We start from the raw sequence: 237,623 nt of genomic DNA on the forward strand, positions 1-237,623 counted from the left end.
TGTAAGACAGCAGAGGGAGCTGTAGTTGTAGACGTCAGGACTGCCAAGTCGTTGCCACGGGAGATGAGGGGACTGGGAAATTGCACACATGTGAATGTCCAGTGGTGTGGGAGCCCGGAGAACATCCATGGTCTGTGGGACGGGTGGGCTCCTCAGGTGCTGACACCAAACCCTGCGGACGCCATGAAGCCGCAAACGTATGCATGATGGGAAAACATACAGACTGTTAGTAAAAACAGTGGGGGACGAATCCCATATAACAGGCTGGCTTAGGGTTAGTGATAAAACATACAGCTTGAGCAAAGACGCAGAAAGAAGCTTATCTATTTTACGATGTTCTTCAGCTCACTACTGTAAGACCAGCTTAGTTGTTGGTGTATTCCCACCTGTGCACATAGAACTGATCCACAAAGATTTGTTAATTGCTCTGCGGAAAAGTCACCGCGCAGATGCGGACGGGAAAAAACATCCTCTGGTCAGTAAACAACAAAGAAAACAAAGGTACAGGGGGCCAGGGTGGTGCAGCTTTGGACAAGAAGACATAAATGCCCAAGCAAACTGGCTGTGCAGCATAGGCGGGGTGGGGGGGGTTGGATGGATGGATCTGGTGGGATTGGGCTGGTGGGGTTGGGGCTGGTTGGGGTGGGGTGGGGCTGGTGGCGGGCTCTTGGCAGAGAACTACAGTCATGCATCCCCCTCTGCAGTTCGCCATTAGACAAGGCATTGTAGTCAAAATATTTCTATCAAAGTCATTTTACTGAACTTCTTCTAACATACCCACAAATTATAAAAATTTAATCAGGTGTCAATCAAAACAGCCAATCAATCGATGACAATGACCCACATACTACAGCAATGCAGCAATCAAGTGTTCCCAGAAACAAAAACAAAAGAATCATCATTTTTACTCTTATGATTAAAAGTAATATTTGCGGGGTTTCTCTCTTTTTTTTTTTTTTTTAGTATCCCGCTTTCTGGGTTTCACAAAATATATATATCTTTTAAACAAACCTCTTACTTTACTCCATGCATTCTTTCAAATCACTCTGTTCCGCTTCAACACACACACAAAATCCACCATCTAGCTGGGATCAGTTCCACCATCTAGCTGGGATCAGTAGTCCATGAGGCCTCTTGCCCCCTCCTCAGAAATGTGGGCGTAACCCATACCTTCACACAGATCCCAGGCAGAAGCTCCACTCGAATTTCACAGAGTTTAACATTACAAACACATTCCAAGTGACCGACATTCACAAACAGACAACTGCAGACAGTAAAAATCACTTTTAAATCTCCAATCTTCAGACAAAACATCAGACAAACAGAGTATAAAACTTTTACAGACATTTGTATACTGTGGAAACTACACAAACCACAGACAAACAAACAGACAAACAGCAGCTCATAACTTGTAAATCTCTCCTATAGCCCCCCCCTCCTCCCCCTCTGCTGGATACTTATACATCACAGGGAGCTCTGGTGATTTAGATTTCAGAGCTTGGAATTCCCAGCTTCACATCTTACACAATCCTTTTAATACCACAACGTAACATTCTATGTTCATCAATAAATTCACTTACTCATTTGCCTTCAACTAGGGCACAAATTAGTACCCTTAACCACACTTGTCACTTAGTAACCTTGGTGTCTGTCAGGACACTGCTGGACTAAATGATCCTTTTTACCACATTCAAAACATTCCCCACGTCGTTTGCGACCTTCATAGTCCTTAAATCTGCGCTTTTGTGAGCGTGTGTGGCTGTTACCACCATTCACATAACAATTACTTTCATCCTTGTTGCAATCATAAACATATGCAGCAACTTTCTTCCCTTTCCTCTTAATCACACATACAGGGTATCGGGTGCATTCTAGAAAATCACTCGGTCCGCAAATTCTATGAATCACCACATATTGTGTGACACACTTGCATATCCCTTCAGTCAAAACCTCACGTATAGCAATCCTAAACCGTTCATAAGGGGGATCTGTTGTTTCAGCAGCAGGGAGAGCTATACCTCTATATTCACTGAAAACCTTAATCACTTTATCCAATAGCTCATCTATGTCTAATCCATTTATATTATCTTTCACCTCATGTGTCTGGGAGGCCCCATCCACCTTTCGTGGGAGGGGCTTAGTTTGGTTTTGGGGAGGGTTCTGAGGAACCTGACATGCAGTACATGGTACCTCCTCCAAGTCTTTGTTCTCCGTACTTGGCCCCTCCTCGTATATGCCTCTAGTAGCCATCTTTGAGCTTTTAGTAAACCATATTGCTTTTCTAAAATCACATTACCCTGAGCATCACATTTAATTTGAGAAACAAGGTTTTTGCACCCCTCAGGATGCAGGTGCCCTGAAAACCCATATTTACTTCTCCACAGGCTGCAATATTTTACCCAGTTTTTATTTTTCTTGCGCATGACATATTCATCATCAGTAGCTTTAATTTTGCCTGTACCTTGCCCCATTGATCTATATACAGCACTATGATGTAACAATTCCTGCTGTTTTCAATCCCGTTTACTCACTTATTGTTGGATTTACAATGTCCTGCGGTCCCCTCCCGGAAAATGTACTGCCTTCTATGCACAAAGATGTAACAATTCCTGCATTTACAGCGCAAAGCTCTTACAATTCCCGCTGAGGCAGAGTGCCTGCACTAAGATGGAAACGTTCCTGCTAAGGCACCTCGGGGCTGCAGCTGAGACCGGACAACACTCAACGTGATGAACCTCTGTGTGGGGCTGACACTGACTGCAGTACAGAAACAACCTGTGATCTAGATCCACTCCGATATTACTGCCTGTTACGCGGCTGTGTTCTATTACAAGAACTTACAATTCCGCTGAGGCACACAGTAGCTTAGGAAACTGACCACAGATTGTGTCATACAAAACAATATAACAACACATCAAAACGTATACTCTAATTTTGCGCAGCCCTGTGTATGAGAAGTTACAGAAATAAAAGGTAGTACTTACAATTAAGAAGCTTTCAGGACACCCGAGAAGTTTGTTTTAGAATCCTAAGCAGGCGATTTCACCGACCTTGGCTGAAGAAGTCTCACGGTTCGAAAAAAAACTGTATGTCACAAGGACATGAGACCTAGTTGCGTTTGGCCACCTTTTGGAAGGGAACGATTGCCCCGGTGGACTTTCACCGGCTTGCTATCAGATTGATCGCCAGTCACAAAGGCGCTCCTAAGCCTTAAAGGGAAGGTTCAGGGAGGGGATTCAAAAAATAAAAATAAATTTCCACTTACCTGGGGCTTCCTCCAGCCCGTGGCAGGCAGGAGGTGCCCTCGCCGCCGCTCCGCAGGCTCCCGGTGGTCTCCGGTGCCCGACCCGACCTGGCCAGGCCGGCTGCCAGGTCGGGCTCCTCTGCGCTCCATTTCCTGGGACTTCTGCGTCCCACGACGGCGCGATGACGTCATCGGACGTCCGCCGGGCTGTACTGCGCATGCGCAGTAGTTCTGCGCATGCGCAGTACAGCCCGGCGGACGTCCGATGACGTCAGCGCGCCGTCGTGGGACGCAGAAGTCCCAGGAAATGGAGCGCAGAGGAGCCCGACCTGGCAGCCGGCCTGGCCAGGTCAGGTCGGGCACCGGAGACCACCGGGAGCCTGCGGAGCGGCGGCGAGGGCACCTCCTGCCTGCCACGGGCTGGAGGAAGCCCCAGGTAAGTGGAAATTTATTTTTATTTTTTGAATCCCCTCCCTGAACCTTCCCTTTAATTCTTTGTGACTATAGGTTTCCGGTTCGAAGGACCAGATGTTAAAGGAAAATTAACTTACACATGAGACATTCTCCATTAAGTGCCAAAAACGTAGAAATCTTTATTCACTTGGCCAAGGACTTTTCTCACAGCCAGCATATAGAGTCTGCAACTAACACAGGCCCTGCACAGCAGTAGAAAAGTGAATTTCTCCTGGGTGCAGGGACCTTTTAAATCCTAATTAATATGATAAAATATTCCTCCTTTTGGGCAGTCCTTTCTGGTAAAAGTCCAACCAGCATATTCAGTTCTCCTTTTGGGTGGGGTCGCTTGACTCCTCTCTGTCCTGAAAGTCAGCCTTTCAAGGAAGTCCCCTGGAGCAATGTTCTCAGTTTCGTTTCCTTCAAAGTCACCCCCACCTTCAGAAAACTGGCTCAGACTGCTTCTTCCAAATTGTTTCTTTGTCCTCTGCAAAGATGGAATTCCACTAGAAGGACATGACAGGAAGCTTGTACAAGTAAATAGCTCAGTATCATGTATTCATTCAGTAATATTGTGATAATTCTTAGGGTAATAATAATTCCATTACTTAAAGTGTCACTCTAACACACTAGTCTGATTCTGTGCATGTGGTCCTTATAGCCACATAAGAATATAAAGGATATATATATATATATAAAGATTAATTATAAATCTACACAATTCTTTCCACAAGAACCACCAACCCTCGGCTTTCCAGCCTTTACGTGTGTATAGTTGTTTCAGAGACACCCCTTGTTGGTAACCCCAGAGTGTGATGTTGTCCCCTGCGTCTCTCCTGTAAGAGAATTGACGCCTCCTGCTCGTTCCTCTCCAATCTGGAACCATCTCACTCTGTATAACCAAGACAAGGTACCCCCGAATCACACACTCCACCTTTTGCATGTACCCATTGTACTGCAATGTACCTTTTAACAAAACTTTGGATCGGTGCATCGATTTATGGGAGTGTTACATCCAAAAGCAGATTTACACTGCCGTTCAATTCAGACTTCCAGCACACCTGACCCTTCAGACCTTTCACCCACATTGTGCCATGAAATTTGTTTGCAACTGGCACTTGTGCTCGTTTCCTCCATCCCTGCTTGGTCCATCTGTGCCAATCAGAGGGAGGTGTGAAAGGATCAGTACCTTTGTCACCCAACATTAACATGCTTGGGCCTTGTGTTCTCATTAACCCCTTATTATTCATGAGATTGTCCTCTCTTCGTTCTCCTAGGACGAAATGGCAGCCTAGGATCACCATCAGCACGGTACTCTTCATTATAAAAGCACCTCCTTGGGAAAGAAAAACATTAGCAATTTGCATTATGCTTTGCTCAGTCAGTTTTTTAGTTGCTTTCCAATCTCAGGAATCTCGTTTTTTAGTCTCTTTCCAATCTCAGGAATCTCGTTTTTTAGTCTCTTTCCAATTTCAGGAATCTCGATGTTCTCCAAACTCAAATTGACATCTGGAACCTTTCGCTTATCCGACTGACATCTCCATCTTTGCTGCCAGCACTGCAGCTGTCTCGATTCCATATTGCCAAACTCCTGAATTCGAAATACAAACAAATCAATTCTTATTAATGATTTGGGTTTCGCCCTGCGGCTTGTACTCTGTACACTTTAAATTGATCAATATATATACCATAATTGATCTCATTGCTTTATGGTTCTCATGAACTCTGTTTACTCTTTTTGGTAGATTGGAGTTAAACTTCTCTTCCCTACCTCAGTACTCTCCTAAGTACTTACCTGTTTAAAATATGCTCCCGCGGACTTCCCCTATGGAAGCTCTCACCTCATTGCAAGCTCTCACCACACCCCCCCCCCTTCTGTACATACGCGGCCGTCGCATGCACAGATTACGGATGTCACACACCTGTTGCTGCTTTGCAGGTGAGCCTGCAATGCTCTTACTCATTTTCGCATTGACTTACCTAGAACTTCACTGCGATACCAGCTCTGCTAGAAGTTCTGTGTGTTGTACCCTCTGACCACTGTTTGCCGTGCTACCACCCCCAGACTACAAAAAAAATGGCTGCCTCCCTCTAGGAAGGAGCACTTTGCACTTAAACTACACAGGGTGCAGGGCTAAGCATTCCAGCGTCAAATGCCTGTATGCAGATCCCTGAATGCCCACTTGGTAGGTAGTCATATTGCAAACACTGTACTGATACACTGTCACTCTGTAAATGGCAATTCTTTCATCTTTATAATTGCCCCATGAACTGCTGTCAGTTCTTGTTCTTTGTGCTACACTTGGTAGGAGGGAGCTGCAAAAAAAAAATTTGACCAATCAGTGGACGAAAAAACGCACAAACAGCCCCAGCCCAACATTGACCTCTTAATCAAGCTCTGGCCCTGTCCACGACAAAAACTGGAAAAAACGTTACCGCTCTGCAGCCGCGGCGACGGATACCTGGATTGGTCAACTCCCTTTTCTTCCATCTCCGGCACCCCCTGATGCACTGTCCCCCCTTTTACTCTATTGGGAACTCATGCTGCACCACCCGTTAAGGTGCCTCACTTAAAGGAATAATCCCATAAGCAACCCACTACAGATACTTTCCTGATCTGCGCTGTGCTTGCAAATCATTCCCTGGGAAATATCTGACTTCTACGTGTCTCCATGTCCCTAGGTGGGAAACACTTCCTATCCGTGACCATGCTAGTCTCACAGCAACTGCTTGGTGCACGTATTCTGGCATTCCTTTCCCTGGACCCAGGCTCTGGGGAAAAACTTCGGGATCCGAGATACTCAGTAGAATGTCTCATTACCTCTACCCCCCTTCCTTTCAGCTGCTCTGCCCGGAGCCGCAAGCACAGCCTGACGTGACGTGGATCCCCCAGCCCCTCCTCCCCCCTGCCATGACGTGTGGGGGCCATGACTCGTGGGGGCGGGCCCTCCCCTATGCCACCGTTTTGAGTCCTGGACTGCCAGCTAAGATGGCTGCTATAGGGTTCACACCCTCCCATAGTACCCACACACACATACCGTATATACTCGCATATAAGCCGACCCGCATATAAGCCGACCCCCCAACTTTTACCTGAAAAAACAGGGGAAAATGATTGACCCCCATATAAGCCGGGGGTAGGAAATGCTGGCCGCCTTATTCCCCTAGTGTGTCCCAGTATAGCTAGTAAAGTGCCCAGTATGGGTAGGTAGTGCCCCAGTATAGCTAGTATAGTGCCCAGTATAGCTAGTATAGTGCTCAGTATAGCTAGTATAGTGCTCAGTATAGCTAGTATAGTGCCCCAGTTTAGCTAGTATAGTGCTCAGTATAGCTAGTAAAGTGCTCAGTATAGCTAGTATAGTGCTCAGTATAGCTAGTATAGTGCTCAGTATAGCTAGTATAGTGCTCAGTATAGCTAGTATAGTGCTCAGGATAGCTAGTATAGTGCTCAGGATAGCTAGTATAGTGCTCAGGATAGCTAGTATAGTGCTCAGGATAGCTAGTATAGTGCTCAGGATAGCTAGTATAGTGCCCAGTATAGCTAGTATAGTGCTCAGTATAGCTAGTATAGTGCTCAGTTTAGCTAGTATAGTGCCCCAGTTTAGCTAGTATAGTGCCCCAGTTTAGCTAGTATAGTGCTCAGTATAGCTAGTATAGTGCTCAGTATAGCTAGTATAGTGCTCAGTATAGCTAGTATAGTGCTCAGTATAGCTAGTATAGTGCCCAGTATAGCTAGTATAGTGCTCAGTTTAGCTAGTATAGTGCCCCAGTTTAGCTAGTATAGTGCCCCAGTTTAGCTAGTATAGTGCTCAGTATAGCTAGTATAGTGCTCAGTATAGCTAGTATAGTGCCCAGTATAGCTAGTATAGTGCTCAGTTTAGCTAGTATAGTGCCCCAGTTTAGCTAGTATAGTGCCCCAGTTTAGCTAGTATAGTGCTCAGTATAGCTAGTATAGTGCCCTGCCCCGCACTGCCCCACACGCTCCCTCCCTCCCTCCCTCCGCGGCCGCTGCTGCTATTACCTGCTTCAGCGGCCGCTTCCTAATCCGGGTTCCCCTCTTCATCCTGCGGACTCCGTAAGTGTATCACAGCAGCGCGCCCGGCGCTGCTGCTGTGACGATGCAGGGGCCAGGAAAGAGCGGTTCCCCTGGTAACGGCGATGCGCCGTTACCAGGGGAACCGCTCTTTCCTGCCCCCTGCATCGTCACAGCAGCAGCGCCGGGCGCGCTGCTGTGATACACTTACGGAGTCCGCAGGATGAAGAGGGGAACCCGGATTAGGAAGCGGCCGCTGAAGCAGGTAATAGCAGCAGCAGCAGCGGCCGCGGAGGGAGGGGGCGAGCAAGCAGGCGGGCGGGGGGCGCAGACCACCACCCACGACTCGCATACAAGCCGACCCCCCAACTTTTGGCCCCCTTTTTGGGGGTCAAAAATTCGGCTTGTATGCGAGTATATACGGTATATATATATATATATATATATATATATATATATATATATATATATATATATATATATATATATGGGGAAATAAAATTTACATAAAAAAAAAATATATGAGTAGTTACCTTTGGGACTGAACTTTTTAAAAATGTATGTCAAGGCGGTATATTACTGTTAATTTTTAATTTATGGGCTTGTAATTAGTGATGGACGCAAAACTGAAAAAATGCACCTTTATTTCCAAATAAAATATTGGCGCCATACACTGTACTAGGGGAATTTTTTAAACGTTGCAATAACCGGGACAAACGGGCAAATAAAATGTGTGGCTTTTATCTACAGTTTATTTTAACACTATAATGGCCAAAAACTAAAAAATAATGCATTTTTTCAATTTTTTTCTTATTATTCATGTTAAAATGCATTTAGGATAAAATCATTCTTGGCATACTGTACCTCCCAAAGAAAGCCTAATTGGTGGCGAGAAAAACAAGATATAGATCATTACGCTGTGATTAGTAGTAATTAAGTTATTGGTGAAAGAAAGGGAGGAGCGCTGACAGGTGAAAATTGCTCTGGTCCACAAGGGGGAAAAACCCTCAGTCATCAAGTGGTTAATAGCTAAAAAAGTAGGTTTAATTTTTTATTGTCTCAGCTGAATAACAGTCTTTTAGTGTTCCACAACCAGATTATTACCTTTTTTAATCTATTCCATATGCTAAAAAGTAAAAAAAATAAATAAACATAAAACAAAAAAAAGAAGAGAAGTCTGGTACACACACCCAAAGACTGGCCAATTTGACCTCTTTCATGTAATTTGAGAACCAACAAATTCTGAATACTATGAACAGATTGTGTGAGTAAGCTCTCCTACTACATGGAAGTGGTAAAATTGGCCAATCTCCGGCCGATCAAAATTTGGATGTGTGTAGGCACCTTTATACTATAGTTTGACCAGGTCTGGTCAAACCCTTACAGTAAGGAAAAGAAAAAAGTAAAACACATGGCAAAATGCTCAGATCTGTTCTCAAGCACTACCACCCACCAGGGCACTGCATAGAACACGAAACACTTTTTTTTTAAATGTTCATTTATTTAAAAAACAACAACAAAAAAACCTTGATTACAAAGGATAAAAATATACAAACAACAATTGACATTTTAAAAGACTAATTTTCTAATCTCTGGATTTACAATACACTGAATATGCATTGTTTTCCTAATGGTTGTTGGCACAAGCATATGTGTCTACAGCTCACTTAAATACGGTATTCATAAAAGGAAATGCATCTTTGGTCTGTAGCTAGTGATTTTTAGTCATTTAATGTGTAGTACCCCCTAACAACCTGTAGGTGGTGTACTATGCTCTGTACATGTGACAACACTGGAATAACTGAGAATACCTCAAAGGAGCATGCACGCTCTCATGTGTAAAAAAAACATGTCTGTGTTCTGATCGTAGCTCCAATGACATTAATCACAAATGTGCATCTACAGTCCAAGTGCAGAAGAAAAAGGTCTTTTCTGTAGTCACATATACGTTCAATTCCATGTAGCATTTTAAATCTTCTATGGTCTATAAAAACAAAATACATATTTTTCTCTGGAATGAGAAACTTTGGTCTGCTGACAGAACCCTCAGGTGACGATACTCGGTCTGCTGACAGGTCCCTCAGGTAGCTATACTCAGGTCTGCTGACAAGTCCCTCAGGTGACTATACTTGAATTTGCTGGCAGGACCGTCAGGTGACTATACTTGGGTTTGCTGAAAAGTCCCTCAGGTGGCTATACTCGGTCTGCTGACAGGTTCCTCAGGTAGCTATACTCGGGTCTGCTGACAAATCCCTCAGGTGACTATATCCGGTCTGCTGACAGGTCCTTCAGGTGACAATACTAGGGTCTGCTGACACAGGTTCCTCAGGTAACTATACTCGGGTTGCTGACAGGTCCCGCAGGTGACAATATTAGCGTCTGCAGACAGGTCCCTCACACTGGCGAACTCAGGGGGCTGTTCCGGGTGTCTGGAACCTCCCCCCTGCACTGAGCTGTGTATTCAGCCAGGGAAGCCCACATAATATAAACAGCCTCATTCTCCCTCCCTTCTTACTTCTGGTGCTTCCCTCCAGCTAATAGAATGAGAGAGGCAGCCCAGCTTCCCTCACAACCCTCACAAGAAGATGCAGCCTACAGTGAGAGAATGTTGATTATGGAGTCCTGGACTCTCCACAGCACAGAAGTGTCTGACATGATGAAATTAGAGTGCAGGCAAGCTGGTAAAATATGCACAGCATGATGCAGAGCTTGCCTGGACTCAGGGTCTGTGGGCAAACATCTGTCTGGTCTCTTCCCATTGTTATAATGACTGCATGTGTGGATAAGGTGTGGATAACAAGCTGAAAAGTTTTTGACAGTCCCTAGACTCCAGGAGGGCTTCTTTCTGACTTGTGTGAGAGACTGACAGGGACAGGAGTCCGATTACAGGCAAGTAGCCTGTGTGATGTGGGACTTCAATACAGATAAGTTCTCTGCTCCATCTCCGGGGCTATTCTCAATTTCTCCACTCCTCTCTCTGGGCTAGTGCACGCCAAAATGACAATAGCAATCGCTAGCAATTTGTGAGTGTGATTTTGTGAAGTGATTTTCAGAGCGATTTTTGAATGAATTGCTCAAAAACATGCTACATGCAGTATACCTGCGATTTTGAAAAAATCACAACGCTGCTGTGGGAACACCCACATAGGGTAACATTAGCCAAGCGCTTTTCAAATCACTGTTGATTTGAAAAACGCTCAGAAGCCCTCTTGGTGTGCACCAGCCCTCCCTCATTCACCTTTGTTTCCCTCTTCCCCTAGAGCTGACTGGCTGACTGTGTGTTCTTGTCTTACAGGAAAGCTAAATAAAAGTGCAATCCTGGTGAGGCAAAATAATATTATTTAGTATTTATGTAGCGCCGACATCTTCCGCAGATGCATATATCCCTGCTTCATATGGGTATCGCTTGCGCTATGTGACACTATGTGGCATATTCCACTGAATTGTCCAAACTAAGTCTATCTCCTGTTCCTCTCTTGGGGAGTTGTTCCAGCGCTGTACCCCGTTCACATTTGCTGCTACCAGAATCCCTCAGAAACACTCATGTCCTTGAGTACTTCCAACGATAGGCAGCTCCGTAATACGCCAGCGCACTTTTGTGCATGGGCAGTATGGAGCCACCTGTATTCGGAAGCACTCAGGACATACGTGCTTCTGGACCTTTCAGGAACCCCCCCCCTTAAAAATCCTGCGTTTGCCCCTGCCTCAGGTAACTATACTCAGCTGAGCTGACAGGTTCCTCAGGTGACTATACTCGGGTCTGCTGCTGACAGGTCCCTCAGGTGATTATACTCAGCTGAGCTGACAGGTTCCTCAGGTGACTATACTCGGGTCTGCTGCTGACAGATCCCTCAGGTGACTATACTTGGGTCTGCTGCTGACAGGTCCCTCAGGTGACTATACTCAGGTCTGCTGCTGACAGGTCCCTCAGGTGACTATACTCGGGTCTGCTGCTGGCAGGTCCCTCAGGTGATTATACTCAGCTGAGCTGACAGATTCCTCAGGTGACTATACTCGGGTCTGCTGCTGACAGATCCCTCAGGTGACTATACTTGGGTCTGCTGCTGACAGATCCCTCAGGTGACTATACTTGGGTCTGCTGCTGACAGATCCCTCAGGTGACTATACTCGGGTCTGCTGCTGACAGGTCCCTCAGGTGACTATACTCGGGTCTGCTGCTGACAGGTTCCCCAGGTGACTATACTCAGCTGAGCTGACAGATTCCTCAGGTGACTATACTTGGGTCTGCTGCTGACAGATCCCTCAGGTGACTATACTTGGGTCTGCTGCTGACAGATTCCTCAGGTGACTATACTCGGGTCTGCTGCTGACAGGTCCCTCAGGTGACTATACTCAGGTGTGCTGATGGCTAGATTAACTAATCAACAGGGAAGCTCTGTTCACTTTTTTGTCAGTTCCACTCACATCAGCATCAGTTACTGTAACTGCTGATGACAACCTGCAGTTTTCACTTAAGATTTTTTACCTCTGATTATTATTTAGTGAACCCGAGGTGAAAATAAACTGATGAGATAAACAATTATATTTATCCTCCTACTCCTTTAAAATTACTTTTTTAAGTATCCCAGGATTTCCTTTTATATTTAAACGATTTACAAAGTAGGTTGAATGTTTAACTTTCTCTAATCAGTGGCAGCCCATTAAGTGTCCCAGAGTTAGAAAAAGGTCAATAGTTCATGTATTTTATCTCTCTCCTGCCCTCAGTTGTTTTCTGCCAGGAAAACGTTTATGGCTGTAATTTGCTTATCAATGATGTTTACTATATTCCTGACAAGGTACCGACAAGACAGAAGCTGTCACTTCCATGCCTAGAAATTAACTCTCTAAGGGCCTGAGCCCACTAATGCAATTGTGTCCGCTTTTCAGTTACACGTCAATGTTACAGATGCTGAAAAGCGGACAGAAGTGGACACAACTGCGTCAGTGGGCTCAGGCCCTAAGGCAGCAAAATAAAACAAGTAAAACAACCTGGTTATTAATATTTTGTACTGTACATACACATGTTTATCTCATCATGTCACACATCGCCTCGTGTACACTTCAACCTCTGATTATGTCATTTATTATCATAAGCTCACAACAGAGTGGTTTGAAATTCTTCCATACTAGAGGAACAGGAGGTCTTTCCCTGAAGGAGATCAAACCCCACAGAAAACTGAATAATCCAATTGGATTGAATTGCACTTCTTATTCTTTGACATCCCAAACAGACATTCATCTTTTTTCAGACAAAATAATTGTTATAATTTCCTTGTTCATTTTATCTGAGCACACAAAACCTGATCATTGGAAAGTACACAGCAACTGCATATTTGTTTTGCTTTTTTTTTTTTTTAAATATTCTCCCATAGCTCTAACTTTAACCACAATAAAATATGTACAAGAAAGGAAAACAGATTGTCCCAAATACAATACTCTCACTTTATTAACAGAAGTGAAGAACAGGTCAGTTTGATCACCTCATGTACACAGTATTTCCTGCTTAGGGACTCACTCAACTAATCACCCCAGTCTGAGTTCACTGATCCCATCACCCATCCAGGAAGACATATAGGAACCTGCTAAAGCCGTTTAGGAACCTACTACTTAGGAAAATGCATGATTGCACTTTAAATCCATTAGTCATTGTTTGACAACAGGATTGGGTGCTGTGATAAACAGCCTAGCGGCTTTCATAAATCTCCTCTTAGAGGACAACTCGAGCCAAACAGCTAAACGAAGATTTTCTGAAGGAACTGTTTTAACCTGCTAGAATGTATGTGATGTAGTAGTGCACAGGCTCTTGTGAGCTACGCACTGAACTTTCTTGAAGTTTCTTCATTTTATGCACCCTCAGTCCTACAACTAATAAGATTCCTTGATAATCAAATCAACATTGTCTACCAATCTTCTGCCCACATGAGCTTGCACTTCAATGGTAAGACAGAAGTGTTCTCCCCTAGTATGAAAGGGGGCCTGTCTACTTGTCTACCAATATGTGACATATTTTGGCCATTAGAAGATCAAGTATTTCAGCAGCCGTAGGCTTTAGTAGATTGACCATTCTGATCTCTTCAGGATAGGTGAGTATTATCATGGACTTTTCATTGTTAGCAGTTAGAAAGAGGTACAAAAAATACAAGTATAGATAAAATTCAATCTCCAGAAACAGAGATGGTTGTGGTTTGAAGCTAGTAAAATGGTTCATCAGAGACGATGAAGATTGTCAGCCTGTGTTTCAGCACCTACCAAGCAAAATATGTTGCTCCTGATTATTTATTGCGCTGTTTCATTAGAGACAGCTTATTCTGAGTATATGTTTTGCTGGGTGCTGAAAATATGAATGGTTAAAGTACGCCTAAATTGGGAAAAATTACTGAATGAAGCTCATGGTGAGCTGGAGTACGTCTTTCTAAGGGCGGATGCAAACCTAAAAGCGCTGGCGTAATCACCAACACTCAGCGCTTTTAGAAGTGATTTTTCAAAGTGATTCTAGGTATGTGCCTAACGACTTTTGGAGTGTTTTGGTGTAGCAATTATTTTTTTTTTAGGTAAAGTTGAGCTGGAAGTGCACGGGTTTTGTTAAAAAAAAAAAACGATTGGAAAATCACTCTGTTCTCGCGCTTTTCAGAGTGATTTTCCACCTTCCTATACTTAACATTGAGGCTGAATCGCCTAAAAAATGCTGCAGGACCCTGTTTGCATTTGGGAAAAAAATTACATCACTCTGGTGTGATCCATCTCATTCAAATACATTAGCCAAGCGCTTTTCAAAGCTCTAGCGTTTTGAAAAGCGCTCAGTAGCGCTCTAGGTGTGCACCAGCCCTGAGTCTCCAGATGCTGTTGTCATCGGAGCTCCTCCTGTTCCCGGTACTCTTATCTCTGCTGCCTCCCGGAAGTTCCTCTGAGTGGAGCAGAACAATTTTGAACTGCGCAGGTGTGTTGAACTGCACAAATGCATTCAAAGTAAACAACTGTGGATCAGCGCTTGTTTTCGCTGTGCACACATGGCTCAAAACTTGCGCCTGCACAGTGCCACTTAAAGAGACTCCGTAACAAAAATTACATCCTGTTTTTTATCATCCTACAAGTTCCAAAAGCTATTCTAATGTGTTCTGGCTAACTGCAGCACTTTCTACTATCACCATCTCTGTAATAAATCAACTTATCTCTCTCTTGTCAGACTTGTCAGCCTGTGTCTGGAAGGCTGCCAAGTTCTTCAGTGTTGTGGTTCTGTGATGCATCTCCCCCCCTCCTGGCCCCTCTATGCACACTGCCTGTGTATAATGATCTCTTGAGATACAAAAGGAAGGATGTATACAGCCTGCTTGTGTATGAATGTATTTTCTATGTGTGGACATACTGTACATCAACCTACTTCCTGTTTTGGTGGCCATTTTGTTTGTTTATAAACAAACTTTTTAAAACTGTTTTTAACCACTTTTAATGCGGCGAGGAGCAGCGAAATTGTGACAGAGGGTAATAGGAGATGTCCCCTAACGCACTGGTATGTTTACTTTTGTGCGATTTTAACAATACAGATTCTCTTTAAGGGAACTTCCGGAAAAGTATTAGAGGGAGGGTTGCAGTTGAATACTGTGAGGGGGCGGGGAACGGGCGGGACCTTGAGGACACTGACCAGCGTCAGGACACTCAGGGCAAGGTAGTCCAGCCCACCATGAGCTTCATTTAATTTTTCTTTCCCCAATTCACAGATACTTTATTGAAATTCTCTTGAGAACTGTATGCGATACTCCTTTTATTAGCACTAATGGAAACAGTGAAAGTGATAAGGGACTAGATGAACTAAGCTTTGCTAATGAGTAACATCTCCTTATCACCCTGCTGTGTCCTATATCACTGCTTCCTTTGGATTGTGAAGTGGACCTGTACTCAGAACTTTCTCGCTGCTCTAAAAGACACACAAAAGCATAATAACCTTTAAAGGACTACTGTAGGGGGAAAAAGAGCTGAACTTACCCAGGGCTTCTAATGGTCCCCCGCAGACGTCCTGTGCCTGCGCAGCCACTCACCCATGCTCCGGTCTGCCCCTCCGGTTCAGTTCTGAAATTTCCGACTTTAAACTTTATACTGGGACTGCAATACACTCCTAGTGACCTCGGCGGGAGTGAGAACACGGCCACGCAGGCGCAGTGGTTTTCAGACTTTAAAGTCAGAAATTCCAGAAGTGAACCGGAGGCGGGGACTGGAGCATCGGTGAATGACTGTGCGGGTACAGGACGTCTGCGGGGGACCATTAGAAGCCCCAGGTAAATTCAACTCTTGCCCCCCCCCCCCCTACAGTATTCCTTTAAAGAAAAATATTTCTTTGTTACAGCTGATACAAAATCTTAAAATAAATCTGCAGTGTGTCTACTTCCTGCTTTCATACAAGCAGACATGGGGTTAACATCCTGTGCTTACAAATGAGCAGCTCTGAGAGGAGACACCTGAGCTGATAGACCAAATTAATTGTGTTGATTAATCACAGATGAGGGGGAATTAGAGGGGCTAAACTCTCTAAATACATACAGGGTGCATTTCTCTATGTTTTCCTTCTGTCCTGTGCAACAGCTCAGGTCTACTTTAAAGGTAGTACTTTGAACAACGCAGAGTCCCTGTATATAAATTGCTGCACAATTTCCTATTCTAGCTTTCATCAATACATTTTTTTTATTTTCATGACATGCCAAAACATATACTGAATTTATATTCCAGCGCTATTTTCCATCTGGTGCTTTTTTATCTTTTAAAAATATACTTTGTATATAAATGCTGTGTCATCTACGGTTATTATAATTGATTGTTAGCTTTTGGTTTGTCTAGAAATAAACCTTTCAACTTGAAGTGACTGTGCTGTGCTGCTGTAACAATACTGGACCAAAAAGATAAAACACTTGACTTTGAGAATGTATAAAAATATGTTATTATCTTAGTCTTACAATCAAATAGGATGAAAGAAAAACAATTTTAGAAGTTTCAAATCTCCACAACTGCAGCTTACAGGATGGCTTAAAGTGACTCTGAAGCCTCTTAAAATTCATCTTTTTATTTAACAATCTTCCTGTTGTTTTCAAATTGCCTGGTTCCACGGTGTGTACAATTTGCTTTAAATTTTAATGTAAGCCAGAATCATTGGCATATCATTGCCCCTCTTTACAGTTTGATGTAAATACTGAACACTAGCCAGTTTCACAGGAGGAGGTTGTACTGTGGTCATCTTACCTGCAGCAGACACTATTCTCTCTCATTACAGTTTATATAATAACCTCCACCTGCTGTGATGTCCACTGCAAACTCAGCATCAGTCAGCCTTTCAGTTCTAGAGGCTAAAAGCATACCATGCCACAGAAAGTAATGGCAGATGTGAGGCAAGGCAATCTCCTTATAGTTGCATTGCTTTAAATCACGTGTCGAACTCCAGGCCTTGAGGGCCAGATCCATGCCAGTGTTTAGGATGGACTGAGACAGAGAGGAATGTGTTCTACCTGATGGACCACACCTTTCCTGATTCAGACCCATCAATTAATGTGAGCTGTGGCAAAAATGTGTGAGGACCTCGGCCCTCGTATGACCGGTTTGACATCCCTGCTTTAAATATATGTATTAGAATTATAACTATGGAGTTCAGGGAAACCTCAGTAAATGACAATAGTGGGAGTACTCCTTTAAAGTGGAACTAAACTCAAAACTTCACCCCTGCTCTAAAAGATTAGCCACAGCATGATAAACTTAATGGAAAAAAAGTCTTTATTACAATTTACATAAATTCTACAAAAAAACTTTGTTTTAACTTGGTTTCACTATTTCAGGGAGCGCTGAAAGGGTTAAGCGTCAGTGTTTACTGTAGGGAGAGCTAATTGGCAGGGCTCTCCTGCAGTCTATTCACAGCTGCTGATGAGAACTAATTAGGCAATTTCATCTGCCTAAGCAAACACAGAACACAGATAAGTGAATTCCTTCAGCAACTATATGTGCAATAAAGACTTTTTATTGTGTGCTACAGATGAGTTTGGGTCCCCATTTAAAAAGGCACAATATGTTAAGGGGCCTACAATGTTTATAGGGCTTTGTAACCAATATCTACATTGCAAGTCTTGTGATTTATTTATACAGGATACGATCGTTCGGAAGAAATTCACATTGCTGAAATACACAGGAGAGAATCCCATTTTGTGTGTTGCTACCTAGCAGCTGACACTAGCTGTCGCTATGTATTGTGACAATGCCTAGTGACAGCTACTGCTGCCCAAGCACTCATCTCAGCCTCTTCACAGGTTGAATAGAAGTCAACTGAGTATGTGGCTAGATGTCACGTAGTACACTTATAAATAGCATATGCCATTTAATATACAGTATGTACTAATGCTGTGGAGTCACATAAAACAGATGTGCCCATAGAAAATGCAAGGTCAAGGCATCACTACAGCTTCACAGTCACTTTTCAACATTAAAGAGCATTTACAAATATGCAGCGAAACTTAGTGGCTTTGTAAATATAGGACCCTTATGTTGGCCACACACAGAAAGATATGATTGCAAATTGATTACAATTTTTGACTTTCCCATTCAATAAAAGGATCACAATTAATCCATTGTTTTTAATCCATTAGCAGCTTCAATAGCATGATCTGGTTTGAGATAAGTGCATGGCTTTTGAACTCAATCGGCAGAACTCCTTTGTGCTGTCATTTGTTGGAATGCTTTGATCTCTCTCTACTAGTAGAAAATATAGAAACTAAAAGCAGAAGTCCTCTGCTATTGTCTCATGCTGCCCCCTAGTGACAAGTAGCCATAATACACATTACAGCAGTACTAATTAGAAGGAAGGAAATGTAGCAAAGAAGAAATAAAAAAAGTGCTAAAATAAATTGGCCTGGAGCACTTGCAAGCCTCTAAATAAATTGGCTGCGAAAGGGTTAAAGAGGCACTGTAGTGACTCATAATGGTATGCAGTAAATTATTCAGGATAACCACTTTTATAGTAATTTTCCTGAATCCTGCATCAGAAACACTTCCTATAGCTATATGTTGCTGAAAATAGAATGTGGCCACACCCTCCCAGTGATGTTTAGCCTAGGCTAATTAGCTGTACAGATTGTCCCTACCCCCCTAATATTTCACAGTGGACAAACAATGACTAAATAACTTATAAATGAAAAATTGTATTAAAAAAAGCAATTTTATTTATGACACTTCTTTCACTACAGCTCCTCTTTAGGTTTACAGCTTGATTTTGCACAGATGTGATCATTTTATTGAACTGATCATTTTCATATGCGATCGTAATCTTAATGGGTGCGGTCAACTTTTTAGTGTAGTGACTGATAACAGCCATTAAGTTATCGTTCTATTTGGAACTAATTGGCCGACCCTTTGGCACCTGTGTCTTGCATTTCTTCGCTGTCCCTAAATAATAAAATAAGCTATTATAAGATTTAACAATGAAAAATAGCTTGGCACATTTAGCAACACATTGGACCCCACAAGTAGCTGGAATGCAGCAACGTTATTACACATTAAAGATAGAAGATAAAAGTACATCTCTTTGGCATCAATACACACTTTGGTCATTAAAGACAATCTACATTTGTTCTGAACTACTATGGCACAGTCTTTTCAGATGGACCGAAAATATACACAATGATATAAATATAAAAGGTGCAGCGTGTGTGTGCGCGTGTTTTATGAAAGTGGCCATAAAAGCGCACCTGAACTCAGAACTTCCTCTCCGCTCTAACAGATAAGCAACAGCATAACAACCTTAAAGAAAAACATTTCTTTGTTACAGCTGATACAAATCCTGCAATAAATCTGCTGTGTGTCTACTGTCATGGAAGCAGACGTAGGGTTAACATCCTGTATTTACAAATTAGCTGCTCTGTCGAGGCAGCCAGCGCATACAGCTGAGAGATCAAATGACAGTTGTAATTAGTCACAGGTGAGGAGGAATTAGGGCCCATTCACACTAGAGCATTTTGACGGAGATTTCTGCAAAATGCTCAAGTGCTAGCGCTTTTTAAAGCACTAGTGCAATCATACCCTATGGGCCCATTCTCACTTGGGCAATTTGCGGTAATCGCCGGCGATTAACACAAATCGCCAAACGCAAACATGTAGCCTGCACCATTTTCAGGCAATTTCCCGGGGATCGCGTTTCAGTGCTATAGAAGCGCTAAACGCAATCACGAAAAAATCGTTGCGGTGTCCAATGATTTTTCCATGTCATAGCGAGGAAAAATCACTCCCGCAAACGCGTTTTGCACCTTTAAGTGTGAATCGGCTCTCAGACAGACTAAACTCTCTAAATACACACAGGGTGGATTTCTCTATGTTTTCCTTCTGTCCTGTGCAAGAGTTCAGGTCCACTTTAAGGAAATAATCCCGTGGACAAATGATCATTTCCGATCATCGCTATGATCAATTGGAAACGATCTGTCATGCCCACTAATGGCCGAAGACCTGCTAACTAATTTCATCATATTAAAGGAATCGATCCATTTTTCGGATAGATCCCATCAATCTGATTGGATAAGTTAGCGGGTTTTCGTCCGTTAGTGGGAGCGACTGATAGTTTACCATGAATCATAACATTGATGGTACATGATTGATCGTCCGTGGGATTGTATGGTTAATAGCCACCACTAGGAAACAGTCTCTGCCGGTGTCCTGACAGTTGAAATACTTTCTCTGAAATAAAACTATTTTTTCCCTTTGTATTTGGTTTGCGTGAAGAAGGCTTTTGAATGCTTTCTATCATACATTGCTCTGGTAGGAGAGATTACCTCTCATCTCCTGTCTCTGTGTAGAGATGTTCTGCGCGGTGCTCATCATTTCAAGTGATGCAGGTTTATGCAACTTAGAACTACACCAATCAAAATCATCAGCCGCTGTATTTACTGCAATTGTTCCTATTGCAAGCTACAAAAATATGCCAAAACATGCATCAACTCCCAACTATAAGCTCATCTAATTGACGTCTCTACCTGACAAAATCAGTGAAATCAGGGACACAAACAGCTATAAAACACCTTGAGCAGGAAATGAGGAGAAATCTTCCCAGCAATCAAAAGCAGGCAAAAGTTCCAACCCCTCTTTACTCATCTAAATATTTATTTTTTTTAAAAAGGAAAGGCACAAAGCCTGTTTTAATAATACTTGCTGCATATTTTAAAACAGAGGCAGAGTCCTAGAACTGGACTGATGTGGCCCTTGTGGCCGTCTTACAAAAGCAACCCGGTTCCACTCTCAAGCTGATGACTGAAGCACAGATGGGGAGTAACACTTGAGACACAATACTATACGCAGAAATAACAGCATCCACTGAAGCGAAAAAAAAATGATGATATTATGATTTGTATGTGTAGTACAGCTAAGAAATAAAACATTAATATCAGATACATCAGTCTAATTGTTTCCAGTACAGGAAGAGTTGAGAAATTCCAGTTGTTATTTCTATGCAAAAAAGCTATTAAGCTCTCCGACTAACTAATGTCGTGGAGAGGGCTGTTATCTGACTTTTATTATCTCAACTGTAATTGAACTGTTTACTTTTCCTCTGCTAGAGGAGAGGTCATTACTTCACAGACTGCTCTGAAAGACTCATTTTGAATGCTGAGTGTTGTGTAATCTGCACATATTATAGAATGATGCAATGTTAGAAAAAACACTATATACCTGAAAATAAAAGTATGAGAATATTTTCTTTGCTGCTAATCTTCTAGTAATTATTCATAGTACACAACCAATTCATTATATCATATATATTTTTTTCGCTTCAGTGTCTCTTTAAAGGACAACTGAAGGGAGTGGGATATGGAGGCTGCCATATTTATTTCCTTTTAAGCAACCTGTTGCCTGGCTATCCTGCTAATCCTCTGCCTCTAATCCTTTTAGCCATAGACCCTAAACAAACATACGCAGATCGGGTGTTTGTGACATTATTGTCAGATATGACCAGATTAGCTGTATGCTTATTCTCGGTGTGATTCAGACACTACTGCAGCCAAACAGATCAGCAGGGCTGCCAGGCAACTGCCATTGTTTAAAAGGTAATAAATATGGCAGTTATTCTTCTCAATTCAGTTGTCCTTTAATGAAGAACTATACCACCACTCCATACAGTCGCTTAGCAATAGGGGGTGCAGAGGTTACAACCGCATCGGGGACCTTGGGCTAGAGGGGCCCCGTGGGGCCTATCCTCAACCACAGTATTAACTCTATTGGTCCTGTGCTAATAATATTCAGTTCTATAGATTCTTTGAATAGTAGTAATCATTAATAAACTGTTCCCCATCCCCTTCTTGCACCTCTGACACTGTAGTTGTCCTTTATTGGTTTTGGTGAACCGTATCAATTGTTATGTTTAGCATGCTTGGGGGGCTCCAATGCAAAACTTGCACCGAGGCCCATAGCTCCTTAGTTACGCCACTGACTCCGTAGATTGACCAGCTGCCAATGCCACCTTCAATTTCAAACTCTCCAGGTCATAGGCTTGACTAATTTTGTCATCAAGACCCATTGAAGTCTGTAACTCAAATACAGAGGAAGATATACAAAGCCAAGAAGAGAGAGGCTGTGGCATTAGAGCTGGATGACTACAGTCCCAGGAGGGAAGATGCTGGTAAAACATTTCCAATAATACTTATGAGAGGTAATGTCCAATCATCTCCCTGCCACATCAGCTCCACCAGTACAACCGTTATAATCTAAGGAACACTATTGTCAGGACACATTTTCCTTCTATAGAACATAGAGAGAACTTATAAAGAATATTACAGAATCTACTAGTGACCTTAGCCCGTTTAAAAACCGCGCGCGCGCACCCGCCGCAAGAGCACACATCCGCTGCCAAGCGTACGTCCGCCCCTTCTGGCCCCGTCTTACCCTGCAAGCCGCTCTCTATGTCTCTGCATCCCTCCCTGCACATGCTCACTGCAACAAAAGGACACACACAGGGACATGGGACGCAAAGACACTTAGGTATTATTATATAGGATAAAGGCTGTTGCTTTACAAAGATGTCATTTATAAACTCATTACTGAACGGCATGATCCATGTATGTGTTGCTCTGTATCAGCCAATCATTCATTAAACCAAGCTTTACAAGATGCAATATTGCAATACTGCCAGCTTAATAAATCCTCTTCAGCATTACATCCCCACTGTCCCCAGTACGTTATGTTAGATGCAGCAATAGTGCTCACTAAGCCCTCTGTTCATTTGAATAAGCTTGCGTTCCTACCAGTGACATCAGTTTAGGCTTAAAGTGGACTTGAACTCAGAACTTCCTCTCTGCTCTAAAAGATAAGCAACAGCATAATAACCTTTAAAGAGAAACATTTCTTTGTTACAGCTGATACGAATCCTGCAATAAATCTGCAGCATGTTTACTTAATGCTTTCATGGAAGCAGACATATTTTTATCATCCTGTGTTAACAAATTAGCTGCTCTGCCAAGGCAGGCAGCTGACACAGTAGAGATATCAAATTACAACTTGTGATTAGTCACAGATGAGGGGGAATTAGACAGGCTAAACTCTCTAAATGCATACAGGGTGCATTTCTCTCTGTTTTCCTTCTGTCCTGTGCAAGAGTTCAGGTCCACTTTAACCCCTGTCAGATAGCTGTAGTAGGTTTTAGTAACCTGAGATTATGTCAGACAGCACTATACCTGCAGCCTGAAAATGGACCAATCGAATCCTGCCATGGTGGAATGAATTGTTCCATTGGTTCTGCCAAGGTGGAATTCAATTGGTCCATGTTCAAGCATATAAAATTTGCATAATCCTGCAGCAATTTAGAATTATTTGCATCTCACTGACCATCCCAACTCACCACGGTTTTAAACATTATCTGTATGGTTTCTATTAAATAAAAGGTCAGATTTAATGAAGAAAATAAAGAAAATTTGGACGGCAGGTAAAACGGAAGATATCTTTGGTAACTCCTGACCTTCCTCCAGTAACGTATTGCTTGATACATTGGTATGACTTGTCCTATTTTGCTGATGATAAAATGTGTGTTCTTCCCGTAGTGTCTGTTATATCCCAGGCAGGCCCTCTTGAGGAACACAAGCAGTAGGAAGACACACACGTTTGTGGCTTCTGTCTGTATTTCATAATCCTTCATTTGGTCTACAGTGACAGAAAAAAAATTAAATGCTATGGCTAACAAAAGGATGCCTTAAAAGTTCCTCTGCGGTGGGCCGCCTTTTCTCCTCCACAAATATTACTTTCATGAAGTCTCTACAGGAATCTGTAACATTGTCCGGGAGGCGGGGCTTTGTTGGCTGAGTGGCTATTTTGAAAATGGCGGCCATGGCTTCAAATTCTGACCAAGGAGGCTTTTCCGTCAACATTTCCACAACTGTGCAGGCCACACTCCTAGGACGGACAGAGATAAACAGAACCATTACACTTATAAAAATATCACTCTATGAATATCACTCTACGATCCTCAGTCTTGTCAAACTGAGATTCCTTCAAGAGGAACTATCGCGAAAAATCTTCAAATTTAAAACACAAACAAATAAGAAGTACGTTTCTTCCCGAGTAAAATGAGCCATAAATTACTTCTCTCCTATGTTGCTGTCACTTACAGTAAGTAGTAGAAATCTGACATTACCAACAGGTTTTGGGCTAGTTCATCTCTCCATAGGAGATTCTCAGGATGGCCTTTATTCTTTATAAAGAAACTTCCTAAAAAAGATTTATAGAAAGATGCTGGCCAGCCTCCCTGCTCACAGTGCACTTTTTTGATAGTTGGACAGAGCAACTGCCATTCACTAAGTGCATTTTGAAAATAAAGAAATCCCTGAGAACTCCCCCATGAAGAGATGGGCTAGTCCAAAACCTGTCGGTTCTGATTTCTACTACCTACTGTAAGTGACAGCAACATAGGTGAAGAGTAATTTATGGCTCATTTTACTCAGGAAGAAACGTACTTCTTAATTGTATATGTTTACATGTGTTTTACATTTTATGATTTTCATGACAGAGGTCCTTTCGGCATATTCTGGGATGCCTCCTTAGACAAACACAAAGGCCTAGTGCACACCAGAGCGGTTCTGCTGCGGTTTGCTATCCGCTTGCGGGTGCGGATCCGCTAGGGTAATGTATTTCAATGGGCTGGTGCACACCAGAGCGGGAGGCGTTTTGCAGAAACGCATACTCCCGGGCTGCTGCAGATTTTGTATTGCGGATGCGTTTCTGCCTCAATGTAAAGTATAGGAAAAACGCAAACCGCTCTGAAAAACGGCACTTCAGAGCGGTTTGCCAGGCGTTTTTTGTTACAGTAGCTGTTCAGTAACAGCTTTACTGTAACAATACATGAAATCTACTACACCAAAAACACTTCACAAAACCGCAAAATGCTAGCTGAAACGCTACAGAAAAATAAGAAAAAGCGTTTCAAAATCTGCTAGCATTTTGCGGATATGCTAGCGTTTTTTGGTGTGCACCAGCCTGGTGCACACCAAAAACCGCTAGCAGATCCGCAAAATGCTAGCAGATTTTGAAACGCTTTTTCTTATTTTTCTGTAGCGTTTCAGCTAGCATTTTGCGATTTTGTGAAGCGTTTTTGGTGTAGTAGATTTCATGTATTGTTACAGTAAAGCTGTTACTGAACAGCTACTGTAACAAAAAACGCCTGGCAAACCGCTCTGAAGTGCCGTTTTTCAGAGCGGTTTGCGTTTTTCCTATACTTAACATTGAGGCAGAAACGCATCCGCAATCAAAAATCTGCAGCAGCCCGGGAGTATGCGTTTCTGCAAAACGCCTCCCGCTCTGGTGTGCACCAGCCCATTAAAATACATTACCCTAGCGGATCCGCACCCACAAGCGGATCGCAAACCGCAGCCGAACCGCTCTGGTGTGCACTAGGCCAAAGTCTGGAAACCTGTGGACACTTGCATGCTCCTGTGCATTTTTTAACAGCACATCAAAGCTACAGACTGATACGCATTGCTGTTAAATGCACAGAGGCATACAAGTGTGCTCAGGCCTTTAAAGGAATACTGTACGGGGGTCAGGAAAAATGAGTTGAACTTACCCAGGGCTTCTAATGGTCCCCCGAAGACATCCTGTGCCTGCGCAGCCACTCACTGATGCTCTGCCTCTGGCCCCGCCTCCGGTTCACTTCTGGAATTTCAGACTTTAAAGTCTGAAAACCACTGCGCCTCCATTGCCGTGTCCTCGCTCCCGCTGATGTCACCAGGAGCGTACTGCGCATGCACATACCATACTGGGCCTGCGCAGTAAGCTCCTGGTGACATCAGCGGGAGCGAGGACACGGCAATGCAGGCGCAGTCTGAAATTCCATAAGTGAACTGGAGGCGGGGGTGGAGCATCGGTGAGTGGCTGCGCGGGCACAGGATGTCTGCGGGGGACCATTAGAAGCCCCGGGTAAGTTCAACTCATTTTCCTCCGACCCCCTACAGTATTCCTTTAAAGCAAACCTGTAAAATCTGAGAAGGCCACAATCTCTGGGTCCTAAAGAGGCTTCCCCCGTCCTCGTACGTCAGCTCGCTCCAGTGCTGGGACCCTTGAAGAGTGGCCTCCCGGCCCATGTGCACTAGCATCGTCCCACTCTGATGGAAATAGCCAAGCCCGATTGCAGCTTGCACAGTAGTGCAGACCCATTCCGGCCCAGATTTTTCCCAAGAAAGCCAAGCGGGGTGGTGCGACACAGTCTTTTTCTGGGGTCCTATCGCTGGAACGGGCCTGCGGAGGAGGATGAGGGTAGAACCTTTACGATCCAAAGGCTTCTTCCTAGGTGCACTTTTCTCACTTCAGGTTCTCTTTAAAGTGGATCCGAGATAAACTTTTACTCATTGCATAATTGTGTTCCTTTCATATAGTTTATAGGGCATTCCTCAAGCCAAATACTTTTTTAGTTTTGTTTTAATACTTTAATTCCCTATAAACTAAACAAGCCTCGCCCACAGCTTTTCCAGAGTGCCAAGGCACTGTAGCAAGGGCTTATGGGAGCTCAGTCTGGGCAGGAGGAGGTTACTAGCCATTGATTTCAGAGGCATAGAGGAGGCGGAGAGGGGACTGAATTTACACACAGGCAAGCTGGTAGCATCTCCAGCTCTCAACCTGTGACAATGTAACAAACAGAACATGGCTGCCCTCATTGTATCACAGGAATAAATAATCATAAACTTTTGAAGCTGTTTGCAGCTAGATTTGCTGTGTAAATCTAAACTTTAGATAAGATATATAGACAAGTTACTTGTTATCAAAAGTAAGGAGGCGCCAAAAGGATAAAAGGAGGATCAGATTAAAATGTTAAAATTGTAGGTGGCAATGGTGGACTTGCTCACCTCACAAAAAATCAGCACTAGTTCAATGTAGAAACATATAATTTAATTACTACTCCTTATAAAAAAAACAGCGGAGGCGCCATACGTGTCCATACAGCACCACGGTTGCTCCTGCCTGTGTGACTTTTGTTGCCTGATGAAGCGGACTTGAGATCCGTGAAACGCGTTGCAATTTTGTGTTTTTTTTTTTTTTTATAAGGAGTAGTAATTAAATGATATGTTTCTACATTGAACTAGTGCTGATTTTTTGTGAGGTGAGCAAGTCCACCATTGCCACCTACAATTTTAACATTTTAATCTGATCCTCCTTTTATCCTTTTGGCGCCTCCTTACTTTTGAGTACATTTTGATCCACCTGGTGGATGGGTGTTGACACCCCTTCTTTTTTCTACGGAGAGCGACTTTCTTAAACCTGAACGGGGACAGGTCTAATCTCCTCGTCTGCGATTGAAGTGGTTGCCCCTATTGGCAACCCACACTTGTGAGTATAAACCCTTCTTTTCCACAATTGTGCCATATACCAAACGATAATACACTATCGGGGGCTCTCGATCTCTTCCCTTCTTCTTGTTGCAAGTTACTTGTTATAGTTAGTTTTTCATCTTGGATCCGCTTTAAAGTGTACCTGAAGTGACATGATGAGATAAACATATACCATATTTTTGGGACTAAAAGATGCTCCTGACAATAAGACGCATCTAGGTTTAGAGGACGAAAACCAGGGGAAAAAATATACTAAACCTGGGGCTTCCATGGTGCAGGGGTGTCTTGTGGATTTTCCCACCAATTATTATCTCCCCCTTTCTACCTCGTGTGTGCCCCTGTGTCCCCCTTGTACATTTAGTGTCCCTGTGTGTCCCCCTGTGTCTTCCTCCGTCCCCTCTGACCCCTTGTGTCCTCCTCTGACCTCTTGTGTCCCCCTTTGTCTTCCTGTCCCCTCTGACCCCCTGTGTCCTCCCCTGACCTCGTGTCCCCCTGTGTCTTCCTCTGTCCCCTCTGACCCCCTTTGTCCTCCCCTGACCTCGTGTCCCCCTGTGTCTTCCTCTGTCCCCTCTGACCCCCTATGTCCTTGTGTCCTCCTCTGACCTCTTGTGTCCCCCTGTGTCTTCCTCTGTCCCGTCTGACCTTGTGTCCTCCTCTGACCTCTTGTGTCCCCCTGTGTCTTCCTCTGACCCCGTGTCCTCCTCTGACCTTTGTGTCTTCCTCTGTCCCCTCTGACCCCCTATGTCCTCCTCTGACCTTGTGTTTTCCCCTGCATCCCCCTCTGTCACTTAGCCATGGAGCTGCACTGTGTCCCCGTTCGCACCTTCAGCGGGCTATGGGGAGGAACCCCTGTGACTTGAGTTACTGTGCTTTTACTGGAGCAGATGGTTTTGCAGGCAGGACCACGGTTCCGAAACTAGTTGGCGGCAGGGGACCGGAGGATCCATGAGTGACTGCGAGGGCACGGGACGGCTACGGGGGGCTGGTAGAAGCCCCAGGTAAGTAAAAATTATTTTTTTTAAGCATGGCTTTAAAGGCTGGTATCTTTCATCGATAGGGTAAATTATGAGGTTTTGCTGCAGGACAGTTCAGAGAGGCATTAATTCTGCTTCTTTTTTCAAAGTCAGAGTGTGGATTCTAAACTGCAACTGTGACAGTCTGATCCAATCTTAAAAATGAAGCTATAAAACTGAATATAAAACTACCTGTATGAGAGTCTTTTCTATACTACTAATGTTCTATTTATTATCCATAGTACACATACAAAACCCCCAGTACTAACCCTTTTCACTCCAAAAATAATGCACACAGCAACCTGTAGCATAGACGGTTATAAAGAAAAAAACACTGATGTAAAAATTGTATTTAATTAGATTACAAAAAAACTGCAGCAGTGATTTGTGCTAAGCCAATTCAAAAGTGTCCCATGGCTTACTCCACCAAACTGGTCCCTACGCTAACACAGCATTGAAACTTCATGCATCAAACCATATTTGGGAGCAGATTGGGGTTTGTAACTTTCTTATTGTGAAGTAGCCTTCTCCTCACCTTATGTCTGCCCTGCCAGGGACACTGAAAACAGGAAGTGGGAGAAAACTCCCCAACAGGAACACAGATGGCAATAAAACCACTTTTAGTAGGAAAACTGTTAGAACAGCCTGAGGTTTTCATGCTATCTGTGCCAGGATCAGAAGCTCCTCCTCAATTCCAGTTCTGTTGACAGAGTCACCAAGAGAGAGAGCCAATATGATATCTCCCCATTGGGGACACAAGCACAGGAGACAACATGAGAGCTGTTTAGCTCTTCTCTATCCAACGCTGGAATTAAAAAGTAGAACCTCTGGTGGGATTTCCACATCTAATACAATATTATGGCCTTATTTATTTTTTTGTACTCATAAGGGTCAGCTGTTTAGGAAACAATGTAAGCCTTTGTTTTCTTAGTCTTAAGTTGCTATTGATATTTCTAAGTCTTGCTGACAGATTCTAGTACTGGTTATTTGTGTGTATTCAGAAGTCACACCAATCCAGTAAATCGTTCATCAGGGACCTCTCTCTGGACTACCTACCACACATCCGCTTTCCTCCCATATCCTTCTCCGCTGATCACCTCTGGACTCATCCAGTACGGGGTCCCCGTTACCGATTTAATTCCGGTTCCAGACATGCAGATGGTTTGGATGCGTTTGCTGGCTCCAAAGTCACCAAGTTTGACATTCCCAGCTGAGTCTCTTAGAATGTTGGCACCTGCACACAATGGAGAAAACATCTGTAATATCATGTGTTCCGATGATAATCCGGCCTCTTGCCATTGTTACACAGGGGTTCATGCTTTGTAAATCCAGGAAACAGACGGGCAATGAGCCATAGCTCACAGAGCCAAGCTTTTATCTTAATTACTCAGCCTTCCTGTGGTATCTCTCACTACTTGTGTGCAATGGCTTGTAGAATCTCATATTTTGGATGAGATACAGAGCTTTGCCTCTCTCACTCTAATCCAAAAACTGTATTGTTTCACTGTGTACAGGCATCTAACGATGTATGGGCATCTAGTGATGTATGGGCAACTAGCGAAGTATGGGCATCTAACGAAGTATGGGCATCTAGAGATGTATGAGCAGATCGACCATATGACAGATCTCTCTCTGAGAGGCTCCCTTTGCTGATCGGCTATTTGCAATTGGCACTGTTTTTGACCTGAGGAAGCGGGCTTAGACCTGTGAAAGGTGTTGCCTGTGCTAAATAAATATTTCTTTGCTTATACAAAGATCCTGTCATTGAGGTAAGCCACCTCATTTTTTTTCAATTTCATCTTGTTTTTAATCCAATTTTATTCACACTGGGGCGCCTCTTTACCCAAATTGTGCTTTCTCTGATCCAATTTGATCAGAGAGAGATCTGTTGCCTGCCCATACGCTGCAGGCCAATACCTGATAGATTTCAGTGACGCCACCTCCGATGCTAACCCCACCCCAGTGTAAAATGTCCCCCTCAGAAAATCATCACCTGTCCCGCAGAGGGGGCTCCTGGCATCCTCCACTATTATCTCCCATTACCACAAGTGCTGTACCATGTGGTGTGTGTGACATGGTACAGCACTCATGGTAACGGGGTGACAGTGGAGGATGCCAGGAATCACACCAGTGGGACAGGTGAGAATATTAAGAGCAAAGGGGAAGGGGACATTGTATACTTGGGGGAAAGCGGCCTGGGGTCTGTCACATATGCCGGTGATCGTGATATCAAATGCCCTTAGTACTGCGCACCTCATTAAGCACTTTCAACCGAGATTTTCGAGCATGTCTGACTAATGCATTAGACTAAAATTGATCCAATCATCGATCGGGTAGACATGTTGCAGCACCGATCATCGAATCCGATGGTCAATCGTGCTGCAAAATCGCTAGATGTATGGCTCTCCTCCTTATAATACCTGCCAGTTAAGAACCTGTAGATATTAGGCAAGCCCAATCAGGTCAGCTCTACTGTGCTCTACTGTGCATGCGCAGACAATTCAAAACTGTGCAGTAGAGTGGACTTGATCTATTTCCGCCAGAGCCCAAGCGGAAAGCTGCCAGTGCACCTGCGCATAGCGTCAAATGTATATGTCAATAAGCCCCATCTGGAAGAGGTTAAGATCTATATAAACACCTCCGTGCCAGGGGCGTAACTAGACTTCACTGGGCCCCCCTGCGAAACTTTGGATGGGGCACCCCTCCCTGCGAAACTTTGGATGGGGCCCCCCACCCCCCTCGCTGCACAGGAAAACTGAGGACCAATGTGTTTTCCCTATGCAGATAAAAACACTTAGACTTAAAGGAAATGTCAGGCAATCTATGCTACCCCCAGATCTACTTGCCCGGGGCTTCCTCCAGCCCCTTGCAGCTGACAAGTCCCTTGTTGCAGCTCTGCTCCCAGTACATACACACACACACAGCTGTATTATTTTACCAAATGAGAGCACATGCTATATGGAGGAACAACAATGACATGCTGAACACAAGATACAGTATAGTATTCACTGTAATGATGGGTTTACACCATACAATTTTTTGTTAGATTTCCCTGCCAGATAGATAAAGTTCAACATGTTGGAAATGTATCTATTTTACGATCTATCTGTGAGCAATTAGGCATTGTTCAACTATGACTAAGGGCAGATTGTAAGCCCGACACGCGTCAGTTGAACCCTGTGGTTTTATTGCCATGTCATGTGGAATCTTTTGAATAAAGAACAACAGCATTTTTCTACCAGCACTTGGTCTGCGGATCCGTCTATGCATATCTGAGCATTGTTCTACTCAGCAGGAGATAAACAGAAGACAATGCACCAGAGATAATGACCATTCTCTACAGAAAATAATCTAATTATGCATTCTAACAGAAAATCTAACAGAAGAATCTAAAATTGTATGGTGTAAACCCAGCATAACTTTGGCAAAACATTCCGGATGTCACCGATTGATACTGTTATTACAAGATCTTGGACTTCATTAACAAGCTCTCAATGAAACAGCAACAGTAAAGACATCAATCTCCACTCCATTGTGTTGTAAAAATAATCCGAGGGCATAAGGTCATTAGCCTGTGTGATAAGAATCTAGGAGTGAAAAAGGGAAAGTCTACAACTTATTTTCAAAATGTGACTCTTTTGTTTGTAAGTTTGTATATGTGGTCATCTGAGCTTTGCAGCAGTGAGAGACAGATGTTTTTTACGAACTCTAGGGAGCAGGGACAGTGTACAAATCCCAAAGTGTGTATGAGTCCTTATCTGTATGGTGGACACATGCAGTCAATATAACAATGGTGCGAGAGCAGAATACGTTTTTAATCTTCATGCCCTTAGCTGTCAATCTCTCAAACTTTTCCCCCCTTGGGCCCCCTGTGGCTTTTGGGCCCCACCTGCGGAGGCATCCCTTGCGGGGTCTATTGTTACGCCCCTGCTCCGTGCTCTTACCTTTAATGTCCCTGTGTACAATCATATTGCTGTGTAAGTAGGACACGCCTTGTAGAATCTGCCGCGTGTACCGTCTGGTAACATTTTCCGTGAGGGCACCATAGGATTTCAGCTGGTCTTTGATGGATCCCTGTGAAGAAATACATACCGAAAAAATTGGATTGGTTGATGAGCAGGCAAACATCCCAATGATAAATGGTATTAGAAAAATGCAGGAAGCCACTGTCACAAGGCTAGATAATGGAGTAAGAGGTATCATTAAAAGGGCAAAACACAGGTGCCAAACGTACCAAAGCAGAGTTATCCTATCACCAACAGGCTATTAATTCAGGCTGCGAACAGGCTACAAACTAAATGGGGCTCCTACCTTCTTCTGGGTCCCACACCAACCACTATGGATGCTATGGCTAGTTCTACTGCCCAAATAATAGACACGTAATTGGATAGTTAGGCCTGTTTCAGACAATTGAAAAGCTTTTCTGCTAGCGAGCACAAAGGCATTCAGCAACTTTCAGCGGTGCTTCTGTTTTTTGAGCCCCGCAGCGGGACACAGAAGCACGACACTTAGGGATCCTGGAGACTACATGTAGCCTAAAACGCAGCATTTGCTCAAACAATGGTAAGCGTCAGAAAATGACGGTATTGGCGCTGTTCATTCAATTGAATGGACAGTGTGTTTAGCAACGAGTGCTGCAACCGCCAATTAACACCAGCAGAAGCCATCAGAGCGCCCATTTGTACTGGCCCTAAGGGCCCATTCACACTAGAGCGTTTTGCCGTGATTTCCGCAAAATGCTCAAACACTAGCGCTTTTTAAAAGCGCCAGAGTACTAAAACCCTATGGGCCCGTTCTTACTTGGGCGATTTGCGCTAACGCCCAAAAACGCGAAATGCAAACGTGTCGCCTGCACCATTTTCAGGCGATTTCCCGGCGATCGCGTTTCAGGGCTATAGATGCGCTAAACTCGATCGCAGAAAAATCGCCGCAGTGTTCAGTTTTCTGCTGAAAAATCACTCCTGCAAACACAAGTGTGAATGGGTCCTAAAGCAGATTATTACTGGAAGCAGTGAAAATGTGATATGTTCTGAGCATTCATGTAATGCTTGTTGATATTGGCTCGAGTTTGAACATATTCTACAACGAGTATTGAGGTTGAATTTATTAGCTCCTAGGCATTAATTTTGGGTCAAGGGGACATGACCTGCATATGGAGGAAACGTTTTTCCACCTATTCAGGAAGGGGTTCTTTACAGTAAGAGAGGTTAAACGTCGAGTATATTACCAATGGCAAATTATTTATTTGCATTTAAACGGGGTTTGGGTGCTTTCCTTGCATAGAACCACATCCATGGCTAGAATTACTAGGTAATTCCCGGCAACATTTATCCAGGGATTTCATTTGAGACTTTCACACTTATGGAGGTCCGTTGCGGTGCGCCAGAAGCATCTGAGCCAACACAACGGCAGCAGCGCATTACTGCATGCACCGCACTTAACGCACAGTGCTTGGGCTAATGGAAGTCAATGGGTGACACACCTAGTGTAAACGACGGAGCCCGGTGCGTCGCAGTGTAAGGACCGACTGGCATCCCAGTGGCATAATACCTGCCCAGCAGGAAGTATGTCACTGAGTGAGGGGTGGCGCTATGCATAGAAGGTGTTTTGGGTTGCGGTGGGATGCGATGCAGCAGGAGCATCGCACAGCACAAAAACAAGTCTTAGGGCTTGTTTCCATATAGCGCGCTTTCAGGTGCATTTATGGAAACGAGATTGCCGGGACTGCAGACAATGCATAGACTGCACCGTTTGCATTTTTCCATTCATGTGCGGCGATTCACCGCGCCTGGTTTGCTGCACTTCGGGGCGCTTCAGCCGTGATCCCATTCAGTATAATGAATGGGATCGCAAGCCCCAATCCCCGCCGAAAGTGATGCACAGCACAGTAATGCAGCAATGGAAACGAGCCCTAAAACCGTCCTAAAATGCTGCAGGTTTGAACTCCGCGTTCTGTGTTTCTTTGTTGGAACCAAAGGCCACGTTCACATTACCAAAGCAGATGGCCTTGCGATCGGAACCGCAACACGTATGATCTGCGATGGCATGGGTTGCGTGGCTGAATCCCATTCACTGTAGTGAATTGGACAGCCATGTGTTTGAGCAAAAAATGCGTGCAGCATACGTTCGTGGACCACACTGGTTCACAACGCATACAGTGTGAACATCAGACAGTCTATGCACTTCTGATGACCTGCGTTTCTGCCTCCCGAGCGCTTGCCGAAATACGGACAGCAACGCATGTAATGTGAATGAGGCCTAAGTGGAAGCAGAGCCTATATTTAACAATAAGATCTCCTTTTTGCTTTAAGCAGAGGTGCATAAAATGTACCAAATGGGTTACTAAGCCTAACAGAGCATTCTAAATTTCATATGGATGGGACAGAATTATGTTGTATTTACATGTAAACCAGCACGAACAGCAGAGATTTGTAACTCTACTAATAGAGGAGGAACTGAAGTAGCGGTAATCCTGTACATTATATAGTCACACAATCATCACCTCTTTCACAGAGTAGGTGTAACTCACCCCCGGCATGTACTCCACAAAGATGGAGAGCTTCCTCTCAGTGGGATCCCGCAAGCAGCCATAATACTGGACTATTCTTTCATGTCTGTGAATCTTCAGCAGCTGAATCTCACATTCTAGTGCATTCACCTCCTACAAAACACAAGCGATGAATGTGACATATAGTAAAATGTATTCAATTACTTAGGGTACCCACTTTTACATGAGTTATCCTGGTTTCAGCTTCAGAAACACTTCCCAACGCTATATATTGCTGTATATTGGTATGTAGCCCCACCCTCTCAGTGATGTTCAGCCTAGGCTGTTTAGCTATGTGGAATTCTCCTACCACAGCGCTCTAGTGGACCAGGTATTATTTCTGCTGACTTTGGAATGAACAACAAATAAACAAACATTACGCACTGCAGTGTTCTCCCCAGGCTCTTTTAGACGGGTGCTCCACCCGGCTAGTTTTGGTGAGCACCCGGCTGTCATCGGCTCACGTCCTCCTATGCTGTAAGCACAGTTGCTCACAGAAGCACCGGCCCTGCATTCTCTCATCTCGCCCCACCCGGCTACTATTTCATGCCACCCGCCTGAAAAAAATGTCTGTGGAGATCACTGCACAGTGATGTACCTGACAGCAGTAAAGATGTCACCACCTGTGATACATTTAGGAATGTAAATCAGGGTGAGGAAAGTTGTTACAATGGATTAACACTGACTCAGGCCTTGTTCACATTGCGTTTGGCTCGCCTGTCTGTCCGCGGTGGGCTTATTTTGAGGCGTTTTTTCTTTCCGATTCCTGGCACTTGGGTGGGCGATTCTTTTTTGTGGTTAGCGGTTGCCAACGCGTTTTTTTCCCGAGCGTTTTGGTAATTCACTCCCTGACGCAAGTCAGGAAGTGAACTCTTTGATCCGGAAAAGAATAAATACAATGCATTTATTCTTCAAAACGTGAACGCAATCGCTCCACAAAGCGGTTTTGTGAGCGTTTTGCGTTTTTTCTATACCTTCTATTGAGGCGGAATCGCTTCAAAAATGGCTCAAGCACTCGAATCGGAAGCGAACCGCTTAGATACAAACTATCTCATAGAGAATCATTGTGTAAGCAATTTCAGGGCGATTTTGAAAAATCACCCGCACTTAAAAAATATCAAAAACGCTTCTAGTGTGAACAAGCCCTAACAGTTTACTACCATTCCTGAAGAGCCGGGTTCTCTCAGAGAAGATGACAGCATAATACACAACCCAAGTAACAGAAGTGACACATTCATTTAATTTGCCATGTTTCTAGATGCCTGATACCTGGAAGAAATACCTATATGAAAACAGCACAGAAGACAATACTTACCTTGCTTGTTTCTTGACTGTCTGGGTCGAAAGGCACCTGTTTAACAGCCAGTTCTCTACCCATGTCCACATCGTAGCAAAGGTAGACTTCTCCAAATGCTCCTCTTCCAAGCAGCTTACCCAACCTCCAGTTCTCCGGGGCCTGTGGGGCTACAAGACAATATGCTTTATTGCTAAACATCTGTTGTGAAATATCTAGCAAATAAACGTGACAGCAATTGCAGAGGAAAAATATAAACTCAGTATCTACATGGTATAGCAGGCATGGACATTAAATAAGGGCGCAGGGTAAAGCCAAAGTTTGAAAATATCGTTTATAACAATGTTTTTATCTTTTCTCATTCCTTATTTCCATTAGAATAATAAGTATGGTAAAATAACGGTATTAAAAGGGCACAGGGTGAAGCCAAAATATTGTATATAAAAGTGTTTTTTTATGTTTGTTTTTTTGGCGGAATATCTCTGTTAGACTAATAAATATGGTAAAATAATGGTATTAAAAGGGCGCGGGTGAAGCTGAAATAAATGTAAATGATAAATACTGTTGTATTTTGGGCACCAAATGAATATGGAAAATATTTACAGTGGTAAAGATGATAGTAAAATACTGGTAAATATCACTGATATTATACTTCAACTAAACCTAACCCTACTCTCACACAGAACCCTAATATCCCCCTTTCTGACACCTAACCTTAAAACCCCCTATCTCCGTTACAAAGTGATATTTCTCAAAATTAATTTCCAAACAATAACCTTTCAAACGGATAATTCTCAAAACAAAAAATTTAGTTCGGACTGTCCCGGCGCCCGCTACTTATCGGACACCCAAATGTCTGCTTTTGGCGCCACTTAGCCGATACTTTACAATAGCGCCCATGGGGCGCTCACATAGTCTGTTTGCTGCAGGCGACCCAATTTCCTGCTTCCCAGGCAGAGTATGTGCTGCACACCAGCTGCAACATTACTTATGTGGCGGTTGAGCTTTAATTGTCACTGTGTCATCTGACATTTCAGGTATTCAGAGAAATGTATCTCCATTTGGGTCCTTAGCTTCAGCAGGTAATGAGGTTCTGGGAAGCAGACAATCATCTCTGTACACGTTTTAAACAATCGGAGAAGGGACAATCCAGCACAATGCAAATGTTTATTGAGCAAAAGGAAACAACGTTCCAGGACATGCATCAGCAAATGCAAAGTGCAGTGTTTAGTTGTGTCCAATACACATAAAGAAGAACCAATGGTTACTTATCTGTGGGAAAGCTGTGCTGATGGAAAAGGCAGCAGTGGGTGCCTCTGAAGCTGTGCACCAGAGGCCCCCACTGCCTTCTTTCCCCATCACCACAGCACAGCTTTCCCACAGATAAGTAACCACTGACTGAACTCCTGAGCACATGCAATTGCTGATGGGACAGCTGTGGACTTCTCCTGCATGTCTTTCCTGCATCGCTGAGTGCCAAGCTTATCTTTGTGCTTTTCTGCACACATTTTATAAGGCTTTTTTCTGTACTTCTTTTCACGTACATTTTGCGACACATCTCATTCGTACACATTGACACAGTGTAAATTAATAATTCAGTTTGACTTCACAATATTTTTTAAGTTGAAGGAACAAAAATAAAGGTAGTTGTCACAAGAATAATGAAAGAGAATGATAAAAAAATGTCATAAGTGAAAACGTACACAAACTAGGGTAGCCATGCTCATCTTGGACATCTGAAGTGAGAAGGATATGAAGGCTGCCATATTTATTTCCTTTTAATCAATGCAAATTCCCTGGATGCCCTGTTGATCCTCTGCCTCTAAAGGCACGTACACATGCCTGATTTCTTCAAACGATGGGTTGTCAGACCCGCCCCAGGGCGGCCGATCTGACGACAGTTTCCCCGTGTGTACAGTCTGTCGGCAGGCTGATAAGGCTGGTTTTGACTGATTTGCTCGGCGGAAACTGTCTTCAGAATGGCTGCCCTGTGTTGTGGGTCTGACGTCCCTTCATTTGAAGAAATCAGGAGTGTGTACTCACCTTAATACATTAAGCCATAGACCATGAACAAGCATGTAGATCAGATGTTTCTGTCAGTAGTCTGACTTGAATTGCTGCATGCATGTTTCAGGGCCCGTTTCCACTGCTGTGGAAATCGGGCAAAATCCACCGATTGTCCCCTAAAGCAAAACGCGCAGGGAAACACTGCTATAGGGATAATGATGCCGCCAAATCACTTGCCTTAGCGATCCGGCCGACATTGCAGCATTTATTAGTGCGGGAGGTAGCGAATACCATAGCTGTGTACGGCACAGCTTCTGGGATTCGGTTGTGTACTCACACAGGAAGGAAGTGCTGCGGCGTCTCGCAGGACACATGGCGGCTAGTGGAAATGGGCCCTTAGGCCTTGTTTCCATCTATGCGCTTCTGTCCGCTTTTTATCAGCACGACAATGTTACAGATTGATACATGTTGATGAAAAGCGGACAGAAGCGGACAGAAGCGCATAGATGCAAACAAGGCCTAAAGTGTATGAGACAACTGAAACAAGCATAATAACAATGCTTTGCAAGTCTTCCCTTCATGCTCCTGGTCTGTTCCCGCCTCTTTTTGTTGCCTCGTGTACTTACATTTGTTGCAGTGGTCAGCAGGTGTGGAGTGTATAAATGGCAAGTTTTTCTCTGAGCTGCTCCATCTTGTCTTCCTAGGTTCTTCAAACTGCATTGTGCTATCTCCATTGACGCTCCTTGTCCGGGTGCTGGGACCCAACTGGAACAGATTATCGGGGGGTACATAACTTCTAGGAAATGTCCGGCGACCTGCATGTCGGTTAAGATAGACAAGATATCAGCTCATCCTATAAATTAAATACTTGAAAGCTTTCACTTATCTCTGTAGTCCACAACTCTGCTACAAGCAGCGGTGAATAGAGGAACAAACTGATGTATATGTTGAGGGAAGGGGGGTGTAACAGGTGTGGACAGCATTGTATGAAGGAGCGTGCCCATAGCATCTCATAGGATGTGCTTGGTTTTCTAATCATCCAGTAGAATATTTCCAGCATCCACAGTGGGGCCGTCATATCACATTTCTCCCATACAACAATATACTGAAGCAGCGTGTGACAGATTTACTGCAATAATGCAACTGGAGTTACGAAACTGCCTCCCTTAGTGCCAAAATAAAAAGGGCCACTGACCACTCCTTATTTTTGACCTTGTCTGTGTGTCTGGATTGCCATTGCAACACAGTCACAGATGTTCACCAAACTGACCCAGTAAATTGCAGGTCACAAAGTCACTGAGAACAAATTGCGTAAGCAGCACGGTGGCGTAGTGGTTAGCGCTCTCGCCTTGCAGCGCTGGGTCCCTGGTTCGAATCCCAGCCAGGGCACTATCTGCAAAGAGTTTGTATGTTCTCTCTGTGTCTGCGTGGGTTTCCTCCGGGCACTCTGGTTTCCTCCCACATTCCAAAAACATACGGATAAGTTCATTGACTCCCCCTAAAATTGGCCCTGGACTACAGTACTTACACTACATAATATAGACATATGGCAATGGTAGGGATTAGATTGTGAGCTCCTTTGAGGGACAGTTAGTGACAAGATATGTGTATGTGTATGTATATATATATATATATATATATATATGTATATATATATATATATATATATATATATATGTGTGTACACTGTACAGCGCTGCGTAATATGTTGGCGCTATATAAATACTAAATAATAATAATAATAATAAGCTGTTAATACAGAAATAGAAGTTTGATTTGCACTAGACCAGCACCACAAATTCCCTAGGTAAATCCATCACTTCATAAAACACAACTAGACAGAGCACAGATAAATCTCAAGTGTGAGGTCCCTCAAAGGTTGCCTACGCATGGGAGAAAATTATTGCCCGAAACAATCCTTCTTCATAGCTTCAGGTGACACTTTACACATCATAGGTGTACAAATGAGATCTCTGGTTCTCTCCTTAAAGAGAACCCGAGGTGGGGTTCTGACAATGCAATCCACATACAGAGGCTGGGTCTGCCTATACTGCCCAGCCTCTGTTGCTATTTCAATCCCCTCTAAGCCCCCCCTGCACTCTGCTATCCCCCATAAATCTTTGTAGTGTCAGTCTGCTGCTCCCCCCGCCTCCTGCATAGCTCCAGTCCCCACCTGCGTCCCTTCTCTCCCCACTGATTGGAGGGAAGGGCGCGGGTGGGACCGGAGCTATGCAGGAGGCGGGGGGAGCACGCAGAGTGACAATACAGATGTAAACACAGCCCGCAAAGCGCGGCTGTGATTTATGGGGGATTGCAGAGCGCAGGGGGAACTTAGGGGGGATTGAAATAGCAACAGAGGCTAAGCAGTATAGGCAGACCCAGCCTCTGTACGTGGATTGCGTTGTCAGAACCCCACCTCGGGTTCTCTTTAAAGTGAACCTTAAGTGAAAATAAACTGATGAGATAAATAATTGTATCTATCATTGTACTCTACTAACAAAATGACTTTTAGATATCCCACAACTATATTTAAAAAAGTAGATTTAGTGTTTTGTCTCGGCTCAAAGACAAATACTGTCCCATGTCTCAGAGAGCTAAAATATATGAACTATTGACCTTTTTTTTATCTATCTCCTCCTCTCAGAAGCCCAGTTCTCAGACAGGAAAGTGTTTTATGGCTGCAATTCCTTATTAGCTAGGGACACTATAGCTCTATTGGGTCCCAACTGGTGAGAAACTGTCAGTTGCATTGTTGAATATTAACTCTTTCAGGTGGAGAAAGAAGGAAAAGAAAGCAGCATGTGTATTTGTTTTCTTACCACTGTACATACACGTGTCTATCTCATCATGTCACTTAAGGTTCCCTTTAATAAGCACAGCTCACTCTGTGCTATGATTGGATGAAGGGAAAGGGAGGTTATCAAAACTTTGCTCTAGATTCTAATCAATCACTCCTATTTGCAAACAGATTTCACTGAAGCTGTAAATTGCATCCCAGAACATAGTTTAGGAGCCATTACCTTTTCAGCTATAGTCATTTTTCTTTCAATTGCAAACGCAACCAGTTTTTCAATGGTGTATTGGTTTAACATAGCAAAACCTACTGTTGGCTCTAGATTCTAATCTATCACTCCTATTTGCAAACAGATTTCACTGAAGCTGTAAATTGCATCCCAGAACATAGTTTAAGGGCCATTACCGATTCAGCTATAGTCACTTTTCTTTCAATTGCAAAAGCAACCAGTTTTTCAATGGTGTATTGGTTTAACATTGCAAAACCTACTGTTGGCTATAGATCATAATCTATCACTCCTATTTGCAAACAGCTTTCACTGAAGCTGTAAAGTGCATCCCAGAACATAGTTTAAAAGGTGTCCCACTGTAGCTCTCAGCAGCAGCTATAACAGAAATCAGCCAAACAGAATTTAACTCAAGGAATTGCTGTGTCCAAAACCCGGGAAGACCAGTGTTGCCTCTAGGTTTTCACCTGCGAGGATCATGAACAATTGTACTTGGGAGTGAACATCTAATGTGTGTACATAAGCTTAAATCAATCTTAATAATTAATAAAAAGCTAGATACTTACCTCAGTAGTGGGATGACTCTGGATAGTCCAGAGGCTTTCCAGATCCTCCTACAGCCAAGCTCTTTCAGTACTGGGTCCCTCTTTATCTTCTGCCCGTGAGTGCAGCTGTGGTTGAGCGCATCTGGACTTGGCATCTGGACTTGGCATGTGTGAGTAAGGACTGTGCATGCCCAGTAAAAGGAAGGACTCATGCACGGGTCTCTTCCTCCATGCACAAGCATTTACCTCTTCTGGGCATGCATGGACCTTACATGAGCATGCTCAGTCTGGATGCTCTCACACAGCCATGCTCAAAGCTAGAAGAAACGTATTTGACTCACTGAGCTGAACAGCTATGGAGTGACCTTGCACTGGAAACAGTGGGCTGCAGGAGAATGTAGGAAGCCTCTGAACCACTCACAGGCTTCCCACTACTGAGGTCATTCACTTTTGTTTTCACTGATTTTCAGGATTCTGGAAAGCTTTAAAGAGGAACTTAAGCAAAAAGGGGAAAAAATACATAAATACGTTTCAAAGTAAGAAGTTCAAAAATAGTAGAGAGATTGGATTGATGTTCACCATGTAATTTGTTCATATTGTTTGATCTTCAATCATTCTGCATGTCATCATCTTTACTGCTGGCAGACATAAAAAAAATAAGACAGCACCAACTGACATTATTTATAACCACACCCCCTAACAATGAGATAGTCTAAAAGATTGTTTTTTATAGATATACATATGCATAGAGGGAGATACTGGTTGCTTGTCAGTTGGAAAAAGCAGTTATTTCCCACAATGCAACAAGGCTCACAGACAGGAAACTGTCATGACCTAGGTCCTGACATCACACTGTGGGAGGGGATACAGGATAATATCAGCTATACAGACTGATGATCTATTTGAAAAAAGGTAAAGATTTCTGATGGGAAAAGGGGTATCAGCTACTGATTGGGATGACATTCAATCCTTGGTTACAGTTCCTCTTTAAAAAGCAGATTGTGGTGCAGAGAGGGTCCTAAATAATGTGGTTTCCACACAGAATCAGAAATTCATATGTAATGCAGTAATACCAATGACCCAGCTGCTTCCATAACTGTCCTGCCTGATCCACTCACCGTCGCTGTAGTCCTTCTGCCTCTGGGAAAAGTGGTACTGTCGGGGAAACGTGCCTCCTTTACCAAACCTCTCATACACAGGGATAGCATAATCTAAACACAGAAAACAGCATTAAGACATATTATGGAAGAAACCACCAGAAATCATAGACAGTGCAGAAAGCTAAGGAAACCTATCCTAAAGAGGACCTAAACTCTCCCACAGGAGTGGAGGAAGACACAGAGAAACCCAGCCTGTTTGTATGTAGAGATAACAGCCTAATTCTCCCTTATCTGCTAGTAATGAGTGACTGTAATTTGAGCTGTCATCTCTGTCTGATCTGTGCCGTGGAGTGCCGTTCAGACAGGCTATATGTAAAGGAGGTTAACCCTATCTGTGCTCCCATGAAACCAGGAAGTAACTACACTGCAGCATCTCTGAGGAATTATGTAAGCTGTAATAAAGAAACGTTTTTCTGTAAAGGTTATTATGCCGTTGTTTATCTTTTAGAGAAGTGAGGAAGTCCCGGGTGTAGGCCTGCTTTAAAATGATGTGAGGATGGCTTTACAATTCAATTCATGCAGCTAATAACTGATTTCTAAACGTATTGGGTTATATATTGTGACAGTTTTAGATAATTATTTAGTATTCAAATTGTTCTTGTAAACTCCCATTCAGATGAAGGAATCTCTAGTAGCAATACCATCGCCTGGGTGAGGAGATGGTCATCCTGCCTCTGGGTGCCTGAAGTGTCTAACGCTTTCTCCAATGTTTCTATTCTACATCTAGGATATCAGTCAGCCATTATCACTTAGTATCTAAAGGGACTAAAGCTACGTTCACACATGCAATACCCGTGGGCTGAAATGGCCGATAATGAACATTTCAGCCAATTTTTTTACCCTGGAGGAACCCTGCAAATAATATATGGATCTCAAGGAATCTCCTGCATTTATTTTGCAGGAGGCATGGACTTCAAAAGTAGTTGTGGCCATTTATTTCGCTACCACTATTACACTGCCCTTTATTATACTGTGCCCTTATTGTGCTCATTATTATTCTGACCCCCAATTTAGTGATTTTTTTCTACAGTACCCCCAATTTTAGTGTGCTTTATGGTACTTCCCCCACAATGGGGGGAAATGCCAAGGAACCCCTGCAGAGTACTCAAGGAACCCTGCTTGCGAAAGCTTGGTCTAAATAAATACTTGTCTGGTAGAGATATCTGATATTGTATACTGTGTTTTACATAACATCCAGTCATTCTGCACTGGTCACTATGGATAACGTATATGCATACACACACTCCAACATGTCTCTGGAGAGATTGTAAAGCCTGTACTCAGATTTCTATCAGGTTATCTCCAGTCCTCCCCATCCCCTCTCCCCCTGTCCTCAGGCTGTATGATGTCATAGCCAGTAAAAAGCTGACATCTGAACTCGCATCCTAAGCTCACATGAAGGGCTGAGAGAGGAATTACTGCTTATTCCATGAACTTCTTTACCTATACTTTCAAAGCTGTCTTTCAGCTGACCTTTTCTTCTTGGAACCGGCGTAGAATATGCTGGGCTGCAAGCCAAAACAAGAAGAGTTCTGTTACATGGGGATTCCCCCAGAAATAAAACCACAGGACCGCTGAAGGGAAAACATTCGGTGAACAAACTCTGCCGGGGCCTCAGAGACCTGACAGAGAGTCTGCATTCTGGGCGCTGAGGAAACAGGAGACGTCCAGAGAGATGGATACAAATCACAGACATTATACATGCGTACTTTCTCCTTATATGGATGTATGTGAACACAGTCATCTGCGAATAACCTAAAAAATCACTCCGCTGGTTGTTAACCCTACCGTGACCAGTTACATTTGAAATTAGACCTGCCAGCAGCAGAGCAAGTTTTAATTTGTACCCATTATGAAAGATGGCCTTGCGGAACCCTCTTTCAGTAAAAGTTCTGTCCACTCTGTGTTCCTTCATGTTTACAGTAAACCTGAGGCAAGGAAAAAGTTATGCTTATTCTTTTATGTCATCAGATAGCCCCTTATTGTGATCAGGCTCCCCTCTTCCCCTCTGTGCTGCCGCTGTAACCCTCATTCCGTCCACTCCTTGTGCCCTCCTGCTTGCTCTTGCATGACCATGTGCAGAGCCTGTCCTCTCATGAAACAAGGTGAAACATTTCCATCAGGCACAGAGATTACAGGGGCAGCATGAGGAGAAGCGAGAGGAGAATGAGTGAGGTGAAGAGCTCATCATTGAGGAAAAACAGCTTGTTGTGCTGTGTGAGGAATCTGACAGTGAGTGAGGAGGGGGGAGGCAGGAGAACAGCAAAGTTTCATTTGGCATGCACAGCAGAAGAGAGAAGGCGACACTGCTGTCCTGACGGAGGAAGAATGGAGAATGGCAAACTGGCTGAGGGTGAGTAGTTTGTTTGTGACATACTTGCTGCCAGCCAGTCAGCCTGTTATTGTGTTGAGCTGCAGCATGTAATGTCTCAAGTTGTTACATGGTCCCTTGCTGACTGAAGCAGAGTAAATTGTCCGGTGCATCCTCACAACTTTGCCTCGGGCAGTAAAAAATCTAGGACTGGCCCTGACCAGTAGTAGCTGTCAGGAGCGTACCAGCAATATGCAGTAACTAATGATTCTGAACCATGCATTCTTGGTCAGTTCAGCAGTTCAGGAGAGCAATCCATGAGGGTGCACGGAGTGGACAGTGTATGCGACCTGCTATGAATGGGGGCTGCAGTGACAGCACAGATGGGGGCTGGTCACAATAATGTTGGACCAAGAGTCTTATTACATAAAGAATAAGCAGATATGCATAACTTTATTTTTTTCCTCACCTCAGGTACTATTTAAGCCTGTGCTATCCAGAAGAGGTGAACCAAGAAGTGGTCTGAAGGACCTCTTTACTAATTTTCAACAATTTGGGAAGTGGCAGAACAATTGTATAAATTAATTCAGGGGTCAAAAGCTGTTCATCAAGAAGATAAGACTGGAGAATTGGCTGTGTTGATTCCTTTCAAAAAACACAAACAGTATTTGCCAAGGTGGCCAAACACAATACAACCAAATAGTTTAACTTTTAAGCTTATTCATTGGAAAATTATTTGCAATTGTACCATGTGTGGCCATCTTTAGACTTCTGTTAATATTTTTTATTTACCCTATCACATTTATAAGGTTTCTTACAAGCCTCACCCCTCCTCTAGAAGCCCCTTTGTTACTCTACAACCTTGAAACTTTCGCTTCCTTCTAAATTCACTTTTTAGCAAGCATACTGCCCCCCTACCATTCCCCCGCAACCTATGGCTAAGTTGTGCTACTTACTAAATATAACCTACAAATTCACTGCCTCTAGGTATACGTACTGTATACTACCACACCTAATTACTACCGCATTACAGGTGAAACGCCAAAAATTAGAATATCATGCAAAAGTCCATTCATTTCAGTAATTCAACCTAAAAGGTGAAACTAATATATGAAATAGACTCGCTACATGCAAAGCGAGATATTTCAAGACTGTGTTATAATTTTGATAATTATGGCTTACAGCTTATGAAAACCCCAAAATCAAAATCTCAGACCATTAGAATATTGTGAAAATGTTCAATATTCTAAGTGTCGGACTCTGATCAGCTAATTTATCCAAAAACACCTGCAAAGGGTTGACATTTCATATATTAGTTTCACCTTTTAAGTTGAATTATTGAAATTGACTATTCTAGTTTAAGAGTTTCATCTGTATGAAATAGTGTCTATATTTTGTGTCTGTACTGAATGTTTGTCTCTTACCATGTATAGCGCCATGGAATATGTTAGTGCCTTATGAATCAATAATAATTAACAAAAAAAACAGACAACCTGTTCTAATGTGGGCATTGCTAACAGCAACTCAATAATTAAAGGGAATCTGAAGTGAAAATAAACTTAGAAGATAATGATTTGTATGTGTGGTGCAGCTAAGAAATAGCAGCAGAGATATGAGTCTCATATTGTTTCCAGGACAGGAAGAGTTTAGAAAATTTAGTTGTTATCTATGAAAAAAAGCTTCTCTGAGCTCTCAGACCAAGCTTGGTCAGCTACAGTGTTGTTTTCTGAAGCACTTATCTCAACCGGTTTCTCACTGTTTGATGCAAGTAAGTATAAAGCTATATAAATGAAAATAAAAATATGAGACTCTTTTCTTTGCTACTAATGTTCTATTAATTATCCGTACTACACATTCAATTCATTATATCTTTTTTTTTTTCCGCTTCAGTGTTACAAGGTGCTGTAAATGGCTGCTATAGGCCATATATTTCACAAAGGCGAGCTCATGCTGCATGTTTTATACATGTGCTGCCTGTCTGTTGGTAAATCCCCAGTGTGACAGTCTCCTTCAGTTATCTGTGGAATGTTTACACAGGAGACAGCCAGATCTGGACAAAGGTCTCCCGATCTCCTCATTCCTTATTCTGGACTTTATTCTCCGAGACAAATAATCTCCCAGTGCTTTCCAGTAAATCAATCACATATTGTATGACATCTCCTGCTGATGACAGGGGGTGCATGTCCACAATGAGAGGCAGAGGAAACTGAATGCTTTAACAATGTACAGTACTTTGTTGTATTTATACTTTCATTGTGTACAATTATAGTATACAAATACAACATTGCTCAAATGCAGAAGCCATTTCAGTAAGGCCCCGTTCACACTGCACGCGTTTCCAGCCGCGTTTTGGAAACGCGTGCAGGTGGCCGACACGCACGACATCAGACATTGCATAGAGTGCAATGTCTGATGTTCACACTGCATGCGTTCCGGACCTGTGCGGTCCGGAAACGCATGCTGCACGCATTTTTTGTAAAAACGCATGGCTGTCCCATTCACTTTTCAGTGATGGGTTCAGCCACGCAACGCATACGAACGCGGATGGCGTGCGTTCGTACGCGTTGCGGTCCGCATGCGTTGCGGTCTGCGTTCTGCAGTCTGAACAGGGCCTTACATATTTATTTTAATTGTTTAGTTTACTTGTGATGTTCTTCAGCTAATAATATGGAGTGTCACCAAAGATCACTAGTAGCAAGATTAACCTTTCGGGGACCGCTCATATTAAATCCTACGCCACACTTGTGGCTGTCTAAGCATGATGCAGTGTAGGATTTACGCCGCCCGCCGTTTCTGCTCCTGACACGATCCTGTGCACCCGAGATGGGAGATTAAGCTCTCATATGACAGCTGACATCTCCCCTCAGTGATCAGGAGCCATCGCGATTGGCTTCTGATCACATGATCACTACGATCGCCGGCGGATCCTAGTGATCACTGTTAGAGCTGCGGCGGTGGGGGTGGGGGGAGAAGAGGATCCACTCACCTTCCTGACGTTCCCCCAGCGATCGCCGCTCCCCTCTACTCTGGCCGGCATCCCCGATCACTCTGACATAAGTATTGGTGATGACGTCATCAAGCCGCGAACCCGGAACTTACCGACAGTACGAGCGGAGATGCCGGCCAGAGTGGAGGGGTCAACAGCTGCTCATCCCTGGAGCCTGGGAGGTGAGTAAAGGCTGCCTGCAATACGGAGGACACCTGGCCACACTAGGGACACCATGCCCAGCTTAGCCCTACCAGGGATCCACCTGCCTAACCCCCCCCCCCCTTCCCAGAGAACCCGAGGTGGGGTTCTAAGAATGATATCCGGACACAGAGGCTGGGTTTGCCTATACAGCCCAGCCTCTGTTGCTATGTAATGTCCCCTCAGGCCCCCCCCTGCGCACTGCTATGCCCCCATAAATCACAGCCGCGCTGTCGACACACAGCGGGCTGTGTTTACCTATGTAGTGTCACACTCGCTCCCCCCGCCTCCTGCATAGCTCCGGTCCCCACCCACGTCCCTTCCCTCCAATCAGCGGGGAGGAGTGGAATAGAACCTTTCCTTTCTTTTCACTAAGGCTGCAGCAGCCATAAGGTGCTCGTACACTTGGCAGCCTAAAAAACATTACATTACGTATATGTGTGTGTGTGTGCGCACGTGTATATGTGTATATATGTGTATATATATATATATATATATATATATATATATATATATATACACACACACACATATACAGTGGGATGTAGGCAACCTTGTTAATCGTCATGATTTTCCTGTATAAATCGTTGGTCGTTACGATAAAAAATGTCAGTTAAATATATCATATAGGAGACACACACAGTGATATTTGAGAAGTGAAATGAAGTTTATTGGATTTACATAAAGTGTGCAATAATTGTTTAAACAAAATTAGGCAGGTGCATAAATTTGGGCACCACAAAAAAAAATGAAATCACTATTTAGTAGAACCTCCTTTTGCAGAAATGACAGCCTCTAAACGCTTCCTGTAGGTTCCAATTACAGTCTGGATTCTGCTTGAAGGTATTTTGGACCATTCCTCTTTACAAAACATCTCTAGTTCATTCAGGTTTGATGGCTTCCAAGCATGGACAGCTCTCTCTTCAACTCACACCACAGATTTTAATTATTTTTTGGTCTGGGGACTGAGATGGCCATTTCAGAACGTTGTACTTGTTCCTCTGCACGAATGCCTTAGTGGATTTTGAGCCGTGTTTAGGGTCATTGTCTTGCTGAAAGATCCAGTCCCGGCGCAGCTTCAGTTTTGTCACTGATTCCTGGACATTGGTCTCCAGAATCTGCTGATACTGAGTGGAATCCATGCGTCCCTCAACTTTGACAAGATTCCCAGTCCCTGCACTGGCCACACAGCCCCACAGCATGATGGAACTACCACCATATTTTACTATAGGTAGCAGGTGTTTTTCTTTTTCCTCCATGCAGAACACCCCTTGTTATACCCAAATAACTCAATTTTAGTTTAATCGGTCCACAGCACTTTATTCCAAAATGAAGCTGGCTTGTCCAAATGTGCTTTAGCATACCTCAAGCGGCTCTCTTTGTGCCGTGGGCAGAGAAAAGGCTTCCTCTGCATCACTCTTGCATACAGCTTCTCCCTGTGTAAAGTGCGCCGAATGGTTGAATGATGCACAGTGACTCCACCTGCAGCAAGATGATGTTGTAGATATTTGGTGCTGGTCTGTGGGTTGACTCTGACTGTTCTCACCATTCGTCACTTCTGTCTATCCGAGGTTTTTCTTAGTCTGCCACTTCGAGCTTTAACTTGAACTGAGCTTGTGATATCCATTTCCTCAATATGTTCCTAACTGTGAAAACAGACAGCTGAAATCTCTGAGACAGCTTTCTGTATCCTTCCCTTAAACCATGATGGTGAACAATCTTTGTATTCAGGTCATTTGAGAGTTGTTTTAAGACCCCCATGTTGCTACTCTTCTTCAGAGAAAATTAAAAGAGGAGGGAAACTTACAATTGACCCCCTTAAAATACTCTTTCTCATAATTGGAGTCACCTGTGTATGTAGGTCAAGGTGCACGGAGCTTACCAAGCCAATTTGCGTTCCAATAATTAGTTCTAAAGGTTTTGGAATAAAAAACATGACAACAGTGCCCAAATTTATGCACCTACCTAATTTTGTTTAAACAATTATTGCACACTTTCTGTAAATCCAATAAACTTCATTTCACTTCTCAAATACCACTGTGTGTGTCTCCTATATGATATATTTAACTTTTTGATCGTAACAACCAACAATTTATACAGGAAAATCATGACGATTAACAAGGTTGCCCAAACTTTCGCATCCCACTATGTATGTATATATATATATATATATATATATATATATATATATATATATATATATATATATATATATATATATATATATATACACACACACTGTATGCCTCAGTTTATTAGCCACAGTCCTGCGGAAAGGGCCACAAGTGCTAGCCGGATGCTTTCATCGCCATTTTATGGGCTTTTTGAATTTATTTTTAGCATTAATTACATAAAGAAATATCACATAATATCTGCTTTGAGTCTTACCTGTCCAGAGACTGATCCAGTGAATGACAGCTACTGGAAAGCGAACCACTTGGGCTGATGAACAAATCCAGCACCTGCAGAATACAAGAAGCTCTGAATTAATAAAGCAATAAATAAGAGGAATCTCAGATGATGGAATACAGGACTTCATAAGTTTGAGTCTATATTATCTTTAGGTTTTTATACCTTTCCTTGTGCTCTTGGAGAATATCTCAACTTGTGTGTGTGTTTGAAGCAAGATCATTTTCATCCAGCAATGAGTCTGAAGCTGGCCATACATCTACCGATATTGCCGCCCGATCACACACCAAAACCAATAATTTTATCAAATGGGATAGAAATTGGTACTGCAACAAGCATGCCCGATCGTTGAATGTGTAGATTGAGCAAGCTGAAAAATCTCGGTCTGACGTTGTCGTTGGGTGTGTGGCGGTAAAAGAGTGGAATATTGCAACAGACCCTCACCCACTGTCCACTAAAATGTAAATGTCCCTGAATGCCGGTGCCTTTGTGACGTCACACACGCACCATTTGGTAACATTAACATTTGTGGTGTGACCAGGCAGGCAGAATTGGTGGCATTGTGAGGACAATTCCTGAGAGATTTCATGCAAAGATCAATCAGGAATTGGCCTGCGGTGTATGGGCAGCCAACAGCTCTCTCTCTCTACTCATATACGATCAGAGAGAGATCTGTCTCTTGGTTAATCTGCCAATCATCGCTAGATCTCTAACTAACTGATCGCTAGATCTCTAACTAACTGATCGCTAGATCTCTAACTAACTGATCGCTAGATCTCTAACTAATTGATCGCTAGATCTCTAACTAACTGATCGCTAGATCTCTAACTAATTGATCCTTTACCTAGGTACCACTGCACACCATTCAATATTCTATCAGATGCCAGCAGGTTCTTAAAATTCTGGTGCCAATTCCCTGCAGAGCAATTACCTCTGGGATGAATTCCCCCTCGCTGTTAATGCTGGTGATTGATTTCTGACGGGCGATTTGCTGCTGCTCATCAGGAACACTTCCAGGTGGAGGAGAGCTCCGTCCAGTGTGCAAAGATCCTGTACAGGAAGAACGTAAAACAAATAATCTTACAGTAACCCTGAAGTAGGGAAAAAAATGGGAATTAAGCCCATGGTGGGAACTGCTCAGAGGCCCTTCTGTTCTCTGTCCCCTTAATATTTGACTAGCCCCTTCAGTACAATAATCCAGTGGAAGAACCCAGAGCTGTGCATGACAGATTCTGAACTGGGCATGTGCGAGTTGCAGACTGCACCTGCACTATAAAAGGAAGACAGGTCCGGGCAACCCATGACGAAAGTGAGGCGTCTTCCTCAGGTGGTGGAAGTCTCGGGGGACGGCGCCAGGCAGAAACAGGAATTGTGCCTGGCCTGCTGCTACCCGGCCTACTACCACCCGCCTGGCCGTGGGGGATCCCCGTCATGAGGTGAGCTGGAGGGTAGCAGCCAGGAAGTGGGAGCAGTGTGCACAGCGGTGGGAATGGGGGCCAGACCCCCTACCCCCTCCCCTGGGTCCCTCCCTTCCGGCGCGTCCCCCTCCAGATATACGGCGGTGTCAGCGGCAGCCTTGCGGAGGATGAATGACTCACCTGACTTCCGCATTCCAAGCGTTGGACTGCGTGCGTTCCACAGGTCTCCTCCTTCTTCAATGCCGCCCACTATACTTGCGGAAGTAAATAGCAGTCTATTTTACTGTAAAGATCAGTCTATATTCAGCTGGAAAAATCTAGCCGCATTATTACCTGTAGAACATTTTCTGCTCTTTCCAGAATCTTTGTACAGCGAGCCCATAATATCCCCCATTGACTTGGATATCCTCATGTCATGGTGTTGTTTCTGGCCGACTGGCTGGAGGTGCTGTCATGGGAAAACAGAGGTTATTGCTGTGACATGACTGTTACTGAGCTGCATGTAAACAATGAGAAGCAATCAGAGATGACTGGCATGTGTAAGGAAAATGTTCAGATGAACAATACGCATGCTAACAGTGTACTGTATGCTTACAGCTGCCTAGGAAGAGGTAATGTCATGCATGGGCAGCACGGTGGCGTAGTGGTTAGTGCTCTTGCCTTGCAATGCTGGGACCCCAGTTTGAATCCCAGCCAGGTCAATATCTGCAAGGAGTTTGTATGTTCTCCCTGTGTCCGCGTGGGGGTTTCCTCCGGGCACTCCGATTTCCTCCCACATCCCACAAACGTTAATTGGCTTCCCCCAAAATTGGCCCTAGACTATGATAAATGCACTACACAGACAGTTAACTATGGTAGGGACTAGATTGTGAGCCCCTCTGAGGGACAGTTAGTGACAAGACAATATACTCTGTACAGCACTGTGTAATAATTCGGCGCTATATACAGTAAATCATGAGATGAAGAAATAACTTATGAAATGAAACAGAAAAGGAGATATAATATTGAAATATGAAACTGATCAGGAGAGATTGTTCATTCATGAGCTAAAACATATAATGCAGAATCTACTTACTATATTTTTACTTGGTGCTTTTAATACTATCTTCAGGCTCTTGTGAGATGGATTGATGTCCATGTGCTCTATTGCCTTGTCCAAATCATCTTGGTACTTGAGTGGTACAAGCAGCTGTTAGTATAAGGTGACATTTATTCATAAAATAGAATACTATTTCACAAAGCAAATACAATTTCATTGTTTAAGTGTAACTTCACATTCCCTTACAACTGGCAGAAGACATATCATTGGAACACAAGACATTTTCTAATTATGACTAGGGTTGATAATGCTTAGAACTCATAAAGAAGCATGTGATCAGTTTGATCAGCTGACTGATCTGATTTGCTGGTCATGCGTTAAACCAGGAAGTCATCACAGCAAATCAGAACCTCACAAATCTATCAGCTGATCAAACTGATCACATGCTTCTCCATGAGTTCTCCTAAGCATTGCCATCCCTAATTATCACTGCTTAAGTCTCCCAGACAACTATGCGTTGTGAGAACAGCCAGGATGGCCTACTGAGTGCCCCCTAGTGAATGCAGCTCCCAAGCGCTTTGAGTGTGACAGAAAAGAAGCACTATACAAATGTTTTAATTTTTATTATTATATTTAACAGTGACAGTGACAGTATTACGATCAAATTTTTTTTGCCTGAATCAGATAATACAAGTTTTCAATGGGGAGGTTAGTCCACCAGTTCCTCCCAATTTTAAACTGTTTTTTTAGAGTTTTTTAATCTTACTGGTGCCTCTGTCCTATTACCTATACATTTGTCATCCCTTGGTGAAGGAGTGTACGCCCCATTTTCCGATCTACAGAGAGCCACTTCTTAACCTGAGTGAGGTTGGGTCTAATCTCCCCACCTACCTATACAGTGGTTGCCTTAGTGATAGCTGATGTGGCCCCGAAACGATCGCTGGCGATAATGGTCAGATGATGTATTGGTGTGTGATGGGGCAATAAAAATGCAAGTTCCTTAATCTGGCTTGTGTGCGGAACCTTCTTCACGATTCACTTCCTTGTGAGTATTCATTCACATTGATTTTATTCCATTTAAAGTGAACCAGAGACGAAGCACCCTCATGTATTTTACCATATATATCAGTGGGAACAATACAGAAAACACCTACCCTCTCTGTTTCATTCTTCACTGTTCAGCTTGCTTCTTAACAGCCCTGATAAAATCCCAGACTGAGCATTCAGTCTGGCTTTGCTCAGGAATCATTATAGCTGAGTCATTATTTATATAGAAATCCGACCCTGTTTACAGGTAACAGAGCAGCTGCCCCTGGTAACTTGACATGCAAATCTGAGTTTGTAAAAATTGACAAAATTGCATGTAGAAAACTCGGCAGGGATTCCTTCTGTCTGCATACAAAGCACCGGCTGGTTTCTCATAGAGCATACATGTCAAAGTCCAGCCCGCGGGCCACATCTGGCCCTCATAGCCATTAAATTTGGCCCTCAAGTGGTTTCCCTACTTTGCATTATGTTTGGCCCTCTCTAGACCACCAGGGAAGCCATATTGGAGGTGAAGCCATAGAACACCGGGAAAGCAATATGGGGGAGGTAAGGGAACACCACTAAACACTAGGGAACGGTATAGGGGAGGGAGGACTACTAGGCACCAGGGAACTATATAGGGGTTGGAGGGGAGCCTTTAGACGCCAGGGAACTTTATAAGGGAGGAAGGTCGCCAAAAGAAATTTAGTTTGGCCCGCGACCAGGTCCTAGTGTACAATTTTGGCCCACTTTGCATTTCGGTTTGACACCCCTGTCATAGAGTGAATGTTGGATTTGTCTACATTTCACCCTTTAGGTTCCATAAGCCATTTTTACTTACGTGATCTCCCAATCGAAAAAGATCACTCATCTTCCCACATTAAGTGCTGCTTTAGTGACATTCACTTGATATACAAAGCTTTGCTGCCTCCAATGATTTTTTATGGAGCCCGGCTTTACTCCTCTGCATGATTCCTAATTCCTGACTCTCTGCAGACTGGTATTCACCCTCTAACAAGCTATGTATGCTGCTGCTGCTGATGGCTGTAAGAACATGCAGGCAGGCCTCTGTGCCAGGGGTCATCCTGTCTTTGTGTAATACAGAGAGATTACAGGGTACCCAGTTACCCTACAAAGAACCAGAACCTCAAATCCTGCCCATTCTCCAGGCTTAGGAGAAGACTCCAGAAAGGGTTAATAAAGAATTTTTGCTCCTAAAAAGCTCCCAGAGCAAAGTCTCAGTTTTTACTTGGTTCACATACCTGTTGTCTAGTGTCTGCTCCCCCCCCCCCCGCCTAAACAGTGTACCTGGTGTCTAGTAGTCCTCCCTCTGCCTATACAGTGTACCTGGTGTCTAGTGGTCCCCTCCTCTGCCTATACAATGTACCTGGTGTCTAGTGGTCACCCCTTTGCTTATACTGTGTACCTGGTGTCTAGTGCTCCCTCCTCTGCCTATGCAATGTACCTGGTGTCTAGTGGTCACCCCTCTGCTTATACAATGTATCTGGTGTCTAGTGTCCCCCGCCTAAAGAGTGTACCTGGTGTCTAGTAGTCCTCCCTCTGCCTATACAGTGTACCTGGTGTATAGTGTTCCCCCCTCTGCCTATACAATGTATCTGGTGTCTAGTGGTCCCCCCTTGGCTTATACAGTGCCTGGTGTCTACTGGTCCCCCCAATGCCTATACAGAGTACCTGGTGTCTAGTGGTCTCCTGTCCATGACTTAATTACAGAGTACATGCAACAGAGGCTATGGAAGAGCATCTCACCTGACCCAAGGCCAGAAACACAGAACCCCCCCACCCCCACCCAAGACAAAAAGTAATACTATAATCCAAGGGGTTCTCAAACTGGGTGCTGCGGCACCCTGGTGCGCCTTGAGCACCTGCCAGGGGTGCCTCGGCGTTCATCTCCATCCTTTGGGGGGTGCTGCTGAATAAGGGTCGTAACAGCATTTCAGTAGTTATTTTTGCTGAGGGGTGCCTTGAAAAAAATTTCACAGCCATCAAGGGTGCACTCAACCGAAAAAGTTTGGGAACCACTGCTATAATCTATAGATTTCTAGTGACTTTCACACTTCTTAAACGTCTTACCACTAGAGGTCACTGTTAGTGCACGAGATATGTAACGGCTAATCTAGAGAAGTTTTTTCCCCCTTTTCACAGTGTATTATTATAGTGATAGTGTAAGCTACACCTCAAAATGGAAAATGCTTGTTGCAGCCAAGTCAACTTTCCTGTAGAGCTGCCAGATGTGGCACGTATAAAAGCTGTAATCTGCAAAATGTTATGCGCTGAACACAATCATATATTTTACTACTGCAGAATGTGATGTTACTTATAAAAGATGGATTATGATATACCGATGCGTGAGATGCATATTTTCTACGTTTCTTGCTAATAGCTTGCAGCTTGGAACCGGCCACTTAAACTCAGCAGCTGGTGAGTTTTATCGGGTCGTTTTCAAGTAATGTGCCATTTACAACAAATTGCAACAAGCCTGGAAAAATCACATGGCATTGATCATCGCCTAATCAATACCAGCTAACGTTAAATTTACATCATCAGAATGAAATATCATTAGCTGCTGATTGGTGATAGCAATGTGTTAACTATTAACATATGGATTGCTTGATGTCCAACAGAGTGGATAAATGTATAGCATCTTAGCTAAAGATGCCCATAGATGATACAATCTTGACTGTGCGATCTACCATATCTATGTAATATGAGCAGTGGCAGCAAATAGTGGAAATTTGGACCCCTGATGAAATAGATGTCGCCTGGGCTGCCTACTGTGCAAATTGCGGTGATACATTTTGCGCCTATGTATTGCCATAATTTGCACAGCGGGTAGCCCCAGCAATTGCTGTTTTATTGGGTGCCTTCAAGAACCAAATTTCCACTTTTAACATTGCCACGAATGGCAGCATCTTTTTTTCCAGGACGCCGCAGGTGCCCTTTGTACCTGCTTTAGGTCTGCCGACATGTCTGTTTCTCCATTGGTGAAAAAGTTTGACAAACCTAACCATTACTTAAAGGACCACTATCGCAAAAAAAGTAGGCAGTTAAAATCTGACAGAACCGACAGGTTTTGGGCCAGTCCATCTCCTCTGGGGTGATTCTCAGGGTTTTCTTTGTTTTCACCAGCATTTCCTGAACAGCAGTTTAACTGCCAAAATAGTAAGATACCAGCCAGCCTCCCTACTCACTTGCACACTATTTTATCAGTTAGACTTTGCAACTGCTGTTCAGGAAATGCTGTTGAAAACAAAGGAAACCCTGACAATCCCCCATGAGGAGATGGACTGGCCCAAAACCTGTCGGTTCTGTCACATTTTAACTGCCTACTTTTTTCGCAATAGTGGTCCTTTAAAGGCTGTAGTGGTCTGCATATTGCTTTAAACCAGTCAACCAAGGACCACCTACATGTTGTATACATTGTCCTCTGATTTGGTCCTGGTAAAGTGTAAGTGTAACCATAACTTTTTATTTCAGTGTTTGATATACTGAAATATGGCTTAAATCATTGTCAGTGATCCTGTTTGGGGACATTTCCCTTACTTCATGTTCCCCAAAACCCTGTCATCAGGAATGGAAGTCAGCCATCTGTACAACTAGTTTACCGTATGTGTCCAGTAAACCCCCGTGAGCTGGTATGCTATCGTGCTTAAAGGTAACCTTAACTGAGAGGGTTATAGATGTTTCCTTTTAAACAATACCAGTTGCCTGGCAATCCTGCTGATCTCTTTGGTTGGAGTAGTGGCTGAATCACAACCCTGAAACAAGCATGCAGATAATCCAGTCTGACTTCAGTCAGAGCACCCGTAGCCTTCACAGTTTAGGTTCCCTTTAAAACTTGGGACAGTTCTATTCGTTTTATGGTTTGATTTCATTGTTATTATCATGTCAGATGATGAAATCGCTACTAGATGCCAGTTGCTACTAGATGCCCCACTCCATTATCTGACCCCCCCCCCCCCACACACACACACACCGACGCGCTATAACCCCCCGAAATTGGCGACAATAATTGTCGCTAATCTCAAGGGGAAAGGAGGAGAGGGATTCCCTGCTCAAAATGCACACTGGGAACGTTTTTGCATGCTTTCCACAGCTGCCATTGGACAGCTGTCTCTCCCTGCCGGCTCCCCCGCATCCTTGCACGCTGAGAGAGCATCTCGCTCTCCTTCCAGCATCGTGGCCCCAGAGGTCACGAAAATTAAAGTACGAGATGCGGGCCACAGGAGCAGCAGAGATGGTGGCTACCTTATTCGGCCAGCCCCCCGGATCAGGTAGCATAGTTAGTTTCTCATAGTTAGTCTCTTCTTGTTCAGTAAGCCAGCACCTATGAAGTGAGGAGACCTTGGGCAAGACTCCCTAACACTACTACTGCCTATAGAGTGGCTGTAGTATCCTAGTGGCTGCAGCTCAGGAGCTTTGAGGAGAAAAGCGCGATATAAACATTTTCTTGCTGTCATTAGTAACCAACTCACCATCTGCAAAATAACTTTTATGGTAAACACTTTAATGCATGAACCTGTTAGACAGGAAGGAAGGGGATTCTAGGTGGTTGCTATAAGCAACAAGAGCTGATGGTGTCTGAACGGTTTTGGTATTTCCACATAAACATCCGGTGGGCGCCCGAGAGGGCTGCCTCGGCACAGAGCTCCAGTTCGTTTTGTCTTTTCTACTTATTTTTTATTGTTTTCTAGCTAGTTGTAGTACACTTTAGTTAGCATTTAGCGTATTTATTATTATCAGCTTACCCCCGACTCCACTCGGCTGCTGCCGAACTGCTCCTCTCACCACCTCGGAGGGAGACCTGACTGCGACCCACGTGGAGTCCGAATCGCAGCACACGGGACCCGCTCCCACCTCCAGTGCACACCGGACCCTCTTCCATGCTCCGGCACGCGGACCGATCACAACTTCCGCCTCCGCACGGGAGACTCTTCAGGGCACTACCCGACCACCTTCACTGCCACCTCGGCTGCCCATCCGGCCTGCAGCAGCAGCACAGGCCAGGCACAGACACGTGGCCCGCCTCCACCCATCGCTCCAGCCACGGCCTCTACGGCGTGCTCCCAGGCAGGAACGTGCAGCTGCCACCGACACGGAGAGGTCCTCCATCATCCAGCTGCGGCCCCCTCAGTGCGCTCCGTAGGGCTGCCTACACCGAGCTGCGGCCACCTCCATCCAGCTGCGGCCCTCACAAGTGCTCCCGCACCACCGAGCTGCGGCCCTCAAAAAGTGCTCCCGCACCAACACCGAGGAGAGCCCAAAGCGAGCAGCGCACACGGGGAAGAAACAGCTGACATCAGCCAATCCACCGCTCAGTGCACCGTCTGCCTCCCACTTACCATCCTGACCCGAAGGCATACTTCCAGGACAGCTGATCTCCGGGTCTGTGTCCCCAAGCTCCAGGAGCCCCCGCCACATCAGCCCATCTGCGAGGTAAGCCCGCAAATAGACAACCTCTGCCCCCTCCGTCCCTCTGCCACTTTGCACCCTCCTGGCTGCTCCAGTCCGGCTGTGCTGCGGATACAACTGTACCCACAACCTATCTGCACTGCCTGCACCACAGCCCTGAGACGAACGATCAGTACTGCCTGTCTATCAAGTTGATCTTTGCACCCAGGCACTGTACATACATCACATTATATATTAACTCTCCAACTACCACTGCACCCTGGCGCTGCACTGAACTGTATACAGCTGTTGTGTTCTGTCTGCTCCCTCTACCACTACCACTGCCCTTCAGCTTGCCCACTACTAAGCCCACATCTGGCAAAGTCACTCAGGCCTGGTGCACTGCTTTTGATCAGCCTGAGCCACACTCACTGGATGGACTATCTGCTGCGCCTGCTCCCCTATCACCCTACCTGCTGCTATGCTAGTGAGCTTGCATCCGGCGGTCTGCCACGGTAGGGACTATCTGCTATCACAGCATGCTGGCCTGGTCCTGGTCAATAAGCACCACTGCCCCACTCCCCCCACACATAGCTGCTCCCCCTATGCCACCCCAGCGCAACATCTACTCCAGGGTGCAGCTCCTCCAGTGGGAAACATGCGGCACCCACCCGGGGGTGAGGCTGCTATACAACGAGGTATGGAACCATGCCCAACGAATCGCAGGTCTTGTCCATGCGTCCCCTACTCATCGAAGGAAGAGAGGCTGCCGGGCAGGCGCTCAAGTGAGACTCAAAAGGAAAGGGCTGAGGTCGGCGATCCCCTCAGTCCTCCTGGCAAACGTCCGCTCCCTCCCAAACAAGCTAGATGAACTCCGTCTTCTCAGCGACAAGAGGGAGCTCAGCAGCAACACCCCAATCCTCTGCTTCACAGAGACGTGGCTACGGGATGACATCCCAGACAATGCCCTTCAGCTCCCAAACTTCAGCTTAATACGAGCAGACCGCAGCACTGTCCTCTCTGGTAAAAAGAAGGGCGGAGGTATCTGTTTTTACATCTGCCAATCATGGTGCCTAAACACTTCGATACTAGCCAAGAGCTGCTCCCCCGAGCTAGAACTTCTGATAGTCAACTGCAGGCCGATATACTCGCCCAGGGAGTTCTCCTCCTTTGTCCTCGTAGGAGTGTACATCCCTCCAGATGCCGATGCCAGACACGCTCTGCGTGACTTGAGCGACACCATCACACAATGGGAGTCATCCTTTCCGGACTCGCTGTTCATCGTAATGGGGGACTTCAACAGAGCCAATCTCCGCCATGAGCTACCACGTTTTCACCAGCACGTGGCCTGCCCCACCAGGGGCCGGAACACCCTCGACCATTGTTATACAGTGCTGAAAGATGCCTACAAAGCCATACCACGGGCAGCACTGGGCTTCTCCGACCACTCTCTCGTCCACCTGATCCCCACCTACAGGAGGCGCCTGGAGTCAATGAAACCCATTCTCAAGTCTACCAAAGTGTGGTCGAGTGAAGCCAAACTCCAACTCCAGGCGTGTTTCGACTGCACTGACTGGAAGGCATTGGAAGCCCCAAACCTGGACGAATGGGCAGACAACATCTCTTCATATATCAGCTTTTGCGAGGACACCTGCATACCTACCAAGTCCTTCAAAGTCTACCCTAACAATAAACCGTGGTTCTCCAACAAACTACGGCAACTGAGGAGAAGCAAGGAAGCAGCGCACAAGGCCGGAAATCAGGAAGACTATAGGACAGCAAGGAACAACCTGAAGCGAGAACTAAGAGCCGCCAAAAAGGAGTACGCGGAAAGGTTGAGACGCAACCTCCTTTCAAATGACCCACGAGCTGTCTGGAAAGGGCTCAAAGTTGTCACGAACTACAAGCCCTCCCCCCAGCAGGCAACGCCAAGTGCCAAGCTAGCAGAAGACCTAAGCAGATTCTACAGCAGGTTTGAAAACCAGGAGGCAGCAGCAGAGCCTGAGACAGCTACTGCCCACTCCACAGCCAAAGACTATGATGTCCCAGACCTGAACCCTCCACCACCAGCTGTGTGTGAAGCTGACGTCCTCCTCCACCTGTCAAAACTGAATGCGAGGAAAGCCTCTGGGCCTGATGGGGTGTCACCAGCCTGCCTGAAAACATGCTCACAGCAGCTAGCTCCCATCCTGACCCCCATCTTCAACAAATCCCTTCAGGAAGGCAAGGTCCCCGCGTGCTTCAAACAGTCCACTATCATTCCGGTCCCCAAGAAGCAGGGAAACTCCGAACTCAACAATTTCAGGCCGGTGGCCCTCACCTCCAACATCATGAAAACCTTTGAAAGAGCAGTTCTGTCCCACATTAAGCTCGACGCCACCCCCCTACTAGACCCATTCCAGTTTGCATATAGAGCAAACAGATCCACTGATGATGCTATCAACATCTGTTTAGAGCTTGTAAACGATCACTTGGACAAATCTAACACGTACGCCAGGATCCTTCTACTAGACTTTAGCTCGGCTTTTAACACCATCTGCCCCCGCATACTGCAGAGCAATCTGGAAGAGCTAAATGTCCATCCCACCCTTCGCCTGTGGATCACCGACTTCCTGACCAACAGGTCTCAAGTCGTGAAGCTAGGGGATGTCATCTCTCAACCAAGGGTAACAAACACGGGGGCCCCACAAGGCTGTGTCTTATCACCGATCCTATTCTCCCTCTACACAAACAACTGTAGATCCAGGGAAAACTCTGTCAAGGTCATCAAATTTGCGGATGACACCACCATCGTTGGCCTGGTGACCAACAACGACGAACAGGACTACCGCCGGGAGGTCGACAGAATATGCCAGTGGTGCAGGGATAACAGACTGGTCCTTAACACAGCCAAAACTGTTGAGGTGATAGTAGACTTCAGGAGGCATGCTCCTGCCCCCCCACCAATCCACATTGATGGCTTTGAAGCTGAGCGAGTGGCCAGCGTTCGCCTCCTGGGCACCACCATCTCAAATGACCTGACCTGGAAGGAAAACACCACCTTAACTCAGAGGAAAGCCCAGCAGAGGCTGTTCTTCCTCCGACAACTGAAGAAGTTCGGCATGGCCCAGGAATTGCTGATGAACTTCTACACTGCCACCATAGAGTCCGTCCTCTGCTCTTCGATCCTTGTATGGTACGCTGGATCGTCCAACAGGGATAGATACAAACTTCAGAGGATCATTAGATCGGCGGAAAGGATCATTGGGAGACCACTCCCCTCACTCGACTGCCTACATATCTCCAGGCTACGCTCCAGAGCACTGAAGATTGCCGGTGACCCCTCACACCCTGGTCACCGCTTTTTCATCCGTCTACCGTCAGGCCGCAGGTACCGAGCCATCTACGCAAAAACTTCGAGGCACAGTAACTCCTTTTTCCCCTCTGCTGTCAACCTCCTGAACTCACTTGACTGAACTAGCGAACATAACTCTATGCTGAATCTGGACACTGACACTGATCACTTTACTGTATTCTATTGCCCATTTTGCACCCCTGTTTTTGTATATAGTATGGACTGTTCTGCACTTTTTGTCTCTGCATGTTTGTCTTTTTGTACTTCCTGTGTTTACTTTGAGCAAGTGTAAGGTGCCAAACCCAATTCCGGGCATGACCCAGTCGTGCTTGGCGAATAAATTTGATTCTGATTCTGATTCTGATTCTGATAAAATACCAGTGATGGATGTTTTCATTTTCTATAAGGAACGATTCCACTTTAAGGCAGTCTGGCTAGCAATTTGGCTATTCTGTCCTGCTCTGATCAAACTGAGCCAATCAAAATAAGAGAAGCAAGTGGGAAAACGGAACAGGCCATTATCTCATGTTATGAAAGGACTGAGGTATGCCGAATAGCCTAAACACCGGGATTGTATACAGATGTTGTATTCTAGGAAAAACACTATAATCTGTTTTAAAGTGATTTGGTACCTAGTCCTAGCATATTAGTTTCTGTTTCTAATACTGGCCTTAAAGTGAACCTCCGGACTAAAAATCGACTCAGCAGCACTGAAAAGGCTTGGTGTTTCTTTAACAGTTTCACAGCATCAGAACTTTGTTTCTCTTATCCAAGCCTCATTTTTAGCTGCACAGTAGAAAACTGCCCGGGCTTTTTTCCCCTGATGCTGTGCAAAGCATGATGGGATTTCTGATGTTGTTGCTCTCGTTCTGCTGTTTTGGTGCAATTTTTGTTTTTTTACATTTTGACATTTAAAGCCTAGCGTGTGCAGCTGGGAGGGGTAATCAGGACACAGGACAGGTGGAACTGTGTCTCCTGCTCCTTGTCACCTCCTTTCAACCAAAAAGATGGCTGCCCCATGACAAAGATGGCAGCCCCCATGAATCACAAACATTTGCCTGTTCTTTTAAAACAGGGTGGGTAAAAAAATTATATTACCCATCTATTCTAATTAACATAACTAATGTAACTTAATGACAGTATGTTTGTTTAGGCTGAAGTTCCCCTTTAAAGAAAACCTAAACTGTAAAATTATTTAAAATAAGCCACACAGCTGCAGAGGAGGAAGGAGGGTTGACAGAGAGGTGCATGACGGAGTGGACCGGGTGGCCAGAGAAAACAATGCCATTGGTCAACCAGGGCCGGTTCTAGAGTGTTTGCTGATGATTGTGAGGATGAACTTGTGAGGATGCAACCCCCCCCCCTCTCCCCCCACACACACCAGCTGGAATGATTGCACGGCACCCGAAAATTCAAGCTGCGGTGAGTCCCCACCCCCCCCAAAAAACACCCTCAGTAAAGGTAGGTAGCCAGGGACAGGTGCCCCCAGTATAGGTTGGCCAGGCACTCTCTTCACTTCCTGTTTCTGGCTGGTGCTGTCCCCAGACTTCTGCTGCCTGAAAATGTTGCCTCACTTGGCATCAAGGGCGGACAGGGCCTGTGGTCAACATTTGACCAAGTTGATCCGCAAGGCTGATCACTGGCTCAGGCATCAAGAGAGGTCAAAGTCTGGAACTGCTAGACCAGGGGTGTCAAACTCAAATACAAAGTGGGCCGGAATTGTGCACTGGGGCCTAGCCGCGGACTGAAATTGTACACTGGGGCCTACTCGCGGGTCAACCTTAATGTCGACTGGCCATCTTCCTCCCTTATAAAGTTCCCAGGTGTCTAGTGGTCCTCCCTCCCCTATTCAGTTCCCTGGTGTGTAAAGACCCCCACCCTCCCCTATACATTTCCCTGATGTTTAGTGCTTTCCCCCTACCTCCCCATATGGCTTCCCTGGTGTTCTAGGCCTTCCCCTCCAATATAGCTTCCCTGGTGGTCTAGAGTGGGCCAAACATAATGCAAAGTGGGGAAACCACTTGAGGGCCAAATTGAATGGCTCTGAGGGCCAAATTTGGCCCGCGGGCCGGAGTTTGACATGTATGTGCTAGACCATTATTGCACAGAACTGGAACAGGAAAATTAATGCTTCATCCCGTTTTTTCAATTATTTTAATTCCTATACTGTCTTTGATCTGTAATTCTTTATACTGTCTGTCCTTGTATAATATTGTCTATGTCCGTAAAGGAACTGCCAAGTCCTTGTAAGTGCAAAATTATTTGGCCAAAATAGAATGATTTTGATTCTTTAAGGTAACTGTGGAAGCCATGTGTGTCTCTAAACCTCCCTGACTGCTGCTTTATTATGATTGGTCCATGAAATACAGGACGGAAATTCATACAGGTTCATGAGAATAGAACTTTCCTTGGACAGCCACAAAGGTATGAAATGTATTGATTCTTTAAACTGTAGAGTTTTAGGAAAACTGGGACCATATAAAACGTTATTTTTTCACAGAAAGGGTTGCTTGAGTTTGAATTAAAGGACCACTGCAGCGAATTAAGTAATCAGTTAAAATCAGACAGAACTGACAGGTTTTGGACTCCTCCATCCTCTAATGGGGGGAATCTCTGGGTTTTCTTTGTTTTCAAAAGCATTTCTTGAATGGCAGTTCAACAGCAAAAAAAGTAAGATGCCAGCCCCCCTACTCACTTGGAATGCTTTTGAAAGCAAAGAAAACCCAGAGAACCCCCATGAGGAGATGGACTAATCTAAAACCTGTCAGTTCTGTCAGATTTTAACTGCTTGTTTTTTCACTGCAGTGGTCCTTTAAAGCTATTTTATATGGCCAACTTAGATGTGAACACTGTTTTGGGAAGTCCTTTTAGCGGACAGTCCTATAATCAGCACAAGCAGTGATGTAGTGATGTGTAGCCATCTCTGTGTACTGTAACATAAACAGTTTGCAATGAGATGTCAATGGATAGGTTTTTATGTTCCTGGAAGCTTTGCAGCAGTGACAGACACCAGGACATGCACACAAGGAACTGCTGGGGAATGTGAGCCTCCAGCGAACACAGTACACATTACCTCATTGTTTGCATAGTGCAAGTCCATTGTTTGGCCAAAGGCATCTGTAACTTTCTGCAGCACATCCTTGAGTTTTACTGGCCTCCGGAATTCTATAATCCTACAAAAAAGGCAAAGGAAAACCATTATTAGCATAAATCACTATGGCTATGTCTAATACACATGCCTGATACTTGGAACACTACAATCAACAAATGGGCCTCAAAAGGTAGCATCCTTTTTAGGCCATTCTTAAAATGCACTCATATTTTCCAGAAGTATTTGGACCTCTGCTATCTTCCCTCCGCATTACAAATATTGCAGCCCAAATACAATTTTTACATACAAGTTCGATCTACAGCTAGACAGTGTCCTCACACTAGTTTCACATCTATGGGTACTGCACTGTTAGTTCACCGATCTAGTTGAGTCAGGGGAGGTAAACTAGCTCAACCACAGCTCTCTTCATAAGGGTGCTAAGTAAACATACTTGAATTAAATCTCAAAGCAATATGGTATTAAAGCACACACAAACGTGGTGCATTGGGCTTAAAAGATCAAGTAGACCTGGCCTGTTTAACCACTTCACCACTGAGGGGTTTTACCCCTTGAACACCAGAGCAATTTTCACCTTTCAGCGCTCCGTCCATTCATTCGTCTATAACGTTATTATTACTTATCGCAATGAAATTAACTATATCTTGTTTTTTCCGCCACCAATTAGGCTTCCTTTAGGTGGGACATTATGCCAAGAATTATTTTATTCTAAATGTGTTTTAATGGGAAAATAGGAAAAAATGTAAGAAAAAAATATTATTTTTCAGTTTTCGGCCTTTATAGTTTTTAAATAATGCATGCTACTGTAATTAAAACCCATGAAATGTATTTGCCCATTATTCCCGGTTATAAAACCGTTTAAACTATGTCCCTATCACAATGTTTGGCCCCAATATTTTATTTGGAAATAAAGGTGCATTTTTTTCAGTTTTGCGTCCATCCCTAATTACAAGCCCGTAGTTTATAAAGTAACAGTGTTATACCCTCTTGACATAAATATTTAAAAAGTTCAGTCCCTAAGGTAACTATTTATGTTTTTTTTTTAATTGTATTTTTTTTTTTTAAATTACAAAAAAAAAAAAAATGGGGAGTGTGGGAGGTAATGAGTTAATTTATTATGTAAAACAATTTATTTTTATGTGTAAAATGCATTAGGGTGTAGTTTACTATTTGGACACAAGATGGCAACAGTGAGTATGTTTACATGCGACCTGTAAGCGACCGGAAGGACGCTTACAGGAAGCAGTAGGAGGCTGGGAGACTCACAATGATCGCGCTGTTTCTGAAAGAAGCAGCAGATCATTGCGGGAGCTTAGATCAACGAACGGGAATGGATTTTCCCGTTCATTGATCTTCGGGCGAGCGGGCGGCGGCGGGCACGAGCGGCGGGTGCGCGCGCACGAGCGGCGGTAGCGCGGACAGCGGCGGTAGCGCGGAAGGTACGGATTTCTCCGTCCCTGGTTTTTTAGGAGGGAAAAAAGGGACGGAGAAATTCGTACCGCTGGGGGTAAAGTGGTTAAGTGGACCTAAACTCTTGCACAGGAGACAAGGAAACACATAGAAATCCACCATGCATGTGTTTCACGGAGAACAGCCAGTCTAATTCTACCTTATCAGCAAGTAATCAGCAAGTTTAATTTGAGCTGACAGCTGTCTGCAGACTCTACCAAATTCTGTGCTAATATGTAAACACTGGAAGTTAACCCTTTCTGTGCTCCTAGAAACCAGAAAGTAACCACTCTGCACAATCTCTGTAGGAGCTCTATAAGCTTTAACAAAGATTGTATTTCTTTAAAGGTTATTATGCTGTTGCTTTTCATTTAGAGCAGAGAAGGAGTTCTAAATTTAGGTCTGGTTTAAGTAAAGATTTCCTCCTTGTGTCCTGACTATTGATGGATACATCAAGCATAATATTTAAAAGAATATATTTAGTATGACATTCATTTGATATTTTTATGTTAATTCTGTTCCTTATGTGGCCTGTATTATTTGTGATGAACGCTATGGATATAATAAAAGGTCCATGAGATCTATTGCTACATAAGGGCAGCACGGTGGCGTAGCGGTTAGCGCTCTCGCCTTCCAACACTGGGTGCCTGGCTTGAATTCCAGCCAGGGCACTATCTGCGTGGAGTTTGTATGCTCTCAATTTGTCTATGTGGGTCTCCTCTGGGCACTCCAGTTTCCCCCCACATCTCAAAAATATACAGATAAGTTAATTGGCTTACCCCTAAATTAGCCCTAGACTACGATACATACACTACATGATACATACATAGACATACGACTATGGTAGGGATTAGATTGTGAGCCCCTCTGAGGGACTGTTATTATTATTATTATTATTATTATTTATTGTATTTATAAAGCGCCAACATATTACGCAGCGCTGAACATTAATTTAGGTTACAGACAATATTTAGTAGTGACATACAGCAATATGACAATACAGGAATACAAGAAAACCAGATCACACACCATAGTATGAGTACAAGGTAATGCTTAGTCAGTCACTGGATGGAGCATGGAGATTAGGCAGGTTAGGTTCACTCAGATGCATAGCATGGGTGCACAGTAATGGAGGTGCAAGATCAGGTAGGACACAAAAGGAGGAGGACCCTGCCCAAAGGCTTACAATCTAGAGGGAGAGGTAAGGACACGAATGGTAGGGGACCAGAGTTCAGCTGTAGGTTTAGAGCACTTGTGAGGGGTGGTAGGCCAGAGTGAAAAGGTGAGTTTTGAGTGCTTTCTTGAAGATGTTGAAGGAGGGAGCTGCCCTAATAGGTGGAGGTAGGGAGTTCCATAGTGTTGGAGCAGCTCTTGAGAAGTCCTGGAGGCGTGCATAGGACTGGGTGATGCGGGGGGGGGGGGGGGGGGGTGTTAGGCGAAGTTCATTGGAAGAGCGGAGTGAGCGGCTAGGTGTGTACCTCTGAGTAAGATCGGAAATGTAGGTTGGACAGGTTTTGTGGACAGATTTGTAGGTCAGACACAGTATCTTGAATCTGATTCTGGACTGGATAGGAAGCCAGTGGAGGGATTCTAGGAGCGGATCCGCCGTGGTGGAGCGATGGGAGCAGTGGATAATTCTGGCTGCCGCATTCATGATGGACTGCAGTGGGGCTGTTCGGGTCATAGGGAGACCAGACAGCAGGGCATTGCAGTAGTCAAGGCGGGAAATTATGAGGGCATGGATGAGGAGTTTGGTGGTGGCAGAGGTCAGGAAAGGGCGAATCTTACAGATGTTACGAAGGTGGAAGTTGCAGGACTTAGTGAAATTTTGGATGTGGGATGAGGTTTTGGATGTGGGACTGTTAAGTGATAAGACAATAAACTCTGTGGAGGATGTCGTTGACGCTATATAAATAATTACAGCGGTTTGCAAAAGTATTCAGCCCCCTTGAAGTTTTCCACATTTTGTCATATTACTGCCACAAACATGAATCAATTTTATTGGAATTCCACGTGAAAGACCAATACAAAGTCGCGTACACGTAAGAAGTGGAACGAAAATCATACATGATTCCAAACATTTAAAAAAAAAAAGAACTGCAAAGTGGGGTGTGCGTAATTATTCAGCCCTCTGAGTCAATACTTTGTAGAACCACCTTTTGCTGCAATTACAGCTGCCAGTCTTTTAGGGTATGTCTCTACCAGCTTTGCACATCTAGAGACTGAAATCCTTGCCCATTCTTCTTTGCAAAACAGCTTCAGCTCAGTTAGATTAGATGAACAGCAGTTTTCAGATCTTGCAGATTCTCGAATAGATTTAGATCTGGACTTTGACTAACACATGGATATGTTTTGTTTTAAACCATTACCTTGTTGCCCTGGCTTTATGTTTAGGGTCGTTGTCCTGCTGGAAGGTAAACCTCCACCCCAGTCTCAAGTCTTTTGCAGACTCCAAGAGGTTTTCTTCCAAGATTGCCCTGTTTTTGACTCCATCCATCTTCCCATCAACTCTGACCAGCCTCCCTGTCCCTGCTGAAGAGAAGCACCCCCAGAGCATGATGCTGCCACCACCATATTCGACAGTGGGGACGGTGTGTTCTGAGTAATGTGCAGTGTTAGTTTTCTGCCACACATAGCGTTTTGCATTTTGGCCAAAAAGTTCCATTTTGGTCTCATCTGACCAGAGCACCTTCTTCCACATGTTTGCTGTGTCCCACAAATGGCTTGTGGCAAACTGCAAACGGGGCTTCTTATGCTTTTCTGTTAACAATGGCTTTCTTCTTGCCACTGTTCCATAAAGGCCAACTTTGTGCAATGCACGACTAATAGTGGACAGATTCCCTCACCTGAGCTGTAGATCTCTGCAGCTCGTCCAGACTCACCATGGGCCTCTTGACTGCATTTCTGATCAGCGCTCTCCTTGTTCAGCCTGTGAGTTTAGGTGGCCGGCCTTGTCTTGGTAGGTTTACAGTTGTGCCATACTCCTTCCATTTCTGAATGATCGCTTGAACAGTGCTCCGTGGGATGTTCAAGGCTTTGGAAATCTTTTTGTAGCCTAAGCCTGCATTCAATTTCTCATTAAATTTCTCAATAACTTCTCAATAACTTGATCCCTGACCTGTCTGGTGTGTTCTTTAGACTTCATGGTGTTGTTGCTCCCAATATTCTCTTAGACAACCTCTGAGGCCGTCACAGAGCAGCTGTATTTGTACTGACATTAGGTTACACACAGGTGCACTATATCTAGTCATTAGCACTCATCAGGTAATGTCTATGGGCAACTGACTGCACTCAGACCAAAGGGGGCTGAATAATTATGCACACCCCACTTTGCAGTTAATGATTTGTAAAAAATGTTTGGAATCATGTATGATTTTCGTTCCACTTCTCACGTGTACACCACTTTGTATTGGTCTTTCACGTGGAATTCCAAAAAATTGATTCATGTTTGTGGCAGTAATATGACAAAATGTCGAATACTTTTGCAAACCACTGTGTATATATATATATATATATATATATATATATATATATATATATATATATATATACATATATATATATATATATATAATTTTCAGTGATTTGTCCGCTGAGATAAGCTTGTTACTGTGGTTTAAAAAAATAAATAAAACAAACAAACCAACCATTATGTTTTCTTGATGGACTGGGTGGAAACATCGAAAAAGAAGGAGACTCCTACTGAAAACTTCATTGAGGTGTGGGAGAGTTTTATGGACACACTATCTAAAGCCCCATCTACACCATACAATTTTTTGTCCGATTCGATTCATTCATTCGATTCAATCCGACATGTTCGATCGAGATTCGATTCAAATTGCCATTGTTTTGCAATGGTAAATTTAATCAAATCGAATCCCGATCGGACATGTCGGATTGAATCGAAATGAATCGAATCTGACAAAAAATTATATGGTGTAGATGGGGCTTTAGCCAATTAAGGAGCGGATTATTGCAACTTTCCGTTAAACAAAGTGGTATTTAGAAAGAGAGATCTTAAATGACACACCTGTTGTGATAAGAGAATCTAGAACAATTTGATATTGGGGGGGGGGGGGGGGGTTGTGTGTGTTTCATATAACCCATTTGGATTTTTGTCAACTGTCTGACGTGGTTTTCTGCCATAACAACACTATTTGTTGTTGGTGATTGCTTTCTCTCCTTGACATTTGTAATTGCAATTGTGACATTTCTCTTTTTTATATTTCCCTTTGTCTTACTTCCTCTTCAATAAAAAATTGTTAAACAAAAATAAAAGGAAACTCATATTGGGGACCTATTTTTGAAAAAAAAAAAGGGTTTATATATATTTTTTGGGTAGCACTATTTTTGGCAATGTTTTTATTTTTGGATGTTACATCCTCCTTTAAAATAAAGGTCAACCCATTTTTGAAAGCAAACAATTTATACTAATGAATAGTCAGAATGGACTGATGGTAGCGCACACCTTTTATTCTCCTGACAAGCCTTTTTCCAGATCCCCAAACAATCAGAAAGGGGCTTCATCTGAGAATATGACTTTGCACCAGTCCTCAGCAGTCCATTCACCATTCTTTCTGCAGAAGATCAATCTGTCCCTGAAGTTTTTTTTGGGAGAGAAGTGGCTTCTTTGCTGCCCTTCTTGACAACAGGCCATTGTAACGATTGGTGTCAGCGAGAACAGATTTCTCTGATTATTGGTGATCTGCAGTATCACCAATAATACAGATGCTATACCTGATTATGTGTGATCTGCAGAATCACCAATAATACAGATGCTATACCTGATTATGTGTGATCTGCAGAATCACCAATAATACTAGTATAGCCAGAACCAGGATAACCAATGTAAGAACAGATGTTTGGTGCAACAATAATGATAGAGATACCCCAGAGGAGCTGGTGGTGATCGGTATCTCAATAGAACACAAGAGTATTCACCCAGCAAGCTGGATATGTGATTCAGTACAGCTGAGATCACCCGAGGGGCGAGAGACTCAGACTGTACTGCAGCCGGGAATCACCTGAGGAGCAAGTGATTAAGACTGTACTGCAGTACTGTACTGCAGTCAGGGCTTACACCTGAGGAGTAGGTGTTAAGACTGTACTGCAGCCAGTGGACACCTAAAGAGCAGGTGTTTAAGTCTGTACTGTAGTCAGGGCTTGCACCTGAGGAGCAGGTGCTAAGACTGTACTCCAGCCAGTGGACACCTGAGGAGCAGGTGTTTACAAAGATGCTGCAAGTAATGATCACCTGAGGGGCAGGTGATTAAGACTGTGCTGCAGTCAGGGTTCCACCTGAGGAGCAGGTGATACAATACTAGAATCCCTCACCAGTGGCTGACCCACTGGTGAGTACAGGATGGTGAGTACAGGATAGTCAGACAGGCAGGATCGGCAACGTACGGACAGATACAGTACAAAGACGAAGACTAACTCAGAGTTTAAGTTCAGGCAGAGTCGGCAACTGGATCAGATAGGTGAAAGTACAGAATCAGAAAAGCAGGAGAATAGTCAAGGCAAGCAGAAGGTCATAACAGATAATACAATGCAATTAGTACTTTAAGCTATCAACAGAATCTGGCTAAGTGTGGATCCCCAGCTCCAGCTGGTTCTAGCACACTTTGGGATCTGACTAAGGTCTGAGCGCTAACACGTTAGCATTTGCAACAGCAGACACGGAGCAACTGACAGGCTGGTACTATATATACAGAAGTGCTCCACAGCGCCGCCCCAGTCATTCATCCAATCCAGCGTAATGTTGGAGTCAGCTGACCTGGTAGATCAGCTGACTCCCCTTCTATTCGCATAAAGGTCCTGTCGCCTGGCGTGCACGCGTGTAGGCCTCAATCTATGTGCAATAGAAGGACCAGGCAGAGCACCAGCATGTAACTGCGCGGCTGAGGCCGCCGGCTGATACGCGGAGTTAACCGCCATGCCGTTTGCCTCTGCGGCGGTATCTCCGCTAACCATTACAGCCATCTTCCAAAAGTCTTTGCCTCACTGTGCGTGTAGATGCGCTCACACCTGCTTGCTGCCATTCCTGAGCAACCTCTGCACTGGTTGCACTCCGATCCCGCAGCTGAATCCTCTTTAGGAGACGATCCTGGCGCTTGCTGGATTTTCTTGGATGCCCTGAAGCCTTCTTAACAATAATTGAACCTCTTTCCTTGATGTTTTTGATGATCCTATAAATTGTTGATGTAAGTGCAATCTAAGTAGCCACAATATCCTTGCCTGTGAAGCCATTTTTATGCAACGCTATGATGGCTGCATGCGTTTCTTTGCTGGTCACCATGGTTAACAATGGAAGATCAATGATTTCAAGCATTACCCTCCTTTTAACATGTCAAGTCTGCCATTCTAACCCAATCAGCCTGACATAATGATCTCCAGCCTTGTGCTCATCAACATTCTCACCTGAGTTAACAAGACGATTACTCAGCAGGTCCTTTAATGACAGCAATGAAATGCAGTGGAAAGATTTTTTTGGGATTCAGTTAATTTTCATGGCAAAGAAGGACTAAGCAATTCATCTGAACACTCTTCATAACATTCTGGAGTATATGCAAATTGCTATTATAAAAACGTAAAGGGGCACTACAGCGAAAAAATGTAAAATTTAAAATATGTGCAAACATACACAAATAAGAAGTACATTTTTTCCAGAGTAAAATGAGCCTTAAATTACTTTTCTCCTATGTTGCTGTCACTTACAGTAGGTAGAAATCTAACAGAAGTGACAGGTTTTGGACTAGTCCATCTCTTTATAGGGGATCCTCAGGGATATATTTAGTTTCAAAAGCAGTTAGTGAATGGCAGTTGCTCTGTCCAACTGCCAAAAAACTGTGTAGCGAGCAGGGAAGCTGACCAGCATCATTGTTTAAATCCTTTTTAGGGAATATCTTTATAAAGAATAAAAGCCCTGCTGAGAACCCTGCTTTAAAGAGACTCTGTAACATTAAAAAGATCCCCTGGGGGGTACTCACCTCGGGTGGGGGAAGCCTCCGGATCCTAATGAGGCTTCCCACGCCGTCCTCTGTCCCACGGGGGTCTCGCTGCAGCCCTCCGAACAGCCGGCGACTGTGCCGACTGTCAGTTCAATATTCACCTTTGCTGGCTCCAGCGGGGGCGCTGTGGCGACTTTCGGCACGGAAATAGACGGAAATACCCGATCTCCGTCGGGTCCACTCTACTGCGCAGGCGCCGGAAACTTGCGCCTGCGCAGTAGAGCAGACCCGACGGCGATCGGGTATTTCCGCCTACTTCGGCGCCGACAGCCGTCAAAGCGCCTGAGCAGGAGCCAGGAAGGTAAATATTACGTCACCGCTGCACGGAGGGCTGCAGCGAGACCCCTGACGGATGGAGGACGGCGTGGGAAGCCTCATTAGGATCCGAAGGCTTCCCCCACCCGAGGTGAGTACCCCCCAGGGGCCGTTTTGTCGTTACAGTTCCTCTTTAAGCACCAACTTTTCTAATTTCCAATATTTTTGACAGTCTCAAAACTTTTGGCCAGGACTGTACTGCAGGAAATGCAGGCTATGCTGGTTTCGTCAGTGATAGTCACTGGAGTCTGACCTTTATATTTTCTTTTTACGTTACGGTTATGAGTCACTTTACAACAGACAATTTTGTAATGTCTATACAAACATCTCTAGGAACACAGAGCAGAGTTAGTGAGGAGGACTTCAGAGGAATCCAGATTACACACTTCTTTTGCACAAGCTCTCGTGGTGACACTTGCATTTCCCCTTATTTCATGGATTGTTTGGCTGAAAACTCTCGGCTAGCCTGGCTAGGCAACCAGAATGGTTTAAATATCGATAAGAGTTAAAGGGAAAAAGATAGTTTGTGAAAACAGGAACTGGCCTAATTCCCAGTGCTGGATTTCAGATATGGATTCCACTAGGTCACTTCCCCAGACTGGAGATCTGCCTGATAATTTTATTCTGAATGCAATAAGTTCATTACTAAAGGTGGCCATACACCAGGCGACTTGGGGCCGATCCACAGTCCAATTCTATGATTATAATCAATTTGGAAGAAATTTGGCGCTGCCAAGAGTAGGCCTGATTGACAATGCAACCAATTTCAGGCCAAAATTGGTCATATGTATCGATTGGACATGCTGCAAAATCTCGGCTCAACGTGCTTGATCGGGTGCTTGGCGGTTACGGTGTGCAATATGGGGACGAGCAACAGAACCTCATAGCGCTATCCTGTCTAGTGTAAACCTAAATCTGTACCCAATGGCATTGCTGAGTGGCCAATAAACTAGCAGTTGTGTGATTTCAGTCATGTGCAGGATCTGCAGTGAGAAGTTTATTTGTTTTTTATGCGTTTGAATTCCTGGCAGACTTCTAATAGCTCCTGGCTGCAAGGAGAGTGGGAATTCCATCCTCAGTCAGCACAGAGCAGGTCAACTGACCTGAACAATTCTCTTCACTATTGAGATGAACTCTTTGGCTCCTATGCAATTAACTTTTTCGCCTGAGTTTTCTCCTAGGTGACATTTTCACAACTTGTAAATGAAATGCATTTGAAATCACCAGCAAGAAAGAAAATACTAAAAAAAATAATTTTGATTGTAATTTTTAACTGTTTTTTTTTTGGAATTTTTTTAAATTGCTAAATGCTGAAAAGTTATTTAAAATTCAAGATGAAAAACTATCTCCTAGGACAAAGATCTGCAAACTTGGCTCTCCAGCTGTTAAGGAACTACAAGTCCCACAATGCATTGCGAGAGTTTGACAGCCACAGTCATGATTCATAAAGGCAAATGCATTGTGGGACTTGTAGTTTCTGTACAGTTGGAGAGACAAGTTTGCAGATCACTGTCCTAGGAGAAAACTAAGGAGTAAAAGTAAATTGCATATGGGCCTTTGTGTTCAGCACTGTAACTACAATTCAGCAGTTTATACCATTCCTCGTGTAACATCCATGTACAGCAGCCTTTTCTTTCATGTACAGCTCCCTAGGGCAGTAGCTCCCGTATTCCATTTGAAGCATTTTCTAGCATATGCAGCCACCTCCTTTGGAAGCCACCACTCTCAGCCCTTAGCTTTGTGCCCTTTCCAGAAATCTGGCAATGCCATCAGGGAATGGCTACCAGATTTGCCAGCCAGGGCTGGGTTCACACTACCTCACATGCACAACATGGACAGTCGCAGCGGAAATGATCTATGATCCGCTGTGTCGATCCACATCCATTGGTGTGCGTGGCAGCAAACATGTCATAGATAGCACTGCTATCTATAAAAGCACATGTTATGTTAGATGACTGGAAAAGCTGTGCATAAAGGAACTTGGTGTTCCACCACTGCAAACAGACAAAACCAACATGGAAACAATGGACACATATGACGAGATCATGTATTGAACCTAAAACCTGTTAACATGTCTGTTTTGCCATTGCAGAAAACAGTCCGATTTGGGCTGTATTGTAAACCTAGCCTTAATATTATAATAACCACACAGATTTGAATGCATTCTTCTTTAAAGCGGAACCAAACCGGAACTGCTCTGTGTTTGTTTAGCTAGCTCAGAGTGTCTTATCAGAAGCTGTGAATCAGAGCTGTGAGCTGTGCCTTGGCAGCTCTCTGCCCAGTGTTAACACAGGCTTAATCCTTTCAGTCCTTCTAGTGAAATTAATCCAAGTAAAACTTCAAGTTTTTTAGGCTTTTTATATACAGTAATGAAGAAAACATTTCCCTAAAGCATCATACTGTGGCTAATCTTTTTTAGGAGAAAGAAAGCTCTGAATTTAGTTCCACTTTAAAGAGACTCTGCAACAAAATTTTCAGCCTTATTACTTCTGTCCTATAAGTTCCTATACCTGTTCTAATGTGGTGTGTCTTACTGCAGCCTTTCCTAGTTACACAGTGGCTGTATTATCTATGTTGTATAGTCTAATCTTCTTTCCTCTGACGGCTTTGTCGGGCTCAGGCACTCAGGCAAGAATGTGCTGCTCTACTTGTTATAGGCAGAAGCTATACACACCCTCTCCATGCCCCCTGCAGGCTCTGTGTGAGTCACAGACTGAGCTCCTCTCAGCCTATCACATGCCATGTCTTTTGTTTGTAAACACTGCCTAAAACTGGCAATTACAAGACAGGATTGCAGCAGGGAGTGGCAGAAACAGCACAGAGGGGCCCAGGAGAACATAATGAATAGAATCGTATGCTTTTTATTGTAAGAATATTAGAGTACATATTCTCTTTAACTACCAATAAAAAATAATAAAACATTCAAAGTGATCATTTGAATGGTTTAAAAAAAACTAGCTCACTCCAATGTGAAAAAAATGTAGCGTAGAATCAGTTTAATTTGACATGCGATCACTTTATGGAATCATACATGCCATCAGTATAAAGCTGTGCAGCCAGCATAGCAAGCTGGGTCACAGCGCCCTTGCTCCAGTGGGAATGTGGAGGGAAGGGTGATGGGAAAAGCTGTTACTAGGCAAAGCAGGCTGTGCTGTGGATTCTGGTGATGGTGTGTACTTTATTTCTCCAGAACCACTGATCTGCAAAGCACAGGAGTCCTGCACTATATCAGATTATGTCAGATTAATGATGTGGAGGCAGCTGGTATGTGATCTAGGCACTGATGCTTCCTGTGTTTGGCGCTTTTTGTAGGTGACTCACATGTGCCCGTTCTCCTGCCCAGATCATTTGTAACTAATTCCACCATTCACTAGATGGATTATTTTGTCTACAGTGGCTGGTCGAGACATATTACCGGATAATGGCTGAGGCATGTGAAACCTCCTTTCAATATTACTGTCCAGTGAGAGAATTCCACAAGAGGGTTCAATCTGGCAGGCTGGCAGGATCGTACGCTGTGACTCAGAGCAGTATAGTTTTCCTATAGTTTCATTGTAACCACAGGTATGTTAATTTTTCCTTTATGCTATAATAAATGTTTAATACTGGCCAGTAAAAGAGGCCATTTAACAATGAGATCCAGAAAACAGACCCTTTCAGACAATGTATTTATTCTGATTGTGGCTGTTTGAGTGGGGAAGGGTTATGACTTCCACTAGGTTTCTGGTGGTTAGAATTATTATTATTTAGTATTTACATAGCGCCGACATCTGCTGTACAGAGTATATTGTCTTATCACTAACTGTCCCTCAGGGAGCTCACAGTCTAATCCCTACCATAGTCATATGTCTATGTATATAGCATATAGTGAATGTATCATAGTCCAGGGCCAATTTTAGTGAGAAGCCAATTAACTTATCTGTATGTTTTTGGGGTGTAGGAGGAAACCGGAGTACTGGAGGAAACCCACACAAGACACGGGAAGTACATACAAACTCCGTGCAGATAATGTCCTGGCTGGGATTCAAATGGGGGACCCATCACTGCAAGGCGAGAGTGCTGACCACTATGCCACCGTGCTGCCCATTAACAATGGAAAGTCCTTTCTTCCCTCTGATATGGTATACAGGGAAGATGTGAGGGGGCAATCGCAAGAGGATTAATGGCCCCATGCAAATCATATGATCAAGAAGAAAACACTTGTCAGTACTCCAGTTTTCAAAAACATACCGTTTCCCTGAAAATAAGACCTACTCCGAAAATACCAATTCGATAATTTTGATCGGTTGTCCCCAAAAAATCGAGATCTTTTCTTTGTTTTTGATGTATAAATCACATCGAATGTCCTGGTTTTTTTTATTTCAATTTTTGGAGATTGGACATGTTGGACATTTCAGACCAACTTTATCAAGAATTCTAGGGTGTGTATGATGGATAGTCAATTACTGGATGTACAGTTTCAATCAATTTTTTTCTGATCTTTTAATTATTTTATTCATGATTGGGGAAACATTGAACATAGGTGTGTGGTACATTGGTCAGATTTTTGAATTGTTACAATCAGTCAGACAAATTGATTGCTATTCTTGAATTAAACAGATATTTAAATTTAATTTTAATTTAAAAAATTGTATGGTGTGTGGCCACCTTAAGAGTTGGCAAGAGTTGTACTCTCTGTAAACGACTGCTGTACATGGAAAATGAAATAAAGCCAGTTCTGATGATGTGACTATATTTGAATAGATATTGGTTTTTTTTTGTTCAAGAATAATGTACAGGGTGGGCCATTTATATGGATACACCTTAATAAAATGGAAATTGTTGGTGATATTAACTTCCTGTTTGTGGCACATTACACCATTGTTTTTCTTGTGAAATTCCTAATAAGTTTGATGTGTCACATGCCCCTCTTCCCATTGAAAAAACAAAAGTTGGATTCAAAATGGCGGACTTCAAAATGGCCTCCATGGTCACCACCCATCTTGAAAAGTTTACCCCCTCACATATACTAATGTGCCACAAACAGGAAGTTAATATCACCAACAATGTCCATTTTATTAAGGTGTATCCATATAAATGGCCCACCCTGTAGATTGTTGTGCATGGAAAAAAGGACATCCCCTAAAAATAAGACCTAAAGCATATTTTAGAGTAAACCTGAATATAAGATTTTAGTGGAAACACGTTACATACTATACTGCAAAGCTTCCACACTGGCAATGTTATAGGGCCAAGCAGTTTTTCTTCACAAAGGCACAGTAAAAAAAAACAAATAGAGACAGACAAGTACGTCTTTTTTTTCCCATTAAATTAACAAATTGATTGACTGGAAATACAGTGAAGACATTGGTAATGTTGTAAATAACTACCATAGCTGAAAATTGTTTCTTTTTTTAATAGAATATTTACACAGGTGTACAGAGAACCATTATCAGCAACAATAAATCCTGCGCTCCAATGGAAAGTTGTGTTTTGCAATGCAGGTTTACCATTTTAAAAGGTTAACGGGTCATTAGAAAATGCTTTTGCAATGTTTTAGTACATTATAGCAGCAATAAAACTGGCCTTCTATAGGCTGTGTTGCCACCTGAGCTGAGAATGGACTTTTTTTTTTGTCAATTCTCTGCTCATTGCAAAACTGACAGTGAATGGCTCCTATTTTATAAATCAGACTAGTTCAGTTGCTTTAAGTGAACCTGAAGTAAGAGTGATATGGAGGCTGCCATATTTATTTCCTTTTAAGCAATACCAGTTCCATGGCTGTCCTGCTTATCCTCAGCCTCTAATACTTTAGCCATAGACCCTAAACAAAAGAGAACATTGCTTTTTACTTCATCCTATTGCATTTTAAAGTGGGATTCAACTCCCTAAACAAAACTTTTAGGTACATAAAAGAACATTTGTAAGTAGTCCCTGTGTGTAAAAGCATTAACATTTAATGCAGAGAGCAGTGTAGTAAAGGTTTGCACTGCTCTGCCAATCTGCAAATGTAATCATTGCCAGCATGGCTAAGCTCTCTGCCTGTGTCTTCACTCTGGTCCGCTGCAGCTCTGCATTATGTAAACAACCTGTGGTGTGGGTAAGGAGGGCGGAGCCTGGCCCAATGTAGTTCCACCCCTGTAACCCCCAAGCGAGCAGCTGAGGGAACAGGTGTTATTGCTGTCTTGTTAAAACTCTCCAATCCTATGTTGCATGTGTGACATTGGCACTTTCAAATTCAGCATCCAGTACGACATAGGAAAACATGGCTGCCGCTAAGAAACATCAGCCCCTTTAGGTAAAAGTGCTGGGCTAAGTCCTACAGTTTGATTGCCGCCGGCCCCATACTTCACTGCTGCACCACGTAAAAATTATGTGGGTGCATTTGGGCCTGAAGCTAGGGGTGCCGTTGCCGGATCTGGTTTGGAATGATGCCAGCCTACGTGGATCAAATTGCCTTAGGTATTGCGCTGCATCTCCTAATTATGCTGGTGCGCAATGGGGGCGAAACTACAGCACATGAGCTGGCACCTGCACCCCAGGCTCCCCCCTTCCCCGCTGATGCTGGGTCGCCTTTTGCTCTAGCAAAGCAATCCCTCGATCACCCACGCCCCCTTGAAAAGGTAAGTGCTGGGGGAGATGTGGGAGTTCCAGAAAATGGATTGAAAAGTGTTAATGAGAGGAAGGGAAGTTGTTTAATGAGGCAGAAAGGCTACCATTTCTGCTTTGTCAATGCTTAGCTCAAGCAAAAAGAAATTGCTAGAGACAACTGCAATGATTGTCATTAAGGGGTTTTAAATCATACTTTGGCCAGAGATAACCAGCGACGCTTCATTGTCTTACAGTCAGGGGCGTAACTAGAGGAGAGCAGTCCCAGTAATCACAGGGGGGCCCAGGGCTGTGGGGGGCCCCCAACTACTAACCTTCCCTTCCTTCAGTAAAGGGATCCATCCTTCAGATTAGGCGTTTTGTGGCTACACTTGTTCTGGGTGTGAATATTCTGGTGGCCACGCTTGTTGTATGACCCTTCAAAGATGAGCTCTTAGGCTGTGAGGGTCACCAGGGGTAGGCAAGGGAAAGAGTGTGGACATTGGGGGCCCAATCCAAGTTTGGCTGGGGCCCCATGCAATGCCCCTTCTTATTGTATCACATGAATATGGCTGGTCTAAGAGCTTTTACTTGTATGCTGAATGAAATCAGTTTGCAGTATTTCTCACCGTGAGATGCAGGGTGAAGCAACATTTTTATTTTCTTTAATTTCCCTCTTTATGTGAATGTGAAATAACCACACTGAAGCAGTGTTTTCCAGTATGACTCAGCTGTGTCATGCAGGGGGAACATGTACGCCTGGCCCTGTCATTACAGCACACGGGGAAGCACCGCAAGAATGTCTAATGAACTTCTGATCATCAATTTGAGTCATCAGTGAAGGAGAAGTCTACAGCGCGTCCTACATTTCATGTTGTTATTTAATGGGACAGTCCCAGGATGTGTTGCTTGGCAGTGTCCATGGTTATCACTATGTATTCATGAATGGTATTAAACAATGACTGGGATGGTCGGCACTGATAGAGTATACCACAAAAACCCTCTTTCTGATGGAGGAACAGTACTTAACCACTGGAGTACCAGCAGTCTCTGGCCCCTTAAAGTGTCACTAAGATGGCGAGGGAGAGAAAATGTATACATACCTGGGGCTTCCTCCAGCCCCCTCCAGGCTGAGCGCTCACTTGCTGTTCGCTTCCTCTGCCAGGATTGTTTGGAATCTAGCCCTGAAAGTCCTCCAATTGTGGACAGTCAGCACACCACTTCTCCCCCATTGCGCTCCCATCGTCGGGAGCTTTCTGCCTGCACAGAAAGCCCCAGATTGCAGGACTTTCAGGGCCAGATTCCAGACGATCCAGGTGGAGCAAGAGAACGTTGAGGAAGCGATCAGCCTGGAGGGGGCTGGAGGAAGCCCCATGTAAGTATACATTTACTCTCCTTCGCCATCTCAGGATTACTTTAAGGAACAGAGATTGCTGGCACAAAAAACGGAGCTCAGCGATGTCACGCTGCAGGGACCTGTCACTCTCACCAATCGTCAATCTCCCATCGCTAAAGCCCACTCACCCCACCATTGCTGAGACAGCAGAGCTCTGTCAGCCAGTCAGGAGCCAGTTTCATTGGCTCCTGACCCTGTGATCACTGTGAGCCAATGTCATTGGTTCCATGGGCCAGGAGCGAATGAAATCAGCTCCTCATCGGCTCACTGAGGTCTACTGTCATACTGGCAGCAGGGTGAGGGGGCTGCAGCGGGGGGAGAGCGGCATAATAGGCGGTAGCGTGTGGCAGGCTAATTGAAAGCTACGCCTTGGCATGGATAACAGGTCCCAAACAGAACGTAGATTTCAATTAGTCTGGTCTGGAAATGGTTAAAAATCAAAATATAATTACTTGGACCAGATCAGCGGACCAAATTTTGAGACAGGAAGAAAAAACAGAAGTAAAAATACAGCAGTTGCTCAGAACATCCAATCAGAATTTTGTCTCATCTAAGGGTTGGTTCACACTCGGCACTTTCCCACGACCATGTTCGGGTCCGCAATCGTGATTCACGGGAAAAATCTTGCGATTCTTTGTGATATGCACTTGTGATTCCCATTCAATAGAACGAGAATCACAACGCAGTCGCCCCTAAAACGCTGCGTACAGTGCATTTGTGATTGATCGCAATTGCTGCAGTGTGAACGTATCCATAGGGATACTTTAGCAGCTTCACTTTGCAGATCGCCCGCTATCAGCAAAGCGCCGAAAAAGTGCCCAATGTGAACTAGCCCTAACAGCTATAATCCGATTGGTTGCTCAGGATAACTGCTCAACTATTTAAGCAGTTTTTCTTGCACATTTCTGGATGAATTGGCGCCAGTAACTCCATAAGACAGTGCCTTGGGTAACATAGTTAAAATACTGTATAACTGCAATAACATACTCATAGCCACCATACCATATATTATCATACATAATTGTTCAATTTAACTAGTTAAGGACCATGCTAACTGAAATCTATGCCCTGTTTTGATGGCTATCTGGCTGCCAGGGCGTAGATTTCAATACACAGACGCCGCGCGTTCTCGCTGTTTTCGTCGCTCCTGATGATCTCGCCTCTCCCCACTCCAGCTCACTTGCTCCCTGTAACGATCGGTGAAGCACAGAGAGGATCTGATTACCGGTGATCTGCAGTATCACTGGAAATACAGATGTATACCTGATTATAAGTGATCTGCAGTATCACCGATAATCCGATATACCACCTAACCTCTGTTCACCTGAGTAGAGTGTAGTGTTTTGGTGTAACAGTAACACTTTGAGGACAAGCCTCAGCGCAGTCAGGAGTACTGCACAGATTCCTTCCGCAGACCCGGACTCTCCAAGACGGGAGGAGTCGGGCTGACAGCAGGAAGGATTGTCTGAAAGTAACCCTTAGGAGGAAGGGTCGCTAACAGAGTGAGGAACCGCCTCTAACGGTAAGGTCGGTTCTCGAGGTCGGACAAGCCAGGTCGTACACACACGGACAGATACAGTACAAGATCAGGAGACAAAGGCGGAGTCTAAGTGCAGGCAGGGTTCGGCAACGGGGTATCAGATATATCGAGGTACAAAATCAGGAGGCAGAAACAGAGTCTAGGGACGAGCCGGGGTTCGGCAACAGAGTATCAGAAATATCGAGGTACAAAATCAGGAGGCAGAAAAAGAGTCTAGGGACGAGCCGGGGTTCGGCAACAGAGTATCAGAAATATCGAGGTGTAAGATCAGAGTTCAGGAGGATAGTCAGGCAAGCAGGAAGTCATAACAGATAATCACAATCAAACTAGTACTTTAAGCTATCAACAAAATCTAGCTAAGTGTAGGATTACAGCTCCAGCTGGTCCCGGCACACTTGCGGATCTGACTACGGATCTGGGTGCTCCCACGTATGTGATCGCAACGCCAGACAACCAGCAACTGAATAAGCAGCAGAATATATAGTTGTTGGACTCTGCTGCCCCGCCCGAACCATTCAGCCAATCATGAGTCCTGCAGGAATCAGCTGACCTTCCTGATCAGCTGACACTTCCTCTGCAGGTATAAAGGTCCTGAATTCAGGCCCGCGCGAGCATAGCTCTCCATCTGCCTAGGTGCACTAACAGACCCAGCCACACCAAGCACATGCTGCTGCATGCAAACAGCCGCTTTGCTGTCAGGACATGCGGCGGCTTTTCCGCGTTCCACCACACCACCAGACGCGTGCAAACCGCCGCGTAGGACGCGGAGTCAGCCGCCTAGCTCTTGGCACACGCGGCGGCTTTTCCGCGTTTCCTCACACTCCCATTGGCTTACATTGATAGACATGGTCAGGAACCAATGAAAGCAGCTCCTGACTGGCTCACAGGAGACGGCAGAGTGGGTGGCTGAGGTTCCTGGCGTGGACGCCGATTGCGGCGGGTATGTGCAGCGATTTGTCGGTATTCGTAGTTATTCTGCCGTTTCTTGTAGCAGCTGTCTCTGGTCCTTAAGGGGGCAAAGACCGCTGGTACTTAAGTGGTTAAAATGTGAAGTCTGGTGCACCCAATGTAATTTTTCTGTTGGTCAAAGCAATCCACTTGATCGTTTCATGAAACCGACTGCAAATCAATTCTTAATATCTGTAATTGTCACTCAAAGATGATTGAAGTAAAACATAAAAAATGGTTGCTGCGAGGTAGCACTGTTGCCAGATAAAATCGAGAGCAGTGTCAGCCCCTTCAGATCAAATTTGATGGCCACATGCTCCATCTATCGCGGTTGCACCACAATTTCAATATTCAGCACCAAGCTGAGCAGCGTAGTTACAAAACAACACTGGCTTTCATGCAAGGGGGTGGAGCTACAGCACACAAGCCCCCATCTAATACATTAGAGGTCAGATTCAATTAAAACACTAGATCTATTGAATGACTTCTAAAAATGAAGGAATTTCCACTAATATACTGGACTCATCCAATATAGGTATCACGCAGGGATATGTGTGTTATTTGTTGGCTGGTCCTCATATGCATGGAGTAGGGGGTGCTATTGCCCACATGTGTCTAGCGTCAAGAGCCCGTCACTGTGTTGCGGACAATACACATAAACAGCCCAGTGCAAAACTCTGTAGACTAGGCAAGTAACATTATATTGCAGATAACTAATAACAGCCTACCGCTTTTCTCCATTGTATTCAAACTTGATCCTGGCATCCTGCTGGAGAGAAAACACAGCAACGGTTAGATATATTAGACAAAACTGAACACTGCTGATAAATGCATGTAGTTATATTGCTCTAAAATTTGACATTCATAAAAGTAACCATAGAATAATGGAAGCTCTCCTAGTATACATGTCCCAGAGGTGATGAGAAATGTGGGCGTTCACTAATGGCGGAGGTCTTGGGCACTGCCATAGGCACCCCATAGGCACCTACACAAAATTTCGGCAATGGGGGGGAATTTGGATGCCCCATAAATCGGATGCCCATGCTGATTTTTTTCCATAGGCGCATATGGCAGCTCCCCAAAATGTGGAGTTTTTGCAGTTTTTTGGGTTAAGGGTAGCTGTGAGAGGTTAAGCTTTAGGCACAAAGGGGGTTGTTAAGGTCAGCTGTGGGGGTGTGGTTAAGATTGGCTATGGGAGGGGTGATTAAGGTTAGCTGTGGGGGAGTGGATAAGATTAGGCATCAGTAGTGGAAGGGTTCAGTGTTAGATTAACCACTTCAGGACCAAATGAATTTTCACATATCAGCACTGCTCCCATTCATTCGCCAATAACTTTATTTCTACTAATCACACCTAAATGATCTATATATTGTTTTTTTTCAGGACAAATTAGGCTTTTAGAGTGTGATAATTTTGTTTAGTAATTAACTTATTTTCAATGCATTTTAAAGGGAAAAGCAGAGAAAAAAACTGAAAAACACACTATTTCTCCATTTACATCTATTATAGCTTTACAATAAACATTGCTAACTATAAGTTAAACCCACTAATTTTATTTGCTTATTCATTCTTGTTATAACAACATTTAGATTATGTTCCTAGCACAATGTATAGTGACAATATTGTATTTGAAAATAAAGGTTTTTGTTTTCTCATGGTACACTGTTGATGATTATAAGACCTTATTTGCAAAAATAATAGTAATATACCCTCATGGCATACATATTTAAAAAGCCAAGTTTCTAAGGTAACAATATATGTTGTATCTTTCATATTCTGTCACTTTGTTTTCATTTTACAAGTCTTTTATTTTGGCACAGCATATACAAAACATTGAATTGCCTTTGATTCAGTTTGTGACTAAAAAGAATACACAGGACATGGGCCTCAACCCTAAAACTTTCTCAACTCTATTCTACTACGTATAATGGTTTAAATGTTACTGCATATGTCTCTTATAGTTTTGCTAAAACTTTCCCAAATTTCCCATAATTTAGAAAATGACTTTTTTATGTAGGATTTGTCCGTACCTATTTTTTAGGTGTTGTGTGTCCAAGCTTTAAGACACACCAAAATGTATTCTACAACTCGTCTCGGTTAAAATGATACCATATGTGCCTCATTTAGTAACAAACTTAGTCCACAAATACTCTGGACGTTTATAAACGTCCAGTTGTCATTAAGTGGTTAAGGATGTATTTAGCTGTAGAAAATATTTGTTTGTTTTTTTTTACAATATTTTACTATCAACATTAGCACTGAAACAGTACAATATTTGTAAATTTTCAGATATTACACTATTGGGTTTTCAGGTGCCCAAATTGCCCCTTTTTGGATGTACGCCGCCCCACACGTGTGGAGAGACCTCATCCTGGCCTGTCAATAGGAGGATTTATTACGCCTTATAATTAATCCATATTTCTTTCAAAATTGAAGTTAAACATAATTGGAAATAATGTTTAATTAGGCCCCTGCTGCTACTAGCACCAAATTCTAGGAGGAGAAAAATTGAATACAGTAGTAAATGTCTCCCCAAAATGGATGTAAACTAAAACATATAGAATCATGTACATGGCTAAGTCAATACAAGGACTCCTATTAGGAGTACATGCAAGTAGCCTCCAAGAAATGATGCTAATACTGCTGAAGCAACATCAACAAGTGTTACAGATATAAAGGAGTAATTAGATGGTATGTGTCAATAGGAACAGTTCACCTCCTACATGCTGAAAACCTGGTACTTATTTGTAGTGCTGGTGTTTGTATTCGTCATATCGGAACACCCAAATACTGCCAACCACCACACTTCAGCACCATTTCAGTACCGAACAAGCGGACAGGGTAAGTTCAGCTACTTGCGCTCCATGGCACGTTTAACGTGTCTCCCATGCTTCCTCATTCCAGCTTTGGAAGCTTCGGAATCACATGAAATGTGCCATGAAGTGCAAGTAAGTGAATGACCCGTCCGTATTTTCGGTACTGAAATGGTGCTGAAGTGTGGTGTTTGGCTGTATTCTGGTGTTCAGAATTCGATATGCCGAATTCAAACACCAACACTATTTACTTGTGTCTCCTACATGGTCATCCCAAGACTGCCAGATTCATTCAAATTGTCTGTAACCACAGCATTCATTTTACACTTATTATCTTAGGGTTAATGTAATAACTGGTTGAAATTTAAAGCGGAACTGTAGCGAAAATGACAATGAATACAATTGCTTTTTTTTTTTTTTTTTTTTTACAATATTTATTTATAGATTATTTAGTCAGTGTTTGCCCATTGTACAATCTTTCCTCTCTCTGATTTACATGCTGAAATGCATCCCTGCTGGTGACAGCTTTAGTTCTGCTGGGTGATCTATACGGAATCTTTGTTACTGAGAGTTCTATCCACAGAGAGAGATACTGCTTGCTTGGCAGTTGGAAAAAGATGATATTTCCCAGAAGGCAACAAGGTTCACAGACAGCAAACTGTCAGGACCAAGGTCATGACATCACAATGTGGGAGGGGTTTCACCACAATATCAGCCACACAGACTCCCCTGATGATCTATTTAAGAAAAGGTAAATATTTCTCATGGGAAAGGGGGTATCAGCTACTAATTGGGATAAAGTTTAATCCTTGGTTACAGTTTCCAGTTTGCTAGATATGTTTATGTTTCATAGATTTAATAATTTTGAGGTCTAAAGCCTACCTACGCATGCCTGCATTCATGCTTCTTTTATAAAAGCCAAATAGATGACTGTTTACTTTAACCCTCCATAGTTCCAAGACAGTACGGTATACCCACAGAATACAAAGCATTGTTCTATTGATTGGCAACCCTGGACGGACCAGAGAGAAGCACTCTTATTTATTTGATTTTGCTGGAACTAGATAGGTCCTTCGTAGTCTCTTGGACACTTCAATCGAGAGAGTCTGTATAGTTCCACTTTTATTGATAATAAAGTCATTTTGCAATTACCGTAAACAAAAATGTTAGTAAAAAAATGCTTGAATTTCCATTTGCAGCCAGCTGTGACTGCATAAAATTGCCCAGAAAGTAAATTAATTTTTCCATCCATGAAATCAGTATTTTCCTGGTGTAGTGTCTAAAGTGCAGACTGATGGCAGCAGGAAATACGTTTAGGGTGGGGGCCAAGATGAGCGTACAGTATAGCAGATGTTCAATTTTGATGTATAAGTATATACATTCATTTAAAAAGAAACTAAACAATGTCTCACATAGATATACAAAAGTCTGGCTTCCATAGTCCTAGAGGTTGGACCCACATAATGAAGTAAATTACCCCTTAAGTTTCACACATAGCATAACAGCTGAAAGGGATCGGTTCACCTGAACATGAGTGATGCACACTAGGGCCCTTAAAGTGCACTTGATATCCCCATGCAGGCTGAGAACTCCCTCGCTGTCCTCCCGGGCTTCACTGTTGTCCCGTGGTCTTCAGCTTCAGAAATTTTGCCATTTGCACTCTGTTGCACATGTGCAGCCCAGCCATGCGTGCCCCTCCTATCGCGCTCCAGTAGCCAGGAGTTTCTGTGCTTGTGCAGTACTACCGTGGTACTAGCGCATGGGGCTGGAGGAAGCCCAAGGTAAGTACTGTATAAATGCTGCACCACTGTTCATCTCAGATGCACTTTAGTAACACTGATGCAGTGTTGGCTATCCAAACATGGGAAAGTACCCATTTTAGGTGGTCCCTAAAATCTTTGGTGTGTCCTACATCTTCTCTCAATGTTCCCCCAGGGATTTACCCTTCCTTGCAGGCCAAATTGTTTAATTAAGATTCAATATTTATTCAACAGCCTCAAAGTGATGTAACTATAGTGACCATGGTGGGTATGCAACCATAGAGCATGATGCTGCCAGGAAGAACAGAAGACAGAAGACATCCAAGGCAGTTCTGGAGCAGGTAAACGTCACACTATTCTGCTGCACTACTCTGCAATGTGGGGTGAGGGTGCCGGGGGGGAAAGATGTGTGATTTACCAGCGACCCATGGGTTTGGATCCAGTGAGGGGGGCCCATGCTAATTTTGCAGGATGGCTCTGTGGGTTGTTGCTGCACCCCAGCTCAAACTAACAATGTTTCAACCAGAGATAATTTTATTGGTGTGCTCCTTTGGGTGGGAAGGCAGCGTGCTGTTGTTTCTTCCTTAGCTGCTTACAGTTAAATTTGAAGCTCTCAAGGGCTACAGAAGATGGCCAGGAGGGCTGGATTTGGCCCGCGGGCCTTGAGTTTGAGAACTGAGACACAGAATATGGTGGGTGAGCAGTTCCTGCTGTAAAATAACTTTATAATAGGCCTCTACAGAAGTGATGGCAAGACCTGTCACTGATTGCCTACACAGGGTTAGGAAAAACTTTTTTACCTAGAGTTGGGCTTTAAGCAAGCAATAAGAGATATTTATAAAATCGCTGCAGCACTTCGTATAACTGGAGGGACACTTTTATTGAACACACCCTGCCGTTCTCCTTGCAGCACAGATAAGCTGTGCAGCTCTTGTATTCCTTCCAACCCTTCACATCGCCATGGTGGTGATTTTGTTAAACTGCGCTGGTCGCTCGTGTGTCAGAGACACACCTCAGTCTCTCCTGATTGGAAAATAATCACTCTTGTGTGGGCGGGCTGAAGAATTTCATGTATTTACAACTTGTCTGTAAGCCGAGAACATAAAAGCCTCAAGTTTCCATCATCTCATTCTCTAGATGACGAAGGAGGAGAGAGGGACGGAGCTCTCCTATCTGCTCCTATGGAACCCTCAATAATACAGCTGTTACAGCTTAGTGTTAACCCTCTATTATCAGCTGAGCAAAGAAACGTATCGATTTAAATAAGTTCCTTTTGCTATAACCTAGAATAAAGTATAAAGCACACTGCTACCATACAGCCCAAGGATGGATACGTGTAGCAGATCTAAGCTTATCTAATAAATGGTGAAATGACCAGTGCATACTAAGGCCCGGTTCAGATGGGCGGCTTCTCGTCTCGCGCCATCTCGTTCGGGGGCTTTCTGCAGTGATCGGCGGCCTCCCATCGCGATTGGTGCCTCCTCTGCTTGAAACCGGATGAAGATCAAGTAATGAACTGACTGCTACAGCCTTGTACACACTACAGAGTTCTCAGCTGATTCTAGCATGTATACTGCAGCCCAATCAGAGAAGAATTCATTTTAAATGGGTTCCTAGGCAAGATAGCATATTTGTCTCCCTTTGCTGGCCATCTGGCTTCTTTGGTAAGGTGAGATGAAGAATCGGGATCAGAAAAGGTGGCAGCAAGGCCGAGATGAATCGGCGCCGGGAGACTTGGGCGCAGGATACAGCCGGTATATGGCTGATCCTGCTGCTGCACAAGTCCTGGTCGTGTTAATTAATATTCCCCCTCCAGGCCGCCATGGATAATGGGAATGATGTGATTTGGCTTCCAGCTATTGCTGGAAGCCGAATTACAGTGTTTTTAATGTAACTTCAGCTCAGTCTTCTGACGGCGCCGAAGTTACACGAAGTGCACTGCTATAGCCGTAATTCCTATTACAGCCTATGGTGGCTCCGGCTGCGCCCCAGTCTCCTGCACTGGATTCTTAGTGTTCGGGCAGAAAGGCCCCTGGACACCTGCCAGCCCATAGGCCTCTGCCTTAGTCCCTTGTTGATAATCCGATTCTGGCCCCGATTCATTGTAAAGAGATCCAGAGTACTAAATTGTCTAAGCTGAGTGCAGGCAAGGCATATTGTTCTTCTCTTTACCCCTCCCTTCTTCCCTCTCCATAGCAAAAGAATGTATCACTAGTCTGTAGGTTAGCGATTTGTCTGTACAGCACTTAGCCCCAAACTGTCACCCAGGGGATTAATTCCTGATCACTGTGTGCTATGGTATTTGTGCATGCACCTTAGAAGTGTTTCCATTGGATAATCGATTGCATACAAAATCAGTCCACTATCAGCTCATATGCAGCAAGACTTATACTTGTTTGTCATATGGAGCCAGTTTATTTTCCATAGAGTTGGGATTAAATGGCCTTTACTCTCCAGCACGTGAAGGGTGAGCCATGATGGAACCCTTATGTTTGTGCATGTAGCCCAGCCAAAAAAACAAAGCCATATTTTCTCTGACTTTTTCATTCTTTGCACTGTCCCAAAACTTCCGCCCACTCCCGTCGTTCCTCCAAGTACGACAATCTGCGGTGGCCACGGTCCAAGGAAAATAAACTGCGCCGTAGAAATCTGCTCTGCTCGCATGTAAACACAAACAGTTCTACAGTGCCTGGCTGAACTCTCACTTTATAGCAATGATGGATAAGGAGGTGCCACACAGAGCAGACGCAACGAGAAGGGACATTAGAAATGGTGCTAGTGGAGTATTTGTATTATTCGCAACAAGCATATCTGAAGCTGAAAAGCTGAAAGATGCCTAATGTTCCTATATGGAAGCATAAGGGGAGTAATTGTTAGCATGGGAAGGGTAAGTGATGACATCAATCCCCTTTGCTTCAGCCTGCCATTTGTATGTTTTGGTGGGTTCTATATTACAGTGAAGCAGCTAAAAAAAGTGGGCACTCATTTTTTGTCGTAGGGGGTTTAAGGTTACGTGCCACCAGGAGGGGGTTATTAGTTGCCCACCAAGGGGCGGTTATTAATTTACAGGGGTATTGTTAGTTGCCCACCAAGAATGAGTGATGTGTGAGAGTAGGGAGAGGTTAGGTCATAGTGAAATATCGGCAAATATTGTATGTGTTGCAGAGTGCATGTCTGCAGAGTGTATGTATGTGATGCCCAGTGTATGCATGTGATGCCCAGTGTATGTACACGATGCCCGTTGTATATGTGTTCAGCAGAGTGTATGTATGTGATGATGCAGTGTATGTATGCTCAGCAGAGTGTATTTATGTGATGGTGCCCAGTGTATGTATGTTCAGCAGAGTGTATGTATGTTTAGCAGAGTAAATGTATGTGAATGCGTGATCATGTCCTCTGATGAAGCCGGAAATCCGGCAAAACATGTAGGAGCAGCCGGCATATGTAATGCTCTGGATGTTGGAACCCACCCTGCTCTCCCCTTCTGCCTACTTCACATCGCCTCCTCGATCCTTGAGCCAACTCAGCACACACTAGCTGTCCTCCGAGTCCATACCACCAGTGGTGGAGAGGCCAGCGTAATCCGCAATAGACATTATCTTGTGACCACCTCTGACTGACAGCTCAGTACACCAACCCTCCTGGACTCAAACATACAGCTCTTTGCAGATTCAGGACAATGCTACCTTTGAACTCGTATGTCACCCTAGATACTGTACCACTACATGTTGCACAGTGTCTACAGCATGCATCTCATGCAATGACCTGCAATCCTAGCAATTGCCTTGTTTATATGATTACAGCATGCTTTCAGTGACTTAATTAATCAAGTTTCTCTTATGCTGCACTGATGCTTGCTTTTGCATGAACTTTGCTTTAAAGATCTACATACCTTTTCCTGAACCCACATTTTCTGCTAGCTGATGGAGGATGATTTCCAAATCAGCATACTTGTCTCCTAATTGCATTATTGCCAGTTGATGGACATCGGAGACTGAACTTTGATTACATTTGGGGCACCAGTGCTTTCATATGTTGATACTTGGAGCCAATAAGTTCTACAGGCCGAATTGGCTGCATATCATTTGGGCCTGGTCTCTATGTGTGAGGTTGTGAATATGTTGTGAGGGCTTTTGGGGAGTCAGGGTAGTGATCCAACATTTAAAAAAATTAAATTTTGTATGTGTTATTTTTTTTAACATTGAGGATTATTAAAAAGTGATTACGGTGATTAATGTGTTCTTGTCTTTGTGGTCGTTTGGGACACACCTCACCAATTTTATTACCTCTTAGTGTTGTTTAATCTAGTCCAAAACCGGAAGGTTCTGTCAGATTTTAACTGCTTCCTTTTTTTTTCGCTATAGTGGTCCTTTAACCACTTCTCTACCACAGGTTTTTTCCCCTTCAAAAGCTCTTCTCATTCATTCGGTAATAACTTTATCACTAATTATCACCCTGAAATGATCTATACATTATTTTTTGCAGGAAAAACTAGGCTTCCTTTGGGCAGTACTTTATGCTAAGAATTATATTATTTTATATGCATTTGACAGGGAAGAAGAAGAAAAAAATGAAAAAAATCACCATTTCTCAGCTTTCAACCATTGTAGCTTCAAAATAAAATGTGCTATTGTAGATAAAACAGACACCTTTTATTTGCCAATTTGTCCCAGTAATTACAATGTTTAAATTGTGTCCCTAGTACAAAGTATGGCGATAATATTTTATTTTGGGTTAGGGGTGAAGGAGTTTCAAAAATAATGAAACTGTATTTAATTTTTCTATGGTAACTTAATAATGGTGTATTTGGAAGTAGTTTTACTTCTTGGTCACAAGATGGTGCTATACGTACTCAGTTTTCTAAAAATAGAAAACAGAACCAAATATTTAGATGTATTTATAGGTGTTTGTAAACAAGGACGTAGAAAAGCGTGGCAGAAGTTGCTAAGTGGTTAAACATAAATGGTTAGAATCACGTGTGTGTCCCCATTTAAGGTACATACACACATCAGATGAAAACTGGTTGAAATGAATACTGATCGGTGATCGATCGGCGAAGGTAAAATATCATAAACGACTGACCTGTAAACACACATGAACAATTAAGGAATGAAGGAATTGACAGATAAGCCTGATACTGTATGAGGTGCTATTAACTCAAACGATCGATAGTAGTACAAACATGAATAACTAAGAGAGATCAATTAAGGAAGCGACGTCAGTGTTTTCCCCAGGCTCTTTTAGTTGGGTGCTCCACCCGGTTAATTTTGGTGACCACCCGGCTTTCATCAGCTTGCCTCCTCATGCTCCTCCTAAGCTTTCCTCCTAAGAGTTGCAGTGGCCCTGCATTCCCCCATCCGGCCCCACCTGGCTACTTTTTCATGTCATTCAGCTGAAAAAAATGTGAAGGTAGAACACTGGACATGATTCATATAGTGAGTGCGCTTTACAAGGCACAATCGTGATCTATGGTTTAATCAACTGTACACACTCCCTGCAATAAATGATCATCGGTCAAAAACTCCAACAGGATGGATCATGACCGACTCCCGATATCAATCGTTTGCTGCCATTGTTGAGGGTCGGTCATGTCTGCTCTGCGATGATCGGACCAAAATATCTTCAATTGTCCGTTTTCCTGGGATTCCGAGTGATTTTTATCTAATGTGTGTAATTAGTTTTAGATCCACTAGCTGCAGGATACCTACATGTGATCTGTACAACAATAGGAATTAACAGGAAAGCCTTGAGTATGGCTTTTACGTAGAAATGGTTGCATTAAACCACACCCATGTGTCTCCTGCCAATTGAGCCACTCCACCGGGACATATGAAGGAAGGCAATGTGCGTTGACTGGATTAGATTAAAAGAAAGAACTGGACTTGATGCCCAGAATGAAGTGAACGCTGACACACTACAGATCGCATTGAGCTCTCAGTTTGAAACGTTTGGACACACAGGATTAATTCTCTGAAATGAGATATTCCCAGGGACCATCATTCAGCTAAATGAGACGGCAATCTGGAGTTCTTCCCCCACTTAATTAGATGTTGTCTCTGAAAATTTTGGCTGCGTTTGGAATTTTACAGCAAAGAGATAGGCAATAGACTATCCCTTATCTCTGTTGTGGAAAGACTATACCAGACTAGACAGGACTATTTAGTAAATGTAATGAAATTATGGGAAAATTAGCCAGATGTTTAAATTACAAGGTAAAGAACTGTAGAGTTATTGCCTATAACACTCATCATAGTATCTCAACATTACTAAAGGAGGATGAACAATGAGGACTAACACTAGCTAGGTGAAGAAAGGAATGTTCACAGCATATCTCCTTCCAGTGTCACATAGAAGACACAGGTGACATGTCTGGTATTCGTAATCATACTGGACTGAATTCAGACCATGACAAAACATTTCCACCTACGGGGACACAAGTACTTCCAAAGGCTGCCCAAGGAGGACTAAAGAGGTATTCCACACAGCAGGTCATTACGGCATGGCGCTGGTACAACAGGACAGCCTGAGGACTGGGAGGGCTCTATGGCTCTATGGCATCCAGAACCTTCTCTCTCCATAGGTAAGTATCTAGTGAGTAAAGTGAGTTACCTTATTATAAGGTCACTTTAAACAGTTACTGACCCAGGATTCTAACATTGTCCAGTATCCAGTAAAGCATAGGCTTCCCCTTGTATACAGCTTACTAACTTCCTGTTCTTCTTTCTTCAAACCATATAAGTTATGTTTGTATGGCTGCATGATAGGTAAGTGGTCTGAAGACATAGCAATATAGACCTCTGCCCTTCCACTACCGAACTCCCCCACAGACCAGGGAGTGTCCTATGAGCTTCACAGCCCCTGTACAATAGGTGTCACTGACATCAGGTCTTTTGACAATGACAACATTTTAAGTGGGCGTTTGTGTGTGTGTGTGTGTGTGTGTGTGTAGGGGGGGTCTTGGGGTTGGGCATGCAATATTGACATATGCTTATCTTTTAATGTTTTTAGTGTTTGGCTGTAAGAATACGTCCTCCGCAAGAGTAAACAATAGTCAGCTGACCCGCTCAGCTGACAGCAGCGCGGTCAGCTGGTCTGATCCTGTCAGGGCCCTGCTGTGTGATTGGTTGTGCAGAAGGTGGCAGGCCACTGATTGGAGAATGATTGATATTTAAATGTGCAGAGTGCTCCCAGTCATCGCCCGTGATAAGCATAGCTTTGGCTAGTTGCGCACTCTGATCTCTGCTGATATTCTGGACTGTATTTGACTACTCTGTTGTGTTTAGCCTCTGCTTGATCCCTGGATTACCCTTTGCTTGCTGCCTGCACTGACCTCTGTTAGTTAGTGGACTTCCCTTGTTTGCTGCCTAGACCGACCTCTGGTAAGTTACTGGACACCCCTTGCTTGCCACCTGGACCGACCCTGGACTGTTATTGGAAATTCCTGTATGCCACTACTCTGGATGATAAGTATAAGGTCTACTCTTCTTATCAATCAGTTCATAGTGTGCATATACTCTCACTTAAACTTGTCACATATCATCTGGAACTGCTGGTAGCTGTTCACATAATATTGCATGCAGACTTAAAGGGAAGGTCAAAGCAAAAAAAAAAAAATGAGCTTCACTTACCTGGGGCTTCTACCAGCCCCATGAAGCCATCCTGTGCCCTCGTAGTCACTCACTGCTGCTCCAGTCCCCCGCTGGCAGCTTTCTGACCTCAGAGGTCAGGGCCGAATTGCGTACATTTTTACACATTCCCGCTAGTGCAGGAACATTAACGCATACATTTTTACGCATTAGTGGTGCAACACGCACATTTTTGTTCCTGCACTAGCTGGAATGCGTAAAAATGTATGCAATGTGGCCCTGACCTCCGAGGTCAGAACACTGCCAGCGGGGGACTGGAGCAGCAGTGAGTGACTACGAGGGCACAGGATGGCTACATGGGGCTGGTAGAAGCCCCAGGTAAGTAAAACTCATTTTTTTTTTGCTTGGACCTTCCCTTTAAGGATTCGTGTCTTACCACATCTATTACCATCTGTTGCTAATCTGCATGCAAGTTTACTGGAACTACTTCAACAACTCTGATCAATATTATTATTGCTGTTGAATAGTTTTGCATGAAAATATATTACTTGGACTGCTCTGGCTAAACTGTGTATGTGATACTGCGGGACTGTGTTGCTAGCCTCAGTGGTGACCTCTGGTGGTACTCTGGCTTTCTAGGCCTCAGCTCCTATACCTTGCACCTCCAAGGCCTGGGTGTAACCGAAGTTGGGCAGGTGTTATTTCCTCACCTCCCGTTCAAGCGGGGACGCGCCACACAAGGTAAAGAATGTGGGGATAGACTGGGGCATAGCAGCTGAAAGAAAGCAGGAGATCTGCCAGGCATTACACTATCTCGTTAGTTTATGCCCTTGTAAATGAGGTTTATGCCACCTCTCCTCACGCCATTTTGTTTATTTTAATCGTTAAAAAAAAGAATACACAACTCTGATACAATCACTGTTTAGCATGTGTTAATTACTGCTTAATGCAAGTTTAATGCAAGGAATACACAGGGAGATATTTTGATATATTTTAGATAGATGGGTCGATAATTTCCAACAGGTCCGATCTGATTTTGATCATTTTTCTGATCGATTTTCTCATAGAAGTGAATGGAAATTGATCAGAAAAATGATCAGAAAATCGATCAGAGTATCAATCAGAAAGTAAATCTGCCAAAAAAAAAAAACCAAAACAAAAACTCATTGTGTATTCCCAGCAGTACATTAGTCCTAAAAGCAAACCTTATCTAAACTTTCCTTCATTTGACATAATCTCTGCCTACATTCTGCAAACCTACATAATTGGCATCTAACTTTAATGGGCAGACAGGGCCATTTCTAACCTATTTGGTACCCTAGACAAGCTAACCTGCATAATACTCCACAACCACATGCATAGACACACACACACGTACACACACACTCTCTCTATACCACTAATACTATGCAATTGCTTACTTATAAAAAACATAAAAACTAAATTTCAATGTCCTTTTCCCAGTACAAATACTATCCTAAGGGGTCAGACAGGCTATAAGCACTTTTCTGAGCTCTCATGACTAAAATGCGCTCAGATAGGGCGCTTATAGTGTGCCTGAGCCCTTAGAGAATTTGTTATTAGGATCCAAGAAAATCCTTTATCCGCCTTCATCTGCCGATGGCACGAATCAGGGAAATGCAGGGAACTACCAAATTCGGTAGATGTAGTAGATCTGTGGAGAAGCAGCACCCTGTAGGTAAGTAGTGAGGCATACCCCAACTCCAGCCCCCCTAATGGCACGCTCCATCCTCCTTATGTTGAGGTTCCTTTTCTAACAAAAAAATCCTGGCGCAGTTGTTTTTAACTTGCGTAACATTAGCATACAATTTGCATCAACTCAGAATAATTAGTAACTCACTGACCATTCCTACATCCAGCAAGTACAACAACAAAAGTCGTATCAGAGGTCAGTGAAATTGGGACAACATACTGTAAGTATCCGTGTGCTGACTAGCTATTACATTGCTATAAGGTGCAAAAACATCCGTGAGAAAACTCAGGAGAAAGGTCTTTTGAAACAGGGCCAAGGTGAGAATAAAGAAGTCATGAGAAAAGCGTAGTGCCTCAGGGCCTTCATCTGCCTGCTGGAGTCCTGGCTTTTGCTTCACTCTGCTCCATGGTGCGCCTCATTATATCAACATTCATTCCATCACTAGAGCTCTGCTGAATTATGTACAGAAAAATAGGTCTGTTTGCAGTGTTTTTTTTGCAGTTAACTGTTATTTTATTTTAGTTTACCAGTTAGTATTACATTTCCTTAAAAGACAAAAGAAATATGCCCCCATGTGACTATGGCACAACATTTTCCACAGAAAGCAAAGCTGAGGAGGATGGAACACAGGTGTGGACAAAGTGCATCTGCTGGGAATAGAGACACATCTGGAGTTACTTGTGGTATCCCATAATGGGGATACTTCCCACGAAACGTGAGGCAGTGACAGTGGCTACTCGCTAGCTAGAATACAGAACCCAAGCTGCGCTGCAGTTGCCAGGTTACTGACAGAAAACACGTACAAACAAGCGACACGCGAGCCTGCATCCAATTAGCTGCTCGCGTAGTCCAGCGCAAGGCAGGATTTAGGGTTAAAATCCTTTAGAGAGAGATAAAAATTATCCATCGGTGTCCACCACTAACAACAACAGCCATATTCCAGCCAAAAGATTTGTTATGGAATGTAAAACCCTCGATCTGATAAAACTTCCAGCTAGCTCAGTGACAAATGGAGAAAGTGTTTCAGATATGCAGCAACGAGCTTAAGATATTGTACTGTAACACAAGCTAAATGCAGCTTTAGGCAAGGGTCACCCTTGAGGCCTGGAGCACACTGGGCAGAATCGCTAGTGTAGCGGGAACCATATGCGTTTTTGCCCATAATGAAAGTCTAAGGGCTGCCTAAAAAAAGTACATATATCTTATATTTTACAATGTGCGTTTTTTTTTTGCTGTATATTTCTCAAAAAGGCATGTAAAACGTACATAATGTTTTTCAATGGAGGGAGACACAGTTGACTGTGTCTTTACATTAGAGGGGTTTAACTTTATTTATTTTTAATTAAAATGTACCCTGAGTGCATTTTTACTTTTTTTTGCCACTATACAATATATATAGTGGCAAACTACAATAACATTTGTAAATCACTTTTCTCACATAGGACTCAAAATGCAAAGATGGAACTAGAAACGCTATCCTGGGTTACCAGGAAGTGTTTGATTTTTTTTTACTTCATTTTACTTTCACTATTATGAATGGACATGGCCCCTGATCAGGGTCATGTCCATTCATGACAGGCACTACAATTAGCTCGGGGAACATTAGTTCCCCTTCAATAAAAGGCCGCTGCGTAAATGCATCCGGGAACGAGCGGCTCACGTTAGACTTGGGTAAGACTTATGCTGGGCATACACGGCTCAATTTTGCCGCTCTATTCTCCTGCTCGATCGATTAGCCGCTTGATTCCGCAGTCAATTCTTTTATCTTCTGCTCGTTTTTCTTATCTTTTTCCATTCACTTCAATCCAGAATGGAGCGGCAAAACAATCAGGCGGGAGATCGGACATGTCGGAAATGATCTATTTAGCCATCTTAATGGCTCAAAGTCGACAGGTGTATTCCCAGTATTGAGCAGGTTTTAAAGAAAACCTGTAACATCAAAAAGTTCCCCTGGGGGGTACTCACCTCGGGAGGGGGAAGCCTCAGGGTCCCAATGAGGCTTCCCACGCCGTCCTCTGTCCCTTGGGGGTCTCGTTGCAGCCCTCCGAACAGTGGTGATGTCAATATTCACCTTCCCGGCTCCTGCACAGGCGCTGTGGCGATTCTCGGCTCCGAAATAGGCGAAATAGCCGATCGGCGTCGGGTCTGCTCTACTGCGCAGGCGCAAGTCTCCAGTAGAGCGGACCTGACTGAGATCGGGTATTTCCGTCTACTTCGGAGCCGAAAGCCGCAACAGCGCCCTCGCTGGAGCCTGGAAAGGTAAATATTGAACAAGCTGTCGGATCTGTCGTGCGGCTGCTTGGAGGGCTGCAGCGAGACCCCCGTGGGACAGAGGACAGCATGGGAAGCCTCATTGGGACCCTGAGGCTTCCCCCTCCCGAGGTTAGTACCCCCCAGGGGAACTTTTTGATGTTACAGTGCCTCTTTAAGTGGTTGAAAGGAAATAGACATGGCAGCCTCCATATCCCTCTCACTTAAGGACCACAGGCTTTAACCCCCTCCCCAGTGACCAGGCTATTTTTTACATATTAGGCCACTGCAGCTTTAGGGCTCACTGCAGGGCCTTACGTATTAGCCCCCCCTCCCCTTTTTATGCCCACCAAAAGAGCTTTCTGTTGGTGGGCTCTAATTCCTACTGGCATCATGGCATGTTTATTTATTTTTTTTATTTATGTATTTATTAATAAGCTCTGCGCAGCGCTGTACAGTGTAAATAGATGGCAGTTTCGCCGTCTAACAGTCTCCTAGCGGCGGAGCACTGACATTTATTGTCAAGATGCGCGCGCATCGGCATGCGCGATATCCTGCAAAGTCCCGCCCCGTCCACGCGAATTGGCGTGGAGCGGTCAGTTAGTAGTTAATTAGCACATTAATAACACCTGCCATATCATTTTATGCTAACAAGCATTGCCAATTTATGTGTTGGAATTACCATTCATACCTGTCACGCTAGGTGCTATGTGGATCACTACACAATATATGTGGTAATACACGTATCAGTTATCTGCAGTTCAGTGGGCTAGATAAAATTGGAGTTGGTAACAGGCTAAGGTCATACACGTAAGATCAGAAGGTTACGGTACAAAAGGCTGAGACAAAGACTAGATTGGTAGCTGGCTATGGTCATACACGAGATATCAGATGGCTACAGTACAATAGGCTGAGACAAAGGCTAGGTCGTTAACAGGCTAGGGTCATAAACAGGTGATCAGATGGCTAAGGTACAATAGGACTAGGCAAGAGAATGGTCAGTAAGGCTATGGTCAAAAACGAAAGTCAGTCAGATAGTCGCATTAATATACAATAACTGAGTAGTAAAGTCACATTCAAATGCAGTAACAATTTTATCACAGAGTGACAGAATGTCCAGCAGACCAGTGTACTGATTGCTATCACGGGCAAGGACTTAATGAGAGACAGGGATTTAAATACCCAAAATCCCGCCCAAAGCCGGCCCCAACCTACAGCAACCAATCAGCACACAGCCTCCTGCCTGAGTGTCAGCTGACCAAGCTCTCAGCTGACACTATCATTGCCGACGTCGGGAGGCATAAGAGCGGCTCTGAGCTGCGCGCGCCCGCCCAGGGATGCAGGGGAGACGTGCACTCCCAGTCACCGCCGCAGGGGTGCTGGGGATGCCACTGGACGAATCAGAAGAGGAAGCTCACGGCCGCACTCCGCCATGCAAGCCGCCTGAGCCAGCGCTGGAACCGCCGACAGGTGAGTCCCTTACTGTACCCCTCTTAATTGAACTAGAAGTTTTATATAGGAATTCCAACAAGCACAGTGTGCTAAGAATAGCTCTGTGGTACGCCCCCCCCCCCACATATGTCACTCCAGGAATCTGCTTGGTTTGTCTATGCCTAAAAACAGCCCCGTGTGCAGGTCTTCATTTCTGCAATGCAGCCCACAGTCTCGGCTGCTGGGGAATTATCAGAGGCATCAGTGTGGTCTTTGACCATGTCTCAACCCCTTCCCCCATCACCACCACTATAGGGTGGTTAAAGGGAAAGTTTGTAATGTGACTCGATATGGTATTGCACATACAAAATACTGGTCTCAGCACTGTTCAAGATAATATGCTCCATCAAATATACTGCAAATAAATGGAACAAATGTTATCCATCCGCAACACAGCATACATCTGATCTGAAACCAGTCTAGAAACGCCACATGTTCCCACTCCTAGCAGATGTTTCCAATACATGTTGGGTACAGCATACAGTCACACCCTTCTACTGACTATCGGAACATGTCCCACTATATGCACTCATAAAACAAAGGATCCTGGACACAGCAGGTCCTAAAAGTAGCCACATGTTCCCTTTTCTTTCTGTACTATACAACTAATTTTTTTCTCTCTTTTAATAAAAGAAGGAGTTGGCTCTTACTTTCCAGATAACCGTCTGAAGTGATGCAAGTTTCACAAATACAAATGACATACTTAGATGAGACAGAAACACACTTAGAACTGTGCGTGGGGTTTGGTGGTTTGGTGTTTGGATTTTACAGACAGTTGTGATAAACTTTTAGTCACCCTGCTATGTTTCATAGCAGCCTCGCCATACTGAATATGTTGTCATAATTTCACTATTTAGCAAAACGCTCAACAGTAGGGGTTTGTCACCAAAGTGAGTAAAACTGCAAACATGGAGCAAAAACAAAACAACTCTCCCCCCAAAACATGTAAAAGCGTAATGACTAGAACACTTTCCTCTAAAAATATCCAAACTGAAAGCACATGACGCACCAAGAAAATCCTTTTAACTTCTTTTACAGTTTCTTATGTATTTATTTTACTTTTTTTTGCCTTTACTAGAAGTAAGTTTGTTTAGTTACCTTTTTATATTTTGAGAATGATACATTTTGCTGTAGGTGTCACAAAGTGGTTTGTGGTTCACAAAGATATGATAACTCAACCTGCTTAACCAACTTTGAAGTTCTTTGTTTGTAAGGCTAGGTTCACAGGGGGACATTTATTAAGAGTGTCTGAGACAAAATATTGGTAGGTTTTTAGAAATCCGTGCAGAATTGTCTCTTGCATATTAAAAAATCACTAATTACTGCAGATTCCTTCTTAAACTGTTAGGGATAGGAGAAGTTAGGAAGGTTTCTCAGACAGTACAGTGTGTGAGGGAAATTGCTGTTGCTGAGGTAACCAAAGAGGTGCTACAGAGCCCCCCCCCCCCCCCCAACACCTTAATCTATAGTTATTTGGCTTGCAATCACTGCCATGTATCCCCTTTTCTTATTTCTCTCTGCTTCAAACACAATAGGGGAATGATAGCCGAGTGAGTTGTGCGCCGTCTCTGACACTGCGCCCTGAGGCGGGAGCCTCGCTCGCCTCTGCCTCGGCCCTGATTCTGATACTGGCCTTGTCTATCATTAGTTTAGTCACAGGGCTGGAAATGGGCTTACAAGCTTGTAGTATGTAAAAAGGTAGGCATTGTGGATGCTGATATGTGGGCAGATTAGAAATACACTGGTTGATATGATAATGGCAGCTCGATGTTTATGGCAGAAATCCTAAGTGAGGTAAAAAGAGCTTTTAATGTTTTAATAAATTGCCTAAACCAGAGCTGCACACACTTTTTCAGCTGGAAAATTACGAACTGAAAATGATTTACCAGGTAGAATCTACCTACAGATGCAAGCCACACCTGCAGCACATGCACAGTGGCTGTCCATCAGTGATTACCACATGCCACACCTGCAGCACATGCACAACGGCAGTCCATCGGTGACTACCACAAGCCACACCTGCAGCTCATGCACAGTGGAAGTCCATCACTGATTACTACAAGCCACACCTGCAGCTCATGCACAGCGGCAGTCCATCAGTGATTACCACATGCCACACCTGCAGCTCATGCATGGTGGCTGTCCATCAGTGATTACCACAAGCCACACCTGCAGCTCATGCACAGCGGCAGTCCATCAGTGATTACCACAAGTCCCAACTGCAGCACATGCACAGCGGCAGTCCATCAGTGATTACCACAAGCCACAACTGCAGCACATGCACAGTGGAAGTCCATCAGTGATTACCACAAGCCACACCTGCAGCTCATGCACAGTGGCAGTCCATCAGTGATTACCACAAGCCACAACTGCAGCACATGCACAGTGGAAGTCCATCAGTGATTACCACAAGCCACAACTGCAGCACATGCACAGCGGCAGTCCATAAGTGATTACCACAAGCCACACCTGCAGCACATGCACAGTGGAAGTCCATCAGTAATTACCACAAGCCACAACTGCAGCACATGTACAAGGGCAGTCCATCAGTAATTACCACAAGCCACAACTGCAGCACATGCACAGCGTCCGTCCATCAGTGATTACCACAAGCCACACCTGCAGCTCATGCACAGTGGCAGTCCATCTGTGATTACCACAAGCCACAACTGCAGCACATGCACAGTGGAAGTCCATCAGTGATTACCACAAGCCACACCTGCAGCTCATGCACAGCGGCTGTCCATCAGTGATTACCACAAGTCCCAACTGCAGCACATGCACAGCGGCAGTCCATCAGTGATTACCACAAGTCCCAACTGCAGCACATGCACAGCGGCAGTCCATCAGTGATTACCACAAGCCACACCTGCAGCATATGCACAGCGGCAGTCCATCAGTGATTACCACAAGCCACAACTGCAGCACATGCAAAGTGGCAGTCCATCAGTGATTATCACAAGCCACAGCTGCAGCACATGCACAGCGGCAGTCTATCAGTGATTACCACAAGCCACAACTGCAGCACATGCACAGTGGCAGTCCATCAGTGATTACCACAAGCCACAGCTGCAGCACATGCACAGTGGCAGTCCATCAGTAATTACCACAAGCCACAACTGCAGCACATGCACAGCGGCAGTCCATCAGTGATTACCACCAGGGCCGTGGAGTCGGTACAAAAAACTCAACTCCAACTCTGACTCCGACTTCTCAGTTTATGAAACCACCGACTCCAGGTACCCAAAATGGCTCCGACTCAGACTCCTCGACTCCAATTCCTTAGTCTAATACTTACCAGGGCTGTGGATTTGGTACAAAAATCATCCGACTCTGACTCCAACTCCTCAGGTTATGAAACTACCGACTCTGACTCCAACTTTGATTCTAGGAACCCAAAATTGCTTTGACTCCTCGACTCAGACTCCAATTCCGACTCCACAGCCCCGATTACTACAAGCCTCAACTACAGCACATGCACAGCGACAGTCCATTATTGATTACCACAAGCCACACCTGCAGCTCACACACAATCCATTAGTGATTATAACAAGTTGCCAGTCAATTCCATGCATATCATAGTGTCCTTCTCAGTAAAGGGGCCCATACACTTACCGATTTTCCCGCCGATACACAGCCGATTCGATCACTGTGATCAAATCGGCTGTGAAATCGTCGCCTAAACGCTGACCGAACAATCGATTTCCGTCCGAAATTTATCGTTCCTGTCCGTGCGGAAGATTTTGCGCGATCGCCAGTGGGTCGGGAGTGCGTCAATAGCGGCGTTCGAATGCCCGACGACCGACGCAATACAGTGGCAATACATTACCTGTTCCGCCGGTGCGAGTCCCTGCTCTCTCCACTGCTCCGTCTTCGCGCTGGGCTCCAAGTCCGGCAGGCTTCACTTCTTCCTGTCTAGGCAGGAAGTTTAAACAGTAGAGCGCCCTCTACTGTTTAAACTTCCCCAGGCAGCAAGTAAAGTAAAGCTGGAGGAGCCCAGACCGGAGAAGAAACAGCGGAGACCAGGGGACTCGCGCCGGCCGGATCAGGTAATGTATAGCTGGCAGGGGCGGCAGCGGCAGCTCCACAGATGGTGAATCAATTTCATGCTGAAATCGATTCACAATCTGTTTGCAGTAAAGGCAGCCATACGATCCCTCTCTGATCAGATTCTCTCTGATCAGAGAGGGATCTATCTGTTGGTCGATCTGATGGCAAATCGACCAGTGTATGGCAACCTTAAGGCAAATAGAACAGTGCTTGTCCAAACAGATTCACAATGTCATGCTTACAATATCATGCTCAGTATCCAGCAAAATTGTAATCAGCTGTAGCACATGATGGTTCTAAATATATGGCTCCCCACCTTGCAACATCATAATAATTTACTACAATGCTGAGCAAAACTTCAGAACAGCATATCGCACTAAGCTCATCCAAGTTACAGAGAGTACGATGCGTATGTCATTCAGGCAGGAGGTGTGGGATCTATCTAGAAGTCCTTTGGGATCTACCAGAAGACCACGATCTACCTAATGGGCACCATAGCTTCCAAGTGTCCCTCTTTGGGAACCCTGTCCTTCTGTCCCTCTTTCTTCCACATTTGTCCCTTTTTCAGGACTGATGTACAGATCTATGTAAATATATTTATTTTTCTACTGAAAATGTGTTTAATTGACTCTAAACTTTATTCCCATCCTTTAAATTTGTATATTTATTATTTTCAATTGTTATTACGAAGGAAAATGAACCAGGATAGAAAGAACCAGTGTGGTTTGAATTATAAAACAAAAATATTTTTCCTAAGAAATCTTTATGGTGACTAGGGGTGTGTCCAGGGCGTGATTAGGGGTGTGGCTTAAGTGTCCCTCTTTCTTATCTTAAAAAGTTGGGAGGTATGCGGTACCCCTGTACTAAACCAACCAATTACCGAGGCTAAGAGATAATTTACATATTGCCCAGCAATCTCATGGTGAACCAAAAAACTCCTGGAGTGTGTAAGTGGCTGAAAGGGACCAAAAAGCCTCCTTACAAAAATGCTATGCAGAACAGAATGTTGCCTTCTTAAAACAGAAGGTATTTGCAAATACCTTTTGTTTTAAGAAGGCAAACTTCTGTTTTGCAAGAGGGAATTTACTGACCAATAATCCCAAAAGTGGTGTGGCATGAATGAATACAGCCAGAAACGTTAATTACCACCCAAAAAATGTATGTGCTGCAACAGTCTCTTATAACATTTCTGCAGGTTTAGTATGCCAGCCGCACACAGGATTCAGTCTTTCACCCTCCTATTGTTGTTTTTCAAGTTTTGCAGGTTTGAATTTGCTTACTTCCCATGAAATGACGCTGAAATCATTTTCCTCTCAGACAGTAATCTCAAGTCAGTCCATCATTCTCTATACAACTCACAAAAACACTTTTATCTCTGTGTCTCTCCTCTTTCAGTTCTGTTATCTGAGGTTTTTCTCCTCAGCACTTAGAAAAACAAGATAGTGTCCCGTGTGGCAACATTAAATTCAGAAATAACATCAATAATTGTGATAGTCTGCTGCTTGTGTTTGTTGTGGGGCTTCCTTTTTCCTCTCCGGCTCTCTGAATTCCTTCAATCTGCCTGCAGACGCTGTGTTATTGTTTTGGGTTAAAGTTCAGAAAGGCTCTTCACTTAATCAAAACAAGAAGGCCTTTCCTCCAGTTTGTCCCCAGACTAGATGACATCTTTCCGCTCTCCCCTGCCTGCCAGAAAGGTTAACAACCGTGTTTTTGCACTGCGAAGCACTTTAACAGAACTGTTCAGCTATTTGTGGAGATATTAGATTTCCGATGTTAATATGAAAAGGCTGTGCAGTAAATAGGCAGCTTCTGCACCTGGGTATGGAATTCTGATATTATTTCAATAGATAGTTTGAGCCTTAAAGAATTTATGTTTGGCAGAAATGTCTACATACTTCTATTTGGCGACCTCTAAATTCTCCAGCACATAAAGTGTTGAAATTTCAAATTTCAGAACCAGTTAAAGTGAAACTGTACTTCCACATCTATTGTAGTAAAATTGTAGTAACAAGGCCCTGATTCTACTTCCTGCTGTATTCTTTTTTTCGCCTGTAAAGGCGACATTCTATTGCTAATGTCAGCACTAATGCACAGTCTTTTCAGCCTGCCTTTTTCAGTCACATCAGCTAAAGCTAGAGTTTACTAAAACAGAGCCTCTGGATCTTAAAGTGTACATGAGACAACGAGTGTTTCAGGCTCCATACTTAACTGGGGCTTCCTTAAGCTACCTTAGGGCCACTCTTCCCTCGCCATCTCCAAGGGTGGCTCCGGTCCCTGGAAATTCAGCCATTGCGCTCCTGTTCCTGAGAGCAATCTGCACCTGTGCAGTAGTACTACACAGGTGCAGAACCCTCCCAGGGTCGGGAGCGCGACGTGGGAGTGATGGAATGATGAAGCACAGGCAGCCAGGCTTTCGGGGTTGAACTCCCAGGGATCGGAGCAACCCGGGGAGGCAGCAAGGACGAGCGGCTTAAAGGAGGCTTAAGGATGCCCCAGGTAAGTATGGAACTTTAGACGCTTCTCATATCAAGTTCCCTTTAATGAGGCTTCCCTCGCTGTCCTCCGTCTACAAAAGTTGCTGACAAGGGTTTGACAGTAATCTGATTGGTGACGCGTACGAGTGTACGAGTGACTCCATGCAAGTGCTCAGTCATGCTTGTGTGAGTGCAGAATGGCCGCGCTCATGCCATGAGAGGAGTGCAACTTTGATTAGCTGAAGGGTCCTTTGAGTGGCAATGGGGGGACCAGCGGACAGCGAGGAAGCCTCATTAGGCTTGGTTGACATATAAATCTGCACATTTCCGGTCCAGTCCTGTCCTGTCAGATTTGCATCAGTTTTACCTCATTGGATTGGAACAGTACACCTTTTATGTGTGAACACAGCCATAGAAACACATACAAAACTGATGCAAACTATCAAAAACTGACAGGACTAGACTGGTCACCTTTTTATTGCTTCCCTCTCCTTACCATCTGTCTTTTAATACATTTTGGCCTTGAGTTCTCTACCAGAATGAATCAGTTTCTTATCAGATATTAGTACAAGGAAGGCTTAAAGAGAAACTGTAACCAAGAACAGAACATCATCCCAATTAGTAGCTAATACCCCCTTTCCCATGATAAGTCTTTACCTTTTCCCAAACAGATCATCAGGGGGCTTTGTATGGCTGATTTTGTGGTGAAACCCCTCACACAGTGTGAGGTCCTGACATCACACTGTGGGAGCCTTGTTGCATTGTGGGAAATAACAGCTGTTTACAACTGCCAAAAATGCAAGCAGCATTTCCTTCCAGTGACATCACCTGCCAGCAGTAAAATGTCGCCATGTGATAAATGTCAGAATGTAAATCAGGGAGAGAAAAGATTTTACAATGGGCAAACACTGACTAAATCATTTAAACATAATTATTGTAAAATGAATTTTATTTTTTTTTAAATTCTTTATTTAAAGTTTTACATAAAATGAAGCACTTTTTTATTACATTATTTTCACTGGAGTTCCTCTTTAAATCTGTCCTTGGAGTGCTATGAAATTAAAAAGCCATTAATTTCTGTGCATGATCTAACTATTGTAAAGCCTGGACTATTGTAAAATTGAAAATTAACTACTAGGGGTATTAAATAAGTGTAAAAAACACATTCTCATGACTAAGATACCTGATCAGAGCTCCCCTTTAACACGGACAGAAAAAGAGAGAGTAGAATCTTCCCTTAACTTATTCTCAGAAAACGAATATCCTTCCTTACAGCAGGCTGTTGCTTTACACTCAGAAGAACAGCTAATGACACTAATACAACTACACATTTCTTGAAAGCATTGGCTTCAGAGGAGAGTGTACCTTTCCTGCTTTCCACTGACACTGAAGTGTGCCTACCCACCTCCTACCACACAGTAACTCTCTAAGGAATATTTAACAGCCCCACCTAGTGTTTCCACCCCACCCTTTAGATTGTAAGCCTCTGGCAGGGTCCTCCAATCCCTAGTGTATTCTACAGCGGGGATCCCCAACCTGTGGTCTGCGGCCCACTGGTGGTCCGCGGGACGCTCCCAGTTGGGCCGCAGGACTGTCCTCTTCCCCCCCCCCCCCTCCCGCCCGTCCCCGCGGCCGCCGCTGTTATTACCTTAGCAGTGGCCGCTCTCCCCTCTCCGGCGCATGTATTTATTCAAGCAGCGTATCTCCCAGCTGCTCTGTGTGTGATGCACAGGAAGCAGCGCTCGGTCACCATAGTAACGGCGATACATATCGCCGCTACAGGTAGCCGCTGCCCTGCTTCCTGCCGCATCACACACAGAGCAGCCGGGAGATACGCTGCTTGAATAAATACACGCGCCGGAGAGGGGAGAGCGGCTGCTGTTAAGGTAATAACGGCGGCGGGGACGGGCGGGGGGCACCACCTACCCATACTGGCTATACCAGGGCACTATACTGCCTATCCTGGGGCACTATACTGGCTATACTGGGGCACTATACTGGCTATATCCTGGGGCACTATACTGGCTATACTGGGGCACTATACTGGCTATACTGGGGCACTATACTGGCTATACTGGGGTACTATACCGGCTATACTGGGGCACTATACCGGCTATACTGGGGCACTATACCGGCTATACTGGGGCACTATACCGGCTATACTGGGGCACTATACTGGCTATACTGGGGCACTATACTGGCTATCCTGGGGCACTATACTGGCTATCCTGGGGCACTATACTGGGGCGCTATCCTGGGGCACTATACTGACTATACTGGGACACTGTTCTGGCTATACTGGGGCACTATACTGGCTATACTGGGGCACTATACTGGGGCACTATACTAGCTATACTGGGACACTATACTGGGGCACTATACTGGCTATACTGGGGCACTATACTGGCTATACTGGGGCACTATACTGGCTATACTGGGGCACTATACTGGCTATACTGGGGCACTATTCTGGCTATACTGGGGCACTATACTGGCTATACTGGGGCACTATACTGGCTATACTGGGGCACTATACTGGCTATACTGGGGCACTATTCTGGCTATACTGGGGCACTATACTGGCTATACTGGGGCACTATTCTGGCTATACTGGGGCACTATTCTGGCTATACTGGGGCACTATTCTGGCTATACTGGGGCACTATTCTGGCTATACTGGGGCACTATACTGGCTATACTGGGGCACTATTCTGGCTATACTGGGGGCACTATACTGGCTATACTGGGGCACTATTCTGGCTATACTGGGGCACTATTCTGGCTATACTGGGGCACTATACTGGCTATACTGGGGCACTATTCTGGCTATACTGGGGCACTATTCTGGCTATACTGGGGCACTATACTGGCTATACTGGGGGCACTATACTGGCTATACTGGGGGCACTATTCTGGCTATACTGGGGCACTATACTGGCTATACTGGGGCACTATACTGGCTATACTGGGGCACTATTCTGGCTATACTGGGGCACTATACTAGCTATACTGAGGCAACTAAACTCCCTATACTGGGGCAACTATGCTAGCTATTCCACTGCACCCTCACCAACCCCCCCCCCCCCCCCCCCCGTGACCCACTCCACTGTCCACTAGGACGCGCATGTAACGTCCCCCCCCCCCCCCCCCCCCCGGGTGGTCCCTGGAAAAAAATTTGGTCAGAAAGTGGTCCCTGGGCCGGGAAACGTTGAGGACCCCTGTGACAGGATCATGTACTCCTGTCCTATGACAGCCTGTACTTGTATTACTGGGCCTACCTAACCAGCCCATATCACACGATCGTGTATTTTGAACAATTTGCATGTTTAACGATGTTCTATGTTGTATAACCCTATGTCTGTCATCCTTGTATCATTGTATATATTTATTGTGCAGTGCTGCGTAATATGTTGGCGCTTTATAAATACAATAAATAATAAAATAATAATATTAATTAATATCTGTATATCTCCACTGGATAGACTGATCCGTTTCTCGTTTATATTATCAGGGTAGTATGGATTAAACAAAATATCATAATCATAACAGAAGAATTCTTGCAAAATGTACTAGTTATTAAATAATTATTTGTCAGGAACCCAAAAAGAGATTTTATGCATATTTCATATCTATATGAGCGAGAACATGAGGAGAGACTGGGTCGTACAAACATAAAGTTCATATAATTAACTCAGTGCAAGGGACACAGATATTTAGAATATATATCTTATCTCATAAATCAAGTTCCCTCTTATTGTTGTGGACAGAAACCCCTCCCTAACAGTTTGCAGTCTCTAAAACATTATTTATTTATTTTTTTTGCTCTGGCTAATGGGCCTTCCAATTAAAAATCTCAAGCAAGTGGTGCTGTCCATGCAGCATCTCAGGACTCTAATTTCAACAAACTGAAAGGACCCCCAGAATCCACACTAACTCCAAAGTTTGGAACAGACAGAAACGTTAAGCAGTGGCATGTGACATCGTAAACATATACACATATTGTACTACACAGTAGTGGCTGAACGGAGTAATGGTTAAAGGCTCTGCCTCTGACACAGGAGACCAGTGTTCGAATCTCGGCTCTGCCTGTTCAGTAAGCCAGCACCTATTCAGTAGGAGACCTTGGGCCAGTCTCCCTAACACTGCTACTGCCTATAGAGCGCGTCCTTGTGGCTGCAGCTCTGGCGCTTTGAGTCCGCCAGGAGAAAAGCGCGATATAAGTGTTCTGTGTTTGTACATACATTTCCTTATCTCTTAAGTTTGTTCCTCTTTAACTACTATATCACCTGACCGATCACCTAATAACACATAAAAAAGGCCTATGTAGAAGCAAAAAGGCAAGCCCAAGCTGTAAATAATGTAGTGTATTTAAATACAACAGGCAGTAGACTTTACAATAAACAATTTAGTGACAGAGAGCCTTAGGCAAATGGTGCTTCCCTGAATCCAAGGAAGCTTACAGCAATGTCAAAGCAGTAAACAGTATTCAAGGAAAACAGTGATGTAATGTGGTAGCTATCAATGCCTCAGGCATTCACTGACAATATAAATATAACTATTGCTTTTTCTCAGCTACTGACACCCCTAGGACAACATAAGCAGGACTCAGCAGCTGAATTCAGCAACTGATTGCACACTTTACAGGTGTTCTCCACTATGCTGAGGTGGGCAAAGAATCCACAGGCCAATCTTCTGGCCTTCAAGAAAGAGCAAAGGCTGCCTAAACAACTGCAATGGACAGTGGCTGGAAAGCTGAAGATTTCAGCTAAGAAATATACGGTAATGCTTCTTTTTATGCTGTTAAAAAAAATGTCCTTATCCTCCTAAGGCTCGGTTCACATTAGAAAAAATGAGCCAAATGGATCCGGTCTCCGCTTCACCGAATCCGGGTGGCTTTGTGCACATTGGCAAATGGATTGTAAAAACTGATCTAATCACTGATGGATCAGATCAGTTTTCACTCTGTTTGCCAGCAAATACATACCTAATGTCAGCTGCAGAGGCTTTCTCTTCTTGCGCTGTGATTACACACCGCGTCATGTGACTATTCACATGACGCTTCATGTACTCACATGACGTGGAAGAAGACGGATGCCTCTACCGCCGGCCTTTAGGTACGTATAAGAGGCCCGGTTCACCCTCGCTCACCCACCCGCCCGGCTGCTGCACGCTCCTGTCGCTTAGGTTCGCGTCCCCACATCCCCCCATCTTCCATGGAATGGTCTGTTTCTTCACAAGTGTGAAGAAACATTCTGTTCCACATTGCCCCAACGTAACAGCAATTTTGTCCAGTTCCATTCCACTGGGCAGAAAGGTATGGAAAATTAGGGCCTGCTACATTTTTTTGGTCCAGGGAATGGAACGTACGGAACGTATCCATACCAACGGACGCATGTGAACGGTCCAATAGGTTAACATTGGATTCTTTCACATCCGTTCCATTTGTACAGTATACGTTCTGGTTACGTTCGGTAAAAACCCCAGATGTGAACCGAGCCTAATGGTGGCCATACATGGTACAATTTTTTCATACAATCTTACCATTTCTATGTAGTATAAGGGTAAATTAAGAGAATATACTGAAATGATAATTTAGGCAGTTCCCTTATATTACATAGAAATGGTAAGATTGTATGAAAAAATTGTACCATGTATGGCCACCATAAGACATATGCCTGTATTGAGGTATCCGGAGATGAATTGTACTTTAATATGTAAAGAGGAACTTAAGCGTAAAGAGGACAAAAATAAATCAATAAATTGCAAAGTGAGAATCATTAATATTTGCTTTGTAATTTGTTTACCGGTATATTGTTTTATCCACAATCAGCCTGCATGTAATCATCTTTACTACAGACAGACATAAAAAAAAAAGACAGCACCAACTGCGATTATTATATAACCACACCCCCTAACAATGCGACAGGCTAAGGCTTCTTGCACACTGCAAGCGATTCCGATTCAGATTCCGCTTTTTAATCAGTTTTTACCTCCGATTCCGATTTGCAGTGTGCAAGGAGCAAACTGCAAATCTGAATCGGAAACTAAGAACAGATTAAAAAGCGGAATCTGAATCTGAATCGCTTGCAGTGTGCAAGAGGCCTAAAAGGTTGGTTATTTTTATAGATATACATCTGCACAGAGGGAGATACTGGTTGCTTGGCAGTTGGAAACAGCTGTTATTTCCCACAATGCAACACGGCACACAGATAGGAAACTCTCAGGACTAAGGTCCTGACATCACACTGTGGGAGGGTTTTCACCACAATATCAGCCATACAGATGTCCTTAACGATCAAGGAAAGGAGTTATCAGCTACTAACTGCGATGAAGTTCAATCCTTGGTTACAGTTCCTCGTTAAGAGTAATTTCTGTTTGTGTAAAAAAATATTGTCATTCACATTTCCTTTTTTTTACAACAGTGTGGGACGGTATTTTTCACAGATGAAATGGTTTGAAAAGCGAAACATGAATGTTCCTGTTCAAACAACACAATTCTGGATTCCAAACTCATCCAAACTTAGCACTTATGATCCTGAACTATGGATTTACCAACACATACATTGCCCCAGCCTAATGTAAAAGCACTTCTCCCCATCTGTAATCACTGAGCCCTAACCGTAACAACTAACCCCCCTCCCCTTCCATAACTTAACTAATATTCTTAAACATATATACAACCCTCTGAAACATATATACAACCCCCATTATACAAGTTACTAGTCCCTTCATGTGCTAGCCATCCCTTCTACAGCTCCTAAACCTCACCCCACCACTAAATCCTCAGAATGCTCACCCAATAACAATGTCTAACCCCTAAAGGTCCTTTTACACTTAGTGTGCGTTTTTTTCCATATATATATATTTTTCAGTTATAATGTGAACTGTGCCATAGGAAAACATAGGAAAACATAGGCATCACTTTGAAAATCAGTGTTCTTTCAGTTATAACTGAGAACAACTGGTTAAGTGTAAAAGGGCACTAAATTTGCCAACTAAGGTTGGCAACTAAGGCCGTAGGGCCCGCGGTCGCAGGGGTCCTAAAGAGGCGGGGGAGGGGCCCGGGGGCTTGGACCCCCCAGGTGTTGAAATCCCCGCAGCGCACTGCGGGGACTGGCTCCCGGAGGCAGAGCAGGGCTACGGCAAGATGGCTGCCGAAGCCCTGCACTACAGACTATTTGTGTCTCCAGTACAGGGCTTCGGGCGCCATCTTCCCGTAGCCCTGCACTCTGCCTGTCAGCGAGGGAGAAACAGGCTGCTCCGCTGCAGGATCGTCGCTGGAGGAGCTGCACGAGGGAGGCTGGCTGCACGTCGGGGAGCTCACATCAGAGGCTGGCCAGGTGAGTGAATTTTCTTTTATTTGTACAGGTTTATTTTCTGGTGACTGCCCCCACATAACGATTATTTTCTGGTGACTGCCCCCACATAACGATTATTTTCTGGTGACTGCCCCCACATAACGATTATTTTCTTGTGACTGCCCCCACATAACGATTATTTTCCGGTGACTGCCCCCACATAACGATTATTTTCTGGTGACTGCCCCCAAATAACGATTATTTTCTGGTGACTGCCCCCGCATAACGATTATTTTCTGGTGACTGCCCCCACATAACGATTATTTTCCGGTGACTGCCCCCACATAACGATTATTTTCCGGTGACTGCCCCCACATAACGATTATTTTCTGGTGACTGCCCCACATAACAATTATTTTCTGGTGACTGCTCCCCACATAACGATTATTTTCTGGTGACTGTCCCCACATACCGATTATTTTCTGGTGAATGCGCCCACATTGCGTTTATTTTCTGGTGAATTCCACCACATTGCGTTTATTTTCTGGTGAATGCCCCCACATTGCGTTTATTTTCTGGTGAATGCCCCCACATTGCGTTTATTTTCTGGTGAATGCCCCCACATTGCGTTTATTTTCTGGTGAATGCCCCACATTGCGTTTATTTTCTGGTGAATGCCCCACATTGCGTTTATTTTCTGGTGAAAGCTCCCACATTGTGTTTATTTTCTGGTGAAAGCTCCCACATTGCGTTTATTTTCTGGTGAATGCTCCCACATTGCGTTTATTTTCTGGTGAATGCTCCCACATTGCGATTATTTTCTGATGAATGCTCCCACATTGCGATTATTTTCTGGTGACTGCTCCCCATATTGCGATTATTTTCTGGTGAATGCTCCCACATTGCGATTATTTTCTGATGAATGCTCCCACATTGCGATTATTTTCTGGTGAATGCTGCGCACATAACTATTTTTTTTCTGGTGAATGCTGCGCACATAACGATTTTCTGGTGAATGCTGCGCACATAACGATTATTTTCTGGTAAATGCTGCGCAAATAACGATTTTCTGGTGAATGCTGCGCACATAATAATTATTATCGGGTGAATGCTTCGCACATAACGATTATTTTCTGGTGAATGCTGCACACATAATAATTATTATCGGGTGAATGCTGCGCACATAATGATTATTTTCCTTCAGACTAGCATCTTGCTACTAATTGCCCTATTTCCTCTGGGTGCTGCGTATGTTTGCAAATTGAACGTGGCAGCCATGCTGCTGGAAAGCGGAATTGATATATCCATGCCATGCACAGCTATAGGGATTCGGATATGTGTGTGCTTCGGGTGTTGCGAGGGGGAGGGCTGTTGTTCCCGGGAGGGGGGGGGGGGCCAGATCTAGATTCCGCTTCGGGGCCCAGAGGTTTCTAGCTACGCCACTGGGCACTAGTATGATTGAGTTGACCCAGCAGAAACCTCATAGGAAAATTCTGCTAGCGTGGTTGGTTGCTGTTTCAACAGTTCACCAATGACATCATCCACTACAACTTTAAGGTTTTAGATAGGTTGTAACAATAACTATGCCCACACTACTTGGCCAGTTAGAACTCTTCAAGTTATGGAGGGTGCTGTGAATGGAGAACTATTCTCTATGAGGCTTCCCGCTGCGTAACCAAAATCATACTAACTACAAGCTTTAAATTAACCAATTTAATCCTATCCTTTCCCTCCCTAGAGCCTAACACTATCCCTTTCATTTAACCTATGTCAAACCCTAAGCCACCCTGTATATGATCCCTACTCTTTGTTTGTTTCTCAATTTACTGTAACCCCTAGTCAAACTGCATACACTCTCAATGCTAGCCACCTACCTCATCCTAACTTAAAGAGACACTGAAGCGAAAAAAAAATTATGATATTATGATATGTATGTGTAGTACAGCTAAGAAATAAAACATTAAGATCAGATACATCAGTGTTATTGTTTCCAGTACAGGAAGAGTTAAGAAACTCCAGTTGTTATCTCTATGCAAAAAAGCCATTAATCTCTACGACTTTTAAAGTCGTGGAGAGGGCTGTCTTCTAACTTTTATTATCTCAACTGTTATTGAACTATTTACTTTTTCTCTTCCAGAGGAGAGGTCAATAGTTCATAGACTGCTCTGAAAGAATCATTTTGAATGCTGAGTGTTGTGTAATCTGCACATATTATAGAATGATGCAATGTTAGAAAAAACACTATATACCTGAAAATAAAAATATGAGAATATTTTCTTTGCTGCTAATTTTCTAGTAATTATTCATAGTACACAACCAATTTACTATATCATATATTTTTTTTCGCTTCAGTGTCTCTTTAAAGAGAAACTTTAACCAAGAATTGAACTTCATTCCAATCAGTAGCTGATACCCTCTTTCCCAGGAGAAATCTTTACCTTTTCTCAGATAGATCATCAGGGGGTCTGTATAGCTGATATTGTGGTGAAACCCCTCCCACAGTGTGATGTCATTACCATGGTCCTGACAGTTTGCTGCTTGTGAACCTCGTTGCATTGTGGGAAATAACGTCTTTTTCCAATTGCCAAGCAAGCAATATCTCCCTGTGTGCATAGAACTCTCAGTAGCATAACATTCCTTACATATCACCTGACAGGACTAAATATGTCACCACCAGTGATACATTAAAAAAATTAAATCAGGGAGAGGAAAGATTTTACAATAGGCAAACACTGACTAAATAATTCATAAGTGAATATTGTAAGAAGTAAGCAATTTTAAATTATTTTCACTACAGTTCCTCTTTAACCCTAACACATGCCTCAGCAAGTTACTAACCCCTTGAAACCTAACCTCTGGGCCCGGTCACACTGGGAAGCTTTGCAGGCATTTTCCAGCGCTTTTGTGGCAATCAGTGTTGTGTACAATGTACCCTATGGGATTGTTTACACTGCAGCATTTGCGATTCCCGGAAATTGCAAATGTGCTGCATGCAGCATTTTTGGGGCAATGCGATTCTCATTTCACTGAATGAGAATCACAAAGCGCAATCGCTGTACAATCACTGCAAAATCGTGAATAGGCCCTTAAAGGACTTACGAGGCCAACGGAGGAAAAAAGTGAATTACCTGTATCGTCGTTTCAGGCACGGAGGACGCCGTCCGCGCCCTCCGTGCCGATCCGCCGGGTCACCCCGCTCATTATCCCCCCTGGCAGGCTTCCGACCCTACGGCCCGGGTCGGGCTCTCCTGCCTCACGAAAGATGGCCGCTTCCTCTGGCCACGGCTACGCAGTCCGCCTGGCCGCGAGTGCGGCTGCGCAGCTCTAGGGCCAACCCCCCCGATCCATGATACGTAGCATGGATCGGGGGGGTTGGCCCTAGAGCTGCGCAGCCGCACTCGCGGCCAGGCGGACTGCGCAGCCGTGGCCAGAGGAAGCGGCCATCTTTCGTGAGGCAGGAGAGCCCGACCCGGGCCGTGGGGTCGGGAGCCGGCCAGGGGGGATAATAAGCGGGGGGGCCTGGCGGATCGGCACGGAGGGCGCGGACGGCGTCCTCCGTGCCTGAAACGACGATACAGGTAATTCACTTTTTTCCCACTGTTGGCCTCGTAAGTCCTTTAACTAGGGTTGGCCCTGCTTAGGAGAACTCATGGAGAAGCATGTGATCAGTTTGATCAGCTGATAGATTTATAAGGCTCTGGTTTGCTGGTCCTGATCATGTGTTAAGCCAGGAAGTCATCACAGCAAATCAGAGGCTTACAAATCTATCAGCTGATCAAACTGATCACATGCTTCTTCCTGAGTTCTCCTAATCAGGGCCATCCTTACCCTTAACCATACTTCTGTTTTACTTCCATTACTTTTCATTTCCCTGACAAGTTCCACTGTGTTGAACCTGAACACCACGGCCACCTATCTTAAAGTAGAATAAAACCCAAAGCTGTTAGTTTTTTTCTGTCTTTGTCCCTGCTAGGGTGCTTTTCTATCGTTTTGTGAAGTAAAATCTTTCCAGCTAGGGCACAGACATTTCTGTGTAAAAAAAAATGTAAAAAGTTTAGAACATCTGTCTGGATCTCTAACATAATTAATTTTCACTTCCTGCCCATAGTGCTGGGGTTACCTCAGAAGGAAGTGGGTGTAAATAATTTCGAACGTCAAGATTAATAACCCTTCCCCGTTATGTCTAAGATTAAAAAACAAGTTTGGGCTTCATTTGTATCGTATAAATGTCAAACAGACAGCTGACATTTCCTTCCAGGCTCTTCAGCATAGCTGTATGAAGCTACAATATAACAACAGTGCTGAAAAAAATAACTGACACACTGACACACTGTATCAACAATCAGAGAAGTGAAAAGGGACACATAGTGCATCATTGTATCCCAAATGTGGCTGATTGGAACTGTCAAGAAACTATGGTGGATGTTTAACAAGCAATGTAGATATGTTTCGTATTAGCCAGCAGAACTGTAGTGAAAATAATATTGTTAGTAAAATTGCTTTTTTTTTTTTTTTTTTTTTTGCGCAATATTAACTTATAAATCACTTAGTTAGTGTTTGCTTATTTTAAATTCTTTCCTCTCCCTGATCTACATTCTATGCACAGAGGCTGATACTGGTTGCTTGGCAGCTGGAAACAGCCGACATTTCCCACAATGCAACAAGGTTCACAGACAGCAAACTGTCATGACCATAGTCATGACATCACACTGTGGGAGGAGTTTCACTACAATATCAGCTATACAGATGTCCCTGATGGTCTGTTCGAAAACAATGGCAACTGCAGAATCAGCTACGGATTGGGATGAAGTTTAATCTTGGGTTAAAGTTTCTCTTTAACCTCCATTATCTAAGCAGAAGCACATAAATATGGTGTTCATAGTCTAGTATCATGAAGAATGTAAAGAGACCATGTACTGAGACCTGTACAGGTAAGAGCTTGTCTAAACAGCTCAAACATGGCGTAATACTGTTATAAAAATCACTACAACAAACAAGTCAAAGTGCAAACAGCACCAGAATCACCTGTTTGTTATTCTTGTTCAGCAATCCTCCACATCTTCCCAGGGCTGCCAGGTCCTTCATGATAAGGTTGAGGGCTTCCTCTTCATCTGAAACAAATAACCACAATAAATTAGCCCGGCTCTCTAGACTCATGACCTATAAGCATGCAGCCAGTCACGGCACGCAGCAGGAAACTGTCACTGCAAACACAGAGGTGTTGAGTTATTGGACTTTAGCCCCTATTAAAACTCCATTCAATGCAAATGCTGTTCTTCAAGGTAATACAGTCCTTGTTACACTCCTAATTTTCCTATTTAGAGTGAACACACCTAGGCCCATAAGCAATTCACTTTTTCTGCTAAGTTTTCTCCTAGGTGATTATGTTTCATCTTCTCTTTAAAATACATGTTCAGCATTTCACAATTAAAAAAGTACCTAAAGTAGGTGAAAAAGTACTATCATAATTATTTTCTGTATTTTCTTGCTTGCTAGGGGTTTAAAAGACATTTTATTGACAAGGTGTGAAAATATCAACTTGAAGAAAAAAAACTCAGGAGAAAATGTGAATTGCATATGAGCTACTTTTTCTCTCGAGTTTTCTCCTAGGAGATATTTTTCTATCTTCTCTTTAAAATAACTTTTCAACACTTTGCAATTGAAAAGGTATCAAAACACAGGTGAAAAAGCACTACCAAATTTATTTTGAGTATGTTTTGCTTGCTGGTGGTTTAAAAGGTATTAAATTGATAGGTTGTGAAAATATCACCAAGGATAAAACTCAGCAGAAAAAATGAATTGCGTAACACCTATAAAATCCAGCAAGCAAGAAAATACTCAAAATAATTCTGATCGTACTTTTTGATTGACTTTTTCAATTGTAAAAAAATTAAAGGATTCAACAGCTAAACTATTATTTAAAAACGGGGGGAGCAGACAGGCTGTTCTCCTCCATCCCCCTTTTTTATATGGTAAATCCTCCACCATTCCTAAACACAAAAGGGTAAGAGAGTCCTGCTCTTGTGAGATTACAATCTAAAGGAATGGGGGGGGGGGGGGGGGGATAAGAGGTGGAGTAGTATACAATATTCATATCTAGAGGCAGTGTGCTTTTAGGTTATCTAGTAGGAGTACAACTTCAGAGGTCAAAGGGGGTTTGGCCTAAGGTAGAGCATATGCTTGTAGGAAAAAGTGAGTTTTGAGGGAACGTTTAAAGAAGATATCAAAGGTTGTAGAGTGACGGTTGTGTTGTGGAAAGGCATTCCGGAGGAGGGGTGAAGCATGTGAGAAATCTTGTATATGTGAATGGGAGGAGGTGATTCTAGAGGAGGACAAACAGTGCAGATCTGAGTTAGGTTGGCATCTGGAAACTAGTGAGCAGATGTACAGGGGAGATAAATTGTGGAGAGCTTTGAGTGTTATGGTTAAGAATAGGTCCGTTGCAGATCGGATCAGTTTTAAATGGATCTGTTTTTCTTAACTCCCCCCCCCCCTTTTTTTTTTCTTCCTAAAAATGCCTTTTTTTGTACCGCAGCATACGTTTTCAGTCCGTGGAAATGCTTGCCCAGCTGTGCGGGGGGAGGCAGCCGCCATGCTGGAGGGGTATAGCTGGCAGGACGCCCCCCATCCTCCCTCACCTGGGTCCCCTGTCCCCTCTACCCCTCCAGCTAGTTTCCAAAACTTGTTAAAATGTATAATGGGAGAGCAGAGAGCTTACCTACTCCTACTTCCCCCACTATGGTTCATGATCCGGTTCTTTTTAATAAATTGATTCAAATGAATCAATTCATTGAAAAGAGCCGAACTTCCCATCACTACACGTCACTGCCTGCAATGCCGCCCTCTATACTTCGGAGGGTGGCATTGCAGGCAGTGACACTAGTTATGGGAAGTTTGGCTCTTTTCAATAAATAAATTCATTCGAATAAATTCATTAAAAACAACCAGATCATGAACTGAAGCGGGGGAAGTAGGAGTAGGTAAGCTAGCCGCTTGCTCCCATTATACATTTTAACAAGTTTTGGAAACTAGCTGGAGGGGTGGCGGGGATGGGGGACCCAAGTGAGGGAGGGACGCCCCCCTTCCCCGCTGACCGCTGCCACCCCCGTCCTGCCAGGTGAATCCCCGCCAGCATGGCGACTGCCTCTCCCCCCACAGGATCCATTTCTGTGTCCAAATCTGCCTGTGTAGAGGGGGTCCGTTTTTTCCATTGCCTGCCACTACCCCTACGTGTATCAGGATCCAGATCCGTTGCGTGAAAATGCAGCAGATTCGGACCTTCCATTCAGGTTTTAAAAACGGGTCCCCGCAAACGCAGACGGATCTGTTTTTTGTTTGAGTGAAGTCAGCTGCTATTTTTAACATTGCTATCCCTGACTCCGGTTTTGATCAGGATTTAAAAACGGAGCCACGGATACGTTTCCGGACCTAGTGTGGACCAGGCCTGAGAGTTTGAACTGGTCCTCTGGTTATTGCTAGCCAATAACGAGCTTCACAGAGAGAAGCAGCAGAGGATTAGCAAGAAGAAAGATGTATGAGTTAAGCAGCAAAATTCAGTACAGATTGGAGCGGTGCCAGTCTGATAGTTGGTAATCCACAAAGTTGTATGCTTCAATAGTCCAGGCGAAATACTATAAGAGCATGTACTAATATTTTAGTAGTGTTCTGAGTGAGAAAAGGCCGGATGCAAGATATGTTTTTGAGTTAGAGATGACAGGAGCTGGTTAGGGACTTAATGTGAGGAATAAAAAAGAGAGAGGAATCAAATATTACCCCTAAGCACTTTGCTTTGGGAACTGAAGTTATGGGGGTGTTATTAACATCTATTGTTATATCAGGCAGAGAGGTGGACAGAGACGGTGAAAAAATGATTAGTTCTGTTTTACCCCTACTAAGTTTAAAGAAGCAAGAGGTCATGAAAGAGTATATAGCAGACAAGCAGTCAGGAACACGTGTGAGGAGGGAGTTAGGGTCTGGGGCCCAGAGCTACGGTTGTGTACGAGGAACTGTTACAATGTACGATTATTTATCAAACCAAAATGACATACAGTATTTGCAAAAAACATCAACACGCAGCATTTTTTGCCAAAGGCAAAGGCAGGAAATAGATTGTCAGTAGGTTATGCAACATTACTTACACCAGACATAGTGAATGGTTGGTATCCTCCCACCCAGACATGTTCAGAGCCAACATTATCATAAAAAACCCCACTCATGCTCATAACACAGAATTACGCAAGTTCAATCAATTTACATCTGAAGCAGTAAAGTACTTGAGATATTTGCCTACGTGATTTCTGGAACTTGGTAGGAAAAACAAGGCTGATCACTTCCAGAAATGGCCAGGCGTCTGTTGCATAAATTATCAAAATTGTTTTATACTTAAAGGACCACTATCCCTAAAAACTGTACATTTAAAATACACATTTATAGGAAGTACATTTCTCCCATAATAAAATGTACTATAAATTACTTTTCTCCTATGTTGCTGTCGCTTACAGTAGGCATTCAAAATCTGAAAGATCTGACAGGTTTTGGACCAGTCCATCTCCTCATGGGGGGGTTTTCGGAATTTATTTTATTCTTTTCAAAAGCATTTCCTAGAAAGGATCTATACAAAGATACCAGCCAACCTCCTTACCCGCTCGCGCACTATTCTGGCAGTTGGACTGAGCAACTGCCCTTTAAGAAATGCTTTCGAAAATAAAGAAAACCCTGAGAATTCCCCCAAGAGGAGATAGTCTAGTCCAGTGATCTGCAAACTTGGCTCTCCAGCTGTTAAGGAACTACAAGTCCCACAATGCATTTGCCTTGAATCATGAAGCTGACAGACTCCTGCAATGCATTGTGGGACTTGCAGCTCCTTAACAGCTGGAGAGCAAAGTTTGCAGATCACTGGTCTAGTCCAAAACCTGTCAGACTTTTACAACTTATTGAAAGCAACAGAGATGTAGGAAAAAATAAATTTATAGTGCATTTTACTCCAGGCTACATGTACTTTTTATACAATGGCATACACATGCATTTTACATTTAACAGTATTTACGATAGTGGTCCTTTAAAGCCCTAGTTCCCACTATGGGATGTTTCATTGTTAGCATCGGTGAATGAGGACTGTGCCATTACTGACCCGATTTGCATATTTAAAGCTGTTGTTCCACAGAAATCTGGTTTTAGAAAAGTCTGCGAACAGAGGAACTGAAAACAATGTCATGAATAAAATGGCTTATTTTTACAGTATTACTTTATTAATGCATTAGGCCCAGTGCACACCAAAACCGCTAGCAGATCGTCAAAACGCTAGCGGTTTTGGGAGCAGATATTTGGCCGGGTGCACACCAAGCGGATTTTGTATGCGATCCACCAGCCGCATCAGCCAGTGAAAACGCTTGGCTATTGTATTTCAATGTGTGGTGCACACCGGCGGTTTGAGGTTTTTTAGCAAACCGCAAACGCGCAGCAGGAGGCGCGTTTGCGGCTTGGCAAAAACCTCAAACCGCCGGTGTGCACCACACATTGCAATACATTTAGCCAAGCATTTTTCCAGGCGGATCACTCCAAAAACCGCTCGGTGTGCACTGGGCCTTAGTCAGTGTTTGCCTATTGTAAAATGTTTTCTCGCCCTGATTTACATTCTGAAATGCATTGCAGCAGGTGACGAAAACCTTTACTGCTGTCAGGTATATCATTGAGGAAAATAAGACTTGGTCTCCCAGAATGCTCTGGGAGGAGAAATCTGAATATCTAAACAGCCTAGGTTGTAACATCACTGGGAAGGTGGGGCTAAACACCAATGTACATATAGGAATTGTTTCTGATGCTGAAACTAGAATAATTAAAGTTAAATGGATATCCTAAATAACTTACTACATTCTACTATATGTCACTACAGTGCCTCCTTATTATGTATAGAGCTGCCAGCAGAGTGAGAGTTTCATTCTCTACATAGAGAAATGACCTGACCCGAACCACCTCCTCCCCCTGCTCTCCTGTGTGCAGGGCCATCACTGTTGTCACAGCCAGGGCACTTTCTAGGCTATAGAGCTCTCAGAATCACATTCGAGCACACTATTGTGATGCGATAGCTAGCAAATAGTGCCCCCCCCCCAATAGATAGCACCCCCCCCCCTCCCGCCGTTATTTGGCCAGAGAGCTCCCCTACCCGTTATGTGTCCAGAAAGGCCCCCCCCTCCCCCGTTTGGTGCCAGAGAGCCCCCCTTTAGGTGTCCAGAAAGCACCATCATTTGGTGGCCAGGCAAGTGAAGTGTGGTCCGGTGTTAGTCGAGGAGCAGGAATGCAGACATCAAACCAACAAACTGGGACTTCCGGTTCCGGCACCCGTGAGGTAGATGTGAGTGTGGGGAGCTCCTGAACGCCGCGGCCCACGGAAGCAATTTTCCCAGCACAAAGCCTGCCATCACTCCCGCGACAACCTCCGGGCACCTCGGAGACCCCCCGGGCGCACATAAAAAAGCGGATGGAGCGATATCTTACACGCTCCGAGAAGAAACACCGAGGAGATCAGGAAGGGGAGGGAGCCAAGATGGCGGGCGGGAAGACGAGCAAGAAGGCCGCTAAAACGGCTGAAGTAGAGGCGGCATCACAAGACCAGTACCACACATCAGATGACTCAGGAGATGAATCAGCAGCTGATACCCGACATGGCTCGCAGCTCCAAATAGACTATAAGAGATTAGCTGCGGAAGTAGGTAAGGCCCTTATGCCTGAGCTACAGGCCACTATACAATCTGCCATAAAAAAATCATTGCAAGGAATCAAGCAGGAGGTGCAGCAACACAGTAAAAGGCTGAAAGAGGCTGAACAACGTGTAAGCACCTGTGAGGACGATTTGCAGAAAGCAAAGACTTGATTGATATCTTACTTAAAGACAATGCTGAGTCGCATGACAGAATCGAGGAATTGGAGAACCGATCTCGCAGAAACAATGTCAGGTTGGTAGGCCTATCGGAAGATATTCCAGCAAACCAGCTCATGGACATTTGTGCCAAAGAACTTCCAGCAGCGTTGGGAATAGACTTTCCCTTAAGAGTGGAGAGAGCACACAGAGTAGGCCCGCTGAAAGCCAAAAGCAGTCGTGCCTCTCCCCGAATGATAATGATCCGCTACCTGGACTTTGCTGAAAAAGCCAAACTGATGGCTGCCTACCGAGCACATGACGACCATATGCTAAATCTTCAAAACTCTTCAGTGAGATTGTTTAACGACTACTCAGCAGCAGTATCCAAAAAACGACAGGCATATGTCCCTCTTTGCAACACCCTGGCAAGCAGAGGTTTTAAGTTTATGCTACTATACCCCGCCATACTGCGTATCACAGCTGCTGACGGAAAACAACTTACTTTTTTCTCGCCAGAGGAAGCAAAAAGATTCGCATAAAATGCCACCAGTCCTACACATTCACCACGCTCTGCAACTAACTCACGCCAAGGATCACCTTCCCATGAGGCTGAGGACAACGAAACCTGAGGTCACCTTCACCTTCACTATTACCAGCCGCCACTATTCCAGTCGCTCACGTTTTACATGAAAGGCCTTATCATATCCGTGGGCTTGGCCGCTACGGAGCTTTAATGGAGGAGAAGATCTACCACCGGGAAAAAAGAGAAGTACTCTTACGGGAAATGTGTTTTGTTTTCTCCCTACTATGGCCAACGGCTAACCTATATTTAGATCTCCCCAGTTTAAAGGGGAAATTTATTAAGGGAGCAGGGGTAAGGGTAAGGGTGGGTAACGAGTCACTGATGTACATGACAGTTAAATTGCTATTGACATTCTATGGGTTGATAGCTTGCTTATTATACCTTCTTGAAGCTGATAGAACATGCATATAATCTCATGGAATGTTAAGGGCCTTCAATCTCCAGGGAAAAGATCCAGGATCTTAACTCACCTCAAAAAACTATCTCCTGATATTTGCTTTCTACAGGAGACGCACTTACAACAACACCAATTTAATTATATGAAAAAAAATTGGGTGGGGGAAGTCTACGGAGCACCTGCTTTCCATAATAAAGCAGGAGTCTTAATTCTGATACACAAAAGATTACAACTAGAGATTAACGCATGTGAAGCAGATCAACAAGGTAGATGGGTCACTATACATACAAACTTCGCAAATGACCCTTTTGTTTTCTGTAATATATATGCCCCTAATGAACAAAATCAAGGTTTTTTTGACAGCTTACTCGCCAGACTTTCACATGATAAGAGACTTGTCGCCCTGATGGAAGCCACCAATCTCCTAGACCAGGCTTTCTCAACCAGGGTTCCCTGGAACCCCAGGGTTCCTTGAGGACTTTGCAGGGGTTCCTTGGCATTTTACACCATCGTGGGGGAAGTATACTAGAGCACACTGTAATAGGTGGTACTGTAACATGAAGCACTAAATTGAGGGGTCAGGAGACAGTATAATGAGTGGCAGTGTAATAGGAGGTAGTGAAATTAACAGCCTAACCTACTTTTAAAGACCATGCCTCCTGAAAAATAAATGTAGGGGTTCCGCAAGATCAAAAAATTGTTTGCAGGGGTTCCTTCAGATCCAAAAGTTATTTGCAGGGTTCCTCCAGGGCAAAAAGGTTGAGAAAGGCTGTCCTAGACTCATGGAGGTTTCTAAATCCTTCTCATCGTGAATATTCTTATTATTCTCATAGGCATAAGACACACTCACGAATAGACCTACTGCTAATTAGAAACAATCTGGTGCCTAGACTACAAGGTGCAACAATTGAGGACATGGTCATCTCGGACCATGCGCCTATCATCCTAAATCTTCTAGACTTAACTCCAAAAGGCACGGACATAATTTGGAGATTTCCATCCAAATTATACCAAGATGAAAAATTCACTACATTACTAAATAATTGGTGGCTTGAGTTTATGGGCGACAATGCTCAACATACTAACAATCCAATTCTGCTCTGGGAAACCTCGAAGGTAGTACTTAGGGGAAAGATCATAGCTTACCTGAAGGCAAAAAAACTTGAAACAGATACACAATACGCAAAAGCAGTAAACGAAGTAAGACAAGCCTACAAACACTATAGAGCAGATCCCAATGACATAAATCGTAAAACCTGGATAAAGACTAAAATAAATGGGGACACCTGGTTCAGAGTAAGAGAAGAATTTTATAGACCTTATAGCTCTCTCAATTTTTATAAGCACTGGGAAAAAATAGCCAAACTCCTCTCTACCTTGTCAAAAAACACACAGACAAACAGAAAACCCATAACGGTCAAAGATAGGCAGGGAATCCTAACTCATCACCTGGCCAAAGTTTGTGAGCTTTTTGCAGAATATTACAAAAATTTATATTCCTCTAATTCTAACTCACAATCAGATCTCAAGGTCTTCTTAAATAAACTAAAGCTAAAAGCCCTCAAACAGGAGGAATGCGAAACTTTAAATGAAAAAATAACAATCGCAGAGGTTAAGTCTGCCATCACTTCATTAGCCCTGGGTAAAGCTCCAGGCCCGGATGGCTACTCCGCAGAATATTTCAAAATATTAAAAAAAGATATAGCCCCAACTTTAGTTAAAGTCTTCAATGAAATTATGCAAACAGGCAAATACCCTACCACGGGCCACTTGGCTCACATTAAAATCCTACCCAAAGGAGGAAGGGATCCACATTTGGTGAGTTCCTTTCGCCCTATCTCTTTAATTGACCTTGATGTCAAACTCTTATCAAAAATACTGGCAAATAGATTGGCAAACATCATGCCATGTTTAGTACACCCTAATCAAGTAGGCTTCACCAGGGGGAGAGCCGTAGTCTCAAATATCCGTAAACTTCTGATGATCCTTGAGCAGGTCAGAGCCTTCCCGGTTTCCAATCGTTCAGCTGCTATTTTAAGTATCGATGCAGAAAAGGCTTTCGATCAGGTAGAATGGGACTGGCTCTTTGGAGTACTAGGAAGACAGGGATTCAAGGGGCCTTTCATCAATGCGATTCAAGCCATGTACGCAAGACCTAAGGCACAAATTTCACTACCAGGCTTTCTCTCAAAGCCAATAGAACTAAGGAGAGGAACAAGACAGGGCTGCCCGCTTTCCCCCCTTTTTTTCAATTTAGCCCTAGAGCCTTTGGCAATTCTACTCAGATCGCGTCTAGGGGGTATAGCCATTGGAGACAAACTCGTCCAACAAGCCTTATTTGCGGACGACATTCTGCTATTTTTATCCGACCCAGTTACACAAGTTCCAATAGCTTTACAAACTATTCAAGAAGTGGGGAAATTTTCGGGCTTTACACTAAATAACACAAAAAGCGAACTCTTGCCCCTCTCCTCTAGGGTAGACACCACAGCCTGGACATCCCTGGGGGTCAAATTGACCACCACTACAATTAAGTACCTGGGCATACTCATTTCGAGAGACCCTACCCAGCTATATAATTTAAACTATACACCCCTGATAAATAGTATAAAATCCCAACTTGAAAGGTGGCAAAATCTGCCTATGGGCTTTGCAGGCAGAGTCGCATTGATTAAAATGGTCTCTATGGGAAGACTCCTCTACCCTCTACAGACCATTCCGCTTCTTCTGAAGCATAGAGACGTGACACTTTTAAATTCACTGTGGTCCAAATTTATATGGAAAGGAGGAAAACCTAGAATTGCAAGGAAAAATCTAGCCCTCCCGAAAATATTAGGAGGTTTGAATCTTCCTTCCATAAGAGACTACAACCTAGCTTCCCTCCTTAGACATGTACATGATTGGATCACAGGGAATGAACGTTACTCGAATACCAAACTAGAAAACGAACAAAGCCAACCCTGGTCACTAGCGGGTCTCCTCCATGCCCAATATAAGAACTTACCCTTGAGGCTAAAACACAACGCAATCTTTAGAGATACAATTGCCACATGGAAGGCAGTACGGAAAAAGTGCTCCCTCCCTTTCAAAATTTCTAAATATTTACCCCTTTGGGGTAACCCAAACTATCCTCCGAGTATTCACCAGAAAGAATTCGCAAGATGGGATGACAGGGGGTTAAAAAATCTAGGCAACATGTTTGACATACAAAAAGGTAGCTGGCTATCATTTCATGAGTTAAGACAAAAATATCAACTACCCCCTAGTGACTTCCTCTCCTATGCCCAGACTCGTTCGATGGCTGCCCAAAATCTCTCATCATTAAATTCCATCATGACTCCCACCAAATTTGATTCCCTCCTCAAGCCAGGAAACGATACTCGCTCGTTGGCAGATTTTTACCAGGCCCTAAAGGAAATAGATAACAACAAGATCTCAGTCAAAGCTATGAAAAAATGGGAACATATCTTACAGGAACAAGGAGTAGGGGATTACATACTCACAGGAAATATGACGGTCAGAAAGATTATAAAGGATGAGAAATGGAGAGCATCTCATCTATTGTTTATACATAGGGGAAAATTTGCTTTTAATATTAAATATAAAACCCCCCTACCTACTACAATCCCTGGTGCCCTAAATGCAAATTAAAAGACGCAGATTTATACCATTGCATGTGGGAATGTCCCATTATTCAGATCTTCTGGGGTAAAGTACTCAAATATGCAAATAAAACTTGTAAGAAAAGAATTGTTAAAAATAGGCTTTTGTTCTTGTTTAACTATCACAGTAGTGCTTCGGCTGATCCCGCTTGTGCACCATCACATTTGTATCACATAATTTTAATAGCTGCACGTCGGGCTATCCTATGCAAGTGGATTGATCCCAGCCCCCCAAGTATAGAAATGCTTAAACAAGAACTCTCATATATCTTTCAAATGGAACGCTTAAATACTCTCCAGGCAAAGGAGCAGCGCACAAAAACTTTTTTTAAAACCTGGAAGAACTTTGTAACTCGGCACTTCACACCGCAACAAATTCAAGCCTTAATGAGAGACTTTATGTGGACTTCCTGGTATTGCCTTGAAGACTTAGGAGATACTCTGGGACCTCTCAAAGTTACCTCTAGACAATAACTCGGGAACTATCTATTTCAACATTTAGTAAATTCATTGTACACAGTGACTCGTAGGGTGGAAGGGGTGGGGAGGGAGGGAAGTTTTGGGTTTGGGGTGGGTTTACTGCTGTTTTGGGGAAGGGTTTAAAGGGGAAAACTCGTGGTTTGACTCACTGTACCTTTTGCCTTGCAATTTCTATTCTGCTGATGATGTTAATAGACATGATGTGAGAAAACCACATAATAAAAAAATTTGTTTAAAAAAAAAACCAACAAACTGTACATGGTTTATTGCAAGCTTTCCAAACGTTAAGTTTCTTCTTCAGGCATTATACAGAACTGGATCAGAACCGTATAATAAGAACTTTTAAATCACATACAGACGTATATATGATTCTTATACATGATGTAACTGTGTGACGTCATGTCAGATTGAGCCTACAGAATCATATATAAGTTTGTATGTGATTCATAATCATTATTGTACGGTTCTGATCCAGTTCTGTATAATGATTGAAGTAGAAACTTAATGCTTTGAAAGCTTGCACTAAACCATGTACAGCTAGTCATTAAATGCATCACCGGGTTCAACTTTTGTTGGTTTGATGTCTGCATTGGTGGCCAGGGCCCCCCCCCCCATTTGGTCGCCAGAGAGGCCCCCTTTTGGTGGCCAGAGAGCCCCCGTTAAGGTAGCCAGAGAGTGGCAGGGGAGGGGGCGCAAGCAGAGTGCACAGCAGGTTACATTAACGCACCTTGCTGGGTCCATGATGTCAGCAGAGGGCGCTGTTACTATGAGACAAAACGCAAGAGACCAGGAAGTAAGAACATGCAGTGTGTGGATCCCGGTGTAATGTCTCATTGTGCTGCCCGGAAGCTCCCTTCCACACTAAGTAGCACGCATGCTCAGTGTGAAGTTAATTATGCTGCTGATGGTAAAATAATAAATATCTCCGCTTCCACACATCCTACACTCCTCAAATTTTCAGGGTAGGGAGAGGATCCCCCGAACGACCTCTATGCCAAATTGCAGCCCCCGAGACCCTCTGGTTCCCGAGATAGATTAGAGAAACCTGCAATTTGGCATAGAGGTCGTTCGGGGGGTCCCCTCCCTACCCTGAAAATTTGGGGAGTGTAAGATTGTAGGATGTGAGGAAGCGGAAATATTTAGTATTTTACCACCCGCAGCATAATTAAATAGGAACTGTGGCCGCACAGTCTCCTACTGCACATGCGGGGCAGCGCAAATTAACAGGCAGCGTAATCAGACACAACACCAGCAAAGTAAGTTAACGTAACCTGCTCTGCATGCCCTCCTTCCCCCCATGCCGCAGCACCCAGGGCAATGCTCCATCTCGTCCGCCCCTAGAAATGGGCATGGTCACAGCAAAAGATTGGTTGGTTCCTCTCCCAGTGTCTCCCAGGCTTGCAGGTGATGACAAGATAGAAGTCAGTACATCTCTCAAACACTGCTGCTCAGTGTATCCAAACAGTATCTCCATGCAATGCATTGCTGTTCTATGAGTTCAGAGGCTGCTTTTGTACAGAAGTAATGTCATCTATTTAAAATTCAGAACTGTAAAGGTAATAAGTAGTATTGAAAGGTGTTTTTAAAGTGTGTTATGCCATGCTGTAATTCCCCTTTAAGTTCTTCAATGTTTCCCAGACCCAGAGACCCATAGTAAATTAGGTCAATTAGCCTTTTAATCATATTTAATTGTACAGAAGCATTTATATTACGCTTACATCGTTTCATTCCTCCGGGTGTAGTTAAGCATTAAGGAAATGATTTAATGCTGCTGCCTTCTGTCCTGATATACAGAACTATTCCCTTGCACTTTGGACATGTGCTGGAAGTAAAAACTATGGAATATGTTATCTTTTTATAAGCCAATGCCTTGCCTATAACATCAGAGCTTTAAATCACTTCATCTCGCACAAAGATGTACATCAAACATTTCCCATTTCCTCCAGGTATTGTTAAGCATTCATTTATTCACTTGTAAGCCTGCAGTCCAGAAGACTCAATGATTTTCTATACAATATGGGGAATGCTGAACGGGCCAAAAATAAATGTATTACTGTATTCTCCTGAGGCTTCCAGCAAAGATAGAATGTAAATCCTTTTCCAGAGAAATAAAACCTTAGAATTCCTTCTCAAGCTTACCAACAAGCTCAGCTGTGCAGAGACTGCCTCCCTCCTAATGTAATCCAACACTCGACAAACTCAAACTGATATTACAGAAGGCAGAACATATTCCGCTAACCATCTCCAAGAAAAAAACTGTAAACATTTAGGCCTTGTTCACATTGCGTTTGGCTCACGTGTCCGTCCGCGGTGGGATTTTTTTCCGCATTTTTTTAAAGGTTTTCCGGCGATTTTCTGCATGTTCGCTTGTTTTTGTGAACTTTTTGTTTAACAATCCAACAACAAAAGAGTCACACTCGTCTCAACCCCTTGGTTGCTGTGCATTTGTATCTGTAAAGGTGGCCACTACCGATCCAATTTCTATAGAAAAATCGTTTGAGCGATCAGATAATACTGATCGGAAGAAATATCATTCACTACACCATCAAAGAACCAATCTTTGCTTCCTATCTATCACAATCAACTAAAAAATCCTAATTTTGGTTTGATCAAAATCCAATCGGACTAATACTTTTATAATCCTTCATAATCGATTGTGCCCATCCATGGAGATTATTTACAGCCAATCCGATCAGAATTTCTGGTCGCTCTAACGATTTTTCACTAGAAATTGGACCGTTAGTGGCCACCTTAAAGTGGTCTGAAACTCCGACATAACATTCAATAAAAATGTGTTTTTCTACTTTTTATTACTCATACAGTTATCATATTTGCTTTTGTACATAAGTAATATTGTCTGTTTACAAATTACAAGTTTCCAAAGTGTAGTTTATCGTGCCCTGAAAGCTGGCATTGCATTTTATTCAAACAACTTTTTATTATATTAACAACTTCTAATGAGTTATTCTGAACTCTGTGTGTGTGTGAAGCAGAAAGATTCATGGAGAGTTCCTTTTCACCTGTTACACTGTATTTACACACATTGGGCCATATGCAATTCACTTTTTCTCCCGAGTTTTCTCCTAGTAGATAATCTTTTTATTGGTTGCAAAGAGGGCTGAAGACACTGGCACTAAATGCAGCAGTGACGGATACAACCACACTGGGCTTACCTGCAGCGTGCTCCAAAAATATTCCACAATTCAGTCAGGTAGAGATGAAGAGAGATGGGCACAGCTGCTAAAATACCCTTTATTAGTGGCTGGGAAGACACACACAAGTTACAGCAGTGGGGGGATGGCGAAGTCTGAGATTATCTTTTTATCTTCGATTTAACATATCTTTTTAGCACTTTGCAATTGAAAAAGTACCAAAAAGTAGGTGAAACAATACTGTAAAAATTATTTTGAGTATTTGTTTGCTTATTGACAATTTAAAAGGCATTTCATTTACAAATTGTGAAAATATCAAGGTGAAAAAGTGAATTGCATATGGCCCATTGTAACAACATTGGAATGTAAACAAAGATACTGTTGTCTACAGTTTGGATGCTGGTTTGAAGCTGAATAGCAGTGCTTTGTTTAACCATTTCAGTGATGTTCTGCTAAAAAAAAATAATTCTGGGATAGTAGCTATAAAGCTGTGAACGGTTTCAGGCTGAAATCGGTTCACAATCTGTTTGCAGTAAGGCAGCCATACGATCCTTCTCTGATCAGATTCGATCAGAGAGGGATCTATCTGTTGTGTTGGTCGAATCTGATGGCAAATCGACCAGTGTATGGCCACCTTTAGTCAGTATTTGCTCACTGTATTATCTTTCCTCTCTCTGATTTACTTTGAGAGATTTATCACAGGCGGCAACATCTTTAGTCGTGCCAGGTGATCTCCACAAGCGGAAACCTCTATAGTGCTGGCAAGTGATCTCCACAGGCTGCAACAGCTTTACTACTGGCAAGTGATCTCTCTGGAATGTTCACTTCCTGAAAGCCAGAACACTTACCAGTCACAGTTATGCCATGCACAGAGCGCTCCCAGCCACGGTCAAGCGCTGTAGGATGGGCGCAGCCTGGCCAGCGCCTGCACATTGATGCTCGACTCCGGCGACCCGGAAGAGGCTGCTGGGGGGTTTAGGTAAGAAAGAAGGGGGACAGAGGAGAACGTTGGAGCGGTGGCCATCAGGACAGCTCCCCATACATGCCTGCTCCCCCCCCCCTTTCTCCTAATGTTCTCAGCTCTGGTATCCTTTAACTTATATACTGGTAGTTGTATTTATTACATTGCATCAGAGTTTCACAGCTGCAATTTAGAATCCACACTTTTTTTTTTATACTGTAAACCAAGCAGAGCTAATGACTCTTTGAACTGTCCTGCAGTAAAACCATATCTCGAGCTGTCTCTCACTGTTTATTGGCTGTTTAAGCTCTGCAGAAAAAAGGACTACGCTGGACTAAGTTGGTCGAATAGCTCAGAGAAACTCTTTTGCACAGATAACAACTCAAGTTTTTTAACTCTTACTGTAGTGGAAAGCAATATGCTGCTCTTTTCTTTGCTGCTAATATTCTATTTATTATCCGTACTACACATACAATTCATTATCTCATACGTTTATTTTCGCTTCAGATGTGCTTTAAGCAGCATTGCACAGAAAGGTAATAGTGGGTATAAACTGAGAACACAGATAAAACACAGATAGACGAGTAAAAACTATGACACAGGAGGAGATGACCCTGCTCAATCAAACTTACAATCGGGTGTAAAACAAACTTATTAAGGGTGTAAAACAGTTAAATGAATAAAAAGGAGCATAAGTGGATACACTTGCCCATAAGGAATCAGGAAAGCTTGTTATAAGCATCCCTTCCCTTGGTCTTATCTATATTGATGATCTCTAATAACTGTGGTGGCTGGATAGTGTAATGGTTAAGGGCTCTGCCTCTGACACCGGAGACCTGGGTTCAAATCTCTGTCTGTTAAGCAATCCAGCACCTATTCAGCAGGAGACCTTGGGCAAGTCTCCCTAACACTGCTACTGCCTATAGAGCGCGTCCTAGAGGCTGCAGCTCTGGCACTTTGAGTCTGCCAGGAGAAAAGCGCGATATAAGTGTTTGTCTTTGTCTTTTTGTCTTTGTCAGAAGAGATCTAAAAGATTTAAATAGATTTATTTAGAAAAAAGATTAATTTTGGCGGTAACTGCCTACTAACCTTTCAGCAACGCCATTATGTTTTGACATGATCCAGGTGAGCAGTACAAGCTAAGAGCAAAAAATTAAAAATAAAATCCAATCCAGGTTTGCTGGGTCACTTATTTTCTCTAATGTCTACAGCTGTACTCGATCTCTAGAACATGATCTTCATTGTCATTTCTCATGTCCAAAATATCACTACTGTGGTGCACTTGGACAACTCTGAACAACGACCAGAACAGGTTAGGTGAGTTCATCTATCAGTGCTAGTACATACTATGCTTATGTAATGACGTGCATTGCGATACAGATGTCTTGCAAGACTGGTGGAGCAAAGCATGACAACAGATTTCAACTGAGGCATGACAAAAGTAGGGTGCAGGTATTGTTTTCCTTGTACTGCCAAAGTATTGGGATGTTCCTCTATCAGTGTTCCCCAACCCTGTCCTCAAGGCCCACCAACAGTGCAATTGTTTGGGAAATCCACAGAGGTAGTTAATCAGCTCTGCTGGGACACTAATTACCTCACCTGTGAATGTAGGTTGGTTTTCTGCAAAACATGTACTGTTGGTGGGCCATGAGGACAGGGTTGGGGAATTCTGCTCTAAATCACTAAGTTGAGGTGTTCTGATTACTTCCATTGCCACCTACAGGTGTATAAAACTAAGCTCCTATGCATGCGGACTACTTCTACAAACATTTGCGAATCTCTTCAGAGGGGGATCTATTGCCATGCAGGCAACAAATCTCTCTCTGGTACAGATTTGAGAGGGAGACCATAGGCTGGGGGGAAGACACATACACTTGGTGGGGGCATCAGGTGGAGGAGGCGGTGCTAGGATGAACGTCAATAGATTTCATGTTGAAATCTTTTGGAAATTTGTCTGCAGTGTGTGGGCAACAGGTAAGTAAAAATACTTTTCTCCCATTTTTCTCCATCTATAATTTTCTCCCATTTATCTTAGGTTCTCTTCAATCATTTCCTGACTTAGGGCCTGTTCAGACTATGCGCGTTCCTAGCCGTTTTCAGGGAACACGTACGGGTACCAAAAACGCATAGAAACGGCTCCTAATGCTTTTGAATGGGCTAGTTAACATGTATGGGTATGAGACGCATATGTTTCTTATCCGCATTGCTGCATGCAGTTCTGTGCGTCACGCATAGAAACGGATGCAATGAAAGTCTATGGACGCGTATCAAAAACGCGTACTATTGCGTTTTTAGCATACGTTTCCCTCTGCGGTTCCCATAATTCTTCTTTTTCCCCTGGGTCACGTGTGTGTGCAAAACGCATTAGAAAACGCATTAGAACGCAAGAAAAACGCATGCGTTTTTGAACTTGCGTTACTTTGATTTTATACGCGTGCTTCATACGCTGACAGTCTGAACAGGCCCTACGGTAACTCCTGGATGAGCCTCCCGACACCTCTAATCACATTAATGGGCAGTCAGAAGAACAGACACGGACAGGCACAGACTGCAGCTGGGGCCCCATGTATGGCACTGATCCCCAGGCCCCAGATTCACTCGGGCCCCATACTGCAGTCCCCCCTGTAAAGTCCTGAAGGCGGCCCTGGAACAGGTCATCATGCAATGTAGTGCCAATGATATGTGCCAGATTCGATCATTATGATGGAATCAGCTGAAAATTGATGCAGAAAACTGAGTAATGTATGGGCACCTTTAGTGACAGCAGGGGCTACTACATGATAGACTACATGATAGGCAGCATTGCTATCTGCTAGAATTACATAAGTTTACCACCAGATCCATTGAAGGAATACACAACTGTATTCAATATTTTTTTATACTTGTTTGGAAGTCAACATCAATGTTTTTATGGTTGTTAAATAAAGCTGTAAATGCATTATCTGTAATCTATAACTAATGTGTTTTGAAGAATCTGTGACTTACAAAAGCCAGACAAGTTGGTCACTTTCCATAACTGCCCTTGGAACATCTGGACGAGCGTCATCCGAGAGGTGTATTGCAGAATAGTCTCCAGGGGAGCGCGTCACACAGAGCGCGCTTACCAGAAAACTTCTGCCCATTCTAATCACTTACATGTGAGCAGCAAAAGCGTGTTCCAGTTCTAGACACACCAAACCCAGAAGATTCCATAATCATCCCAGTCATCAATATTAATATAATATGGGTACTATTCTGTTAGCGGGCGCAACCACTAGGTGGCATTAATTACTATTCCCCCTCCAGGCCGCCATGAATAGGGAAAGATGTAACTCTGCTGCCAGTGATCGCTGGAGTTTTATCGCCACCTAGTGGTTGCGTCCGGCTAACGGAAAAGAACCGTGATATGTTTCACAGCTATGAAAAAAAATTCCATGTACAGAAGAAAATTCTTGTTTGTTAACTAAGCTTTATTTTTTAACTTTTATACTTGAAGGACAAGCAAGCTTGTTCAGGGCCTTCCAGTATTCTTCTCAGACTAACAAGAACTTGAACAATGAAATCCAAAACCACAAAAAAAGTATCAGGCCAACCCCTCACATATGTCAAATGTATATACTACCAATACGATTGTTTCTGTTTGTTATATAGTCCAGTATGTTTTTAACTACAACAGTAAAAACTGTTGTAGTTAAAAACAATTTAAAGCACCTTTAAAACAATCAAGAAACATTGTTTATACTATATGTCCAAATCCAGAGTTGTCTGAAAGTAAATCATTTATCCTGTGTATAACACAACTCAACTTACAAACAATCTCCTGATACGTAACCTGTTTGTAAGTAGAGGACCGCCTGTTAGACGTCTGCATCGGATCGGGTACCCGCGGGTTACCCGAAATGCAGGTCGGGTTCGGGTACCCGGTTTGTTTTTAATCGGGTTGCTGGTGGGGTGCGGGTAGCCGTTCTGCGGATGCGGGTACCAGATTCACCAGAAAGCAGGTTGTGGGTCGGGTGCGTGTAGCAGGTCTGAAAAATTAGACCTGCACAGGGCATAAGGTCGGGTACCCCCGGGTTACCCAAAACGCAGGTCGGGTTTCGGGTACCCGTTTTGATTTAATCGGGTTGCGGGTGGGGTGCGGGTAGTGGGTGGGGTGCGGGTATCAGATTCACCAGAAAGCAGGTTGCGGGTCGGGTAGTGGGCTGCGGGTCGGGTCTGAAAAATTAGACCCGCACAGTGCATCAGGTCAGGTACCTGCGGGTTACCTGAAATGTGGGTCGGGTTCGGGTACCCATTTTGATTTAATCAGGTGGTGAGTATGGTGGGAGTAGTGGGTCAGGTGGGGGTACCAGATTCACCAGAAAGCAAGTTGCAGGTCAGGTGCGGGCGGCGGGGCTGCGGGGCTGAAAAATTAGACCTGCACAGGCCTCTACCGCCTGCATATGTGTAAAGTCCACCCTGCTCACACGTCAGCAGTATAACCAATGGCCACGGACCAAGTGTGCAAGCATCATGTTGTGGGGCAGGCACAGAAATCTGTATGTGGGTCAGGCTGCTTCTTCAGTCTGATGTACAAATTACCTGTATATTCTTATTAGTTCTGGTTAATTCTGTGTATCCTTTTTCTTTTAACCGCTACATTAGGAGAAAAAGATGGATGAGTGGCACTCCCTACTAATATGAGCGTGCTGTGAGTGTAACAGAGGAAAAAGTGGTATCTCACCAGACCCACCGCGATCTCCTGCTCTACTTCCAATCGGACATGTGCACAATGGGCAATGTTGAAGGAAGAAACAATCACTATTGTCATCAAAGAAGAAGAGTAGACTCTGGGCACCTTCCGTCCTGTTTGTTATTTCCAAAGGTTATTTCCAAAGTGCATGTGACAGCATATGTAATCTTGTGCCAGTTACATCCTCATCTAATGGCCTGGATGGTGGTGGTGAGATGGAGGTGGGGCTGCCGGGCACCAGGTGGGGCTTGCGACGGCCGTTTCGCGTCTCACCAGACGCTTGGTCACGCAGCGTGAAGGTGCCCGGGGTCTACTCTTCTTCTTTGATGACTATATTTTTTTTCTTTTAAAAACTTATGTCCACAGCGCTTGTTCAAAAAGTAGTAAACTTTTATTTACTCACAATTACACAATATGAACATCTTGAATAAAACTGATTTTAAGCTAAAAATAGCACCTATCCCCTTTAAAACTAATTGCCACCTCACACATGCAAATCACTCACACTTACAGCAGTAAGACATGCAAAACAAAAAGGATTAAAGGGGAACTGAAGAGAGAGGTATATGGAGGCTGTCATGTTTATTTCCTTTTAGACAATACCAGTTGCCTGGCAGCCCTGCTGATCCTCTGTCTCTAATACTATTAGCCATAGCCCCTGAACAAGCATGCAGCAGATCAGATGTTTCAGTGGTTCAGACTTATAAGTCTGATCTGACAAGACTAGCTGCATGCTTGTTTCTGGTTTTAATCAGATACTACTGCAGAGAAATAGACCAGCAGGGCTGCCAGGCAACTAGTATTGATTAAAAGGAAATAAACATGACAGCCTCCATATACCTCTCTCTTCAGTTCCCCTTTAAATGGGATCCCAGTAAAAGATTCACTTTACCACATATGAACTGATTCCTCTCCTTAGAGGGGGATGTAAAGCCTCATATATAGCTGCTATTCACTTGTATAGCGTTGTATTGCAATGTCCCTATAGATCACATTAAAACAACGCGTGATGCATAACTTTTCTTCAGCAGACTTAATAAATGATAATAACTGTATGGCTTATTGTAGTTCAATAGTCCAAGGGCAAATCCACATTTACATTACCCGTTCGACGGCAGGTTGGTGAGTATCCCACTATAGATGCTTGCCGCCTGCGCAGTACAGCCCGGAGGACGTCGGATGACGTCAGTGAGCCCGCGTGGGACGCAGAAGAGCCCGTCCTTGGAGCGCAGAAGAGCCCGACCTGGCAGCCGGCCTGGCCAGGTCGGGTCGGCCACCGAAGACGACCGGGAACCTCTGGAGCGGCGGCGAGGGCGCCTCCTGCCTGCCACGGGCTGGACGAAGCCCCAGGTAAGTGGATATGGATTTTTATTTTTTTCAAGGCGTCCCTGAACCTTCCCTTTAAAGGGACTCCGAGCAGTGCAGAAACTATGGAAAGATGCATATCATTTTAAAGCTCTTTTTTTCCTCTTCCCAATGACATATAAACCGCCGCCCTACGCCTTTTAGTTTTCTCTATTTTCGTGATTGAAATTGCCGCGGCCGCGATTTCAATTGCGAAAATTGAGAGAACTAAAAGGCGTAGGACGACGATTTAGGTGTCGCTAGAAAGAGGAGAAAGAGAGCTTTAAAATGATATCCATCTTTCCATAGTTACATTGTATTACACAGGGCGACTTTTTCCTAAAGTCAGCAGCTCCATGCTGAATGGAGCTGCTGACACTGGGAAAAGTGTCGTTCTGTGTAATACAATGTAACTATGGAAAGATGGATATCATTTTAAAGCTCTCTTTCTCCTCTTTCTGGCAACACCTAAATCGTCATCCTACGCCTTTTAGTTTTCTCTATTTTCGCAATTGAAATCGCGGCCGCGGCAATTTCAATCGCGAAAATAGCAAAAACTAAAAGGCGTAGGGCGGCGGTTTATATATAATTGGAAAGAGGAGAAAGAGAGCTTTAAAATGATATGCATCTTTCCATAGTTTCTGCACTGCTCGGAGTCCCTTTAAGAATAAGTACTTTGAGATCCTGCATGCTGTGTCCTGGTTTACAGAAGTGTTGGCCCACTGGTGTGTCCATTTTACCCACATTAAATTTAAAGCGGTGATGGTTCATTCTTGTGCGCAGTTTTTGTCCTCTTTCTCCAATAAAGATTCCTCTTGAGGGGCATTTCATGCAGCGTATCATGTGTACAACATTGGATGACTCACAGGAAAATTGGTCTGGTATTTGATGATATTTCTGTGAGTTTGGTATTTGTATTTGGCTTGTGCACAAGATATAAGGGCATGTCTCACACCTTGCGTTATTGCAGGGTAATGTGCCTGGAGTTTCTGGTGTAGATAATGCACTTCTGTATCATTTGTCTCAAATTGGGAGGTTGTCTGAAAGCAAGCAGTGGTAAATCAGGAAAAACTTCTTTCAGGCGTTTGTCTTTGTGGAGTATTGGTCGCAGGGCTTTCAATATCTTCCTTAGTGTCTTTAATCTTGGATTGTAGGTGACCATTATTGGGACTCTGTTGTTTTCAGTCTTTGGTGTATACTTCAATACTTCTTCTTTAGATTTTAAAGTTGCTCTGTATATTTGATCATCAACGATTCGTGGATGATATCCCTGATCTATGAATATATTACTTAGCGACATAAGTTGTCTGTCTCTGTCCTCTGAATTAGAACATATTTGGTTATACCTCAGAGCCTGGCTGTAAACAATCGATTTTTTGGTGTTTTCCCAGGTGGAAACTATTCCACTTGAGGTAAATATGCTGGTTAGTTGGTTTACGGTAGATGGATGTTTGTAAAATTCTATCTTGTATATAAATTGTGGTATCCAGGAAACTGACATGGGAGGATGAAAAGTTGAGAGTTAACTTGATGTTCCTGTGGTATTCTGAGAAGTTTTTGTGGAATTTGATTAATTCTTCATGTGATGCTGTCCAAACTAATAGGATATCATCTATAAATCTGAAGTAAGCCCATGGTTTAATTTCACAAGTTGAAAGGAAGTTTTCCTTCATTCTGGCCATATATAAATGTGAATACTGGGGTGACATTCTACTTCCCATAGCACTGCCCATTGTCTGTAGATATATATCATTTCCAAATGAAAAATAGTTATGAGTTAGTATATATTTGATAAGTTGTAGTGTGGGCTCTGTAGGTAGATCATTAAGCTGAAGGAAATGTTGGCAAGCTGCAATACCGTCCTCGTGTGGAATGGGTTTCCTTCTTTGTGTATTTTTGGTAAGATGTAGAATGCCTATTTTAGGATTAGCTGGTATTAATGTAAGTATGTTAGATGATACTGAGGAAAGATCATTAAGCATATTCTTCAGTTCCCTTGAGTATTGCAGCGTGGGGTTTGTTTCTAGTCTTCTGTAGTAGGTGTTGTTGGAGAGCTGTCTGTTTGCTTCTTGAACATAGGTGGATTTATTCAAAATAACTACAGCTCCTCCTTTGTCAGCTGGTTTAATTACTATGTTGCTATTGCTTTTAAGGTTCAGTATTGCTTTCCTTTCTTGAGGGTTGTGGTTGAAGCGTGTCAGTATTTGCTTGTCCAGTATCTCCGATTTGATTCTTTTCCTGAAGAAAATTGTTTCATCATGACACAGTATTTTAATGTTCTACAACTACAATCTTGAACTATTGATCTATTTATCCATTTCCTGTCCTGGAGTTGTTCTTTGCCAGGCAAGTGTTTTATGGCTTATGAGTTTCATTACATTCCAACTGAAGTCTAAATGAGAAAAAAGGTGTAATTTGCATTTCTGAATTAACATTACAGTAAAAAAAGGAAAACAGGAACACAGCCTAGTTCTATGGTGGGATGCTACAAATGTCCAGTGTGGGGTATTACAATATCCAGTAAGATTGTGGGGTATTGTAACATCCAGTGTGATGGTGCAGTATACAGTGTGATGGTGGAGTATTATAATATCCAGTGTGATGGTAGCATATAGACACAGACACAGAACATTTATATCACACTTTTCTCCTGGCGGACTCCAAGTGCCAGAGCTGCAGCCACTAGGGTGCGCGCAATGGGCAGTAGCAGTGTTAGGGCGACTTGCCCAAGGTCCCCAGCTGAATAGGTGCTGGTTTACTGAAGAGGCAGAGCTGAGATTTGAGCCCACGTCTCCTGTGTCAGAGGCAGAGCCCTTATAACAATATCCAGTGAGATGGTGGCATAATATAACACCCAGTGTGATATATACAGTATATATCACATGATATATATATATATATATATATATATATATATATATATATACACTGTATACATACATACAGTGGCGAAGTAATAATTATGTGTGTATATATATATATATATATATATATATATACAGTTATTACGTATAATTATTGTTCATTTATATATTGCTGACACATTTTCTACTGCACTTTACACACTACATAGTACAGATGGCATCACTAACAATCCCTAACAGGTACTCACAAGTCCCTTCCGCAGTCTAGGGACTTTTTTTTTATCATATATATATATATATATATATATATATATATTTGTATTTAACATACTAGGAGATGAAGGCTAATAATAGATTCCAGTCTGATGGTTACATATTCGGTGTTGTGGTGATTTTATAATACGGTATGCAGTGTTAATGGTAGAGAAATATAAATAGCCTGAAAACATAATTAAATTGCCTAATTTTTTTATAGCAGAACCCAAAGCTATTTATAGCAGCACCTGATGTGACGTCTGGGTTCCAAAATAATATGGTACGATATTCTAATATCAAGTTTGTTAGTAGATTATCTTAAGATCAAGGTGAGAGGACAGAATTCTCCCTAACCTGTATGTTGACACGCTTTATCGCTGTATTGCAGCATTCCAGGCAGAGAGCCAAGGTAAATGAGATGTAGGTGTGTTACGCTAGCCAGTGTGTACATAGCAGCTTTCCAGTGACATCAAGAAACTGAACAAAATGTGGATGCCTTTCCTTTGACACTTATGCTGGGGATACACACGGTACGTTTCTGTACCGTGTATCGACCAGCTGATCCGGCCAGCTGATAATATTCAGCTGGCCCGATCATGCCGCTCGACCCCCGCCCGATCCCCGCCGGCAGACAATGGCAGGGAATCGAGCGCTGATAAGGAAGCGCCGGCAGGGACGAGCGGTAATCGATCCGCGCGCACGCAAGCGGACGAACGGGGTCGCGGCTGGGGTCGATCCGGCGGCTAATCGGCCGCCGGATCGACCCGTGTATTTCCAGCATTAAACCATCTCTATGTCTATACCGACTATCATGCAAATGTATAGAGAAGCCAACTGACTTAAAATAAAAAGACAACTTAAATGGCAATTGAAGTGAGAAGAATATGGAGGCTGCCAAAGTTTTTTATTTTTTTTTTTAAATCAAACAATAGGAGTTGTCTGCCAGCCCTGCTTATCTATTTGGCTGCAGTAGTGCCTGAATTACACCGGGAACAAGCATGCAGCTAATCTTGTCAGATCTGACAATAATGTCAGAAACACCTGATCTGCTGCATGCTTATTCAGGGTCAATGGCTAAAAGTATTAGAGGCAGAGGATCAGCAGGATAGCCAGGGAATTGGTATTGCTTAAAAGGAAATAAAAATGACAGCCTCCATATCCCTCTCATTTCAGTTGTCCTTTTAGCCTTGGAGATATAAATCACCCACTAACATGCAAATCTTTACTGACCCAGGAACTGGAAGCGCAAATCAAAGTCAATAGCCACTGATCAGTCAGCCATGCGTTAAGCTGCCAGCTAACTGATCAGCAGCTAGTGGCTTTAATTTATTATCATGGTTGTGTAATTCTCTGGGTGAGCAGAGATGTGCTTGTTAGGAGAATAGTTTGCATGCCCTTACTTGCTAACTACACACCAGTATCTCCAGCAAGACTGAAAATAATTCAAGTGTTGTACATAACTCAGCCGATCATCAAGCTCTGACAACAGCAGCCTGGATTCCAGTCCCAAAATCAGACATTAAAGAGAACCCGAGGTGGGTTCTAAGAATCTTATTAGTATGCAGAGGCTGGGTCTGCATATAATGCCCAGCCTCTGTTGCTACAGTGCTTCCCCCCAGCCTAAGTCGCCGCTCCCCGCCCGCGTCCCTTCCCTCCAATCAGCGGGGAGGGAAGGGACGCAGGCAGGGAGCGGCGACTTAGATGAGGCGGGGGAGCGGCGAGACTGACAAGTACAGATGTAAACAGCCGGCTGCGACACTCTGCGTGTCGCCAGCATGGCGTATGATTTATGGGGGCATAGCAGAGCGCAGAGGGGGGCTGGGGGGAAGCAGTATAGTAACAGAGGCTGGGCATTATATGCAGGCCCAGCCTCTGTGTGCTAATAAGATTCTTAGAACCCACCTCGGGTTCTCTTTAAAGGACACCTGCCTGGCTGTCCTGCTGATCTTTCTGGCTGCAGTAGTGACTGAATCACACATATGAAACAAGTATGCAGCAAATCCAGTCAAATTTGCATTAAACATCTGATCTGCATGCTTGTTCAGGGTCTATGGCTAATAGTATTAATGTAGGGTTGTCAAATGTAAATACAAAGTGGGACGAAGTTGTACACTGGGACCTAGTCATGGGCCATCCTCAATGTCTACTGGCCACCTTCCTCCCTTATATTCCCAGGTGTCTAATGCACCGCCGCCCCCCCTCCAACACCTATACAGTTCCCTGGTGTCTAGCGGTTCTTCCTCCCCTATACAGATCCCTGGTGTCTAGTGGTTCTTCCTCCCCTATACAGTTCCCTGGTGTTTACTGTGTTCCCCCTACCTTCCCAATAAGGCTTCACTGGTGCTTTAGGGCTTCACTACCAATATAGCTTACCTGGAGTGGGCCAAACATAATGAAAAGTGGGGAAACCACTTGAGGGCCAAATTTAATGGCTCTGAGGGCCAGATTTGGCCCATGGGCCGGAGTTTGACAGGTATGTATTAAAGGTAGAGCATTCAGCAGGACAGCCAGGCAATCTACCGTACATTGTTAAAAAAAAAAATCAATGTAGCCTCCATATCCCTCACACTTTAGTGTGCTTTAACCGCTAACTGGGTAAAGTCAGTAACTCAGTACAGTTTCAAATAAAAGCAACGTTTACTTCATTGGGACAGAGGCAACAACGCCTGTTTACATAATCCAGAATCTAGTGAATCTCTACTAGAGTTTACTTCCCCACTTTGTTTAGCAAATAGATGTGATTCTAAACAAGAAAGTGGGTTGATTTTCAGGGGAAAAAGGAAACTGTGCCTCAGGTATAACGGATGATCAATCTGCATACATTTACCAAAAGAAAAAAGTTAAACATTTGGCAAATCCTCTGTAAAATGGCCGGTTGAGCCATTTCTGGAAGCCACCGAATCTCTCAACAGATGTTAATTTATGCTGCCCAAATGTGTGGTGCCGCTTGCAGGGGCCATCTTGTGTCGTCGCAGTGCCTCCCCCTTCGCACGCCTGTAGGTTATCAGCCACCACTGTAGCACAAGCCACTGATTAGTAAGAGCCACTGATTAGCAGCTGCCACTGTGCTAACTGCACATGGTATTTGGTTTATTTGCCGAGGAAATGTTGTGGCAAAATGTCACAGCCATGGTGTATCTAATCTAATGGCAATTGGCAAAAATTGTGCTTAATTTCGATAGTTCGCCCCCCTAGCACTCTCAAGAACAGAGCTATGGTCCTTGGCCTAATAAAGTTTGGCCAGCCCTGCTGTAGGTGACTCTTGTAGTCCTTGGGATACCCCCCCCCCCCCCCACACACACACACACCCTCTTATCTCTGCAGCCACCTGGAAGTTCCTCTGAGTGGGGCAGAGCGTTTCCAACTGAACCTGCACAGTGAAAGAAAGTGCCCGCAAATGAATTTTGCTACGCTTGTGCGTTTCAGAACTATGCCTGTGCAGTACTAAGTCATGTGATGCTGCAGGGGGGGGGGGGGGGTCGGGGGTTATTCAGTATTTGCCTGAAAGTTCAACTGAGTATGAAGAGGACTGAGAACAGGTGGACCTCAAGGACAATGAGCAGCAGCCACCACACTCAGGAGGAAGTCATCTAGCCCACCAGCTTCATTCATTTTTGGGGGTTCCCAGTTCAGGGGTACGGTAACTACTGCTGGTTCTAATCTCTTTTGCTCTAAATACACTGAGAAGCACTCTATTACAGTCAGCCATGTTCTAGAATCCGGTACTCTGCAGAATGGAGAAGCTTTATCATGATCATTATTACAAGAACTAGTGACTTAGCCAGTTTAAAAATGGGCTAGGTCTGTCACTAATACCGCCGCGCGCTGCGCACCCCGCTGCGCACACAAACACCCGCCCCTTCTAGCCCCGTCCCCCTCCGGCTCTCCGCAGTTTCTCTACGACAGTCCCTGCACATGCGCAGTGCAAAACAGCACTGACACAGGGAAGGACGCAGGGACACTAGGGTTTTATTATATAGGATGACAGGACATTGGGATACAGATGGATTCTCCCAGCCCTCGCAGGGAAGACGCCAAGCAGTTGGTAGAGACGGCATCCCAGATAACAGCTGTGCAGAGGAATGCAGCACATGTGCTTAAGTGTGCACTATATATAATATATTTACCCTGCAAACTGCACTGCCAACTAAGCAACACACGCCACATAACAAAATACTTGAGAGGAAGTTACAATGTAAACCAGTATCTAAGAATACCTGTTATCTGCCAAGCCATTCACAAAGAGCATACCGGCACTGAGACATTTTCATCAGTGACTGGCTGAATAGGTCAGGCTAGTTACAAACTGGCTGGTCACAAACTGGTCACATAGCTGATTCACAGAGCAAGCAGGAATCACTAAATATACAAGCTTAGCAGCCCACAACAACAGCCAGGCAATCTGTATTTTTTTTAAAGTGGGATAAAACTCTGACAAAACATTCAATAAAAATGTGTTTTCCTACTATGTATTACCATATTTGCTTTTGCACACAAGTAATATTGTCTGTTTACAAATTCCCAAAGTACAGTTTATCTGCTCTGAAAGCTGCCATTGCATTTTATTCCACACCTGGTATATTTATACATTAAAATCTATCTAGTGATCACTTCGCAGCTATTTCTGGTCCTCAGCTCAGTACAGCTCAGTTTAAGCAGTCAGCAAAATGCTTACTAAATGTATCTGACAGAGGAATGTAAACAAAATACAATGTTAACACATCTTTGGATGCGGCCATAAGCTTTCCAAAGAAGCAAGGAGCTTTCCACTGAAGAGAAAAGTGCTGTGTTTAACTGTTTGAATGCTGTTCTGCTACAATTTTTGTGGTAATAGATTTTATGCTGTAAATAATATTTTAGAACACAGAAGAAATGCTGAGTTTCATACCACTTAAATGTCAGCCTTGTATTCTGTTCACTTTGCTTCAATGCCCTGAATTTCAGGAGCCTCTGCAGGTATAGAAGTGTTTAGTAAGGCATGGCTGGGGGCTAACAGCTTAGCAACCATCAGGGGCATTACATAAAGACTGCCAGCCGAGCGCCCCTACAAAACTTTCTCCACTCTAACTCCCCCCCCCCCCTTCCTCCATCACAGTGTATTAGTGTGCCTTCTCAGCCAGCTTCTCAAGGAAAATTCACTACAATGGACTCCTGAAATGATGGTGGGTCCTAAATGTAGTAAACGTTTATTACTGCCATAAATCCTGTATAACTCCCACTGAGGCACCTTATCCCCCCACTAACCTGCCTGGCGTTCTATTAAGATCGCCAGGCAGGCTGCGGGAGGGTTTTTTTTTAATAAAAAAAAAACTATTTCATGCAGCCAACTGAAAGTTGGCTGCATGAAAGCCCACTAGAGGGCGCTCCGGAGGCGTTCTTCCGATCGCCTCCGGCGCCCAGAATAAACAAGGAAGGCCGCAATGAGCGGCCTTCCTTGTTTTGCTTACATCGTCGCCATAGCGACGAGCGGAGTGACGTCATCGACGTCAGCCGACGTCCTGACGTCAGCCGCCTCCGATCCAGCCCTTAGCGCTGGCCGGAACTTTTTGTTCCGGCTACGCTGGGCTCAGGCGGCTGGGGGGACCCTCTTTCGCCGCTGCTCGCGGCGGATCGCCGCAGAGCGGCGGCGATCAGGCAGCACACGCGGCTGGCAAAGTGCCGGCTGCGTGTGCTGCTTTTTATTTGAGCCAAATCGGCCCAGCAGGGCCTGAGCGGCAGGCTCCGGCGGTACTGGACGAGCTGAGCTCGTCCAGACCGCCCAGCAGGTTAACAAAATAATGGTCTGCCCTGATTAATGTTCAATAAGGCTACTGTATGCCCGCTCCATAAAACAACTTCCATAGCTGGGATTGTCATTGTCACCCGCAAAAAGATATTCAGCTATTCTGTTTTCACAAACCACTATAAAAGAAAGAGAAAAAAAATCCAGAAGGAAAAAAGATTCTGACACTGCTTGCACCAAAAGCAATGCAGAAAGCTAGAAGTAATAATAATGGAGATACCTCTGGGTCAATCCTAATCCCAGGTCTGTGAGCATGGAGTAAACAAGGATCCTTATCTTAGCTAACAACCTCTAACCCCATTTAGATGATCTGTTTGAATTAAGGCATCTTAATGACATGTATTTATGCTTGAAAAAAATCTGTTTTCCCTTTTGATGTTGCATGTATATAGCTGTCTGTACCACCAGCCTGCAAACTAACAGGATATAAGCCCAACGAAGTCTGCAAGGCCGAAAGCTTGCTTATTTTTATTCATTTTTAGTTAGCCAATAAATGGTATCATCCTGACTTAAAACGTCTTAATAATAATGGATAGGACTACAAGTCACTGATGACACTATAATAATCAAAATAGATACAGGTAACCTCAATAGTAAGTGCAGAAGAACATAACTCATAACAAAATAATAACGACTTACCCATTTTTAATATTCTATCAAGACCGCATTCCAGTTGGTATCTGTTTGGCAGCACACACGCAATCTGTAACACAGTAGAGAACACCAATTACTTGACTGAAAACATTTTTTTTTGTTTAAACATTGTTATTGGTTTTATCAGTTCAAGGAGTTAAATAAACTGTATTCGCACACTTAATTCACACATTTTTTAAAGGGTTTTGTCTGCCAAAAGCTGACATCTGATTGGTCTATGGATTACAGCAAATCATAGTTATGGTATTTACATTCATACACTTATTTTATAAAGCAGTTTTAAAGGACAACTGTAGTGAGAAGAATATGGAGGCTGTCATATTTATTTCATTTTAAACAATACCATTTGCCTGGCTGCCCTGCTGATCTATGTGGCTGCAGGAGTGTCTGAATCACATTAGGAACAAGCATGCAGATAATCTTGTCAGATCTGACAATAATGTCAGAAACACCTAAACTGCTGTATGCTTGTTCAGGGTCTGTAGCTAAAGGTATTAGAGGCAGAGCATCAGCAGGATTGCCAAGTCACTAGTTTTGCTTAAAATGATATAAATATGGCAGCCTTCATACCCCTCTCACTTCAGTTGTCATTTAAAGAGGCACCATAGTGACATAAGGTAGAATGCAATAAATTATTCAGGATACCCACTTTTATGTTAAATATGCTGACTTCAGCATCATAAACACTTCCTATAGCTATATACTGTATTGCTATATATTGGTATGTAGTCCCGCCCTCCACTGAGGATTAGCCTAGGCTGTTTATTATGTATAATCCCCCCCCCCCATTCTCAGTAAATGAACATTCTGCAGAGATCCCCTGCCAGATGTTTCCGCCAATAATAAATATCAGACAGTAAATCAGCTGGGAGAGGAAATTTTACAATAGACAAACACTGACTAAATAATTTATAAAAAAAATCAGTTTTAATCATTATTTTGATTTTAGTTCCTCAATAACTCAGTGATAATACAACTCTCTGCTGCCTTTTCTGGTCTTGCAATGATGAGAGGTCCTGACATCTTATTCCGTCGATGTTCCCAAGTGACTTGTTTTTTTTTTTTTTTTTTTTCTCATCTCTGCCTCTCCAACTTGCCTGAAGGAACCAAAATGCAGCTCAGGTCCAGATATACACCATGCAGCAGTTCACAAGCACATTGTGGGCTTGTTCCTCATACAGTTTGTATGTGCTTGTCCTTAGGCATAGATAACTGACTGAGAACCGGCTCATAAATAGTTACTCTGGGGACTGTAATAGATGCAATTAAGCGGTGTCAACTCACACTTGTAGAATTGTATAATGCATCTATAATAATAACAACGCCATCTACCTTTGGAGTATACCAATAAATATCCCCCTTTTTTGAATACACAGTTGTTGTGCCTGCTTGCGGGAGGTAAGTCCACCACTGCCTCCTAAGCAATTTTTAAAACTTTTAAATACTGTTTTTATTCTTCTGGCGCCTCTGTTCTCAAATATAACACGTCTTATATCCACCTTTGGTGGAGGGGGATACCCCTTCTTATTTTCTAGTCTACAGAGAGCGACTTCTTAATCCTGAGTGAGGACAGGCTAATCTCCTCACCTGCTTATACAGTGGTTGCCTGGAGGTAACCCTGGTTTGTGAGTATCTAATTTATACTCGTTCCATCATCCTTTTGCCTTAACATACTACACCATATTGGGCTCTCAGTTCTTCTTCTTTTTCAATGCATCTATAATGCTGATTGCTGAATATAAATGGACATATTGGCACCCAGGACCGGGACAAGGACCTCCAGCACTAGAGGCGGAGAACCCAAAGTGCAAACCCCCTGAACTGTGCCGCTCAAGTACAGGTAGCAACCGTGCCCCTGGTATTGTCTCCCTCCACAGTACAATAGCCAGCTGTGCCCCTATAGTGTAGTAGGCAGACCCCCTCTCTACAATAGTAAGATGTGTTTCCATACTGTATTAGACACACACTCTGCAGGAGAAGAATAAATGTCGACCCCCTCTCTGCACCTTTAAAGTCGTGCGCCCAGAGGCTGGAGCCTCTCCAGCCTCTGCCTCGGCCCGTCTCTGTTGTCACCCACATCTCTAAAAAATAGAGATCATTCATGAGCAAAGTATGGTGGATTAGTGCCCTAATGGGTCAAAACCTTTTCTACTAGCCAAGAGAGATTAGCTTAAAGTGGTCATACCGTTATAGATGGCCAACAGATTTGATCATCAGATAGGTCCCTCTCAGATCAAATCTGATCTGAAATGGATCTATTACTGCAATACACTAAACAGATTTTTAACAGATTGCAGCATATGAAAAATCATTGTTGTATGCAGTGCACCTCTATGGGCTGTCGATCTGATTGATCAATTTCACATAATATTATTATTATTATTGATTTATAAAGCGCCAACATATTCCGTGGCGCTGTACAAAGTAATATCTGGAGAGATGGACTGATTCAACTGATTTCAGAAAAAAAATATCAATGAGACATCTGATGGATCGGGCCGGCTGCAGAATCGATTTCTAGCAGATTGGATCAGAGTGTATAGCCACCTTAAAAGTGTGAGCTGCACTTCTCTTTTAAAATCAGTGTCATTCTTCTTGAGTTACGGCCACTTGTTGACAAACTGTATCAGGCCATGTTGCTCCTTTTCCTAATAACACTTGAAAAAGCTAATAATAACGTTTCCTTTTTAATGAAACGCTGATTTGCTTACAGGGCTTATGACAGCTAGAAGACTTTACCACGTCTTATCTGGAAAAGTACAGAGTAGTTTGCTTGGAAAAGCGCAGGAATACCAGGGAAATATGTGTTGGTTCATGGCGTGAATGATCCTTACTATAAGCCAGAAGCGATGGAGTCAGACAACGTAGGCTTTCAGTACTTAGCCATTCTGCTCACTCATACTAGCAGCTTCCACAAAGCTAAACCCCAACTAAATCCAAAACTGGACAAGGCAAAGTCTTAAAGCAACCATGCCAATTAGTGTCATTTACAAAAACTACCTTAGGAAATGGACCTTTCAAGTCCAAAGAATCTTCATATTTAACGGAACCCTCCAGTTAAATATGAAAACAATGAAGCTCCTTCTAGCAGCAGTGTATGGATTGATTCTGTGCAGGCACAAGTTCCAAAACCACTTGAGCAGGTATGTGGAGTTGGTACATAGATCATCCGACCCCTCAAGCTCAACTGCAACTCCTTAGTCTAATACTTGCCAGGGCTGTGGAGTTGGTACAAAAATCATTTTATCCCAGTTCAGTGAAGTAGAGGATACAGTGCAGCATATCTTTTGTCACAAGGTCCTGCTTATCTTCCATACATATTTCACTGTGGATGAGAATGGCAGGCCGGTGGCTAAACCTTTACTATTGTAATGCTGGGATTCCGGAAAATGCAACGGGGCATCTATCATTTTTCCTGCTTTGAGGGCTCCAGGGTTACAACTGACAGAGCCATGAATGTTAAAAGGAATAGAATATTGAAGCCACATTTACCATGTGGAGGGTTTGCAAGAATGACATCATATCTAGGATGGGTACCTCAATCCCCCCCCCCCCCCCCCCCCAACCCAAACACATCCTCTTTGCTAGTGCACACTTGAATGTGTTTTTCCCATGCAGATACAAATAGACAGCAGTGAAGCACTGCACGCATTTTCTCTATCAATTACATTAGCTTCTGTGATAAATCGAGCATGTTTTTCACACATACAGACACACGTGGTGTGCAGAAAATGCATACAGAAAAAAAACACATAGAAAGTTGACAGACAGGTGTACTCCCAGGCCAGCCTCAGCTTATTACACTCACTCTGTCCAACTCTAATGGAGCAGAATGGGCTTTGCAGCCTTATCCAGCATCACTACAGATTCCTTTGTATGATTCCTTCTCAGTGGCTGAGCAGATGCAGTCATTAGAACTATTGTGCAGAGAGCTGAACGTTTTTTTCTCTACATGCGCTTAGTTATCAGTCTCTCAGGACAGTGAAAGAAACGTATCCCCCCCCCACAGGGCCCCCGGTGGCTTCTGGGCCCCCCCATGGCTGCATCCCTTTCAGGGCCTATTGTTACGCCCTGTGTTTCTCTAAAGCCTGACTGGATTAGCTGCATACTTGTGTCAGGTGTGTGATTCAGACACTACTGCAGCCAAAGAAATCAGCAGTATAGCCATGCAACTTGTACTGTTTAAAGGGAAATAAATAAGGCAGCCCCCATATGCTTCTCACTTCAGGTGTCCTTTAAAGGACATCCGAGGTGAAAAGAAAAATGATAAGATAAACAGTTGTATCTATCCTCCTTCTCCAAAAAATGACTTTTTATAGTTATCCCATAGTTTTATTTTATACTTAAATCTAAATTTTAAGTTCTTACTGTTTCATTGTCTATGCTCAATGACACATTCATTTAAGTATGCCAGAGCTAAAATCTATGAACTATTGCCCCTTTTCATTTACTTTCTGCTCTCAGAAGCCATTTTCTGCCAGGAAAATGTTTCATGGCTGTAATTCCTTATCAGTGAGGGCTATGCTATAGTCTGACCCAGTCCGACCCACGCAGAAACTGCCACTTGCATACCTGATTTTTTAACTATTTCAGGCAGAGAAAATAAAAAAAGGAACATAGCCTAGTTATCTGTGTGCTTGGCACTATACATACAAATGTCTATCTCATCATGTCACATGTCACCTTGGGTGTCCTTTAAGAGCCCTGCTACTCATATTGCAGGATGCAGTGTTGTCTCGAGGGGTATAAGGTCACTTGAGAGGGATGCTGCAGGGGTAGTTTCAGTCCTGACAGCTCCACTTAAAAAGATGATTTTTAAACCTTCATTATGAAATTCAACAGAATGTACCAAGTTAATTTGTTTTCATTTATTTTCTAAATTTATACATTGCTGAAGTATTGCACAGCTGTGTACAGAATAAATACATACTTCCCCATGTGTATTTTCCTGAATGATTATTATTATAATTTATATAGTGCCAACGTCTTCCGCAATGCTGTACATTATATTGTCTTGTCACTTTTCTGTCCCTCAGAGGGGCACACAATCTAATCCCTACCATAGTCATATGTCTATATTGTAGTCTAGGGCCAATTTAGGTGGAAGCCAATTAACTTTTCTGTATTTTTTGGGGATGTGAGAGGAAACCATAGAGCCTGGAGGAAACCCACAAACTCTGTGCAAATAGTACCCTGGCTGGGATATGAACCAGGGACTCAGCACTGTAAGGCAAGGGTGCTCACCACTACGCCACCATGCTGCCCAGTGAAAGATGAAATCTGGTAGGCCATTCTAGAAAACAGTCTTACATTCTGCTCCATTCCCATGCAGTGCAGGCTGAGAAACTAGAATCCTGCACAGTTTTTCTACATGGCTAGTGCTGCTATAATTCAATTTAACGTTCATAAAAACAGCTGATTAACATAATCAAATTTACACAAATGCATATAGTTAAAAACATTACTAATCTGGATGAAACCTAAGCTTCTAAAGCAATCTTCTGCTCTTCAGTGGCCGAGGACTCATTGAGTGCACAGACTGCCCAATGTCCTCTCCCTCTCCAGAGAGTCAGCGGTACAGCACAGACAAGCTGCTAATTGGTGCCAGAGGCAGTGACATCATTTGTGCAGACTGGACACACAAGGGAAAACAAAGTAATAAAGTTTTATTGAGGGGCACACAACAAGTGCTGGCCACACACACTATGGGATCTGTCAATATAACGTCTCTCCTTAGCGGATTTGCCCCATGTCTAAATTGTATGTGTAAAAATAAATAAATACTGTAGCAGATAAATAGCATACTAGTTAACAATTGCATCTCATGGATTTATGTTTTGCTTGCAGGAATTTAATCTAAGATATACTCAAACCACAAGGACAGTATTACATCACTGACACATGGGGCACCAACCAGCTCACCGTTCACTGAACCGAAAGTAACACTATGGGCTTGATTTACAAAAGCGTGCTAAGTGTTAGCATGCCTGTGAAAAGGCCCTTAGCACGCTTAAGGAGCTTTAGGTCGCGCTAAGCTTTGTGCGCTAAGTTAGCGCGCTCAAAGTTTAAGCGGCACTTGCACCGAAAACGGTGCACTGGGTGCGCCTATAACATCGCACCTGGTGCGCCCAAATAGTTTCGGACGCACCCGATGTGACGTTATAGGCACACCCAGTACAGGGCAGCCTGTGTCTGCACTCTCCTCCTTACTGCTGTATGTGTGCTTGTGGTATCTCCGGCCTTCATTGCAGCCTGTGCTACAGCAGTGAATACAACGACACAGGCTGCAATAAAAAACAGAAATCCCGCTACACCAGTGTTTCTCAACAGGGATGCTCAAATCCGAACTTTGGATGAATCCGGATAGTTGGTATCCGGATTTCATCCTGTTAATTGCAATCACCTGTGCGGGCTGGGCGGGGGGTCAATCTTACCTCTCTGACGTCTTCTTAGGTCGTCACTCGGCGCCTCCTACATTGCGGTCCAGGCGGCGGTCACGTGATTACAAACACTTCCTCCTTCTGGGTTGAAGGAAGAAGTGTTTGTACTCACATGACGCGCGTGGACCGCATCGTAGGAGGCGCCGAGGGACGTCAGAGAGGTAAGATTGACCCCCCGCCCAGCCCGCACAGGTGATTGTAATTAACAGGATGAAATTCGGATATCAACTATCCGGATTCATCCAAAGTTCGGATTTGAGCATCCCTATTTCTCAAACCTGTCCTCGTGACTCCCCAACGGTGCATGTTTTGCAGGCAGCCTCACCCATGCACAGGTGGGATAATTAGCGTCTCAGCTAGGTGGATTCCATGTGCATGGTACACTAATTACCCCACCTGTGCATAAGTGAGGTTGCCTGCAAAACATGCACTGTTGGAGAGTCACGAGGACAGGTTTGAGAAACACTGCGCTACATAGATGATTCGATAAAAGTCCAATCTTTATTGCAGCACCTATGGGCACACAACAAAACAGCTCAAGAGTATTGGAGCAGCCATAGCTCCTTAGTCATAGCTAACATACAAATGACTGTAGACATGTTATATAGGCAGGTGAAACCCGCCCACAATAGGTATTACACCTGTCTTAAAGGAGAATCACATACAAGTAAAAAAAATGACAAAAGTCATTACATAAGTAGATAAAATCTCTCCATACATGCTGTGCAGGGCCAGCGCTACCATAGAGGCAAAGGGGGCAACTGCCCCAGGGCCCTGACCTCTGCTGAGGCCCCGCAGCGCCGACCCAGGCTGCCTGCTCCCCCCACTCACACTGCTCCCCTGAAAAGTATATTAGTAGCAATAATTACTTCAGTCCCAGCGTGTGAGCGCGCAGGCAGCGGCTGCACTTTGAGGCACGCTGTCTTTCTCTCACTCTATGATCCGGCGCGTGTTTACACATGACGCGCTGGGTGCTCACACGCCGATGTAATGACAGATGGTTCCACAGAGAGTTTAATGTGTGCATTAAACACTAAGTGAACACCTGACATATCTGGCTAGCAAATTTGGCCTTATTGGCTATTCATGAGGCAATGGCTGCTCATGCAAATATGCATTTGCCTTCGCATGCTAAATCATGCAGGGTCAAAAACCAATGCCGCAAAGCGGTTGCCCTGCGGGAATTAGTTCATGCTACATTAGCACTATCCAGGGGCGCCACGGGGAGCCTCCCCGTGGCGCCCCTGGATAGTGCTAATGTAGCATGAACTAATTCCCGCAGGGCAACCGCTTTGCGGCATTGGTTTTTGACCCTGCTTGATTTGGCATGCAAAAGCATATTTGCATGAGCATTGCCTCATGAATAGCCAATAAGGCCAAATTTGCTAGCCAGATATGTCAGGTGTTCACTTGGTGTTTAATGCACACATTACACTCTCTGTGAAAGCGTAATGACAGATGGGACTGAGGTAATTATTGCTACTAATATACCTTCAGGGCTCCGGGGAGCAGAGGGATAATGTCGGGGGTGGGGGGTGCTGCACAGGGGGGCCCCAACCCTGCAGTTTGAGAAAGAGAGTGCAGCAATATATAGAGCAGCAACAGTACCAAAGTGCCTTGTTTTGGGCTGATAAGGTAGCATCATTGTCACATGCACCTGTACTTGACCTGAGGAAGCGGTTTGAGCCGTGAAACGTGTTGTCTATAGTGCAAATAAAACTTCCGAACTCTCTACCTAGTGGAGTCTCTTTATACAAAGTGAACAACGAACACAATACAAGGGCGCCTCCTATCCTCCTCGTAATACGACGTTTTATCACCCCGTTAGTGGGGTCCTTCACAACTATCCAGAAGTGAAGTTTTTATCTAAAGAAGCAGCGACCAACCATTCTAAAGACTGAGTGGGGACGGGACTTCCCCACATGCTTGTACGAGTGGTTGCCTTTGTAGCAACCCACACTTGTGAGTATAATTTACTCTTACCTTTATTTCAGTTACCTGAAGATAATACACCATAAGGGCTCCTGGTACCCCTGCGTTTTTTTTCTTTTCTTTTCCTTTCTCTTCTTTACTGTACTAGTTACAGCCTTCAGAGACAGGAGAGTGGTGCAAACGGTGAGAGTGACGGTCCATGCGGAGTGATGTTTGTGAGCCCTGTTTTTGTACCAGAAAGTCTCTGGTCCTTAAAGGGAACCTTAACTGAGAGAGATATGGATGTTTCCTTTTAAACAATACCAGTTGCCTGGCAGTCCTGCTGATATCTTTGGCTGCAGCAGTGGCTGAATCACAACCCTGAAACAAGCATGCAGTTAATCCAGTATCTGATAGCGTCCTGTAGCTGTTTGCTCATACCGGTGTGCTTTTCCTGAGCATTGTAGACATGTGTATGCAGTTAATCCAGCATGCAGTTTATCCAGCACCTGCTCTGCATGCTTGTTGAGGGGCTGCAGCTAAAAGTATTAGAGACACAGGATCAGCAGGAGGGTCAGGCAACTGGTATTATTTTAAAAGGAAAAATCCATATTCTTTTCAGTTTAGGTTCCCTTTAAGGCCGGTTTCACACTGCAAACTGGCGATGCGGCTGCAGCACTGCCAAATGATGGCCTTTGGGGAATATCGCGTTACTAACCGGTACTCCCCATTGGGCCAAGCAAGAAGTGATGCGTGTTTGCGGTCTCTTCCTGCTTTTGGGGGTATGCAGAAGTGCACGGAAGCGTATTGTAAAAACACACTTCCGCACATGCGCGCCGCAGTGTTGTGACGATAATTATTTAAGAATCCCTGCGTTGCAATAGACTAACATGACTTCCGGGCAGATGCAGATCGCCGCAACTCGATGCAGAAGCCGCGCCGTAACGTAGTTCTGGACCTGTGACAAAAAAGGCTCTTTCGTCACGCCATAACGTGGCAATATGAAAGTCTCTATATGCTTTCATTGACCGGCGGTGGGGTGCGGTAAAAATACCGCACTGCACCGCTCCGGTGTGAAAGGGCCCTAGTGGACCAGAGACTGCTGGTACTTAAGTAGTTAAAGTAGTGGATCTGTAAATCGGTATTTATTATTAACCTGCCTAAAACATAGTATATTTTTGAAAATCTACACCTAATAAAATAAAACAAAAGTGAAGCCATGATGTTGCATGTCCTTTAACTATGTAAGGATAAAGACAAGAAAAACAAAGTCATAATACAAGTTATTGTGCACATCAGTCACATCAGTATTTTTGTTTAAACCTTTTTTTTTTTCTGGAAATGAAAAAAAAAAAAAGCAAAGATAATGGACTTTTTACGGGTACAGTGTGGAGGAGCAGAATGTACAGGTCGCGTGGAAATGTGCCGGAGACCAACATGTACGATCTTGTTTTCTTCTACCAGAGCCAACTGGATGCAGTAAGTTTCCCCCATCTGGTCCAGGCCTGGAATCCAGTACACAGCACAGCACTGCCAGGAACATAAGAAACGACTCTCGTGCGTGCACTTCACCGCCGAAACTCTCTCTGCTTTCCAAAGCGCCTGGACTCAATCGCATGGCAATAAAAACTAGAACAAATCTGTTTGTATTGTTTCATGCAGGCACTGGCAGGATTAACTCTTTCTAGTGAAATCCAATTCTTGTTTCTGTAGGGAAAATTATATTGCTGTTCCTCCTCCTTTACTCCAGACACTTTAACGTTGCCTATCCAGTGACCGCAGAGCTGTTACATGTTCCCCTCACTTTCTATTAGATCAACAGACAGTACATCATTTGTATGATTCATTCATAGAGTGCCAACATATTAACTAAGTCTATAGAGGGTTCAGTGTAATGTACCGACCACAGTCATATAAACACACATGCATTCTCCTTCAGTCATTATGGACGACTTAGGTAGAGGCTCATTTCACCTACTGCTTACATATTAAGTTTGTGGGTGTAAAGTGGTGGGAGGCAGGGATGGTTTTAGCTACAATGGGGCCAAAGGGCAAAAGTAACCTGGGGTCACCCTTCTCCCCAGTATAGTAGTCAGAGGTGCCCCTAATGAACCCCCCGTCCTCCCACACACAGTGATACAGAGGCAGGGGTGAGACTCAACTCTTCTGTAGCTACTCTATACTTCCTGCCTCTCACAACAAGCATTAGAGCCCAAACAGAGAAACAGGAAGTGCAGAGCAGCAACACTAAAGAGAAGACAATTGGACCTGCAACGCCTGGAACTGGAAGGAGGTGAGTGTGCGCCTGTCTCTATAATGCTACGGGGGAGGGGAAGGGAGATAATTTAGTGGGGTGGAGGCAGACACTTGCAGGCCCCTCTATATGCTAGCGCCCTGGAGCAGTTGCCCCCTTTGCTCATATGGTAGTGCCGACCATGAGGGGAGGGGTCTAAAGTGCCCTGAAGACGTTTACACAAGGTCTAAATACCAATGCCGTAATATCCATTGTGGTACTAAATCCAGAACATTAGATCTGTATTGCCTAAAGAAGGAGTTAGAGGTGGAGTATATAAGCTGGTCTCCTCAGCGTCCCATAACTATACTTCTAATTTTACACCTAAAAAATGTATGGCCGTCTCAAGAAAAATTCAAACTCCCCCACTGCTGCCTGTGGAGCAGCCTTCAGAACAAAACCTAACACACATGTACAAATTCTGTAACTCAAAACACTCTTTACACTCATCTGCCTGATGATCCAATAATTGGTCCATCTTCTTTCTTATAACTTCACCGGGATGGTGTGGACGCCATACTATCATCTCCCTGCCAGGTGTGCACATCACTCCCCTTATGTGCACCTGGAGGGGGTGTGGAGCAATAGCATGAAAGACAGTGCTGTTTCATACCTACACAGCTGTAGCGTGTTGCCATGACGTTCTGATCAGCCAGTGCTGTCAGTTTCACCAGCCAGATGGCACAGCCAGCCAGCCCTGCCTGTCTCACTTATTTTCCCAGTCTGTGCCGCCGGTTCTTCCTCCCAGTCCCTCCTCTTTTTCCAATCAGTCCTGCTAGTCTTTTATTCCAGTTTGATTTGCCAGTCCTTAGTTTTCCAGTCCTTCCTGAGCTTCCCACACTGCAGGCTTAGCGGCATGTCTGTACTGCACTCGGCCCTTAAAGAAAACCTGTACTGAAAAAGTTCTCCTTGGGGGTAATTACCTCAGTAGGGGGAAGCCTCTGGACCCTATTAAGGCTTTCCCCGTCCTCCTGTGTCCCACGGCAGCTACGCTGCAGCCCACGGAACGCACAGGCGACAATTTGACGGCCTGTGCAATATTTACCTTTTCTGGCTCCAGCGGGGCGCTGTTGTGGCTCTTCTGACAGAGATAGGCGGAAATAGGACTTGCGCCTGCGCAGTAGAGCGGCCCGGCGGAGATTGGTTATTTTCGCCTATCTCCGTGGAAAGAGCGGATACTGCACCTGCGCTGGAGCCAAAGAGGTAAATATTTACATCGCCGCCACTACTACTACTGCAGCCAAAGTGATCAGCAGGACTGATAAGCAACTGGTATTGTTTAAAAGGAAACACCCATATACTTCTCTCAGTTTAGGTTCCCTTTAAAAGTCCTCCTCATTCGTTTAGTTGACTCTTTGGCCCTGATTCACAAAGCAGTGATAACTCAGTTATCACGCCTAAAAGACCGGCGTGATAAGCCGTGCAAAGCTGAGTTATCACCGATTTGTGCTGCTCTTCGCGCGAAGCTCCCGCGCGCAAAGTTTTGCGCGCGTAGCGCACCGCGCTGCGCGCGCAAAGTCCCATAGGGCTCAATGGACGCTGCGCGCGAAGCACGGTACACTGCGCGTGCAGCGCGGTGCGCTACGCGCGCAAAACTTTGCGCGCGGGAGATCGCGCGAGTTTCTTCTTATCACGCCTAAACTGAGTTTAGGCGTGATAAAGGGCTTTTCACAGGCGTGCAAACACTTTGCACCGCTTTGTGAATCAAGCCCTTTGTCACCATTTGTACTTTTACGCCAGATGTGTCTGGCGATCACTGCTTCTTTCAGCTGTTGCATAGGCAAGTTCACAGCTTCACATATGCTGTTTATTCATCTTAGCCTCTGCAGTCCTCTTCTTCTTTTGGCCTCAATTTTCCAAACATCAAGAATGACGCCAAAGGATCCAGTCTTCTTACTATGTGACCAAAGTATTTGTGTTTTAATAGTAGTATTATGCCTCCTAGTAAACACTTTGGCAAGTATTGACTGGTTAGATCTTCTAGTGGTCCAAGGAACGCCTTTCAGTAGCATTTTTTACACCCACAATTCAAGAGCATCTATTTTTCTATGCATGACCTTATTTACATAGTCCATGTTTCACAGCCATATGTCACTATTGGGAAGAACATAGCTTTACCTATCCTGATCTTTGTTGTTAAAGTGACATCTTCATCCTTTAGTATCTTATGAAAAATTTCCATAGCTTTCCTTCCAAGCAAGAAGTGTCTCCTAATCGCATGGCTGCAGTCACCATCTGCAGAGATCTTCGATCCCAGGAAGATGAAATCTGTTACCATTTCTAATGTTCCCACATCTATTTGCAGATGGTTCATTGAAGCAGATGTCATGACTTTAGTTTTCTTGGTGTTAAAGGACAACTGAAGCAAGAGGGATATAGAGGCTGCCATATTTATTTCCTTTTAAGCAACATCAGTTGCCTAGCTATCCTGCTGATCAGCAGGGCTACCAGGCAACTGGTGTTTAAAAGGAAATAAATATGGCAGCCTCGGTATTCTTTTCACTTCAGCTGTCCTTTAAGCAGAGGACCTGCTTTGGCACTTTCTTGCTTGGCATTCATGATTAGTCTCTTTAATTCTTCCTTAGTTTCAGCCATTAGAGTGTTATCATTGTCATATCTCAGACTATTAATATTTCTTCCAGCTATCATCATTCCATTTAATTAAACTGCACAGTGTTAGTTTATTTACCACTTCCCCTCCCCCCACCACCAAAAATATACAACTTTTCTAAACAACTGTGCATCATTGTCTGTATTAGCAAAACTTTTCCTCATACCTCTGTAAATAGCATCAAACATGGAAAATACCCTTGTGAATATATTGATTTGTCAGTTGTTTATAAACAGCTCCCAAATACTGATGTTTGTTGCAGAAACCCTACTGATCAGATTCATTTGGTTTTTCTTGTTTGATGCTGGTAAACCTCCTCCAATGTACACAAGGTCCACCAACTCGGGTTTTGGAAAAAGCATCTGCTGTTTCTGGCAGTGGCTACAAGCTGGAAACAGAATCCTGTACTGTTCAGCAAAGCAGTGTTGCATCCTCGATGCGCCGATCTGCGGCGCCGCTGAAAGCGTACTAACTGATTTACTGGACTGCCGAAAACATATCTGAAGCCTGGAATTTGCTGAGCGGATCACAGGCTGTTTTAGCGGGGATTAAATCTGACTTGTGCAGGAAAGTTTAGCACTTAACGAGGGCCAAGGACATCAATAAGTGATTACAGTAAGAGGAAATTCTCCTTCACTTTGCTGTAAATATGTAACACGAACAAAACCGGAGGCGAGCTGTTTTTTGCTCTGAACAACTTGGCTAAAGGCTGGAAAACAATAATGTTTTTCCATAGGAAGAAAATATGGAAAAAGCAAAGGGCCAGATAGGTCTATCTTGCATGAAGTTACGATAAATGATTACATAAATACGGTACTCCTGAGTGCACTCCATGGACCTCTGCTATCACTGCAGCACTTTCAGTTTAACAGCATAGCCAGAGACTGCTGGTTTGAGTGTTCACTGAAACTGATTTACTAAGGTTTTCCTAGACTGGAGATACCCGGAGAACATAAGCAATCCTGTGGGTTTTCACATTGTTCCCTGCAGCAATTGTAATCATCAGGGCTGTGGAGTCAGTACAAAAATCATCACCAACTCCAAGTTTATGAAACCACCAACTCCAGGTGTCCAAAACTGCTCAGACTCCTCAACTCCTCAATTCAGCTCTGACTCCAAAGCCCTTGCAGGGCTATGAAGCGGATACAAAAATTATCTGACTCCCACTCCTCAGTTTATGAAACCTCCGACGTTGACTCCAGGTACCCAAAATTGCTCCGACTCCCCAACTCTGACTCCACAGCCCTGGTAATCATTTAAGGCAGGGGTGCCTATTGGGTAGATCGTGATCTACTGGTAAATCATGAAGGATTGCATGGTAGATCCGGACCGCACTGCAGTTTCCATTCTGTAACTGCAACTGCGCTCCTAAAATTGTACATAGGTAGATCATTTTGACGTGCTAATTTTTAAAGTAGCTCACAAGCCAAAAAGGTGTGGGCACCTCTGATTTAAGGCTTTTAAACCCAATACAATATTATCTGTGCGCCAGGTGATTATGACGACGTGTTTCTTGTCTGGACTCCAGACCTACCATGTACCCTTGTTGATGTCCCTTGCTGGCTGGTCGATGTCCGAGGAGTGGAACAATGGGCATGTGAGATACACTTGCAAATTTTTGCAATCTTGTACGTGCATTTCTTTTGCAATTTTCAAACTTCATTAAAGGGATTGCACCTGATACAGGCACCTGTCAAATCCCACCACAGAGAGAGCTACACTGGAGGCTACCTTGCCTCCTTTCATTGTCTGACACTGGCATTGGAGAACTGATTCACTTTAGACATTATGGGTAGTAGTGGCTGAATAGTGTAATGGTTAAGGGCTCTGCCTCTGACACAGGAGACCTGGGTTCAAATCTCAGATCTGCCTCTTCAGTAAGCTGAACCTATTCAGTAAGGAGTATTTTGGGCAAGTCTCCCTAACACTGCTACTGCCTACTGTGTGTGCTCTTGCGGCTGCCTCGCAAGCGCTTTGAGTCCGACAGGAGAAAGTTGGTATACAAATACTGGAATTATTATTGATTCATTAAGCTGCACTGCTAAAGCAGCGTGCCTTAACCACCCTGGCGTTCTATTAAGATCGCCAGGGCGGCTGCGGGAGGGTTTTTTTTTTTTTTTTTTTTAATCTATTTCATGCAGCCAACTGAAAGTTGGCTGCATGAAAGCCCACTAGAGGGCGCTCCTGCTGCATACTTCCGATCGCCTCCGGCGATCAGAAGTAACAAGAAGGGCCGCGATGAGCGGCCCTCCTTGTTTTGCTTGGCGACGAGCGGAGTGACGTCATGGATGTCAGCCGACGTCCTGACGTCAGCCGCCTCCGATCCAGCCCTTAGCGCTGGCTGGAACTGATTGGTCCAGCTGCGCAGGGCTCAGGCGGCTGGGGGGACCCTCTTTCGTTGCTGCTCGCGGCGATCCGCCGCAGAGCGGCGGCGATCAGGTAGCACACGCGGCTGGCAAAGTGCCGGCTGCGTGTGCTGCTTTTTATTTGGCGCAAATCGGCCCAGCAGGGCCTGAGCAGCACCCTCCGGCGGTAATGGACGAGCTCAGCTCGTCCATACCGCTAAGGAGGTTAATGTGAAGGAGCGGCCGCTAATGCATGCCTTACCTTTTTTTCCAATTCTGACATTCAGTTTGGAGTTCAGGAGACTGTCTTGACCAGGACCACACACCTAAATGCATTGAAGCAACCGCCATGTGATGTGGCTGATAATTGCATTAATGAGAAATTGAACAGGAGTTCCTAATAATCCTTTAGGTGAGTGTATATGTACCGGTATATAACAATAATATAAATATTACACCCTCAATGTCAGAGCCCTAGTCCTAGATGTAGACAGTACAAATAATGTTCCACTAAACAGTTCTTGAAAACACCAGAGAGATCATAGCAGAATAGACTGATCAACTGTCTAAAAAAGGGGAAAAAATAAATCAATACATTGCAAAGTGAGAAGTTACAAAATAGAAGAGAGATCAAGAAATTATACATATTTCCCATATAATTTGTTCATATGATTTGATCTAGAATCAGCCTGCATGTAATCATCTTTACTACTGGCAGACGTGAAAAAAAACAGATAGCACCATTATCTATAACCACACCCCCAAACAATGCGATATTTTAAATGTGGCCATACATCATAAAACTTTTTAAAATATATTTTCAATTCAAGAATTGCAATCCATTTTTTCTGACTGATTGTAACATTTCAAAAATCTGACCAGTGTACTACACTTGTAAGTTAAATATTTCCCCAATTATAAAAAAAATGATTGAAAACTCAGAAAAAAAGTGTTTGGGTCTGTATACCAAGTAACTGACAATCTAACACACCACACAAAAATTGATCAGAAAAATATCAGAAAACACTCCCGATCTTCTTTTATCAAATAGAAACGTGAAATTCAATCAGATTTCTCAAACGAATGAAAAAAATCTTTGTGTGGCAACCTTTAATGGTTGTTTTTTTATATAGATGCACAAAGGGGGATAGTGGTTGCTTGGCAGTTGGAAAAAGCTGTTATTTACCACAACACAATGAGGTTCACAGACAGGAAACTGTCAGGACCTAGGTCCTGACATCACACTGTGGGAGAGGTTCACCACAGTATCAGCCATACAGACACGCCCCCCCCCCCCCCCATTATTTATTTGAGAATAGGTAAAGATTTCTAACAGGAAAGGGAGTATCAGCCACTGATTGAGATGAAGTTTAATCCTTGGTAACAGTTCCTCTTTAAAATATATACCTAAATGGACAGTGCTATATATAAAGAGAATTTTCCTTATGTTGATGTATGAAGGTGAGAGAGGTCATTGCTAAGAGAAGGAGGGGAACATAACAGGTTAGGAATAACAAACTCTCACTGATAAGTGCTGATGTGGAAGTATGAGGAGAATTCATCAGAATCCATCTCTCCATCCTGTCTGGAGTTCTCTATTTCAACACTGGGGATTTCCTCCACTTGTAGACATGAGAGAAACAAGCCTGAGCCACTTCCAGCTCAGTGACAGCGTGTTACAGCTGGCAAACAAAGGCAAGGTAGAGAATTTGTTTTTATCTTTATTATTTTTATGTCTATTTATAAAATCGGTACACACAATCACTGACCATCTGCACTCAAAACACTCGCAGCAGCTGGGACTCTAGCAGCGATAAAAACAACTACGGTAGGTTGCTAAATTGTATTAGGTAGCAGAAAAAGAGGATATCAGCCTCCAAAGTGAATTGCATGCAACAATGCTCAGAATGTTGTTGCATGAATTTCATTGTGGAAGCTAAAACAGCAAAGTCCCTGCAAATCGGAACTCAGGCAACCGGAAGTCTCAACTCAGCGCAATGCCTGAGGGGATCATAACGAGGACTGTTTTTAGAGGAGTGGTTGCTCACCGAGTGTCCAGCGCCGTCTTCTAGCTTTCCTGTTACTCCTAGTTGCTTTCTGTGTCCTTGCACGGCTCTCGGCGTGTCAGGTGACCCAACATGGGTCCGGTGACACGCCGGAAGCCGTACACAGAGGACCTGGGAAAGAAGCTATGAGCGACAGGAAGCTTAGAAGATGGTGCTGTTAGGCCTTATTCACATTGCGTTCCGTCCGCGTTTGGCGTTTTTTGAAGCTGTTTTGTAAAGCGTTTTCCGGCGATTACCTGCGCGCTGTTTTTTTTTTTTTTTTTTTTTTTGGCAATTGCTTTTCTAAGCGGTTTTGCCAAGTGATTGTGTTTTTTCACTTCCTGATGTCATGAGCATTTGCATTTTCCTATACCTTCCATTGAGGCAAAATCGCCTCAAAAATTGCCCATGCACCGCTTTTCTGTGCGGAACGCAAACGGAAAGCTCCAATCTAAACTACACCATAGAGAAGCATGGTGTAGCTGCTTTCAAGGCGTTTTAGAAAAAATGTCCGCACTTAAATTTGGTCAAAAATACCTCAAGTGTGAACGAGCCCTCAATGCTTTTTCAGCCGGTTGCTCAAGTAACCAGCAAACACATGTATCCCGCAGCAGGCGATCCCCACCGGTGTTGGGTACTGCAGACTTTGCTGTATGCCTCTTTAAAATCCTGGTCCCTAAGCAGGATGAACTCCACTTTCTCATTTATAAGCTCGGGCCAGACGATTCTTCACAACTTTTTACAAATAAATATCTTTGATTACTTTTTTATAGAAATGCTAAAAAGGTGTAAACATCACCTTTTTTTCCTTTTCTCCACTGCTGAATTTTCTATTCATGGTTACTAATTTGTAAATAATTCTATATTTATAAAGAAGTGACATGAAAAGCACTCTTTTTCCAATAATAAAGGTTGTGAAATGATAGAAAAGTTTTATTTCTGCAGCCATATCACCACTTTTCTGTAGAGAATAATTTAAAGTGAACCAAAGACGAAGCACCCTCATGTATTTTACCATATATAATGATTCCTGAGCAAAGCCAGACTGAATGCTCAGTTGGGGATTTTATCAGGGCTGATAACAAGCAGGCTGAGCAGTGAAGGATGAAACAGAGAGCAGGGTAGGTGTTTTCTCTAGGTGTTCCCACTGATATACAGTATATGGTAAAATACATGAGGGTGCTTCGTCTCTGGTTCACTTTAAAGCAATACTGAAGTGAAAAAAACAACAACCTTTGAGCTAATGAATTGTACATATGAAATGTATATGTAAATGTAATAGAACAATATTAAAGGAATCCTAAATTGAAAAAAATTGAAAAAAAATCCAGCACTCCCCCTGTCCTCCAGTGTCCCCCTCCAACACTGGATGCAAGGCCCCATGCAGTACACCTCCTCCAAAGCTCTCCCTGGGCCAGGAGCACTCTTGTGCTTGTGCAGTAAGCAAAAATTTGCTACCACACATGCGCAGAATGCTCCCGACTGTGGGTGCGTGATAGAGGAAACGCATGTGCAGTGGCTGGGCTACTTATGAGCCATCCAGATTATGGAGGGGAACAGTGGAGAAACACCTGAGCATGGGAACACATGGAGGGAACAGGAGGACCATGGGACAAAGGGAAAATGTCTACTACTTTGCTTTGGCTCCTTACCCTTTACAATAAGCAATGAATAGATTCTGTATTGTTGCTTCTGCATACCATTCTTTATAGAAGTTTCACATTCCATTGTAAAAATAACAGACCTGTCCCATACCAGAGACAACATGATGCTGATTCTGCTAGAGACTTTATTGATATGTTTTAATCTTGGACTGTACTCGCAATACATTATCCCTTCTTTTATATGTATGTGTACTGATTCTATCTATTGTTCAGAAGTTTATTGGTGCCTTTCCCTTCTAATGCTGAAAAGTCAAGTTCTCTGTGGACTTCCATCTGCACCCCAGACCTGTTAGCATAGCCACCTTGCAGTAAAGCACAGGTGTCGAACTCCAGGCCTGGAGGGCCAGATCCATGCCAGTGTTTAGGATGGACTGAGAAAGAGAGGAATGTGTGTGTACTACCTGATGAATCACACCTTTCAGACACATCATTTACGGTAATTTAAGCTGTGTCAAAAACATGTGAGGACCTTGGCCCCCAAGTTTGACATCCCTGTACAACATGCAGGGGAGAGGGTTAACTTGAAACCACATTTTCCTTCTCACTGCCAACCATGAGTTCCTTAGCAGAGCCTTTCAGTCAGTCAGTAGGGAAGTGCACCCTCTTCCCTGTTGTATCATGTGACTGTACTAGTTACAGGACTTTGTTTCATTAAAGGGGCATGGACTAATCAGATTAGGTAAGTATACAGAGACCTGGAAGATATCAGAAGTGGAGATCGCAATCAGCAAAAAAATTTCTTCTAAACACATACATAAAATCATCCTAAAATAAGTGTTGAAATAAATTTTCAAGTCTCTTATGTACCTCTAAGAGAGTAAGAACCAGACCAGGCACATAAAACAGAGCAGCACACATCTGCGTACGTGACCAGAGTGTGTCTAACTTGGTGCAGCAATCATGTCAGAGAACTGCCAACAACGCTGACTCATTACTGCTGTGCAGCCCTAGTGATGAACCTGGAGGGACTGCTATAAGCTTTGCTGTTTGTATTGAACAGAGTTGACTGAAGTAACATAAAATTAGAGCTGCCTACACATGTTCAAGCTTCATGGCAAGGCCAGAAGGCCTAAGGCTCTGTACCCACGTGAAGACTGCAGAAGATGTATAAGGGAACTTCTGGCGACCCAACGAATACTCGTTCCCTGATCCACCTTCTGCAGTGCGTATAAACGAAGGCACGTGACGGGAGCGATGCAATTGCGGTACTTTAGCCATGAAGTCTATGGCGATTGGATCCACCCTGATGGACGTTTAAAGACAAGCAATTGCCACGGGTGGCTGGGGCATGCAACATCATTTAACAAGGCTTTGTTAAACAATGTCGAGAAAAATCGCTATAACAATTGCGTATTGGGTACAGGCCTTAACAGGATGCTTGGCAAAATAATGAGAAACAGGCATATCCGCATGATTTCAGATGAAGTCACCCTCTTCAGGGCCAGTTTCCACTGAAACTGTGAATTTGCACTGCGAAAATTTGCGTTACAACTAAAAGCACTTCAATTTCAATGGAATTGTTTTTATTAAATGTATGTATTCATTTTTAATCTGTTCTGATCCCCTAAAAAATCGTACAGCTTGTTGCAAATTTTAGTACCATGCATCTGTTTCCCATGTAATGATTGTCAATTATGGTACACTCATGCAAAAATGTGCATATTATAATGCAAACATTTGCATATGGAAAAACGCATGTGAAATGCAATATTTTTAAACTTTCTAGACTATATTGCAAACAAAAAAATAAGACTTAACCACTTCTCTACCACAGGTTTTTTCCCCTTCAAAAGCTCTTCCCATTCATTCGGTAATAACTTTATCACTAATTATAACACTGAAATGATCTATACATTATTTTTTACGGGAAAAACTAGGCTTTCTTTGGGAAGTACTTTATGCTAAGAATTATATTATTTTATACTGATTTGACAGGGAAGAAGAAGAAAAAAATGAAAAAAATCACCATTTCTTAGCTTTCAGCCATTGTAGTTTAGAAATAAATTGTGCTATTGTAGATAAAACAGACACATTTTATTTGCCAATTTGTCCCGGTTTTTACAATGTTTAAATTGTGTCCCTAGTACAAAGTATGGCGATAATATTTTATTTTGGGTTAGGGGTGAAGGAGTTTCAAAAATAATGAAAATGTGCTTAATGTTCCTATGGTAAGTGAATAATGGTGTATTTGGAAGTAGTTTTACTTTTTGGCCACAAGATGGTGTTATACGTACTCAGTTTTCTAAAAATAGAAAACAGAACCAAATATTTATATGTGTTTATAGGTGTTTGTAAATAAGGACGTAGAAAAGCGTGGCAGAAGTTGCTAAGTGGTTAAAATACTGTACATCATAAGTAAGTGTAAATTCATCATAATCATAAAAATAAATAAAAATACATACCAATCACCTTTTTATCAAAATTCATGAATCTGTGTATATTAGTATGCAATAATGTTTTTAAAAACACACGATTAAGTAATAGAACTATAAAGCCTATATGCAATTAGTTTTGGACGTTCACTAAAATTAATTAAACAACTGAGTAAAAAGGAAGATATATTTTATATTTATAGTTGTCAAGGTTGTGCATTTGTGCCATAAATAAACAGCAGCGAAAAAAAATGGCTGAATAAAAAGGCTGGAATTATTGATCTATTAACTCAAACGTGATCTATCTTGCCCCTATTGTCTGTGGTTTTGACTGATACCTAATCATGTGTCCTTTAAAACATTATTGAATACTAATATACACTACAGTCCAAACCATCTTCTGCTATGGACCGCAACAGGCAAACAGACATGTTGACAGATCCTAGGTTAGCCCTTAACCAGTACACTATCCAGCCACTGCATCTACACTATAACAGACATTCATGGATGGACACAGCGGGAGCGGGTCATGCATCAGATCCACTCTGACTGTCCACGCTGTGGCTGCAGTGTAGTGTGAGCCTAGCAATACTGACCATATAGTGGATTCTACAAAGAAACACGTGGTACATGCACACAGCAAAAAAAAAAAAAAAAACTTCTATTCACATCAATGCCTCGAGTGTCAACAGGAAGTGAGAGATCTTCCCAATTTGAAAGCAGACATGACTAAAACCTGACAGAAATTCTAAGTTCACTTTCAATTACCAAAAGGAGAAAAACAAGTTTTGGCAGGAATTTTACTTCAATACGAAGAGGTACAGACTAACCAGCAAGCTCATGGTGAATCAGAACTCATTGGAGTGTATGAGGGGCTACAATGGTCTTAAAAGCCCCCTTACTAAAATACTAAGGAAAACAAGAGTTTGCTTTCTTAAAACAGAAAGAATTTGCGATAATTCAGGTTGAAGTGAGCTTGAGATGTCTGGAGGTGTGTTTAGCTTCTAAGGGCAACAATGGTTAATTTGCATATATTCAGCAGTGATGCACTGGGAGACATCTCAAGCTCACTCCAACCTGAATTATGGCAAATTCTTTCTGTTTTAAGAAAGCAAACTCTTGACTTCAATGCAAAGTAACATTTCTGTGTGGAAAAAACTCACACTAAATCCACCAACAAAACAGCCCAATTCACACAAATTCATATCTTGGCCCGTGCAACCATTCCAATGTTCAGAGCTATATAAAGACCAGCTGAGAAAATAAACAGGCAGTGGGCTGCATGCTGGCTTTCAGTGCCTGTGTCAGTGGTGGCTATACGCACCACGCAACTCTTATGGAGGTTTACACACTGTACAGCCAGATGCACCAATTAAATGTGGCTGGAAGACGCAATTAGAGAAAAATTCCGATGTGCTGCCAGAGCTGAGCTGGCTCTCACCTGAGTCACAGTTCAGATGTTCCCATTACATTACGAGGAGCCCTTTCCTCTCAGACCTGCATTTACAGCCTCCATCAGCAGGCCAGGCGAAGTGTGCCATAGCCGACAGATGCCATGAGAAAAATCACAGTGCCAGGAACAAACTGTCATTGTATTCTACATCACTGCCACACACACAGAGGAGGCCGCCAGCTGGGATGGAGCACAGCTTTTCTAATGGGCCTACAAGAAGTATTTTAGACTGTCGTTAAAGTATTATTACAATTACTTATTTATATAGCACTAACATCTTCTGTGGCGCTTCACACGTTTTACAGTTGCATGAAGAATGAGGGCAATGGGGTGAAAACACAACTGTACAGCAAATCTTTTACCAGGTAAAAATAAATGGGTCAATCAGCAAATACAGAAGAGTATTCTACTGAGTTAGCCGTCAGTAAAAGCAAGAAGGTTTGAATCAGGATGATACAATTTATTGGCTAAATGAAAAAAAAAACAGAGTAAGCTTTTGGCTATTCAGCCTTCATCAGAGTCAAATTCTGTACTCCAGTTTTACTGATGCTCACACTAGTTGCATGGTGTGTGTAGTGCAAATAGCGCAACTCATTCTACCAGAGCTGTGGAGCTGGAGCAATTTTGGGTACCTGGAGTTGGTGGTTTCATTAACTTGAGGATCCGGAGTTGGGTGACTTTTGTACTAATACAGAACAAAATTAACTGGCACTGTGGTTTCAGGCTTTAAATGGAAGTGCCTCTGGGGTATATGTTCACAGGGTATATTGCCTTCAGTGTGCTCAGGATGCTAGAACAAACATTCTTCTATTCAATCATTAGAGAAGAAAGTCATCCGCCACTACTTTACAGGCTTCTCTTCCATAGATTTTATTATAAATACTTTTCAAATATATTCAAGAATAAATTGCATTCATTCCATAGATGGTACAATGCGTGCACGGAGCCTCGGAAGAAGCTCGTTTCAAGCGAAACGGTCGTCTGGCAGACCGCTGCTCCCACACTGCCCTACAGTGAAGACAGCACAGGGTATGTCATTGTACCATCTATGGAATGAATGCAATTTATTCTTGAATATATTTGAAAAGTATTTATAATAAAATCTATGGAAGAGAAGCCTGTGATGTAGTGCCGGATGACTTTCTCCTCTAATGATTGAAAGGATGATTTTTGCACCAACTCCACAGCCCTGGTAATTATTAGACTAAGTAGTCGGAGTCAAGGAGTCGGAGCAATTTTGTTTAACTGGAGTCGGTGGTTTCATAAACTAAAGAGTCAAAATCAGAGTTGGAATCAGATGATTTTTTGTACCGACTCCACAACCCTTCATCTTACCTAGGTAATATATGCATTGCTATGTAATGTGTGTTGGGCAAATAGTATAATGCGTGGTATACTAGCAATGTGCGTGTTACCTAGATAACGAAAGTTGTGCTATTTGTACTATGAAACTAGTGTAAGTACCGGTAATTTTACTGGAATTTGCTGAATATGCCCAATAGGTGGGAAAGCCATGCCCATTTGAACTTGAAGAAATAAGAGGTGCATAGCTCACAACTTTTCCCTCTTTTGGAGGGACAGTATTTTTTTGGGAACCAAATCCCTCTGTGTCCCTTTCTTCCTTATGTGTCCCTCTTTAAAGATATAGAGATCTGTGTAAATATACGCATTTTTCTATTGAAAAAAAATGTGTTTACCTGACTCTAAATTTAATTCAGATCAATTAAATTGAAATATTTCTTATTTTCATATGTTTAAATGAAGAAAAACTAATGATAGAGAGGGCTAGTGTTTTAATGATAAAAACTATATCTTTTGGTTCTGAATTCTTTGTGATATGCATGGCGAGGGGTGTGGTGGGGAGTCGCTAGAAGTGTCGCAGGGGCGTGTCTAGTGTTCCTCTTTCGTATCTAAAAACGTTGGGAGGTATGGAGGTGGACAAAGGAAGTAATAGGTGGGGACAGGAGTCAGTGAAGCTATGATGGTATAGAACATTTTCCATGCACTGTAAATGACCAGAGCCTCTGTCAGATTTGTTTTTCTGTCTGAATTCATCAGAGTTCGAGGTAGTGAGTAAACCTTTCGGCCCCGTTCACATCTAAAGTAGCAAAACGCTAGTGCTACTCTAGTGATTTTACTGTGATTAGTGCGGTAAAAATCACTGTATACTTCCACGATTTCAAAGTGAACGCGGTCATCGCTTTATAAGCACTGTACCGCGATCGCTGCAGAATCGCCCAGAAAATGCTGCAGGTAGCACATTTGAGATCGGCGCTAATCGCAAAACGCCCGCGAATGGTGCCAATCGCGGCAGTGAGAACACTGCCATAGGGTATCAAAGCGCTTTTCAGCGATTAGTGGGAGTCGCCTGCTAATCACTTAGGTGTGAATGGGCCCTTCAGTAGCACCACAGCAGTGAAAGCATGCTTTTCAGGGATACCTTTTATCATGTTTTTATTGCTCTCACATGACTCTTTGGTGGATTCCCTTACTTCCTGATACTGGTGACACCACAGGAAATGACAGCAAATCACCCAAACAAAACACTGGCAGGTTCCCTGCTCTTACCCTACTATTTCCAGAACTAAAACTAATATTTTGACCAGAGTTCTGTGAGTGTCTGTGTAATTTAACTGTATACAAAAGAAAAAGCACAAAAACATTCCCAATTCTGTGCAGTGCAATGGTGCCAGGTGAAGAGTGAAAGCTGCCATAGCTCTTGTGAAGAAACATGAGGAAATGTGCAGCTCCACCAGAGGTCCCTCAACCCTGGGCTCGAAATCTGGCATATACACCAATGGAAATGATCAACATCATCATCTGCAGACTGCATAGCTACAGTAGAAGTGTTCTTATTTTAACAAATAAGGCCAGTTTCACATTAGCCACCAGATGTTTAATTGTGGTGCGATCAGATGATCGCATCATAACGCTAAAACCATGCTTTATACATACCTGCGGTAATGAGGCTTAATGTAATTCTTGGCAGGAAATCAAATCATAAGTAGGGCTCTGTAGCACTCACTTCCTGTGGCAGACATACGCATTGCAAGCTAAAGTATTGAAAAGCCTTGCTTTAGCACATGCGCACCGCTACGCAAACAACCGTATAATATCTGCATTGCCATTGACTTACATGACCTACTGTCAACGTCCGTCACTGTGGATGATGATCCATAACGCGCTGATGCTTTTGTGTCAGATGCGATACTTCCAGCACTTCGCACCGCATCAGGGGCGTGATTCACTAAGCTGTGATAACTCAAATATCACACCTTATCAAAGATATCACACCTTATCAAAGTTAACACGCCTTATCAGAGTAGCATAGCGAGAACTATGCTACGTACACACATGCGACAACGATCGTTCGTTAAGAACGACGAACGAACTTTTAATTGATGAAAGAACGACCTAAGTAAAGGTAGTTTTAAAATGTGTGTAACTATCTGATCGTTAGAACGAACGTTACATCACAGAAAGCAACTATTGCGCCTGCGCATAAAAATGAGAAGTTCCATGGAGAAATAGTGAAATGCGCATGTCAAGCCTAGTACGAACGATCGTTTCCAACGATGTACTACTTTTGCAAACGATCGTCGTTGGTTAAAATCCGCCGAGACAGAACTTTCTTTTGTAGCGATTTGGCTCGTTCGTCGTTTGCCTTAATAGTCGGTGGTTCGTTTTTTGTAACGATCGTCGTTGGTAAAGATCGGGGAACGATCGTTACAAACGACTATAGTCGCATGTGTGTACGCACCTCTACAAACCCGCAGGGGCTCAGGGCAGGACGAGTGCCATTGCCAATTAGCAGGCATAAGTTTGTAGCGCTCACTATGCTACTCTGGTAAGGCGTGTTAACTTTGATAAGGTGTGATATCTCTGATAAGGTGTGATATTTGAGTTATCACAGTTTAGTGAATCAAGCCCCTGGTACAGAATGCCCCATAGACTTTCATTACTTTAGTGTTACCCTTGCGTGAAAAAAAAAAAGTAACGCAATGCAATTAACGCACTAGTGTAAAAGGGGCCTCAAGGCTCATTTCCTCCTGTGGCCGTAATGTCCTTGCAGACTTGCCCAGGCTTGTCTACTTTTACATAAATTATGAGTCACAGACAAAACAGAGCTAAAACAATTCAGTAGTTGGGATATACACTTTTATTGTATGAATAGTAGTTTCATTTTTCAAGGAATCAAACCCAAGTGCTGCCCTACAGAGATAAGAACAAGGAACCTCTGCTGTAGCATCGCTTTACAAGGAAATGTATTGTGTTTTGTGGCTTCTATAGCTAGTCATAGTGCCAGCCAGTGGCGTAGCTTAGGAGCTCTAGGCCCTTAGTGCAGTGCAAGTTTTACATTGGGCCCCTCAAGCACTTTATGCATTTTACATATTTTATAACAATTGATATGGATCACCAAAACCTGCCAAGGACATCCGCAGTGTCAGAGAGGAGCAAGCTGATGGGGGAGTACAGTTATTAATGGTTACAACTAATCACAGCAGATATAGAGGTGATCATAACCACCATGACACCAATAAAGAGATAATAAAGTGGTTGAAGGAGGGCCCCTGGTGGACCCCTCTGGTCCGGTCACACCCTCTGCATCACCTATTGCTACAACACTGGTGCCAGCGCATGGTCCTAAATTTGGATCTCATTAGGGACAGTATCAGCACAGAGATGGTACATTTTGTGTGTTTTTGTGAGCTTTGGGGTCCTCGGCATCAATAATGTGAGAATGGAAGCAGTTTATCAATCAAACAAATCATATTGGCTGTTTTTGGCTCCACCCCCCTTTTCTGAATTTGAAAGCCAGTCACCCATTGACCAACTGTAGCAGGTTTGAGGTCTCTACCATTACCAGTGTACGAATGGCAAATCCTTGAAAATCAATATGTGAATTTTGATTGGCTGTTGGAGGCTCCACCCACTTTCCTGAATATTAATCCCAGTGGAGTACAGGGGATGTGTGACTTTTTCAAAGTCAGTTGTCTATCGGTAGTGTGTATGGCTGGTGCCGCTCTGTGGTCAACTCTGGTGGTGGGATAACCTGGCAATAGGGGTGACAAGAGAAAAAGAGCGCACCCAGTGGTGTCAGTGGGGTTAGGTACTCTGTTGTACTCTGCTGAGGGCCCTCGCAAAGCTGGTGCCTGCTCTAACTGGCTGCAGCTCCTGCACTCTGCGGTCCAGCGAGCGGTAGGCGATGTTAGTGGCTGGACGACATGCTGAGCCAATTTAGGCCTCGTTCACACTATACGCGCTTCCGTGCGCGTTTCAGCAGTGCCTATGGTATGCGATCAGCAACAACATCAGAAATGCATAGAAAGCACTTTTGACATTCAGACTATGCCTGCTAAGCAGCAGTGCGATCCTATTCACTGTAATGAATGGGATCATCAGCGCAACACAGACGGCGTGAAACCGGGTGCTCTTTTGTCCCGAATGCATGGCCATAAGCGTTGCCTAATGTGAACGAGGCCTAACCCCGCACTGCAATGTGACTTAGCACTGAGCAGGTCGCAGGCTTCGGTAAGAGAAAAAAAGAGGCAGTGAACCAGGCCCTACCCATGTATAAGATCACCAATGCTTATAGAGAATGTGCACAAAAATTTGTCAAATACGGGCAATGTGGATTTCAAACAGAAACACAACTGCATTGCTGCAATGAAACATAAGAGGAGAGTTGGACAGGGAGGTGAGGTTAGACCGAATTACACCCCCCCACCCCCGACACTTACTTTCTCTCCCTCTCCTTCTCTCTCTTGCTCTATACTACCCTTTATGTTTATTAGGTACTGGACACCTGTATACATGATGAAACTCAGGAAATATAAGGATGTAATATTGATCTGCTTGAACGTTATGCAATCTTACAACAAATAGGCTTGTAGTAAAATATCGGACATCCTCTGTTAACACCTACTTCTCAGTGCCAAATGTACCGGTGTAACCAGTTCTTGAATAAACCTATTTGTATTGTTTGCAGTGCTTTTTAATACGGAATCAAAATTAACTTGTTACACTGAAAAGTTGAAATTTTATTGGCTGTTTTATTCTCTGACCACTTTCCCTGTATTTTTAACCTTGGTGACCAAGTGACCAAGTTTGGGGACTCTGGCTTTATTACTGTGAGAATGGCAGCCTTTTACATATTGGCTGTTTGTGGTTCTGCTTAGGTGTGCTGGAGGGCAGGAGACCCCAAGAACATATCTTCCCAGGTACTGAGGGATCTGTATACCAGGTTTTGATGCAATCAATCAATGTGTTTTTGAGTGATGAAGGCATACACATACACACACATCCGATTTATATACTGTGTATAAATTTTAACATTTTGCAATCAATTAGAACAGGTAACAGATAAGAATGGGGTTCCCAGAGATGAACCTTGAAGACTTTTATCAAGATATGGAATAAATAATATATTACTACAACTGTGTGCTTTATAGACAATGTTACACTACTAGCAAATGTCTCAGGGATCTCAGGAGGACCTGTGTATTCCTTGTGGATTTTCATATCTGATAGCATCATAAATCCTTGCTCCTCATTCTATGGCTTCCCACCCTGCCAAGGGGTATCTTATGAGCTTTCCTGCCCACCAGAAGTGGGCATGATGCTCTGATGGGGTATGGTTGAGCTGCTGCCCACTATGGCTGGTGGGCAGGGCAAGTATACTTCAGTGGGGAAACCACATGCTGGTTTTTTTTTTGTGGCTTATCACGTTCAGCACTTTGGAAAGCATCTTTTCAGGGTAAGGAGGGGACCCCTTGTACTACCTCTATGCCAAATTGCAGCCCCTGAGCCCCACTGGCTCCAGAGATAGACTACAGAAACCTATCACTGAAACCAGCAGGCCTCGGAGACTGCATTTTGGCACAAAGGTAGTTGGGGGTGGAGTGCCCCTCCCTACCCTGAAAATTTGGGGAGTGTAGAAGGTGTGGAAGCGGAAATATTTAGTATTTTACCACCAGCAGCATAATTAAATAGGAAATGTGGCCGCACAGTCTCCTACTGTGCATGCGGGGCAGTGCAAATTCACAGTCAGCAAATTCAGACACATCACCAGCAGAGTACTGTGCGTTGTGCAATTAGTGCAAACCACAGTAAATGGGTACCACAAGTGTGCTATGGTAACGCATGCCACCAATGTACTGCAAGTTACATTAACTGCCCAATGTGTGGTACTCTTCTGGTGTTAGTACCATTATTATTGCCATGCACTGCCTGCACACAGGAATATCACCGTAGGTTCCTGCATTAAGCCCATAGTTGCCAGCTATTCCAGTGGATAATATTACAGCTGTACTAGAGATTTATGAGAGATTTTGCTGCTACAAATTCCTGTATTTTTAACATGGTCCTTGTTTTGTTTTTTTGTTTTTTGGTTTCTATTTTATAGCGCAGACAACCATGCAGCGAGCATTTTACACAGCACACAGGGCTATTACCCTGGTTTCTGTTCCTGTTTGTTGACTTGAGTTGAAGGGAACATGAACCGAGTAAAATTATTTAAAATAAACACATGGGAGTTGGTTCACTATCACTATAGCTCCCGTTACTGCACGCTTAACGTGCCTTATCAGAGCTAACGTACGTCTTATCAGAGTAGCATAGCGAGCGCTACGAACTTATGCCTGCTAATTGGCAATGACGAGAGCTCCACTTGTCCTGCCCTGAGCGCCTGCGGGTCTAATCACTTAAAGGACATTAACCCCGCACTTTGATTGGCCCAATAGGCTGCGTGTCACTTGACAGGAAAGTTGACATGCAGCCTAGTGGGCCAATCAAAGTGCAGGGATAATGTCCTTTAAAGTGATTGGACCCGCAGGGGCTCAGGGCAGGATAAGTGGAGCTCTCGTCATTGCCAATTAGCAGGCATAAGTTCATAGTGCTCGCTATGCTAATCTGAAAAGGCATGCTAACTCTGATAAGGTGCGTTAACTCCGATAAGACAAGGTAACTCTGATAAGGCATGTTAACTCTGATAAGGCACGCTAAGTGTGCAGTAAGGGGAGCTATAGTGATAGTGAATCAACCCCAGATGTACCTGCAAATGAATATTACATACTTATCTTGCCATTAGTTCCTCGCAGAAACTCCCCATTTTCTTCTTACACCGATTTCTTCCAGATTTGACAAGATTTTGTCAGAACTGAAATATATCAGTTGCTGTCAGTTATAACTGAAAGGACAACTGATGAGCAAGGTAATATCCATGTTTCCCCATGGCTCAAGTTGGCAATATTACAGTTTAACAGTGTGCTGACCAGGAAGCTGTTATAGGGTAATGACCATTTTGAAAAAGGAGGACAGGGAATTCTATCAATCCCAGTGGACAAACAGGATGCGGGAGAGGAGAAAGAGATTGAGGAGTAGACTACACGGAGGTAAGTATGACGCGTGTAAGTTTGTTTTGACTTTTAATTTTCAATTCAGGTTTGCTTTAAGCTACTTCAGTCCTTCCAAGGATGCTCAGACATCCACAGGAAGTCCATACAAACTCCATGCAGACCATGTCCTTGATGGGAATGAAACCCAGGAATCTAGCACTACAAGACAAAAGCGATAACCACTTAGCCACCGTCCTGCCTAAAGAAACAACACTTGCTTTGTCTGAGACTATTTCTGTCAACAATGTTAGTCTAAAAGAGAAAGCTGATTCACTGAGCGCCATGCCTTACAATGAAAGTGAACAATGACTTAGATGCCGGGAGGAAGCAGCGTGAGATTTGTTCTGCACACACAGAATGGAAAATTGGAATCACCACAGCCATAGCTGCTAATATTCTCAACCAGGGGTGGAGGAATGGATATGGGAGCAGGAGCCAGTCTGTTCAATGCAGAGCCAGTAGGAAAGTTTAGGAGCCAGTTCCAGTGACGGCAATGAGAGGAACATTCAAAAGTTACACACCAGCTGTATTTGTTTTATAATTCTTTAGAGATTATACAAAATGTCAAATCACCAGGCAATAACATGCTGAAAACTGAACACATGAATATGAGGTGTAAGAAAAAGGGGACATTCGCCTCAAATGTGGAATATTACACGGTCCCAACTTTCACTATATAAGGCTAGCCCCGTACCACTATAAGCTTTTCCAGATACTTCTGTGGACAGTATTAAGAAGAGTGATGTATGCACTTCAGTTTTGCAAACAAACTCCTAGATTGTATTCAGATGACCACGTTCTGCTATTTACATTATGATAATATCTAAATTACAGAGGAAATACTGACACCTTTTCGTGCTAAGTGTTCCTTACATACTCATATCTAAACTGGTTTTGTTCCATCACCCCAGTGCAATTCAAGAAAAACAACCACTACCTGGCAAAAGTACAGGCATGATGAAAACAACACCAGTTTCCTATTCATGGTGAGGGTTGTACCAGGGGCGTAGCAATAGGGGGTGCAGAGGTAGCGACCGCATCGGGGCCCTTGGGCCAGAGGGGCCCTGAAAGGCCCTTCCTCAACTACAGTATTAGCTCTCTATTGGTCCTGTGCTCAAAATAATAACTTCTATAGATACTTTGAATACTAGTAATCATTAACAAGCTGTTCTCCATCCCCTTCTTGCACCTCTGACACTGTAGTTGCCATTGGCAGATTTTGGTGTGACGCATCAATTGTTATGTATAGTGTGCTTGGGGGGCCCATGTAAAACTTGCATCGGGGCCCACAGCTCCTTAGCTATGCCACTGGGTTGTACTGTCACATAGGGCTTTGCATGCTTCCTATTTATGGTGAGGGTTGTACTGTTGCATAGGGGTGTTGCTTGCATACTTACCTCTTCTCAATAACTGCTTGCACCGTCACTCCTCATGCACCGTTTTGCTGTTCCTGTTAACAAGGCCATACCACATGATATGAACAGAAGTCTGAGCCATCCATGGTCCTGCTGCTCCTCATATGTGCTCAATTATTAAAGACCCAGTATGCAATGATTAGAACATTATCTTTTTTACATTCATTATGTATACAAATTATTTTAAAAAAATCTCCGGCAGCCTGCTTACTACCTCCCACTATACTCTCAGTCAGTCTCAAGCTATGACAGTTACTAGGGAGACATGGTGTATGCTGACAAAGCAATTAAACCACATAACCCACCTGCTGAGGCAGCAACCAACCTCTATTGTCTCCAACAGGAAATGGCTTTTCCGTCACACCTTGCTGACAAGTCTTTACAGGGAGGGAAGGTGAGCAATAGCTTAGCCACGCCTTCTGTCTCTCAAAGCAATGCAACATGGGAGGATTTATGAATGTACAAAGCACAGCGGTGGTTAGGCCTGAAAGATAAATCGAATTTAAACCGAAATCGCGATCCTCATCATCACAATTTCAGAATCGTCAAAGCGGCAATTATCTCGATCACGTCATTTCCACATGGGGGAAGTTTGAAGAAGTGGTTTAAAACTTCCCCAAAGTACCGGCACGCGCAGCCTGCAGTGTTGCACATACCCTCCGCCCGAGTCCAACGCTGTCCGTCCTCTATCGCCGTCTGCCAGCTCATGTGCTTGGCAAAACTCTGGGTTCCTCCATGTCACATGACATACAGGAAGTATTCCGTGCATTAGTGCCTGCAGGAGGCGAAATAGATAGACGGGCATCGCTGGTCTCATGCTTGAAGCTATGTCCAGAACTGATGCAGCTTGGGGGACAGAGTGGGTACAGAGACAGAGCGGGCACAGAGAGAGACACAAGAGACACAGAGGGGGCACAGAGAAAAACAGAGCGGGCACAGAGACACAAAGGGGACAAGAGAGAGACCCAGAGGAGGCATAAAGAGGAAAAGGGGGGCCTAAAGAGAGACAGGGGTACAGAGGGAGAACAAAGAGGCAAAGAGGGGGAACATAGCTTGATTTGAAGGAAATCATGAATCAAATAGAAATCGCCATTTCAGACAGAAATCGCTCAATTCAATTTTTTCCTAAAATCGTTCAGGCCTAGCGGTGGTCATAACACCTAAATGCAGGCTTAGAAGATTTTTTAAATTGTACAACTACGATTGCTCATCTAGGTGCTTGGGTTACTTTTAACATATGTTTTAGTGCAAGAGTTGGTAAACCAGTTCTTTATTTGTACAGGCAGCTTACTGTCCCTCCCACAGCACTAAGAAAACAGGCTTACATCACTGTGTAAACTCTTCAAAGGGAGGTGGGGATTCTGGTCATAGTGTCCTTACCTTATCTGAAATAGGAATATTTCTGGTATCTGCATGCTGAGATTAACTTTATACTTTATACTTACTAGCTAATAAAAAAAAAAAAACCTACCCACAATCCCACTGGTTTCTGCAGTTAGGCAAAGGCACACATATGAGGTAAAAAAAAAAAATGTGGACATATAGGAACCTATTTTAGGGGGAAAAAAGTGTTAACATGTTTTGGGATATTACAACCCCAAAATGTAGACTTCAAACTGAGATTTTAAACTCTTCATCCCAAAATAAGGAAAGTTCTATTTAGAATTAATTCTACAAATACAATCTCAATAGTTTATTTACACTTCCGGTTTGCTTTAACTGTACAGAAGCCCATATTCCTATTAACATTGCCACGGATACAGCAGTATTAGCTTTTGCAGTCAGCTGAGACAAAAAAAATATCCTGGAACATCAGCACAGAACATAAACACTGTGTGCAATAAGAGGGGGTTCCTGGCATATACCACAAAATATTTCCTTTACTAAAAAAAAGCAGCTACAAATATTTCCTCTGAGAAAAACAAGTTACACTATGAACAATTAACCACCACAAAAATACGGTAATCAGTAAAAGGATCCTTCAGATTATCAGGAAAATAAACCAAGAAACACTTCGTTCAGTAAAAGTGGACCTGAACTCTTGCTCAGGACAGAAGGAAAACAGAGAAATGCACCCTGTATGTATTTAGAGAGTTTACACGTCTAATTACATCATCATCATCTGTGACTAATCACCACCTTAATTTGATCTCTCAGCTGTGTCATCTCAGGAATCTCCTCTGCTACGGCAGAGCAGCTAATTTGTAAACAACGGACGTTACCAATATGTCTGCTGCCATGAACGCAGCAAGTAGACACACTGCAGTGGCTTCCCTCTATGAAGTTGAGTACCCTTTTGAGGCACTCAAACTGGACTTGAACTCTTGCACAGGGCAGAGGAATACATAGAGAAATGCCCCCTGTATGTATTTAGAGAGTTTAGCCTGTATAATTCTCCCTCACTTGTGACTAATCACAATTGTAATTTAATCTCTCAGCTGTGTCAACTGGCTGCCTCGACAGAGCGGTTAATTTATAAACACAGGATGTTAACCCTATGTCTGCCTCCATGAAAGCAGGAAGTAGATACGCTACAGATTTATTGCTGGATATGTATCAGCTGTAACAGAGAAAGGTTTTCCTTTAAAGGTTATTATGATGTTGCTTATCTTTTAGAGCAGAGAGGAAGTCCTGAGTTCAGGTCCACTTTAATTTAATTAGACACTTTCGTCTGGCTAAACAAACACAGAGCAATGAATTTCTTCAGCAACTTATGTGGAATAAAGACTTTTCATTCTGTGCTGTGCAAGAGTTCAGGTCTGCTTTAATGGGCACCTTAGGAATGACCCATGAGGAGATGGACTAATCTAAAATCTGTCAGATCTGTTGGATTTTAACAACCTACTGTAAATGCCATAGAAAAAAGTAATTTACAGTGCATTTCACTCTGAGACAAATGTACATTTTATACATTCGCTTACACATATATTTTATATCTTTTACGGTGGCCCTTTAAATATCAGGTTTTGTATATTCCAGATGTGCGCAGTAAAAGCAGCTCTGCCTGCTTGTGACATAGTCAGGCAAAATGGATCAGTCACCGGGGAAGGCACAGCTAGGACTCCCCAAATACTGCAGCACTTACACACCGTGTATTGAAGCTCAGTCTTGCCTATTGCCTCATGCACAAATACAACAGCCTGCCTGGCTTCTTGCTCATTACTTCCTCCTGAATGTCACTGCTAGAGGCGTGGAAATCCCCATTGACATAACGCTTGCCTTATGCAACAGGGCTGGACTGAACAGAAGGACACAGAACAGGTTGGACCAGATCTCACGTCCTGAGCTGTCAGTTCCCAGTTACACTGTGACATTCTGTCTCCAAGACACAGGAAGCTTGTTTATCTATACAGGGGAAGCATGCATAGTTCTCAGCACTACTCATACATTCTGATTTGCTGCGACATGGCAATGCTGTCAAAAATAATTTCATAAAAAGTTGTTATTATTTAGGAAACTTTGTAAATGCGAATCAAATCAAACATAAATATAATCAACTTTTTGGTGTGACCACCCTAGGCATTTAATGAAGCAGCAACATGTTCACCACACTTCATTGAGGTTTCTTAGAGGAACGTTAACCCAGAAATGAACTTCACGCCAATCAGTAGTCAATACCCCTTCTACCATGAGAAATCTTTACCTTTTCTCAAATAGATCATCAGAGATGTCTATGTGGCTGATATTGTAGGGAAACCCCTCCCACAGTATGATGTCAGGGCCATGGCCCTGACAGATTCCTGTCTGTGAACTGTATTGGAATGTCGGAAATAAGGGCTGTTTCCAACTGCCAAGCAAGCAGTATCTAAACTACCCGGTAATAAGATAGCGAGATTCAATCATTTCTTGTTCTATTTTCCATTTTTTAATGTCTCACTTTGCAATGTATTGGGTTTTTTTCCCCGACTACTATCTTTTGGTAAAATTCCTCTTTAAAGTGAACCCCAAGGTGAAAATAAATTGATGAGATAAGCAATTGTATTTATTCTCCTACACCTTAAAAAATACTTTTTAGATATATCCCATGGTTTTATTTTATATTGAAACATTTACAAAGTAGATGTAAAGTTTTATTGTCTCTGCTCAGTGGCAACCTATTAAATGTTCCAGACTTGAAATACAAGAACCTTTTTCTATCTCTCCTCTGCCCTCAGAAGTTGAATTCTGCCAGAAAAAGTTTTATGGCTGTAATATGCTTCAGTAATATCAGTAATGTTTACTATATTCCCCTCAAGGTACCGACAAGACAGAAGCTGTCACTTCCATGCCTAGAAATTAATTTTTTCAGGCAGCAAAATAAAAAAAAACAGCCAGATTATTAATATGTTTGTACTGTACATACACATGCTTATCTCATCATGTCACATGTTGCCTCGGGTACACTTTTTAAACTAAGTTCCTGATCACTAATGCAATGCACACATTAGAATGTACACGGTGGATATTTTTTTGTTAAATGGGACACAGGCATGCTCACAGCCTAATTCCATACCTCTGTGTTTTCTCTGTACTGCTCTCCATGGCTCCCGTGCCCCCCCCCCCCTGAAGTTACTGACAAGCAGCTTGTTGGTAGACTAATGGGGAAGGGGTGTCCATTGCAGGAGTGGAAATCCTGCCTAATGCCCCTTACCTGTCCCTCAGAGCCATCTAACTGGCTCTCCCCTGCCCGTTCCTGAAATCTTCCGCTCCTGTCAATGCTCTGTGCTTTCGGAGGAGTGCAAAGAGCTGTTTCTGCAGGGTCGTGACCCAGGGGTTGAAGCCATTTTTTTTCAACACAAAGTGAAACTGGAAGATATCTGGAGACAGGAGCTGGGCAACACATTGTACAATTAAGCTACATAGGGAGCCAAGGTTATGCAAATTATAAAGAATTTAATAAATATATTCAAGTATTAGCTGTAAACACACATTTAAAATCAATTAAAACTCTTCTAATATAGCAATACTGCAATAGGGTTAACCCAGGAGCTATATAGGTGCACCTATAGATCACAAGTTACCGGTACATTTTCTTCGGGCCCATTTATGGAGTGGTCCTATTGCATCTGCTATATTGGTCATCAATATAAGCTCTTCAATCCATCCCGTGTTGCATTACAGCATGCCTCCTTCAATATGAAATACGCTTTCATTACGTTCATATACATACCAGTATATGTATGCACAACCTCGCAGCCAAAGCATCAACCAGACTGATATTACAGGCAAGTTTTCCACAATGCTCTCCAGAAATCACTGCGCTATATGCGTCAACACGAGCACAGCTCCAATTATAAGCGCTATTTCCTAATGTAGCCGGCAGAGCCATTACCTGCGTATTGATGGCCGCTATCAGGATACACAATGGCTCATCTGAGCGGTGGTGTCCATTTGATTTTTGCGCGACAGCGCCATCTAGTTGCATAAGCGTAAGCATAAGCATAAGGGAAGAGAGCGGAGGCACGGGAGGACCAGCATGATGGCGCGCACTCACGTGACGTGTTTCGCCCAATCGGCTTCTTCAGACATGATGATGTAGACATGCCCGCCTCCTGCCTTTATACTTTAGTGCACCCAATCCACTTGTATTTCGAGTATTGCGTATTCCAGCTAAGAGCTATTGCGAGCTTTACCTAACCTGGCTAGACTCCTCGGATCAGCTAGTATGTTCTGGCTCGGGTGTGCTTAAAGAGAGCCTGAGGTGGGTTGATACTAAAAAAAAATTATGCTACTTGATCCGGGTGCTACTTTTTAAGTTTTAAATTGTTTTATTGTTTTTGCGCAATGACACTCACATTCATTGAACTATGCCAGAGCTAAAAATCTATGCACTATTGACCCTTTTTATCTCTTTCCTGCTCGCAGAAGCCATTTTCTGCTAAGAAAGTGTTTTGCAGGTAGAATTTCTTATCAGTGAGGGTCACACTGCAGTCACTTCCTGTCTGAGTCAGGACTGAGTCAGCCGCTTACATACCTGATATTTAACTCTTTCAAGCAGAGAAAGGAAAAAAGGAACACAGCACAGTAATTAGTGTGCTTGGCACTGTACATACTCATGTCTATCTCATCATGTCACACGTCACTTCGGGTATCCTTTAAGTCAGAGAGTTGCCAGAAACAGAAAGTGAACGTATGTTTCTCACATAAATGCTATTAAAAAGAAAAACGTTTTTTTTTTACCTGGATTTGAATTTTAAGTCACAACAAAACAGCTGAAGCAATGACCGTATAGTGTATAAGGTCAAGGGTTGTCCAGCTATTAATGCTAATGGTGTTCATTTGCATGCACTATGCTGCCAGTGCCAGTTTCTGTGGAAAACATGCATACATTGTCCTTAGGAAGGACATCACAAGAAAGTACTGTAATTGCATTTCCTATGCGTTATATACTTCTTACTAAAATGTAAAAAGCCATAATTCTGGGTACATAATTATAATGTATTTGGTTTCCACAGAATATCTCATCTGAGCGCTCAGTCTTCTATACATCTGGTGGCCAAATGCTTTATCGGAGTAGTCAGACTGCCCCCAGATATGTTTATAGGTTACCCAGCAATACAAAAAAATGACAAGCTCATAGATGCTGAATATAGTACCATGTAGGCCTTGCGGGGATCATGTTATATTTTCTGTAGGGCTCACAGGAATCATATTATATCTCCTGTAGGCCTCAAGTTATATCTTCTGTATGGCTCATAGGTATCATGTCATATCGTCTGTAGGTCTCATAGGGATCATGTCACATCTTCTGTAGGTATCGTAGTGATCATGTGATCATCTTTAGGCCTCACAAGGATAATGTTATATCTTTTGTAGGTCTCATGTCATATCGTCTGTAGATCTCATTGGGATCATGTCATACCATTGTAATGCCTGGGGGGTATACTTTCTGACCACCCAGACCAACAAGGCTAGTAGCTGAATCATGGAAGAGGCTACCCATGGAAGAGGTTGCCCAGAGCAACTGCAGCTCTGGGCTTACGATATTGCTACAAATAAGACATGACCTCAATTCACTAACCTTAACTCCTGTATTTAATAACTCTTCTGAGCTGTTTTACAGTTATCAGAATTATATCACCATGGTGATAACTGTAAAACAGCTCAGAAGAGTTATTAAAGACAGGAGTTAAGGTTAGTGAATTGAGGCCATTAATGGCAGCGCAGTGCGATGTTGCGCTGCCTATAGTCTGAGTAACCAGACAAAGAACGAACAGACAGACTAACTGACTGACTGACTGTTGCCCAGGGTGGATACCATCTGAGCCTTTGGCTAAGTAACAAAACAGATACAAGAAAGCATTCAGACAGGTACAAGACAGGACTATAGATTGGAGCGTAACTACTGGACTACCAGACGATACTGGACTGGCCCAGAAATGTGCAGATGAGTGAAACAAACCCCACTCTCACACAGATCTAGCTGCACTAGGTTGCTTGCCGCCTAATCTGGACACTAATATCACATGACCAGAGATGGTGACGACTGGCCAATCACAGCAGTTTAGTGAGGAAGGAAGGGGCGACCATTAACAACTACACATATTGTATAGAAACAAGAGGTACTTTCAGAGCAATGAAAAACATTACTTGTCTTTTACTCTGATGGGTTTATTACAATTCAGCGATATATGAGGCACTAAGTTCTGCCTGCTCTGCAACACTGCAGCTAGACTATTCCTTAAGATTCATTCATTGCAAATTTGCAAGCAAGTAAAACATCTTAACCAAAAACCTCCAAGAAGTTTCCACTCTGTCTGCTAAGCATCAGATGGCTCTGCAGCTTTGGGGTTTCCTGTCGGCAATTACGCACATATCCTGCCAGCCAGGGAGATAACACTGGAGTTTCTTTGTGGGCTTTGCTTTCAAATGGCATGGCCGTTACTAAGCAAAATATAGCTCCCACACAGCACTGAATATAGAAAGTAGGGACAATAAGCCAGTCTGCTTTCACAGGACACAGTATAGAGTCTGCTGGGGGAGCATATTCACCACATACAAACAGTTTATTTTTATACAAAAGGAAACTCAAGTTTGTTAGACAAGCAGCCTTCTATGAAAGGGCACTTTGTAACATTTAGAGATGAGGTCTGCACACATCGAACTGCCTCTCCTCAATACTGCTCCATGTAATAATGACTTTCAGTCTTACAGCACACAAAAATGAGAAAAAAAATGCATTGAATTCAAGAAACATTGTTCATGATGCTAGATTGCAAAATTGAGGCTAGGCTCGCAGTGATCAGCTGCATAATGCATGCATTAGCTGGATAGCATACAGGTAAGGCTGCTGCCTTTGATGTAGGGTTTAAACCTTTGACCAGGGTTCAAATGTTGGTTCAAGCCTGTACATAAAGCAGTAAGGAGTCTATGGGCAAAGCTCCCTAATGATCCCAGTAGCCCATGGACCACGCTTTAAAGGGCTGCAGCTCTGAAGTGTTTTGAGTCCACAAGGAGAAAAGCACAATATAAATGTAATGTCTTGTTATAATAAGTGGGAACTGCAATGGAGACTGGACATAGATTTAATGCAAAGCCTGCATGCAGCTAGCTAGAATAATGTGATCCGTTACATTGCAGCACAGTGAGTTGACATGCAGAATTATAATAATAATATTTTAGAGGGTACAATCAAGCAGTTGTCATCTTCTGTTTAAAATGGATTTTCAGCATTCCAGAAGTAGAAGTAGTAGAGTGTTAGCCATCAGTAAGCTTCGATCACATTGGGTGCATTGAGAAACGTGTAAAAGCGCATGATAGAAAATGCATGCGTTTGTGCGCGCATTAGTGCGCATTTCAATACGTTGCGGTGAACTTTTTTTAACTACTTACGGACCGCAATGATTGAAATCTACGCCCTGTTTTGGTGGCTACCTGGCTGTCAGGGCGTAGATTTAAATCAACTGACGCAGTGCGTTCGCCGCTTTCGCCGCTCCCGGCGATCTTGCCGATATTTCCCCACCGCATCTCACTCACTCTGCTGTCTCTATAACGGCAGAGCCCTGTGAGCAGGTCAGGAGCCGATATCATTGGCTCCTGAATTGATCCTGTCTATAAACGTAAGCTGGTCCCATTGGCTTACATTGATAGGCAGGGTCAGGAGCTAATGAAACCGGCACCTGACCGGCTCACAGGAACTCTGTCGTCATAGAGACCGCAGAGTGGGTGGCCCAAGTTCCCGACGTGTGGCGGTGCCGGCGATTGCGGCGAGTATGTGCGGCGATTCGTCATTGTCCATCGGGATTCCGCCGTTTCTGGTCCCAGCGTTCTCTGGTACTTAAGCGGACAGAGACTGCCGGTACTAAAGTGGTTAAAGAGAAACTCCGACCAAGAATTGAACTTTATCTCAATCAGTAGCTGATACCCCCTTTTACATGAGAAATCTATTCCTTTTCACAAACAGACCATCAGGGGGCGCTGTATGACTGATATTGTGTTGAAACCCCTCTCACAAAGAAATTCTGAGTACGTACTACTGGCAGTTTACTGTCTGTGAACCTTGCTGCATTGTGGGAAATAGCTGTTTACAGCTGTTTCCAACTGCCAAAACAGCAAGCAGCAGCTACATCACTTGCCAGCAGTAAAAATGTCACCATGTAATAAATGTCAGAATGTAAATCAGGTATTTATAATATTTTACAATGGGCAAACACTGACTAAATCATTTATACATAATTATTGTAAAAATGATGAACTTTTTTTTATTACATTATTTTCACGGGAGTTCCTCTTTAAGCATGTTTTGCTTATTGTAGCAGTTGTCAATAAAGCTTTGTTTTCATATGAAATTTTTTTTTTTTTCAATTAGAGGTAAAAAACTCTTGCATTGATGTGCACTTTACAGCTCAACGCACAGCCCTGCATGCAACCCTACGCTTTTGTAACGCAGCTCAGCGCAGCGCATAGATGTGAACCAGGCACATTTATTACATGGGAAAATCAATACCTTGCAGAACGTACAAGGCAATGCGCTGTGAAAAGCGCACAGAAATGTCCCTGATGTGAACGAGGCCTAAAAGCAAGAAGTTTCTTGCTTTTTCGGCACACCGAAAATGAAAAAGAATCAAAAAGTAGATGGGAAAAGACTGTCAAAATGATTCTGAATATTTTCTTGCTTGCTGGCGGCTTAAAGCCAGTGTTTACCAAGTTAAAAATAAAAAAGTCAGATACTCACCTAAGGAGAGGGAAGGCTCGGTCCTAATGAGCCTTCCCTCTCCTCTCCCGGTGCCCTCGGTGCTGCGCTGGCTCCCCCGTACGCGTCCGCCGCCGCAGGGACTTCGGAGGTCTTCAGGAGCACTCGGGCTTCCGAAGACGGGCCGCTCCGTACTACGCACGCGCAAGTGCGTCATAGAGGGCGCTCGCGCATGCATAGTATGGAGCGGCCCGTCTTCGGGAGCCCGAGTGCTCCCGAAGGCTTCCGAAAGCTCCCTTCGGCTGCGGAAGTGGCAGTATTTGACCGAACTGGTCGAATACTGCCACGGGGGATCCTGCGCGGGATCGGGCACCGGGAGAGGAGAGGGAAGGCTCATTAGGACCGAGCCTTCCCTCTCCTTAGGTGAGTATCTGACTGTTTTATTTTTAACTTGGTAAACATTCATTTTAAAGGCATTTTATTGATAAGGTGTGAAAATATCAACTAAAACAAAACTTAGGTGAAAAAGTGAATTGAATAAGGGCCAATGACGTTCAGACAAAGTAAGTGGCCACTGGGTGTTGCAGTTGACATTTGACATATGAAGCTCTGATGAATGTCGTGGCTAAAGGGAAGCTAAACCAAGGCTTTCATATTTATTTCCTTGTAAGCAATACCAGTTGCCTGGCAGTCCTGTTGATCTCTTTGGCTGTAATACAGTGAGAATCACACACCTGAAACAAGCATGTTGCTAATCCAGTCAGACTTCAGTCAGAGCACAAAATTTGCATGCTTGTTCAAGGTCTATGGCTAAAAGTATTAAAGGCAGAGGATCAGCAGGACAGCCAGGTAATATGCATTGTCTAAAGGAAATAAGTATGGCAGCCTCCATATCCTTCTCACTTTAACCCGGTTTCACACCAGCAACCTGCTTTTTGGTTACGGTGTGATTGAATGACCGCATCACACCGCAACGCTTAAAATAGGCTTTGGAGATATATCCGTGGCAATGTGCGGTAATGTTGTTTATGGCAGCAAGGCAAAATATAAGTGAGGCTCTCTAGCGCTCACTTCCTGTGGCCGAAATAGGTATTGCACAGAAGTGTATTTAAAAAAATGTGCTTCCGCACATGTGCATGCGAAAAAAACGTAAAATTTGTGCATTGCCATTGGTCGCGGCGGATGTCGATTGGTAACATGCTGATGCTTTCGCATCAGATCGGATGCTCATCACATCCGAAATGTCCCACCATTGACTTTCACTGCTTTAGTGTAACCCTGCAATAAAAAAGGTTAACACAACGCAATGAAAACGTCGGGCCTGAGGTTCTCTTAAAAGCTGGTTTGAACACTTTGTTGTAAACTGACCGCACGACTTCTACTGGCACAAAACAGACATCATCCCAGTACAGCAAAGGAAACCACCTGTTTTATGACACCAGTGTGAACCTAGGTTTAGGCACCCAGCACTGCACTGGAGAATGCTGGGAGCACACGTCCGTACTTGTTTACAGTATTCACCTATTATGTGATAACACTACCTTATTTAGTATTTTACAGAAAACAGAGATCACAGGCATACATGAAATACTGGGCAATTAAAAGACAGCTAGAGCAAAGAACCTCTTGTTCTGATACTGAATGCTTACTTACAGGACTACCGGTGACTTCACTGCCAAATATGTTACTGGAACAGAGCGGCAGAGGAAGTGTGCCGGAATCGGATTCCTGCTGCAGTCCAGTTAATCACCACAGTGCTGTGTGGAACATTTTAAAGAGATGACACTTTTTTCTGTATCTTTGTTTGGTCAAAACAGCTATTTCCTGAATTCTAAACGGCAGGGATACTACAGCTTTCTTTGTTGTATGAAATCAGTTTCTGGTGTTCCCACTGTCCCAGAGCTGAAGCAGCTTACACTTTAAAGTGACACTGAAGTGAAAAAAAACTTATGATATAATGATTTGTATGTGTAGTAATGATAGTTAATAGAACATAAGTAGCAAAGAAAAGAGTCTCATATTTTTATTTTTAGATATATAGCTTCTTTTTATAACATTGCATAATTCTGTCATATTTGCATTTACAAACCACACTCTGTATTTTAAACTATAAAACAAGCAGAGCTAATGATCCGTTTAACACCCCTGCAGTAAACCTCTTATCTAAATCTGTCTCTGACTGTTTATTCGATGTATAAGTGCTCCAGAAAACAGCGACTCAAGTTGGTCAGAGAGCTCAGAGAAGCTCTTTTTCATAGATAACAACTGAAATTTCTTAACTTTTTCTGTTACAATATTAGAATCTTTTTTACTACTAATGTTCTATTTCTTAGCTGTACTACACATACAAATAATTATATCATAAGTTTATTTTTGCTTCTGTGACATTTTTAACAAGCATATCTGTAGCCACATAAAATATTAAAAATACAAATATGTGCATGTAGGACAAACAAATTTAGCAAGTTCTTAGTTTTTATTTACTGCAAAAATTAAAATACATCCAAGGCATGGTTCACACATAATAAAAGGTGTCCAGTCCTGTCAGTTTTTGAGTTGGCCCCAGTTTTGTATGTGTTTTTATGGCTGTGTTCGCACATACATTTCAATTGAATGCAAATTTGCCATTGTGGTGCGGTGCAGAAAAAATATGCATTGAATGCTGCAGATTTCTGCAGTAAGCATCCGATTACCCAACAATGATTGATACTCAAGAAGAATGCAAAAGTCCTCGTCCAGAAAAACTGATGTGGAATCTAACATGCTAGTGGAAATAGACCCTTAGGACCCTTTTACACTTAGTGCGTTTTAATGCATTGCTATGTGTTGTGTTGCATTGTGTTTTAATGCGGTTTTTTTTTCCATAGCAATGCATTGTGGAAAAGCTTCTGTTTTTCAGTGTATAGTGTGAAAGATGCCTTAGGGAAACATGGACACTGGACTGCACATCAGTTGTCCTTTCAGTTACACCTGACAGCAACTGATAGTGTAAAAGGATATAAACGAAAGGATTACTGGTTTTCAAAGTAATGTCCGTGTTTCTCTATGGCTCAGTACACATTATACGCATTTTAACTGAAAGCTTTTACACAATGCACTGCTATGGAAAGTTAAAAGACCACTCCACCGAAAAAAGTAAGCAGTTAAAGAGAAACCGTAACCAAGGATTGAACAATCAGTAGCTGATACCCCCTTTCCCACGAGAAATCTTTACCTTTTCTCAAACGGATCATCAGGGGGCTCTGTATGGCTGATATTGTGGTGAAACCCCTCCCACCATGTGATCTCAGGACCATGGACCATGGGAGCCTTGTTGCATTGTGGAAAAAAGCAGCTGTTTCCAACTGCAAAAAAAGCAAGCAGCATCTCCTTCCACTGACATCAACTGCCAGCAGTAAAAATGTCGCCATGTGATAAATGTCAGAATGTAAATCAGGGAGAGGAAAGATTTTACAATGGGAATACGCTGACCAAATCATTTATACATAATTATTGTAAAAATTAAGCACTTTTGTTCATTACGTTATTTTCACTGGAGTTCCTCTTTAAAATGTGACAGAACCGGTTTTGGACTAGTCAAGCATTTTCTGAATGGCAGTTTCACTACCAAAACAGTAAGATGCCAGCCAGCCTCCTTATTCACTAGCACACTACTTCGTCTGTTAGACTTAGCAACTGTTGTTGAGGAAATGCTTTTGAAAACAAAGAAAACCCTGAGAATACCCCATGAGGAGATGAACTAGTCCAAAACCTGCCAGTTCTGTCAGATTTTAACTGCTTACTTTTTTGCTGGAGTGGTCCTTCAAAACGCATCAGTTTTTCTGCATATCTTGTAAAAGATATCTAATGCTGGGAATACACGTTACGTTTTTGGTGTTCGATTCTCCAAGCGATCTATTAGCCATTCGATTCTCTGCTCGATTCTCTTATCTTCCACTCGTTTTTCTTATCTTTTTTCCATTCACTTCTATCAGGAATTCTTCTTCGCAAAAAACGTAACTCGTATTCCCAGCATTAGTGCATTGACATTTCACAAAATGGACTTGATTCACTAAACCGTGATAACTCAAATATCACACCTTATCAAAGATATCACACCTTATCAAAGATATCACGCCTTATCAAAGATATCCCACCTTATCAAAGTTATCACGCCTTATCAAAGATATCCCACCTTATCAAAGATATCACACCTTATCAAAGATATCCCACCTTATCAAAGATATCCCACCTTATCAAAGTTATCCCACCTTATCAAAGATATCCCACCTTATCAAAGTTATCACGCCTTATCAAAGATATCCCACCTTATCAAAGATATCACACCTTATCAAAGATATCCCACCTAATCAAAGATATCCCACCTTATCAAAGATATCCCACCTTATCAAAGTTATCACGCCTTATCAAAGATATCCCACCTTATCAAAGATATCACACCTTATCAAAGATATCACACCTTATCAAAGTTATCCCACCTTATCAAAGTTATCACGCCTTATCAAAGATATCCCACCTCATCAAAGTTATTATGCCTTATCAAAGATATCCCACCTTATCAAAGATATCCCACCTTATCAAAGTTATTATGCCTTATCAAAGATATCCCACCTTATCAAAGATATCCCACCTTATCAAAGATATCACACATTATCAAAGTTATCACGTTTATCAAAGTTATCACGCCTTATCAAAGTTATCATGCCTTATCAAAGTTATCACGCCTTATCAAAGATATCCCACCTTATCAAACATATCCCACCTTATCAAAGATATCACACCTTATCAAAGTTATCATGCCTTATCAAAGATATCCCACCTTATCAAAGATATCCCACCTTAACAAAGATATCACACATTATCAAAGTTATCACGCCTTATCAAAGTTATCACGCCTTATCAAAGTTATCACGCCTTATCAAAGATATCACACATTATCAAAGTTATCACACCTTATCAAAGTTATCACACCTTATCAAAGTTATCACGCCTTATCAAAGATATCACACCTTATCAAAGTTAGCACACCTTATCAAAGTTATCACACCTTATCAAAGTTATCACGCCTTATCAAAGTTATCACACCTTATCAAAGATATCCCACCTTATCAAAGTTATCCCACCCCATCAAAGATATCACACCTTATCAAAGTTATCACAGCTTATCAAAGATATCCCACCTCATCAAAGATATCCCACCTCATAAAAGTTAACACGCCTTATCAGAGTAGCATAGCGAGTGCTATGAACTTATGCCTGCTAATTGGCAATGGCACTCATCCTGCCCTGAGCCCCTGCAGGTTCGTAGCGCTCGCTATGCTACTCTGATAGGGCGTATTAACTTTGATAAGGTGTGATATGTGAATTATCACGGTTTAGTGAATCAAGCCCAATGTTTGGTAAAATCAGTTGTTTTCTGGTTTACCGCATGCAGTAATGGTTAGTGGATTGAAGCCAATGATTATTTGTATTCCTAGTTTATTGGGAAACTATAGATCCAAGTTATGTAACTCAGTATATGCTCTTCTGCATTTGATAATAATGGTAGCTAACTCAATGAAGATCAATAAAGACTTGTACTGTCCCATGCATCAATGTAATGGGGCTGGTATTACTCTATAACTGTAGCGTCCTATTCTGTAACTCCAGATTGCATGACAAGAAACCTGTAAGTGGATGACATCACCCTCAGCCCTGTACAGCAGAGATATGGCAGAGGCCAGGGAAACTGGCTCCCAGCTAGGGAATTCAGGTTCTGAGCTAACACATCCTGCGTGGGAGGTCCGGGGTTAAGTCCCTTCTTGGTGAAGCAATAAAGCTTACAGGAGATTGTGAGGAATGCATTTTATGTACAGCACCTGAATAGTCAGTTTGATATAATCTGAGCACAGGATAGGAGGGAGAGGGCAGCAGTGTGATTCAGGTAATATAGGCTGAAGTTTATTACAACATTTTCTGATATCACTCGATTTTTTTTATAGGAGAATGAAGTAATTTACATCATGCCTGACGAAGAGACCGGAGCTTACTCGAAACCTAACATAATTCTATCTGCCATTGGTCAAGGAAGCAGCCCCTGATTGCAGTAGCAGATTGTGAAAGATTTAAGGTGCTCACACATCAGGCGATATATGGACATATCGCCCATGAGACAGACCTCTCTCTGATTGAATCTGATCAGAGAGAGATCTGTTGCTTGCCCATACACTGCAGACAGATTTCCTATAGATTTCAGCATGAAATCTATCAGGTATCAGCCTAGAGACACCACAGACTCTGCCTGTCTGGCAACCCCCAAATGTTAAATGATTGGGTGAGCTGAGTAACAGCATAGACTCCTATTTACCTTTTGCACAATCTGGGAGGATGGACTAGTGGTTCAGATAACAATTATTAGAGCAATTCTGATACATGTGCCTGTTATCTAAAATACACTCAGAGAACCCAAGGCGGATTTATTAAATCTTAATAGGACACAATGACATGCCTCTGCATTCTTCTTCTGCCGCTGTTAGTCCCCCCCGCCCCCCAGCTCTGCTGTCCCCCCGATAAATAGTGCCAGGCTAGTGACAAGCAGATTGTCGCTAGCTAGCCTGATGTTTACCTGACAGCTTGTCAATCAGCTTTCCCCGCATAGCCTCCCCCGCCTCCTCCATAACGTGACTCTCCCCGCCTCCACTAGCTTCCTCCAGAAAGTACTCCTGGGTCGAGGCTTCATTTCCGATTGGTGAAAACTAGCGGAGGCGGGGGAGGCGATGCGGGGAAAACTGATTGGCAAGCAGCCAGTTAAACATCAGGCTAGCGACAATCTGCTTGTCACTAGCCTGGCACTATTTATTAGATGGACAGCAGAGCCCGGGGGGACGGGCAGCTGCAGAAGTAGGACACAGAGGCATGTCATTGTGCACATAAAATGCCTCTGTGTCCTATTAAGATTTCATAAATCTGCCCCAGGTTCTCTTTAAAGTTGGTTTCTTTTGGAATTACAGTAACATAACATATGTCAAAACATAACAAAACAGCGCACCCATCAGCATGCTTCAAAACGTCACACCTGCCAGCATGCTACAAAACGTCGCACCCGTCAGCATGCTACAAATCAGCGCACCCGCCAGCATGCTACAAATCAGAGCACCCGCCAGCATGCTACAAATCAGAGCACCCGCCAGCATGCTACAAATCAGCGCACCCGCCAGCATGCTACAAATCAGAGCACCCGCCAGCATGCTATAAAAAGGCCTACCTATCAGCATGCTACAAATCAGAGCACCCGCCAGCATGCTATAAAAAGGCCTACCTATCAGCATGCTACAAATCAGCACACCCGTCACCATGCTATAAAAAGGCCCACCTATCAGCATGCTACAAATCAGCCCTCTGCATAGGGGGCAATTGTGGAACATTAGCAGGGTTGGCCAATTGCTTGCTTGGTCTATGTTTTAGACCAAAAGTGTCTGTGTGTGTGTGTGGCGGGGGGGGGGGGGGGAGGAACGAATGCACTGAAGGTTTTTTTTGCACAAATATACAGTATTTATGTAATGGTTCTCATATATTTTATGTCGTGCACAGCAGTCCCACACACATGTACTGGAGAAGAAGAGTATGTCAGCATATTTCCAGCATGTGATGTCACTGCTATATTTGTGATGATACAATATCTGGAAGTGGTAAACTTTCATTTCAAGGCAAAAAAAGGCCAGCGTCAGCACAAAAATAGCAATTAAGACATCTGCGAAGTACTTGATGGTGTTTGTTTGGCTGTATTTATGAAGAAGAAATGGACATCATCATGTATGGCTGCCAAGAATCTCACATTTCAGGAGACGGTGGTGGGGTTATAGGCAGTTCAGCTAAACAATCATATTTCCTCATTTTCTATCAAACTACATTCTATTATTACTGCTTATATTACATTGTCTTCTTGTATTTAACAGTAACCTGTAATGTTAAGTGAGGTATATTCTGTCATCTCTTGTATTTTCCTGCAAAAGTTGCAGGAATAAATCGGTGTGACCTCACTTCCTGTATTTAAGTGACAGCTGGAGTAAAGCTGGTCACTGTAAGGGTTGATTATGACCAGAAATGCCAAACGGATTGCTTCCTATCCAATTGGAATTTGATCAGATAGTGGCAGATTCCTTCCCTACATGGCATGCTCAATCTTGATAGAAAAACCAATGAAGCATCGATCGCACGGGAATCATGCACTGCTTGATGCAAAGCAAAACTATGGGCTATCAATCCCCCACTGATACTGCCCCGCCCCCTCAAACAGAGATTTTCCAACACTTCTATTAAGACTTTTAATCGAACGGCTTATGCTAGGTACACACAATGCAATTTTCTGACAGATTTTACTGTCAGATCCAACATGTCCAATCTGGTTTCCGATCGATTTTCCACAGAATGAACGGAAAATCGATCGGAAATCAGATCGGACATGTTGGAAATAATCGATCTGACAGTAACATTTCATCTTGTGTACCTAGATTAGAATTGATAGAAAGATAATCAACTGAATATGCTGGGGCCACGCATAACAAGTCAATTTGATCAAAATGATCAAATCATCCGTGAAGCGAACGGAAGAATCAATACGTGCATGGATAGCTTTAAACAAGAAGAAATAGTTAGTGCCCTGAGAGAGGCAGTAAGCTGTGGCGGTACGGAGGGAAAATTAACAGAGCTGGGTTATATATTGTCTATATATTTGCCTTGTAAATAGTTAGTCAGGGTTATTGGTTATATGTGTGTACACTGAATTTCCTGGTTTGTTTGATGATTCCCTGTGTATAGCTTGCCGTGCATGTGGTTTGCATTTAATTTGCATTGTTATGTTGTATGCACATTTTGCACCAAGAGTGCTTTGGAATAAACACTACTGCACATCATTTCCTGTTCTCAGTGTCTGTTAGAGGCCTGCGCGGGTCCACTTTTTCATACCCGCACCCGACCCACACCCGCGACCCGCTACCCCGCACCCGACCCGCGACCCACTTTCTGGTAAATTTGATACCCACAACCTGACCCACACCCGCAGAACCGCTACCCGCACCGACCCGTGACCCGCAGGCCCGCTACCCGCTTTTTCTTCTAAAGTGCACGTTTAAAGTAACATTGGGGAGCTGTAAAGTTAATAAAACCTATTTTTATACACACACCAAAGCTAACCCTTTCAAATAGCCTTGCGGCTAGGATAAACGAAACCGATAAAGTTATTAGGATGGTTCAATAATTTGCATATTGCATATAATACTTTGCATATAATAATTTGCATATTCAGTAGTGATGCATTGTGCTAACAGGGTGCAGGGCAGGGTGCCTCCAAGGGTGTCAGCTTGCATTCAAATCTTAGAATTTAGATTAGTGTTAGCACATAATTTGCATCTGATTTGTATTCAAGGTGTTTATTTAGCCCCAAGGGGCTGGGCATATCTCTGGAGCTTTCACTTCACTTGCAGCCTGTGAGCGCTGCCCATTGCTTGCTGTCTTTTGAACAAATGTGTATACCATTTATGGCTAGCTGCACCAGGTAAGGATTATGGCCTCGATTCATCAAGACTTATCGAATTGGTTAACGACAGTTTGGTAAAATACCGAATTCGTTAAGTTGATTTCAGGATTCATCAAATTTATCTACAGCTGTTAGCGAGCATTCGGTAATAATTCGGTAATAATTCGTTCTAGTGATGCGTTAAAACGGAAAAAAGTGCAATTCATGAAAATGAAAGTGGGTGTGGTTTAGCGTTACATTTAGGATTAGTTATCTCCTTCACTGCTCTGTGGTTATTCCTGTCAGATCATTGCTGACAGAGAAGATGGAGCCATTGCAAGTGGTTATGTGTCAGCTGAGAGTGATTCAAAGGCGCAGAAGGGCAAGAATAAGGTCTAGAACCAGATCAATCTGCAAGAGAATGGGATTTATTTGCTATAACAGGACATCTGCATTTCTCTTGAATCATCTTGTAAGAGAACACAGGCAGTGCCAGGGTTTACTACATTGCTAGCTGCACTATATTTTTTTTTAGAAAAGGCTCAGATCAAATTGTGGGATTGTCCAAGCCACTTCCAGAATCCTGGTCCAGGTGTCAAGCCCTATTCAGAATGTTGCTACGTAGTGTTCAAAGGACTGCCTTTTACCCACAATTCCATGGGAATCTTATGGCCTTGTGGTTAAATTTACCACTGTAAAACTGGAAATATCGACACGTTACCGAATGTTTACCGAATTGTTTATCGAATTCACACCGAATGAGGTAAAACCTTGATGAATACAACTAGAAATTGCTAAACTTCGAATTCGGTAATTTAACAACTGGAAAAAGTTATCTCAAAGAGAATGATGAATTCGAGGCCTATGTATTTAATTTTAGACTAGCTAGGGGTTCACTGTTGGATATGTTTCACTGTTGAATATGCTTCACTGTTACATTAGTTTGAGGTTTTAACCCTTTTTTTGGACAATTTTCACTGTTTGAACATGCTTCACTTTTTGATATGTTTCACTGCTAGATTAGTGGTTAGTTTCTCTCCTGTGGGGGCACATCACCGCCGTAGGAGAGTCTATTAGGGATAATTTGTGCACAACTTATGCTGAAGCTAACGCCCCCTTTTACTGTACCTGTTTTGAATGCAAGGTGTGTAATCTGCCCGTTATTCGAGCTCTGCATACTTGTGCAGGTAGTCAATTCAGGTGCAGCGTCTGTTTTGAAGCGCTGCCATTTCCTCCTGCTGTACAAAACTTAAGTATACTTCAGGCCAGCTGCCTCCAGGGGTGTCAGCTTGTATTCAAATTTTAGAATTTAGATTAGTGTTAGCACATAATTTGCATCTGATTTGTACTCAAGGTGTGTATTTAGCCCCAAGGGGCTGGGCATATCTCTGGAGCTTTCACTTCACTTGCAGCCTGTGAGCGCTGCCCATTGCTTGCTGTCTACACTAAGTTTTAGTAGGAGCTAGTCTCTTTTAGTCCCCTATACTTTCTTAGTAGTTTTGGGCCACCCTGAGCTGTTTGATAGGATGTTTGATAGGCTGTTGTTAGGATGTTTCAAATTATTTTCAAACATCTGTTAACTTTTATACGCTATGAGGATATATCTGGGTTACAGAGGGTGCATAGTACTTTTTATGTTGGAAGGTTATAGCTATATTGTTTAAAGAGGAATAGTATTTTACACCATTATGCCATTCTGTTCAGTGCTTTCATTTTAAATGCACTAACATTTTGCTTCATTGGATTTGGCAAAATTTGGACATGGCTAGAATGTATAAAACAAATATGGGCTGTTGAGGGTTTAACTATAAAGATTTTTTTCCTGCTCTGTGTCATCCATCTCTTAAACAATTTTGTTAACTTGAATGAGAAAAACATTTACAAACAGGAAGTGACTTGTTTGCACAACAATCACAGTCATTTATGACGCTGAGACACAGGAAGTTTATCAATTACCAACGGGGATAAAAGTCCACCCCAGACAAAGTGACTTGAAACGCATGCAGCAGGGAACACTCTACGTCCATCCAGCGCCATACTAGCCCAATGCTACAAATCCCATTTTGGCAAGTAAGGAGTCTTCAATTTTGTACTATTACTTTTACATTTGACTGCAAGGACAACGAGAACTTACTTCAGGTTTAATACTTACCTGAGTGGAGGCTCTGGATAGTATACAGCCTTCCCGTTCATTTCATCGCTATCCACAGGTAAATCTATTCGGCCTATTTGACCAAATCATTCAAACAGTTCTTTGGAACTACTTGTGCGGTTGTGTGCCTCTGTATTTCTGAGATTGAGTGAACGCAACTGCACAAGCGGGAGTCCAGGCTGCGTGGTCAAACTGCTTTACTGGCTGACAGCAGAGGAAGGCTCTACACTATCCAGAGCCATACCTCTACTTAGGTAGGTATTAAACCTGAAGTTAATTTCGCTCTTTAGGTTTGCTTTAAATACTATATACACATGCTTGTTCTAAGCTGGAGCAGTCAGTCAGGACCGCCTCTGCGTATAGCAACCCAGAAACTTCCAAGGGCATTATTCCACTACTCACCCCACTCTTGGCATCAAGCACCATTTCATCCCCCCCCCCCCCCCCCCCCAAGTAACAATGCACATTGCTAGCCTTCATGCCAAACTGTTGCTTAAGGGACTGAGTCCTGATCCCTGCTGGGCAATGGTCCTTGTATGTGTGTAAGCGGCTTAAGGTCTGGCACACACGAGCAGAGAAAGCTCCTGAGGACTTCTGTTCTTGTCACATTACATCAATCGTTTGCATGCTTAATATTTCTTGGGACATCTAATCACTCAACAAATCTTACTTTATTGGTGGTTTCCAAGAGGTTTGCAGAAGAATAAACTTCTGATTCTTTATTAATTCAATCATTTGTGTTTCCCATACGTACAGAATTAGGACAGACTCTACAAGAACCGTAAGTGTATTCATTTGGCACAAAGACCCTCTACTGAAACGGGGCAAGTTACCCAGGCTACATAAGCAGCAGGGCATCCCAAAACCTGCCCGAGTCCTGAAGATATATAGGCATTTCGCAGGTCTTTCCCGCTTCTTCAGGTAAAGGTCACAGTGACTTTGACCTCAGTGTTCGAGCTAATAGGCGCTCAAAGTCCCTGGCATTCCGCACAAAGACATTGTGGCCTTTACCTGAAGAAGTAGTGGCCAAGACCCGCAAAAAACGTCTTCCTTTTAAATATCCAATAAAATAGTTTTTTGATATCCTACCCCTCACTCGAGGTAAGACTGGTTATTCCAAAAAAGACTTTGTTGTAACATTTATTGGGGGAACCTCTTCCCACCCAACCCTGCTGAGAATGTTGAGTCAAGATGGGCTATTGGTTGGAAGATGTACCCTAGCAATATACTCTCTAAATCAATTCGTAGCTGAATAAGTGTAGTAACTATAAGCATAAGGTTGGTATTGTAGATGTGCTGCTTTATTCATTTTTAATGCACGTATGATGTATATTGTGTGTATACAGTCACCACATCAGGGGCGTAGCAATAGGGGTTGCAGAGGTAGCGACCGCATCGGGGCCCTTGGGCCAGAGGGGCCCCATGGGGCCCTTCCTCAACCAAAGCATTAGCTGTTTATTGGTCCTGTGGTTGTAATAATCACCTCTATAGATGCTTTGAATCGTAGTAATCATTAACAAACTGTTCCCCATCCGATTCTTGCACCTCTAATACTATGTATGACCAAGGCAGGTTTTGTTGCGCCGTATCAAGTGTTATATATAGAGTGCTGGGAGGGGCCCCATGTAAAACTCGCACCGGGGCCCATAGCTCCAAAGTTACGCCACCGCACCACATGGTCTTTTTTCCAGTGAAAAGCTCTATAAGAAAGGGTCCTGCATAGAGGCATTATGTCCGCGTGATAAAACATGCAGGATTCTTGCACTGATGTCCAAATCCGGTCTCATTTTTCCACTATAAATTACTTTCCAAAACATGTTGATGGGATAGAATGTGTACACGGCCCCTGAGAATTTCCCCTTTTCCCAAAACAAGGCCCTCCACTGTGTGAGTGCTGGCACAGCATTAATGCATTTACCTCCACAGGAAAGGCCTTCCTATGCATGCTGGACCTTTCCACAACAGAGAAGACTGTTCTGTGGAGATGTGTACAAGCTCCTGCCAGTCCTCTAAGGTTGCAGGGCCGTCTCGCCACATTGTAACACTTCTAAATATACTTCCAATAAATTTTATGAGTCAGAACGGACAAGAAAAGTTCACTGCATTGTCAGAGCATTCAGTGCATTTTTTTTAGCTTTCTCAGTCTATTTCTGTATAGCTAGAGTAAGCATCTGCATTGTGGTATACACTAAGTCGACACTAGTAGAGTCAATAAAAATTTCAAACCTTCCAAAAATCTACAACAAACTAGAGCACATCTGATCATATTATTTACAATCATAATATTGATGGAATATTGATTTTTATCATGCCTATTCCTTGAAGCGGACCCGAACTCTTGCTCAGCACGTAATGAAAAGTCTTTATTCCACATGTAGTTGCTAAAGAAATCCTTTGCTGTGTTCAGTTTGCCCAGTGTCTAATTAATTCTTATTAGCAGCCGGGAATAGACTGCAGGAGCACTGCTGCAGCTCTCTGCCCATACATAAAATACTGTGGCTTAAAATGTACCTGAGATGACTAAAAAAAAAAAGAAAAAAATACATACATACCTGGCGCTTCCTCCAGCTCCCTTCGGCCTGATCGCGTCTTCACCGCCATCCTCCGCCTCCTGGATCCTATTTTATGGCTCCCTGTAACTTCGGCCAGGCAGCGCAGAACGCTCAGGAGCACAGCGGGGAGCGTTGCCAGGCCGCCCATGCGCAGTATAAGCCCCTGTCCCCTGCTGCAATGCCCGGTGGCCTGACCGCGCCATGTATCATCGCCCATGTGCGGCCTGGCCGCGTGCGCATCCTCATTGCCGGTAGCATTTTGCACCTTCGCAACTACTGTGCAGACGCAGAACGGTCCCGGCCATGGGAGCGCGAGGTGGGTGTACACGCAGTCGGGCCACACATGCGCAAGGAAGCCAGACTACCAGGCAAGGCAGTGGGGGACAGGAGCCTCCTGGGGAGATGGCAAGAGACCGAGAGGTCTCAAAGGGGCTTAAGGAAGCCCCAGGTAAGAATGGTAACTTGTCTAGAGCGTTTAAAACTTGTGCAGCTAATTGACTGCTATACAGTACCTGTATACTGTGCTTAGTTAGAGCATCTGTGAATGTCCAGCACTGCACTGTATGATGCTGTGGAGGGATTATGGGAGTAGGATACATTCTAGCAGGTGCCTATTGCCAGTATTCAGGGCATAGGTGACCCTGCCCAGCAGAAAGTCTCCCAGGACAATACGTCAAGTGTGAGAAAGGATTGATTTATGAGTCATTGTTGGACTCTTCCATAGGCCACAGGATAGGGTGTTCACAGTTCACAAAATCTTGATGCCCAAAGACAATGTCCATTCTCAGGGTTCACATCCTTTCCTCGGGAGAAGTGGACAAGTCAGCTCTCCCTCTGCTTACACAGGGATCCCGTAATGGGTTTTTTGCCCTTTTCATTTCGTATGACTAATTCATTAATTTTCCTCATAGAACATCCGTACATGAATCACTTCATATAAAATAAAAAAAATGTCCTCTGGGTTAGAATAATATTACATCTGCACTGCCTGGCAACCACTTCACAAGGAAACATCGCTAGCCCACGTTAGCTCACATTACACGTTCCATTTATGAAAAGCTACAGTGTTACCCATTCAAATAGAAAATCACAGTCCAAATACCTTCACAACCCAAAATCCATGTGCTGTTACCTCAGGAGAGCCCAGAAGAGGAGGCACCTCCCTCCTCTTCAATGCTCCAGATTCCAAAGTGTGTCCCCCCCCCCCTTACTTTTTCAATTGCCCCCTATAGTAAAATCAGCAGAAAACTTACCAGTAAATACGCCTTAACTGAAAAACACGTTTTCGAGTAACATATAAATGAGTATTCCTAACAAAGACAAGTCCACGTTTGGCTTTTGCCCCCATGCTATGCGGTTTTTAGTAGATATTGACTTTTTGACAGCCTAGTGAGTCTATTGGGAAGAAATAGAGCTTAGAGGTAGAGATAGCCTTTTAGTGTGTAAATCAAGCATGGGGTATATTCATTAAACTGTGCATGCCAATTTTACTGGCACTTATGCCAGTTACGTAGCGCAAATTGTGCAACTTGTGTTACCGAGGCAAACACACATTGCTAGTGTATTGGGCATAAAGGATGTAGAAGACACCTATCTGAGCTTCCGGTATATTCCAGATCTAATGTGGCTCCACATAGGACAAACATTTGAGGCAAGGGGTGGAGCTTAGCGCAATGGCCACACCGGTATGTGCTTCCATGCATGTATTTGCACAATGATCTATTGCACTGAGCGCTTTGAATAAACAAGCGGACCCAGCAGTGCTGACTACTGTTCCTCCTTACCCTATTGTAGTGCACATTGCGCAAGTAGCGTGTGCGTGGCATACTAGTAATACTTGTGTTACCTAGGCAACATGAGTTGCACTATTTGCTGGTGCAAGCAGCACAGCAATTTTACTGCAGTTTAGTGAATATACCCCAGTGCCACTTAAGAACATCAGCTCTGCCAATAAGATATGTTTACAGATTTGCAAAAAGCAGTATGGCAGCCCCCATGAAACAGAGACAGCACATTCTGCAGCTCTATACAGAAAAGAGAGATTATACTACAAAAAAATGTACTGTACATAGACCAAGGCAGAGATGGGAACAGCTCAGGTTTGCTCCAAAGCGCAACTAAAGTGAGAGGGATACGGAGGAAGCTATATTTACCAAGGCAGGCAAAAAGGGCGACGGACATTGGGGCGCCTCCAGAGGCTGTTATGTGAATTATGGCTATAGTGCTGCTTAGAGTGTAATTTGGGAACTAGGAAAAGATGGAGCCCAAATTACAAAAAAAAAAACAGTGTAATTTGTCCGCTAGCTACTGCATCTTTCCCGGCGTCCATGGCAGCCTGAAGGGGGAATAGTAATTAGCACCGCCAGGAAATTTGCAGGGTGATATGTTTTTCGGCTTTACCCTGCACCCAAATTTCCCAGCACCATTTTTGGATGTATTCATATCTACTTCCTTTTAAACAATGCAAATTTCCTGGTTGTTCTGCTGATACTTTGTCTATAATACTTTTAGCCATCGATCCTGGACAAGCATGCAGATGAGGCATTACTCACTGACTGGATTTGCCACAAGCTTGTTTGAGGTGTGTGATTCAGACACTATTGATGCATGAAAGATCAGCACCAGGAGCTTACAATCTAAAGGAAGATCCTTTCGATTGTAAGCTCGCAAGGGCAGGGCTCTCTCACCCTTTTGTGTCTTGGAATTTGTTACATATTTCATTCATGTTACTTTTATCACTGTAATTACCAATTCTGTATTTTGTAATTTGTACCAATTCTGTATTTTGTACCAATTCTGTATTTTGTATATTGGTGTATTCCATCTGTCTGTATTATTATGTGCCCCATGTTTGTTTCTTGCTTTGTACAGCGCCACAGAATATGCTAGCACTTTATAAATCAATCACAATAATAATAATTAAGATAATTCTACAAAAAACAAAAACAATTCCATATATATTCACCCTGCATACCATTACATTTCCTTTCCATCTTTTCATTATATACAAATACACACAAACTCTTTCATCATTCATCCTTTTTGTTGTTTATACAAACTACAAATAAAGTTTGGTATGTACTGAATAGTTATATACAATTTATTCTTGATTAAAGTGGATCCGAGATAAACTTTTACTCATTGCATAATTGTGTTCCTTTCATATAGTCTATAGGGCATTCCTCAAGCCAAATACGTTTTTTGTTTTGTTTTAATACTTTAATTCCCTATAAACAAAACAAGCCTCACCCATAGCTCCTTTTGTGCCTTGGCACTGTAGCAAGGGCTTATGGGAGTTCAGTCTGGACAGGAGGAGGAGGTTACTAGCCAGAGATTTCAGAGGCAGAGGGGAGGAGGGAGGAGGAGAGGGGACTGAATTTGTCACATTACATACAGGCAAGCTGGTAGCATCTCCAGTTCTCAGCCTGTGACAATGTGGCAAACAGAACATGGCAGCCCTCATTGTATCACAGGAATAAATAATCATAAACTTTTGAAGCTGTTTGCAGCTAGATATGCTGTGTAAACTATCAAAACTTTAGGTAAGATATATAGACAAGTTACTTGTTATAGTTAGTTTCTCATCTCTGATCCGCTTTAAGTTCTAAATTTTCAAGCACATTTCAAAAAATCAAGGAAAATGGGAAATTCAATTAGATTTCTCAATTAAAAACAAAAGAAACCTCTCATTTTTTGGTGCAACCAATGGTTTTAATCAAATTGGGGTAAATTTAAACAGAAAAAATGTAACATGTGTGGCTAGCTTTTGTGTCATGGCAGTGGGTTGACACAAAAGCCTTTCAGTCACTTTGTTTACTTCTGGAGCTGTCCAGCCTTGTCATATGACACCCCACCTATACCGTACATCCTGGTTGTATATCTGCACCTTCAGCAATGATTCACACGCAATATTTTACAGTCTATGGCCAGGGTTGTGGTATAACACAATTTCCCTCTTTACATATCTACACCTTAATCCTGACAGGAAATGAACAGTGCATACCTGCCAACATTAAAACCCTATTCTTGTAGTCTAATTTTTAATAAAACCTCTGCCCCCCTTCTTAATCATATACCTTGCAAACACTATAACACCTTTCATACTCACTTATGAGGATCCTCAATGACAAATGTCACATGACCCCACTACAAACACACAGTCATGATCCTCCTTGCCACAATGGTTTGGATCGCTGTGTCCTGATGCTGCTACATCCCTAAGACACTTAAGCCTGCTTCAACCAACTAATCTTGGTTGGCCAATTTTACCACTTCCGTGGCGATTGGAGCTTAATTACACAATCTGTTCAAAATATTTAAAATCTGTGGCCCTTAGGGCTGTGTAGATGGAGTCACATGCAGGAGCAATCATTGGGTACTTGGAGTTAAAGGCTACCTTAGTCCTAAAATTATTCACAGTACGGATGCGCTGGGTTTCAGAACTACCTGGGGATGTGAGCCATTCTGAAGGCTGCCTGAGGACTGCCTGAGAACCACCAAACAGCTATTTCTGGGGATGGCGCAGGAACAACAGGATGGACCGTGAGGAATCCAGAGCCTTCCCTCTACTTAGGTAAGTACTAAATCTGAAGTGATTTTCCTCATTTCAGGTTCCCTGTAAGCCAAAATCAAAATCTGGAAATCCAGACCCAACTTTTTGCTTGTTTTGGGTGGAAAGGGTAAGGTAGTATTTCTGTCCGAGTTCTACCTGAGGAGATATTATCTCCCTTTCTCTTTCTGGTGACAAGATCATTGAGATGGTAAGTCTGAAAGTCTTTCACATGGGTACCATGGGTAATAAAAACCTGATATGACCTTTAACTCATTATACTAAAAGCTTTTCCCTCTGTCTTTGTTCCATTGGAGAAACATCCTTCACTTCCTGTTTTTGGTACCAGTGGTCGCAGAGACAGGAAAGTGAAGAGAAAGTTCACCAGAGGGGAAACTCACAGAATCAAAATCCTGGCAGAGATTTTAACCCTTTCCTCTTTCATTCAAAGCCAAAGTAAAATATTTGACTGGCATTCTGCTTTAAATATACATCTCATTCAATAAGGTTAAAGTGTATCCGAGGCGAACCTTAAAGTGTACCCGAGGTGGCTTAAAATCTAAAAAAGGGATACAGAAGTATGGTCCCATCTGAAGGACATGCCTCTGCGTGCCCTGCTCCCCGATCTCAGTGCCCCCTGTGCCTTGGAAGCGCCAACATGCAGAGTGTATACAAACTAACGGGGAGGGGGCGTTCCTATACAGGATAGGAACTCCTGCTAAACAACCCTTCCCCGCCTTTCAGTGCCTTCTAACACCACACCTCTCCTAGTCAATCAGTGCTGTGCTCTCGCAGTTCAGGTTCTCTTTAAGAAGAAGGAAGCGTGTGGATCCTGCAGAGGCTTCCCACATCCTCCCAAGCCCCACCGTTGCCACGCACTGACCCCTGAAAGAAATCCGACGGCTGCGGTGGTCTGAAGGAGGACGTGGGGCACCTCTGGAGTGTCCATACGCTTCCCTCTTCTTACGTAAGTATCTGTTTTTCGACCTTAGCATCGCCTCTGGTTCACTTTAAAGTGGGATAAAACTCTGACATAACATCTTATAAAAAAAAAAAAATTTCCTACTTTTTATTACCCATACAGTTATCATATTTGGTTTGTGCACAAGTATTGTTGTTTGTTTACAAATTCCCAAAGTACAGTTTATCTGCTCTGAAAGCTGCCATTGCATTTTATTTCATAGCAGCTGTATTTATATATTAAAATCGATCTAGTGATCACTTCTCAGCTCTTTCTGCTCCTCACCTCAGTACAGCTCAGTTTCTCCTAATGTTTACTAAATGCATCTGACAAAGGAATAGAAACAAAAGATAATGTTATCACCTCTTTGGATGAGGCCAGAAGCTGTGCAATGAAGCAAGGAGCTTTCCACTGAAGAACAACGTGCTGTGTTTAACTGTTTGAATGTTGTTCTGCTACAATTTTTTTTTGTGTGTGGTAGTAGATTTTAAGCTGCAAATCATCTTTTAAAACAAAGAGGAAATGCTGAGTTTCATATCACTTTAAAATAGGCATGTAGGTATCACTATGGGGGTAAAGTCAATATGCCTCTTACAGGGTCTTATTGGGTCATACACCTTTAAAACACATGACTGTAATATTTTATTACGATGCTGCCTGCCAAGTACTATCTAACTTATTCCTGACACCCCCAGGGACTCTCCTCACAAGCTGTTCCACTGCTGTAAGGCACACTTAAAATAATTTCCTATCACTTAGATTCTCAATAAACTGTACACATACCCCCAGGGGTGCTTTTCTAGGGTTTACAGTGTACTTGAACTTGTTGCACTTAGTTTACTTTAATAACTTTAGAAATTGAAAAATAATAAATCACATGTAAACAGGCCTGCGCAAGTATTTTACTGTAAATCAAAATGGAAGGGAACACTTAAAAAGCGATCACACACAATTACAGTGTGCTCCTAATATGTCAGAAATACTTCAGATACCCCACATAACAAAAGGTAAAAATATATTATGTCTATACTTAGGGGTCTATTGATTAAGCTGCCAAGCAACACTTTTCAGGTCCCCAAAGTCATAACAGTTCCAGTCACTTGAAACGATCAACACTTTTCTAAGGAATTAGAACGTTTTGCATTAGCGAGAAGTTTTTTGTAATGATTAGCACGGTTGTGCCGATTGATGCAATTCTATTAAGGGCCCTGATCACCTCTTGATAATTATCAGGTTGTTTGGCACTTAAAAAGTGCAGAATGCTTTGTTGCAATACAGAACTGTGGTGTTTTTGTCAAAATAACGCTTTCAGGACTTATAGGAAGTAACAGTTGATTATTCTGCTACAAAGTAACAGTCATGGCTGCCAGTTCCTCCATTCAAGTTCATGGAGTTTCTGACTGTAACTTCAGTTTACTTACAGTGGGTATAATAGTGGTGATGGCAGCCATATAAAATCAGAACGCCCATTTATGAATTACCTGATCTTAAATAGGCAAAGTGGTTTTGAATAGTAAAGAAGAAAAAAAAAAAAACAGCCAATCTGTTAGCTTATCTGCATTTCTTTATAAATATGCACCTATATATTTCTTGCAAAACTTTAAAATTTAGTAAAAACGGGTGTAAACCTCATGAGAGGAGAACACTGCATGTGCAATATATGCTGGAGTCCCTCAATGCTAGACTCCCCCTCAGCACTACACAGAGCTGCTTCTACAGCCAGTCCAAGAACAAGAACAATCAACATATATGTAAACATACAGTACATACCCAGGGCAAAGAGCATATTGACAGTATAAGGAATGCACAGTGTATTAGCCAAACTCAATATGACAACAGAATACACTTTTCCAATCCATGATCACAGCGCTGGAGACCTTACAGTGTGACAATCTATTGGGCTTGGTGCCACAGAGGCTGCAATGGAAAGTTAAGCTTTGTCTGCAACAGGAAGAAGAACCCCAACTGCTGCAAAATTCATATAAAGAAGAGGAACACATAATAACAAACACATACAAGTTCAATGGCAATAAAAAAAAAAGAGATTGCTCCAGTGGAGGGGTGCAGAGGAAGGGGGTGTGCAGGACTTACTTTGACTTGTTGCTCGCTTGGAGAGATGCCCCCCAATAATCCAGCACCCCCGGGAGTGATCATGCAGACAGGTCACGGGTCCCCCGACTGGTGACAGTCCATTCTCTGAGCCAGATCCCCAGCCGCCGCTACGCAGAGAACCACAATCCAGCCTGATCTGTAACTTCTTCTGCTGTAACTCCTCGATCACCAGAGCGGATCCTGCGAGGCGGACCGCAGAGGAAACTCCATTTACTTTTCCACAAAGTGCGATTCAGGAGAGGGCTGAAGAGATCGCACAGAGCAAACACAGATCCAGCTGGGAGGCTGCAAGAAGTGTGATGTCAGCAAAGTCTCCCCCCCGGGGGCAGGAAACTGTACGCTGTACATAGAGGCGTGCTCTGCTCCTCTGCTCCCTCGTGTGGCCACTGCCTGACACTGCAGCAGCTATTATTATTATTATTATTATTATTATTATTATTATTATTACTAGAGATATCTCGAACCTCCGATTTTAGGTTCGCAAACATCAAACGCGAACTTCCGCAAAAGTTCGTGTTCGCTCGAACCATGCGAACCGCACTAGTCTTCAATGGGAAGGCGAACTTTCAAAACTACAAACACCAATTCTGGCCACAAAAGTGATGGAAAAGATGTTTCAAGGGGTCTAACACCTGGAGGGGGGCATGGCGGAGTGGGATACATGCCAAAAGTCCCCGGGACAATTAAGGGCAGAGTTTTAAGGGCAGAAATCACATTGCATTGCTAAATTGGAGGCATAAAGTGCTTTAAAACATCTTGCATGTGTATACATCAATCAGGTAGTGTAATTAGTGCACTGCTTCACACTGACCAAATGCACTGTGTAACGCACCGCAAACAGCTGTTTGTGTAGTGATGGCTGTGCTGGACTGGTGCGCACCATGGCGAGAGTGCAGGCGATGACGGTTTTCAAGCCCACATGGTCGGGCTGAGGTAGCTCAATGACAGAACAACAGTGACTGTCCAGCTGATCGAATTTGGTCTGTCCACAATGAAGCAACGACCTTATTATCTTGGGTCAGGTGTGCCCCCCAACACACTCATATAGCCGGTCATTGCTTCATTGTGATACGCAAGCCTCTTCACCACGGCAAGGTAACGATCACGAAGGGGAATTGACACATGTACATGCCTTTTGTTTTGTTGTTGCAGCAGCAGTGCAGCCAGAAAAATTAGGCAGGCATGTACACGCACCAGAAAAATTATTATTGCGGCCGCTGCTAGCAGCAGCCTTAAAAATTCAGGAATCCACCTGGAGTCTTGGACCCTGTTGGTGGTGGCGGAGAAGGCAGTCAAGCGGCCTGCAGGCAGAGATGCTGTGTGGGGACCGACCAGGGGCGTAGCAATAGGAGTTGCAGAGGTTGCAACCGGATTGGGGCCCTCGGGCCAGAGGGGCCCCGGAGGGCCCTCCCTAAACTCCCTCAATTGGTCCTATGCTCATAATAATCACTTCTATAGATACTTTGAATATTGGTAATCCCAACAAACTGTTCCCCATCCCCTTCTTGCACCTCTGACACTGTAGTTGCCATTGGCAGATTTTGGTGCGCCTTATCAATAGTTATGTATAGAGTGCTTGGGGGTCCCTATGTAAAACTTGCATCGGGGCCCACAGCTTCTTAGCTACGCCACTGGGACCGACTTAGTCTTGGGGCAGGCAGTCACACAACGTGCAGGCAAAGATGCTGTGTGTGGGGCCTGACTTAGTCTTCGGACAGGCCTGACCGTGCTTTGCAGACCAGGCATCCGTGGGTGGATGGACCCTTGACCCAACGCTGTGTGCCACAGATGATACCACTTGCCTTTCAACATCACGGTACAGTTTGGGTATCACCTTTTTTGAGAAATAATTGCGGCCTGGTATCTCCCACTGCGGTGTGTGGCTTTGCTTTTGTGTGCTGCTTTTCCTCAGGTGGTTATCCCATTGCAGTTTGTGCTTTTTCATCATGTGCCTTCATAAGGCAGTTGTCCCTATGCGGGTCTTGGTTTTTCCATTTTCGGTGGCAGAGAGTACAGAACAGATGGCATCGCTGTCATCTGAGGCAGACACACACAAAAATTCCCACACCGCTGAGCCCTAGGATGATGGCACTTTGGTGATGGTTGCCGACTGAGTGTTAAGTGGGGTGCCAGAATCAGAGTAGGAGGAGGAAGATATGTCACTCTTCCGTGCAGAAGCTGAGGAAGATGAGGTATTCTGTGTTAAATAGTCAACTACGTCCTGACAATATTGGGGGTTGATGGCACGTGTCTTCTTCTGCACACTGTACTTAGGTCGAGGGCCACACAAAATTACGACAGCACGACCTCGAACAGACCTGTCGGGTGGCCTGCCTCTGCTCTGCCTGTTGTTTTGTCCATATTGGGGGGGGGGGGGGGGGTATGAAGTGAAAAGTATGCAGTGACTGTTGGTATAACAATGTGCAGTCACACAGGTGCAGTGAAAAGGTATGCAGTGACTGCTGGTATAACAATTTGCAGTCACACAGGTGCAGTGAAAATGGATGCACTGACTGCTGGTATATAAAACAGCGTGCGATCACATAGATGCAGTGAAAGGTATGCAGTGACTGCTAGTAGAACAATGTGCAGTCACACAGGTGCAGTGAAAGGTATGCAGTGACTGCTGGTAGAACAATGTGAAGTCGCACAGGTGCAGTGAAAATGGATGTACTGACTGCTGGTATATAAAACAGTGTGCGGTCACACAGATGCAGTGAAAGGTATGCAGGAACTGCTGGTATAACAATGTGCAGTCACACAGGTGCAGTGAAAGGTATGCAGTGACTGCTAGTAGAACAATGTGCAATCACACAGGTGCAGTGAAAGGCATGCAGTGACTGGTATTATAATACAATGTGCAGCAGTCACACAGGTGCAGTGAAAAGGTAGGCACTGAATGTGCTGGGTCTGGTACAGTATAGCAATTAGCAAGGGCCAGCTGCGACAGACAGGGCAGTGTCAGTAGCACACAAAAAAAACACATCACAATTAGCTCTCAAAAGAGCTGTTTTGGGGTGCTTTTTAGCAATAAGTATCAGCAAGGAGCAAGCTAACAGACCTCTTAACTATTGCTTTCCCTATCTCTCCAATGTCTCTCCCTTCTCTCACTAATACAGCAGCACACAGAGTGAGAAAATGGCCGACACTGCTGCCTTATATAAGGGGGGGTGGGGGGCTCCAGGAGGGAGTGCAGCCTTATTCGCTGCCATGTGTCTGCTGACTGTGATGTAGAGGGTCAAAGTTTAGCCCAATGATGTAGTATAGGGGGCGGGTAAAACTCGAATAAAGTTTGCGTTCCAACGCGAACGCAAACCCGCGTTGTTCACATGCAAACCGTTCGGGCCATCTCTAATTATTATTTACGTCTGGAAAGTTTGTCAGCTTTTTTTTTAAGTTCTGTTTGATCCCCTAGCCAGAGCTAACCATTTTTGGAAAGTCCCGGCTTTCCTTCGCACTGGGTCCCGAGTCAATGCGATGCCCCATTCCCAAGTTAGGAGGACAGGTTTTGGGGGGACGGGTGTCCCCTGCACTTTGCTGCAGAGAGCACAGTGGAATTGAGTCTCCTGCCCATGCCAGTAAGACAGAGAGGAGATGAGGATGCATAGCTGCACTGCTCCTTCATCTGTAATGAGAGACCCAGGTCACTTGACATTGAAGACACAGATTTATGCTGCAAAGGAAGAAGACCTACCAGGTGTGCTGCTTACCATCATGTCAGGTTCGTCCTGTACTTCTGTAATTGCACTTCCTACAGCCAAATTCAGGGGACACCCCTCCTTCAAAAACCCATAATTTGGGAACTGAGCATCATGCCAACTTGGGACCCGGGTGCAACAGAAAGTCGGGACTTTCAACTTAGCAAAAATGATCAGATCTTCCTGGAGGAGCAAACAGAACTTTAAAAAAAGCTGCCAAACTTTCCAGACAGGATAATACGTAAGTACCTTATTATTATTGTTATTATTATTACTGGTGAATAATAATGCCAGGTCGGCATCTACTGTGCCTATGCGAGTGCGCGGCTCACAATGTCTCTCTTGTAGCTGGCAGCGTTCTGTGCAGGTGCAGTACTTCTGTGCCTGCATAGAACACTACCGGCTAGGTGAGCGCGATCATGAGCGGTGCAGGCGCAGTAGATGCCGACCTGGTGAGGTCAGCATCTGCACAGGAGGGGATCCAGGGACACTAGAGCTGCGGTGAAAGACAGATAGGCTGCCAGGGGCTGAAGAAAGATCTTGTTTTTTTTTTCTCAGACATATCCTTTAAAAAGACTCTATAGTGAGTGTAACAGCATTTTATTATTGTAAAGCACTATAGATAGTGCTAAACCGCTGCTATCTCGCGGCAAAACGAGGGGTTTATAGCCCCCAAATCTCCCCTGCAAAATTCACGACTTTCTTGGTCGTGGATTTTGCTGCTCATGGAGGCAGAGCTTTGAGCTGCAGCTCTGCCTCCATGCGCATCAATCGCCGCACGGATCTCCGCCTCTCCCCCGCCCCTCTCTGTGAAGGCAGATTGAGAGGGGCGGGGGAGAGGCAGCGATCAGCAAGGATTGACGCGCTAAGAGGCAGAGCTACAGCCATTAGCTCTGGCTCAAGCAGGAAGCACTCCCCGGACAAAGGAGTGGACCCCTCATTTTGCCGCGGGGAATGCAGCAGTTTAGCACTATGTAAGGTGATTTACAATAATCAAATGCTGTTTCACTCGCTTCAGTCTCTCTTTAACCACTTCAGCCTAACTGGACGAAATTTTTCATCCAGTTAGGCTGCGAGCACTCCCGCGAGTCGCGCGCGCTCCCGCGGTCCCCCCCCGTGCGCGCTCCCGCTACTGGCTGTTAGCCCAGCGAACAGTGAAAGGGATTATAGATCCCTTTCACTGATCGGATCCCCCCGGAGAAAAGCCGACAGCGTCTCTCCAGACACTGCAGCTTTTCTGCGTTCCAAAAAGTTCCCCTGCTTCAATCTTCTTCCTGGGAGCGAGCTTGATCGCTCCCAGGACTATTTGACTGTGGCCATCTTGTGGCCAAATAGTAAATTATACCCACATACATTTTACATTACACAAATTCACTTTTTTACAGTAAAAAATAACTGTTTACTGTAACGATCGGTGTAACACAGAGAGGATCTGATTACCGGTGATCTGCAGTATCACCGAGAATACAGATATATACCCGATTATTGATGATCTGCAGTATCACCGATAATCAGATATATCTCTAACCTCTGGACACCTGAGTAATATGAGTGTTTGGTGCAACAGTAATACTTTGAGGAGAGCACCCGTATAGAGGGTGCTAGGCAGTACGAGATACTGCTTAGAGATCAGGTTCCTTCCAAAGGTCTGACGCTCCCCAAGGGGCGGAGCCAGGACAAGAGTGGGAAGGACCAGAGAGTGAGTGACACCAATGGTGAAGTGTCACTGACAGGTCTGTGAACTATCTTCCAACAGGGAAGATAGTTCTCGAGGTCGGACAGGCCAGGTCGGTAACAGACAGACAGCTCAGAAACAGATACAGCAGACAGATACGGAATCTTGAGACAAGCAGGGTTCAGCAACAGAGTATCAGATATAGCGAAGTACCAAATCAGAGATCAAGAGAGTGGTCAGGAAAGCAGAAAGTCATAACAGATAATAACAATGCCTAATCTTAGGTGTGAGCTCCGTGATTCTCAACACCCTGGAACTAGTCTGAAGTAATAACAGATTGGTAATACAGTTCCCTAGTCTTGGGTGTGAGCTCCTTGATAATCAACACCCTGGAACTAGTCTGAAGTAATAACAGATTGGTAATACAGTTCCCTAGTCTTGGGTGTGAGTTCCTTGATCATCAACACCCTGGAACTAGTCTGAAGTAATAACAGATTGGTAATACAGTTCCCTAGTCTTGGGTGTAAGTTCCTTGATCATCAACACCCTGGAACTAGTCTGAAGTAATAACAGGATGGTAATACAGTTCCCTAGTCTTGGGTGTGAGCTCCTTGATAATCAACACCCTGGAACTAGTCTGAAGTAATAACAGATTGGTAATACAGTTCCCTAGTCTTGGGTGTGAGTTCCTTGATCATCAACACCCTGGAACTAGTCTGAAGTAATAACAGATTGGTAATACAGTTCCCTAGTCTTGGGTGTGAGTTCCTTGATCATCAACACCCTGGAACTAGTCTGAGGTAATAACAGATAATAACACAGATACTGAAAAAGTCTGAGTGCTACCACGTAGTGATCGCAACTCCAGACACCAGAGAAATGACCAGCACCCAGTATATATATACACCAGCGCTCTCCAGCGCCTCCCCTAAGTGCTGGACCAATGAAACCTGGAGGAATTGTCAGCTGACCGGCTGGATCAGCTGACACCCTTCTGACTGTCATAAAGGCTCTGCCTCTCAACGTGCGCGCGCGTCCTTCTGAACCTGTCTGTGTGGACTATCAGTCCCAGCCACACCAGACATGTTTTGCAATGTACCTGCTGGTTTGAACGCGGGGCCAGCCGCACCGCTGTCAGAGCATGCAGCGGCCTCTCAGCGTTCAACCATACTGCTAGTGGTCGGTCCATGCATGCAAACCGCCGAGTCGCCGCCTTGTTCACTGGGCATGCGGCGGTTTCTCCGCGCTCCGTCACGCCAGTGGATGTAGGCCCATGCGCGCCAGCTGCTATGTTGGACGCCGAATTAGCCGCCTTACTCTGAGTACTCGCGGCGGCTTTTCCGCATTTTCTCACATTTACCTCCCAAACCAAAAATTACCCACATACAATTTTTAATTTAAAAAAAAAATTTACAATAATAAAAAAATTAAATAAAACCATAAATAGTTACCTAAGGGTCTGAACTTTACATAGTTACATAGTTACATAGTTATTTTGGTTGAAAAAAAGACATACGTCCAGTTCAACCAGTATAAAGTACAACACCAGCCTGCTTCCTTACATATCCCTGTTGATCCAGAGGAAGGTGAAAAAACCCTTACAAGGCATGGTCCAATTAGCCCCTAAAGGGAAAAATTCCTTCCCGACTCCAGATGGCAATCAGATAAAATCCCTGGATCAACATCATTAGGCATTACCTAGTAATTGTAGCCATGGATATCTTTCAACGCAAGGAAAGCATCTAAGCCCCCTTTAAATGCAGGTATAGAGTTTGCCATAATGACTTCCTGTGGCAATGCATTCCACATCTTAATCACTCTTACTGTAAAGAACCCTTTCCTAAATAAATGGCCAAAACTTTTTTCCTCCATGCGCAGATCACGTCCTCTAGTCCTTTGAGAAGGCCTAGGGACAAAAAGCTCATCCGCCAAGCTATTATATTGCCCTCTGATGTATTTATACATGTTAATTAGATCCCCTCTAAGGCGTCTTTTCTCTAGACTAAATAAACCCAGTTTATCTAACCTTTCTTGATAAGTGAGACCTTCCATCCCACGTATCAATTTTGTTGCTCGTCTCTGCACCTGCTCTAAAACTGCAATATCTTTTTTGTAATGTGGTGCCCAGAACTGAATTCCATATTCCAGATGTGGCCTTACTAGAGAGTTAAACAGGGGCAATATTATGCTAGCATCTCGAGTTTTTATTTCCCTTTTAATACATCCCCAAATTTTGTTAGCTGCAGCTGCAGCTGCTTGGCATTGAGTACGATTATTTAACTTGTTGTCAATGAGTACTCCTAAGTCCTTCTCCAAGTTTGATGTCCCCAACTGTATCCCATTTATTTTGTATGGTGCTAGACCATTAGTACGTCCAAAATGCATGACTTTACATTTGTCAACATTGAATTTCATCTGCCATGTATGTGCCCATATAGCCACCGTATCCAGATCCTGTTGCAATATGACACTATCTTCCTGAGAGTTGATGATTCTGCACAATTTTGTATCATCTGCAAAAATAGCAACATTGCTCACTACTGCATCTACTAGGTCATTAATAAATAAATTGAAGAGCACTGGACCCAGAACAGACCCCTGTGGGACCCCACTGCTAACAGTCTCCTATTTTGAGTACGATCCATTGACCACAACTCTTTGTTTTCTGTCCATTAGCCAGTTCCCTATCCATGAACACAGACTCTTCCCCAGTCCTTGCATCCTCAACTTTTGCACCAGACTTTTGTGGGGAACAGTGTCAAAGGCCTTTGCAAAGTCCAAGTATATCACATCTACAGCATTACCAATATCCATATTAGCATTCACTACCTCATAAAAGCTGAGCATGTTAGTCAAACAGGACCTGTCTTTAGTAAACCCATGTTGATGCTGAGATCTAAGATTATTTTCTACTATGAAGTCATGTATAGTATCTCTTAGTAACCCCTCAAATAGTTTGCATACAACTGATGTTAAGCTTACAGGTCTATAATTTCCTGGATCTGATTTTTTGCCCTTCTTAAATAATGGGAAAGCGTGGGTTGTACGCCAATCCACTGGGACTCTGCCAGTTGCAAGAGAGTCACAAAAGATAAGATAAAGGGGTTTATCTATGGATCGATCTATCATTTATAAATATGCATGTCAAAGGAGTGTATTAATATATATTTTTAAAATTATGGGCTTGTAAATAGTGATGGAGGCAAAATGAAAAATTGCACCTTTACTTCCAAATAAAATATCGGCGCCATACATTGTGATAGGGACATCATTTAAACGGTGTAATAAGCAGGACAAATTAGCAGATAAAGTACATGGGTTTTAATTATGGTAGCATGTATGAATTTCAAACTATAATGGCCAAAAGCTGAGAAATAATAATTTTTTCCATTTCTTTCTTAATATTCCTGTTAAAATTGATTTAGAATAAATTAATTTTCTGCAAAATGTATCACCCACAGAAAGCTTAATTGGTGGCGGAAAAAATAAGATATAGATCCATTCATTGTGCCAAGTAGTGATAAAGTTATTGGCAAATGAATGGGAGGTGAAAGTTGCTCAGATGCAAAAAAAAATTCAACCCTGTAGGCTGAAGTGGTTAAGGAAGAGAAAGACAGCAAGTCCCTGCTTCCTAAAAGTCCTTTAATTCAGTTGGGCAGAGACAATGGTACAGAACAGTGAAGGTGACAGAGCCTGACATACTAGGTTATACTTACTTCATCAGTGGTTAAACAGGTACATGTTTTTCCTCTGACGAAGCAAGTTCTGAAGACCTAAAGGCTCTGTGGGGCAGTGTTGCCAACTCATCCCTTTAAATACAGATGCTTATGAATTATACATGTCTTGTGGTGGCTAGTTAGATGCAGTTTAGGCACTGATTATCTGTGAGAAGCCCAGAACCTGTATAACTTAGATGTGTCAGCAGGGGCGTAACTAGAAATCACTGGGCCCCCCTGTGAAACTTTGGATGGGGCCCCCGTATAGGTGCCCGCCCCCAGTATAGCCAGGTATAGGTGCCCTCAGTATAGCTAGGTATAGGTGCCATCAGTATAGCCAGGTATAGGTGCCCACAGTTTAGCCAGGCATGGGTGTCCCTAGTAAAGTCAGGCATGGGTACCCTCAGTATAACTAGGTATAGGTGCCCTCTACATCACAGTCAGCAGCACATTGTAGCCAATCTGGCTACACTCAACCCTGGAGCCCCCCCCCCCCCTTATATAAGGCAGGCTAGCCGGCCATTACACTCACTCGTATGCCTGCTAGTAGACAGACTAGGGCGAGCTGCTGCAGATCTTTTCTCCTAGGGAAAGATTAGTTAGGCTCTTGGCTTGTTAGCTTGCTCCTGGCTGAATCTTATTGCTTTAATAGCACCCCTCAACAGCTCTTTTCAGAGCTAATCCTGTTCTTGTGATCATTTTTTTTCTGTGTGTCAAACTGACACTTGTGTTGCATACACAGCCTTGCTGTAACGATTGGTGTCAGCACGCAGAGAGAATCTGATTATTGGTGATCTGCAGTATCACCAAGAATACAGATATATACCCGATTATTGATGATCTGCAGAATCACCGATAATACAGATATATTGCTAACCTCTGGACACCTGAAGCGTGTAAGTGTTTGGTGTAACAGTAGTAATTGGACCACCGGGGTAGCAGGTGGTCCAATAAGTAGAGACAGACTCTACTGCAGTCAAGGACTCTAGGAGAAGGAGACCCTGACTGATTTTGAAGCAGTGCCCCCTCTGAGGAGCAGGGGGCCCCTGCAGGAAGGCTGAGCACCCAAGGGGTGGGTGACAGCCAGGAAGGTCAGGCAGGCCGGGTCGGCAACACACAGACAGATAAAGTACAAAGACAGGAAGCTGATTCGGTATCCAAGGCAAGCAGGGTTTGGCAACAGGTAATCAGAAATGCAAGGTACCGAATCAGAAAGCAAAAGGAAAGTCAGGAAAGCAATAAGTCATAACAGATATCAAACAATGCCTAGTCTGGGTGTGAGGTCCGTGGTCTCTACACCCTGGAACTAGTCTGATGTATAACAGAATGATAACACAAGTTCCCTAGTCTGGGTGTGAGGTCCGTGGTCTCTACACCCTGGAACTAGTCTGATGTATAACAGAATGATAACACAGGTTCCCTAGTCTGGGTGTGAGGTCCGTGGTCTCTACACCCTGGAACTGGTCTAAGGAATAACACAGATGATACATAGTATTCCTAGTCTGGGGTGTGAGGTCCGTGGTCTCTACACCCTGGAACTGGTCTAAGGAATAACACAGATGATACACAGTATTCCTAGTCTGGGGTGTGAGGTCCGTGGTCTCTACACCCTGGAACTGGTCTAAGGAATAACACAGATGATACACAGTATTCCTAGTCTGGGGTGTGAGGTCCGTGGTCTCTACACCCTGGAACTGGTCTAAAGAATAACACAGATGATACACAGTAAACTGGCTAAGTGTGGATTCCCAGGTCCACCTGGTTCAACCACACTGAAGGATCTGACTAAGGTCTGAGTGCTAACACATAGGTATTCGCAACGCCAGACAACCAGCAACTGAACAGCAAGAGATATATATAGTAAAGCGCTCCACAGCGCCGCCCAACTCCCATCAACCAATCACCTGCTGAGCTGGGATCAGCTGACCGCCTCGATCAGCTGACCCTTCTCCTATTGGCACAAAGAACCTGTCTTGCGGCGCGCGCACGCGTAGCTCTCCATCTGTGTGCACTACTAGGTCCAGACAAACCAGAAGCATGTTGCTGCGGGGAAACCGCCGCTCTGTGTGTGGATTCCGCCGCCTCACTGTCAGAACACGCGGTGGTTTCTCCGCAATCCGTCACACTTGCTAATTCATACTGTGTGTGTGCCACTGCCAGCAGCCCAGCACATTCAGTGACTACCTGTGTGTGTGACAGGGAGCTGCACATTGTACTACCCAGTACTGCATATACCTACTAGTACTTGTTGTGTATAGTTAACCCACCTCATCACTGCATATACCTACCTTTGTGTTGAGTGAACCCACCTCACTGCATCTACCTACCTTTGTGTTCAGTGAACCCACCTCACTGCATATACCTAGCTGTTGTGTTGAGTGAACCCACCTCACTGCATCTACCTACCTTTGTGTTGAGTGAACCCACCTCACTGCATATAGTTCCCTTTGTGTTCAGTGAACCAACCTCACTGCATATAACTACCTTTGTGTTGAGTGAACTCACCTCACTGCATATAACTACCTTTGTGTTCAGTGAACCCACCTCACTGCATATAACTACCTTTGTGTTGAGTGAACTCACCTCACTGCATATAACTACCTTTGTGTTCAGTGAACCCACCTCACTGCATATAACTACCTTTGTGTTCAGTGAACCCACCTCACTGCATATAACTACCTTTGTGTTCAGTAAACCCACCTCACTGCATATAACTACCTTTGTGTTGAGTGAACTCACCTCACTGCATATAATCACCTTTGTGTTCAGTGAACCCACCTCACTGCATATACCTACCTTTGTGTTGAGTGAACCAACCTCGCTGCATATAACTACCTTTGTGTTCAGTGAACCCACCTCACTGCACCTAACTACCTTTTGTGTTCAGTGAACCTACCTCACTGCATCTACCTACCTTTCTGTTCAGTGAACCCACCTCACTGCATATACCTAGCTGTTGTGTTGAGTAAATCCACCTCACTGCATCTACCTACCTTTGTGTTGAGTGAACCCACCTCACTGCATATAACTACCTTTGTGTTCAGTGAACCCACCTCACTGCATATAACTACCTTTGTGTTCAGTGAACCCACCTCACTGCATATAACTACCCTTTGTGTTGAGTGAACCCACCTCACTGCATCTACCTACCTTTGTGTTCAGTGAACCCACCTCACTGCATATACCTAGCTGTTGTGTTGAGTGAACCCACCTCACTGCATCTACCTACCTTTGTGTTCAGTGAACCCACCTCACTGCATATAACTACCTTTGTGTTCAGTGAACCCACCTCACTGCATATACCTAGCATCCCCCCGAGATGGACAAAATGGACAAACCAGGGAGAGGAAGAGGTAGAGGCAGACCCAGGGGAAGGCCACCTGGCACCGGCAGGTCTGTGCGAGGTCGTGTTGATGTGATTTCGTGCGGACCTGGCCCAAAGTACAGTGCTCAGAAGAAAGCACGTGCCATCACTTCCCAAAATTGTCAGGACGTGGTTGACTATTTAACACAGAATACCTCATCTCCCGCAGCCACCAGCGCTACTACAAGCACCACATCCGCCACATTTGACACTTCGCAGGAGTTATTTGGTGTGGAAATCACTGATTCACAGCCAATACTGCTACAACAAGATGAGGGCGCTAAGCAAGTTACACCACCTCATACATCTGAGTTAGGTGGCGATAGTATGGACGTAACGTGTGAGGAGGGGGATGATGAAGTACCTGGTGTTGGTGCAGTTGTGGAGGTGTCTGAGGAAAGTGAAGCTGGGCAGGAGGATTATGATGACGATTATACGGATGCCACGTATGTTTCCAATAGAGGAGATGACCAGGAGCACAGTTCAGAGGGGGAGTCAGAGAGGAGTAGGAGGAGACGAGTCCATGAAAGAAGCATAGGGAGTTTGTCCTCAGAAACAGCTGGGGGCAGTGTCCGGCGCCATGTATCGCCAGCTATGGACAGCCAGCCAACATGCCCTTCAAGGTCAGCTGCTGATGCCACCATAGTGCCATCACCTCAGGGGGGCTCAGCGGTTTGAAAATTTTTTAACGTGTGTGTCTCAGATCGGAGCAAAGCCATCTGTTGTCTCTGCCAGCAAAAATTGAGCTGTGGAAAGGCCAACACTCACGTAGGGACAAGTGCCTTACGAAGGCACCTGGAGAAAAGGCACAAACAGCTATGACAAGAACACCTGAGGAAAAGCAGCACCCAAAAAACAAGCCACCCTCCTTCTCCTCTTCCTCCTTCAGGTGCATCATCTTCAGCCGCTTTCTCCCTTGCACCTTCACAACCACCCTCCTCCACACCGCCTCTGCTCTTGAGCGGTTCCTGCTCCTCTGCCCACAGCAGCCAGGTGTCCGTGAAGGAAGTCTTTGAGCGGAAGAAGCCAATTTCTGCCAGTCACCCTCTTGCCCGGCGTCTGACAGCTGGCATGGCGGAACTATTAGCTCGTCTAATATTACCATACAAGCTGGTGGAGTCAGAGGCTTTCCGTAGATAAGGAAAAAAGGAAGCCAAGGGTGACTGGCACTCGTGCACACTGGCTAAGCAGTTGGAAGCTGAGCAGACTGTGCTCTCTACCTAGGAGAATTCACGTTGATTGGTCAAGAAAAAAGCAGGTCCGGCACCAGTCTTAATGCTTCAATAAACATACATATATCCAGGCACATTGCCTCTAGTTAGGACATTAAATAAATTATTAGGGAAAGGGAGGTGCTGAAGGGGGTGTGGCTAGAAACAGAAAAAATCAATTAACCCTTCGCACACTCACATGCAAATGTTCAAACAAATGCATTCACAGATTTACTCATCCAGGCACAACTGTTATCCCTACAGCTAAATTAAAAGCCAGGGTTTTAGTTCACAGAAGAATGCATTCTTATGCTTAGTCACCTATACTGCGTAGAAGTACCCAGGTAAACATAGGTGTCCTAACTCTGGCCCTGTAACATGCATAGTGCAGACACATTCATTGCATCAAACCTATCAATGGATTAGGAGCACACATCCTAACTTCCTCTCCTGGGAAAGACAGTGCATCTTACCAATCGCACAAGGGAGCTAACATTATGTGTCCATGTGCACCATGCGCATACACCAGCATAAGCTGTCTGCATGCTGACAAACATACAGGGGAAGGGGGAGTGCACCGAATTGGACCCTAGCCACAGGGGTCAATGATAAGAATAAACATACATATATCCAGGCACATCGCTTCTAGTTAGGACATTAAATAAATTATTAGGGAAAGAAGGTGCTGAAGGGGGTGTGGCTAGAAACAGAAAAAATCAATTAACCCTTCGCACACTCACATGCAAATGTTCAAACAAATGCATTCACAGATTTACTCATCCAGGCACAACTGTTATCCCTACAGCTAAATTAAAAGCCAGGGTTTTAGTTCACAGAAGAATGCATTCTTATGCTTAGTCACCTATACTGTGTAGAAGTACCCAGTGACTAAGCATAAGAATGCATTCTTCTGTGAACTAAAACCCTGGCTTTTAATTTAGCTGTAGGGATAACAGTTGTGCCTGGATGAGTAAATCTGTGAATGCATTTGTTTGAACATTTGCATGTGAGTGTGCGAAGGGTTAATTGATTTTAATGCTTCAATAGTGATTTAATCCAACAGGTACATTAAGGAAAAAGGGGGTACAGAAGGCGGCCTGACAGCCGTTTCGCAGGTCTCCCTGCTTCGTCAGAGGCCAATAGACGAAGCAGGGAGACCTGCGAAACGGCTGTCAGGCCGCCTTCTGTACCCCCTTTTTCCTTGATGTACCTGTTGGATTAAATCACTATTGAAGCATTAAGACTGGTGCCGTACCTTCTTTTTTCTTGACCAATCAACGGCTTTCCGTAGATGTGTGGCCATTGGGACACCGCAGTGGAAGATACCAGGCCGCAATTATTTTTCAAAAAAAGGCCATCCCAAACTGTACCATGCAGTTGAGAGGCAAGTGGTGTCATCTCTTGCGAAGAGCGTTGGGTCAAGGGTCCACCTGACCACGGATGCCTGGTCTGCCAAGCACGGGCAGGGCCGCTACATTACGTACACAGCCCATTGGGTCAACCTGGTGACCGATGGCAAGCAGGGAGTACGTGGCTGCGCAGCGGACCAACTTGTGACACCTCCAAGGCTTGCAGGCAGGCCTCCTGCCACCTCCTCTACTTCTCCTCCTGATACATCCTCTTCGCTGTCATCCTCCTCCTTGGCTGAGTGGCAGTTCAACTCTAGTGGTGCTGCCATCTCCTCCTCTCCAGCTACACAGCCCCATCTCCCTAGAGCCTACGCTGCATACCAGGTACCAGGTGTCACACCAGTTTAGACTTGTCTTGCCTCAATGCGGAGAGTCACACTGGACCAGCTCTCCTGGCTGCTCTTAACAAAGAAGTGGAGCAATGGCTGACCCCGCACCAGCTGGAGATCGGCAACGTGGTGTGTGACAGCGGCAGCAATCTCCTTTTTTCTGCTTTGAATTTGGGAAAGCTGACACATGTACCCTGCATGGCACATGTGCTGAATCTGGTTGTGCAAAGGCTTAGAGGACGTCCTGAAGCAGGCCAGGAAGTTGTGTGGGCATTTCAGGTGATCTTACACAGCCGTGGCACGCTTTGCGGACATTTAGAGGAGAAACAACTTGCCGGTGAGACGCTTGATATGAGATAGCCCCACTCGCTGGAATTCCACCCTGCTCGTGTTCTCTCGCCTGCTAGACCAGGAGAAAGCCGTCACCCAGTACCTGTACAATTACAGTAGAAGGACACAATCTGGGAAGATGGGGATGTTTTAGCCACAGAACTGGACACTGATGCGAAATGCATGCAGGCTCATGCGGCCGTTTGAGGATGTGACCATCAGCGACTTGATCCCCTACGCTTACTTCCTGGAGCGTGCCGTGCGTAGAGTGGTGGATAAAGCTGTGGAGGAGCGTGAAGAGGAACAGTTATGGCAGGAGGAGTCGTGGGAGCAATTTTCATCTGAACCAGATGTTTCCTCAACACCTGCGGCAGCACAGAGGGGGGAGGAGGAGGAAGAAGAGGAGTCATGTGGGGAAGAAGAGGAGTCAGACTCGGATGATGAGGAATGTGTTTCTGTGAAGGAGGAGGAAGAGGCGGCGGCAGAAGAACAACCGCAGCAGCCGTCACAGGGGGCTTGTGCTGCTCCATGTTCCCGTGGTATTGTTCGTGGCTGGGGGGAGGAAGAGGACTTGCGTGACGTCACTCAGGAAGAGCAAGAGGAGATGGAGAGTACGTCTGGATCCGACTTTGTGCAGATGGCCTCTTTCATGTTGTCCAGCCTGTTGAGGGACCCACGTATCAAAAAACTCAAGGAAATGACCTGTACTGGGTGGCCACGCTACTAGACCTTCGGTACAGGCACAAAGTGGCGGACCTGTTACCAACTCAACAGAAGGCGGAAAGGATGCAGCACTTGCAGAACAAGCTGGCAATGATGCTTACAATGCGTTTAACCACTTGAGGACTGCAGTGCTAAACCCCCCTAGTGACCAGGCCATTTTAAGCAAAATTGGCCACTGCAGCTTTAAGGCCAAGCTGCAGGGCTGCACAACACAGCACACAAGTGATCCCCCCCCCCTTTTCTCCCCACCAACAAAGCTCTCTGTTGGTGGGGTCTGATCGCTCCCCCCATGTTTATTTTTTTAGAATAAATATTATTGTTTGTTGTTTTTTGTAAAAAAAAAAACCCTGTTACTTTACATTTTTTCCCTCCCTCCCTCCCTCCCTCCCTCCCTCCCCACAGCCAGCCAATTATGGCGATCGGCTGTCAAAGGCTTCTGCCTATGAGAGCCGATCGCTCTCTTGTCCCCTTGATCGCAGCGCTGCACCTTGTAAATAGACGGCAATCACGCCATCTAACAGTCTTCCGAGCGGCAATAGCCGCTCGGAGACTGAAGGCGGGGCGGAGCTCCGCCCCCCAAGCAGGAGATGCGCGCGCAGCCTGCGCGCGATCTCCTGCAAAACAGAGCCCCAGGACTTTATGCCAATTGGCAAGGGTGATGTGACAGCACAACGCAATAAAGGTACCACTGGCAGTAATCCTCCTCCTCCCAAGTCCACGCAGGCAAGGACAGGACGCTCCAGCGATCTCATGGTGATGTCGGACATGCGGACATTCTTTAGTCTAACGCCTCGCCGTAGCCCTTCTGGATCCACCCTCCACCAATGCCTGGACCAGCAGGTAGCCGACTACCTGGCCTTAACTGTGGATGTAGACACTGCGAGCAGCGACGAGGAACCCTTGGTCTACTGGGTGCGCAGGCTTGACCTGTGGCCAGAGCTGTCCCAATTTGCCATCCAACTTCTCTCTTGCCCTGCCGCAAGCGTCCTGTCAGAAAGGACCTTCAGTGCAGCTGGAGGCATTGTCACTGAGAAGAAAAGTCGCCTAAGTCACGAAAGTGTTCAGTACCTCCCCTTTATCAAAATGAATGAGGCGCAGTCCCCCAGTCTCTCCGCATGCAGCAACTTCTACACTAAATGGTAAGCACTTTGCACTTTTGTATCTCATCATTGCACTAGTGTGTTGGTACTCATACTGTATGACTCCCAGGATGTGTGTTACTATCCAGTTTCACAGGGCATTTTTTTGCATCCATATTTTTTGCATCTATGCACTATTTATTGAAAGATTCCTTGATGATTGTTGTCCCTACTCTTGCAATTTATATTTATTCACCCTATGCACTTAGACATGTGTGTGTTTTTTGTATTTTTCTACTGGCTTATTGCACATTATATTTTTATATATCAGGATTAAATAGAGTCCCTGCTTTTGCACATTGATCATACAGCACTAGTCACTTTCAATTTGCTGCTACGTTGAATTCCAATTACCTTTGGATTAAGACAGGGGTTTTAATCATTGTTTTAACTTATTTTTGTGATGTATGGATAAGTCCCTAATAAATATTAATTGATACATTGAGACGGTTTCCAGTATTTCATATAACTTTATTGGTGTTATTGGGCTCCTTTTCTTATTTTGATCATTATGTTGTTTAGCCCTATTGGACAATTTTTGTCCATAGCAATTGATACATAGCTCTAATATTGTGTTACAACTCCGGACCGGAATCACACCAGGAAGGGTTCCCCCGCCATTAGCCATGGTCAGTGGTCACAATGGCAGACTTCACCTCCATAACAGATTCCCGCCGGAGACCAACCTGGTGAATCGCAGTGAAGGCACCATCAGACTTGCCCTCCATAACTGATTCTCGTTAAAGGATTTAAAGTTGATTCATTAGGGCCTCAAAAGTCCTCCTGAGTCCTGTATTGTTATTTTTGGTCACTACCTCAGGGCGGGCATGCCTGCTGCCCTCCTTGCCTGGATGTGTGGTGGTAGCCGTTTGTTAGGCTACAACTCCGGACCGGAATCATACCAGGAACAATTCCCCGGCCATTACCCTTGGTCACAATGGCAGACTTGCCCTCCATAATAGATTCTCGTTGCAGGTACTGAACAGCAAGTAAAAAATGTAATGTAAAAAAATAGATGTAAGCTTTAACAATGGTAGAGAAAGAACCATCGAAAGTTGATAAGGCAGACAGACATTACCTGACATCACTGAGTGAGGAAGAGCAATCTCGCCATGGTGCGCATTGCGCAGTAGTCCACCACGGTCGTCACAATACAAACAGCTGTTTGCGGTGCATTACACAGTGAGTTTGGTGTGTCAGTGTGAAGCAGTACACTAATTACACTCCCTGATTGATGTATACACATGCAAGATGTTTGAAAGCACTTTAGGCCTGCAATTTAGCATTCAATGTGATTTCTGCCCTTAAAACGCTGCTTTACGTCAAATCCAGATTTTTCCCCGGGACTTTTGGCATGTATCCCACTCCGCCACCTGGGTTCCAGGTGTTAGACCCCTTGAAACATGTTTTCCATCACTTTTCTGGCCAGCATAAGTTGTTCTAGTTTTCCAGGTTCGCTTCCCCATTGAAGTCTATTGCGGTTCACGAACAGAAACAGGTAGCTGAAATCTCTGAGACAGCTTTCTGCATCTTTTCCCTAAACCATGATAGTGAACAATCTTTGTCTTCAGGTCATGTGAGAGTTTTTTTGAGACCCCCATGTTGCTATACTTCAGGGGAAATTAAAAGAGGAGGGAAACGTACAATTGACCCCCTTAAATACTGTTTCTCCTAACTGGATTCACCTGTGTATGTAGGTCAGGGGTCACGGAGCTTACCAAGCCAATTTGAGTTCTAATAATTAGTTCTATAGATTTTGGAATCAATAAAATGACAACAGTGCCCAAATATATGCACCTGCCTAGTTTTGTTTAAACAATTATTGTGCACTTTCTGTAAATGTAAATCCAATAAACTTCATTTCACTTCTCAAATATCACTGTGTGTCTCCTATATTATATATTTAACTGACATTTTTTATCATAACAACCAACGATTTATACAGGAAAATCATGACTATTAACAAGGTCTCCCAAACTTTTGCATCCCACTGTATTTCCTGTTCAGCTATACCAGTTGCTTGGCTGTCCTGATGATCCTTGCCGATAATACAGACGGCATGGTGGTTTAGTGAATAGCACTCTCACCTTGCAGTGCTGGGTCCCTAGTTTTTATCCCAGCTAGGACACTATCTGCACTGAGATTGTATGTTCTTCCTGTATCTGCGTGGGTTTCCTCCGGGCACTCTGGTTTCCCCCCACATTCCAAAAACATACAGATAAGTTAATTGTCCCTAGACTTCAATACATATACTTCACGCTACATACAGTACATAGACATATGACTATGGTAGGGATTAGATTGTGAGCCCCTCTGAGGGACAAATTAGTGACAAGTCAATATATTCTGTGCAGAGATGTTGACGCTATTTAAATACTAAATAATACTTTCAGCCATAGGCCCTGAACAAGCATATGCAGA

The 237,623-nt window shown here is 43.7% G+C and overlaps 1 protein-coding gene and 1 long non-coding RNA gene across 6 annotated transcripts; one reads left to right on the forward strand and one right to left on the reverse strand.

The window, feature by feature from the left end:
* Nucleotides 1-17,462: 17,462 nt before the first annotated feature.
* LOC137518287 (mitogen-activated protein kinase kinase kinase 3-like) lies at nt 17,463-217,885 on the reverse strand. Of its 5 annotated transcripts, none has more exons than XM_068235937.1 (17): nt 217,588-217,885; nt 152,719-152,782; nt 122,056-122,141; nt 86,323-86,360; nt 66,334-66,433; nt 53,528-53,641; nt 52,786-52,900; nt 51,966-52,084; nt 51,014-51,087; nt 44,571-44,635; nt 43,086-43,178; nt 39,029-39,217; nt 36,417-36,565; nt 35,084-35,215; nt 32,499-32,628; nt 29,611-29,788; nt 17,463-24,116 (listed from the first exon to the last, which is right to left on the reverse strand). In XM_068235937.1, the coding sequence occupies exons 1-17, from the start codon at nt 217,648-217,650 to the stop codon at nt 23,888-23,890; spliced, it is 1,938 nt and encodes a 645-aa protein (XP_068092038.1). In that variant the 5' UTR covers nt 217,651-217,885; the 3' UTR covers nt 17,463-23,887. The 5 variants fall into 5 exon arrangements, with proteins under 5 accessions (XP_068092038.1, XP_068092037.1, XP_068092039.1 ...); XM_068235936.1 differs by having other exon boundaries at nt 86,323-86,363; XM_068235938.1 differs by lacking the exon at nt 217,588-217,885 and adding an exon at nt 192,679-192,706 and having other exon boundaries at nt 86,323-86,363.
* LOC137519655 (uncharacterized) lies at nt 78,440-79,872 on the forward strand. The gene is made up of 2 exons (XR_011021066.1): nt 78,440-78,707; nt 79,084-79,872. It is a non-coding gene; the product is annotated as an uncharacterized lncRNA (long non-coding RNA).
* Nucleotides 217,886-237,623: the final 19,738 nt, after the last annotated feature.

This window comes from Hyperolius riggenbachi, chromosome 5 (genome assembly GCF_040937935.1).
Source record: "Hyperolius riggenbachi isolate aHypRig1 chromosome 5, aHypRig1.pri, whole genome shotgun sequence".
NCBI lineage: Eukaryota > Metazoa > Chordata > Amphibia > Anura > Hyperoliidae > Hyperolius > Hyperolius riggenbachi.

Coding starts and splice junctions, on each gene's coding strand:
- LOC137518287 (XM_068235936.1), bottom strand. CDS start 217,650: ATGATCACTCCCGGGGGTGCTGGATTATTGGGGGGCATCTCTCCAAGC. Junction 66,434..86,322: donor GAATACAATGGAGAAAAGCG/GTAGGCTGTTAT, acceptor CCTTTTTTGTAG/GATTATAGAATTCCGGAGGC. Junction 32,629..35,083: donor TTGTGGAGTACATGCCGGGG/GTGAGTTACACC, acceptor ATTTCTTCACAG/GGATCCATCAAAGACCAGCT.